The sequence below is a fragment of the Rhineura floridana genome, chromosome 12 (assembly GCF_030035675.1).
Source record: "Rhineura floridana isolate rRhiFlo1 chromosome 12, rRhiFlo1.hap2, whole genome shotgun sequence".
Lineage (NCBI taxonomy): Eukaryota > Metazoa > Chordata > Lepidosauria > Squamata > Rhineuridae > Rhineura > Rhineura floridana.
This window is the reverse complement of record NC_084491.1, coordinates 24144253-24370967: the sequence shown is the minus strand read 5'-3', so window position 1 is coordinate 24370967 and position 226715 is coordinate 24144253. Positions and strand designations below refer to the sequence as shown.

Here is a 226715-nt window from a genome sequence, read left to right as displayed (position 1 = left end):
CTGTTTTTTTTAAGGATATGTATGCATTTTATGTTTTAATTTTAATTGTGACTACTGCCCTTTCAATGAAAGGTTGGGTACGTTGTTTGGTTTTGCTATGGACTAACACAATAAATACTATTCAATTCTCTTCCTTGTAAATTGCTTTAGGAGCCTTTTGCTGAAAGGCAGCCTAGCCCAATACCACCCCTCCCCCATTTAAAATAAGCAAATAAATAAGTTCAACACTCTTACATGTTGGAGACTGACTGTAGTCCTATGTATCATCATCATCATCATCATTTTTCACCCAAAGGTCGCAGGATGAGTTATAACAATTGTAAAATCTGACATTAAAAACAATGTAAAAACAACCTAAAGTCCCAGAATAAGGTGGGTCCTAAAAATATATGTCTGAGGTGACAAAGGCCACAGTAAAGTGGTACATCTTCAGCATTTGCCTAAAACTGTACAGCGAAATTGGCAGGTGCACCTCGTTGGGGAGGGAGTTCCACAATTTAGGGGCCACCACCGAGAATGCTTTGTCCCGGGCCACCACCACCTGAGCTTCCGAGGGTGGCGAACTACCAAAAAGCCCCCCTCTGTTGATCTCAACATCTGAGAGGGTTTGTATGGAAGGAGGCAGCCTTTCAGGCAGCCTTTTCCTTACCTGAGAGTAAGTACCAGTTTAAATAGAGGAGTTTGCTTTCAGTCTTAGCAGATGTGCATAGGATCAGGCTGTAAGTCAAAGTGGGATACCCTTTTTTCTATGGGGGGAAAAATCGGAGGGGGGGTAGAGCCAACAGTGTATGGAGCTAGATGGTCACTCAGCAGAGCTGGATGTGCGCGTAGACAAAATAAAAAGTAGGTGGAGTCATTCTATCTGTCTGTGTCTTTCTGCCACCCTTTCTCTCTTTCTGCTGCCCTTGTCCTCTCTCTCCCCCTCTCCCTCTCCCAATTGTGCTCTCTTCTCAGTTTACATAATACACAAGGTGCTTGTCATTCTCAAAACCACAGCCTAAGACCTTCTGGGAAACGGTCAAGAGTATTCCCAACATGCACAAACAGTTTGGTTTGCCTGTAGCACAAGCACACTGTAAACACGACAACCTCACATCTTCTTTCGTACACAATGGGAAACAGCATGTTTTTGAGGACATAGTCGTCAAACACTCCTACGCCACACCAGACACAGAACAAGGGGAGGGATCCAGAACAATGATCCCCACTAGACCATGTTGCATACAAATCCCAGGAGTTGTCTGGACAAGCCTCAAAATACAAACCAAATGCCAAAAGACGAGAAAACCAGTGCAACCTGTAGTAACCACCGGAATTCTGACACTATCCTGGAAACAGTCCTGGTGCAAGCAAATATGTGAGGCCATGTCTATAAAGCTCCTCGGAACACAGGAAGCTGCCTTTTACCAGGTCAATCTATTTGTCCATTGTGGTATTGTCCACTCTGCAGCATGGGATGAAAGGGTTTTATTATTTATTTATTTATTTTTATCCCACCCTTCTTCCCAGAAAGCACCAATTTCCACACCCGAGACCTGATCATTACACACACACCCCGCTGTGACTCCTATTATATGATTAGGATAGGGGAGAAATTCAATTTAGTTTGCATTTCAAGGTGAACCTACCTTGTTTATGTTTTTCAAAACAACTGAAACCCAGCCATCCTTCACAATTAGCACCTCTCTACATTTTGCAGTGCAGTTCTCTCCAGCCAAGTAATGTGCATAAAAATGCATATATTAATGAAAATAGCACATAAAATGCATTATATAAAGGAAGATTGCTTTGGAAAAATATATGTATTAGGCAAAATTGCATACAAAGATGTTTTTATTAGGAGAAATTTGCACAAAAATGCTGCTGAATTTTCATGAGGACTTGTGTTGTTTTTTTTAATGCAAACTGATGTGGAAATGTGGAGAACTGAACTTGAGAGTGGAAAAATGGGAAACAGAGAAACCAAAATTGATGGATTTGCCCATCACTAATTGTGAAAGGGAAGAACAGGAGCACAAGGAAATGTGTAGTTGTTCTGTTCCACTGTATTTTAAGACCATACAAAAATTTCCTCTTTACTGCACCATCCATCTCCCAAGACTGTACATTGAATGTGAATGGAATGGACTGCCTTCAAGTTGATTCCGACTTATGGCGACCCTATGAATAGGGTTTTCATGGTAAGCCGTATTCAGAGGGGGGTTGCCTTCACACAAAAACACATTCTCCATGGCTGCCCCAAAATTGTGTCGCTCAAGCAAGCCCAAGTGATTTCAAAAAGAATTGCAGTGACTTTTTAAATTCATGCTGGGCTTTCCATATCTAGGCAGACATGGAATATTTTTTTTAAAAAACCACTTGCTTTATTACATTGCATTATTGATTTGCATCCCTATCCTGAGCACATTTACATGGAAGCAAATTTTTATTTCTTTCAATGCAAAATATACATATGTTTAGGATTACTGCCTTGCAGTGTGATCCTAAGCATCCCTGCTCAGAAATAAGTCTCTCAGAATTCAATGGGATGCTTAGGATTGTAGCCTTAATTACACAGTTTGGCAGGGAGTGAATGAATAAAGAGCCAGGGAACATAAATGGCACTCTAGTACAGCCAATTCATCATACAGGGCAACCTTTCCCAACCTTTGGGTTACCAGTTGTTGTTGGACTACACCTCCCACCAGCCCCAGCTGGCATGGCCAATGGTCAGGAATTATGGGAACTGTCATCCAGCAAAATCTGGGGAAACAAAAGTTGGGAAAAGGTGAGGGTCCTGCCGGATGGTCACTATTTTAGATACAGGACTCAATCACATACTGGCAAATTAAAGATTGCACAGCTGAAGTTGATTTGGAGCTCTTGCACAACAAATCCACTTCCCACCCCCAAATTGGAGTACAGCAAAGGCATCTGCCTAATGTCAATAGGAAGGGAGTTCCAAAGTGTAGGTGCTGCCACACTAAAAGATCAATTTCTTGCAACTACAACTAGAGAGGAAAGCTGTTCTGTTTGGCCAGTGATTCAGAGTATACCAGCAAAGGGCTCCTCTCTCCTTTGCCTTGCTATATTCTTTGCCTCAGGGTGAAGAGTAGTCTGTTTCTTTCAATGGATGTCGATTCATCCCCTTGGAATGTGCTGACTGGAGGGGCCTCTCGCACAACATGGGTCCTCCTGTGTCTGGTGTCATGCTGTCTGGCTGGTGATCATTCTCTGCACCTGGAGCAGTCACACCTTTATTTAACCCAAATCAGTCCTAGCTCCAGGGTGTGGGTTTTTAAAGAACAAATTAGCCCGAAATATCAATGTTTGCTGCTCTTTTTTTTAAAGTGAACCTGAGTGCCCTGTGGTTGTGCTTTCAGCTCTCTAAAACACCAAAGACAGCAACAGTGAAAAGCAGGGTGTTGTATATGGGTTCCAGAGCCCTCCATGGTACAATGCAATGCCTGAGAGGTGTTTCCTTAGGAATACAAGGTGCTGCTGCAGATCATATTGTATGCATGTAGGCAACTCACAGCCCATGGGGCTCATGCGATCCTTGCAGGCTAGCCCACAAGGGTACCCAAGTTGCCCCCTCTGCTGCCACAAATCTCCCATTGCTGACTTTTGGACACAATTGTGATGGGGAGGAAGTCACATGAGGTGTCATCCGTATGCAGATTGCACTCTTTGCAGCCTAGCAAACAGCTCTCTCTCTCTCTCTCTCTCTCTCTCTCTGAGATCTTTCTGCTGGGGTGGATGAGGGGGCTATCTTTCTCTGTCCCTTTCTAAGCATGGAAATCAAGTGAACTCTTCCTGCATAGGCACATAAGAAGTTGCTTTATACTGAATTAGACCATTAATCCATCTAGCTCAGAATTGTCCACACTGACTAGACATGCTAGGAATGGAACCTGGGTCCTTTTGCATGCCACTGAGCCAAGGCTCTTCCACGGGCAGCCTGCTGAGTTTTGTATGAGTGGGCTGTGGATGGGGTGGGAGTGTGTGGATGGATGGGTAGATGTGTGTGAATAGGGGATGGATGGATGGATGGATGGATGGATGGGTGTGTGTGTGTGAATGGGGCTTAGATGCCACCCATTTTTTGCTTTTGGCTCCACCCACCACTGGTGTGCAGCACCTGGAAGATTGCTAATGAGGCAACATTGCTGAAAAACGTTCCCTGTGCCTCTGCACTGTGACAGTAGGTCTCCAGGATTTGAGACAGGAGTCTTTCCCAGCTCTGCTTGGAACCTTTTGTATATTAAGCATGCATGTTCTATCACTGAATCACATCCCTTCCCCTACATATGCAACATACTATCTGAAAAATACACATACTACCTAAAAATAAAGGAGAGCCTACATCAACCTGGTGTCCCTTCAGATGCTTTGAACTACAACTCCAGGCTGGGGCTGATGGGAGTTACAGTCCCAACTTCTGGAAGGCACTAGGTGGGCAAAAACTCATATCCAACTAAGGCATTCTCAGAGCAGACCCATTAAAACCAATGGACTTGAGTCCATTACTTTCCATGGGTTTCAGTGGTGGCTGGGGCCCACTGGGACTAGTGGGGTGAAAGTCAGGGAGCCCAACAGTAGGTGGAACCAGAGCCAATGACAGACAGAGGCAACTCATTCTGGTTTTGTCCCATCCTCCTCCCTGCTGAATTCTCCAAAGGCAACCCTGGGACTAAGGAGGGGGAGAAAGCTGACAGCCAGAACCACCCCCTAGACTGGTTGCAAGTAAGGAGGCAGGCAGATGGGGATTGGCTAAGAGTGGACTAATGGACCAGCCTCTAACGCTGCGGGTTGACTCTGAGTATGACTAACTTAGCTGTCACCCTAAGGATGCTTTCACCTTCCCTTCAAGACTATTATTTTAAACATACCCAAATGTGTGCATATTTAATTGATTAAGCATTCAGTTGAAAACTCATCTGATGAGCTGACTCCTCCGTGACAGCCGTACTGATGACAAAAGTCAGCATTAAGCACTCCCCACTTGTGTCCTTGGCAGAGTTCTAGACCCTGTCTGACCAAGGCCAATAGTGAATGTCGTCCTGCTGTTCCTGACTGCCTAACCATACAGAACAGCCTTTCTGTTCTTTTAGTTGGTGCAGCCTAGCTAGATTCTTGACTCATTGATGGTTGGCATGCACTGCACAATGCCACATGCTGCCTAGTTGCCTTGAAAGCAGCCAGACGGAAGGTGCTATTTTGAGCTGTACAATGGGCAAGGAAAAGATGACAGGGTTCCTTTTGGGGGGGAGCAGACAAACAAATGGGATTCCATTCAGAAGGGAAAAAGCAAACAAAAAGAAGGGTGCTGAAAAGAGTCGTCAACAACAACAACAGTAGCAACAACAACATTTGTGGCTCGAGGGTAGAGATATGGGAGAATTTCAGTTTGGCCCAAAACAAAACAGAAATGTAGCGTTTCTGAATTTTGCAGTTTTTGCAATACTCCATCCCCTCCAAAAGAGTGTACAAAAGTGCGGATATTAGGCAAATGTGTGCATAAAAATTCATACTATATTAATGAAAATAATATACAAAAATGCATGATATTAGGGGAAATGGCTTACGACAAGGCATGGCTGCCCACAGAAAATGTGTATATTAGAATATGCACTAATGTGCTGACTGATTTTCATAAGTGTTTTTTAAACAAATTAACCAATTGATGTGGAAATGTGGGAACTGAATTTAAGTTTGGAAAAATGAGAAACCAAATGTGACCGATTCATCCGTCCCTACCTGAGGGTCACATCTGGGTACGGGAATTATATGGTTGGCAACAAATAGCTCTGCCAACAGGGCCTACTAAGAAGCTCCTGTTTCAAGGCTGTTTCAGAGTGAGGCAGCCTCTGAAGTGGTGATGCTGGTGGGTGGGAAGCAGGAGCAAAGTACTGGCGGACCTACCTGTATTTACCACAGCAACTGTCCCTGCACCTCTAAACTGGCCTGTTGCCCTTGGTTGTGGTGGGGAATGCCGTTGCATCACCAGTCTTGAAGTAAGATTCAGTTCTCATTCTGGTCAGCTTCTGTATGTGGAATTGGTGGTGGTGATGGCATGCTATCTTGTCCTTCACCACAGACAGCAAAGTATCTTGTGCCAGCTCTTCAAGATCACATTCCCTATGCAAGGGTGGGTCATGATTCATCTATTGCTAGGCAGTGAGTGGTATGTGGCTTTGCTGTGGGAGTTATTGTCTCTACACTGGTCTTTCCAACTCCAGCAGCGGATGAGACAAGTGGGGGTTAGTGGACGGGGTCATCACCAGTTGGTTGGCAGCTCCTGGGCTTGATGAAAAGCTCCCATGGGCCAGATCTGTCCCACAGGTTGTACCATGCCTAGCCCTACCAAACCAGCTGCAACCTAAAAACACAATGGGGTATATCTACTGCTGCTCAGAGTAGTCCCAGTGAAGTTAATGGACATGACTAACTTAGGTCCATTCATTTCAATAGGTCTCCTTTGGGTAGACCTTTGTTAGATGCAACCCACTGAATGATTTCTCTTAATGGTTCTCCCATAGCACTTTGGTGCCAGTCTTCCCTTTATTCCATGGCTGAACAGTGTGTCCTTCTTTATCTTCTTTGCTATCTTGAGAAATAGCCAGGTTCATACTTGCACTGCCTCCACCTCTACCTTTGCCTCCTCTCCCCTCCCTTAAAATAAATTCCATCCCCCAAACCACCAGTCGGCAAGCTGAAGCTCGCCTTGTCTCTGCTTCTCATCTCTTCAGTCAGTCTGACTCTCTTTAGTGCATTACCTCACCCTAAAAAATCACCTGGAGAATTTCACAGGGAGCGGCAACGGTGGGATGGTCTGGCGCAGGAGCCCATGAAGAGTTCACTGGATTGACTTGTTCCCTGGTGACTGCACCTCGAGCCAAACTTCCTTGTGAATGAAAAGTATCCCTTCTGTATGACACTGCAAGAAACAAGCAATGTAGCAGGGGGCAGAGAGTTTCAAAAGTGCCAAATCAAATGGGGAAAAAACTATCTCATGATAGTTCTACTCAGAGTAGACTCATTGATGTTAAGGGGCATGACTAACTTAGGTTGGGAGACCTAAAACCGCAATTTGGTTTCTGCTTAAATTGACATTGCTGTAGACACTGTGGCATGGGAAGCTGGATAAAATGAAGAGGCGTATGGCAGCTCAGTGGCAGAGCATCTGCTTAGCATGCCAAAGGTCCCAGGTGCAATCCCTGGAATCTTTAGGTAGGGCTAGGAGAGAACCCCAGTCTAAAATCCTGGGAAGCAGCTGCCAGTCAGTGCAGACAATATTGAGCTAGATTGACCTACTCAGTATAAGGCAGCTTCCTATGTTCCTAAAATGTAGACATTTGGTGAACATGGAACTCTGTATTTACTATTAATGGAAAGGGGAGCAACCCCTTCCTGCAAAATAATCTCTAAGTCAGTGGTTCTTGACTTTTTTTGAGTCAAGGACTCCTTTGAGAATCTGACGAAAACTATGAACCCCCCCATAGACAGACAGACAGACAGACAGACAGACAGACAGACAGACAGACAGACAGATTGATTTTATTACATTGGATGTTTTTCCCACTCAGTACACCAACCCTCTGGAGCACATGCACGGATCCCCCAGAGGACCATGGACCACAGGTTAAGAACCCCTGGTCTAAGTGTAACCCACCACAATGCTCTCAGTCCCTATTCCCAGTACGTGGATTTTCATGCATTGCAAAATGGCACTCTTAAGCAGCTTCCTAAGTGCCCCCAATCCAGCAGGTTGTTGGGAGCTTCTGCAGTGTTGCACAAAGCAGGATTGACCTTCCACACATCAGCTGATGCTCAGGGAGGTCAATTCTAATCAGTTCAGGTGTGTGAGAGACCTGAAACATGTTCCTCATCCCTGGACTAAATGAACTCCAAGGATTCTTCCAATTATAATTCTATAATACTGCCAGATTATGTTGAATACTCGGGGACATAACATCATAACAAAATCAATGGGGTGGAAACTGAAACTGGACAGAGGACTGTGTTGTGGGATGCTGGTTTTAAAGCTCCACTCAGCCGTAGAGTCTTAATTCACTAATAGGCAAAAAAAACCCTTGCAGTTTAAGAACGTACCTATAGCCAACAGATATTTCTATCAAACTTTAAAAAGCAGGGAAATTGGGCAGCTATAGTGAATGCACCAGGGGAGCAGGAGACCTGACCTCCTCTCTGATATCATACTGCCCTACAAATTTGTTAAAATGGAAACACAATTTGGGTTGGTCTTTCACTGTCCAATCTACTTCCTGTGTAGCTTGGAAGAATTTGGTAATATGTGCCTCTGAGCATATGGTGAGTGGTACAATCACCAAAAGAAGGGCTGCCTGTTAAACCACTCTGGCCACTGTCAGAGAAATAGGAGTCTCCTAAACATTAGCACCCTTCACAAACTACACTTCCCAGGATTCTTTGGGGGAACCCATGGCTGTTTAAAGTGGAAAAAAATGTCCGGCATGGGTGTGCCCCCCAATTAGCCAAGTCAAACAGCTGTGAGTCTGCTTTTCTGACAGTTGGTTCTTACTGAGCTTGCCCTGTGCTATCATAGACGACAATGTTAAATTTCTTAAATTAATTAAAAATCAGCCATACATTTTTTTAACTTTTAAACTGCAGAAGATGAAGGTCAAGGTATGGGTTAAGGTCAGTAATAGGATTGCAGATACTCTGTGAACATGACTGAGTTGGAATTAATTTCAACAAATTATGAGACCACTGACAGAAAAAAGCAACAGAGGTTAGGATCCCCCCCATTTTACACTTTGAACTCTGGATTCCCTCTGAGTGTTTTATGTATCACCACAAAAACTTAGAGGGTTGTTAAAGCAAGCATTTCTGCATTCAGGACTATAAGTTTTGTAAGGTTTTGTTTTGAAATGAGCTTATGGGAAGCAGCAGCATGACATGGGGGTATTTTCAATTTGACACGGCGGAACATGAAAATTTCATGCTGGTTGTATAATATAGACGTGGGAACTTGCTAACTGCAAAATGGACATAAAGGAGACCTCTTTCAGGGATGTGGAGAAAAATTAACTCAGGAACGTAAAGCATTTGAAATAGTACATAGAGTATTTGCTATTTCACACGCGTGCACACACACTATAGCTTTTTTAAAAAAAAAGACATTTTTAACAAAAGGAATCATGATTAATAATATGAATAATTTACTAAATGATACATTCTCTACCACTTTTGATTTGTAAAGGGAAGGGGAGAATGTGGGTTAATTCTTGAGGGACTGCCACGACTGCATTACCTGTGAAAATGCTTGTGGAAATAGCTCACTCATACCATCTGCTTGTAGGTAGCCCTGCAAATAGAAGGCTCCAGGCAACAAACCAGCCTCTGGTGGGCCCCATCCTACATTGGTGACCCCAGGTGGGCTTAGCTGCTGGCAGATGGCAACTCTGCAATCTGCTCTGGGCAGCTACAAGCCATTCCCTGTTAATCACCCATAATGCCCCCAACAGAGAGTGACTTTAGGGCATTGTGCATAAATAAAACGATAGGCAGCTCACAGCCACCATCACCTGGCATATGTGTGTGTGGGTAAACTGCCCAGCAGTCAGACAGCCCAGGGTCAGCTTGCTGGTGGCACGGTGGCCAGATGCCCATTCTATGGAGCAGGCTAGAGCAGCAAGACCCTTAACAACGGAGGCCTGTCTTCAAAGAGGGCAGAATGACATCATCTTCTGGGTCTTCTGGAGGCCGGGCTTACATTGTGGGGTGGCCTGGCTGAGTAAGAAGTAAGGGCCAGCTGGCAGAACTGAAAATCAGGGAAGCAGATGAAAGACAAAATGATATGGCTGCCTTCCCCTACCACTTCAATAAATGATGCAGAGACTGTTGCAAGCACAAGATGTCCTGTTCCAGGAGGCTTGAGGCTCACAGGGAAGTGGACAGAGTCAGCCCAAGTATCTTCTGGGCAGATCAAGTCAACTGTAGTTAGACAAAGTCAAGTCTTTTGAAGTGGAGGTCAGGAAGTCAGGACCATAGACAGCTCCCCCAGTGGGCCCTGATGGCTGGAGCTTCCCTCCTACTGCAGCTATAGAGGGATGTTATTTCAGCAGAGAGCTGAAGGCAGCTGAAATTTTATGTAGGCTGACAAGAGTTGGTCCTACCTACCTGGGGAAGCTGCCTGTCTTTTAAAAGGCCCTTGCCTGGTTTTCTATCTGTGAGTGTCTCCTAGGGCAAGGAGTTGCAAGTGCTGCTGGGGACCTGAATTCAAAGTTGATGGTCATAAGGATTTTTGAGGGGGGGGTATCTTATGCAGAATGTGAAAAACTGAGATTAAGATTGGAAAACAGGGAGAAACTGAAATGGGCAGATTCTCCCATCCCAACACATCAGGGATTAAAGGGGTGAAGGATGTTCCCAGACAGATTTGAGCCCTGCCATCTCTTTCCCCAGAAGCTGCTGTGCATGTATTAACCAGAACCATCCAAGTGGCTAGGTGCCCGAAAAGTTACTGTTGGAAGCACCAATCAAGGCTGTCATCCTATGCACATTTACCTGGGAGGAAGCTCCATTGAAAACAACAAGACTTTATTTGTGAGTAGCCATGAAGCTCACTGGGTGACCTTGGGCCAGTCACTGCCTCCCAGCCTCAGAGGGAGGCAATGGTAAACCCCCTCTGGATACCGCTTATCATGAAAAATCCTATTCATAGGGTTGCCATAAGTTGGAATCGACTTGAAGGCAGTCCATTTCCATTTTTTCAGATGAGCATAGGATTGCTCTGTCAGACAGCAATATGGATACCATAAGCGCATTCAATAGGAAGAAGAGAGAAAATGCAAATTCTGCCCCCCAACACACATACATACAAAAGGCAGGCGATGACAGGAGGAGAATCCCAGAGATGCATCTCCTTGATCTGAAACAGGTTTTCTTGCACTTTCTTGTTATATGTCATTTTATTTATTCCATTTTTAAAATTCCACCCTTTAGGGCAAATGGTTTACAAAGTAACTTTCAAATATCTTTATTTGCCTTCCAGTATTCCAGGAGTAGGGAACCTAAGGCCAGGGGCCAAATGTGGCCCTCCAAACCTCTCTATCTGGTTCTCCAGGCCTCACTGGCTCTGCTTCATGCCCTCTTTGAGTGTTTTTGCCTGGCTGGAAAGTGTCCAATAATGCTTCTTTCTGGCCTAAATGGAGGACACAGAGGAATGTGTGAGTGCGTGTAGAAACTAGCCTATTATACAAAGGGAAAATTCACTTTTGTTTCTCTGCCCACTTTTGCCTCTGGCCTTGCCCGCCAGTACCATGTGGCTCCCAGAAGGGAATAAGGCCCTTGGGGTGAAAAACATCACCAGACGTGCAATATTTCATGGATGAAAATAGGGGCACGATTGTAACAACATCCCTTTTCTCATACCAAGACCAGCCCCAGTTACACATTGCTGGAGCTTTTAGTCTATCTTTCCTCTGTAGTTGTCTGTCCTTTGCTGCTTTAGAAGCCAAGAGGGTGTTCACTCTATGGCTTAAAGATATACTAGAAAGATATAATTGTCCTAAACCTCACAGATCGGGCCCACAGCACAGGCACAGGGCCTGACGGTGGGCCTCACCCACATCAGCGGACTCCAGTGGGCTTACCCAGCAGTAATGTCAAAATGAGTGCCATGCAGCTCACAGCTGCCATTTTATTTCCCCACAATTCTCTAGTGCAATCCTACTTGGAGGGCATTGTGGGAAATTAAAATGGTAGGTGGCTCTCTGAACCAGGCACCCAGTGTGGAGGCTGCTGTGTCAGGGAACTGAGTCCCTGACCATTGTCTGAGGCTCCCAAGTGGCAGTTCCAGGCCTGGGCCTGGACGAAATGTACTAAATCAGCTGAGCATAGCGAAAAAGAAAAACAGGAGCCAGGTCAACAATTCCTAGAAACAAAGAGCTGGAGAACCTCTCTAAGGAACAGAACCACTTTCTAAAAACTTGGAGGAAGAGAACAGAATGAATCCTTCTCCTACCAAGGAAGGGAGGCCCCTCAGCTCTGACACCACTGCTAATCCTTCCTGCCCTGAAGGATGAAATTCCACAGTCTGCATGCCTCTGTCCCAGTACTCCCGATGGCAAAGGCTGGACCAATACATTTGTTGCCTGAAATGGACAAGATTCCTCTCCACCTATAGCTGTGAAGGCCCGGATAAAAACTGAAAACATCAGGGGAAAAACAGTTTTCCTCCAGTTTTTTCTGATTTTCCCCCAGGACCTTGGGATTGACTTGAAGGCAGTCCATTTCCATTTTTCACATCTTTACCCCCGCCCCATGCGATGTATAGGAGCGGACTGACCGGCACTTGAAATCTTCAACACAGGTGACAGGAACCATCCTCTGCGACATCTGAGGGCAGTGCTGCGCACTTCTCAGAGAGTATAGGGGAGGCTGCATGGTGCACACGTGCAGAGGCCTGTCCCTCAGAATCTTACAGCTGCTTCCAACTCCCCAGCATTTGCTGCCTAAGGGGCAGCAGCCTCACTGTGCCTAATGGCAAGGCCAGCCCTGGCTCAAGGACCCAATGCAAAGCCTGCAAGGAAGACCTTGGAAGCATGGGCTGTGCTTCCTATGGGAGAGGTAGACGATACTGAGGACATCACCCACGAACCTCACGGTGGTCATGCTTAAATCCCTGGTTGCCAAAGCAAACATCAGCGGCGGTTTGCATCTCCCCACTTCCCCTCTGAATCAAACAGGTGGCTCACTAGCAGCTCCATCTCCTAAAGAGAAAATTGTCATTTCGCTTCTGCAAAACCCTGAGATTATTTTGTCTTCTCTGAAAGAGCTCATCAGAGTCCCTAATTGCTGCCGCCCACATGCATCACGGCATGCCTGGAAGATGCAGCTAAATAGGGAAGCTGGCGCTCGTCAGGCTGTCAAGCCCAGCTCCAGAGTGCTTGCAGCTCCTCTAATGAAGCCCTAGAGTTCCTGTCATGGCACAGCTGGCTCAGAACAGCCCCACACAGCCTCTGCCTGGTGTTCGCTGGAGGTGAAGGAAAGTTGCCAGAGACAGTCTTGGCCGTGGCAATGAACAACAAGGGCAGTGTTGGGGCTACTCCGAGAGATCTTCTATGAGCACCTTGCCCAAAATGGAAACGGACTGCCTTCAAGTCGATCCTGACTTATGGCGACCCTATGAATAGGGTTTTCATTGTAAGCGGTATTCAGAGGGGGTTTACCATTGCCTTCCTCTGAGGCTGATAGGCAGTGACTGGCCCAAGGTCACCCAGTGAGCTTCATGGCTGTGTGGGGATTTAAACCCTGGTCTCCCAGGTCGTAGTCCAACAGCCCAAAATCTGAAGCAGACCTCAGAGCCATGGCTCTCCATTTCCTTACCAATACACTCCAACTGCTCCCCATTTGATAGGGATACTCCCCATACATTTGTCTTTTGGGGGATGCCTTATTGAAATGGCCAGCATGGAGTCACTCAAGTTACTCCTCCTGACCAATATTTTGAGCATACATGATACAGACAGCGCTTGGGTAGACTCTCAAATGCACACGAACTCTTAAGACACCATGAGTTGTATTCCACCTAAGTCCTATTCAGAATAGACCTGTTGAAATTAATGAAACCAAGTTAGCCATATCTATTAAGATCAATAGGTCTACTCTGAACAGGAGGTAACACTGAATGCCCCTCATGCATTGCACAGACTGCTATTTCACACACTCCAGCAGTAGAGAAAAAGAGCTCTCCTGGATCAGGCCAAAAGCCCATCTAGTCCAGCATCCTGTTTCTCACAGAGATGCCCATAGTCAGCCCCCAAGGTGGACACGAGTGCAACAGCACTCTCCCCACTTGTGGGTCCCAGCAACTCATACTATTGCCTCCAACCGTGGAGATAGAACATATCCATATCGTCTGTGAAAACGCTTGCCCCCTCCTGCACATCCATTCACAGAATTAGGGGTTGGAAAGGTTAAAAAAAAAACTTTTAAAAAGTGGTTCTTAAGCATGACTTTATTTTATTCATTTATTGAAAAACATTTGTTGGTGGAAAAAAGGCTATTTTTATGTCAAAACACCCAAGGCAAATAGCAACCCATCAGGCTTCCTGGTTTCTTGGGGTAAAATTGTGCGAAGGAGAAAGGGGGGCAGGGGAGAAGCCATCCCAGACCATAAATTAACAGGATATGTTTAAATGTATTATATCGGTGATGCATGAAATAAAAATTAACTTGGCAAAGTTTAAAAAGAAGGACGTAGAACGTGTTAGGTATCCAAGCATCTGTGCGCTCAGAGGCCCAAATATCAAAAAACGGGAGCAAGTTGATTTATCAGAGAGTAATCAGAATGCTCCCTACACAATTTGCCTTGTAGCTCCACAGCGGAGACTTATTTTTTTATTGAAAGGTGAAAATTTAGGGAAGGGTCAGGCATATCCATTAGGGCTATGCCCCTGTAACCAATGTTAAAAACAAACCATAAAATCGTCTTAAAATAAAATAGCTTAACAGAAAGAACAACAAATATATTAATAAGAATGTTTTAATTTTATTGTTGTTTTTAATTTGTTTTATTATGATTTTAATCCTGTAAGCCACTCTGAAAGCTATGTGGGAGGGCAGCGTGTACATTCCACAAACAATCAAGAACAGAACAGAAAAACCAGTAATCAGCAGAAACAAGAGCACCATTGGTCCTTGCTAAATGCCAAACTCCTTCCAAAACAAATCACGTTTCTTGACATTCCTTTGGCTGTTTGGCCTAAGCAACTCCTTCTGCAGCCCAAGATATGGATATTATTATTTATTATATTTAATAGTTGCTTTTCCCCCCAAAATGAAACTCAAAGCGACTTACAAACATTAAAACCAGAGATGTAAACAACAGTAAAAACATCCTAAAATACTCAGAAAATACATACAAACAAGATCCAATTAATCCCCACTGACTAAAAATAGAGAATTAAGCTCCAAAGACCTGCATGAATAAAAATGTTTTCACCTGGTGCCTTAAAGCAGATAGTGATGGTGCCAGGAGTGCCTCCCTGGGGAGAGCATTCCACACATAAGGAGCCACCACTAAAACCACTAAGTTCTTGTGTCACAAGATTAGCACAATTTTCCTGGGCTCTCAAAATGAAACTGTCCGATCTGAGTAGGGATGGAGGAAGAAATTTGCTCAGTTCACATTTTAATGTGAACCTACCCCAATTCACATTTTCTGAGCCAATAGCAAATTGAAAGATAGCTATACTTTGAAACCCACACTTCCCTGGATTTTGTGATGCCGTCCTCCAACCAAAACGTGTGCACAAAAATGCCAATATTCATGACAACATAAAAATGCATTTGTTGTTATGTGCCTTCAAGTCGATTACTACTTATGGCAACCCTGTGAATCAGGGACCTCCAATAGCATTTGTCATGAACCACCCTGTTCAGATCTTGAAAACTGCATTACATTTTGGAAAATTACTTGTGAAACTATGTATTATGCAAAATTGCATACAAAAACCACATATGTTGACTTAGGAGAAATATACTCAAATGCTGCTCCTGCTCTTTAGTAGGGCCAAATTTGTCACACACCCCTTTTGGGGAGAAGACTTGAGGTGGTCTCTCCCAGGGGAAGGGGCCTTGGGGATCTCATGGGCTAGAGTGTCCAATAAGAAGGGGGAATCAGGCTGCTATTTAAGCCTGCTCTGCCCCCTCCACTTCCTTCTCTTTTGCAGCACCCATCCTCCTTCCCCCTACAGTTTGAGTGTTTACTAGTTGCCCTAGCCGGGGGCTGAGTAGGAAGTTTTGAGGGAATCCAATCAGCCCTTGGGACTCCATTTTGCGCCTGCTCCATGCTGTAGAGTTCTTTGATTTGCTCTTGATGCATGTGCTTATTTGATCTGTTTGGCATTCAGTGCTAGTTAATTGACAGGTACCCGGAGACATCATTGGGTTAAAGTCACTCTTGAGTTACCTTCCACAGCCTTTGGCTTTGGCTGTCCTTGGAGCTGTCCTTTAGGCCTGGTGTCCATACATTGGTGAACACTAGACACCAGGGTGCGCATGTTGGGTTCACATACCCAAGGTTCACTTAGCAGGGAGGGAGAATTTTCTCCCAATCCTTGGCTGGGAAGCCACAGAACCCACCAGTTTACATGTCCAGGGGAGTGGAGGGCTGCTTCCCTCATATGCGTTAATTCAGCACCCACTTGCCCATATTTACATAATTTGGTTATTGTTTGGCAGTTCTTCTATTGTTATATTTGAATAAATATGACCTTTCCACCAGAGCCTGACACTGATTTTATGATTTATGCCTTCTATGTTAAATTTTACCCTTGTAGTCCTCTTTTGTACCACTCCCTATATATATGTATATGTGCGTGTGCGTGTGTATGTATGTATGTACATATATATTGTATTTTATGTATTTTAATTGTATTTTATGTATTTTAATTTATTTTAATGTTTTTGTGATGTTGTTTACAATTTTATTATGTACGTGTTTGATTTTGTTTTTGGAAGCCGCCCTGAGTGCCCTATTATAGGGTAGAAGGGTGAGACAGAAATATGTTAAATAAATAAATAATAAAATTACTGCGTCTCATGAGTCTTCTTCCAAGGTGTGTTGGCAAAAATGCATATGATTTTCATGTGGACTTTTAAAATAAAAACTCACAAGCTGATGCAGGAATGAGGCAAACTGAACAGAAGGTCAGAAAAAGGAGAAGCACTGAGAGACCCTGAAATTAACACATCCATCCATCCATCCATCCCTAGATCTGGGGACCACTGGAAAAGCCACAGTAAAGGGAGGCTATGTTATTCTGCCCATCTGAAGTTAGGCACTTACATGATAAGACCCAGATCTGCGGCTGTCCCATCTACATGGGCTACCAAGGACTACTAGCCACAGTGGCTGTGTTCTGCCTCCGCTGTCAAAGGCAGTATTGCCTTCGAATACTGTTACACTCAGGTTGTGCTTCTGGGCTTCCCATGAGCATCTGCTTGGACACTACGAGAACAGAATGCTGGACTAGATGGGCCACTGGCCTGATCCAGCAGGGCTCTTCTTCTGTTTATTTTAGCTTCAGATGTCGCTCTTTTACCATAAGCTAGACTTTTTTTTACCCTTCCCTTCCAGCTCTGTGTGTGCAGTACCTCCAGCCTTTGATGCAACATATGATCTGGAAAGCACACCCACACAAAACTACTTGTGCAGCAAACACGGCTCAGCTCAGGAAAATGCATGGCCTCTTTAGCTACAAATACTGTATCCCTTTTGCTTTTCCATCACCAGCCAGCGGTTGACTTCCTCTGGGGAATATGCAGCATGCTGCTCTTCTACGTGCTCTTCTGCTTCATTGACCTCCCCCCCCCACATACACCCATCCAGTCCCTCTGAATAATTCAGCCAAGCCACTCCACCATTTAAATAATTCACCTCTGGGGAACCAGAGGCAGCTTAATCGCAGTTAGCGGAGGGCTTGCCACAGCTCTCACAGTCAGAGCCGCTGCTTTGTGGGTCATTGGAAGAGAAAATCCCACTGCCTCTGTTTGCTTTCAGATTCAGAGGAGAAACTGTACAGGATGAAAGACATTTACTTTGGTGGGGTTTTTTTGTGTTTTTTTGGCAACTGCTTGTCCTGCTGGTCCCACTCAGTTGGTCCAGAGGCAACCTCATCGGCTCTCACTGATTCCGTTACTTTATTCCTTCTATTTTCAAAATTCAGAGGCAAGTGTGGATTCTTTTACAGCCAAAACCAGCACCATCCACATGGAATGGGATGGTCCAAGACAGCTGAGGGAAGGAGTGAGCTGGTGGCCCTGCAGGCTGCTCTGTATGGCCCTTGAGACTGTCTCCCCAGGTCAAACCCTCCTTGAGTGGTTTTGCATGACTTTAAGATATCCTTGAACTGTGATGCCTCTCGCTTGCCTGCATGGAGAGAGGTGTGCACAGAAAACTGTGATTTATACTGTACAACGGTAAAAGTCACATCCATTGCTCCTGGCCCTGTCCATCACTAAAATCGAGTCCCTGGAAGGTTTTCCATAGTGGAATGTGGCCCTTTGGCTCGAAAATGTTCCCCATTGCCCTGGCTTTGGACAAACCTCGACATTTGTAGAAGAACAAAAATCCCTAAGGCAAAGGCAACAACCCAAAACAGCCCTGTGAGGATTAAGCCTGGAATAGTGGGGGGCAGGGAGGAAGGAGAGGTGATGAAATGAAGTATCACGGAAGGGGGCATGGCTGGCTTCATTACCTACACAGGAAAACTGCATGCTGCAACATTGTCTTGCAGCAGGTCTCACCTGTCATATTTCAAAGTCAGTTCCTCAATCCCAGCTGCCAGTTTCCAGCTGCATTCCCCCATGCAGCAAAGACTGCAGGGCATTTAGTTGCTTACAAAGTCCTGTAAGCTTCATTTTAGATGACTGATGTGGCAGGGCGATGGTGGGAGGGGAGAAAGAGATAAGGCATGGAACAGAGTAGAGGAGGTTTTGCTACAGTCTTGTTCCTTGGCACAGCCCAGAACTGCATATATTAAAATCAGATAACCTACACACCAGCAGGAGAGCCAATGTGGTGTAGTGGTTAGTGTTGGACTACGACCTGGGAGACCAGGGTTTGAATCCCCACACAGCCCTGAAGCTCACTGGGTGACCTTGGGCCAGTTACTGCCTCTCAGCCTCAGAGGAAGGCAATGGTAAACCACCTCTGAATACCGCTTACCATGAAAAGCCTATTCATAGGGTCGCCATAAGTCGGAATCGACTTGAAGGCAGTCCATTTCATTTTCAAGCATAATTGCCTGGGAGTAAATCCCATTGAACTCGATAAGCATGCAAATGATCAAACCTGCCCTCCCCTCCTCCTCCCTCCTATCCCCTCCCTCTTGAGCCTTCCCTTCCTCTTCCTTCACCCCTCCCTTCCAATGCCCCTCCCCCCTCCTCCTCCCCCATGGTCAGTTTTACCTATCCTAGAACTATGACCTGGGACACCAGGGTTCAAATCCCCACAGCCCTGAAGCTCATTGGGTGACCTTGGGCCAGTCACTGCCTCTCAGCATCAGAGGAAGGCAATGGTAAACCCCCTCTGAATACCGCTTACCATGAAAACCCTATTCAGAGGGTTGCCATAAGTCGGGATCGACTTGAAGGCAGTCCATTTCCATTTCACACATCAGCAGTAATCCACCAAACAGGAGAGCTATTTTCACAGGGCTCCATATGAAGAAAGAAGTAAACTTGCTTCTTGCAGAGACATACAACTGAATGACAGCAGCCGTTACCGTCAGCCAGAAAATATGGTGTAGCGGCTAGGGATGGGGGGGGGATGAGATACCTGGCTTCCAACTCCCAACTCAAGCCACAAAAAGGCTTCCGAGTACTGTTGGGTCAGTCTCTCACCCACACTCAGCCTAACATACTGCACAGCGCTGTTGCAAAGGGAAGAGACCATGCGCAGCTTCGTAGAGGGAAGGGAAAATAATGAGAAAGTGGGGCATGTTTTCAGAGTTGGTATGAAGGGTCTTCCTCCCCTCATTAGGCATCTGCTGAAGCTCATCTTATAGGCCAGGCATGGGAAGCTCTTTTCAGGCTGAGGTCCACTTTCTTTTGTGGTCAAGCTTCTGGAGGCCACATAGCAGGCAGGTGAGATGCCAAAAAGTGGACTGAGCAATGGTTTCTACTGGAGGCTACATTCCGGCCATACAGAAGCCAGAAGCTAATACACACCCACATCTCTCCATCCTCCTTCCAGCATCATCACAGCCCAAAGAAAGAGAGCAACTGGGCAAAAGCACTCAAGGAGAGTGTGGCCTGTGGACAGTCCAAGAGGGCCGCCTTTGGCCCACAGGTCTAAGCTCCTTCACCCCTGTGGTAGGAGGGCTCACTGCCCATTTCCAGTCCCCCAGACTTCCCTGCCCTGCTGCTACTTCTTATGCTCCATTTGCACTATACTTTTAAAGCAGTATTTATGCCACTTTAAGCAGTTATGGTTTTGCCCAAAGAATCCTGAGAACTGTGGTTTGTTAAGGGTGCTGAGCATTGTTAGGAGACCCCTACTCCCCTCACAGAGCTACAATTCCCAGAGGTCCTAGGGACTGATTGTTCAACCACTCTGTCAATTATAGCTCTGCAAGGGAAATGTTGTTGTGTGCCTTCAAGTCGATTACAACTTATGGCAACCCTATGAATCAGTGACCTCCAAGAGCATCTGTTGTGAACCGCCCTGTTCAGATCTTGTAAGTTCAGGTCTGTGGCTTCCTTTATGAAATCAATCCATCTCTTGTTTGGCCTTCCACTTTTTCTACTCCCTTCTGTTTTTCCCAGCATTATTGTCTTTTCTAGTGAATCATGTCTTCTCATGATGTGTCCAAAGTATGATACCCTCAGTTTCATCATTTTAGCTTCAGCAGTTCTGGTTTAATTTGTTCTAACACCCAATTATTTGTCTTTTTCGTAGTCCATGGTATGAGCAAAACTCTCCTCCAACACCACATTTCAAATGAGTTGATTTTTCTCTTATCCACTTTTTTCACTGTCCAACTTTCACATCCATACACAGAGATCGGGAATACCATGGTCTGTATGATTCTGACTTTAGTGTTCAGCAATACATCTTTGCATTTGAGGACCTTTTCTAGTTCTCTCATAGCTGCCCTCCCCAGTCCTAGCCTTCTTCTGATTTCTTGACTATTGTCTCCATTTTGGTTAATGAATGTGCTGAGGTATTGACAAGTGCTGTAGCACTGAATTCCACCCCATGCGTTGCACAGACTGCTTAACAGCCCATCATAATCCAGCATCCTGTTCTCAAGTGGCCAACCAGATGCCTATGGGAAGCTTGCAAACAAGAGCTAAGCGCAACAGCACTCTCCTGACTTGTAATCCCCACCAGCTGATATTCAGAGGCATACAGCCTTCAACATGGGATGTAGAACATAGCCATTGTGGCTAGTAGTCACTGATGGCCTTATTCTCTGTGATCTTTAAAACTCTTCTTTTAAAGTAGATTTTGATCTGTTGATCATGTTTATCAGCCAATTTATTTCCCAATATTTCTTCAGCTGAAACATTCACACCCTATCTCGGCTTTTTAAATCCTTGACATCTTGCAGAAATACATATAGTATTCCCCAAGGTCTATACATATAGGAAGCAGCAAGGTGAGGGCAGAAAGCCATTTTACCTTAAGAATTTATAAATAGATTTCTTGGCTGATCCTTTCAACTACAAGTACATTTGGGTGCTTAAAAAGTGCAATGTCCACTCAGAAAACAACAGAGGATCTTTCCAGAGCCAAGCTATATAACCTACTAATTACAAAATAAAAGAGTGCCATACTGTGGCCAGCAATGGGATGGCACCTGAACAGAACACTACCCAGCTGAAAAGTTTTTTTAAAAATCCTTTATTTGCAGAGTTAAATATTAGGAGCTTGTTTAAGTTTCAGTCAAGCAAAACCAACCACCTCGGGATGTAGACTGCTGCTTTACAGTTTCAAAAGCTAGGGTCACAAAACTGCCTTTATTCCTCTTCACCGAGCGAGAAAGGAAAAGTGGCTCTCCTCTTTCCCCCATCTAAGGAAAAACATAGCCAACCTTATCACCATGCATACAGTGGCAGATCATTTATACCAAGGGTGGGGCACCTGCATGGCCCTCCAGATGTTGCTGAACTGCAACTCCCATCATTTCCAACCATCAACCACGCTGGAAGGGGCTGATGGGAGTTGAAGTCCAACAACTGACAGGGCACAGGATAGCTACCCCTGATTTATACAAACATGCAGTGCTAGTTCATTTATACTGCTAAATGTTATTAACCAGGATAAGCTCCCCATCACCATCACCCCCTCCCCATCTCTTGCATGGGGCTGCCTCACTTTTCAGACATAAAAACAGACACATCTCACACCAAAGCTGTGAAGTTCAATAGTACCGCAGCATTTTGAGCACCCAGTCCATTCAGTGTAGTTTCCATCAGGCTGGTTGCATCGCTGTCCTCAGAAACCTTGTTGCCCCCATCACATGCCACAGCTTGGGCCAGTTTTACACAAACACCTCTGGACTTGATTCTTCTGTTAAGTCTTCAGGGCTTTCCTTAGTGGGCAATGCTGGCCGAGAGGATTGCATAGAGCTGCTTATATAGCTACCTATTGAAGCTTCAAGAGTAGGTGAGGCTGACAGCAGCTCTCCAGTTTCTGCATCCAAAGTAATAACTACAGCTAGCTTCTCTTTGGCAGAGATGTATGATTCATCTTTGGTTTCCTCAACTCTGAGTGGGCCTTCCAGACACATTTTTGTCACAGTAAGAGTTTGCGTCGTTAAAGGCTTAGCAGAAATGGATGGCAAATGAAAATTTTCTCCCCAACTATGCCCTTTGCCTCCCTTTAGAAAAGATTCACCCTCTGCCTTGGGTAGAGACACAGGGAGACTGAGCTGAGGGGAAACCTCTGCTGGATTCTTCAGCAGGCCAAGCCTGCCAGGAGATTGCTCACCAGTCAGGATTTGGTTAGTACCTGGCTCCAGATCAGCTGTGTGGTCACCTCTATGGACATAACAGATGGCTAGGCTTCTGCCAGAATCAAGCGAGTCATCTCCAGAAGCATCTTTTGCAGATGGGCAAGCAACTTGCAGATCCTGCTTTGGCATGGGTTTGGTTTCATGGGCATCAGAGTCTGGAAAATCAATTGGAACATCTGGCCTCTGAGGAGCAGCATGGCCAGCTAAGCCCACAGCTTTGTTTGTGGCACTTTCTGGGGCACTTTTCTCCACCCCCATGAGCACCTCTCCCTCTTTGCTTTGATGTTTTCCTTCCAAAGTTTGCTGCAGGTATACAATGTTCAACCACACACTGAGGTTCTCCACTTCAAATTCCACTAGGCCTGGGCTTCTGGTGCAAGGCACTGCGTTGACCACATAACTGCTGGGCAGTCCATGACCATCATCTCCTCCTCCACTTAACAGGGCAGTCACTGGAAGAGTACTGGTTGTAGTTAAGGCATCTTCTTGCATCCTGGAAGGAGAACACACACTATATAGCGGGTAATGCATATGAGTTTAATACTGTGTATTTTAAAAAACAGACCAAAGTAGTATTTCAGATCCCCAACTCTTCTCCAGTTGAGGGTCCTTGGGGAAAGCATTCCATAATTAAGGTGCTTCCACAAGATGGTCCTATCACTGGTCACCATCTGCCTCACTTCAGAGGAGACCGACAATGAGTTTCCTGGTCTAATCACTTGGATGTTGAAACAAACTAAGTTGATTTGAAAGGATGCAAGGAGTCTCCACAAGTATAGATAGATCCCTGTTTCAGAATTCTAGGCGCTTTGGAAGGCACGTGGGGTGTCTCCGGACTGTCACTATTTTGCAAGGGAGATTCAAGCGCATACTGTACAATTTGCGTAATTAAAATGGATTAAAGCACCCTGGAGCCCTCCAGACATCCTTTTCATTTTTGCATTCATCTTCCATTATCAAGGAAGTTGTATGAAGTCCCACTTTTAATACTGTTTGCACGTGCAAAAGTTTGGCAGTAGTACTATTTAATTTCTAATGCGTGCACATCATGTAACTTTGTGCTAAAATTTAATATCACCATTTTATTTTATTTTTTTGTCCTGCTTTTGTTTTTGTGCTACAGTTCAAGAGTGCGCCTCCAGATGGGCTGTGGGCTAGAGGGTCTGATGTAGGCTAACAGAGGATATGCTGGATCCCGAGTCAGTCTTGCTGCTGTTATATGATGACAATGGACTCAACCTGGGCCTCTTCACTGCACCAACCTGTCCCCTCCCCTGCCCTCCCCCCCCCCGGCCAGAACAAGCAATAGGGCTGTGGGTGTTGGGGCAGCTACACTGCTCCATTAAGCCCTGCCACTGCCAGACTGGGGCTTGGATTGCTGCCTAACATAGTTTGACTTCAACCCACTGAGGAAGGACAAGACAACAAAAGAAACACTACGGTTACATTTTCGGTCTTTTCATCTTTCTTATAAAGACAAGAAACCAACTTTTTAAAAAAGTCTGCCTCTTGTATTTTTATTTGTTGTTAATTGGTATATTTTAATTGATTGATAGTTTGTTTTATGACGACTTCAAATGTTATAATGGGCTTGTAATCAAATTGAGTTGTTGGTTGGATTGTTATGCTTTGATCTAGGATTTGCTAGTGATGTAGTCACTTGCAGTTTTGTTGAGAGCCACTTTGAGAATATTTGAGCATATTTTTTGAGCAAATTTTAACAATAACAATAATGCAACATTGGGGAAGCACTATAGAACAGCTAATAAAGTGGAAAGATGTGGGAATGGTCCAATATCAATCCATCACTATTGTTGCATCAATGACATGTTGCCGAATAAGCCCACAAAAAAAACCCTGACCAGTCTGGAGGGGCTGTCACCCTAATGCAATGGTTCCCAAACTCTCTCACACACACAGATGACTTGAAAATTGCTGATGGTCTTGGCAGGCCATTTAATGGTTTTTCTGCCTGTTGTAGCTATTGTAATGCACTGTGCTAAGACGCCGTATGACTTTTAATTGTATTTTTATCGCTTGTTTGATTCCTTATATATTTTCTCGTATTACAACTTGGATTCCATAGAATTCAAATTGTAAAATACAGTGCAAGAAGAAATAAAAATACAAGTAACGATCAACATGAATATTTAATGAGATGGAAAGCCACATAATCCACAGAGAGGCCACGGACCGCCCAAATGAAGCTCATGGACCAGTGGTACTCCAGGAACCACAGTTTGAGAACCCCTGCCCCAGTGCAATAAAAACCCACTCTTTTTTTGTTAAAGGACCTTTTCCAGTTAGGAAAGTAATGGGGAAATGCACAAAATCACAGGATGAAAAAATGATTAACAGGTAGAAGACGCATAAAGACCACGTAAAGAAATCACAATGCTCAGCAAATCAGCAATGAGAATGCTCATTGTTGTATACCTGCCTTGCAAACAAAGCCAAATGAATGCTCAATAATGACTTCATACAAGCTCTACCTAAGTTTCGTGCAAGTAAATCAGGATGAACCCACAATAAGCTGCCCGTTTGGAGGAGCCCCTCTACTCTAGGAGTGGGTGTTAAGGCTTGACAGTGGGGAATTGAGTAGAGTGCGTTTGCTGTTTTGTCCTTCCACCTGCCAATCAAGCCTGAAACCTCTCTTTACTGCCCTCCTGCAATATCAAGGGTAGGGTACACAGAGTCAGTGCCTTGGGATTAAACAGAGTCTAGTGTGAAGGAGAGCAAGGGAATTGCTCTTCTGTATACAGAATAGGACTATCCCTACAAGAAAAACTTGGAGGGGGGTTATTGCAACCTCCTGCACAGTGTTTTCCTCTGTATCCCAGTGCTGTTGAAGCCATTATCTGCCAAGCAAACTAGAAAGCCACCTTGTGCCAATGAGGACCATTGGCTCATCTCACTCAGTACTGCCTAAACCGATTAGCAAAAGCTGTTCAGGATTACAGACGGATCTGGAGATGTTGGGGAGTGAAGGTGGGCAGGCACAGCAAGAACCATACCCTAGAACTGAATCTAGGGACAGAACTGTGCAGAGACAGCTCTATATTGGACTGCTATTGGGAACAGTGAGTACAGCTGCTCCTTGGCTAGAACAAAACATGCCTCTGCTGCAGCTTACCTCCCATGAGCTTGTGTAGAAAAGGGAGCTTCTGAGTGCCCAGGTGGATGGCGTTCCAGAGTATTCATCAGGCACGCAGGAGAATGATCAGCATCTGGCAGGTTCCTCTGCAGAACAGCCACTATAGGATGGAGAAGACAGCCTTAGTTAGATGACCAATTATGGTGTGTTTGCTCAAGAGTTTTCCCAATTCATACAGAAAAAAAAGCTTCAGCAACACATATTCAGCGTAGAGATGGCAGAGAAATTCACTTCAGTTTGCATTTATTATTATTATTTATTAAATTTATATCACACCCTTCCTCCCAATAGGAACTCAGGGTGGCAAACAGAAACACTAAAAACACTCTAAAACATATTAAAAACAGACTTCCAAATATATTAAAAAAACACCTTTTAAAAAAGCTTTTTAAAAGCTTTAAAACCATCTTAAAAAGCAATTCTAACACAGACACAGACTGGGATAAGGTCTCTACTTAAAAGGCTCGTTGAAAGAGGGTCTTCAGTAGGCACCAAAAAGATAACAGAGATGGTGCCTCTCTAATATTTAAAGGGGGGGATTCCAAAGGGTAGGTGCCACAACACTGCAGCTTCTGGATCAATCTCAGGGGCAGCCCCACATAAGCGCATTACAGTAATCCAACCTGGAGGTTACATGGACAACAGTGGTCAGGCTATCCTGGTCTAGAAATGGCCACAGCAGTCTTACCAGCTGAAGCTGGTAAAAGGCACTCCTAGGCGTTGAAGTCACCTGGGCCTCTAATTTCAAAGATGGATCCAGGAGCATCTCTAGACTATAGACCTGCTCTTTCCGAGGGAGTACAATCCCATCTAAAGCAGGCAACTGACCAATTATCCAAACCAAATTACAATGACTAATTATCCAATTAAAGCTAATCTATCAAATCCACACTTTCCAAGCCAGTATGAGAACTTGAACATGGTCACACTTTGAAATCTGCACTTATCCAAATTTTGTGATGCAGCTCTTCAGCCAATGTTTACAAAATGCTTTATATTAGGGGAAAGTGTGCATTAAAATTAAATATTAGTGAACACATAAAATGCATTATATTAGGAGAAATCACTTGCAAATATGTGTACATCCATCACAACGGCATGTAAATATGTGTTTATTAGAACAAATTCTCACAAAAATGTTAAACCATTTTCATGAGGATTTTTTTAAAAAAACATTGCAAATTGCTGCAGAAATGTAGAGAACTGAAGGCTGGAAAAATTAGAAACTGAGAGAACTGAAGCTGACAGATCCTTTCATCCCTAGTTCAGACATTTTGAAGTGATAAAATTCACAAGTGACAACAGTGGAGATGTTGTACTGCAGCTCTCAGCAGCCCCAGACAACATGGCCAACAGCCATGGAAAATGCAAGTTGGAGTCCAACAACATCTGGAGGCCTATAGGTTCCCAATCCTTGATCAAACCCATTCTCTTGTGCACTGTCGGCTGTGCTTGTCAATACCAAGCTGATTGCATAGAGGTTTGGGTCCTTGGATGACCTCTAGCGTGATGAGAGAGGGAGCGGAGGGGAAAAAACTCCACTTCATGGATACATGTTTTATATGCCTCCATCACATTCCTCCTTAGCTTTAGTCAGCTTTGTAACCTTTCCTGATAGGGAAGCTGCTCTGGACCTCTGGTTTTTCAGCTGCCCTTTTCTGTACTTCCCCCAGCTCTACAATATTCTTGTGAGATATGGGAAACCAGGAGAGGGACAGGGGACTTGAGCTGCTCTTGATTTGGAGTGGCTTCTCATACCATTGTTCAATCATTGTGAGGAGTCTCAAGGGGGCAGAAGGCGCTTCCTTGCAATAGCCCCAATCCTACCTTTTTGGGAGAACTTACTGCTCTGAGGTCTTTTCTTATATGGTGCAATATCTGCACAAAGCTGCTAGGTTAAGTGGCCCAGTTGTTTTGGGTCCAATGTCAACACCCCTAAAGCCAGAGGTTGGGAAGCTCAGGTCCAGGAGCCAATCGCAGCCCTCCAGGCCTCTCTCTCTGTCCCTCAGAACTCTCCCTAGGCCACAGCCCTCATTGGTCATGTTTTGCACCCTAATTATTTCTGCCTGGCTAGAATGTGACCTTAAACACTTCTTTACCTGGATGGTGGGGATACAGAGGGGTGTGTGAGCATATGGAAAGAAGCTGTACCATACTATACAAAAATCAAATATACATTTTTTGTTCTGCCCACATTTGCCTCTGGCCCTGCCCACCAATCGCACGTGGCTCTCAGAAAGTTGCCCAAAAGGGAATGTAGTCCTTGGGCAGAAAAAGGTTTCCTGCCCTGATTAAAACCCAACTTCTTTGACTAATTGAGAAACAGCAGCTGCACCCCTGAAGTAATGCTACGGTTGGATAAAACCAGATCATGAGTTGAGGTTGAGATCCATATGAGCTAAGGAAGGTATGTTGCAGTGATGCTGTTAACCCCAGATTTCTGGGCATAAACTCCAGGCCCCCATGGGTTAGCGGGCTCCCACATGACTTCCAGATGGGCTGCCCCACCCTCTCCTTGGAGAACTAGATCTGCATCCTCCAGAGTACTATGTAATCTGGGCGTGCTCCTCAGTACACAGACAACAGCTGTAGCCAAGAGTGTTTTTCTTCCAGGTATATCTCAATTAAATTTGTACCCTACTCTTCCTTTGGGGAGCTCAGGGTGGTTTGTGCATTCCTGATCCTCTCAATTGGCTCTATTAGGCAGAAAGTGAATGGCTGAGAGCCGGTAAACAATGTATAAAAGATCTATCTGGCCTGGCTCCAGTGCTATCTACTACACCACACTACCTCTTTGGTATGTCAACTGTATCTTTGTCTGGCAAAGGGATCTGGCCATCTTCACTCATGCCTTGATCACTACTTCGATAAACTATTGCATTCTTTATTTTGTTAAGGTATGGATTTTAACACTGCTTTGCAGAACGAGTAGTCTTCCCAAAGCATCTTACAATTATAACACATTTAAAAATAAAGTCAAGGTCTACATTTTTAAAACTAAAAAGCAGCATAAAAGAATCTTGACATAATTTCTCTCTCTCTTTATAACTCCCTCTGTAACAATACATTGTAAATTCAAAGGAGAGGCCAAGTTATTTCCCATGAATTCTAGTTAGATCAGAGCAGGAATAGCTAATGTGGTGCCCTCTAGTTGTTGCTGGACTACTACTCCCATCATCCCTAATAATTGGCCATGCTGGCCATGATGGAATCCAACAACTTCTGGAGGGCACCACATTGGCGACTGCTGGATCAGATAATTGGTACCAGCTAATACCTGCCTTGGACCAGCATTGTCTAAGCTTCTGCATCAAAAATCCGTAGAACTATTATCTAGTCTTAAGCTTTGGGGAGAGTAACGCTTTCTGAAGTTTTTGGGAAGACCATTCAAATTTGATTTCTCTTACCTGTACGCTTCATTTCCACTATGGTCTCTTCTGCCTTCACTGCTCTCCTCTCTAGCTCCTCCTTCTCCATCAGCTGGCACTCCAGGTAGACCTTTAGCCTCTCTGTGAGACTGAGTTGCGTAGAATCAGACAGCTTCATCCACAGGAAGGGGAAAAACATAAATAAAAACCCAGGCCTCTTTCCCAGAGGCACATTATCCTGAACCAAAACCACTTCATTGGTACAAGCAACCTAATCCCAATAATTGCTTGGAGCACTTGTAGTGTAAACCCCAAGAGATGCATCTTACACATCAGAGGGTATTTTATCCACAGGGAGGTTTCTGGAGTCTTATATAGATGCTCAAGCACCCTCTGCTATATCAGAAGGGATCAGAGGTGCTCCTCTTTAATCTTTCTGTGTTGCTTGCAACCATAGGCACTAATATAAGAAGAGCCTGTTGGATCAGGCCAATGGCCCATCTAGTCCTACATCCTGTTCTCACAGTGGCCAATCAGATACTTCTGAGAAGTCTGCAAGCAGGACCTGAATGCAAGAACACTTTCCCCTCCTGCAGCTTCCAGCAACTGGTATTCAGAAACATATTATCTACAACCATAGAGGCAGAGTATAGCCACTGATAGCCTTATTCTCCATGAATTTGTCTAATTTACTTTTAAAGCCACCCAAGATGGTGGCCATCACTGCCACAGAACTCCACAGTCCAACTATATGCTGCATGTATGAAGAAGAAAATTCAAATGACCAGCTCTACCTCTGGGAAAACAAGACGGCCTATTTCATTCAGCTGGCAGGACAGCTCCCTGTTGTTCTTCACAGCAGCATGCAGCTCTTGCTCAAGGTCTGAGTGAAGAAAAGTCATCACGTCAATAAAATCCACTCCCATTCATTCATCTACATCAGATCTCAGAGGATTTCTTCCAAATGAAATCTGTTGGGGCTAAGCTTTCTGGCAGGGTTGGGGAACCTGTGGCCTTCCAGATATCACTGGACTACAACTCCCATCATCCCTGACCATTGGCCATGCCAGCTGAAACTGATGAGGGAATCCACCGATGTCTGGGGGTGTGTGTCACAAGCTTCCCATCCCTGCCCTGTGGTGTTCAGACAGTTTAGTATATGAGTTCCCTGTCCTGAATACTGCATTTAAGGCTTGGATGAAGGCTTCTTTGATCATAGGGTATGGATGAAGAATCAGTGGCACTCCAGATGTTGTTGGACCTCCATCAGCCCTTGCCAGTACAGCCAATGTTCAGGGATAATGGGAGTGTAATCCAACATTTACTGGAGGATCAAAGGTTCCCCATCCCTGACATAGGGGATTAGCTATCACTCAGGGCAACAGCTTTCTATCTTGTCCTAAGAAAAAACTCCTCATTGCAGTATGGTCGTGAGTGGAAATCAAGATCAAGGGGTGTGCATAGTGTGCATACCTTGCAGTACACAGATAATTTTTTAAAAAAATCTTTCATTACATTAATATCACATTTTTCTTCCATCATGGAAACCAAGTTGCCACACATGAGATTTCCAGGAAGTTGCCCATTCAGGTACTGACCAGACCCAGATCTGTCTAGCTTCAGCAAGGTGGTGGTCTTAAGTGCCTTCAAACCGTGCCCTGCTCCAACCTGTATAGGGGTTACACTAGATGCAACAGACTCATATGTCAGGGTCAGGTCACCACTGAATCCCTACAAAACAGATTGGAGGAGAATTAACAAAATGGGCATGCAGGCAAATAAATCCTTCCCCAGCCATTTTTTCCTCCTAGTGGGGCTCTGTGATCCCGTTAACGCAAACCAACCAACCACCACCACCACCATCAATGCCACTTCTGGGAATGGGAAGCAGGGAGAGGGAAGAGTTAAGTTTAGGCATTACCTGGGTTGGATCATACTGCCATCACATCTAACTGCAGCCTAACTCAGGGGTAGGGAACTTAAGTCCATCAGATGTTGTTGGGACCCCAGCACCCATCAACCCCAGCCAGCCCGGCTAATAATCAGGGATGATGGAAGCCAGCAAGGGCCACAGGTTTCATACCCCTACCCTAAACAATGCACCTTTGGACATTTTGTGCTTGCCAGCCACACTGGAGGACATTGAAGCCCTAGCCAGTGAAAGCCCTGCTTTACCCTCTCTTGTGAAATTGACCATGCACAGCAGTGGTAGCTGGAGTTCATCAAGACTGGTGTGGAGGAAGGCAGGGAGCTCAAACAGTAGGTTGAGCCAGATCCAATGGCAGGCCGAGCCAACTGATTCTAGTTTTATCCCCATCTTCCTCCCTGCCGAGTTCTACAAGGACAACACCACTGAGGCTAAGGTGGAGGAAGTTGGTGGGCAGTGTCACCCCACAGACTGGATGTAAAGAAGGCAGGCAGGCATGCGGGGGCTGGCTGAGGGCAGACAGGTTGGTAAGGCAATGCCCCATTTGCCCTAATGGACCAGCCTCCACTGATATGTAGCTACCTGTCTTTGCAAGGCTTGGAACTTGCTCTTCAAAACTGAGATGCTTTGGATATTTAGGCTGCAACCCTAAGCATGCTTCCTATAGAACAAACATAGGGGTATTTCAAAATACGCATGCATAGGATTGCATTGAAAGTCCTGCACCCATACCAAGTGGGTGTGTGCTTGTGCAATGAACTCCTGGACAATGAACTGTTCTCTCTCATTTTCAGTGCAGTCAAGAACTAGGAGTTTTACCATGGGTGCGCTTTTGGTACACTGCTTCAATATCCTGGCTTGACATGTCCATGGCTTGATGCTCCCTTATGGATGGAGAGTCTTGGACCTGCTAAAGGGAAAGACCCATTTTTGGTTGACTGTCCTGTTGCATTTCCAGAGGTCATTGTTGTGAAATTAGGTTAAGGTCATGAAGAACTGCAATAAGTTACCCACCATTCAAGCTGGACTTCCATGAATCATTGGAGTAGTGGCCATGCTATAAGCAAGTTCCATAGAGACCTCAGGAAATTCAAGGATCCCTGCCAAATATCTACCAGACTTTATCCTTTCACACTTTTTCTTATATTAGATAACTTTAAGGCCCACAATGGATGTTCTTTCATTCACTCACTCACACACATATCCCACTTACAAGTTATTAGTCCACAAATATTTTGGAATGTTTCCTAGCTGATTGCCTGGAGGCCATTCTCATTCATTCCTGGTAACCACGCAAATGGCTAAGAATATAAGGTTGTATCCAATGTTAGTCATACTTGCAGTAGATCCATTGAAAGTAGTAGGTATGACTAACTTAGGTCCATTAATTTCTACTCTGACTAGAACAGCCTTTCCCAACTAGTGGGCCACCAGATGTTGTTGGACCACAATTCCCATCTTTCCTGACCATTGACAATGCTGGCTGAGGCTGATGGGAGTTGTGGTCCAACAATATCTAGTGGCCCCACTAGTTGGGAAAGGCTGGACTAGAAGCTAGTTGGATATTACCCATTGTGTTATACTGCCACAAATTTCCTAGAAGAAGACGATGCACTCCAGAGAGAGAGATGGCGAAAATTTTAGGTTATCATTTGATCTCTTCTAAACTCCAGACTTAGATTAACAGTAACCATTTTATCAGCAGCTGGTATAGCACGGTGGGGAGGAGAGCCTGGCTGGGAGTCCAAAGTCTGTGAGTTCAAATCCCAGGTCGTGTCTCCTGGGTGTCAAGGGCCAGCTAAATATCACCCCCCAGTGAGTGGCTCAGGGGTTACGTGCCCTGCCACCTGTGCAGCCATGGGCAAGCTGCATAGTCCCAAGGAGCCCAGTCGCTCCCCAGCTGGCAATTGAGGACAAGGAAGGGGCTGGCTTGTGCAGCTGTGGCAAGCTGATCAGGCCCTAGCCAGCTGGGGAGGACTAGCCTCAGAGGGAGGCAATGGCAAACCCCCTCTGAATACCGCTTACCATGAAAACCCTATTCATAGGGTAGCCATAAGTTGGGATCGACTTGAAGGCAGTCCATTTCCATTTTTCAACCATTTTATCTAAAATCGATTTCCATATGTACGATGGAAAGGAAAATATTTGGTTTTTAAAGTGATGTTTTAGTGATAAATGTTGGTTTCATAAATATCTTAATGTTCTTGTTTGGTCTATGACTGTAATAAATTTTATCGTATCGATTTCCATATGTATGTTCAGCTTTTACAAAAAACCTAGATCATGCTAATCATACTATTGCATTCCACTGTTTGCATTGGTCTTCTGTCTTTTCCCAGACCCTATTTTCTGCAATTACAGTATCAACTTGTCCAGTATTAAGTGACGAAACACTATTGATTCTCCTTGCTACTAGTCTTTTAACGTATTGCTTTCCACCAGCCCTATTTTTCAAAGCGGTATCTGATTTTCAACTACTGGCTGTTTTACATGTTTAATATTCACTTGCAGTCATGGCATTTCAAATTGTGAACGGGCCCTTTAGTCAGTTAGTCCCTGTCCAACACCAGCAGGCTCCCCAATGACGCAGCTCCCTTCTGCAGCCAAAGCAATTGTTCATCATGGTAGTCAAGAACATGAAGAACATGAATACATTTCATATCAGCCATGCTGGAGGGCCCTAGCAAAGAAGCAACCTCACACCGAATTATTTTATTTGAGCCCAGGCTTGTATTTTCTTAGTTTAAAGAAAACCCTTCCTGCTCCTAACTGGGGTTTTTAAGCAGTTAGAGGTAGCAACTTTGGATAGGGAATGTGATTGGGCCTTCCAGCATGAGGACTGTTTACAATGAAAATACAGATGTTCTGTTTCTGGCTTGCTACAGGAGACACCAAATGGCTTAAGCTTACGAAGTTCATATATGTAGACTGTGAGTCCCAACACATGCCTACAGCGAAGGGAGACCAAGATCAGAAGCATTCCTCAACCTTACCTTAGTATCACTTTGTGAAGCAACAAGAATCCCAGAAACATTACCAGATTCCTCCTGCTGCTGCTGGGGATCTAGCCTGCCATCTATGGAAAAGAACACAACTATAGGCAAAGCTGAACAGGTGAAAGCAGTAAAGTCTCCAATATGTGCCATAACATTCTACCTGGTACCCTCCAGGTGTTACTGGGATGGACTGCAACTCCCATCAGCCCCAAACAGCATGGCCCATATATAAGTATGATGTAGGGACTGGTGAGGAATTCATTTCAGTTTCCATTTCAAGCCGAATCTATCAAATTCACACTTTCTGAAACAAAGCCGTCCTTTGAAATTTGCACTTGTTTAAATTTTGTTCACCAAACAATGTTTACAAAAGTGCATATATTAGGGGAAAGTGTACACAAAAATGAATATAAGAGTGATAACATACAAAAATGCACTGTATGATGAGAAATTGCTTGCAAAGAAGTACATATTAGTCAAAACTGTGTACAAAAATGTGTTAATTAGGAGAAATTCACACTAAAATGCTGGAGAATTTACATGAGCATATTTACTTTTTTAAAAATTCACAAATTGCTGCAGAAATGTGGAAAAATGAATTTAAGATTGGAAAAATTAGAAAATGAGACAAACTGAAATTGACAGATTTTTCTATTCCTAGTATGATGGGAGTTGTAATCTAATACACTGGGGAGGTTACCAGTTTAGGAAAATGTGGCCTATACTCAAGGAGGAGATAAGAAGGTTAATTGGTCATTCATAGCAGAGAATTGGTACAGTTCCACTTGAGGTTCAATGCTTTTTGGAAACCAGAATAGTTCTTAATGAAGTCATGGGTTTACCATAACACCGCATCAAGTTTCTCAAATGCTGCTTTCCACCATTAATTTTTTAAAAAAACTTAGTATAGCACAGTGGAGAGGAGAGCCTGGCTGGGAGTCCAGAGTCTGTGACTTCAAATCCCCGCTCATGTCTCCTGGGTGTCAAGGGCCAGCTAAAGATCACCCCACCCCCCCAGTAAGTGGCTCAGGGGTTACATGCCCTGCCACCTGTACAGCCATGGGCAAGCTGCATAGTCCCAAGGAGCCCAGTTGCCCCCCAGCTGGCAGTTGTGGACAAGGAAGGGGCTGGCTTGTGCAGCTCTGGGGAGTCTGTGGCCCTGCAGATACTAGGCTCCAGCCCCAGCCAGCCCCAGACCCACCAGTTCCACTTCCCTGCATTAAAGCTTAACAAAACAGCACTTAAACTTTGACATAAGCCTTGGTTGCCATCACATTCTTGAGTTAAAAGCCTCTCCTGGAAGTACCAGCATTTTCTACTGTCAGCTGCTACTTATCCACATTCTCAGCAAAGATACGTCAACATTTTTAGGAAACTAAAACAACTCTGTATAACTAACCTTTAGGAGTCCTGCAACAAAGAACCCCTCTTATACCATTCCACCTAGTCCTCTGACTAGCCATGACTGACATACAAAAAAACCTTCTTTACAGGTATTCTGCTATTTTTCTTTCTTAACTTTGCTTGCAAGCCCTTTATTGGGGAAGCCAATCAAGGAACACATACTGGTCACTAATTAGCTTTGGAACTCAGCTGTGCACCTGTTTCTTAGCAAGGTGGCCAACTTTCAAGGTAGCCCTTGTGGCTGAGCCTTTAGGGAATGGGATCTGCAGCAATTAGCAGGTGATAATGTTTAACTTCACCTTCACTTGCTAAATTCAGCATATAATATCCATGTTAGAGGGACACAAACAGATTGGAACCCTATTAGTACCTACTTTGACAGATTGTTTGGAGCTTCAATACTCTTACAAAGGTAGTCAATAGAATCTATAAAGATCCAGCAAGGTAATTATATGTCATATTTTTCCCATTTAACTGGCACATTCCTATTAGCCAATCAAGATGAGGTAGCTGAAGATCTAGACCACACTCCATTGTATATTTCCCAGATATCATGTCTTGGACCTAGCCACATTTTCGTAGAGGGGGGCAGGCTTAAGGTCTGAAATCAAGAGATGGCTTTTGTGCCATCACTGCATTGGCCTGTTGGAAATAAGAGCTCTATGTGCTCTCTGTAAGAGCACAGGAACTCTTGTCAGCAAACACGTCTCACACAACCAGAATTACATCATCTTCAGAATTGCTGCCAGCTCTCCAGGGACTAGGGCTCTTGTGGCTATTTGGCAATCACAGCCTCAGCACTGAAAGGCCTCCTATTCCACCTGTATGAAGCTTAGAGATGTTGGCTACTAACAGGGCCGACCCTAGTATTAGGCAGAGCATGTCCCTGTTTTCATTTGTGGAATGATACAGGGTGTGGACTTTGAGCCCCCCATCAATCCATCCACCCTCTCTCCCTCAGCTTTGCCCAACTCACAGGGTTGTTTGGAGAGGTGACCACATATGCTGCCCTGAGTTCTCTGGAGAGTGGGATAAAGAGAATGTAATCAATCAAGGATGGGAAACCTCAGACCTGTAGGCCAAATGCATAGGGTTGCCATATTGCCCGGTTAGCCGGGTTTTACCCAGATTCTATGCATGCCACCTGGTGCCCGGCTAGCCCCTTAGGTGGCCCGGATTCTCAGCTTTAATTTAAAAAAAAGTTAAGTTTCTAGGTGGTCCGGTTCTCAAGATATGCATAAAAACATCAGCCCTCCCGACTGTTTAATCTTTCTTTAAACAGTACTGTATACTATAGCACTTCGTAGCTTTAACCCCGCCTGTTCAGGATTGCAGCCAATCAGGCATTGTGTTTCAGTTTCATTGACCTGAGGCAGTGTCTAGAAAACAAAATGGTGGTTTCACCCCGTTTATCTGAAAATCTCATAAATTGGGTAAGTATATACATTTCAGTTTTTTTTCTTCTTGTGTGCAGAAGTCAGATCTTGGGCAGTGTTTTGAAAACCTTCCCAATGCTTGCTTTTTGTAAAAACAATGCTAATCCCATATGCCCAGAGTAAATCCCATTGAGTTCAATAGGACTTACTTTTGAGTAGACATGGTTATGAATGTGCTCAAAATCAATGGGACTTTGGAGTGAATGTAAAAAAGAATTGTGTTTGTGTTCTAACTCTTTCTGCCCCCTTCTCCAGTTCTATTTTAAAGCAAGTAGGCAGGGCTTACTTAGGTATTACAGTTTTTATTCTGTTGGAAAGTAATACTGATTTTTTTAAAAACTAATACTGATTTTTCTGCAATGACCAACTGGTTTGACAATAAACTATTATATGGGCTGTATGTATTTATACATCTGCAGTGTGTGCGTATGTGTGTACGGAGTCTTTCCAACACCCCTGTGAGGTAGGGTTGTTGGAAACCAAGGCAGCTCACAACAAGAAATAAAGCCATTTAAAATCCAATAACCATAAAAACAAGTATAAACAGTTGCAAAACAGCATAAAGTGGCATGATTCGGAATTTTGGGTTGTGTGAATAAGATTGCTTATCACTTGAGGTTGCGTTTCTGTCCCTGTTTGAGTAAGCCCCGCTGAATACACTGGGACTTGCTTCAGAATAAATAAACCTAGGATTGCACTATAAATATCTTTACAGTTTGTGTAATTAATAAATATATTTGATAGTCATGCTTATATGCATATTTCTTCATTTATCATATTTTTGGTTTTTGGTTAGGAATCCTGACTGGTTGTGAGATGCTTAGTTTTTTGCGTTACTCATAGGAATCTTGTTGTGGTTGGTATGGTATTACATTTAGGAAAGTGTTACTGCCTTCTGTTTTTTTTTTCCTATTTGCATTTCACTTATCTTTAACCTCACTCCGTTACAGCCATAGAAGCAACAGCAGCATATGCAAGATAATTAACTCCCATTAGTGATAAGAACAAGAATTTATAATTATTATTTCAATTAAAACAAGAGGCTTATCAATACTTTGAAGAGGACCAGATATTTATTTTGTTTCTGAGCCCAGGACTGGGTCTTTCATGATGCCGGGGGGGGGGGAGCAGGAGAGTGGTCGATAAGACAGACATCCTGGCATTGATAATGTAATTAGCAAGGTATGTGTGGGGTTGTTGCACACTTCCAGGCCCAGTTTCATTTTGAGTATGGAGGTGGAACCTGTGTAGATGTGGTTGATCAAAGGGAGAAGAAATTTTGAGTTAAGCAAAGCTCTGCTTTTATAAAACCTAAGAAACATACAGATACTTTGAATGTCTGAGTGCCTGCACCAGTGGAATACTGGAGGAACTTGTAACACTTGCTGCAACAGTATTTAGAACTGAGTATGTGGTGTGAAAGACTCCTTTTCCTAACGTTTTGGCTTCTTGTTTTTCTCCACCCACCACATCTTTGAAATATATCGTATATGGTTAACCGTACTGCTGCCCTGACTTACTTTGTTTGTTGCTATTTTGTGTTTTTATTATGTTTTTATATTGATTGTGTATTTTTATTGTTTTTATTATATTTGTAAGCTGTGCTGAGCTCTGTTTTTAACAGCAAAAGGGCAGGATATAAATTCTATTAATAAATCAATAAATACTCCATAGTGTTGGAAACTAGAGTCTAGGCATTTAAGGCTGAAAATGTTGCTGTTAAAAAAAAGATTTCTCACATCTTTCCCCAGCTTTTGGTGGTAATTCCTAGGCACAAAAACAAAACAACTGGACAATCCAAATATTAATATGCAAATATTTGCATAATATGCAAATACTTCACATAATATGCAAATTAACCTGCCCGGATTTGTGGAACTGGAATATGGCAACCCTACAAATGCAGCCCACCAGGCCTCTCTGTCTGGCCCCGGGTGCTCTCCCCAACCACACCCTTTCCCTTCAGGTCTGCTGTGCATCCTCCTCTTGAAGCATTTTTGCCTGGCTAGAATGTGGCATTGAACTCGGATAATGCTTCTTGCTTACCAGGATGGAGAATAGAGAGGGATGTGCGAGAGTCTACAGCAGCCTTTCCCAACCTTTGGGTCCCCAGATGTTGCTGGACTACAATTCCCATCCTTCCTGACCATTGACCATGCTGGCTGGGGCTGATGGGAGTTGTAGTCCAACAACATCTGGGGACCCAAAGGTTGGGAAAGGTTGGTCTACAGAAAGAAGCCCAGTGTACAAAGGTAACATGAACATCCGTTTGTCTGCTCACCTTTGTATCTAGCCCTGACCATCACTGTCATGTAGCCCTGGGAACGTTGTCTGGAAGGGAATGTGGCTCTCAGGCTGAAAAAAAACTCCCCAGCGCTGTAATAAATAAACTAAGCGCACACTCCCAGATACTTTGTTCAATGAGGAATGGTCAAGAAGGGCGAGTGGCGCACTGACCCGTGAACTTCAGTCAACCCCCACCTGCCTGCCTCCTTGTTTACAATCAGTCCAGGGGGTGGCCCTGGCTGTCTACTCCCTCCTCTTTAGTCCGTTTTACCCTTGTAGAACTCTGCAGGGAGGAGCATGGTGACAAACCCAGAATTGGTTGGCTCCTGTTTTTGGCTCTTGCTCTGCCTGTTGGGCTCCCTGCTTTCTGCCCTACCAGCCTGAATGGGCACCAGCCGCCACTGGCTCTCTTTTCTGTACTGTTTAAACTGGCCACTTCTCATCTGAAGAAATAGAAACTCTGGGTCACTTATCCAGATTGCCCCTTGCCTGCCTGTCATTTGCCCAGAAGTGCCAATTACTGCAAATAACACTTTCTAGTGCAAGTGAGAGGGGCTGGGAGAAATTTTCATTAGAAACTTTCACAGTGCCTGATCCAGCTCAGGAGCACATTGTAGATCGGTGCCCTGTTGCTTTTTCTTTAAAATGAAAGTGGCTCTCTTTGTTGGAAGTGGGGCAAGAGCAACTCCTGTTTTGTTCTTTTGTTTATGCTCGAGGGAAGATAAGGCTAGGGTCCTCCAGATGAATAAGCTTTGTCTACCTTTTACCTGTGATGCTCTGACTGACTTCCTTCTGTCGCTAGACTGTGACGCCTTTAGGGAAGCTTACCTGCCCCTCCTCCTTCTGCCCTTTCCACTCCTTTGTCCTCTGGCTGTCCGGGAGAGACATCCCTTTGTCTCTGCTCTCTCTCCGAGCATGGGGCTAACTCCTGTACCTGGGTGTTACGCCTCCAACTTAGCTAGTTTGAACTACGTATGCCTTTTCTATCTACTATGTATTTCTATAAATAAAGTAGCTTTTCTTATTTTACTAAGTCTCAGTGATGCTGATGCAGAGTAAAAGCCTGCTTTCTTAGGCAAACACACGCACACGCTGGCACACTCGCATTTCAACATCTGCTGCTGCGGTGCTGCTTTTAAACAAAATTAAGTAACAACTACACACAGCGCAACACTCAAGTATGCTTCTTTTTTTAAAAAACGTGTTTATTATGATGTGTCATTTGGCATTTACAACTACTGAGTGCCCAGGATTCCAAAACTGTACCATGTGCCCTCTCCAGAACATCACACATCTTTGGAAAGCATGGAACCTGGACAAGGGGAAGGTAGCAAGTTCTGGGATAGAGCTCCACGTTGGGTACTTCCAACTGTTCTTGAACTCCCATCAGCCCCACCCAACATGGCCATAGGTTTTCCACACTTGTTTAGTTTCCATCTTTTAAATGTAGATTTCTATTGTATTATCTTATATTGATTGCTTTTGCTGGAGTATGTAAACCACTTAAGAGACTTCTGTTGAAATATAAGTGGTATATAGATCAAATGAATAGTAATAACTTTTGTGTTCGTATACAGCAACTGCTAGGGGTCTTGTGCAAGAAAGGATTTGGGGGTACGGGTGGGAGCTTACTCTCCCCTGCAATTGTCATGCGGTGAGGCTGCTTATCCCTTTACACAACAATTCATGGAATTCACTGGCACATGATGTGATGGCTGGCACAAAAAGAGACAAGTTCGTGGAGAAAGAAAATCCATCAGTGACCATGACAAGTAGGACCTGCAGCAAAAAGTTGCAGTGTGGCATGTTTGCATTGAGTTCCAGCCAGTCATGCCCTCTTCCAGGAAATGGTCCTCCTTCCTGAAGGCTGAATCAAATACAAGGAAGGGCACTGGAATTTGCACGGCCCACCGTTTGAAACCACCTGCTGTGACTGGTCTCTAAACACACAGTCATGAGGGGCCCCGTGGACCGACTTCCCCCCATCTGTTTGGAGGGCTCAGGGAATGCTGTTTACATGGGGATTAAAGTGCCCAGGAATGGCCCTCCCCATGTTAACTTCTTCTTTATCACAGTTAAGTGCAGGGAGGCACATTTGGCTGTGGTCAGGGCAGGGACATCTGGGCACTTGCAAGGGCTGTTTGTACCCCACCAGAAAACCACTTGTGATCTAAACACAAAGAAAATAAAGCTTCTTGTTTCAGAAATATTACTTTTACCCACTGCAGATTTAATCTACATAGATTAAAATATACATGGTCAGGTTTTTTTTTTTTTTTAAAAGTACGTTACAGCCATGGCTGCTATTGGAGCAAGCCAGCGAGCGAGATTGAGAGATCCCAGACCATTCCATACCATGTATGTCTTTGATTGCTTTAATCAGTGCTGGACTACTGCCATGTTTTTCTATAAGGTTATTTACATGCACTAAGTTCTTTCTATTAGCTTCTCCTTTAAACTTTTTTTGTAATTCGATTATCTGGGATTCTGTGTGCCTAATTTCAGCTTTCTGGATAACATGAGAGTACTTTTATAACACAATTCATGCTTTTGTGACGAATGTGTAAGTGTCCTACAGCTTTATTAAGCAGACTGCCTAAGCCTACACATGCACACTTGCAAGGAAAGACTGAAACACGTGCACATCTCTGCCTCCAAACAGGGTACTCAAGTTGTGCCTGTCCCCATCACCCCTTCAATATCAGAGCAGCTGAAAGATAACAATCCAAGGCACCAACGGATTCAAACGGCCTCCAAAAGGGGGGATGGCTTATCAATAGCAGCCAAGAAAGACACCTCATCCATCACATACATTTTGAAGTTGGCCAACAAGATACATCTGCTAAGCCAATGGTCACCCATAAAAGCAGGGCTCCTACCTTAGAGATCTTCTCCAGAATTGTGTATTCCAAGCTTCTGAGCTTAGAATGCTCCCTTGGAGAAACTGCAAAGAGGAGACCCACAGCCTTACAGTTTGTGATGGGGCCCCAGAGAAAGCAAGAAGCAACCATTTCTTGGTAGTCCCATTTTGTTTAACATTTATTGTTCATGTTTAACTTATTCAGGTATCACAGTTTTCTACATTAGAATATTTTCATGCTATCTCCCCATCCCCACGATTCCCCCTCCTCTGTCCAGAGAAAAATAGAATTGACACAACTTTGATGGAATGCACTAGAGTAAAGAAAAAAGGCTACTGCACCCAAGTTACAGAACACACAGACCAAAAACAGCACAAGAAACTTCTGCATAGGAGAGAGCGTTGCGAGGGCTGCATGGGGAGGAGACGCTGGAAACGGCACAGTCTATGCAGCTTGAGCCATCACAAACCCCTCTGAGCAACTCCCAGTCATGATCCAGGAGGTTGCCAACAGTTTGCAATCTGGGTTGCTGAAGCTGGAGTGCTGGGAGTGGCCCCAAAGAGTAGCCTGGAAAGCAAAATCAAGAAGACGCAAAGATCCTGTGCCTCCAGGCTTTGAAAGCCAAAGAAGCCCATTCCATATAAACGTTTGGCTGCCAATGACATAATGCTGAGCACCAAGCTTTTTTTCCCTTCTTTGCCCAGTTCATGATGGCTAGCCAACTTCATGTTTGGAAGGTGGTTTAAAAACAAACGCAAAGTTGGATGTGGTTCAAAACCCAGTGTCATCCAAAGAAATGCTTAACAGAATTTAAAATATCCCTTTACACATTCAATTTGCCTTCACCCTTTTCTACCTCATTTGGTACAAGTCTGATTAGATAAATTAATCAGAGGGCCCTTGAAAATAATTTTCAAGGGCCCAGGTTATATTACAATTAGATGCTCCTCAGCTTGGTTCATCCATTAACCTATTATATAGTGTGCAGTCTGAAAGGGCTGGGATGTCTTCAGGACAGCATTATGAAGACTAACACTGTTCAGGATAAGTTTCCATTAGCTGCCGGCACAACTGCTTTTATTAGTTGACTTCTCCAGCCCCAACTATTCTGCAACTCACAAGCTGAATAGGTGGAGGGAGGATCCCTATTTCATTTCATATGATGGCCACATCTGCACAAAGTTGCAGGTGGAGAAAGTGAAACAGGCCAACTAGACTGGCAGCGTAAGCAAGTGGCCTTTGTGCCGAGTTCACGGAAGAGGTAGGAATCTTGTACCTGTTACTGGACAAGCACCAGGGTGTGCAAACATTGCAAATGTCATCGCTGTGCAATTTTCTCTGCCATAATTGAAGTGAGAGGGGATTTGTGCATTTGACCTGTCACCACCCATCACCCTGCTGTGTTGTGTGCGTGCCTCTCTCACCCTGTCATTAAGCAACCAAAGAATGTTATCTGTTCTACACAACAGCACAAAGAGTGGTGGACGTTTTGAATGGACAAAGATGGCCTGGCCAACAAGGAGAGGATTTCTTCAACCATACCTCCCATCTGACTATTATTTGCCTCACAGTGCAATGGATAGAAAATTGCAGCCTCAAGAATTTTCTTCTTCCAAGACTGCCTAAAGAAAAACAATTATTCCTGTAAATCAAATAAGGGCTGTGAAAGACCATTTCCCCCCCTCTATAAACTGTAAACGATTCAAGATCCTAGTGCTTGAGAGAAGAGGCATATTTTAAACTCTGTTATCAGCTTAACACATGAGGAACACTGGCACAAATATGTCACTTATTCTTGGTTTAATTACAGGGATGACAAGTAAACACCAACACAAGGGAAGAAAACCCAGCTTTTTATGGAGGCCGAAGGTGCAGCTAATGCTTTGCTGTGGAGTCTCGGGGATAAAACTCTGCCAAGGTGCTCTGAGGGATTCTCTTCAGCATCTCCTTGGGGAAGATACGTAGCAGTTGCCAGCCGACGTCCAACGTCTCATAAACAGTGCGGTTTTCATAGGGCCCTGAAAGAATAACCACTGACACAATTACACACAGGTACAGACCAAAACCTTTGAGACAAAAGTTTTTCCCCTCTCATATAATACTAGAATCTGGGGCCATCTAATGACGCTGGAAGATTCAGGACAGGCAAAAGAAAGTACTTCTTCACACAGTAAAAATGCTGCACTGTATTTTTGTAGACTAGACATTTGCTTTGCAATAAATGTCTGGCTGTGAATTAGCTGCGTTATCTGTATGGTTGGTGGGAATGCCTGAGAGTGAGGTTTGTATATGGAGGATTGCTATTGCTAAGAATGTATTTGGGACGGATTACTTTTGTGTGTGTGGAGGTACAGATTCTATTTCAGTTATTTTGCTTAGTTGTTAGTTTGTGGAGTATTTCTGTATTTGACCTTCATCTGTATTCCTTTATGTTTAAGATTTTGTTTTCTTGTTGATTATGCTGCTTTAAATGTGTGTTTTATATTTGACCTTTATCTGTAATATTTTATTTTGATGCTTGTGGTGTAGTGGTTAAGGTGTTGGACTACGACCTGGGAGACCACGGTTCAAATCCCCACATAGCCGTGAAGCTCACTGAGTGACCTTGGGCCAGTCACTGCCTCTCAGCCTCATGAAAACCCTATTCATAGGGTCGCCATAAGTTGGAATCGACTTGAAGGCAGTACAATTACATTAATTAGATTGTAAGTTAAGTTGTAAACTGCTTTCAGGGTTTTTTTAAAAATAAAAAGCAGTATCAAAATGAAATTACACAGTTGCCACCCTGGGCTCCTGCTGGGAGGAAGGGCGGGATATAAATCAAATAAATCAAATAGTTAAACTCTGGGATTTTGCTCCCCAAAGACATAGAGATGGCCACCAAGATGAATGACTTTTAAAGATTAGACAAATTCATGGAGAATAAGGTTATCAATGGCTACCAGCCACTGTTGAAAACAGACTGCACGTTGCTGGGGATTACAATGGGGGAGTAGTGCTGTTGCACTCAGGTCTTGCTTGTAGGCTTTCCAAAGGCATCTGGTTAGCCACAATGAGAACAGGATGCTGGCCTAGATGGGCCTTTGGCCTGATCTAACAGGGCTCTTCTTATATATGTTGTTATGACAGACAAGACATTTGAGGCTTTTCCCTCCGAGTACAACTGCAGTGGGCAAAGATGTGGCTAGGTTGCCACTGTATGCCAGAAGTAAACAAAAGAGGGATGTGGCTATGAAGGGAGCAGGTAAACCTAGAGAAGGCCTGCTTCTGCATTCCCACAGGGATCATATAAACAAGTCAGAGGGCGACAAAGAGAGGAAGTGAGAAAGACCAATGAGAGTGCCAGGAAACCAACAGGGTGTACATAGTCTCTGGCACTTTGGACTCTGAGGAAAGCTGGCAGCATTGCTTTATCCCCCACCTCTGCCCCCCATTGATGAATAGGTGCTTCCTCAGATATGAGACCCAAGAATGAAATCCAGTTGTCTTTTGAGGTAAGAAGGGATTTTAACGCGCGTCTGAGGGGTGAAGAACAACTGAGCATCTGAAGCAGCCTTTCCCAACCAGTGTGCCTCCAGATGTTGTTGGACCACAACTCCCATCTTTCCTGACCATTGGCAATGCTAGCTGAGGCTGATGGGAGTCGTGGTCCAACAACATCTGGAGGCACACTGGTTGGGAAAGGCTGATCTGAAGCATGCTATACCTACCCTGAGCAATGAAGTTCCTCTCAAATTTCTGCAGGAATTCAAGATAGAGAAGGTCATCTGAAGTAAGCGCTTCCTCCCCTACAACAGCCTTCATGGCTTGGACATCCTTCCCAATGGCATAGCAGGCATACTAGAAGAAAGAGAAAGAGTGATCAAGAACAGGTAGCCAAGATAGGAATGTTCAAGCTACAGGAATTGAGGGAGACTTTAAAGTGGAGTGGGGAACCTATGGCCCATCAAATGTTGTTGGAACCATGTGACATTCCTGTGTCTCTGGGATTACCACCTCCTGATTCCCAAATACCCGGATCAGGAAGTCTGCCTCAGCCTGGGTCATATATGCCCTCTGAACCACAAACTTCAACCCCACCACCTTTTCCCCAAAATGTGACCAAATGGTGTAATCTGTTGGTAAAATTGGTATAGGTATAGGTGCAGAATAGGACCTTAGTATGGTAGCACCCTTGACCAAGCTGACATGTGGGATTTTGAATCAAACAAATAAACTTCATTATATACAAGATGTTACATGTGACAGTAAATGAATAAGTTATTTCCCCTGTTCTACCCCACTAATCCCAATGAAATCCTTCCCCAAAACCACAGCCCTTCTAACTAGATGTTCTCTTCTTGATCCCTAATCCTACCTAACTCTGTCAAACCCTTTTGTTTTCAAAACTCCACATAGAATTCTCACTCACACACCCCTCCCAACTATCAGTCATACCTCATCAGCACCTACTAACATTCAATTAACCATTTCCTAACTGAACACAATTTCAAAACAGTTTTAAACATGTAAATAATTTTGATTTCGTTACAGACTACAACTCCCATCATGCCTGGCCAACTGCTTCTCAAGGGCCACAAGTTCCCCACCCCTGCTTCAAAGCTAGGAATCTTAAAAGAAACAAACTAAGTGTTCATAATAGTTTGTCCACTGTGTTGTCCCCCACCTTCCAAGACACATGAATCAGTGCTAATGGTCACACTTACCAGCTGGTTTGAAACGTCAGCATGGTCCTTCCTAGTCATTCCCTCTCCAATAGCAGATTTCATCAGTCGAGACAAAGAGGGAAGTACATTGATAGGGGGGTAAATCTGTAAGGAGAAACAGGAAAATTAAGAGCTGCAGGAGTAATGCTTAAGGTGGGTTGTTGTGATGCGATATTAAAATGCTGGGATTGAAGAATGACAACAGAGCAACAACAGAAAGCCTAGACCTAGGGTGGTATCTAATGCTAGTCCTATTCAGAGCAGATGCACTGAAATAAAGTTACTCATGTCTGTTGATTTTTATGGATCTACTCTGAGTAGGACTGACACTGCATACAACCCACTGCCCAGAGACATTTGTCTGCTTGATACCTCCCTGTACTTCCCTGGTTAAAGCTGTAGCATTCTAAATATTTTTCTTCCTTCCTCCCCAGCTTCATCAAGGAATATAGCTTTGAAATTAGGCATTTGATTCCAAACAAATTTGGCCTTTGAATGTCAACTGGCAACTTGTTTTCCAGCTGGTTTTATCTTATTTACAATATACCCTTGTTCACCGCTTAGGCAATTTTTTATTAAATGGCTGACAAATTCTTTAGTAAAATGAACACACAGAACTCTTTCAATGAAATAAGACTGTTCTGGTGGTGCTAAGAATGCAGTATTCATGGACAAGCAAGCTAGCTGAAATATTTTACCACAATGTGCATGCCTGTATGACAAGACACCCACAATTTTGCCTCTTGTAATCAAGTCACCCTGACAATAACTGAGGCATCCAGCACTATATGACGACTGCTGCTAACAATCCCAGTCTGAAGAAGTCCAGAGGAGGACAAGGACAGAAAGCTTCATCCCACAGACATCCTGAAGATAGTCTCAAACTAGCATACCAACCTGTCTATTGTGTAGTTGCCTGTCTACGTAGATCTGGCCTTCAGTAATGTATCCAGTCAAGTCAGGGATAGGATGGGTAATGTCTGAAAAGTAAGTTATATCAATGCTTTCAGATTTCTCTTTCACTGCAGACAATGTATCATGATGCTATAATGGACAGAAAGACTTGACCAAAGACGTGGAATGGAGAAAAAGACCAGTCCTTTATCATGGCAGCATGACTAACAGCTCTGAGGCAACTGCATAGTGTTGTTGTGCTCAGTTCCTGCTTGCATGCTTCCCATAAGCAGCTGACTGGCCACTGTGAGAACATGATGCTGCAGTAGATGGACCACTGGCCTGACCCAGCAGGTTCTTATGTTGTTATGTACAGAAAATTTTTGCACAAACTTGGCTTAGTGACATCACACCAATGTGCAACATTCTGAAAAGGAGCTCGCAGCTGCTTTGTTCTTCCATGGTCATTTTTGCTCCTGCACTGCACTAAACCAAGTTCTGGACAACACACTAAGCCAAACCATGGCTTAACTCAGCACAACACAGAGGCAAAAAGGACCATGAAGGAGCAAACTGATTGCAAGTTCCTCTCTAGAAGCCTGTACTGTTGCATGGTCTTACTGAACCAAGGCTTGGGTTAGTGCATCATGCAAACCAGGGGTGCATTAGTATGTTTTTATGTACTAACAGAACCTTCTCAAAGCTATTTGGGGGGGGAACCCAAGAAAGTGCCAAGCTAACTCCTGCTGGCAAACCTAGCAACAGATCAGCTCTGAATTAAATGGGAATCATCAGGTTTCATGCAGTTATCCCCAACCTGCAGAGGATGGACACAGAAGTCACATACAAAAAAGATGCCCACAGGTATCAACAATGCCATTCCCCTGCTCACCAGGGGTAAGTGTCTTTTGCCCCCAATGAGAAAGATTAATGGCAGCCTGCAACAGAATCTCACTACTGCCACAGTGTGGATAAGAGGAGAAACAGGGATTGCTCCTGCTGCACCTGTCCTGACCCAAGTCTCCACAGAAGTGAGACAAAGCTTCATCAGTGTACATATGAGAGGGCTCAAGGGAGTGGTGGGATTTGGCAGAAAGTTTTGGAGGAGGCCAGTGACAGCAGAAGAAATGCCTGATGTTTCTGTGTCTCTCTAAAGCTTCCTGCAAGACACCGCCTTCCTCCCCACATTTGCTGGAGGGACAAGCAACTTTCTGATTTTCAGGAAACATGGGAGATGTTTCTGTCCTTGTCCCATGTTTCCAGCAAGTCAGAAGATGGTTTGGCTTTTCCTCCAGCCATCTGGCAATGGCAGCCCTCTATGCATGCCAAAAGGGGTGCAGGTAGAAATGGTGGTGGCTGGTAAGCCAAGCTGATAATTTGTAGACCTCTGCCTAGATGTAAAAAACATATGGAAAAGCTATATCAAGAGAAGGGCTCACCATCGTTGGGCATGGTAAGAATAGGAATCTGAGTAATGGACCCATTTCTGCCTTCTACTCGCCCAGCTCGTTCATAGATTGTGGCCAGATCAGTGTACATGTAACCAGGAAAGCCACGCCGGCCTGGTACTTCTTCCCTGGCTGCTGAAACCTTTGGGGAATTAAGGCAAAAGAAAAATGTTAACAATGGCTTGGATTACCATCAGAAGCAGCAAATTCAAGTAGGGAAAAGGTTGGTAGAGACAAGGAGGCTCACTATTTGGTTGTATCAAAATTCCTTAAGACTTCTGCCACAAACATACCCCTTTTTGGAATTGGCTTCTGCATTGTTGATCAGAGCACCGCTGAAAGATTAACTCCTATCTTGCCATCCCCTCTGTCAAACTTATTATAAACTCCTACAGGCAGGGACTGAACTTTTTAATGTTTGTGGTATATTGATCTCCAACACTCATCATCCTTGACCATTTTCCAGGTTGTCTGGGGAACTGTAGTCCAAATACATATGGAAGGCACAGGTTCTACACCCTTGGTTTATGCAATGAAGCATAATGTACACTGTGTACAGTGTAAGCACTGTATAAGAGCTTGCACCATGAACAAGTATAGTCTGCAGCACTGAGTATAAGGGTATGTTTAGAAGGCAACTTCCTGCAGTGGTGAGTCATCAGTGTCACATAAAAGTAGATGCACAGAAAACATGGGGAAGACCTGTTGATAAAGAGGTAATTTCTTCTGTTTTACACTCAGAGGCCCAGGAGTGCAAGCACATGGCCAGTGCCAACTCCTGCCCAATCCCTCTCAATATTACAGACTGCCAGGGTCCAGGAGGATGAGTGTGGGGCAATATTTAGAATGGTTATCAAATGGTGTTTTGAATTTTCAAAACATCTATGCAGTAATGTCCAGATATAACAGTAAGAGGAGACAAGAACACATGCATGTTGGAACACAGAGGAGTAATAATTATTCACCAAGAACCATAAACAGCAGGCTCCTGCAGTTATTTTTGAGCAAGTACCTCTCAAGTACAGTAGGGCCCCCCTTTTCGGCAGCCCGCTTTTCAGCGTTCTGCTAATACGGCGGCTTTCAACTAGAGTAAGGCCCTACTCATACAGCGCTTGTTCTGCTTTTACAGCATTTTTCGGGCGGCAGGCACCATTTTATTGACGGAGTTCTGCTTTTCGGCAGGTTTTGCTTTTAGGCGGGGGTCTGGAACGTAACCCGCCGTATGAGTGGGGCCCTACTGTAATCGGGAAATCCAGTAGCTTGGTATCTTTCATCTCTGGATCTGATTTAGCTAATTTGGAGTAATTCATGAGCTGGCATAGTACCGAAGGTGCGATTCAAGCTTCACCTACTAATGGGTTTCAGCCTTCAAAGTACGTGCATGCAAGGCAATGACTGGTCTGTTGAATACAGAAAATCAGGTACCTCTCTCAGAGCTTCTGCATAGGAACTCATATCCGTCAGAATAACCAATACATGCTTTTCACATTGATAAGCCAAGAACTCTGCTGTGGTCAGTGCAAGACGAGGGGTGATTATGCGCTCAATGCTGAAAAAGAACCATGGAGTCCAATTAACATTGTCCCAGAATGGGGTGAGGATGGGGAAGAAATACCAAACACAAGCCTTGTGCTTACTTCCGAGAAAGAGCAGTTCAGGAAAAAAAAAGGCTTAGTGCAATGGTCAGGATGCATTTGGAGCCATATGGTAGTAAAGAAACAACATTTTCTACCACCTGTGGTTTAGAACAGGATTGGGGAAACTTTCAGTCCAAGGGTCACATTGGTGGATTTGCTCCAAAATGTGGAGCACACCAGAATCCTCTGCATCCCTAGGAGAGATACACCAGGTGGACAGGAAGGGTACCAAAGGAGTAGATAACCTGTTTTCCTTTCCCCCCCCCCCCAGTGCAGGAATAACAGCTCTGGGTGCTGACTAAGAGCACAAGGTGGCAGTTCCGTATTACAGACTCTTTCCAAAAATCGTTCTCAATGGCAAAGATAAGTGAATCAAGTATTTTTGAGTCTCAAGTTACAGCTTTCTTCCATTTTGTCCTAAATGCACTTAAGAGACTCAGATTGCTCTCGAGAATGGAAACTCATTGTGGAAGACAAATGTCTATTCTCCTAAATGTTTACCATTTTGCCAGACTTCTGCTCAACTTTTCACAATGACTCCCACTACTTTTGGAAGAAGCAGACGAATTTCTCTGTTTTGCAATTCCCTTCATCTCCTTCAGTTGTGGACATCAGATATTATCTACTTACGTTGGATCGTTTGCCAAGTTCAGGAACAGACACACATTGTCCATGGAACCATTTTCCTCAAAGTCAGATTTGAAGAACCGAGCTGTTTCCATGTTCACCTATAGCAGAGCATCGACATGAGATCAGTTGCAAAGCCAAATATTATTTAAGCCCAACTTAAGAAAAGTTCTCAAAAGTTGCCAGCATAAAAACTGAGGGGCTTCCTCAGTTCTGTTGATCCATAACTAAGGATACACATATTTGATACATTCACATACTGCAACTGTGCCTTCAATCTGTCCAAGTAATATAAACCCAAAGAACCGTCAGACAGTAGAGGGTGTTTGTAATGGATAAGACATGCATGCTGCACAAATACAGCAAATTTATCAAGATGTGGTTGCCACCTGGATATACACCTGTTCTTCTAAAGCAGGGATGGGGAACCAGTGGCTCTCCAGATGCTGCTGGATTCCTAACTCCTATCATTCTCTGACCATTGGCCATGCTGACTGGGGCTGACAGGAGCTTAGAGCCCAACAGCATTCGGAGGACCAAACACACCGGCTTTAAAGTAAGCAACTAAGGGAGGCGATGCTGCACTCAGTGCTTCTCAACCCACCCATCCACCTGTTTTTTTCTCTTCCCTTGTCCTTTTGCTCACCTCCCCTGTAGTATGGCACAGCTCAATACAGGTGCAGCCCAGCTCAGTACAGGTGGGGGAGGGAGCAGGTAAAAAAGCCAAGAAAGGTATAAACAGGAGGAGCTGCACCTCATATATAATATTGGAAGTTTTACAGGGGCAGCACAAGTCCCTGGGTTGTAACACGTTCTCCATGTTTGGAGACATCTGCTGCAAGCCTGTAAGAGCAATTCTTTCTGTGGCCAAAGCACAGAAGTGAAAACCACATTTTGCAGAGGAAGAAGTATACTAATCACGTTGAGAGATCATTTCTCAATGGCGATGCCAGCTTTCTCTCTGGAAGTTTCCCTTCCAGACTAAGGTCTCAGCTCTAAAGTGTACCTTAGTTAAGTTTTTATCTATGTGAACAAGGAATGCAATGCAGTCTAATTAATCCTGTCCCAGCTAGCTTGGAAACTAAAATAATTATTATCCCTCTCTCCTAAAGGAGTCCAGGACTTGAGATGGACAAACACTTATCTGCTTGGTCTTACTGATGCCATTCCACTGCACGTTAACATCTCAGAATTGTTTATGAAAAAGCACCTCTGACTTGGGTTGGCACACATGGTCATAGATCAGCGGCTCCAAAACGTTTTCCCCCCCCATGGACGATTTGAAAATTGCTGATGATCTTGTCAGACCACTTAATGGTTTTTCCACCTGCTGTAGCAATCATAATGATTGCTAGATGCTGTATGACTTTTAATTGTTTATTGCATTTTATTGTATTACCATTTGCATTCAACAGAATACAGTAATATACAATATAAGAAACAAAAGTAGGAATAAAAATACAAATAAAGATCAATATGAATATTTAATTTGACCTGCCACAGACCACCTGAATGAAGCTCACAGACCACTGGTGGTCTGCAGGCCGCAGTTTGGGAACCCCTGTCATAGACAATGAACTGGAATACCCATTTTGTTTGCATTTAGCTACTTACTCCCATAGCAGCAAACACAATGGCAAAATTCTCTTCACTGTAATCCATCACATCTTTGGATTTCTTCACTAAGCCTGCTTGGCGACAGATCTGAGCTGCTATCTGGAAAAAAAAAAACATGCTGAAGAGCTGCTCATGTCTTCCGTGTACAAGGCTTCCGTTTTCAGGAGGAATTCCAAGTGACAAAAGGAGGAGATGTGAGAGTCTGATTTTTCATATATAAACTATAAGAACAAGACATGCTCATCTCTGGAATGCTGCTAAACATAATCATATGGGAGCGAGTAATCACATATGTAGACTGGTACATTATATGCTTGCCAAGCAGGAAGATGACATGTTAGAAGAGATACAAATATGATACTGGGAAAAACGCAAGACTATCAAAACGCAAGTCAATTAAGAAATGCTTGAAAAAGGAGTGAAGCTGTACACACCCAGACACTGGCGCTTCTTTAAGAAGCTCCCCCAAGTAAGGTATGAGAGATAGCTATGAAAAGGGCTTTTCAGTGGTGGTACCCTGGTTGGGAAAAGTCTTCCCCAAAGAGATCAGCCTGGCACATACTTATTTTTTTCCCAGTGCCAGGCAGACCATTTTATATTCCCAGTCCTTTAAAAATCATGTTGTAGATTTTAATGCTGCTTTAGCTCTGTCAATTTTTATTCTTTTCTTTGACCTGACATCTTCTTCAATCCCAAGAAATCTTATTCAATGTTTTAATACTTTTGTTGTACTGTATTTTTATGGTACTAGTGTATTTTTAATCTTTTTATTCTGTTAGCTGCCAGGTGTTATAGGACAGCCTATATATAATGTAAATAGAAGCTTTTGCTTTGAATATGCTCAAGGTATATAACTTTATGCGGAGACAGACAGACCACTTGTCTGTCTAGCTTACTAGTGTCTGCACTTTCTGGGATTTCAGACAGGGGTCTTTCCTTATCTGGGGATATCAGGGATTGATCTTGGGGACTTTTATCTCTTTAAACAGCATGTATATCCCACTATTTAGCCAAAAAGACTTCAAGAGTGTCGGGCTTAGAATCTCAGAGACATAACCAATTCATGCTGCAACGTTTTATCCCAAGGGTAATAAAAACTAGCAGATGCATGATAGCCAGGGAGAAGCAGCAAGGATTGTGTACATGCAGGGATGGGCAACCTTTGGTCCTCCATATGTTGCTGAACTACAACTCCTACCATCCCTAACCATTGCTCATGCTTGTTGGAGTTCATGGGCGTTGTGGTTCACCAACGTCTGGAAGACCATAAGTTCCCCACCCTGTGGTATAGCATCTGATAGTCAGAGGCACCAAAAAGTATTAATTTCCTCTAAAACATTCATCCAACTCAAAAAGCTAAACAGAACACACACACTAATCCAAGTCTGTTGTATGGTAAAGTGTATATCAGGATTCTCCCCTCCTTCCGCGCTCAAACTATTAACACTCTGCACTGTGTGAGTTTTTAATGCATTTTAACAGTTGCTTCCTCAGTGCTTTCAGCATGAAGTGCTGTTAAAACACCTACCTCATTATGGGGCAACCCAGCAGCAGAGAAAATAGGAATTTTCTGTCCTCTGGCAATGCTGTTCATGCAATCTATAGCAGATATGCCAGTCTGAATCATCTCTTCTGGGTAGATTCGACACTCAGGATTGATTGGTTGGCCTGTTTCATTTTAACGGGGGAAAAATAATTTTCAATTTATATTTTCCTGGAAATTAGATTAAGGTTTTAGTAAAGGATATTAAATCCAGCATATCAAGGGTGACACCCCTGAGTTCCAAGACTTGCACACTGACAGCAAATTTCCCCAACATTTTATTGACAATTAAGTTTTGTTTAACAAGCTTGATGCTTCCGACAGTTATTTTAACATGGTGTGTAATATTTATGGTACAGTATAATCTGCTATCAATGCACTATTGATGCACTGTGAATGAGTCTGTGTCTTCAGATATTGCTAATAGAAAGACGTTGGCTTTCCTCAGTTTGCAAACTTTCTAGCCAAGATGTCCTTTGCCATTCATCTTTGTGGACATGTGACTGAAATCTTCACGAAAGGCATCCGATAACATTATGGGGGAGCTAGAAATGGACTTTCTGAGTGATATGTTCACAGAAGTTGGGCCTTCAGCATTAGCACCTACTTTGTGGCACATACTTCCAACAGGCCTCTGTGGCCCCTACTTGAATGTGTTTTCACAGATGAGTAAAGACACAGTTGCTTCAGGGGACATTCCTGAAGTATCTAAAGCTACATAAATGTTTGACAATATCTTAATTGCTGTGTGTGCGCGTGCGTGCGTGTGTGTGTCTGGCTGCTGGGTTTTATGGTTTGTTTAAAACTGAATCAAGTATTCTGACAGACAACAGTGGCACTGAAATACTTTAAAAAACATAATCACCTAGCTGATTTTTTTTTAAAAAAAGCATCACACCTATGAACGGCTGAAGCCCTCTACTGCCTGATCCTGAACAAGGAAAGCTTTGGGAGGACCATTCTATTTTTCTTCAAATGAAGCCATGCTCAGAGAAGAGACAATAAAAGAAAGCAGTTACTTAATCTCCTGGTCTGAACAGTAGGTAGTCACTGCGCTACTTTGTATTTATGCTGACTAGCAGCTTTCAAATACTGTGCTGCAAGCCCATCTCAATGAAACATTAAAGGGCAAACCTTATGTTAACAGTGTTACTGTAAACATACCATTGATATCAAGGTAATCTTCAGCCAAGACCATAGGGCCTCTGTCTATGGGCTTTCCTGACCCATTAAAGACTCGCCCTGCAAAGATAAGAACAACAGAGTGGATATGTTAACAGGAGAGCGCCAACATTAACAGAACAGTAGCTATCATTGTACATTGAAAACTGGCCATAATTAGTAAGGACTAGTGATCAATCCATGAAACAGAATCTTGTACTTACCAAGCATATCTTCAGATACTGGGGTTCGAAGGATATCCCCAGTAAATTCACAAGATGTTCTCTTAGCATCAATACCTGTTGTTCCCTCAAAAACCTAAAAAAGGGGAGGTAAATATTTTAGTATTTCATATTTTTGCCAGAGCTTGGAAAAGTTACTTTTTTGAACTACAACTCCCATCAGCCCAATCCAGTGGCCATGCTGCCTGGGGCTGATGGAAGTTGTAGTTCAAAAAAGTAACTTTTCCAAGCTCTGATTTTTGCTTAATGTGATCATCTTTCCTGCAGCAACTAGGCTGGTTGATTAGATAACAGGCATAAAGGTTAACCAGACAGAGTAACACAACATACCATCATTTGAAATGTAAGATTAAATATCCAAGTATCTTTCAAAACACGACAAATATGTTTGATGGTAAGGTCAATAAACTACTGAGCTTAAAACAGATTTGAGAGAATGGAAGAATTTGAAAATGGTCACGAATGTGCGCAATATCTGTAGTTAAAGTCAAGTCAGGGCAAGTCAAGAATTTATTGTGCTAGCCAAAAGCCATGACAAATACCTTAAAAACATTACAAGTGAATATCAACAAAAACATACAGGACATACATATTGTCCCAGAATATAAAAATCATGTGATAAAAATTAACAAGCAGAGTCTCCCTGGCAATTAATTGCTATTTTGTCTAGTTCTTTTTTCCTAATCTTTTTTGCCGCAAGAGCATAAAGGGCCACCTTGTGGGTCACATAACTATTAGCATCACTCAAGAAATATAAAATCTCCTCCAGGGGGTTCCCATTTCCCTGGAACAACAGAGGTTTTATAAATCTCTCTCTTGGGTGTTCATATAGTGGACATTTTAACATATAGTGCACAATGTCCTCCACCTGCCCTAGATCACAAATACACAACCTTCTTTCAAAGGGCACCTTCTGATAACGTCCATCTATTACCGCTGTTGGCATAACTTGGAACCGTAGTTCCATGAAAGCATTTCTTAAAGGGGCTAGTCTTAATTTGGTCAGATAGCAAGCTCTAAAATGTTCTGTTTTCACTGACGCAAAATAAGTAGAAAATCTAGAGTTTTTAATTAGACGCAAATCCCTTCTGGCGTCTATCCAAAGGAGCCAATCCCTTAAATGTCTCTTTTCTATGCCTACTAGATATTTTAACTCGGGAAGATGGTAACTATTTAAAAGATTTTGAGACATTAACTTCCAGTTTTGGTTAATTTCTAGCTCCTTATAGCACAATATTGGGAGGCGTTCCTTTGTCAGGAAAGCAATTCGCTTGTAATAATTTAAGCGTAGCCACACGGCTTTTATCTTTATTGATGGCCAGCCAGATTCTGTTCTCAAGAAAGCTGCAGGTGTTCCTGGAGGTAAGGAATATAGCTTTCGAAAGAATTTATTCTGTATTATTTCCAAGATTTTGATCACATTTGAATCTGACCCCCATACCTCTACGCCATAGAGCATTTGTGTGACCACTTTACTGCCAAAGATCTTTAAGGCAGGTTCGATCATTTGTCCTCCCTTATTATAATAAAACTTCATTAAGGCTCCAATTGTTCTCTCCGCTTTCAGCTTGATCATCTCACTATGCCGTTTCCATGTAAGGGACTCGCTGAAAACAATCCCTAGGTATCTGAATGAGCGGACTTGTTCTATAGCCTGTTTATCTAAATTCCATTTGTATCTTGGATTACATTTACCAAAGACCATAATTTTTGTCTTGGAGAAATTTATCAATAGATGCTCCTTTTTACAATAGGTGCTAAATGCATCCAGGAGATTTTTAAGGTCCAAACGAGAGAGGGAGATAAGTATCAAATCATCTGCATACATTAAAATAAAAATCTTTCTATTACTAATTGCTGGTGCGGGAGAATCTACTCGAGCTAACCATGGCACCAGATCATTTATATAGATATTAAAAAGAGTGGGAGCCAAAATGCATCCCTGCTTCACCCCACGTGTTGTTTTCAAGGCTTCAGTTAATGCACCCTTTAGGCCAATTCTGATCCTTATTTCTGTATTACTATATAACTCTTGAATCAGTTGTATAAGTCTACGATCCATCTTGGTGCTTTGTAATTTCTCCCATAATCTGGGTCTGTTAATCGAGTCAAAGGCTGCAGTAAGGTCTATGAAGGCAGCATAAAGATGTCTTTTGTTCTTGATGTATTTCTCTATAATATGGTTTAGGATAAAGCATTGCTGTAGTTAAAGTGAATTTCCTATATTTTGCTCTCTGAGAATCTTTCACACACACGCACACTATAAGCACTCCCTATAGAACTGAAACAGAAGAATGTGTAAGATGCAATCTGTTTTAAATTGATATAGAACAAACCAGCAAAAGTACAGCGAGGGATTTTATAGGTAGATCATTTGAAAGCTACTGTGACTATGCCCAGTATTAATCTATTTTTGCAGTGGGGAGACTGAAATGCCCTTATGAAAACCTTGAAGGAACGTTCAAGTCAACCTCTGGAAACACATCAGAAGAATCTGATTTTATTTGTACCAATAGATTTGTTTCAAACCAATGGATGAGATACTTGAAAACAGTTAAAATGGAAGTCTTCTGACATCCTTTTAAAAGGTTTAATATAAATGGATGAGGGAGACAGACCTAGAACAGAACATTGGTTCTGTAATATTAAAAGCATGGACAAATCTCAACTATCACTAATGATGCTTTTGTATCAAAAGTTTAAACACATCAAGAAATTGTTATGCTTGTAGAAAGAAAATATGGCATACACAGGCATTTTTAAGTGTGCCAGGAATCAGGAATACAAGTCCCTTATATTACACTTCAGTGCAAGCAGAATTCAACGTGAATCCAACACCATAATTTGACAGGTTGCTTAATTCTAAAGGCCAGAAAGGAGTTGTGACTAAAAATGATAAAACTCTTTTGAAGCAACAGCTTGAAGGAGTTGAGGGAAATAAAATAGGAGCAAGATCTGAATGGATGTATTTCAGAGGAGGAATGGAAGTGTATGTTCTTGGAGCTAGACATGAAATCTCAGTATTAAATAAAGATTCTGTAAAAATGCCATAAAGGTAGCTTTAGAATCATAGAATCATAGAGTTGGAAGGGGCCTTGTAGGCCATTGAGCCCAACCCCCTGCTCACAGCAGGAAATCCACAGCTAGAGCATCTCCCGCAGATAGCTGTCCAGCCTCTGCTTGAAGACATCCAGCGAAGGGGATCCCACCACCTCCCTAGGCAGTCGGTTCCATTGCCAAACTGCCCTTACTGTCAAGAAGTTCCTTCTAATGTCCAATCTGAATCTACGCTCCTGCAACTTAAAACCATTAGACCTAGTCCTACCCTCTGGGGCAGCAGAGAACAAATCTGTACCCTCCTCTATGTGACAGCCCTTCAGGTACTTAAAGAGTGCAATCATGTCACCCCTCAGCCTTCTCTTCACCAGACTGAACATGCCAAGTTCCTTCAACCTTTCCTCATAAGACTTGTTCTCCATACCGGCTATCATCCTCGTCGCCCTCTTTTGAACCCGCTCTAACTTGTCTATATCTTTCTTAAAATGAGGCGCCCAGAACTGAACGCAGTATTCCAGATGAGGCTTGACTAATGCAGAATATAGTGGGACTATTACTTCCCTCGACCTGGAAACTATAGCTGTGTTTATGCAGCCCAAAACCGCGTTTGCCTTTTTTACCGCAGCATCACACTGCTGGGTCATGTTCAACTTGTGATCCACTACAATTCCAAGGTCCTTCTCACACGCACTACTGCTAAGCCGGGTATTTCCCATCCTGTACCCGTGCATTTTGTTTTTGTGGCCTAAATGCAGAATCTTGCATTTGTCTTTACTGAATTTCATTTTATTAATTTCAGCCCAATTTTCTAGTCTATCTAGGTCCCTTTGGATTTTATTCCTGTCTTCCATTGTGTTAGCTATCCCTCCCAGTTTCGTATCATCCGCAAACTTCATAAGGCTTCCCTCCACCCTGTCATCTAAGTCACTGATAAAAATGTTGAAGAGTATCGGCCCCAGGACAGAACCGTGTGGCACTCCACTCGAAACCTCCTTCCAGTCCGAAGCAGAGCCACCGACGACCACTCTTTGAGTACGGTTTTCCAACCAGTTGTGAATCCACCTGACAGTATTTCCATGTAGTCCGCATTTGACCAGTTTGCTAATCAAAAGGTCGTGGGGGACTTTGTCAAACGCTTTGCTGAAATCTAGATAGATGACATCTACAGCATTTCCACCATCTACTAAGCTAGTGACCCGATCAAAAAAAGAGATGAGATTAGTTTGACAGGATTTTTTCTTGACAAACCCATGCTGGCTCCTACTAATCACAGCATTGTCATCTAGATAGTTGCCAATGGACTCTTTTATTATCTGTTCTAATATCTTTCCCGGTATTGAAGTCAGACTGACCAGCCTGTAATTCCCCGGATCTTCTTTTTTTACCCTTTTTAAAGAGCGGGATGATGTTTGCCCGTCTCCAATCCTCCGGCACCTCTCCCGTTCTCCAGGATTTCTCAAAGATGATGGCAAGAGGTTCCGAGAGTACATCAGCAAGTTCCTTCAATACTCTGGGATGCAGTTCATCAGGCCCTGGAGATTTGAACTCATTTAGGTTAACTAGGTATTTCCTGACTATCTCCTAATTTATCTTGAACTGCAATCCTGACCCCTTACTGAGATTGCTACCAATGCAAGGTTGCACACTGTTTCCTTTTTGGGAGAAAACGGAGGCAAAATAGGCGTTGAGCAGTTCGGCCTTTTCCTTGTTATCTGTCAACATTTTGCCATCCTCATTGAGCAGCAGTCCCACCGTTTCCTTGGTCTTTCTCTTGCTTCGAACATATCTGAAAAACCCCCTTTTTGTTGTTCCTCGCTTCCCTCGCCAGCCTCAGCTCATTCTGGGTTTTAGCTTTCCTTATGCTATTCCTGCAAGCCCAAGCCGCTCGTCGGTAATCTTCCTTGGTGATGCGTCCTTCCTTCCATTCTTTATACATGCTCTTTTTTATTTTTACCTCCTCCACCAGTCTTCCGTGTAGCCACATTGGCTTTTTCCGATGTCTTCTGTTTTTCTTCCTCTTTGGAATTGTTTGCGATTGCGCTTTTTGTAATACCTTCTTCATGAACTCCCACGCTTCTTGGGCTCCTTTTTTCTTTAGTCTATCTAGCCACGGGATCCTACCCATCATTTCCCTGAGCTTGCTAAAATCGGCTTTCCTGAAATCCAAGGTCCATATTTGACTATATTCTTCTTTGGCTTTCCCCAGTATCACGAATTCCAGCATTACGTGGTCACTTTCCCCCAAGGTACCGACCGCTTTAATTCCCGTGACCAATTTGTCCGTGTTAGTTAAGATCAGGTCCAGGATTGCCGATCCCCTTGTTCCTTCTTCTACTTTTTGAAAGAGGAAATTATCAGCAAGGCCCATCAGAAATTTGTTGGAGGCTTTGTGCTTCGCAGAGTTTGTCTCCCAGTAGATATCTGGGTAGTTGAAGTCCCCCATCACTACTACTTCTTGCCTCCTTGAGATTTCAGAGATTTGTTTGAGAAAGGCCTCGTCTACCACCTCTTCTTGGCCAGGGGGTCTGTAGTAGACACCTACTACCATGTCGGTTTTATTTGTTTCTCCATTTATTTTTACCCAAATGGTCTCTACCGGACCCCTTTGTTCGCTCTCTTGGAGTTCCATAGAGGTGTATTTGTCTTTGACAGATAACGCTACTCCCCCTCCTTTTCTGTTGCTTCTATTCTTTCTGTAGAGTTTATATCCTTGAATGGCTATATTCCAATCATGGGAGTCATCCCACTAAGTCTCTGTTATCCCTATGAAGTCATATTTGCCTTGATGCACTAAGACTTCAAGCTCCTCTTTATATAACATGTACAATCAAATCGATGTGTACTACAGCTTCAGATAATAGTATTGTAGTAAAGTAGCAAATTTAAGGCATGCATCATGAGACTGTTACAAGATTAAAGCTACTAAGAACTGGTGTTTTGAGTTAGAATTACAAAAACAAAAGGATACACTTTGCTTCAATTACCAGTGCTTTGTCAATGAGGTTTGTCAAAACATAGAATGTGACATGCAAATCTGGTAGGGAATTTAATTGCAACAGCTAGAATACATATAGAAAACCCCTGCAAGTCTACCTCAGTTAAAGAACAATTACAGAAAACATGGAAAGTGATACTGAGTAAATTAACTGCACTGAAATGCATGAGGGAAATGGGGGGAATGAGCTCTTCTGAGAAAGTAAAATAAAAGTAGTAACAAAAGAAAAACGAAAATTGCTTCCATTTACATGGAAAACATCTGCAAGTGAACAGATAAGACAGGTAAAATAGGGATTTAAAAATGCAGCTATGACTAGGTAATATGCTGCAACATCAGCTGAATGACATTGTGAGCAGCTGTCTCAGAAGTTGTTTCTTTGTTCCTTCAGAAACCAAGTCCCATTAAGTCTCAACGTCTTAAGAAGAGGGCCAAATAACCAATAGGTTTTCTAAATGGGAAGAAAGCACACAAATTAACCAGAAGCAAAGCTATGCTCACCTGAGGCAGATCGGGTGGTTGGGTTCACAAAACAGTTTGAAGAGCATTTTAAAAGTGTGAATACTAAATTAACATACAAGCAAATAGGATTTTTCCAGGAATTTAACTGGGGATTAAGGATTCTTCTGTTATTGGCTCCTGAATAAAATGTTGCATGCAACTTGAAGACATAGGACAACCCTTCTAAGATCACACATTTGAGCCAAGAATAGATACACAGGAAATCACACTGATTCCATCAAAGAGGTTGGCCAACTGTTTACCTGAACTACAGCTTTGGATCCACTGACTTCTAGCACCTGCCCACTTCTCTTTGTTCCATCAGGAAGTGTCAAGTGCACAATCTCTGCATACCTAGGAAACTAAGGCAATAATAAAAAAAATAGGTTGGTCAAGAGGTTTCTGTCAAGAAAAGAACAGACGTAAATTAAAAACTCAAATAATCAACACTGAGCAGACATGCATGCTAACCTACTTACCAAGTTTAGAATCGAAGACAACTTAAGTGAATGCTAATGCGGCTTTTCCCAATTTAATCATAGATTGGTTGGAGTCTTTACTAGCCTTTTCACATTAATTCAGGTTGGAACACTGCCAGCCAGCCTTTTGTTACTGATTTGTCAACCGCAGAGGTTGTTTGTGTCCTCCACTCCCTGACATAGCATTCTACGCCTAATCAGCAGTATTGTCTAGCTCTTTCTCCCCTCCAAAGCATATAGGGCATACAGCTACTTACATTTACCCTGAAGAAGGTATAGGTTTCTATCTGCCTCCACAACTTCAATAAGCCCAAAGGATCCACATAATACTGCTCAATGAGAGTGTGAGAGAGTGAGAGAGTGAGAGCACATTTCAGAGGAATCTTGTTCTCTAGCAAGTCCTATCTGGGGCCTTCCATGACACATGCAGAATTTGAAGACAGGTGTAAAAGCTGACACAGCAATGCGGTGTCTACTGCTGTGCTCCGACAGGGTGTCTGTACAAGCTGGATAATTGGCTGGGAAGAGTCGAGTGCCCAAGGTTTACTTTAACAGGGAATTATGAACATGGACTTTAGCCATTAGTTGGTTTCTTGAAATGAAACTGATCATGACCCAGAATTATTGTTGGTAGTTCACAGGGCTTTGCTTAGAAATAAGGATGTTGCAATATTTGGGTTACAAAGCTATATAAAAAAAAATCCACATTACATCTAGAGTCTGCTCAGGCTACAACTGCCCACAGCAACAGCATTTGCATAACTGGAAATTCAACTGGCATCATTGAGAGAACCTATTAGCTGTTTCAATCCTTTACTGCAAAAATATTATTTGAGGAGACTGAAATGCCCTTATGAAAACCTTGAAGGAACATTCAAGTCAGCCTCTGGAAACACATCAGAAAAATCTTATTTTATTTAATCCTATTTATTTAATAATCCATAAAAACCCAACTTTACCTTCACTTGATCCAAGATTACTAGTGGCCCATTGACTCCAGATACCGTCTTATATGCTGAAAAATAACCAGAGAGAGATATCTATTTAGACAGCTTAATACAACACATTCTGAGAAGTGATTATGCATGGTTTGCAACTCTAGGGGCAGGAACCATATCAAGATATTCTCTACTCAACATCCTAGTGTGATCCATTATGCTATGTTTGAGAGGCCATCTTTGGGAGAGAGGTTACGACCACCTGGTGAATATGTTGCATTTAAAGGAATGTCACTTGTTCAGGAGTGCTAACCAGGGCTGTGGAGTCGGAGTAGGAAACAATTTTGGGTGGAGTCAGAAGCAATTTTGGGAGGAGTCGGTAGAAATGTACCGACTCCAACTTCCAAATAAATTTTGATTGACAAGAAGCAATTTTGGGTGGAGTCAGAGTCGGAGTCGGACAGTAGAAAAATAGAGGAGTCGTAGTTGGACAGTAGAAAAATAGAGGAGTTGGAGTTGGAGTTGAAGGTTTGATGTACTGACTCCACAGCCCTGGTGCTAACTGTTGCGACATGGCTAAAAAAGCCAGAGTGGTTCTTCTTTTTACCATTTCAGTGTGCTGCCAACCCACTTGCACAATACTGTCTCCATCACTACCTATCAAACTGCTGTGCAAATTGCTGACGCTGATAACTACCTCCTTTTACATTCATGGGATACGAGTTGTTGGCAAGACTAGAGAAAAAAAATCAAATCCCTAGATGCCTGAATCACCTTTGGGGCAGAATCCCTGGCACACAGAACTTAAGAAAGTAATGCCAGGTGCCCCAGAGTCATCCAGAGGTTCAACACTACAAGCTTGAATTTCCTTTAGCCAAAAGCAAGGAAACACAATCCTATCTACACTGTGTCAAGTTATCTGCACCATCTCAAATGCTTGGAAACAAAACTGACAGACTGAATAGAGCTATGTAAGATTGTTATTGCTTAGTTAAGCAACTCTGGAGCGCACTGGATCAACGGACACACATTTTCAAGTCCTGCTACTCCAGTTAGCTCACTATTCTGGTTCTGAACACTGGCAATAATCTGCCTGTTTCCATCAACCCAACATATTCTACTCATAATAAGGAAATGTGTAATGGAATCCCATTTCAGCTGGTATTCATTTTGGGACAGAAGGAGCAAGCAACAGCAGCAGCAAGACAATGTTCCCAAGCAGCCTATCCAAACCTTTGGGTCCTCAGATGTTGCTGGACTGCAACTCCCATCAGCCCCAGCCAGCATGGCCAATGGTCAGGAATTATGGGAACTGTAGTTCAACATCATCCGGGGACCCAAAGGTTGGGAAGGCTATTCCCAAGCAAACTCGTTCTGTTCTTGGCCAGGCTTAATGCTCCTGGAAAGGACAGCTTCCTATCTGCTATCATGGTTGCTCCCTCACTCTCCACTAGCTCCATTTCCTCTGAACAAACAGGTGAATGCTGCTATTTTCTCCTTGCTTCTCACAAGCCACTGGGAGGAGAGGGGTTTAGTGACCCAGATGATGTAGTTGTACATGAAACTGTCTTAGACCATTTGTCCATATAAGCTAGCACTACCTTACTGATGCTAGTTAAGAGTAGCTCTACAAGGCCCTAAACAGGAATATTTCCCACCCCTGCTCCCCAAGATCTTTTAACTGGAGATGTGAGGGACCTGCCAGCAACCATGCGAGACTCCTCAACCCTTAAAAAAAAACTTCCACCAAAGTTCTGCTCTGTGTTCCCCACCCCTAAGAAGTATAGCAGGTGGGCATGAAGGACAAGACCTTCTCTATATGGCACTGGAACACTAGGGCCAAGGAAGTTCACCTGGACTCATTGCTGCTCACTTCTTCATATGCAGCCAAGATCCATTTCTCCCAAAAGACATTTTAGATGCTTCCTTTTAAACTGCATTTTACGGCTCCTGCTTTATTCTGTAATAATTGTACTCTGATTTTAGTTTTGTATTTTAATAATTGTTCTGGTTTTCTAAAATTATTAGCCACCTTGAGTATTTTTTTATGCATAAAGGAAATTTTTTAAAAAGATTGTACAGTAAAAAAATGAGATATATGGTGGGGCAAGGACTGAACAACAAACAATAAGAGTTTATAATTGCCCTCTCCAAGAGCATACTTCTCCCCAAGTGTGTCAAATGCTTCAACCTCACATGATCTGTGAAGAGAAGCTTTTTAGTAAGCCACAAGGCTTTATCAGACTCACACGGCAGTAATCATTAATCACTCAAGGAAGGGATAAGCATGGCAAATTATTTCTAGAACAGGGTAATCAACTAATATGACTAGGACTGCAATCTATGTACCTGGGAGTAAGGCCCGTTAAACATAGTAGAACTTAGAAATATGTCCTCAGAACTATACAGAGGATTGTGCAGCAAGACAGCAAACCACTAAGCACACTTACTAGTTTCACTGAATTCAGTAAGATTTGCTCCCGAGTACACACAAATGACAAGACTAATGTCCAAGCTTGAGTTTTGGGATCAATCACTTTCCAGCAGTATCCAGAAGGGCAGGTGTGTTAGTCTGCTACAGCAAACACAAGACACTGTGTGGCCAAGAGTCACCTTCATCAGACTTCTGTCCAGCACAAGAAAGCATTGAGGAACCAAAACTCCTTAACAGCATGATTTTAATGGTAACTTTCACTGAAATTGAGCTAATAAAACATCACTCCTTAAAGCTTTTAACATTGAACACACACAAAAATAAAATTGTTTTTTCTTCAAGGTTTAGAAGCAATGTTTTAATACTTCAGTTTTGGTGGAAGTTACCATTAGAATTATGCTGTCGAGGGATGTTTGTTTTGGTTTTGATTTTTGGATGTGTGGAGATCATTATGAACCAACAGTCCAAAACTTTCTCTGGAGGAACAGCAGCTTGGATTTGCTTATTGGAGGTATGTAAGTACATGATAACTATGTTATGTCAACACTGAGATATTTACACTGTTAGTAAGTGGTAACAAAGTCTATTGATATACAATAAAAGCTGTCCTGTAACTCAACAGATAGATTACTTGGAAGGTGCCTGAAATAAGCTCCTCTGTCTTATCACAACAGACCAACCAAGAGAATCATTCTGAAAAATTTATTTGTGTGCCACATTTAATCAAGGATTCACTAAGACCTTTTTATTTAAAAGCATTTATATATTGCTTAATATTTCAACAATCTGTAATTAGCAAAATGTTCCTAATACTGACCCACTACTGAAAAGTGAAATGCTCCAAGTCGGATTCAAACGCTGCTTACTTCTCAGCCCAGCTACACACAGCCATGAGTCTGGGGAACTCTTAACTTGTGACGGTCTTGTCTGCACACCACCCACCCCCTCAGGCACAGAGCTTACTTCCTGCCATTTCTGCAAACAATTCAAATCCTTGTTTTATCATGATCTGCAAGTCAGTTACCATCGCACAGACAGCTTAAGCAAACTGGCTGAAAGCCTACACTCGGTGCTACTTCAGTAGACTGATAATCTGTTAAAAAGGGAGATTGCCTCAGAAGGCCCAGCCTTGACCCATGGCTTATGGCAGCTGGCCCCCTAAATCTCCCCCCCCCAAGAAAACCCATGTGCTTGCAGAAAGGAGAGTTAGTAGCAGGCTAGAGGACTCTAGAAGCCTTCATTGCCCTATGCAAGGCTAGTTGCTGGCGGCTCTTCTTGGTCTTTCTCACCTTGTGTATCATTTGAGAAGGGAGGCAAAGTACTTCTTGCATCCCTTGCCCTCTTCCCTCCATAGTTCCTGCTTCAGGTGCTTCCTCCTGCTTGTCTGCTTTCCCTTCTCTTTGGAGAGGAGACCTTTAACAGCTTTCTGGGGCTATGCCAGGATGCCTGTGCACTGATGCTAGTGGTACTGCATCAAGATGTAAAACAGCTGGCTGAACAACAGAGCTCCTGGGAAGCCACAAATGGAAGGGCTCCCAACACAGACACATCCGTTCTTAGGTAGATACGGAGCCCAATAATATCACCATATAATTAATGACATCCTTCACAAACAAACTTCACTTCACTGGCCCCTAGTTTCCTCATCCTCATTTCTGCACCGGGGACAACCACATTTGCAAGGGAAGGGAAAGGGCAGACACCCAACAAGGAAAAAGGCAACTAACTAAGATACAGTAGAATGGCAATATGCAAAAGTGGGTATGAAATGACTACGGCATTTCCAACAGCATCGGTTTTTAATCTTGAATAAAGAGAAACTAGTTTACAACATCTTCATGGAGGCAAATTATTCCATCAGCAAAAGTGTGGAGAGGGAGTTGGCCCCTTTTTGCTACTGTAGATATTGCCTGACCACACTGGACCACTCCCATCTGGCATGATCTAATCTGTTCGTTCCTGTGCTTGTACAAGTCTGCAAAGCCCATGCAGCCAATCTTCACTGCTGCAAGGTTGGATTTCCCCTTTCCATGAGTTTCACAATAGAAATAGTTTAGCCTGCTGTCATAACTATCACACATCCCTTGATTTACAGTAACCCAAGCAGCATAAGGAACTTCCATGCTACGAATATAAAAGACAACTAGTTTTTCAAGTGAATAAACAAACTTTTGCATGCCTGCAATTTGGACAACAACGTAACCACCTGCATAACTTATTTAGGGGCAGATCTCAGAGGTGGAGCACAGAAAGATTTCTGGTTCAATCCCTGGTAACCCCAGTTAAGAGAGTCTTGGAAACAGGTGATATGAACAGCCTCTGGTCTGAGACCATGGAGAGTCATAGGCAATCCAAGCAGACCAGGGTGGGTTCAGATGTTGCTGAACTACAAGTCTGCCCCAGCAAGCATGGCCAACAGTAAAGTCTGATGGGAGTCGTAGTTCAGCAAATGTGGACGGCCAAAGGTTCCCAGCCCCTAAAGTAAGGTGGACAAATAGGAAGCTATCTTATACCAAGTCTGACCTTGTTCCTTCTCTCTGTCTCTCAGCATAGGTCACCCACCAGAACAGGCAAGGCAGTTTCTATACCAAAACCAGGCTGAAATGAATTAAATAATCTTTCTCTGGCTGAAGCTGCACTGAAAGCACCAGCTCAAGCACCTTGCATCAGCCAATAATTATTATGATTTCTAGGTCCAAAGAGGGTTTCTTCAAGAGCAGACTTACAAATTGCCTCCGTCAAGGCAGCTACAACCACTCTTTCTCAAACAGGCATTCACTAACTCCAAGCTGGTCACGCTCTCCCTGGTCAGTGTTATGAGCCAAAAAGGACAAGGGTCAAGCACCCAGGGCTTAGGCCGCAGTTCTCCAACCTGTCCACATCCCCATGCCACAATAACTGAAATCCAACCAATAAAACTGGGCTAGATGATTCTCTGGATACATCCATAGACTGAAATATCGTAACTGTGGCATGACTGAGGTGAATATGAATTATTTTGACCTCAGAGTAGCACATGTCACTGCAGCTATCAGAATTATTTTTGGTTAATTAAGTCGTATATAAATCTTATCAAATAAATAACTAACTTATGTCTCCTGGAGGGCCAAGTTGGGGGAGGCCCCCTGCCGAATGGCACAGGAACATAGGAAGCTGTCATACTGAGCCAGACCACTGGTCCATCTAGCTCAGTATGGTCCACACTGACTCTCAGCAGCTACCCAGGACTTCAGACAGGGGTGTCTCCCAGCCCTACCTGGAGATGCTGGGAATTGCACCTGGGACCTTCTGCATGGAAAGCAGATGCTCTACCAGTGAGTTACGGTTTTTCCATAAAGGCCCTTCCCTCACAGGTACAGTGAAGGCATAATGATAGCACAGAATAATTATTTCTCCACCATCGCCTCTACTTGGCTAGATCCACAGAGTCCCCCACTTGTATTCAAGCTGTCTCCCTACTTGTTTCATAGCCCCAAACTCCTTGCTAAACCAAGAAGGTGCTTAGGAGCAACTGTGTCTAATACCAGAGTCATCTACACATTCCAAATAGCCACTGGGGCACTGACAGGCATTCCAGCCTTCCTGAAGGCTCTCAGGAATCCTTCAAATTCCATCAGCCGCTGGAGTAAGCTATTTTAATATGTCCACCATCTCTACAAAGGGAGGAGCTACTGACAGTTTTAAACTTCAGTAGGAAGTGATTTGACCATGACAAAGGAGTCAAATGTATTTCACCTTCCCTCCAATAACTTGGGGCTCAGGAGAAGGGTGGTTTGGACAAACCCTTAAGAAGCTTCATCGCTGAGATGAGCAGCAATTCATTTTTTAATACAGCAAGAGGAATTGTTATGAGCACACCATTATTTTTAGGGCTGCAAACATGGAGCTGTGGTGAAGTGCTGGGAATTACAAGTGGGGAGAATGACACAGTACCAAAGTCTTGCGCTTGCGGGCTTCCCATAGACATCTGGCTGGCCACTGTGAGAAGAGGACTACGGGCTAGATGGGCCTTGGGCCTGATCCAGCAGGGCTCTTTTTCTTAAGAGAGCACCTCCAAAGTGCTATGACTACACACCAGTCAGACATGTGCTTCCCATGAAAAGTGAGAAGGGGATAGATTAGAACTTGGCTTTCTCATATCCCAATTCAATCTTGTAGCAACCCCAAAATCCACCCCAGTTTGGAGATACGCCTAGGTCAATGCCACTGAACAGAGGGCTTTTGCAGGAAGGCACTGCTGAAAACAATAAAACAGACACATGTAAAAAAAAAATCCTTCACTCCAGAACATACACAATTTGTACCATGAAAGAAGGGAATGAGATGAAGACCATGGCAAAGTATAACATGAAACAAATCCTAGAGTTGAAGGTATGTGACTCTCATGGACAATGGGCCAGAAATTTCTATCCAAGTTATAGATATGCCTGTTTTTTAAATTTAAAATGTTTGTAGCTCTTGGGGAAATCTGAATTCATTACTTTCAAATCACATGGTTTCTAAGACAATCACTCAGAGCCCTAGTCTCCAACACAGTCACCACTTGCCACATGTGGCAAAACGGCTTTTGACCTCTGGCATATTGATGCTTTACTTCTACCACCTTTATTCAATATTTTTAAAAATAAATTCCTTTAGACGTGTACCAGTTCAAAAAAAAAAAGTGTTCCCCCTCCATCCTCAACAATCACAGATTCATCTTTGGGTCCTATATCCTGCAAAATGCACTCTGACACCTACAGTTCTCACCTATCTCAAGAGCTTGTGAGGCTTCTTTCTTTGGAGAGGCACCTTTTCAAGATGCATGTGATTTTACTTCAAAGCAGTTCTAAATGCAGTTCTTTCAAAACTGTTTTCAATTTTTGGTTCAATGTGGCCCTGCAAATCCACTTTTTATGTATTTTTCTACCCTCAAAACAGTTTTTTAAATGTTAACTGTTGGACATCTCTCTAAAGGCTAAATCAGTTTCCAACACTGGAGCTATCAAAAGTTTTTTCAGCCCCTTTCCACGCATATTTACATAGAAGGTTTGCAGAGGATTTCAGCCTTAGTTGCTCCAGTTTTCTGGGATCTTTGACTATTAAGTGAATCACTGCATAGCAGAGTCATGTGATGTGATGTGATTCAGCTAGTGCAAAACGCAGCAGCCAGACTGCTGACGAGGACCAGCCGGTCAGCACATATAACACCTGTTCTGGCCCGTTTGCACTGGCTACCTATTTGCTTCCGAGCCAGATTCAAGGTGCTAGTTTTGACCTATAAAGCCTTACACGGCGTGGGACCGCAGTATCTTGTGGAACGCCTCTCCCGCTATGAACCGACCCGGTCACTTCGCTCAGCGTCTAAGGCCCTCCTCCGGGTACCAACCCATCAGGAAGCCCGGAGGACAGTTACTCGATCTAGGGCCTTTTCTGTAGTGGCCCCTGAATTGTGGAATAGCCTCCCCGAAGAAATACGCCTGGCGCCGACGCTTCTATCTTTTCGGCGCCAGGTTAAGACCTGGCTATGCTCCCAGGCATTTTAAAGCGTTTAATGTTACAATTTTAAATCTCTTTGTTTCAGTTTATTTATTGTGATATTTTGTATTTCTGTACTTTTAATCTTTTGTACACCGCCCAGAGAGCTATTTGCTATGGGCGGTTTAAAAATGAAATTAAATAAATAAATAAATAAATGTGGCCTCCAGCCCAGGATAAGTTTTTACTATGGCCTTTGATTTCTTATGACCTACTGGTTTAAACAAATATTATTGATCTGTGAGATGTACAAGTTCTCTGCTCCCTTCTTGGGCAGGACTCAGACCTTCAAATCTTATATATATATATATCATGTGTTGGACTAAGACCTGGGAGACCAGGATTCAAGTCCCCACACAGCCATGAAGCTCACTGGGTGACCCTGGGCCAGTCACTGCCTCTCAGCCTCAGAGGAAGGCAATGGTAAACCACCTCTGAATATCACTTTCCATGAAAACCCTATTCATAGGGTCGCCATAAGTCAGGATCGACTTGAAGGCAGTCCATTTCCATATACACATACACAAACCAACACACAAAAATACTAGGAACTGCACTCATAACCTCACATAAATAAAAGCAGTATTTTGATTTAAGGTAACACAAGAATATTTGTTTCTCTTGCAGCAGACTAATACAGCTACCTCTCTAAAAGTTGTCATGGAACAAAACACAGCCATGTAATATTTCAATTTCTACGTCTACAGTTCTTATTTAGGCTGTGTATACGCCATACATTTAAAGCACATTCAAAGCATGTCCCCCACCCCGCGAAGAATCTGGGAACTATAGCTTGCCCCTCATAGAGTTACAATTCCTAGCACCCCTAGCAACCTACAGTTCCCAGATTATTTGGGGGAGGGTGGGAATGTGCTTTAAGGATAAGATGTGCAGCCTTTGTCCTCCCACATTTTGGGAAGCACATGTCTTCCTGAGATGCATATCAACCTATACTTCCCTCTTTCCTGATCAGACAACAATAAATCTATATACCAAAGGCCCAGGGACAGACTTAACAGCTCTTCTCACATGCCAAAGGATAACATCCATCCCAGAAACGTTTTACACTGTGATGTTAGAGCTAGACATCCCATAATACAAGAGCCATCTTGCCTCCATCTGTTGCCACACATTATCCTGCAGTCTACCACATGACCTTGAGATTTCAGCTGGGCAGATTAGCCAACCTACAGAATGTTTCACAACCACTTTTTCTCATTTACCATTTCAAGACAACCCACAACAGCCTTGTTTGGGTGTTTTTGTTTTTTTAAAAAAATAAGATGGGCTTCTAACATCTTCAGGCAATGAGAACAAAATATAAGCCGTATCCAGCATCTGTCACTTATCAATATGGAAATGAGAGCTTGCTAGCAGTCTCTCTTGTATATTGAGTGGCACCAACCAGCACAGCCAATAATCTGGCCCAGCAAAGAGTCTGCACTGTGAAATGTTGTCTCTTTTTAGAAAGAGTTTCCCACGCTAATTGGGTGAGAGGCAGAGCACTCATCAATTACCTAATCCAGGCTGCAATCCTAAACACATTGAAATATGACAGGTGTGCGGGACCTTTGGTCCTCCAGACAATTCTGGAATAACAATTCACATCATCCCTGGCCATTGCCCATGCTGGCTAGGGGTGCAGGAGTTCTAACTCAGCAACATCTGGGGGGCCAAAGGTTCCTCATACCTCATTTAAGGGGTAAACTCCACTTAACCATATTTTAAAAACAAACACTGGATGACACAGTGAAGTTTACTGATTTAAGCTGCAGTCCTAAACTCACTTACCTGGGAGTAAATCAAGTAAATTCAACAGGACTTACTTCTGAGTATACATGGTTAGGATTGTGCCGTTAGTTACCCAGAGGCTTACATTTATACATATAAAACCCCAGCAGGGATGGAAGTTCAATACAGTTCTCTCCTAGCCCAAGAACAACCACTTCGCAGTGCCCCAATGCACAGCATATATGACAGACACCGCAGCTTACCCCACCACTGACGTGTAGGTAACTTCAATGCATGTCTACTTGGAAGTAAGCCCCACTGGGTTCATCAGGGCTTATTTCCAAGGAAGCGTGCACAGGACTGCAGCCTGAGTGAGCAAGGACTGCAGAGCACCCAACCTCCAAGCCGCACCAATTCACTCTTAAGGGAAGAAATCACAAAAGAGTGGCTGTGCCCACCACAACCCCATGGAAAGAACTCAGCAGGAAGGACAGATGGGGGACCTTGACAAGTGAGGAAATGCTTCTGACATTGGGGAAGGAGGAAAAAAAGAAAGCAATTAGCACAAGAATGCATTCGAGGTAGGCCTACAGACCTTGGACCTCAAAGCAGAAATATAGGGCACCATGACGAAAAAGCTCAAATGGGGGTCAGGGGCAGCACAGGATTATTTATATGCATTTATTTTTATACTAGAAACCCCTTGGAAGTGACCTGTCCTCCCTATACACACAGAGTGAGCTGAAGAGTGAAAAAGGATACATTCATGATAATGTTCTCAATCATCCCCTTTCTATCACTGCAGCAAAAGAGAGGCTAAATCCAGCTCCCATCAAGGACCCTCTTTTAATCTACAACATGATGCCTCTTTTTTTTTTTGTCTGCTAGGATGTGGGGGTGAAAATCGGTATCACCGTGTTGGGCCAGAGAAATTTTGGACGCCTTGACTAAGCCCATGGAAAGGGGTTGCATTCCCGTAGGGCACGCCACAGAAAGAATATATGGATGATGATCTTATTACTGAGTTGTCTGCTGCACTGGAAGTATTCGCGCAGACAGCTGCAGGCCCGAAATTCTAAAAGAGGAACAGCAACCAAAATCCATACAATAAGAATAAGCAGCTGGCAGCTTTCCCCACAGAATCTCCCGCAGTGAGTGAGACGAAATGGGTAGGCGAGGAGGAGGGAGGGGGGCTCCCTCCCTCTCTACGCTAAACCACCCTCCCTCTCGCCTCCTGGCCCCAATACTCACTAAGGCGGGGCTGGGAGAGGTAGTCGCGGGTGACGGCGGCCGCCTGCTCCCGCGAGGCCCCGCCACCGCTCAGCTCGGACACGGCTCCGTTCACCATCCCCCGAATGGCCCGCAGCGCCGCCATCTTGTCACCGTCTGTGCTACAGCGCTACTGCGCAGGCGCTCATATAGGACTCTCCTCGCTAAGGGCTCCCCTCCCTCTCCCTGTCTCTGAGTCCCGTGAGAGAACTGGACAGACCCGGAAGTACCGGGCGGGGAAGAGGAAGGAGGGAGGAGGAGGTGGTGGAAAAGGAGGAGGGAGGGGCTGAAAGGAGCTGGCCAGCGTGCTGAGGGAAGACATGAGGGGAAGGGAATGGAGAGCGAGCCTGGAAGGGAAGAGGCGAGTGGGGGGTGTCTTCTCCTGGAAAAATAAAATAAAAAATACGCATTTGGTTTCAGCGGAAACTCGACGGGGAGTTCCTAGAACGTAAACCCTGGATCCGAATATGTCATAGAGCTTGGTACTGCACCTGGGCATGTGCAGAGTGCCTTCTGCACTGTAACTGCAAAGTAACTGCAAACACCAGCTGTTAGGATTCGGCCTTATACTGAGTCAGACCAATGGTCTACCTAGTACTGTCTACAACGACTGGCAGTGGCTCTCCAGGTTTTCAGGCAGGAAATCTCTTTCCAGCCCTACCTGGAGTGGCTGGAGATTGCACCTGGGGCCCTCTGCATGAAAATCAGATGCTCAATCACTAAGCTGTGGCCCTTTCTTGGACCCTGATATGTGTTAAGTCATGCCATTAGACAGGGAAGAGCCCCTGAACATGTGCAGAGTGTCTCCTTTTTTAACACTGTGGAGTAAATACAAGCATCACCTGCTTGACTTGGATCCTGTTGTATAAAGTCATGTCACAGAACAGTGAGATGCCCCTGAACATGTACAGAGTCCTTCATCTGCTTCTTCGTATTTACCAAATAAGAACTGTCCCTTGGCAAACACGGACAAGAACATCCAGGAAAAGGATGTAACGGATACGTGACATTCAAATTATCCAGTTGCTGAATATTTTTCTTGCCAACAACCAAGCTGTTCATTGATGGCAAATTTTCTGAGTCCAAAAGTAATGAATGGATTGATATCCACAACCCAGCCACCAATGAAGTGGTTGGTTGTGTCCCAAAAACTACCCAAAGTGAGATGGAAGCTGCAGTGGCTTTATGCAAGAAATCTTAACAGAACTGGTCTGACATATCCATTCTGAGTTGACAGCAGGTCTTCCTCCGCTACCAACAGCTCATCAAGGACAATCTGAAAGAAATTTCTAAACTGATCACCTTGGAGCAAGGGAAGACCCTGGTTGATGCTGAGCCACATGTGTTCCAAGGCCTCCAGGTTGTTGAACATGCTTGTAGTGTGACATCTCATATGTTGGGTGAGACCCTTCCATCCATCACTAAAAATATGGACACTTACATCTATTGTTTGCCTTCGGGAGTGTGTGCAGGCATTGCACCTTTCAATTTCCCAGCCACCATTCCTCTCTGGATGTTACCCATGGCCATGGGAAAGTGGCCGTGGGAACACTTTCTTGATGAAGTCTTCAGAGCATGTGTCAGGAGTCCTCATGGTCCTTACCAAGCTGCTGCAGGATGCTGCAGCCCCTGAAGGAACACTGAACATCATCCACGGACAACATGGAGCTGTGAATTTTATTTGTGACCATCCTGATATCAAAGCCATCAGCTTTGTGGGATCTAATCAAGCTGGAGAAAATATCTATGAAAGGAGTTTCAGGAATGGCAAGAGAGTGCAGGCCAATATGGTAAAACTATGCATCTTTGTTGACATCTCTGTTCATAGGAAAGCTGTTGATGATCCTGAAAACACTTGTAAAATAATGATAATTTTAATGCCTTGAGTTGTGATTCTGATGTTTTGGTATTTCATTTGAACATGGCAAACTTTGAAATCATTATTGTCATACAGTATATTTTGAATATAATTAACCCAAAACCTTTAAATATATATTCAGTAACTGTTAATTCTCTAGCAGAAATTTTGAAATATGTAAAAAGCTTTTTGTGATTCCTTTTAGTCCTGGCTTTGTATTAGTAACACAGCTGTATTTTCCTTGAAGGTCTGAAACTATTTAAACTAGTTGTTTAAAGATTAAGGTTTCATTCATGTTTATATATATGGATATTGTTTATGTATTTTGCTTTGTAAATTAATTTGATATGTTTTTTATTGTACCTTGTGTATTCTATTGTAAACCGCTTTGAGATCTTTTAGATAGTAAGCGGTCTATAAATGGAAATAATAATAATAATAACAATAATAATACAGAGTGTTGCATAAGGATATAGGGAGCTGTCTTATATAAGTCAGGCCATTGATCCATCTAGCTCAGTACTGCCTACACTGACTTAGTGAGGGCAGCCTTTCCAGGGTTTCATACAATAGTGTTTCTCAGTGTTAGAGATGACAGGGATTGAATCTGGTATCTTCTGCATGTACAGTAGGGCCCCACTCACACGGCGGGTTAGGTTTCAGACCCCTGCCGAAAAGCGAAAATTGCTGAAAAGTGGAACACCGACAATAAAATGGTGCCCGACGCCCTTCTCGGAGCGTGTCATGCCAAAAAATGCCAAAAAACCCTGAACAAGCGCCATATGAGTGGGGCCCTACTGTAATTGAAAACCGCCGTATTAGCAGAACGCCAAGAAGCGGAACGCCGAAAAGCGGGGCCCTACTATAAAGTATGTGCTCTACCACTCTGTTCTGGCCATACCTCAGTGATTAGCTTTCAGCAAGTCTCACAAGAGTTCTTGCACTATAAAATCATGTAGAAGTTAATATATATATATGAGACACTCCATAGGTTCTTCGCAGCCACAGCTGGTCATCTTTTCCTCTTCCTCCTCCTGCGTGGTGATTAGTAAGTGCATGATGCAGATTTATAAATATTTCCAAAGAAAATAAATATGCAGACTTTCCTAGATCAGGTTGTGAAAATAGGATATTAAATTCAAGGCACCACATAGCGAGGGCATCCATGTAAACTCACTTCTGAATATATTGGGTTATATCCAGCTAAGTCCAACCCAGAGTAGATCCAGTGAAATTAATGGACCTAAGTTAGTCATGTTCATTAACTCCAGTGGGTCTACTCTGAGTAGCACTAGTGTTAAATATCACCCATTATATGTAGCTTCCCAATGAGATATCAGTCTGCAGACTGTGGCTATTCAGAACCTGTACTTAATTTCTTTGTTGTTATATCCTATCTGCAGAGCAGGATGATCTCCTTATAATTGTTTAAGTTCAAAAGGTCTGCCTCTTCCATCTTAACCGTTAATGTGCATGGTGCTTTAGAGAGTACAAGAAAAGAGTCCCTGCCCCATGGAGCTTTCAATCTATAATCTGATACAGGGCAGACGAGAAAGGGAGAAAAGGAAACTGTATGTCAGAAGCAGGGAACTAGATGGGGCTGAACAACAACTCCCATCAGCCTCAGCAAGCATGACCATCATAAGGATGATGGGAGTTGTGGTTTAGCACCATCTGGAGGGCGAAGGTTCCTCACACCTGCTATATTTGAATGTGTTTAGGATTGCAGTCTAGATTAGGCAAACGGGAAACCTGCCACCCTCCAGATCTTTCTGGATTACAACTCCCATCATCCTATAACATTGACTATGCTGGCTGGTGCTGATGGGAGTTGGAGTTCAACAACATCTGGAGGGCCACAGGTTCCCCACCCCTGGTTTAGGGGGAGAAAAATGCATGAATACTTGGGGTAGAGACACCCTTACTGTTCTGCCAGTTCCAGTGCATCTCCACCTCTCTTTTCTGAAAACGGGGGCATACAACACTAGTCAAACCCTACCCCTTTTTACTGTAAAACCTCGTGGGATCAGCTCGAGTGTTTTTAAAAGAAAAATTCAACTTCAGATTTCACAACTGATTGGCAGATCAGCCCGTTGCCCCTCCAGGTGTGGCCATAGAAACTCTTGCTGTAGACGAATAATATGCTCACAGCCTTGGGCTTAGTTTCAGGAGGAGATAAGAATTAAAGAGTAGTGCCACTAGAGCCAGTGTGGTGTAGTGGTTAAGCTGTTGGACTATGACCTGGGAGACCAGTGTTCGAATCCCCACATAGCCATGAAGCTCACTGGGTGACCTTGGGCCTCACTGCCTCTCAGCCTCATGAAAACCCTATTCGGAATCGACATTTACCACTAGAGCTGAATCAACATTTCTTAGAAAATGAAACAATGTGTTGTTGTTGTTTTAAAAAACCTGTCCCCCCCCCCTTCTTCTTGGAAGCCCTTACAAAGAAGGGGGCATTTTTGCAGAACATGTCTTCCAATGCCCGAGAATGACACATATGAGGCATTGTTGGAGCATATGAATGGCTGCCAACACTGAAACTCTACTTTGTTCTTTGCAGCAGCAACAATAAAGGAAGAAGAAAACCCAAAGAGAAAGAGAAAAAGTGGTGTCTGCCACATTTGGTAAAGTTGAGCCTCTCCCATCACCCCAAGAATCTTTGCCCTCCCTGGAAAATATTAGGTGAAATTCCCCACTGCCCCATACTGCTGCCTGGGAACTGGCAGGGTAGAGAATTTTGAGAAGCCATTTTTTTCTCAGCTCCGGTTTCAACCTGCAGTCATTGAAAGGTTTTGAATCTGTTCAGTAAAGTAGGAATGGAGGACCTGTGGCCCTCCAGCTGTTGCTGGGTTACAACTCCCATAATCCCTGACCACTGGCCTTGCAGCTGGGGCTGATGGGAGTTGGAGTCCGGCAACATCTGGAAGGCCACACAAGTAACCCATCCCTACAGTAGAGGGTAATGATGTGTGCTACTGAACCCAGTATAGTTTCTGACTGCTTAGGCAACTGCTTTCATGTGTGACATGAGCTTCTCTTGAGCTACATGATGTGAATATTATTAATGTGGCATAGATTAACTAGAAGAGATTCCAGAAAGTCTTGAGCAGAACCCCAAGGTTTACCCATCAGAGTTGGGTGCAAAAGACACACAGGTAGAATGAAAGAGCAGGGCTCATCCTTAGCCTAGGAATTTGTTTTCATTACCAGAACTGAACTAAGTTGAGCTTACAATCCTTTTACACACACTTAGCTTTCTTGATTTTAGGTCGCCTAATTTAGGTAGGAAAACACATTTTATTGTTCAACAATTGGAACAATTACATTTCACTCAGGGACCTACCAGCAGATGTTTTGCCCACCCTGTCCTAAGAAATTGTATTCAATGCTAGTCCTACTCAGAGTAGACCTACTGAAATTAATGGGCATGTTTATTAACTTCAGTGGGTCTCCTCTGAGTAGAACTAGCACTGAATACCACCCATACTGTCTTAGGGTTGTTGTTAACTAAGTCCTACTCACAGCAGAGCTATTGAAATTAATGAACACAAGTTAGTCGTGTCTATTAATTTCAGTGGGTCTACTCTGAGTAGAACTAGCATTGAATACCACCCTTAATATCTGTTTTAAATGATGTTTCCCTTTGAACCATGCAGATGCTTTTAATGCATAGTAACATTTTGCAGTTAGAGAAACGGTAACAGTAGTATTTGCTCACAAGATTGATGCAACCATTTCCACCTCATACATGCAGAAAGAACTCTTACTGATGCAAACAGCAATTCAGTTCTCTTTCGGTTGGTGCAGCTCGAGGAAGTGGACAAGGTGCTTGGAATGGTTCGGGCAACCAATGGTTCGGTTCTGTTTTAGACCCTTGCCCATCTTGGCTAGTGAAAGCTAGCAGGGCTGGAACCACCGGCTGGGCCAGGGAAGTAGTTAATGCCTCCTTGAGAGAGGGAGTAGTCCCTAGTAGCCTCAAGGAGGCAATAGTGAGACCTCTTTTAAAGAAACCTTCCCTGGACCCAGATAATTTGAACAACTATAGACCGGTGGCGAATGTCCCCTTTTTGGGCAAGGTTTTGGAGCGGGTGGTTGCTAGCCAGCTCCAGGTACTCTTGGATGAAACCGATTATATGGATCTGTTTCAATCCGGTTTCAGACCCGGTTTTGGCACTGAAACAGCCTTGGTCGCCCTGGATGATGACCTCTGTCGGGAGAGGGACAGAGGGAGTGTGACTCTGTTGATTCTCCTTGATCTCTCAGTGGCGTTTGATACCATCGACCATGGTATCCTTCTGGGGAGACTTGCGGAGTTGGGAGTAGGGGGTACTGCTTGGCAGTGGTTCTGCTCCTACTTCGCGGATCATCGCCAGAAGGTAGTACTGGGGGAACATTACTCGACTCTTTGGACTCTCCATTGTGGAGTCCCTCAGGGGTCGGTTTTGTCCCCCATGCTTTTCAACATCTACATGCAGCCTCTCGGTGCGGTCATCAGGAGTTTTGGAGTGCGTTGCCATCAGTACGCTGATGACACGCAACTCTACTTCTCCTTTTCATCTTCTTCAGGTGAGTCTGTTGATGTGCTAAACCGTTGCCTAACCGCGATAATGGACTGGATGAGGGCTAATAAACTGAGACTCAATCCAGACAAGACCGAGACACTGTTGGTGAATGCCTTCCCCGCTCAGATGGTGGATGTGCATCCTGTCCTGGATGGGGTTACACTCCCTCTGAAAGAACAGGTTCGTAGTTTGGGGGTTCTTTTCGACCCTTCCTTGTCTCTAGAGGCTCAAGTGGCCTCGGCGGCACGGAATGCGTTTTACCATCTCCGTTTGGTAGCCCAGCTACGCCCCTATCTGGGTGATGACGACTTCGCCTCAGTTGTCCATGCTCTGGTAACTTCAAGATTGGATTACTGTAATGCGCTCTACATAGGGCTGCCCTTGAAGACAGTTCAGAAGCTTCAGCTAGTGCAGAATGAGGCAGCCAGACTATTGACGAGGACCAGTCGGTCTTCGCATATAACTCCTGTTCTGGCTCGCCTGTACTGGCTACCTATTTGTTTCCGGGCGAGATTCAAGGTGCTGGTTATGTCCTATAAAGCCTTACATGGTGTAGGACTGCAATACCTGTTGGAACGCCTCTCCCACTATGAACCTACCCGTTCACTTCGTTCGTCATCTAAGGCCCTCCTCCGCGTACCAACATATAGCGAAGCCCAGAGGGTGAGTACTAGATCCAGGGCCTTTTCTGTGGTGGCCCCCGAGCTGTGGAATAGCCTCCCCGAAGAGGTACGCCTGGCGCCTACTTTATTATCTTTTCAGCACCAGGTAAAGACCTTTTTATGCTCCCAGGCATTTTAATTTGTCTGATCCTTTCAGTTTTAATCTGTATATTGACCTTTTTATCTTCTGATTGTATTTTGTTTTGTTTTTTGTAGGCTATATATGTTTTTGTGATTTTAGTATATGATGTATGTATTTTATCCATGCTGTTTGCCGCCCTGAGAGCTATTTGCTATGGGCGGGATATAAATGTAACAAAATAAATAAATAAATAAACAATGGGGTTGAATATGCCCAACAATGCAAACTCTCATGTGGAACAATCCAACTTCTGTACCCTACCAAGCAATAGGATATGTTTATGTGTACCTTTATAATGCAAGTGACCCAATCTCCTTTTACTTAATACATGCACACACACACGCTGGCAGATAGTTTGCAGCCTTCAAAGTTCAGTGTTTTAGAAGTTGCTCCAATTATAGTACCTTGTTTATTCTCCAGAGGCTTATCATCCAGTTGTGATTGGTATCTAATCCAATATTTGAGTAATAAAGGCTGCTGTGGGAGACAGCTGTTACAGGTTACTGCCCTTGTTACAATCCTTGCAGATAATTTTCCCAGCCTCAGGATAAATGTTGCTATTAGTTTATTGCTTCAGAAGCCACAGTAGAGACTTGGGTCCTTTTGCCACACTCAGTTTCTTACGGAATATATACGTATTTGTTTATCATGTGTTGCACTTGGCAATACACCTTCTTCATCACACTCCAGGATATTGCATTTTCTATATGGGGATATTGCAGTTGCAAAACTCTCAACAAGTAATATTGTGTACCTGAGAAAATGTGACATAATTCATTGCTACTGTGACTCTGATTTGTATCCAATGTTAGTCCTACTTAGAGCAGACCCATTTAAAATAATGGACATGACTAACTCAGATCCACTAATTTCAGTGGGTCTACTCTGAGTACAACATCACTGGATACAACCCTCTGTGTGGAAAAACAATGATTGTGCAGCAACTGGGTGGTGATGAAGATTAATTTAATATATTACCTGCCCTTCACCATAAGGTCCCACAGGGGATCACAATAATTTAAAAGAGAGCATTTAAAAAGGTTTTAAACAAATTACAAACACAATAATAAGGTGGGTCCCAAAAATATACATCTCAGGTGACCAGGGTCAAGAGATGTGTCTTCTTCAGCATACAAAGACCGTATAGTGAAGGTGCCAGATGTACCTTTGTGGGGAAGGAATTCCATAGCTTAGGGGTTGCCACAAAGCTTCTCAGAATGAAGGGTTTACCAAGAGGGCATCCTCTGCTGATCTTAACCCCCCACAGTGTCTGTGATGAACAGCACCCTGAGTACATGGAAATGAGAGGTGGGGCATCCGTATGGGTGCCTTGCTGGTGGGTGAGTCCATGCAGGGCTGGCCAAGGACATATCCCCCCTGAGCTAAATGACAATTCAGCTTTAAATTCAGGACAGGCTGTGTAGCACACACCACTCCAACAGAGGGCACCGTACAGGGGGGCATAGGAAGAACAGCTAGGGGCTGCTGCTGCCTTCCAGCACCTACCACCTAAGGCAGCACCTCACTTTGCCTAATGGTAGGGCTGGCCACTGCGTACCCAGGTGTGAGAGTTCATGTGGTGTGTTCATTGGCAATGGAGAGACTTTAACCGGATCCTACCCTTTAAGAACTGGACTTTGTAATTTGCAAGTGGCAAGAGAAAAAGAAAGCCACTTCGATACAGCAAACCTATACTTTCATTCAAAGGTGGGGAACCTGTGGCTCTCCAGAGATTGTTGGAGTGTAATTCCAATCATTCCTGAGCACTGTGCTAGCTGGGGCTGATGGGAACTGGAGTCCAACATCACCAGGAGAGGAGCAAATTCCCTGGAACAGGGTTTGACTGTTAAACCGCTTGGGAATTGTAGCTCCGGGAGGGGAATAGGGGTCTCCTAACAAGTCTCAGCACTCTTAACAAACTACATTTCCCAGGATCCTTTGGGGGAAGCCATGGCTGTTTAAAGTAGTTTAGTACTGCTTGAAATGTGTAGTGCAGATGGAGTCTTTCACAGATGTTTTATAGGTCTGAGGCCAGCTGAGAATAAAGAGGTCCTCTTAACAAACTACAGTTTCCAGGATTCTTTGGGGAAGCTGGAGCTGTTTAAAGTGGCATCATAGTGCTTTGAATGGATAGTGCAGATGGGCCAAAGATGCAAGCTGTGCCATGTATTCTGGATGGTCTTTGGCTTTGTAGCTCAGTGATAGCTTGTTCACTCGCACAGTGATGGAGAATATGCTTTGCGTGGCATCTCCAGGCAGGGCTGGGCATGACTCCTGGAGAGCTGCTGCTGGTACATGTAGTAAGCAAGAACTAGCCGGAACAGGGACAAGGAGCCTCAGTTTCAGAGGCCAGATGCCCCCAGGCCTTTCTATCAGGCCCTTGGGACTCCAGCCAGGCTAAGCGCCCTCCTGAGGCCACACTGGCTTTCTCCCAGGCCACGCATCTTATCGGCCCAGCTCTGCACCCTCCTCAAGTGCTTTTGCCTGGCTGGAATGTGCCTTTACACTACGTTTTCCAATGGTGTTTTTGCTTGCCTGGATGGAGGATAGAGAAGTCTCTCCTTCCGTGTAGCTGGAATGTAGCCTATTGTACAGAGGTAAGAATCACATCGGCAGCTCTGCCCACTTTTACCTCCGACCTCCCCACTTTTTGCATCTGGCCCCCGACTGGCATGCCACACCCAAAAGGTTTCTCACAAGGGAATGCAGCCCTTGCGTTAAAAATAATGTACCCCCTCCCCCCGAGTTAGATGACTTGATAGCCTGAGTTGGAATCAGAGCGTTTCCGGTGTTCTAGGGATCAATACTCTCAGGCAGCTGCCAAAGCCTCAGAGCCCTCGAAGGGTCCACAGCCAACCACATCCCCAAGCTGCTGCTCATTGCCCCCATGTATTCACTCGGGCAGGAAAAGAGCCATTATCACTTATTGACCTGCTCTTTCACCCTGGGCTGTGGCTGGGATTGAGCCCACCAAGGGGATCTTACCTCGCCCGCCCCCGGAATCAGCACTGTTAATAAGCCTATTTACCACAATAATTCCAGCAGTCATTTTACCATTCATAACGCTGGCACTTTAAGCATCAGTCTGGTGCATTGCAAACCCCGTCCAATGGTACAACTTGCTTCCACTTCCTGCAACGATACAGAATTGTAGGCTAAGGACTTTGCTATGTACAGCCACTGCTGGAGCTCTTCTCTGGCTGGCTAAAGACCACCAAGCTTGGACCTCATGCTGTCAGGCTTGGTGCCAGGTCTTTGTAGCCTGCAGGTAAGTATCTCTGTATTCATGTAAGTAATGTTTTCTGGCTGCTTTGTATTTAAAGTTTTCTGTAGTGTGATTGTCCCACAGTGCATTTCTCAGTGTGCTCAGGAGGGAGAAGGAAGGACAAAAAAAGGTGAAGTCATGAAGGAAGGGAAAGAAGAAAGGAAGCGAGACTGCAATATGGAATATTATTCAGCTAGTTTTACCTTCTCAAGCCAGGACTGAAGCTCAAAATGGGAATTCCTAGTTTCTCCAAACTTCCCAATAGACCTCAAAGAGAAATCCCATTGAATGATAGAATCCCTACCACCACTATGACCACTACACAGCCATCACCACTATTACCACTACCACATCAACTTGCATTTGAGATGGGGGAGATTCAGTGTGGCTCACATTTTAATGTGAATCTACCATATTTGCACTTCCCCAAACAATAAGCCATCCAAATTGCAGCTGTCCTTCAAAATTTGCAGTTCTCTGAATTTTGTGATCCAGTACTCCAACCAAACAACATGTATGGGAATCAGCCCTGCCTTCTTTTAGATATCTTGGTGAAAACTGTATTGCTTAGACAGGCCTTTTGCACTATGATTTTTTTGGTTAACCAACCAGTATTTAATGGTTTTTAATTTTACAGATTTTATTATAATCTTATATGCTTTATACCATACTTCTTATACTTTTGTGAAAGGATGGATTATAAGTGCTTCAATAAGTAAATTTTTTAAAATACAGAATGGATTTATATGGGGAAAGTGTGTCTAACAACGGCCAGCAGCTGGGCCATAAATCTGTCAGGCTTGATTTGAGGTGGAGAAACCTGCATCTACAGCAAGCCTGAATACTGGATAGGAAGAGGCAAGAGAATGTAGAACAGACGAGTCCTTGGGAGTCCAAAATCCAGCTACTCATCAAAAGCCTGGAAGCAACTAAACACCAGGAAGGTTAGCTATAGCAGAAGTGGCTGGTCAAGTGGGGTGAAGCTACCTGAAACAACCGTCCTTTGATATGCTACCAGGAAGGAGGAATCTTCTTTCATCTTATTCCTTGACAGAATTCTTGTCAACATCAGAGTCCCAGGAAATCTTCCACTGCGATACCCAGGATTTGGGCTCTATGGAGTACTAGAAATCTTAATTGGAGAGCAGAGAAGGAAAGAGCATGAAATCTTTTCATGTCCTGCTGAGACTTGCTAGAAATTGAACCTGAAGTTTCAGCCAGCAAATTAAATGTCCTGTGCTATAATCTCAGCTTCTCAACTCCAATCTGCTAAGAAGCTTGTTTCTACAAAAACCTACTGCCGTACCTGGACTCTGATTAACTGGCTGGTATGTGCTGTGGATGCCAGGTGTTAAGGCCTCCAATATTTAAGCTAGTGCTGTGCTGTCTGTTGTCTGGGTTCCCCCCCCCCCAGCCATTCACCTCCGGGAGGAAGGAGAGGCAAGAGAAATGTCAGCAAGCCGCACCATGGGAGCGATACCCTTTTACCTGCTTCTTGCCCTCCTCCAAGGTCAACATGATTTCAGTTTTCTTACACTTTTATAGAGTGGGGAGGGCGGTTTACGGGCTTCCCTTGGTGAATTCTGACTTTTATACTGTGTTTATGTATATGTTTATGTATATGGATATTGTTTATGTATTTTGCTTTGTAAATTAATTTGATATATTTTAATAACAATAACAACAACAATAATAACAATAACAGCAACAACAATTAATAACAACAACAACAACAATGTATGCACTTGTGAAAATAATATACAACAATGCATGCTATTTTGAAAAACTGCACAAATGTGTATATTATGAGAAATGTAGACTAAAATGATGTCAAATTTTCATGAGGACTTTTAAAAGTACATTTGGAAAGTGATGCGGAAATGCGACAAACTGAACATATGACTGGAAAAATTAGAAACTTAGAGAAACTGAAATTGACAGATTCATGGATCCCTATAATCATTCCAAAATTGACAGATTCATCCCAGTCTTATTCATGCTTACTCAAAAGTAAGAACCACAGAGTTCTTTATTGATACTCCCAGGTAAATGCACTTAAAATTATTTATTTATTTATTTTATATCCTGCACTTCCTCCCAGAAGGAGCCCACGGCAGCAAGCAAAACACTAAAAGCACTCACAGCATCTTGAAAACAAAGACTTCAAAACACAGTAAAACAAAACATCTTTTAAAACATATTTAAACAAAACATTTTAAAAATACCTTTTAAAAAATCTTAAAAAGCAATTCCAATACAGATGCAGACTGGGATAAGGTCTCTACTTAAAAGGCTTATTGAAAGAGGAAGGTCTTCAGTAGGCGTTGAAAACATAACAGAGATGGGGCCTGTCTAATATTTAAGGGGAAGGAATTCCAAAGTGTTGGTGCCACAACACTAAAGGTCCACTTCCTATGCTGTGTGGAACAGACTTCCTGAGGAGATGGTATCTGCAGGAGGCCCTCACTTGCAGAGCGCAGTGATCGACTGGGTATATAAGGGGTAAGACGATCTTTCAGATATCCTGGTCCCAAGCTGTATGCCAAAACCAGAACCTTGAACTTGGCCCAGTAACACTGAGGGAAGCCATGACTGTTAAAGTGGTATAGTAGTGTTTTAAATGTACAGTGCAGACGTAGCCTAAACACACTAGCCCTTCAGAAAAGAAAAAGGGAACAATAAATACAATTGAACAGTTAGGAACTCACCACCACCACCCCATCTCCCCACCACCTCCCCACCTGCTTCTGCATCTTAATGATTCTTCAGTCCTGAACACAGATATGCGTTACTAGCTGGCCTTGGAATGTGGGCTTATCCCATTTGGGGATTTGACCCCCCAGTATATTTTGGATTTGCTTCTTTAAGTTGGGCCGGGCTTAAACACTTTCAGATCCTCCTTTTAGGCCCCCAAGGACATCTTCCAATATATGGGTTTCTCTGTCAGGGGTGGGTTGGAGTTGATGGATGATGTCTCAAACAAGGGTATGGACTGGAAGCTCTCTCGGCTCCCTTGTTTTAAATTCAGTGATGTTGCTGGGAATATTCTGATGGGAGACCTGGAGGAGGAAGCCTCTATTGGGAAAGCGATCAGAGCACAGTGAAGGTGTACAAGAGCCTTCACTGTATGGAGAAGGGGTCTGCATTGTTTGCCTTCTTCGAGTTATGACAACAGCAGCATATGCATCTAAGAGATAAATCCTGATTTTAAAAAATGGTGGATATCAGGTGCAGATAATTGCATCCCTTACCAGTCCACACCCCATTCCCCTGCCTCTGACGCAAATGGAGCCGCAAGACTGAATGGAGCATGTTTGAGCTTCCAATTACATCTGCCTGAGCAAGGGATCCTCATATCCTCTTCAGATAAAAGGCTTTAATAAATTCACCAGAAGGGACACTTTCAAAGCACTGTGACACCTTCAGCACCAGGGAGAGAAGTGGACTGTGATGCACTCCCCAATGGTAAGGAAAGGACTCTCCTTTTCTTTTTGGTGGGCAACAAGTTGGAAATTTATGCAAGGAGATGGAGTTTCAGATCCAAGTTTTTATAGCTAGAAAGAGAGAAAAAATGTGATTTAGATGACAACCTGAAGCTTGCTTACTAGTGATTAAGCCTCACTGAATTTAGTGTGTGTAATGGACTTATTGCCATAAAATGTCATAAAATGACCAGAAAGCTAAAAATTGTATGGATAATCACATACTTCCTTAAACTGGAATGCTTTTTTCATTAAATATATTTATATAGGTAGCTGTTCTGGTCCATCAGAAAAAAATATATCCAAAAATTGCAGTAGGAGAAAACCTTTAATGGGGCCACCAAAATGTCACAGAAACAAGGAGCAAAGGTTTTGAATTCTCCAGAGCTCTTCTTCAGGTTTAATGTTAAACAAAACATGAGATAGAGGAAGGAAAAAGTAGGGCATGATGTTAAAGTCTCAAAGGCTGCAGTTTGCTAGAGTCTTTAAGATGGAGTGCAGGAGGAATTGTGCAGATTTAATTAGATTAGCCTCTGCTAGGTGCTAATAGATTTCAGAGTTGCTTCCAGACAACCTGTTTATTGAGCATTCATCTTGATTTGTTTGCACAAGTTTGTGTGGCAGTTATATGACATTGTCTGTTTACTGAGTATTCGTTCTTTTCTTTTTAACATTTTTTTCTTTTCTTTTCTTACAAAAAAAACAACCAGCCACTAGTTTTCTGCATAAGCGGCTTAAGATAATGTAAGTGGTTCATCACAGCTTTCTCTCTGTGTACCCTTTCTTTTTCTTACTTGCCTTGTTTAGATAACTGGGAGGTAAGAAATTGGAATTATGGACAATTTCAGAGTTGGAATATTAAAGAAAAGGTGGGGAGAGAGGGGGCATTCATTCTCTTCTGTGGGGGAAGCTATACAATGTCACACCAAGCAATTATTATCCCACACTTTCCAAGGCATTTTCCTGCCACTGTCCTCAGTGCCCAAAATCCTTTGTGCGTGTAGAAGCAGGCTTGCTGCCCAAGAGCACCAAACCAACTTTAATTGCGCAGCTTGAATTTGCCAGTGTTCAACTGAATCCTATCCATAAAACTGTGACCATCTGAAAGTGACCCAGGTTGTACTGAAGGCTACCGGGACAAAGAAACAATAATAGTCGCTTACCCATTATTATTATTTGTAATATAAAATACAACAGTGTGTGTGGGGGTCTCTCTCCAGCACACTTTTCATAAGACTGCAGTCACTTTGAAGCAACATGTGGGCATCTGTCACCAGTCAATTGGATGAGGGATAAAAATAGCTGATGTTTGGATTACAGGGTCTGCTATATTTATTGAGGAAGCCAAAGAAGGAGAATCATCTGAGTTTAAAAAAAAAAAACAGACACCCACACCGAGATGATCCACTAGTTCTTTGAAAACAAGAAATGAGGCTATGCAGAGTAGCTCTGCAGCATTTTACTCTGTAAAAGGGCTGTAGCTCAGTGGTAGAGCATCTGCCTTGCATGCAAAAGGGCCCAGGTTCAATCCCTGATATCTCCAGGTAGGGCTGGGAGAGACGTCCTCTTTGAAACCCTAGAGAGCCGCTTCCAGTGAGCTGGATGAACCAGTGGGTCTGACTTAGTATAAGGCAGCTTCCTACACTCTCCAAAAGTTTTTAGTTAAACCTCTCCCCCAAAGATGGTTCCTTTTTCTTGTTTCCCCCGCCTAGTGCTACTGGTACCATTTTTCTTTTTGTATGTAGGCTTTCTTTTCCCCCAGAGATCACAGCCAATCAGGAACCCTGCAGGGAAAACAATGACATCATGGTGGCACATAGCCAATTGCATTTGTCTCTGTGACGATACCGCCTGGGGGTAAATGCACCTAATGTTTTGCCTTCAGTTTAAATTGGTGTTGGGAGAGGAAGGGACATCACTTTTGCTTGAGGTAACCATGCCATCTAGCAATGAGGACATTTTCCAGCAGCAAGGTCTGGAAAGCATCCCATAGCCACATCCAACTGCATATCACATGCATATGTGATCTGTGAACATTGTATTACTCTCCATGGGTTATGCATTCAGATGCTCTTCTGAATGCTCATTCCCATCCATGTTCTGGCACAATTGGTAGTTACCCATAAATACTCAGAGCTAGTGGATCCGATGATGAAGGGTTGGCCCTCAGAAACAGAGTCATATCTTTAGCCTGGATAAAAGATGATTAAGCAGCAATATAATTTCCATCTTCAAGTATTTGAAGGACTAGTCACATATAAATGATTAGCAGCCTTGTATTCGGCATTGCTCGGGAATTCTAAGAAGTAAAAAAAACCAGTGTTGTTTTGAAAGGTTCAGTTTGCCATCTGGATTCAACTGTGTCCAAACTTGCTCTTTGATCTTAGGAACCAACTATCATACAAAAGTTGGTTACGATATCTTAAGAGGTGTCCAAATGCATAGAGAAAAGCAAACTTGTTCTGTTCCGCTCCAGTGGATAAGACTGGGTTCAAATGATAAGAAAAAGGGTTTTCTACTAAGTATTACAAAGAACTTCCTGATGGTATTAACTGTTTGACAGTGGAACAGGCTACCTCAGAAGGTGATGGACTCTCCTACATTAGGGGCTTTTTAACAGAGGCTTGGATGGCCACCTGTCAGGGATGTTGGAGCACTGGATTTTGTGTGTTGGCAGGGGTTGGGCTAGATTACCTTTGAGGTCCCTTCCAATTCCGTAATTCTATTGGGGAAGGGCCATAGCTCAGTGGCAGAGCATCTGCTTTGCATGCAGAAGGTCCCAAGTTGAATCCCCAACATCTCCAGATAGGTCTGGGAAAGACCCCTGCCTGAAACCCCAGAGAGCTGCTGCCAGTCAGAGTAGACAATACTGAGTTAGAGGGACTGATGGTCTTACTCAGTGTACAACAGCTTTCTATACTCCTACTGTCCTCTCTCACTTCAGCAAACACTTCAGTGCCCCTTTAAGACCTCTTTCCTGAAATGCTGGGAAGAGGATACTTCCTGGGCATGAAGATATTCATAGAACTTGGTTCCTCCTTTTAGTCACTACCCTGTGCACATTATTTTATTTTATTTATTTTATTTTATTCAGCTTATATCCCGCCTGACTAGCAAACAGCTCTCTGGGCGGCAAACATAGAAACATATACAATAATAAAATTACAAGATCAATATAACAAATATAAAAGTACATCATCTAAAATACCAATTACAACATTTACATAAATAACTTAGATTAAAATGCCTCAGAGAAGAGAAAGGTTTTAACCTGGCGCCGAAAAGATAATAGTGTCGGCGCCAGGCGTACCTCCTCGGGGAGACTATTCCACAATTCGGGGGCCACCACTGAGAAGGCCCTAGATCTTGTTACTACCCTCCGGGCCTCCCTATGGGTCGGGACCCGGAGGAGGGCCTTCGTAGTAGACCGTAGTGTACGAGCCGGTTCATAACGGGAGAGGCGTTCCTGCAGGTATCGTGGTCCCGCGCCGTATAAGGCTTATAGGTTAATACCAACACTTTGAATCTGGCCCGGTAGCATATTGGAAGCCAGTGCAGGCGAGCCAGAACAGGTGTTATATGCTCAGACCGCTTAGTTCTTGTTAGCAGTCTGGCCGCCGTATTTTGCACTAGCTGTAGCTAGTAGCTTCCGAACCGTCGAACATTCTCTCTCTCTCTCTCTCTCTCTCTCTCTCTCTCTCTGTGTGTGTGTGTGTAAGATGAGCCCAGGCTCCACTTACCATCAGCTCCAGCCACATCCACTGCCCTGCAGTTCCAACTGCCCACACACTGCCTCCAGTACTCTTTGGAGGCAAAAAGGTTGCCCACCTTGGATTGTAGCCTTACCTCTAAGTAAGCATGTATGAGGTTGGGATCCACCTCTGGGTTTGTTTGTTTTTATTACATTGATATATCTCCCTTCCTTCAGGGAGTTCAGGGTTTCATTCAAGATTGTTCCTTCTCCCCATTTTGTACTTGCAACAACCTTGTGAAGTAGGTTAGGAGGAGAAACAGTGACTGATCCAAAGCCATCCAGTGAGTTTTTAAAGCTTAGCTGGGATTTGAACTTGTCTCCCTATTCTGAGTGACACTCTAACTAACCACTGCACTATGGTGACTTTATGTTATATCTCCACACAATTTGGGATATTTCCCTGCACCCCTCTCCCACCATAATTGTTTAAAGCAGTTTGTGCTGGGTACAGACTGAGCTATGCTTCGAGTAGACCAGGAGCAGGGAACCTCAGGGCCAGGGTCTGAATATGGCCCTCCAGGCCTCTACATCTGGCCCTCTCACAGGCCACACCTCCCCAGGCCACACTCCTACAGGGTTTACTCTAAAATGCAGCTAGACACATTTTGTATAGCGTCAAAGCAACAACAACTGTGCACTGTGAAAAAAAACTTTTGTGCAGTTGGGCATATGGGATTTAATGAGCTTGATGGTTTCTAAAGAAGAAACAGATGAGAAAAAAAATAGAAAATGAAGACAAATACTGCTTCCTTTCAAATCTTCATAAAGTTATACTACTAGTCAGTGCATTTTTGGTAAAGAAAAAGAAAAGAAAAAGAGGTGCCGGTACACATCATTTTGCAAAAGTATTGTGGGTACCAGCACAAAATGGCTAGCATGGGCACCAAAAAATGAGGGACAGGCACTCTGTACTGGTGAGTACTGTCACATACCCCAAAAAGCCCTGCAAAATTGTTGTAAGTCACATGGAAACCTTTGGATGGCAAGTGACTAATAAATCTAATCATCATCATTGACTAATTACTTGACTAATCTGGGGGCAGACTGTGTGTGGGCTGCTTGTGCAGTAGGGGGGAAAAGCTTAGAATAAACCCTGCACCCCACCCACCCCGGCACTGCTTTGTACCTTCCTTGAATGTTTTTGCCTACCTGGAATATGTCTTGGAACTCTGATAATATTTCTTGCTGGCCTGGATAGAGAACAGAGAGGGTTGTATGAGTGTGAAGAAGGAACATACTGTACACCTACTCAACAAAGGTAACATTCAGATCCATTGCTTTTACCTCTGCGGCCCCCAAAAAGTTGCCCAGAAGTGAATGTGGCCCTTGGGCTGAAAAAGTTTTCCCTATCGAAATCAATGGGATGTAATCCAACCTATTAATAGAGGATTGATAGACACTTATATTTGCTAATCGAGCCTTCCCCACCAAAGTGAAAGATGAAGAAATAAGAGACTGGGGGGGGTCACTGCCTTTTCACTACGAGTGCTTTATGAACCTTGGAAACTCATCCGTTTTGGTGGTCTTTTGAAGCCGCTCCTTTGGACAGCGATTTTGCAATGTCCTTTCTCTTACAGGTAACTGGGAGCATAGAGCCCTGAGAAGCAGGCGAAGAGGTGCCCCCAGAAGCTGATGCTTCTGCTTCTTCCAGGGGTGTCCATGGAGTATGCCCCCTGGACCTGGTTAAAGGAAGGGAGGGAATCCCGGAAATTGGTGCTGCTAGTCGTGTTTGTTGCCCTGCTGGTTGACAACATGCTGCTGACAGTCGTGGGTATGTTGCATGTTCGTTCCTATCGTCTCTCCTCTGGGTTGTGTTAAAGGTGCCACACAGGGCTGGCTCTGGGTTTAAGGGGCTTTTGGGACAGCGACACTTTGCCATCCCCCCCCATGGCTGTAATCTCTCCCCCTATCCCCGCTAGTGAGTTTACTGGGCATCACTCCTGCAATCAGCGACTTGGACACCATTTAAATTGCCGACTTTTGCCTCTGGCTCTGCCTGCCACTGGCATGTAGCCCCCCCAGAGGTTGCTCAGAAGGGTATATGGCCCTTGGACTGAAAAAAGGTTCCCCACACCTGCATTAGGGCCACCCACATTGGAAGCACATCTGCTTCCTCTCCAATAGCCCTGTGGTGAATGGGACACCTCTGTAGGAGAAGCTTGTCTCATGCCCATCCTGCTGCCATCTTATCCAGTTTCATCGCTTTGTGTCTTGCACGGCAGAAGTGCAATATTTAACCTCTTGGCTAACTTCCTTTCAGTGCCAATCATTCCTTCCTTCCTGTTTACCACCTACAAAAATCCGAGCCCCTCTGCTCTTCAGACCAAAGGGATGATGGGTCCTGCAGACTTCTTCTCAACAGCTCCTGATTTCTCCGTGTTTTCTCATGACAACACAACCGTGGCCACCTTGGACTTGACGTCTGACAGGATTGGAGCAAATGCAAATGAGAGCCAAGAAAGGAACCTCGTACCTCATCTTGTTGCGCCCTTTTTGCCGCTGAGTAACAATTGTACAGATGGGGTGGACTTTCTGTCCAATGAGAACCTTCGTGTTGGGCTGCTCTTTGCCTCAAAAGCCTTGATGCAGCTCTTAGCCAACCCATTTGTGGGACCTTTAACCAACAGGTATGCCTCTTTTTCTGTGTTCTCTGTCTGCTAGTGCAAAGGCTCTTGCTCTAGCGGATGGTTGGGTTTTAAAGTGGCACAACAGAGGAATCCAGTGCACCAGCTGCACTAGTGGAAACTCATTGCACAATGGATTGCACCATCTGTTGTGCAACAAATTGCCAGCAACCTGCTTATGCAATCTTTTGCACAACAAGGTTCCACAGGTGCAAAACATTTCACTAGGGGAACAAGCATACCAGTAAGTGACTTTAACTTGGCACTACACTGGATACAATCCCATGTGTTCAGTCTTTATTTGCATGCGCATGAAACCACAGATAGTTCCCCCTGAAAACTGTGTTGGAAAGCTGCTTTGGAAAACCAAAGTACTGAGGGCCGAGGGAGTGGTTTGACCCTGTCCCCCAGATCTGAATGGCTCTCAGTAGAGTGTCCTCTGTGGCACCCCATTAAATTCGGTGGGCTCCTGTTTGCTTGATGATAGTGGGAGGCACTGCGAGCAGTAGGATGCTGTGACCTGCCACTTTAAATTTCCCACAATTCCACGAAGTACCCAACATTCTGGGGCATGCTGACAAAGTAGAATTGATTTTCTGTAGTGTCATAGAGTGCTTCTATGTGGGACATTCTGGGACATAGTGGGAAAATATTAAATGGTGGCTTGTAGCTGCCTGCTGTCTGGTTTAGGGGAGGGGCAGAGCAGGCGCCAGCCCTGGTGGGCTCTTTTAGGGCAGCTCTCTCTCTCTCTCTCTCTCTCTCTCTCTCTCTCTCTTATATGCATTTTGAAAAGTTTTAGGTTAGGTTCAGGTTTATTGAATGTGTGGATCACATTCGCTTCCCACAACAAAAATCCCAAAGCAATTGACAAGAAAGTCACATCCATACCAAATATTTAAAGCACATTTAACAGTCATGGCTTCTGCCAAAGAATCCAGGGGACTGTGGTCTAGCCCTCACAGAGCTACAATTCCCAGCATACTTAACAAACAATAGTTCCAAGAATTCTTCGGGAGAAGTCGTTGTTTTAAATGTATGGTGTGGATGTGACCAGAAAATAGTATACAGCAGTAAAAGTACATCAACATATTAAAAACATATTCAGAGTAAACACATCTTATTGTTGGTGCTGCCCAAATGCTTGGCACCAATTTGATAACAAAGTTGGTGCAAGTCAGGCCACCCTGGAGAAATCATCCTAAAGGGAGGAAGCTACTACAAACCCATTCTATGGGGAAAGTGTGTGCTTGACAGTGAATGTAAAACTACATCTTCTTCTCTCCCTGTAGGATAGGATACCATATTCCCATGTTTCTTGGATTTGTCATCATGTTCCTCTCCACCCTCTGTGAGTATTGTGTACCTCATCCCTGGCCTTCAAGTCTCTGGTCTACAGCACTATTGCATTATCCAGGAAACCAGGATATGAAAGAGTAGAGAACCAGAAACTTTTTTAAAAAGAAAAGAAAGAAACCCGTCTTTCCCCTAAGAATTGATGTTAAAACTGGACATTTGGGGGGAAACGGAAACTGATTCAATTTGCCTCTTCATTAACAGTAAAACAGAACAGCAAGATTTAAAATAATGTTGTTCCTGCCTCACAATCCTTGCATTGTTGGGAGTAAGGTACTTAGCACTTGCAACAAGTAACCTAAACCAGTGTGAGGTGATAGACAGAATTTTTCCCTCGCTGATTCCTTCTTTAGTACACTTATTGACATGTAGATTATTTTTCTTAGGCTTTACTTCCTTCCTCCTTTGTCATGTTAGATAGTGTGTGAGAGTGCTAGCCTCATGACACTATAATGGCCATATAATGCCTGTACTCAGTATGGCTTTATTTCCCAGAAGTAATCAACCTTAAGTTTATTTATTCTTTCAACCACCAGTCTTACCAGTCTTCTGCATTCCGTTGCAATATCTGCCAAACTCCAATATGTATAGTACACACAGGCATGCATGCTATGGCCTGATTTTTAAAAAAAGTTTAATCAGCCTGAGTTGGGATTGATTTGAGGTGTGGCAAAAGAGCAAGGCAACTTCAGAAGTTGCAGAACCACAGAGAGCTCCAGGTGAACCACTTGCTCCAATAAAGGCCAAAAGCAAACTGAGCCTTTTCAAATCTCTGTCCCCAGACTCCCTCTTCCAGGCTCCTCCCCCTTGTGGATGATTTTAGTTTCTTACAGGGCCAGCCCTCCAGACTGAAGATGGGCACTCCTCCAACATACCATGATCCACACCCAGCGTGCTCCCTGCCCTGATAGATTAGTAAGGGACCGTGGAAGACATTTGGCTCCTCAGGCTCAGGTGAAGATGCACATGAGCAGGGCCAGAGCCAGAGGGTAGCCGGGTTGGGCCCTGGCCGAGAGCCCCTCTGTCCCAAGGGCCCCCCTGAAGGGCCCCTCCTTAGGGTGGGAGGGTTGCGCTCCCATTCCATGATCTGTGGCAGTGTTGGGTCCTGCAACCTGACCGTGCTAAAGATCGCAGAGAAGGAGCTCCTAGGCACCCCCAATACAGACAAAACAGGCTTCAATAAGCCCACCCACTCCATCTACCTCTCCTGTCAGTGTGAATGCCATGTGCACTGTGTGCACATGTCTGCCATCACCCAACATGGCTTCCTAAGGGGCTGACTTCCCTACTGCCATCTTGGTTGATGGCAGGCATGTGCCGTATGCATGCATATCATTCACATGACACAAGAGGTGGGTGGGGTGTGCGGACAAGCTTATTAGCCCCGCACCACCTGTATCAGTGGTGTGTTGAGCTACGGCTCTGCGGGTCTGGGGTAAGCTGATGCCCAAGGGCCCAATCATTCCTGGTGCCAGCCCTGCCCATGAGGATCCTGGTTCTCACTCTACAGGTCCTGGTGCTATGGAAGGTTTTTCTGTGGACTCTTGTCTGTCAGCTTTAGCGGTCTTTTAATCTCCAGCAGTTGGCTCAGAACCCTTAACTTGCTCTGGCTCCTTAGCTGTGGTGACTCTGCAGCCTCCAAGTCTGTGTCTCGATTGCTAGTGGACTCTGAGCTCCTGGCAGTCAATTAATCTAGCTGTGAAATTTGCACGTGGGTAAAAATATTTCTGAAGCAAGCAGGATACTTGCTTTGTTCATTGTTCCGTGGCGCAGAGTGGTAAGCGGCGGTAACGCAGCCGAAGCTCTGCTCACAGCCGGAGTTTGATTCCAATGAAAGGAGGAAGTCGAATCTCCGGTAAAAGGGGTCGAGGTCCACTCAGCCTTCCATCTATCCGTGGTTGGTAAAATGAGTATCCGGCATATGCTGGGGGGTAAAGAAAGGCCGGGGACAGACTGGCAACCCCACCCCATATATACAGTCTGCCTAGTAAACGTCGCAAGACATCACCCTAAGAGTTGGAAACGACTCGCACTACAAGTGCGGGGACACCTTTACCTTTAATGCACACATGCATTGTAGTAGGCATCAGTGTATGAAAGGCATGTCCTACTGTGTGTGAGAGAAAAGAAAGGATGCCTGTTTTCTGATGGCACTTGCCATCTGCAGTTTTTATAAGCTAGTGGATGAAAAGCATTTTTTTTTTAAAAAAATGCTGCCTGATTGAATCAGGGCACATCTTTAGTCAATTAAAAGTTTTTAAACTGATTAATCTGACCAATTAATCTACTAAACACTGTAACCATTCTAATTCTTGTTACAAGTCAGACCTGCAACAAAATGTTTCAGTATATTCTCATCTCCTACCTAATCCAGGTGTGGAGTGGGGAACCTTTGGCCCTCCAGATATTGCTGAACTACAGCTTCCATCATCCCTGGCCATGGGCCATGTTTGCTGGGGCTGATGGGAATTATAGTCCAGCAATACCCGGAGGGCCAAAGGTTCCCCAAACCTGCCCTAATCAGAATGCTGCAGGTGGAGGTCACTGATTCTCCAGCCATGTCATCCTCCAGGATAATCCATTCTTTTCCCCTTCCCCACCAGCTTTCTATTTTTCTTTTCCAATCGACTTTCTACATTCCAGTGCTGTGGAGCACGTCCAGTCCTCATTGGGCTGTTTTCTTTCTCACCCTTCCCCATAGAGGTTTACATTTTTAAATATAGTTTATATACTTCTGCAAACCTCAGGCTTCCTCTGAGCATGCAGATCCCTCCCCCTTGTTTCTAAATGGCCTCATTTTTTTCTCCAATCCTGTTGACACTTGCCATCTGTGTTTGCTATTAGAGGTAGAGATCATTGTTCTTATGACATTTACATCCCATCTTTAGAGCCTTGGATCCTCAATGTAGGTTACAAATAAAATGTAACACCAATAATTAAAGCAACAATACTGTGGTGCAGGGGTGGGCAACCTCAAGCCCAGGGGCCAAATATGGCCCCCCAGGCCTCTCCATCTGGCCCTTTCTCCTGGTTACAGCCCAGCTTTGCACCCCAAATCATTTTGCCTGGACAGAAAATGTCCATGAACTCGGAGAATGCCTCTCTTGTTTGTCACTCCACCCACTTTGTCCTCAAGGGCATGTGGCCCTTGAAAGATTGCCCAGAAGGGAATGTGGCCCTCAAACTGGAAAGGTTTCCCCACTCTTCTTGTATATGCTTTGAGGTGCTTCACAGACATAATCTGAACATGCCAATGTTGCGATTGTGCACATTTCTTCTTTTAGTGTTTGCTTTCTCGAGTACCTACACCTTGCTGTTCAGCGCTCGAGCCCTCCAAGGTGTTGGCTCTGCCTGTTCATCTGTTGCAGGTAAGTATGTTGGTAGGCATTTCCAGCAGTGCCACATATCAGGTAGGAGACCATCCTGGCATGACAGCAAGCACTACCCCAGTTCCTTGTGCCCTGTGTGTATGGGCATCAGTAGATAACTCTTAAATAGTGGGTGCATCGCGCAAGAGAGGCTGTAGCTCAGTTGTGCAGAGCAGGGGCTCCCACACTGTAGCCTGTGGACTACACAAGTGGTCGGCAAGCTTTATTTAGGTGGCCCGTGGCCTGTCTTTGGCTTTGTGGTCGAAGACAGGAGACGGCACATCCATTGCATTCAGTATTCATAGAATCATAGAATCACAGAATAGTAGAGTTGGAAGGGGCCTATAAGGCCATCAAGTCCAACCCCCTGCTCAATGCAGGAATCCAAATCAAAGTATTCACCCTGATTTCTAGTTGTATTGGTATTACTTTTTTATTTCTTATGTGGCATACTATTGTGCTGCAATTTGAATTCTATGGAATTCAAATTGTAATACATTAACAGACAAATATATAAGAAATAAAAGATGCAATAAAAATACAATTAAAAATCGTACAGCACCTGGCACAGTGCAGTGCGATTGCCACAACAGGCAGACAAATCAGCCATTTTCAAGTGGACCCTGGGGGGGAAAGTTTAGGAACCACTGGTGTGTAGCACATGCTTTGCATGGGAAAGGTCCCAAGTTCTGTCCCTGGCATCTCCAGGTAGGACCTGTCTAAAACCCAGGAGAACAGGTGCCAGATAGCAGTGGAGGCTGATCTGTTAGGGCAAACAGGGCACTGCCACACTAATCTCAGTCAGCCTCAACCACGCCCCACCTACCTGCCTTCTTACTTGCAGCTCCGCTAGGGGTGTCCCTGGCTGTCAGCTTCCTTCATCCTCCTTAGTCTCAGGTTGACCTTGTGGAACTCAGCAGGGACGAAGATGGGGACAAAACAAAAATTAGTTGGCTTCACCTGTGAGTGGCTCCAGCTCTGCCTATCATTGGCCTCCGGTGCTCTCGGCCCCACCAGTCCTGATGGGCACCAGCCACCAATGTCAGACAGTCAGTGTAGAATCAGAGAGACCCAATGCCCTGACATGGCATAAGGCAGCTTCCTATGCCCCTAAATGAGGGACCCAGAATGATACTCCAATCTTATTTATTATTACATTTATAGCCCACCTTTCCTCTATGGAGCTCAAGGTGGTGTATGTGATGATATATCCTCCTTCCCATTTTAGACAGCCAATGTGGTGTAGTGGTTAGAGTGTTGGACTATGACCTGGAAGACCAGGGTTCGAATCCCTGCTTGGCCATGAAGGTCACTGGGTGATCTTGGGCCAGTCACTGTCTCTCCACCTAACCTACCTCACAAGGTTGTTGTGAGGATAAAATTGGGAGGGAAGATCAATAGCTGTACGCCACCTTGAGCTCCTTGGAGGAAAGGTGGGATACAAATGTAATAAATAAATAATATTTTATCCCCACAACAACCCCATGAGGTAGGTTTAGGCTGAGAGACTGTGACTGGCCCAAGGTCACTCAGTGAGCTTCATGGCTGAGTGGGGATTTGAACCCTGGTCTCCCAGGTCCTAGCCCAACGCTAAAACCACTGCACCATACTGGTGCTCCGGCTTAGCTTTCTTCCATCTGTTTGCAGGTCTGGGGATGCTGGCGAGTGTGTACACAGATGACTATGAGAGGGGAAATGCCATGGGAATAGCCTTGGGGGGCCTCGCTTTGGGGGTGCTTGGTGAGTAAACCTTTGTAGCCACAGTGAACAGGTAGAAATGTATGAATTTATAAACTGATGGCTTTTTTCCCCTCTGCTGCTTCCATCACCTTTCCTGTGCTCAGCTTCCATCATCTTGCCTACTTAAGCCTGGTAAGGGCATCCTGTGGAACTCCAGATGTTGCTGGACTCCAGCTCCCATCAGCCCCAGACAGCATGGCCAATAATCAGGGAAGATGAAGGTTGTAGTCCAACAACAACTGTAGGGCCATAGGCTTCCCAGTCCCGAGTCAGACCTAACAGAGCCTTCATTGTCCAAGCCCAACACATTCTGTCCACTGCACTGATTTCATCCTCTAGTCTGCTGCTAAGCGTCACACTCCTATGCACCCCTGCACCCTCGTTTCTTGTTTGTGATGCCGGGTACTTAGATCTAGGTAGGTTCCCCATGAGAATGCAGATCTTCATACCAGCTCTCTGATAAGCTGGATCAGTCTGCAAATTTAACAGCATCCATTAGGAATTAGGGATGGAGGAGATGTTCGGTTTCGTCCACATTTTAATGCAAACCTAACTAGTTTGCACTTCCTGAAACAATATGCAAACTGAAAGACTGCTATCATCAAAATTTGCAGGGTTTTTTTTGGTGCGATGCAGTTCTCCAGCCAAAAAAAACCCTGTCTACACAAATGTGTATTAGAGGAAAGTGGGCATAGAAATGCATGTGCAAATAGCAGAGCTTGGAAAAGTTACTTTTTTTGAACTACAACTCCCATCAGCCCCAGCCAGCATGGCCACTAGATTGGGCTGATGGGAGTTGTAGTTTAAAAAAAGTAACTTTTCCAAGCTCCGGCAAATGGCATACAAAAATTACCCTCTCAGGTGTTAAGATCAGTAGAAGGAGCACTCTTGGTAGTTCCACTACCCTCAGAAGTTTGGGGGAGGGTGGCTGCAGAGAGGGCATTTTCTGCGGCAGCTGTGGAATTCCCTCCCCACATCTGGCGCCTTCATTGTATTGCATGCTGAAGACAAACCTCTCTGCCCTGGCCTTTGACATTTGCAATATACGTTCTCAGGACCCGCCCTGCCCCTGTGACTGTAATTTGTTTTAAACTGTCTTTAACATTCATTTTTAAATTGTTGTAATCAGCCCTGGTGAAGGGTGGGTAAGAAATTAAATAATGCTAATACGAGTAATACATTATTATTATATTAGCAGAAATTGTTTGCAAAAATGCATATATCAGGCAAAGTTGCATACACAAATGTGTATATTAGGAGAAAATGCTGATGAATGTTTATGAGCACATTCATCTTTTTTAAAAATTGCAAACTGATGCAGAAATGCGGTGAACTTAAGAATGGAAAATGGAAAAACTGGGGGAGGGGTGAAGATTGATAAATTGGTCCAATCCCACCAGGATTTTTTTCCCCATTGAAGTAAACAACCTTCACTCTGAACCCTTGGAAGAATCAGGTGCTGATTCTCTGTGGCAGGAATGGGGAACCTCAGGCCTGTGGCCCCTCTAGGTTTCTCTCTCTGGCCCTTGGGACCCTCCCCAGACCTCACACTCTCCTGAGCCATGCACCCCACCAGCCCTGCTTTGCACCCTCCTTGAGAGCTTTCTCCCTGCCTCGACTGTGTCCTTGAACTCCGATCATGCTTCTTGCTTGCCTGAATGAAGGAGAGAGAGGGGTACATGGGCCTGTGCAGAAACTAACATACTGTTCAAAGGCAGCATTCAGATTCATTGCTCTGCCCGCTTTTCACTCTGGTCTGACCCACCAATGGCATATGGCCCCAGAAGAGGTTGCCCAGAAGAGAATGCATCCCTTGGACTGTAAAAGATTCCCCACCCATGCTCCATAGGCCTGTTTTTATTGTCCTCGCTGCTTTTTCTACACCAGCAGCGCTGATCGCAATTCTTTCCCTTGCAGTCGGTGCTCCTTTTGGAAGTGTGATGTATGCTTTTGTTGGGAGGTCATCTCCTTTTCTGATCTTGGCATTCTTGGCTCTGTTGGATGGAGGTGAGTCATCCGTTGGTGATATGTCAGACAGTGATGCTGTTAGGTAATTTTACACTCTGGATTTATTGGTCTTACTTTTTTATATGGTCATGTGTAGCACTTCAGTCACTACAAAATAAGCCAGCTCTGCTGCATTTGTGGGCACTCCTGCTCATTCTGGTGAGTGGAGTTCTGGATTTCCTGCCCTGATAGCAGCAGTCCTGGTGCCAAGATCAAGACGGGTGTGTAGCCAAGGCAAGATGGGATAGAAATAAAGATTGAGTATGCAATCCTATGCACATTTACTTTAACATAAATCCCACTGAATAAAGTGGGACTTCTCAGCTCCAAAGTGAGACTGAGGTCACAGCAACACCATACATTTAAAACACGTGGCTTCCCCCAAATAACCCTTTTTAATTTAATGTAATTTATAGTGTTATAGGATTATAATTTAATTTATAGTGTTATAGGATTGGAGTGGGGGGATTGGTCTGGATGTTATCTGTGAGTCCCCTCTCAGCCTATAATTCTGTGCCTGCAGAGATAAAGCATGCAGTTTTTACTAGAAGAACCTGCTGAGCTAGTCAAGCTAGTTCCTTTCATAAGTGAATAGTTCCGGCTGGTTCCTTTGTTCAGTTGATGGACCCAATTAACACATGTAAGGATTTGGCTAGGAGGGCAATGTGTTGCCATAGGAACAAGGTCATCACTCCCCTCTCACCTGGCTAGGGCAGAAGGTAGATTTTCAGTGACTCCAAGATGAACTGGAAAGAACTGGAAATATATCTATATACCAGGCAGTTTGCAGCATCACAGACAGATGGCACTGCAAATTGCATCATGAACACTTCCCCCCACCTGCATGTTGCTCACACGCCCTGCTACTGCCCACCTCGGCAAGCAGGCAAGGCAGTGGTGGTGGCAGCCTGGTTGGGCAGGCAGGAGGCCAGTGTGCTGCCTATATGGCTGTGGAGTTTCTCCAGGAGAGGCAGTAGTATGAGGGGGCAGCAGCAGCCTGGTCAGATGGGCTGTGCACTGCACTGTGGTGGTGTTTGTCTGGAGCTGTGAGAGGCAGTGGTGGTGGGGGCAGCGGTGGCAGAGGAACAGGCAAGTCATGTGGGTTGACAAGAGGAGTGGGGTTGCCTGGGGCATGGTGGGAGGCTGAGGGTGAGCAGGGTGGGGCAGGAGGTTGGAGAGCGGGGGTGGTGGCGGCAAGCAGAGCATGCAGGAGGTTAAAGCCCCCCAGTATATCATGTAATACTATAACATGTAAGAAATAAGGAAATAAAGGGGAAAATGCAGTTGAATGGAAACTAAGATTAAATACACACACACAGGCTTAAATTTGAGTCATTGCATTCACAATTCCCAGGGAAGAAGAGTAATTATTAATATTGGAGGGTAGCAATATGTTCTTTTGATAGATTTGTTTTCTTTGCAAGTATCAGGATGTTGTCTTTGGGGTCTTATATATTGCCACTTGAATCTGAAGGGTTACTACAAATTGCAAATAGTAGTGTATTTCACTGGAGGCATTTGAACATTGTTGTTATCATTTATATATAAAATAATGTTTTGCCCTGTAATTGAAAACAAATCTTTTTTAAAAATTTGTCATCTACTGTACCTTAATTTTTGAATTAATTGTTCAGCAATAGCTACGGACCAGATTTGACTGTACCATAAATCCTTATTTAAGCCTTCCAAATATTTCTATTTTCTTACAATAACCATCCTGACAATTAATAAATATAGAATCAATTCTTTATCCAATCTGTCTTCATTTGGACTATCTCATACCCAGTAACACTAGTGAAGGGATTGGTATCAGTTTGTGTTTTGCTATTAAATTAATGTCTAGGAACACCATCAGCCCAAAAGCTGCCACTGCATGACACTACCACCATAGATGGAAATATGTACCTTTATGGGTTGTTGTTGTTTTTTGCAGCACCAGCATTTTGGGGAGAGACTGAAGTTTATATATGATAAGACTGCTGGTGTATAGTGCCACCTAAAAATTATCTTAAGACTTATCTTAAGAAGAATTATCTTCTTGAATCCTTGCTGAAATTGATTTCACAGGCACCTTGTTGCATATTCTTTCCCATTTTCTGAGATCAAAATCATAACCCAACTCTTTTTCCCATCTTTGCTCAAGGGCACCCATCTCTCACTGTGGTGTATCACATCCACAACATACATTTAAAGTGCATGGTTTTCCCCAAAGTATCCTTGGAATTGAAGGTTGTTAAGGGTGCTGGGAATTGTAGTTCTGTGAGGTATAAACTACAGTTCCCAGGATTCTTTGGGGGGAAAGACATGTGCTTTAAATGTATGGTATAGAGCTAGTGAAGCAATAAATCAAGAATGAGAAACCTTTGGCCCTCTAGAACTACAACTCCCATAAGTCCTAGCAAGCATGAGCAGTGGCCAGGGATGATGGGAGCTGTTGTTCAGCAACATCTGAAGGACCAAAGGTTCCCCACATCCTGAATAAATACAAACAGAAGGCAGGTCAAAGATCATAATTAAGAGCAAAGTTGAAATGGCATTCCAAGAAAAGCAAATCAGTAATGATATTTCTATTTTAGCTTTACAGCTTTGTATCCTACATCCTTCAAAGATTTCACCTGAGGTAGGTACAGCAAGGCCACAGATTCCCCCCACCCTGGTTTAGACCCTGGAAAGTTGGTGGTTTGACAGTACTGAGCTGGGCCATTGGTTGCCTCATCTCAAATCTCTCTCTGCAGCACTTCAACCTTTTCTGTATGTCTTACAGAGTATCAAAGGGACCCCACTGTTGACCTTGCTGTGGGACCCTTACATTTTGATTGCAGCAGGTAAGTCACCATGCCTTCCTCCTGGGGGTTTGGGATTATGGATAGCCATCAGTGGAATTTAGCTTCTTTGGAAATGGAGCTGGTAAGATAAAGTTTGTTTAAAGTTACATTTCACACACCCCTTCCCAAACACATCAGTCAAGTGTGGTGATAGGAACTTAGGATCTCTCTTTCAACAGGAAAGCAAACACATTCATTAATTTTTTAAAAATGAAAAAACAGCTCCCTTTCACATTTTAGAGCAGGGTTGGTCAACTTTTTGGCCCGTCAGATGTTGCTGAACTACAACTGCTATCCTCCCTGATGACCGTCCCTGCTGGCTGGGGCTGATGGAGTTGTAGTTTGACAACATCTGGAGGACTGCAGGCAGGGCCGGCCCTACCATTAGACACAGTGAGGGAACCGCCTCAAGTAGCAACAACAGCCCCCGTCATTCTCCTCTGTTTCCACATGTTCTCTCCTGGGTCCTCTAAACTAGGGGTTCCCAAACTATGGTCCATGGACTACCAGTGGCCCACGAGCTTCATTCATGTGGTTCACACCCTGTCTGTATTAAATATTCATATTAATTTTAATTGTTTCTTTTGGGTGGTATTCAGTGCTAGTCCTACTCAAGTAGACCCATTGAAGTTAATGGACATGACTAACTTAGTTTAATTCATTTCAGTGGGTCTACTTTGAGGAGCCTTTTGGGATTCTCTATACTGGAGATAGGGAACCTATGGCCCTCCATGGGCAGTTGGGCTCCAGTTTCCGTCAGCCTCTAGCTAATGCTCAGGGATGATGGGAGTTGCTGATGGGAGTCCAAAGAATAAAGATAGTTGGAGGGCATGATTTTTTGAAAAAATCTAAAATCTAATAATCAGAAAGCAGACTGCATCAGAATTTTCTCATTGACTCAGAGCACAGACAAGTATTTGCTACCAAAATGAACATTTTAGATACAAACACAGAAAAATGGCAGGTGAAGAGCCGTGGGGCAATGTGTTTATGGAACTGCCTGACCCATCTGTGTAACTGTATTTGCTCATATTCCTCTCTGCCACCCTTGCCCTACCCTCTGTTGTCTAAGGCTACAATCCTAACCCCATTTATCTGAGAATAAACCTCCTTGAATTCAGTGGATTTACTTCTGAGTAGAGGCTTGCGCACTGTAAAATCCGACTGTAAGCTCTTCAAGGCAGAGACTTGTCTTTCACTTTGTCAACAAGAATGTTGGTGATGTAGTATCTCTCTTCTCCCTCTAGGCTCAATCTGCTTTGCTAACATGGGAGTTGCGATTCTAGAAGCCACTTTGCCCATTTGGATGATGCAAACCATGTGCTCCCCAGAGTGGCAACTGGGTAGGTTCCTTTTCATACCCTTCCTATCAGTTGACAATGATATACCCTTTGAGTCTGACCAATGGCCGTTGGCCAAAGGAGATTGCTGATGTGTCTGAAGAAGCCTGAAAACAACTTTTATGGTCTCTCTATACCTTGGGTGTGGAGAACCTTTGGCCTTCCAGATAATGGAAATGAAATGGAAATGGACCGTCTTCAAGTTGATTCCGACTTATGGTGACCCTATGAATAGGGTTTTCATGGTAAGCAGTATTCAGAGATGGTTTACCATTCCCTTCCTCTGAGGCTGAAAGGCAGTGACTGGCCCAAGGTCACCCAGTGAGCTTCCTGGCCGTGTGAGGATTCGAACCCTGGTCTCCCAGGTTGTAGTGCTAGGATAGGTAAAACTGACCATGGGGGAGGAGGAGGGGGATGGTGGAAGGTGGAGGGAAGGGGAAGGAGGGAATTGGAAGGGGATGGGGGAGGTGAAGGAAGGGGGAGGCAAGGGGCAAAAGGGAGGTGATGGGAGGGAGGAGGAGGGGAGGGAAGGGCAGGTTTCATCATTTGCATGCTTATTGAGTTCAGTGGGATTTACTCCCATGCAATCATGCTTGAAAATGAAATGGACTGCCTTAAAGTATATTCCAACTTATGGGCAACCCTATGAATAGGGCTTTCATGGTAAGCGGTATTCAGAGGTGGTTTACCATTGCCTTCCTCTGAGGCTGAGAGGCAGTGACTGGCCCAAGGTCACCCAGTGAGCTTCATGGCTGTGTGGGGATTCGAACCCTGGTCGCCCAGGTCATAGTCCTACACTTTAACCACTACATATTTCCCATTATCCGTGGTGATTGTCCATGCTTGCTAGCTGATGAGAACCGTAGTTCAGCAACATCCAGAGGGCCAAAGATTCCCCACACCTCATTTACACACAACATGTTTCAAGTGACTGAGAGGCCTTCCTAGGGGAATTCTCAGGTGGCAGATGTTTGGGGCGGGGGACTGCTGATCATCAGCCCCTGCCACTTCTCCTGAGCTTCCTAGCCATTCCTGTCTGTTGAAGGACAGAGCTATGTATGCCATGCAGCCTGCTCTGCATGCCTTAAGCTAGCTCTTCAGTGTGGTGGTGGGTCCTGTCCTTTCACTAGCGTTGAAATAAGGGCACTTCCAATCAACCTGTTTGTTGAGCATTCATCCTGATTTGGTTGCAGGGAGATTAGACAGTGTTGGCTATTTAATGTGCATTCATGCTGATTTGTTTATGGGAAGGTTAGATAGTGTGTCAAAGCAAGTGTTAGCCCATGCCTTTCCAGTGCATTTCTGCTCATCATACATCCTCCTCACAAAAATTTTGCTCTTTTCTTGAAGTGGGTTTGTTGTGCAAGACCTCCCAATCAACTATAATTACACAGCCTGAATTTGCCATATGTGATTGAATCCCGCTAGAAAATAGCAACAGTCTGGAAGTGCCCTGACAGTCAGTTTCCAGTCCAGTTGGCTTTGATATGTGAAATGGAAGGGAAACCATCTTGTCCTTCACCTCAGCCAGCAAAATATCTTGGGCAGGGCCTGAATGTGCATGCTATTGCATGCAGCAACTGCAATAGCTAGGCAGAAAGGGACTTATTTCATCCCCTCCCCAAACCTTCTAACTTCAAGAGCAACCCCCCAAACAAATCAGGCCATATGGCTTTTGAAAATGCATCTACAGATCTAAAATAACAACAAAGGCATCTTCTGAGATGAAGGGAAGGTGAATCAGTACATGGTAATTACGTGCTGCCTTGGAGACTGGATAACGAGGTGAAATTGCCTACCTTTGCTGCAAAAAAAAATACTGCAATCCAATTTGTGGAGGAGTGACCTTCGGGGATGCTCTCGGCTACACTTACTTCCCAAATTAAATTGCTATCTAGGCTCAGTAGAATTACTGAGAGCTACTAATTGAGTTAACAACCAGTTAGCCAGGAGAAAGCCTTGGCTAGATAAGGACCTTTAAGCGTGACCCGTCTGCTGGCTTTTAAGAACAGGCAGCAGAGGAAAGGAGGGTAAGGTTGACACAAACCAGTAGCACTAAACCTGTGAATCATGTGAAGAAGGGAAAGGAGTGCCTGTTCTGAAACTGGAAACAAAATCCATTAGTGCTGAGATGGGGAACTGGTGGCTTTCCAGATGATGTTGGACTATTACTCCCATCATCCCTGACCATTGGCCATGCTGGCGGTGGCTGATGATAACTGGAGTCCAGCAACACCTGGAAGATCACTAGTTCCCCATCCCTGCATTAGTGCCATAGATCCCACCAATCTCTTTCCAGGGCAATTGTCTTGTTTGTACCATGAGCAGGAGACCATGCAGCACAACAGCAGCATCAGATCGGCATTGCAGGACCTTGGATAGCTCCAAGCTGACAACTTGTTCCATAAGGGCTGGACCTCAGTGTCTGAGACCTTTTATCCTTTGGGGGCCAACCTGTCTCTCCCAGGCTCTGTCCCTTCCTGAACAGTGAAGAGCCTTAATGGGGCAGTCCTCTGGACTAGTTTTCATATCCCTGCTTGTCATACATGCCCACTGGGTGATCCTGGGCCAGTGGTTCTCTCTTAGCCTAACCTACTTCACAGGGTTGTTGTGAGAATAAAAGGGGGAAAGGGGAACATGTATGAGATCCTTGGAGGACAGGTGGGATAAAAACTGGTTCAGTTTGTTTTGTTTTAGATATTTGGCCAGCTTAAAAGACAATGGGTTTGGATCTAGACTTGAACCCCCATTTGTTAAAGCCCCACTGATTGCAATGCAACTTTAGTCTGACTAACTAAGATCACATCTTCTATGTCATACATTTATACCACTTTAACAATAATGTGGAATCTTGGGAACTGTAGTTTGTTAAGGGTGCTGACTTACCAGAGTTACAATTCCCAGCACCCTTAACAAACTACAGACCCCAGGATTCTTACTGTTAAAATGATATAAAGGTGCTTTAAATGTTTGGTGTGCATGTGACCTTAATCTGGATCCAAAAGATAGAACCAGTCAGTGAGCTTGTAAATTGTAACAGCTGTACATAAACATAGCAATGCTGCAGCTCTTATTCAAAGAACACTCAGCTGCCAATGTCCAGGTAATAATCCAGAATGAATAAATCAAAATAATCTTGTTGCTGCTTTGCTTCTGCCAGTGCTAAAAGGAGCTACATCTAGGGCACAAAATATTTCCCTTATTAAGGAAGTTCATTTGAAAGGCATGGTATGGATGAAGGGTAAGGCCAACAATGGCTACTAGCCACAATGGCTATGTTCTCCCTCCACCGTTGAAGGTGGTATGCCTCTGAATATCAATTGCTGGGAATCACAAATGGGGAGAGTGGCTTTGCACTCAGGTCTTGCTTGCAGGCTTCCCATAGGCATCTGGTTGGCCACTATGGGTTGTATTCAGCTAAGTCCTATTCAGAGTAGACTCACAGAAATGAATGATTATTTATTAATTAATTATCTATTAACATTCATAGGTTTACAATTAGCACTGAATGTCACCCTGTGAGAACAGGATGCTGGACTAGATGATCTTTTGAACTGATCCCACAGGGCTTTCTTTATGTTCTTAAGGCTAGTGACTGACAACATCATTCTGAGTCTTTTTGATCTACCAGCCTAGGCTGTTTTCAATTATTGCTTTTATTTATTTAACCTGGTATTTCACATGTGGATGAACATGGACTTTCCCAGAGCACCTGCAAGATAAATATAAGGGATAGGCAGAGGAAATTAAATTAGGTTTCAATAAGAATGCTGTGTTATATTCAGGCAAACACAGGTGCTGTAGGAGAATAAATTAAAGTTAAGCAACTGCCGACCGATAGCCAATCAAATATTTGATGTTGATTTAATTATAAACTTCAAATCAAATTGCCGTTCTGTTGGTCAAGAGCATGAGGCTGGAATGAGGGAGGAAGGGGATGAGTTTAATATGGGCTAGGTTACAAACGTTCCAGCAATGGAACTTGTTTTGAATGCCATTTGGCTATGGAATATATACTGTACTAGGGGTTTGCCCCTGTGTGCTTCATGTGCCAGCCCCCTAGGCACCCTCCCCCTGCCAACCCCCACCCAGGCACTCCCACTACCCATGGCAACCCCCTTCTCCCAAACACCTCATTCCCCCTCACTCCCCCCCACAACATCCCCCAGTGCTTCCGGGTGTCGGTGCGCATCAGACACCATGGGCCTGCTGACACTCCTTGGCTGCTAGCCTTGCCTGTACTTCCACCTCTGCTGCCCCACGCTGCTGCCCCCTGGATAAAAGCCATCACCACATAGCATTTCTAGGCCGCTTACTGCCTGCGCAAGCTGCTGCTGCTGCTGGCACCCAACCTCGGCCACTTACCAGCCTCCTGCCCACTTGCTCGCTCACCCACCCACGCTGTCGCCACAGCCGCCTTGCTTGTTTGTCAAGGTGGGCAGTGATGGGTGGAGTGAGTGGTGTGCAGGCGAGGGGGGTTGCAAGCATTCATGCTGCAATCCGCAGAACCACCTGCCTATGGCATTGCGAACTGCTGTGTGACACTTACTTTTCTTTCATTTTTATTATATGCATAGATATGTAAAGGGGAAAAAAGATGGGAGTACATCTCAGTCAAGAGTTTGCATATGATCCAAGGAGCTCAGGGTAGGATTGTCACATTTTATCTTCAAAACAAGGAGACATAGAGAGGCTTTCCCAACAATGGCTCCCCAGATGTTGTTCGTCTACAACTCCTGTCATGCATGACCTTTAGCTATGCTAGCTGAAGCCGATGGGGGCTATAGTCCAACCACATCTGGGAAGCCAGTGTTGGAGAAGTCTGGTTAGGGCAATGATCTCCAATCTGATACACATATTTTACCATGACTGGCAACATGGGATCTAGTTTTAATTTTTGAATGTATATGTCCTCCTTTCTCCTCTTAAAAGTATTTAAGAAGAGCTGCACTGGATGGGCCATCTGATCCAGCATCTAGTTTCCAACAGTGGCTAACCAGATGTTTCTAGAAAGCCCACAGGCACAGCATAAAGGGCATGTTAAGAAGGTGGTCTCCTGAAAGCTGGGAATCTCTCTGTGTTTGTGAATGAGATATGCACTAGGGCTGTGAGATGATGAAACCCGTATAGTTTAGGGGAGGAAGCAGCTGCCTTCTGGCAACTGGTATTCACCCAAATACCACCAATATACTTGGAGGTTCAATATTGTTACTACGCCTAATGCCCATTGTTAGACCCGCCCTCCACAAATATGTTTTATCCCATTTGAAAATCATGTCTGTTCTCTTTGTATATCTTTCTCTCGGCATATCTACAGACATACTGGTTTAACAAATCCTGTTGACACTCTCCGTTATTAGAGGTTAGGCCTTTTGCATGTGTCTGCATTTATATATACATACATGTGGGGAAAAAATTAGGCAGAGTCTGGGAGGGGATTTTGTTCCTTTGTAGAAAAAGTTGTGTGCCTTTATTTCATATTAGTGTTCTCTGTTTTGCAGGGATAGCTTTTCTGCCTGCCAGCCTGTCTTACCTCATTGGTACCAACCTGTTTGGGATGCTTGCTAACAAAATGGGACGGTAAGTGGAGGAGCCAAAAGATTTTTGAATCCTGCAGATCTGTGAGTCACTTGCATGACTTTTGGTTATCATAGGAATCCGTGTAGGGAGCTGCCTTGCACTGATTAGCACCATTGGTCCATTGGTCTCAGTATGTCTACATTCAGTGGAGACAGGTGACTGCTAGTTAAGTGGAGAAGTGAATCTGGTTTAGGTGTTAGTCCAGCTTTTCAAGGAACTGTCCAAGGTGTTGAAACCTAATTACAAAATAGTTTCAGCACCTTGGTCAGCTCCTCGAAAGTTTAGACTAAAACCTGGAGTGAATTCAGAACCACTAGTTTCCACTGTCTACATTGACCAGCAGTAGCTCTCGAGGGTTTCAGACAAGAGTCTTTCCCAGCCCTACCTAGCAATGTCAAGGACTGAACCATGAACTTTTGGGCATGCAAAATATGTGCTCTACACTGAGATGTGATCCTTCCCCATAGACTTGGTGGGTTCAAGGAGGGATGGGGCATGGAAGCGCCTCCTTCATAAATAACTACTGGTGCATGCTGTCCATTGGGACCGGTGGGGAAGAAAGCAGAGAAGACAATGGTAGGTGGAGCCAGAGTCATTGTTAAGTGGAGCCAACTAATTTTAGTTTTGTCCCCATCCTCCTCCCTGCTGTGTTCTGTAAGAATAACACTAAGACTCAGGAGGAAAAAAGCGAGAGTCAGTGCAACCCCCTGGAGTGGCTGTAAGTAAGAAGGCAGGCAGGTGGGGGCCAGCTGAGGCAGACCGAGGTTGGTGGGACAATGCCTCACTTGCCCGAATGGACCAGCCTCCACTGTTCATAACATAGGCCTGAGGCAACCAGAGGAACCAATTAATGGCTCAATTCATACAATCCTCCAAATGACAATCAGACCCACACCAGAAATAAGAACGCTGCTAGATCAAACCAAAGACCTATCTAGTCTAGCAACCTGCTTCCTCAGAGGGGCCTACCGAATGTCTGTGAGAAGCCCACAAACAGGACATGATAGCAACAGGGTTCTCTTGCTGATAGTACTCAGAGACATGGTGCCTCTGATCCCAGAAGTGATATATAGTGCCATCATGACTGGAAGCCTTTGATAGCCTTATCTTCTATGAATTTGTCTAACAGTCCCTTTTTAAAGCTGCCTCAGTTGATGGCTATCACCTAGAGATGTGAAAGCCTGGGAAAAAATGGAAAAACTATTTAAAAAATTCCCTTTTTTCCAGGCCTTCTCACCCCTAATCTCCACTTGTTGTGATAAGCAAGTTCTATAGTTCAACTATCTGCTGTGTGAAGAAACACTTCTCTTTTTTTGCCCTGTATCTCCCACCACTCAGCTTCACTGGGTGACCTCAGGTTCTAGCATTATGAGAGAGGGGGAAAATCCTCTCTCTGTCCACATTTTCTACACCATGCCTAATTTTAGAAATGTTTCCCTTTTCTCACCTTTTTCTCCCTAAATGAAATAGCCTTAGACAACCTTTCCTCGTAGGTGAATAACTCCAGCCTCCTGATCATTTGGGTTGCTTTTTTCTGACCTTTTCTAGATCTAAAATTTCCTCTTTGGGGTGCAGCAAGCAGAACTGTGCACAGTATTCCAAATCTGGCCTCACCACAGATTTGTATAGCATCATTATGGTATTGGCAGTTTTATTTAATCTGCGTAGCTATGGAAAGGTTGCTGTGCCACCAAGTGCATTCAGACCATGCCCTGGGGTCTCCCTCTCTCCCTTCCTTATCAAATGTCTTTTCTTTATAGGTGGCTCTGTTCACTGATTGGGATGGTGGTAGTGGGAATCAGCCTCCTCTGTGTGAGTATAATAGCAGATCGGTTTCCATGACCCATACAGAGAGATCATTTGTACTTGGGAGCCAATGCAGGAAGCCTCAAATTCCAGCTTAACTTTGGTCAGCTGTGTAGTGAGTGGGATAGGGATCCTGGAAGAGAATTTGGGGGTGGCAGCCCAGTCCAGAATTTTTTGTGCTATGAAATGAAGACAGATTATCCACTAGTCAAGAGAAATCCATCTCCAAAGGAGCAAGGCAGTGTTTCATCTGTAATAAACTATGGTTTGCTGGAGTGGGGATGAGATCAGCCTGAGTCCTTATCCCTCCCCTTCTATGCTGAGACTTCCTGGTTTGTTAAATCACAGTTTCCTATGATGTCCAAACCAGGAAATTGTGGTTTAAGCATTCCCTACAAATGAGGATTGATTCTGATTCATGGTTTAATAAAATCTTTGCTGAAGCCAGATACACAAAGGGAGGAGGGAAGAGGATGAAGGAAGAGCTCAACATTTTCCCCACTCCAACAAACTATAAGTTGTTGGACCAGGGACATTACATTTTAATTGGACCAATCTGTAACCCATGCTTGCATGTGAAATGAAATGGGCTTGCTATAGGCAGCTTGAGGTTAGCAGCTGGGAAAACCTTATTAAATTCTATATACTAATAGTGAATTTGTTCTCTGACTGTAGATCCTTATGTAGCCAGTAGCCACCCACATACCATCAACATATAAGAAGGGGGTATCAGCAGTTCTGCCCCCACCCCAAGGTTTGTAGAAGTAAAAAAAGCTTTAAAAAAAAACCTAAAAGGGATGTGTAGAATCAAAAGCAGCCCACTGAGGATTGAGCATACTAAATCATAGAATCCTGAGCATCTCTTGTGGTGGCAGGAGGGAAAACCAGGGAGGGAATAGAGTATCCTGGAAGGGGGCATTGCTAGCTGGCTAGAGCCCTTAATAGGGGCACTTCACACTGTGACATTTTTGTTGCAACTCCCAGTTGTCACCTTATAAATGTCAGCCTTTGTGCCTGAGTAGTCACATTGGATTGAGTGAACATGCCCTCTCATTTGATATCCAAGGGCTGCAGTAGCATATCCAAGTCTGTAAAGCAAAGAAGAGCTACTGCTTTGGGTTTTTTTTTTTATTGCCTTTGCCAGGCCTTACTCCCATCTTCTTTTCTTCTGCTCTATAGATCCCTCTGGCTCAAAATATTTATGGACTCATCGGTCCCAACAGTGGGGTCGGCCTTGCCATCGGTAAGATTGTGAAAACTGTTTGAAGGAAGCACTTACAGCAAAATGGCATGTTCAAAAATGGCCAAACTGCTTCATAAAGACAGGTGGCAAACTGTTTAAAGTAACAAAATACCCAGCTTACCATGGCAGGGAGCAAAGTTCAAGGCCATCCTTCTCCTAACAGGCTACTTTTTCTAGATGAATATGGTTTTTGATATGGAGAAAGCATTCAGTCATACAGTCGTCCCCCCACAATGAAGTGGTATGGCTCAGGATCAACACACATGCGTTGTCTGTAGTTCCATGAATTCTGAGGAGGTCCAGTGAGAGGGAGGTTGCTATTTTTCTACATGGACAGGGCACTTCAACCATCAGAAGAGATCCGTCCTTGTTCTGGCCAGCCTTCCAGTTTTTGTCCTTAATTGTCCGCACGCGGGGTGCTTCCAGACTGTCACTATTTTGTGGGAAAGACTCAAGTGCATAGTGTAAATGTTAACTTTGTGCAACTGAAGTGGATTAAAGTGCTAGTGAAACAAATCCACTTAAAAAAAAGAAATGGTTGTTTTGTAGTTTGGAAAGTGATGGCAAAATGCATTAAAAGGTGTGGGATGAGCAAATGATTAACGAGAAGACATTTAAAGCCCCTTGTAGTTTACCCCTCACAGAGCTACAATTCCCAGCAACTATAGTTCATAGGATTCTTGGGGCAGGGAGAGCCATGTGATTTAAATGTGCTTTAAATGTATGGTGTGGATGTGACTGTATAAACATCCCACAAGCAAATCAGGATGGATGCAGGATGAATGCTCATTGTAGGATAACCACACCACAAGCAAATCGGAATGAATGCTCAGTAAAGACCAAACATAGTCTAACCTCTGCATACGCTTTGTGCAAGCTACACAGGATGAATGCTCAATAAATTAGTCATCTGGAGAAGCCTTTGGAATGAATGGGTTAGTAAATGTAGATGCCTTGGGATGAGAGAAGCTGTAAACCTTTGTACTACTTGCTCCTCTAGGACTTTCTAGTGGTGGTAAGAGCACATGGTAGAGTTGTTGGGTGACTTTTACCCAAGAAGAGAGGAGGCAGCTGAAGGGAACCACCACAGAGACTGCAAGAAAGGGAGAGAGAACATCTGTACTGAGGTCCATATTTTCTATCCTGAGCAACTAGAATTCCAAAAGCCAGGTTTTTATAGCAGGTGTGGGAACCCTGTGACCCTCCAGATGATGCTGAACTACAAATGCATCAGCCCCCGCAAGCATGACCAATGGCAAAGGATGATGGGAGTTGTAGTTCAGCAATATGTGGTCCCCCACACATGTTTTATAAGGTTCATTCCATTATGAGAATTGAATACTGGAGATGAATGGGCTTTTCGCAATAAAAATATGCCCCTTGAACTTTGAGAATGGGCAGACATCTGTTCCCATTACTGCGGGTCAGGACTCACAGGACAGGACTCTGAAATGGGCACAAACCAGACAGTCCTAGTCTTTAAAGCAGCATCAGTTCCCCAAAAGGAAACAGCAGGTACATGGAACCCCATAAAATTCCTTCTTGCCAGTCAGTTCCAAATTTCAACTCGTGCCTCCATTCCAATCTGGATTAACCTGAAAGCAAACCCTGTAACTTGAGACCAGCAACCTAAATTGGCTGGATTCTCAACTTCCCTGTCTACATCATGGAAATATGTTCATTTGATGGACATCTGGCCTTCTGCATCTCCATCTGTCTTGTGTACATCTTCAGCCTGCACTGAAGTGACAGGGTGATTGTAAGGTTAGGAAAAGAGAGAACAAATAAACGATGTGTGCTGAACCAGGAAATGCATTTCTAATTTAGTTTCCTTTTTGTATCTGACTCACAAGTAAGGAGCTGAAAGGGAGTCAAGAGATATGTTATTCACAGTTGCCATTTCAGGTTGGTTTTTTTTTTAATGGATGGGGCAGGGCAGAGATTTGGGGTTGTGTCCAACATTAGTGATATTTGGAGCAGACCCATTGAAATCAATGGACCTAAATTAGTCATGTCTATTTATTTCAGTGGGTCTGCTTGAAGAATGAAAAGTACTGGATATAACCTTTTTGCCTCCATGTGCCAGGGAAAATTCCAAGTGTAGTTCAAAAGGCATGCTCTGGATGGATACTCCAAGACTAAATTGCATAAAAGCAGTGCATTTTTGGATCATTTGTTTTAGTTATTTCATAACCACCATATCTATCTACCAGTAAATGTTATAGGTTATATCCAGTGTTACCCTTACTCATAGTAGACCCATGGAAGTTAATGGACATAGCTCATTTAGGTTCATTGATTTCAATGGCCCTGCTCTGAGTAGAAGTTAGATGGATTCAATCCAAAATGTTCAGTGGAGATTTTTATTCCATCTTGTATCTGTTTTTAACATATGAAATTGTTTGTGTATATATGAAATTGTTTTATACATATTTTTACTGTTAAGTCGCTTCACCATGTTTCATAGGAAACGATTCGTAAATGAAATAAAGAAATAACATTTCTGAAGAATCATCACCCATGGTTTGAAACATGGGGAATATGTAAATGCTTTGTTTCATTGGATTTTGGTTTTGTTCTGTTCTGGGGATAGGTATGGTGGATTCCTCAATGATGCCAATCATGGGATACTTGGTGGATCTTCGCCACACCTCTGTCTATGGCAGCGTCTACGCCATTGCTGACGTGGCCTTCTGCATGGGCTTTGCGATTGGTATGGATTAGCACTCAGTCACCCTGATGTTGCTTTGCCTATTGATTGCACCCAAGTACTGTTCATCCCTAGTTTTTAAATCTTTATTCTTTAAAAAGTAAATATTTTCCAATGTGTGCAACATAGAGCATGTGAAATAATTTCCCCTCCTCATGCAATCAGCATTTTAGCGTGAATTTCTCCTAATATTCACGTTTGTAGGCAATTTCCCACAAGATATATATTTTTGCAGAGCCTAATATAGTGCATTTTTGTATCCCCCCCCCACAAATATAGGTATGCATTTGTTTTGCACGCTTTACCCTAGTATATGCATTTTTGTATGTATTACTTGGAGAACCACTTTGCAAAATTTGGAAAAGTGTGAATTTCAATGGATAGCTGTGTTTTGCTTCTCATATTGTTTCAGTAAGTGTGAATTAGGGAAGTTCACATTTAAATGTGAACTGAATGAAATTTCTCCTCATCCCTAATGACAGCTATCACGCGCCAACAATATGTAATGTGATGCTAAGTCCTTGTGTCATTCCTTTCGACAGCTTGACTCGGCACAGATATGGAGTCCCCCCCCCCCGACTGTTGCTGGTGGTACTTTTTTTACAGCAGTATTCTGCAAACATGTTCTTGACACAATAATAGTGCATTAGTGGTGGATTTATTCTGCTTTATTAGTTGTTCTCTGATGCTTCTCCAGTGCTACCACATTATTGCTGTCTGGGGGGCTTATAGCATAACAAAAGTGGAATATTTTTGGTATGAAAAGTTACAGGATCTCAGCAGGAAGTTACAGGACATGCACCAATTGGAAACAAAGCAGTGTAACTGCCCAAAAACTTTGCAGGAACAAATAGTATTGAAAGTCAGACCACGTATGACTCTTCCAATAACATGATGAGTGCAAATTGTCTCAAATGCACAATAAAAAGGATGCCTGGAGGGGCCATTGTTCCAGCAGAATATTTGGACTGATTTTATCTGTAATATGCCAAAGCAAAAGTCCACAAAAGAGTCTGTTGTTCCTCCATCCCGCCCTCAGAACTTACAAATGATCAATTTTGAATTTTCATCACCCGCCCAACCTCCCATCTTTGAATACTGCCCAGCTTTTGAAGGACACTTAATATAGAAAACAGAATTTACTGTACAGCCTTGATGCACTTAGGGATTAACCAAGGGAGTTTGCAATGTTCAAGGTGTGTGATACTATTCTTTACTTTTAGGTCCCTCTACAGGGGGAGCTCTTGTACGAGCCATTGGTTTTCCTTGGCTGATGGTCATCATTGGCGGGATCAACCTTGCATATGCCCCTCTCTGCTGGTTCCTGCGGAGCCCTCCAGCCAAAGAGGAAAAGATTGTAAGTTTATACCTGAGGGAGTCATCTGGTTGAATCCAAAGGGTTCCAAGACTTCTAACTTATTTAAATAAACATTTTTTTTACCTCACCATTCCAAAAACTTCCAAGGTGGCTACAAACTCTGAAACCAATAAAACAAAAATAATACCAAACGGGGAAAATCCTGGCAGGTAAAATCCAGAGCCAAGCAGCTAAAATGAAAGGGAAGCACACTCTGGCCTTTGTCATTAATCAAGAGCCTCCAGGAGGCTGTATCCTTCCAAATAAGAGGGGCATGTGTGAGTATCATGTTCATCTGAACCTTGACAAGCACATGAGCTGAAAGAGGAAGCGGAAAAGAGTGTCACTCTGCCAACTTCCTCTTTCAGCTCGATGTGTTTTTTCCAAGAGGAAAAAGGCAAGATCCCTCACCACAGAAGGGAAACATATTCTGGCCTTTGCCATCAGCCAGAGAAGCAAGGGACACTGAGAAGCCGCACTCCCTGCCTCCTAGAAACACCATCCTGGCACTATCCATTGGCCAGGAAAGGAACAGCTGCAGACAGTTTGCTTCACTCCTTCCTGTCAGAAAGAACACTGTGCTGCAAAGGTCAGTTGCCCCAGGACTTCAGAACTGAAGGGAAGCATGCCCTGGGCACATTCACGAGCCAGAGGATGAAAGGTGGCTGGACTGTGTTTGTGTCAGTTTTGGTTGTAAGCTGCCTTGAGAATAATTTGATTGAAGGGTGGGGTATCATATCCATGCAGGAGCTTACCCAGTGGAGGCTGGTGCTTCAGCACCTTGGACAGTTCCTTGAAAGTTCAGACAAACCCAGAGTGGATTGTATTGCCCCATTGACATGGAGCCACCAGCCACCACTGAGCTTACCATATCCTCCCAATGTGACAATTTTGTGCAAAACAGAAACTACCAGAAGCCATCTCCAAAAGAAGGGGGTATGGCATTTTGTGAGGTCCTGTGCAACCAATATTGCTCCTTCTACACTGGATTGTGATATCTATGCATAGCCTGGGCCTCTCCTGCAAAGAGGAAAGGTGGGTGCACGTAGATTCATGTGTCTTTCAATCTGAAAAAGCACTCAGACACACACACACACCATTTCTTTATGACTAGTCTGTTAAACCTAATTAGTGAAACATTTAACAATTCCTTCCTCCCTTTTTCCATTTGAGCTGCTATGCTCAGAGCACCTGTTAGCTGGGTATGCAACAGGTACAACTATGGCTGCATAAACACCATACATTTAAAGCACATGACTTCCCCCAAAGAATCATGGGAACTGTAGTTTGTTGAGGGTGCTGGGAATTGTAGCTCTGTGAGAGGTAAATGTATGGCGTGTACCAGTGGTGGCTGGTGTCCACTGGAAGTGATGGGGCAGAGGGCAGAGAGACCAAATGTAGGTGGAGCCAGAGCCAATGACAGGCAGAGCCAGCTCATTCTATTTTTGTCTCTATCCCCGTCCCCACTGAGTTCTGTAAGGGCAGCACTCAGCCCAAGGAGAAGGAAGGTGACAGGTAAGTCAGCCTCCTGGACTCATAAACAGGAAAGCAGGCAGGCAGACTGAGGTTGGTGGGGCAATGCCCCACTTGCCCTAATGGGCCAGCTTCCACTGGTCCATAAGTCTGGAGGGACGGGAGAGGTGCATGTATATGTGGTTGTACTAGGACAACATTGCACGCATGGGGAGGGGGCAATGCAGCCTTTGAGGCCTTTCCTTCTGAAGCCCCTGAGGGGCCCAGTGCAAAAGACTGGGAGCTTAGCCCTCCCTGTGCTACCGTCTGACAATACCCCTGATGTGTACCTCTGCTTTTTTTTTATTTTACCTTCTTTGCCGCCCCCCTTTTGCAGGCAATCCTGAGCCAAGAATACCCCATGCAGACCAAATGTTACACTGTCCAGAAGGCCCTCCATGAGTTTCCACTCACAGATAGCAGTGATGAAGAAGTGGAGACTGAAGAATAGAAGAACCCGAGAGTGACAAACAGAAGGAACGCTCAAGCAAAGGTTGCATCTTCAAGCCTGGACAGCCCCTTCTCATCTTCAAGTGCAGTCTTCTGAGGGGTTTCTCTTGGGGTGTACTACAATAAACGGCAGAGGATGCCATTAGAATGCAGAAGTGGGTCCTGCAACAAAATGTTGCAGTGTGGAGTGCTCCCTGCTCAGGATTCCTGCTCCTCCATTCCATTCCTTCCCCCCCCTCCCTTAGTCCATCTTCATTCTATGGCCACTAAGCAATTCATCTGTTCTTGGGTCTCCCACCCTAAATATTATTTTGTACTTCTGCTAACTCTGGGGTACCCCCCCCCCCCCAAGCCTGCTGATGCTTCTCTCTTGTGCAAGGGTTTTGGCTATATAAGCAACAACACCCATACTCTGAACACTGGAAATAGAAGGAATGATCATTTATGTGCAGCAGCGTGTAAGCAATCACTCTGGCTTTAACACCTTCTAATTGCCATTCAGACATGAAATGTCTCCCTAAGGCCTTGTGAAACAAACTGATGCATCCCTGTGGCCAGTCTGCCAAATATTGCTTTCTCTCATACTGTTATGAGATTGGTTAAAGCTAAGTCAATTTCTTCTGATATTTGATCAGGGGGCAACATCCTTTAGCAACCTCTCTGCAGTCGGAGGGGTACAATTGTTTTAAATAAAAATAAAGCAAAATTTCACTCCCCCCAAAAGAAGGGATCTATATTTCTGCAACTGATAGTGAGCCTACTTAAGCAAGCATTAGAATTTGCATTGCCCAACTGTGAAAAGCAAGGAAACCCTTACAATGACTGAAAGGTTAAAGAAAACGCAGGGCATTTCCTTGATGATCAAAATAACCTACTACGGAAGAGCTCTGAGCAATTTGACAAGCTCTGAGCAATCTGACAGTGGTAGAGCATCTGCTTTGCATGCATAAGGTCCCAAGTTCAATCCGTGGCATTTCCAGGTAGGGCTGAGAGGGGTTCCCTGCCTGAAACCTTGGAGAGCCACTGCTGGTCATTGTAAACAACACTGAGCTCGATAGGCCAATGGTCTGATTCAGTATAAGGCAGCTTCCTTTGTCTCTAGACAAAGTTTAATGTGGAGAAAGTAGACAAGAGTTTGCTCCCTGCAAGTTAACAGGATAACCTGGGGTCACCAAATGAAATGGATCCAGGATAGACAAGTGGCTACTTCTTCACACAACACATATTTGTGGAATTCAACTGCTACAAGAAGCGATGACCATTGGGTTAGATCAGCCTTCTCCAACCTGGTGCCTTCCAGATGTTTTGAACTGTGTTGGCTGGGGTTGGTGGGAAGTCTGAAACATCTGGAGGGCCTCAAGTTGGTGAAGGCTAGCTTAGATGGCTTTAGGCGGCAACTGTATGTCTTTATGGAGGGGCAAGCCCCATTGAACATGATAGCTCTTACTTATATTAAAAGGGAATTAGACAAATTCACATAGATAGGCCTGTTGGTTGCTATTAGCTATGACAAATGGATCCAGCAATGAAATATTGTCATATGGATTTCTCCAGTTCACTGTTCCAGACACTCCCTCAAGTCCTCCTCCTCTGCGATTCCATTCCCCCCTCCCACCAGGTTGCCCTTTTGTCTCTCTCAGCAGTCAGTCAGCATTCCACCACTACTGGGCACACTCACTGCTGCTTTTCCAAAGTTTTTTTTTTTTTGACACCCCATGGTTCCATGCCTATTGGTTCTGTGAGTGGGCGATGCCATTTTGGTTATGCAAACAACAGCACTCACACCTAAACACTGGAAATACAGAGGGAGTGATGGCAAAGTGGAACTTCCATGTTCAGAGGCAGTGTATCCAAGGACCAGTTGTGTGTACAAAACAGTAAGAGAAGAGGCTGTTGCCTTCTTGTCCTGCTGGTGGATTTGATGGAGGCATCTCATTTGTCACTGTGGGAATCAGGATGCTGGATATGATGGATCTTTGCTCTGATCCACGAGAATTCTTATGTTGAGAAACCTTGGAAGGCCTCATTGCCTTTGCATGCATTGCTCTCACCCCACCCATATATATATTGCATGAAAATTCATGTTCTAAATCTTCCCGTCTCATCTGTGCCTGGAGGAACTGAAAAACCATCCGTGTATGTCATGGGGTGACTGCTGCATCTCTCTGTCTCTGTCACTGAAGCGGCTGCAATTTCCGTTTGATAAAGACCAGGCGTAAGACTGGGTAGGGCATCAGGTGATCCTTACTCATGCTGCCAGGTTTCCAAAGGGACGTGGAGAAGATATGTCTGAGAGAGGATCTGCAAACAGATGGCCATGAGTCACTGGCTGCTTGCTTTCTCTCTAACGATTTAAATTTTTCAAACTGTGAGCATCCCTGCAGGGAATTAAGGTTTTTAAATGACAAAAACTACAGTGGTATGCTGCAGAAAATCTAGGATATGGGAGGAGATAAATATAAGCTCTGTTATAAATTGCAAAATTCATGGAAAATTTGGGCTTTTTTTTTTTTAAAGTGAACTAGAGGGGTTAACACTGTCATAAGAATTGCAGCTGCCCATTCTTCCGGTTTGGTATTCAGAGTAGGGGTTTGAGGGAACAACTGTGGCTCAGTGGCAGAGCATCTGCTTTGCATGCAGAAGGCCCCAGGTTCGATCTCCAGCATCTCCAGGTAGCATTGGAATATCCTGTGTGAAGTGCTGGAGAGCTGCTACCAGCCAGTGTATGCTAGCCACTGACCTAGATTGTCTGATGGTGTAAGGGAGCCTTAAAAGCTGAGACTTTATTTTCCAAGGGAACATTACCTCCAGGTGCTAGGTAAAGCTATCCACTTTGGTTTCTTCTGATTTGCTTTACCTAGCACACCACCTAAAATTAGTCTGTGTTTATATAAAGACTCCCTTTGTTGTTGTTATGTGCCTTCAAGTCAATTTCAACTTAGGGCGACCCTATGAATCAGCGACCTCCAGTAGCATCTGTCATGAACCATCCTGCTCAGATCTTGTAAGTTCAGGTCTGTGGCTTCCTTTGTGGAATCAATCCATCTCTTATTTGGCCTTCCTCTTTTTCTACTCCCTTCTGTTTCCCCCCAGCATTATTGTCTTTCTAGTGAATCATGTCTTCTTATGTATCCAAAGTATGATAACCTCAGTTTCATCATTTTAGCTTCTAGTGATAGTTCGGGTTTAATTTGTCCTAACATCCAATTATTTGGTTGTTTTTTTTTTGCAATCCGTGATATCAGTAAAGCTCTCCTCCAACACCACATTTCAAATGAGTTGATTTTTCTCTTATCTGCTTTTTCACTGTCCAACGTTCACATCCATACATATAGAGATCGGGAATACCATGGTCTGAATGATCCTGACTTTAGTGTTCAGTAATACACCTTTGCATTTGAGGACCTTTTCTAGTTCTCTCATAGCTGCCCTCCCCAGTCCTAGCCTTCTTCCGATTTCTTTATTGTCTCCATCTTGGTTAATGACCGTGCCAAGGTATGGATAATCTTTGACAAGTTCAATGGCCTCACTGTCAACTTTAAAGTTACATAAATCTTCTGCTGTCATTACTTTAGTCTTCTTGACATTCAGCTGTAGTCCCAAGTAACAGCTTTTTAAAAATTTCCCAATATTTGGGGGGGGATGTGGTAGAGTGGGAATATTTCCAGATGGTCACTATTTTCTGGTGGGATTCAATAACATCCTAGCAAATTCAAGCTGGGTAATTACAGTTGATTTGGACATCTTTCACAAGAAACCCAGTTCCTTCCCAAAACTGGACTTTTTCCCTCCCTCCCCTGCCGTTACCATCCAACCTGAAGAAGAGTTCTGGGGAACCTGAAAGCTTGCACATTATTTTTGTGACATTTTGGATGGCCTAATAATGGTATCGCCCTAATATAGATTTTTGTATTTTTCTTATGGACCAATGCATCTACCTTAACAGTACTTTTTATATAAATGACGAATAACGGATATACCTCGAAACTAGTTGCACAACGATGCCTTTGCCAAGGTAATATCCACAAGCTATTTGACTGGGGGAGGGGCACACCCACTGGTACAGACTTTCTTGCTACACAGAAACACCCACCCCCATTTACTGATTTCTAAAAACTGGATTCATCAAAGAGCAGCAACAGCGTTCAAGAAACGGATCCTCTGAGAGTAAGGAGAGTAAATCACAATCGTTAATGATAAAAGAGAAACAAGCAGCTGAGGTTTCTGATTGGTCGCCTGGCATGAATCGGCCCCTCCCCTCCCTATATACAGCCAATCAAGTGTTCCTTCTTCAGACTTCAAACGCACCTCTCCAATTTTCCAGTTGTCCACGCTTTTGTAGCATAGAGATTTTTAAACAAAGAGAAGAGTGACGAACCCCGTTTTGCCAGTTTCCGGATTCAAATAGGTGAAGCCATTTTTTAAATATCCCCTTCTTAAATGGCAGATCTACTGACCACCTAACTCAAATCCAGTGCTCAGTTGCATGCAGTAGCTTCGTGCTCGTTCACTTGATGCAGATACGTTACAACTTTAAAAAATGTCCAAAAAGCAAACAAAAATCACAGTAAATTGGACCAGTTGTTAAAAAGGGCCATAACTCTTGTCTTTGATGCGATGCTGTGTGTTGGAGGGGCAGCACACACGCTGGATCAACACAGCTTGAGTTTCTCCATTCATTTCTATGGACAACTTTTATTTGTGTCCCGGAAGAGATTTTTTTAAAAAGGAAAGCGAAATAAAAGTTCTACTGAACCCGGAAACAAGCCCTGCATAAATCTATACTTTAGAAGTCTAAGGCCGAGCATGCGCACCTGCAGTCCTGCCTCCCGATAACGTCAATTGCCCAGCTCTCGCGAGGTCTCCGCGTCCTGCTCGATCCTTGAGTTGCATCTGCTCGTGTAGATGAGTTGAGTCGCGGCTCCCTCGTGGTTGCAAGATGCACTCGGATGACGTGAGTTCGAGGGAGAAAGAGGGTGGAGAGGGGTCAGATATGCTTAGAAACTGATCCGGTTCTGTCCAGGCAGTCGAAGCAGCCGCTGGTTCCCTTTGCGGGTCTTGCCTCCTCCTTTCGCAGTCGGGCGTCCTCCTTTCCGCACGTGGGAATGGGAGAGGGAGGCACATCCTGCTGGGACTTGATGTATCAGAGCGTCATTCGAGTCCCGCTTTCGAGCCCCAGCGCGCAGTGTTCTACCAGGATATAAGTCGCACGCTTAATGCATAGGTTACTTTTAAGCATTAACTGAACGGACTACTTTTAAATGCTATTGTCACTCAGCCTAACCTACCGCACAGGGTTGTTGTGAAGATAAAATGGTGAGGAGGAAGAGGGGAGCCATGTATGCCACCTGGAGCTCCTTGGGGGAAACGTGGGATATACACGTAACAGATACATGCAATTCCAACCTTTTACCCCCCCCCTTAGGTCTATAGGTTGTATCCAACTATGTTATACTGAGAGTAGACCCACTTTCGTTAATGAGCTTAAATTAGTTATGTCATAAACTTCAATGGGTCTATTCTAGTATTGAATACAGCCCCGTATTTATGCAGACTTTACAACTGAGGGTCCCTCTCCTTTGATCTGATGAAGTGGGCTTTGGTTCACAAAAGCCCACACCGTAATAAAAGTTCTTAGAATCATACCAACTAAGCCATATTCAGAATATTGGTATTTTAATTTATTACCTGCTCTTCACCCTGTGGTTCCAGGGTGGGTTGCAACAGTTCAAAGTTCATAATTAAAAACAGCAAAACACAACTTAAAATCAGTGTGTCTCCTCTGAGTATGATAAACGTTGGATATCCCTTTTAAGTCTTTAAGGTACCACAAAGCTTATTTAATACATTTCTGTCTCAGGTTTATCTACATACAAGGCTCTCAAGACAGTGTGTATGGTCCTTCCCCTCATTTTATATTCACCGCACTGTGAGATGGGTTAGGCTGAGAGATGCCACTCAACGTTTCATGTGCGAGTGGGGATTTCAAGGTGGGGCTCCACAGTCATAGTCCAGCACTCTAACCACTACCCACACTGGCCCTCTTTCTGTATAGAACCTTTCATATAGAAAGTTACCCTTGAGCATATGCAGCGTGTTATTCTTTTGTCACTGTACAGAAGCATGGTTGCATTAGTCAGTTACAGAATGGGAAGGTGCCTTATGCCAAATTGGATATTTGGTCTGTAAAGCTTATCATCTAAGCTGACTGCCAGCGGCTCATCAGGGTTTCAGACAGGGTCTTTTCCAGACCTACCTGTAGATGCCAGGGATTGAATCTGGGCCCAGCATGGCCATTAGGGATGATGGGAGTTGTAGCCCAGCAACATCTGGAGGGCCACAGGCTCCCCATCACTGCATTAAAGGCTAGTGAAATTGGGACAATATGTAAGTGCCATGTAAAAGGTCCCAGGTTCAGTCCCTGGCGCCTCCAGATAAGAAAAGGATCAGTTAAGTGCCTGCAGTATACCTAGTCAGCCGTTCTGTCTAGTTAGGCTGGTATTGTCTACTGTGCCCTTTTTAGCCATCCTGTCTGATCCCTTTAATAAAGCCAGACCTGGAGGCTGGAAAATATTGTGCTAGACAGACAAATATTCTGATGCGGTATGAGGCAGCTTCATAGAGTTGTGGCAGAAGGGTTTGTGCACTAGAGCCTACTTGACTTGATGAAGTGCGCAGGGGGTAAAAACTATAAACAGTAATTTCCCCAATGCTATTCACTAACAAGATTTTTTTTTTGTCAGGTTGTCTGGGACATGCTTGGCAACAAACAGTTCTGCTCATTTAAGATCAGGTAAGTATTCCTACTCTCATTCCTCTGTGTTGAATTTAAGGGTGACAGGATGAGGAGGCTATGTTAGTGCTGCCCAGAGCAGGGCTGTGGAGTTGGAGTCGTGGAGTCGGAAGCAATTTTGGGTGGAGTCGGAGTTGGTAGAAATGTACCGACTCCGGCTTCAAAATAAATTTTGATTGGCAAATTTTTTAAAATATAAATTCAAAATGTCAAAGAAGCTTCCCATGAAGTCAGCTGTAGTTGAGCATTTCACCATAACTCAAGATGGAAAACATTTTGTGTGTCAGTGTATGATACAGGAGCCAGAGGAAGACAAATGCTGTGATGCCAAGATCAGCGCATTCAGGCAGCGATAAAAATGCTCCTATGAGAGCTTCCAATTTAAAAAGACATTTACAGCCCTTTCCGGGGCTGTGGAGTTGGAAGCAATTTTGGGTGGAGTCGGAGTCGGACAGTAGAAATATAGAGGAGTCGGAGTCAGAGTCGGAGTTGAAGGTTTGGTGTACCGACTCCACAGCTCTGGCCCAGAGTACATTGATTTAGATCCCATGAAAAAAAGGACCAATTTAGACAATGATTTAAATTGAGCTTTCCCCCTTCCTAATGTGTACCTTTTCTGAACAAGCATGCATGGTAATTGGTTGTGGAGGTACATTGAAAAAAATGCTGGATATGATGTAGATAATGAGAAGACAATATGGTGCCCCCTAGATGTTGTGGTCTGCAACTCCCACCATCCCTGATCATTGGCCATGCTGGCTAGGGCTGATGGGTGTTGGAGTCCACACCATCTGAGGGATACCACATTAGCTTGTGGAGAACTTGAAAACAAGAGATCTCCCCTGAAATCTGATGGTAGTGTGTTCATTTCAGGAAAGGTGAGGAACCTGCATCCGAGGCCCTGCAGATGTTTTTGGACTCTCATCCGTTGTTAGAAGACCTTTATTCCCCTCACAGAGCTACAATTCCTGAGCAGTTTTAACAGTCAAATCCTGTTCTGGGGAATTTGTGCTTCTCCAGGTTTTGTTAAGACTCCTGTTCCCATCAGTCCCAGCTAGCACAGCAGTCAGGAATGATTGTGGTGGAGAATGGTTTAACAATCAATCCCAGGAACTCTGGGAATTGTGGCTGTGTGAGGGGAACAGGGGTCTCCTAACAACTCTCAGCACCCTTCACAAATTACAGTTCTCTGGATTCTTTGGGGGAAGCCATGGCTGTTTAAAGTGGTGTGATACTGCTTTATATGTGTAGTGCAGATGGGTTAAGAGGACTGTACCACATCAACTGCTGGATGTTTCAGCCCGTCTTTTCCTCTCCTTTGTCATGCCTCTCTTTAGTATCCTTGGAACATGGTAACTGCCATTTCGCTTTGAACATGAGAATTAAGGGAATGCAAAAGGAGCATCCAAAAGATACATAGCAGAAAGACTTTGCTCTCTGTGGTTTGATCATTTATCAAAAATTACCTTAAGGCACCCCTCTTCAACCTGGAGTCTTCCAGATGCTGTGCTGGCTTGGGCTGGTGAGAGTTTTTGTCCAAAACAAATATAGAGGGCACCAGGTTGGGCAAGACTTCCCTAAGGCATGTGATGTTTGGACCACTCTCTGGACACCTCTTTAGCTTATGCTTAATTCCTCTGGTTCTGTAGGAACATTCAGTATTGTGGATTAGAATGAATGTTCTGTGTATGCAAGGTACGGAAATGAATGTGTCATTCTGAGTCTCTTCCTCGCAGGACGAAAACCCAGAGTTTTTGCCGGAATGAATTTAATATCACAGGCTTGTGCAACCGCTCCTCTTGTCCCTTGGCAAACAGCCAGTATGCTACCATTAAGGAAGAGAAAGGTGAGGACCCTTGTTATGCATTCCTCAGAGTTGCACCCAGTGGTCATATGTCTGGTGGTCTGATGGGTCTTTGATCTCTTATGGTCCCTAGTTCTGTTTCTGTCGCTAGGACTGAGGAAAGGGAACGATGTTACTTGGTTTAAATTTGCAGAAGTGCCTTTCAAATCATGCAGAGTGATGTGTCTCGATACCTCGGGTGGTTGACCAGGGTATAGTCTGGAAGAAGTATGGGCCCCCCAATTACACCTCACATCATTCTGGTCTGCCGGCTGGGGCTGATAGGAGCCCAACAGCATCTGAAGGTCTATGGATTCCCCACCCTTGTGATTCCCCAAGCTTACTGACGCTGAACGGGTCTCCACATTGCTCAGGTAGGAGACAGTGTGGTAATCCCATGAACACTGTCTTAATTACCACTGGAGGAAAAAAACATGATGTAAATGCCGGTATTAGGGCTGCCCCTGACCTATCCAGCCAAAACCCAGGGCGCAATCCTGCACTTTGGATTGGGCCTCACCCAGATCTGGGACTTGAATCGACTGGGGGAGGGGCAGCCCAGTGTTTAATTAGAGTATTAAACCCTATTAAACATGCTGTCGGGAGGGGGTCAGGGGAAGCAGGAGGCTCTGTGTCTGCTTCCTGCCCCTCTGATTGCACTGCAGAGAGCAGGACTCACCAGCTGGTGAGTGAAGAGTTCAATCCTGCTGGGTGCTGCTTGCTGCTTTGCCAGCGTGTTCCCTGTCGGAGGCTGCCTGCATCTCCTTATTACCCTCACCACCCAGCCTTTTGACAGCCCTAGATTGCTCCAGGTGTACTGATCCAGGGCTGCCTCCAACCTAATCCGGCCAGAGTCCAGATCCCCCCTGGATTGACCCAATTTGGTTGGGGATCTGGGTTTTGGCTGGATACGGTGTACCCCCCTTGGAAATAAAAGGTTGCCAGCTTAAGGAGATGGACCATCTGTAAGTGGCAGAGCCCTATGCTTTACGTGCCAGGGGTCCCAGATTCAGTCCTTAGCATCTCCAGTTAAAAGGATCATGTAGGAGGTGATTGATAAGATCTCTGCCTGAGACCCTGAAAAGCCTCTGTTCGTCAGGATATTAACAGTAGTAGGCTAGATGGACGGCCTGGAACATGAGAAGCTGCTTTATGCCACCTCACACTATTGGTTCATGTAGTTCTGTATTGCTCATATTCTGACTGGCAGCGGGTCTTTCCAAGACTTACCTGGAGATGCTGGGGGTTGAACCTGTGCTTGCAAAGCATGTGCTCTACCACTGGCCCGAGGCCTAACAGCTTCTTCAGTGCCTTCCAAACAGATCAGCTGGTTTAGTTGTAGGCGATTTTTCTTGCAGATCTCTGAGCTGCCTTGAATGTTCATTTAAAACTGGAATCCACGTCTTGTGCTTCCATTTGTTGTGTGAGATGGAACATGCGTCTTTCGCGCATTTAAGAAGCACAGCTTTCAAATGTGCATGGCACTAGTGCATCAGGCTAGCTATGGAGGAGGTAGAAGTTGTTGCCCCATCACATAGGTTGTCCTGGCGTGGCTGAGGTTTGAGCATGGGGCCTGTAAACTCCCCAGTACAGGGAGGCCCCAACAGCGTGTATGTGGTTTAAAGTGTTAAACATACGCTGCTTGAGTATCCGTGTTTCCATATGCACACCAAGCTTTTCTGCAGACTTGCCTACCTGACCCTGCATTGTGTGGGCTTAGCTTTTTCCTGGAGAAAGATGTCAGTCTGTATGCTTTCTCATGTTTATAAAAATAATTAAAATATGACAGCCAGCTGATTTAAGATCTTGGGAATTATTGGGACCTGGTTGATGAAAAAACATTTGAATTCAGTGGAAATTTGAGACAGCTTGGAATATGACTTTTAGTGCAGGGTGCAACATAGCTTGGACGTTTCTGTGTCATAGAATTTCATATCTACCTACTAACCTAATTCACATGTAACCAGAAGCGCGAATCACTCCTGAATGCGCAAAGCCACCCTCTTTTTTTGGCGGTGTTGGGTGCTTGCCCTCCGAGCTGGTTTGCCTTAAGAGTTCCTCAGCTACCACCAAAAAGGCTTTGCATCTGATAACCTCTTGGGGTAGATGGTGTGGTGTAGTGGCTAAGAAACTGAGGTGCAGATCAGGAAATCCCTGGTTCGAATCTTATCTCTGTCATGAGCCTGCTTTTGGGGCTTAGACAAGCCTCTTTCTCAACCTCAGTCCCTTCATCTGCAACATGGGACAATAATAATACTGACTTCTTGTTGTAAGGATTGCAACTCGATAATGTTTGTGAGGTGCTTTGAACATTTGAAAGCACTATCCAAAGGTTAAATACTGTCATGATTGTTATGCAATGGTAGGAGTAATTTGTAATGCATCTTAACACATCCAATGTTCTACACAATATCAGAGGTATTTTTTTAAAAAAATTGCTCAGCCATTTTCCATCCTGCTTGATCCCAGTTTATTCAAAGCCTTGCATCTGGCAATCATGTGCCCACTGTAAAACTTTTAGTAATTCACAGAATAGTAGAGTTGGAAGGGGCCTATAAGGCCATCAGGTCCAACTCCCTGTTCAATGCAGGAATCCAAGTTAAAGCATACTTGACAGGTGGCTGTCCAGATGCCTCATGAAAGCCTCCAGTGTTGGAGAGCCCACCACCTCCCTCGGTAGTTGGTTCCATTGTTGTATGGCTCTGACAGTTAGGATGTTTTTCCTGATGTTCAGCCAAAATCCGGCTTCTTGTAACTTGAGCCCATTATTCTGTGTCCTGCACTCTGGAATGATTGAGAAGAGATCCTGGCCCTCCTCTATGTGACAACCTTTCAAGTACTTGAAGAGTACTATCCTACCTCCCCTCAGTCTTCTCTTCTCAAGGCTGAACATGCCCAGTTCTTTCAGTCTCTCCTCTTAGGGCTTTGTTTCCAGTCCCATGATCATCCTTGTTCTCCTCTGAACTGGTTCTAGATTTAGGGAATGCTCCCTTTATTCAAGACAGGAATGTTAGGAACAGCTGCTCCTCCAGCTAGAAGGCTGATGCTCCAGTAACTTCTGAGCTCCAATCATATTGTCCTTGCATGAGCTGTGCTGTCTATCTGATAACTGAGGCTGCAGCAGCCTCAGTGGTGACTACATAAATATATGCTACTTCTCTTTCTTTTTTAGGGCAGTGTTACCTCTACATGAAAACCATTGAACGTTCTGCTTTCCCCAATCGGCTGTGGGAAAGGGTAAGTCCTCCTTTCAGTCTTGCTAGGGCTGTGTGTGTGTCTGTACGACGACAGTAGAGGGTTAAAATAAAAAAGAGCAATCAGACTTGAAACAATGGATGTTACCTTGGGGTGTGCTTGTAGGAGTGGGTTCAGTTCTCCCCCACCTCCAGCTTTGCTATCTAGCAGCACTCACTCTGAATTAGATTGTACAAGTGGGCCTCATTTCTAAGAGAGCTATGCATTTAGGTGGCTTTAAAAGAGGATTAGACAAATGCATGGAGGATTAGGCCAACAATGGCTACTAATCACAATGATGTTCTACCTCCACTGTTGGAGGCTGCATGCCTCTTGAATATCAGTTGCTGGGAATCACAGGTATGGAGAGCGCTGTTGCACTCATGTCCTGCTTGGGGGCTTCCCATTGGCATCTGGTTGGCTACAATTGGAAAAGGATGCTGGACCTGATGGGCCTTTGGACTCTTCCTAAGAAAGGCTCTTCTTATGACTACAGTGTTAACTGAGTCCTACCTCCGTAACGAATACAGTCTTGCTGGAAGAACTTGAGCAAGTAATTCAACACAAGAATCAGTCTTTAATCAGCATTGCCTTGGTCAAGAAATCTCAAGCCAGTCTAGAAACTGTCTGACCTTTCTTCAGTGCAAAGCAGTGTTTCTTCCAAATCTCCACCGATGTGTCTCTGGGAATGTAGGAAACTGCCATATTCCAGCTAAAACAAAAGGTCTGACTACAGCTGAGCTACGTCCCTTCCCTGACACTGAAGGCTTGGTTTCATGTTGTCATCAGATGAGCCTCACCAACTCAGTTGGGAGTTGTGGGCCACCTGCTATTTTATGTTCCTTCTCAGAGTTGCTGCAGACTTCCCACTTTCCTATTTGTGGCAGGTCCGGCTGAGCAAGAACTATGAGAAAGCGCTGGAGGAAATTGATGAGAACCTGATCTACTGGCCCCGCTTCATCCGGCACAAATGCAAGCAGCGCTTTACCAAGATCACGCAGTACCTGATCCGAATCCGCAAGCTGACGCTCAAGAGACAGTGAGTCACGGGGGCTTGGCGTGGGGTCTTTTCTGGAGGTTATTGTCTCCATGCAGACTTGAGCTAACTGACTGGGAACTGCTACTAAATTCATTGTGTCTGTCATTGGATGATTTGCCAAGGTGTCTGACACAATCACATTTGACTTCAAAAAAGAGCAAACTTCCCCAAAATTAGGGGATTGGTAAAAAAAAATGAAGTGAAAATCCAGAGGGTCGAATGTCTCATAATGTTCAGGGATTGTTCAAAATTATAGTAATAGAGGAACTGGTCACATCCACACTGTACCTTTAAAGCACATGCTTCCCCCAAAGAATCCTGGGAACTGTTGTTTACCTCTCACAGAGCTATAATTTTCAGTACACTTAACAAACTACAGTTCCCAGGACTCTTTGGAGGAAGACATGTGGTTAAATGTGCTTTACATGTATGGTGTGGATGTGACCTCGGCTAGAATTAAGAAACTAAGAAAGGCCCTAGAAGTCAGTAGCAGCATATTGTCTAGTTGCTTGCTGGTGCCTGCTTTGCAAAGCCACTTCACTAAGTGCATCTTCCCCTTTGCAGGAGGAAACTCGTTCCATTAAGTAAAAAGATTGAAAGGCGCGAGAAGAGGCGAGAGGTAACGTACCTGTCTGTCACAGTGCTTTTTTGTTGTTCAGCAGTTTGTCTCTCGCTTACCCCAGCAGAGGCATGCAGCCACTTTGTGATGCAGCTGGAATCCCAGCAGGGCCCACTGCTGACACCTGCCTGAGCCTTCCCTTTGCATTCCCTCCTCCCTCCATGTTGCTTCAATCAGCACCATTCAGTCAATGGTGCCTGTGTCTTAAGAGTCACTATTTGAACTTCCCACAATCCCCCCCCACACCTGCAACTCCCAAATATAGTTGCCTTTCATAGGAACATAGGAATCTGCCATATACTGAGTCAGGCCATTGGCCCATCTTGCTCAGTATTGTCTACAGTGACTGGCAGCAGCTCTCCTCGGATTTCAGACAGGGATCATTCCCAGGCCTACCTGGAGATGCTGGGGACTGAACCCTGCCTTTTGCATACAAAGCAGACCCTCTACCAGTCTTTTAACCACTGCCTGGTTCATTTACTGTCTGCCTACCTATCTCCAGCATCACTGGGCAAGGGCCCCTGCAAACCTGGAGCCAGCCCTGGTTTGCCTGACTTAGAAATCAGCCCTTCTCCTTTAACATTTCCTCCTTTCTCTCTCTTGAGGAGGGGAATGTCTTCGAAGACCTTTGATCCTCATCAGGGGAAAGAATGTTAACCCCTTTGATCCTTATGAAGAGGCGGGGCTTTCTATAAGCTTTTTTCCCTTTTGGAGAAGGTGCATCTCTCTCTCACGCATACTGCTTCCACAGTCTTGGTTACTTCCTCCGTTCCTCCTAACAGGATTCCTTGCTGTTTTCCAACCAGTGGCTGGCATATGGGAACCTACTTTGGTACCGCTAGCTGGCAAAACAGATCAGGAGGCCGCACATCCCTTGCCGCCCCTGCTCCATCCCCAGCAGGTTTGGCAGTATGTGTCCCTATGTGAGAGGAGGCCGCTACCCCGTTGCTGCTGCAGTGGAGAGGAATGCAGCAGAGCTCCCATCTCGTCAAAAAGGTGTCCTGGGAGAGGCTGCCAATTTTGGGGGGCTAATGGCCACACTTGGAATATTGAGAATGTGTCATGGTCCACAGATCAAGGGCTGCCAACCTTTGGGGGCCCATGAGAACATTTGCAAACCAAAGGAACCACCGTGGGCGCCACACACAAATAAGCATATCCTGCAACTTATTCAGTTGGTTACAATATAATGTTTCTTTCAAGCCTAATTTAAGTGGGAACCTTGTTGGGTGCCAGAAAGGGTGTCTTTGGGTGTATGTGTGCCATGCTGGCAAGCCCTGCTGAAGAGACAGTCTCAATGTCAGCTTGTCCCCTTTGGGCTTGCATCCACCCCAAAGGGCATTTATTCAGCATGGCATCCATGAATGCTCATCTGTGATTCCAGGGAGAACGGGCGGGGGCATAGCAGGGGAGAAGCCTCTGCAGAGTCCTACCTCCTGATGAGGATGGGCGGAATTAACCCATTTCCAGAAAACATCACTCTCTCTTCCCCACCCCAAAACCCAGCATGAAAGACTTTCATGATGACTCCAGTGTTCCCTTTCTCTGAATTACCTGCATCTTTTTTCCCCCCCTTTGGCCAGGAAAAAGCTCTGATTGCTGCTCAGTTGGACAATGCGATTGAAAAAGAATTGCTGGAGAGGCTCAAGCAAGAGACGGTAAGATGTCCTGATGTAGCATATGAAGTTTGCACAGCGGTTGAATTAACCAGGTTCTTTCCAGTAAGCAGCGAACGAAGGGAAGCAGCACCCAAATACTTATTATTGCCTGGCTGTTGAGCAGTAACTCATCTGTGGGACCTGGATGAGCCTTGGCCAACCTGGTTACCTTCCAGATGTTTGGGGCAACAACTCTCTTTGGCTCCAGTCAGGTGTCCAAAACATCCGAAGGGCAACCAGGAGGGGCAGAAGAGGATCCTGGAGTCCACTGAATGATCTGACTCTACATGATGCTGTACTGTTGTCTGCACTCATCAGGATGACCCAGGTTTAGAGCTCCATGTAAGCTGCCCTGAGCTTTCTGAGAAGGAAATAATTAAAGTCTGCTGTTTAACAAAGGGGTGTGCTTGGGTTAAGATCATCCTTGGCAGTGGCTCTGAAGTTACAGAATATGTTGTCTGGCACTGAAAGATAATTTGTTCCTGTTTTGGTAGGCCTTTCCAGATACTGTATAAAGAGTTGTCTGTTTGGGGCACTTCGGATTTTAGGGATTTCAGTGTGTGTGTGTTTTGGGATCATCTAATCATGTCTGCTTCTTGATGTGCCCCCTCTTTAGTATGGCGATATATATAACTTCCCCATCCATGCCTTCGACAAAGCTCTAGAACAGCAGGAGGCTGAGAGCGAGAGCGACTCGGATACAGAGAAGAAGGAAGAGGAGGTTGAAGTAAGGCTTTTGAAACTGTCTTGCCAGTGTAGCTGTCCTGGGATGGAGGACAGGACCTTTGCAGTTCTCCCAACTATGTTGTACATTTATACTAAGAATTGTGTCTGCAAAATAATCCTATCGCATGGCTTGTATTCCCACTATGCAGCCCATTTAAGGCTGTGGTATACATCTCTGTTGGGAGTTCCCCCCCCCCCCCCACATCTCCTTTCCCTAAGGTTTCCTCCTCCAGAAATAACTGTTGTGGGATCTATAGGGGTGACTAAATATTTGTCCATATGTGAGTTAAATGTTCATGTGACTAGGAAATCAGCCCAAGGCTCTGCATACGGGACTTCACAATTGTGGCCGGAGCCTCATTGCTTGCCAAGAATCTCAGATTTTGATTGGCTGTGCCAAAGAAACCAAAGTCGCTCACTTGGCTGCGTTATGTAACTTGTATCAATTTGTGCTATGCCTGTTTCCAAGAATGGGTTTCTAAAAACGTTGGATTTCATTAATAGCCATGTGAGAAGGACCACTCCTTCCCTGCCCCCTTCATGTCAGGAGTGCTGTAATTGCACCTTGCATTGCAGTTCCTGCATTGGACACAAGGTTGAACTAGATAGCCTCATGAGGTCCCTTCCATCTCATGCTGTTTTTGCTATGCTCTCCCCCTAGGACTTGAACAAGAGGGAATTTGTGGAGGTGGATGAGAGTGACCCCAGTGACTTTGAGGTAAGTGCAGCCTGTCAAAGACTGGTTTATGGAAATTCAGGGCATGTTATGTCCCCATATACCCTACTATAACTGAGCCTGAGAATGTCAAACTGGAACTTTTTTTTTTTTGCTGTTTACTCTGGCCTGCCTCCTTTCAAATTTAACTGCCGTGAAAGTTGATGGAACTACATAATAATGCTGGAATCTAGAGGTGGGAGATAAGGTATATGATGGGACTATTCCCTTGCTGTCAGGGCATCCAAAAAACTGGATGCTCCTTGTGCTTATACAGAAACTGGTTCTTTGGCTGTAAGCCCCAGTAGAGTGTCATGCTGTTCAAGATCAGCATTTATTTCAGTAGAACAGTGGTTCCAAATTGTTTTTTTCCCCTCCATGGACCACTTGAAAATTGCTGAGGGTCTTGGCAGACCACTTGATTTTTCTGTCTGTTGTAGCTGTTGTAATGCACTGTGCTAGATGCTGCCTGATTTTTATTTGTATTTTCATTGCTTTTATTTCTTATATATTGTACTTTATTGTTTTACAAGGTACAATATATGAGAAATAAAAGCAATAAAAATACAATTGAAAGTCAACCTATTTAATGCAATGGATGTGCCGTCTCCCATCTCAACCCCAGATCCACAGACATGCTGCAGACTACTTAAATGAAGTGGACCACAATTTGGGAACTCATGCTGTAGAACATAGCCTGTATACACTTCCGTCATGTCACCTCTCACCTTTTATCTAAACCAAGATGCCCCGAAGGGCTTGCTAAGCATTCTGTAAAGGAGTAGGCTAAAGCAGAGGCACTGGTACGTCTAACCCTTTTGCTTTCTTTGTCAAGGACATGGATAACCTGGCAACGAGTAGTGAGGAGGAGGAAGAGGAAGTGACATCCAGCGAGGAGGAAGAGAGAGGCCGTCAGTTCAAGTCTAAAGGCAAAACTCCCTTGAAGGCGTCAGTCAGGAAGAAACGAGCTTATGTTGAAATTGAATACGAGCAGGAGACTGAACCACTGTCTAAATCGAAAGCAACGTGACTTCTCCCAGTTTTGTGAGTGGGGGTGGAAGGTGCAGATTTGAGAAATATACTGAATGAGCTCGCCAGTGGGATGTCTCTTGGCAACGGCTGCCTCGAAAAGACTCAAGATCATGCGAGGAAACTTCCAGCCATGTAAAAGCCCTAGTGAGCTGGGAACCCACCGAGTGTTCCCATGAGCTCTAAATTCACCATTTTGGAAGGTATATTTTTAAATATTGACAGCTAAAAAGTGAATCTGTTTTTTTAGGGCCATGGAACTAAGATGTCTGGGATCTTTGTATATGACTTCATTGATGTGTGCATTGAAGGGTTTTTTGGGGGGTGGGATATAAAAGTGGCACATAAATAAGAATTGGGACAAGCTTGCAACTGCCTTTTGTTTTTTATTTCTGCCTTGCTTTCTCTAATGTTAGACAATTTTAGATACAGCAGGGCAGGAGTGCTGCTGCATGGATTCTTAAAAACTTAGGCTGCAATCCAGTACACACTTACCTGGAAGTAGGTCCCACTGAACTCAATGGAGCTTACTTCTGAGTAGACATGTATTGGATTGCAGCCTTAGTGCGTTGTTCCTTCCACCTTTGAATACAATCTTCGCTTTCTCCTTCTTGAGCTCAGGAGGAGATGAGATTTTTTACAGGCTCCTCTTGTACTTTTCTTAGGCATTCTTTGAGGTTCACATCTTGACAGTTGCGATAGACTCCTTGCAGCAGGACCTGGATATTGGGGGTTGGGGAGAAATCCAATGAAGTCTTCCTGTTAAAAGCGGCCAGCAATTGCCTCTGATCAGCTCTATTTCTGACACACAGGAATCTGTCTTATACCAAGTCAGACCATTGCTCCATATAGCTCAGTACTGTCTACTAGGTAGACAGGCCGGCAGCAGCTCTCCAGGGTTTCAGATGGTCTTTCCCATCTCTACCTACAGTTGACAAAGTCTGAATTTGGGACATTATGAACACAAATACATGGTTTATCTGAGCTGGAGCTAAGGCCATTATCCATGCATTGCAAGATGTACTTCCTTGACTGGGCTACTTTCCATGTTAGAATGTTAAAGTCGAGGAGGAGTATTCTCACAAATTCCTTTGCTGTTTTAGAGACGAATACAGGACTATTAATGTAACCTGTCCATTTGAGAAATAGGGCTGCACTTAATAGATTTTGTATGGACATATGCATAGATGCCTCCTGGTATGTGATTGCAGGAGATTTCACACAATGATCTTTGATGACTGCCTGACAATGCAAGTCAAACGACACCCTCAGAGGCTTCACAGTTGTCTCCTCTCTTGTTAACTAGGGGGCTGTTGTTTCCTAGAACATAGACACACTGTGCCTTGGGCTTTCCTGTCATATTGCTCACCTTCACCTGGCCGTGGGAAGAGCGATCCAGTAAGAGGAGGCACTCGGTGGCTCTCTGGAGTAACTCTGCTTTCACTGGTTCTGGTGTTGAGCTCCTATCAGTAGCTACGTCCCACATCATTCTCAGCAAAGCCTTCAGGAGGACTGCGAGACGGCAGGTCATCCTACAGCAAGGAGACAGCAAACTCATGTCAGTGTGATTGGAAAGCTACTTCAGGAGCCAGCTGTGTCCCAGAAGATGGCACCAAAACCTTGATTCAGATTGTTGGAACTAACCAATCTTCACCAGGGAGTGACTCTGTAGCAGAAGCCGTATCAGAGCAGCAGGGCATTACCCCAGGCACTTGCGGAACTGTAACTGGATTTCCCCAGCATATTTTCTGGTTGTGCTTGTGGCTGTTTTGGCTCAGCGATCAGTTGGAATAATGGAGACTTGCTAGCCCTGGTCAGGCATCCGCTCCATGTGTTCTCAGAATGGAACAGGAGGAAGAGCAGGGTTGCATGCGATTGCTCCGCTGCTAATCTCTCCACTTCTGAACTCTGTCGAGTGGGAAGGGCTGAAAAGACAGCCAAGCATTCAGCTGGAAATGCTTAGAATCTTCCACGCAAACTCCAGTAGTGCAGATCCTGCAACCATGTGGAGAATTCTAAGTGCATTTGGCTGAATGGCTGAAGATTTCCCTGCCGGACCTTCCTGTTCAACACTCGGAGATCTTGAGGGTGCTGCTGGGGAAACTGGAGTAAGGCTGGCATGCCTGGGCCCGCTCTTCCCTCCTTGTAGATAATTGGGCAGGGCTATTGTCCTTTTCAGTGTTGGGAAAGCAAGCAGAGGAGTGGTCTGACAAAGAAGGGCAGCTTTGCAAACTAAACAAAGGTCAAAGCAGAATCAGAGCATTTTGTACTAACCCAGGGCAGTCAATTGTGGTGCTTTCCAATGTGGACTCCCATCATCCTTGACTATTGGCCATACTGGATGGGGCTGATAGGAGTTGGAGTCATCCAACATCTGCAGGGTAAGAGGTTAGCTACCCCATGATCTAGTCAGCAATCCTCCAGGGTCTCTGGCAGATCTTTCTCATCAGCTAGTGATTGAAGCTGGGCCGTTTGCATACAAAGTATGTTATCGATTATCCAGCTAGGTCCCTCCCAAAGTGGGGAATAATGGAGCAGATGTTTTGAGGGGCAAAGGGGAGAAAAATGCCATCCAAATTCTCCTTTGTTAGGATCTAAGCCACTGTAGCTAGAGCATTTAGGGAAGGGGAAGACGGGCTGTAGCTCGGTGGTAGAGCACTTGCCTTGCATGCAGAAGGTCCCAGATTCAGTCCCCGGCATCTCCAGGTAGGGCCGGGAGAGACTCCTGCCTGAAACCCTGGAGAGCTGCTACTCGTCAGTGTAGATAATACTGAGCTGGATGGGCCAATGGTCCGATTCAAAATATGGCAGCATCCTGTGCCCCATTGGGGTGAGGAAATGCAGGAGCCTTTGCCCCTGCTCTCGTCTAAAAAGATAAGAACCAAACTCCCCTTGGAAGTGATAACATGTTTGCTAACGCTGCCTTTTGACAATAGACATGATGCAACCCTATCTGACTGCACTGAACTGACCCTATACTCTAATCTCTTTTATAATTGAGACGTTCCAAATGCAACACACACACCAGCCCGATGAATTTCAGCTAAGGCTCACAAGGATTGGGTCTCCATATTGGTTCCAAAAGCATGATGTGGATTCTATAACCAGCAATTCCAGTTTCTTACTAGCTAAATGTTTTTATTTAGGCAGGCAGAGCATTGTTGGTTATACTGTTGCCTTAGACGAGTCAGAAACAGTACGGCTAGTTTCTATGCTAACTTGAAGCTGGACATCTCACATTGCAAGGGAAATATCAGGGCCAGCAAAGCAGGGATCGGCCTACCTTTCAGAGGTATTCTTCTTGACCATAACTCACAGCAGCAATAGGGTCTCTTGGTTGGTTTGTTTTTTAAAGCAAAGAACCATCAACTGGAGAAGCAAGCTGCACCTCTAAGCAGACAGCTGCTGCTTCGGGCTTATTAAAGTACCTGGGCCAGGCATGCTGTATGATGCGTTTCAAAGTTTCTAACGTTGCCAGTCTAGCAGCTTCCTCGGGTCTGTCGGAGACCTCCAGGTATCCCACAATCACCTGTTGCAACCTCTTCAGATGACGGGCAACCTGGATGCCGAGCCTCTCAAAAGACAAATCAAGGGTTATGACCTCTGCACGAAGAGTGGAGCTATTTGCTTCCAAAAAGTAGGGGAAGGGGGTGGCCGTTATGTCTCTCACCTCTCTACAAAGGCAGGCAGGTTCCTGGCATACACCCTCCGTAAGGAGAGCTGATGCTCTGATTCCATGTGGGTAAGGACCAGCCGGAGCACCTCAGTGGAGGGTGCAGCAAGCTGGGAGTCATGGGGGAGCCGCTGCAGGGCCTTCTCCACGATTGGCAACAAATCCAACAAGCACAGCAACACAACCTGTTTTGGTAAGATAAGACATAACAGAAGATAAGAGCACTAGGTTTACATGTAGGTTCAGTTCTCCACAGTGCCCTAAAACTCACTGGTTGACCTTGGATCTTCTCTTTTTTCAGCCAAGAGTATTTGCAAGACTGTTGTAATGACAAAGCGGGAGACCCTATATGCCACCTTGAAGGGTGAGATTTTTTTTAAAAAAATGTATATGACCATTGGCTTCCCTGTTTGCTGGGACTGCACAATATTTTCGTATTCTGGTTTGCATATTTCTGAAAACTTTAATAATTTTTTTTTTAAAAAAAACGCTTTCAGTGGAGAAATGGGGGAGAATATAATTCTCTGATCCATCCTAGGTTCGTTTAAGCCTCCCGACCTCCACAACTTCTCCCAGAAAAAACACACCTTGTCTTGACCGCAGTTGCTTAGCAGTAAAGCCATGCTTGAGAGTTGCACCTTGGGTTGCAGCCTTAATTGCTCCTCTTCACATGATTCAGGTTATTTTAGTTGGGAAAGGGGCCATAACTCAGAGCAGATACTCTCTATGCAGAAAGTGCCTGATTCAGTCCCTAGTATCTGAAGAAAGGTCTGAGAAAGACCGCTGTCAAAATCTAGGGAACCAGTGAACTCAATGGGTAAAAAGCCTGACTTGGCAGCATCCTGTTTTGCAGCTGGAGTCTCAATTACAGCAGCTTCAATCATGTATCTCCGAATGCCAAAATGGTGCTCTATATGCACACTTCCAACCTGCTTGTAAACCAGGCAGTGGAAGAGAACAAATAAGCAGCCTTGTCTGTGCCAGCACTGCAAGAAAAGGGCTGGGGCTGGCTCTGGGAGAAACCATAGGTTGTGGAGCACGTGAGCAATCCATGGCCTATGTACAGCCTTTTGGGGCCTTCCATGCAGTCCACATTGGTTCCAAAGCCCCCTCCCTGAATTTTAGTGCCTCCCCTTGCTGTTTGGAGGGCTGGGGAGTGCACTTCTAATGAGAAGGATAGCACACAGGCTAAGTCATCCACATGTGCCATCCCACCCATGTAAATTGTGCTTCCCCTGCCCCACCCAGCCTCCCAAACAGCTGTGGGGGAGCATGATTATGATGGGAAAAGCATGAGTTTGTGTGTATAAGGGGGCCAGCCCAGGCCATCACTGCCCACACCCACTGGTATGCACCCCCCCTCCACTGCCGGATGTGGCCCTTGGGGGCAAAAAGTTTACTCTCTACAGCAGTGGCAGGCAGAGGAGCAGTAGCCTTGTCTTAACCCACCAACTCATTCAGTAGAGAGTTAAGAGGAAACACCAATATTCATATTACCTGCATGAGCTGGGCCTCCTTGCTATAAAGGTGGTTGGACAGGGCATGATACACAACCTGCACCCTGTTAAACTGGCACAGGTCGGCTGCTGGCTGCAAAGAAAGGAAATGGTTGTCATCATCTGGCTGGTTGGGCTGTGGGTGCTTTCACCTGCATTTCACAAAAGGAATCTCCCTTCAGAGGGTCAAGGTTCACCCATGCTGTTACACAGGGGGAAAAAACAGCAAAAGCTTTGATGGGACCTTTACAGGCCAGAATCTAACATAACGGCAAGCGAGCAAATGCCATTTAGCTGCAGTGTTGTTTTGATTACCAGATGCTTGGAATAAGCAACAGGGAATCAGATCCTCCGTGCTCTACTTGGAAACTTCTCAGGGTTATCTAGCTGGAGATTTTATTTAAAAGCATTTCTAAATGGCTTAATATTTTTAAAATCTCTAAATTGTGCATGCCATGTACAATATAAAACAAGATGCCTCTGAGGATGATTCCTTATTCTGAAGTCAGATGAGGTCGTGAAGCCATATTCCCATGATCAATTGCCAATTTTTTGCTGGAGACCAAATGGACCCAGAAGTATCACTTCATGGCCCCTACAACATGATGTGTGTGTCAGAGAAGTTGGGGGTGGCAGCATGGCATTTGCTCTGCCTTTTCCTTACCACATTCTGAATGATATGGTGTAGGCACTGCACTCCCAGGATTTTATTTTCCACTCGGTAGTCATCCGATAGCAGCAGCGAGGGCGGCAAGACTTTCTCCAAGTGATGGCCAAGCCAGGGCCTCGTGACCTGTTGAAGTGTCCAGGAGAACACATGCTTTGTTGCTGGGTTGTGCTGCCATGTTTCTCTGAAGTGGAAGAAAAGAGAATCACTGTACATCTCAGGGTGTGTGGTGTAGCCCTGGATCATATTATACCTAAAGGGGGAAATTAACAATCTAGGAAGCCAACTTATACCCTTTCAGACATTTTGTCCCTCTAGCCCAGTTTTATCTACTCTGATGTATGCTCCTTCCTGTGCTCTAATTCCAGCCAAGGAGCACTCTTTCACAGCAAGGTGGTGATAGTGACAAAGTGCCTGGATAAACTTTCACTTGGGTTGTAACAGGCTTCATTTTCAGAGAAGGAAGCCTTTATTATGGCAAATGGAAGAGCACAAGCTTTGCAAACAGAAGGTCCCAGGTTCAATCCTTGGCACCTCCTGTTAAAAGGATTTGCTAGAAGCAGGTGATGGTATAAGGTAGGTCCCTATGTTTCCTAGCAGGAACAGAATCAGACAGCATAACGCTCTTCACTTGCCAACAGTCTAGGCTAGAGAAACAACTGCAAGGAATTCCCAGATTCAAGAACACAGTGGGATGGAATAACTGAAGAACATTCTGCAGTTTATTTATTTATTATTTGATTTATATCCTGACAGGAGCCCAGGGCGGCAAACAGAAATGCTAAAAACACTTTAAAACATCATAAAAGCAGACATTAAAATACATTAAAACAAAACAACGTTAAAAACATTTTTTTAAAAAGGGTTAAAAACATATTATTAAAAAAACCACATATTAACAAGCAATTATAACACAGACGCAGACTGTGATAGGTCTCAACTTAAAAGGCTTGTTGAAAGAGGAAAGTCTTCAAAAGGTGCCGAAACGATAGCAGAGATGGAGCCTGCCTAATATTCAAAGGGAGGGAATTCCACAGGGTAGGTGCCGCCACACTAAAGGTCCATTTCCTATATTATGCAGAACGAACCTCCTGATAAGATGGTATTTGCAGGAGGCCCTCACCTGCACAGTGCAGTGATCGACTGGGTATATAAGGGGTAAGATGGTATTTCAGGTATCCTGGTCCCGAGCTGTATAGGGCTTTATACACCAAAACTAGAACCTTGAACTTGGCTGGGTAGCAAATGGGCAGCCAGTGCAATTCTTTCAGCAGCAGGGTGACATGTTGGAGATACCCTGCCCCAGTGAGCAGTCTCAACAGCACCAGCTGCAGCTTCCGGACCAACCTCAAGGGTAGCTCCACATAGAGCGCATTACAATAATCCAGCCTAGTTACCAGTGCGTGGACAACAGTGGTCAGACTATCCCGGTCCAGAAATGACCGCAGCTGTCTTACCAGCCAAAGCTGGAAAAAGGCACTCATAGCCACTGAGGTCACCTGGGCCTCTAGCGACAAAGATGGATCTAGGAGCACCCCCACACTACGGCCCTGCTCTTTCAGAGGGAGTACGACCCCATCCAAAGCAGGCAACTGACCAACTATCCAAATTCGGGAACCACCAACCCATAGTGCCTCCGTCTTGCTCGGATTCAGACTCAGTTTATTGACCCTCATCCAGCCCAGCACCTAGTCCAGGCACCAGTCCAGGGTTTGCATGGCCTCTCCTGATTCAGATGTTACAGAGAAATAGAACTGGGTTTCATCAGCATACTGCTGACACCTCGCCCCAAAGCTTCTGATGACTGCTCCCAAGGGCTTCATATAGATGTTAACAGTATGGGGGACAAGATGGTACCCTGCAGCACCCCACAGCACAACTGACAGGGGGCCGAAAAACAGTCACCCAATTCTATTCTCTGAGAGTGACCCTGGAGATAGGATCAGAACCACTGTAGAACAGTGCCTCCAATACCCATCTCACCAAGTCGGCCCAGAAGGATACCATGGTGAATGGTATCAAAAGCCGCTGAGAGAACAAGTAAGAATAACAGAGTTGCACTCTCCCTGTCCTTCTCCTGATAAAGGCCATCCATCAGGGCGACCAAGGCCGATTCAGTCCCATAACCAGGCCTGAACCAAGACTGGGATGGGTCAAGATAATCTGTTTCATCCAAGAGCAATTGCTGCGCCACAACCCTCTCAATCACCTTCCCTAAAAAGGGGTTTTTTGCAACAGGTTGGTAGTTGTCACGAACCAATGGGTCCAGGGTGGGCTTTTTCAGGAGTGGTCGGATCATCGCCTCTTTCAAGGTGGCTGGAACCACTCCCTCCCACAATGATGCATTGACCACACCCTGGATCCACTCGGTCAGACCCCTTCGGCAATCTTTAATAAGCGAAGAAGAGCAAGGGTCGAGATGAAACGTTGCTGGCTGCATAATCACAAGCAGCTTGTCTACGTCATCAGGCCGCATCAACTGAAACCATTCCCAAGAAGTTGTAGCAGATGTTGCACTGGACCCTCATTGAGGATTACAGTAGATGTGGATGGGGCATCAAGACTGCTACGGAGGCGAGCAACTTTACCCTCAAAGTGCCTTGCAAATAATTCACAGTGGGTCTCCATTATTATAGTTCTTATAGGCCGCGGCCCTCCTTCTACCTAAAACATCACACCTGTAACCCCTCACAGTAGTCACGTTCAACACTGAATTTAGAAACAACCTCCTTGCAGTCTTGAATCCTATTACCCTGTTGCTGAAGGACGGTTCACATAGTCCCTTTTGTTCCTCCACAAATATGATAACACCCCACCCCAGAATGCATCTTTAGCTTTGGCAACCATCACTGGGCATTCACTCAGTCAGAGTTCACTTACTTGGTTAACCCTGGTTTCAGGCACTGCATCACTGCTGCAAACCACCCTTCTTTGCCTTCATATGCACCTCTCAGGAACTCAGGTACAGACTGGCAGTCTGATGCCCGAAGGAGACCATCCAGCAGCTCCTGGGCCATACTCCGAGTTCTTGGTGTGGTCCACAGCCTCTCTGCAACGTGTGTGATGGCAAAGAGATATACGGGCCCTGCCACTTGGCGAAGGACAGAGCCAACCGCTGCAGCATTTGGTCTCTCCAGCCCTCTCGCCAATTCCACTTTGGCCACAATGCTGTGGAAAACCAGGCTGACATCTGCCACTTGACTGGCTACAGCGGTGTAGGAGGGGGCATCGCTGGGGAACCCACCTCCCTCTGGTTCCTGCTGGGGTGGCGCAGCATAGTGGCTCAGAGCAACCACCAGGTCACGAAGCAGGGTGGGGGTGGCATCCAGGTGGCAGCTCCCAAACAGCCACTGGCAGTCCATAGCCTCCAAGATGGTGATGAGGTCTCTGATCATCCCTGCCTTGGCATTGCTGGTAGTCCCCTGAACTCCCCCGCTAGCAAAAAGCTGCAAGAATTGGGAGACAACCTGCTTTAATGGGGGGCATTCAAGAAACCGCCGGCCTTCCAGGATAGTCAGCTGCAGAGAATCCAGCAAAGGATGTTGCTCCATGGCTCTGGGAGGATTCACTTTTCCTCCCCCAAAGCCTCCAAAAGGCACAAGCCCACACTCTCCACAACTGATTCCTAATTTCCCAACATTTATTCCAACCTCTCTTCACAATCCAAATCCAAGGGGGAGTTAGCCTTCTGTATTGGCATCTCTGGCATTTAATGAGTATTAAAATTCTAATACTCCATCTAAGCTAGTGTTAGAGTGGTACTTCTTTCCAATTACAGGCCAAGGGCTTTTACCATAGAGAGGCCAAGACATAGAGCGGCATTACCCTGCCTCCAAATAGAAACACGGCCAATGGCGGCTTTCCGTTTTAAACCGGAAGTTCAAGCCAAGACACTAGCGTCGTAGAAGCGGAGAGTCGGCCGCTCTTAGAGGCATTTGCGGTGTACTAGCCAAGTATCTTTTCTCTCCGAGTGTTCAGTGCCAAATAGTCACGCTTGCCACCATTGAGACACCAAGGAATAGAGAAACTTCATGAAGACTATAACGGCGATTTCCGAGTTGAAACGGAAGTTCAGGCTGTGTGCGCCCCTATATTTAATATCTACCTCATTCCTCCCCCCCTCCCCGCAGCTTCGACTGAAGGAGACTTGAGTCATGTGGAAAGTACGAAGGCTTTCCTCTTTCCTGTGCGCAGAACATAGCTCTCATTGACAAACGTAAGCCTCCTATCACCGGAAAGCACCAACGCTTTCCCACATGTCGCAAACTGGTCCCCGTAAAAAAAGGGGGTGGGAGCCGCTGGTGAATATATTAGCATACCTAATGACGGCGCGTGGTTCTGATTTTCTGAGAGAAATAACAAGATTAGGGCACGGAGAGAGAGAGAGAGAAAAAAGCAGCCCCTTGTTTGTCAATGGGAGCGACCTAGTGGTGACGGTAGGCAAGAACTGAAGGGGTTGGCTCGAGGTCACCATAATCTATAAGCTTGCAGTATATAAGGGCCACTCAGACGTGCAAGGTTTTCTTCGATCCTTCAGGTTCTTCCATATGATGAGTGGGTGTTCACGCGCCTGCGTGAGATGTGCCGTCCCGAATTGTTACGACGGGGCACAGTACCCATCTGATATGAACCTTTTATGAACTTTTGGCGTAGTCGTTTCCTTCTTTGGTTACGTGTTTATTAAACATAGTTTATGATTGTAGCTGTTTATTTGTGTAATCATTTCCATCCATTATAAATTGTTATATTCTTTACGTATGGAAATGTTTAGTCTTCAGCGGGGATTTATAGGTATTTGGTGAATTTGTTTTCTTTGGAAGGGGAGAGATTAACATTTTGCTGTTCTGTTCTCTTTTTATTATTGAAAATAAAAGAGAGCCAGTGTGGTGTAGTGGTCAAGATGTTGGACCGTGACCTGGGCGACCAGGGTTCGAATCCCCACACAGCCATGAAGCTCACTGGGTGACCTTGGGGCAGTCACTGCCTCTCAGCCTCAGAGGAAGGCAATGGTAAACTCTCTCTGAATACAGCTTACCATGAGAGCCCTATTCATAGGGTCGCCCATAAGTCGGAATCGACTTGAAGGCAGTCCAAAGATTCAAGAGACAGTAGTGTAATGACAGAATGTGTAAATATGTCTAGAACTATATTCCATAGTTACTACCACCTTACATCAAATTAAAGGCAGAAACATTATACTAAATTAAATGTAACTGCCACATTAACTGTTACATTTCAGAACAGAAATTATATTAATTACAAAAACCACCCCAGTTAGTTACATTGATTACAAAGTAAATTATCAGCATGCATTGATAAAAGACTGAAATTAAAGGTTCAGGTCAGATGGGTACAGCGTCTTGCCATTACAATTAGGAGCTTTAAATCATGCGCGATAGTAATGCACAATCTTGTTACTGTGCTGCTTTTCCATCGCACTGGTTCACAAAATGGCTCACAGCAAAAAAAAATAAAATCCTCAAATACAGTATTTCCTAAAATTACAAAACTGGAGGAGAAGGAGGCTGGCAGCCAATGCCGACCCCCACCTCTCCGGACTGGCTGTAAGAAGGTAGCCAGGTGAGGGCTGGCAGAGGACAGACTGAGGTCAGTAGAGCAGTTCCCCGTTTACCTTAATGGGCAAGCTGCCACTAGATACATTCCTGCCAGTGACCTCTGTTCCAAAAGCTCCATCAGACTCTGCAGGTCTCCTGCTCTCTCCGAAGGCTTCATTCACCCTTTCCCCCTTGCTGCCTCATCTGTGCGGAGCTCCCTCCCAGAACACTTGTATGAACTTTACAAATCCCTCAAAACTCACCTTTGGCTCTACCCTCGTGTGTTCATGCCTTGCTGCAGCTAAGCCTGCAACCAGACCTAAAGCAAGTCAACACAAACAACTGCATATATTGTTTCCCTTTGACCCCGTTTCTACTGTCCTCCCCTTTGTTGGTTGCTTCCCCTGGGTGAATTGGAAGCTCCTCAGGGCAAGGACCTGCCCTCTCGCACGCTGTAAAATACAGTGCATATTGATGGCGCAGAATGTGGTGGTTAGGTTGGTAACTGGGGCAGCTCAATGGGACCATGGGTCGCTGGTCCTGAACAAGCTTCACTAGCTGCCAGTGAGCTACCGGACTACTGTGCAAAGATCTAACCAGCCTCTCCCAACCTTTGGGTCCCCAGATGTTGGACTACAACTCCCATCAGCCCCAGCCAGCATGGCCAATGGCCAGGAATTATGGGAACTGTTGTTCAGCGACATCCAGGGATCCAACGTTTAGGAAAGGCTGCTTAAACAGCTTTGGACCCAAGCATCTAAAAGAGTGCCTCTCCCAATATCAACCATCTAGGGCCCTACAATCAGCAGGGGAAGTTCAGTTCATGATGGTAGGTGCTGTCTGGTTGGTACTGACCCATGACAGGGCCTTCTCAGTAGTGGTTCTCCATTCGTGGAATGCCCTCCTTGGTGAGGTGTCTCCCCCTCATAATTAATGTTCAGTTGGAATTTACAACATTCCTGTTCACCCAGGCATTTGATGGCTAAAAGATACTGTGTTCCCCCCAACCTTGAAATTCTTAGCTGTGAGGATGTGGCTGTGTTTAAATGTTTGTAGATGTTCTCAAAATGTTGACCTTTTTTTAAAAAAATTGACTATATAATTTTTGTAGTTAGCTATTTGCTGCGCTGACCTCCTTTGGGAAGAAGGGCAAGATAGAAATTTAATAAATAATAAAAATGTTTCCTTTTAAAATATACATTTAAACTGGAGAGGCCAGGGATTAAATCTGGGGCCTTCTGCATGCAAGACGTATGCTTTTCCTTTTAATTCAACACATCCTTCAGTCCATAAGTGATGTTAAGGGATGATACCACATTTTGAAAATGTATTAAAAGACAAAAACAAAAGGTTTCAGAGAAAGTAGATTTATTTTTCTGTACAAGGAAAAAATAGGAAGAAAAAGTTCAAAGGCCACTTAGGAAAATACATCCTACCCCTATTTCAATTCCAAGGGAAGAATCACATATATCCTTTGAAGGCTCCTTCTTCCCTGCTACCTGCACATAAGGAATGCCGAGAGCAAAGGTTTCCCCAACCTTCAGAACCCCCCCCCCCAATTCTAATGAAACTATATGAAAAAGGCTTAACACCTTGGTACTCTGCTAGCCATACCCACACCATACTTTTAAAGCACTCTTTAAAAAGCACACTTTGTCATAGCTTTCCCCCAAAGTATCCTGGGAAGTGTAGTTTGTTACAGGCACTGGGAATTGCAGCTCTGTGAAGGGTCTTCTAACAACTCTCAGCACTCTTTATAAGCTACAGTTCCCAGGATTCTTTTGGGTGGGGAGCCATGACTTTTAAAGTAGTATAAGAGTGCTTTAAATGTACAGTGTTGATATGATCATATGTTAGGTGGGGAGGGTCTTCTGCAGCCTGTGGAAGGCTTTCCATTTGATATCATACCTTCATCATTTAAAGCACATGGGTTTCCCCAAGGAATCCTGGGAACTGTAGTTTACTCCTCACAGAGCTAGCATGCCCAGCCCTGTTAACATAAGTATAGTTCCCAGAATTCTTTGGGGGAAGCCATGTGCTTTAAATGTGTTTTAAATGTATGATGTGGATGTGACCTAAGTCTTATGTAAACACTGACACTAGGTTTTGCAGAGAAGAACCTAGGCAGAACCCTGCAATTGGTCTAGGTCAGGCAGTGCGCAAGCTATAAGCTCTTGGTTTTAATTGTAAAAGGGACTCTCTAAGGAAGGGCTCAAATGGGGAGAGGAACGGCTTTCTATAAAAAGAAAGGGTTTGTTAGACCTGCTAAAAAAAGAAGTAGGAGATGGTGGGTGCACATCACCCATCAGTTGGTTTTGACCAATATTTCCTAGATAAAGGGAAGACTCTGATCTCAGACTTGGCATCACAATGTCCAGTTGTAGAAACCTGGTGCTAGAGACTCGCACTGTTCATGTAGGACGTCTTCTGCTCCCCAGGCCTTCACGCTTCAGCGAACTGAGATGTCTGGATCCTGGTGCTGGTTTGACCAATCTTCCCCCCGGAAATTGCCCCCAGGCTAGGGAAGGGACAACAAGGCCAGCTTGTTGGCACTAGGTACGGTTCCCCTTTGCCTCCTTCGAGGAGGAGAAGATGCTACCCAGTGGGAAGTCTCTCTAGCTGGAGATACATGGTTTAGTGCCGATCCCCCTGGGCAATCGTCCGTGTCACCGGAGGGTCTGGTTTTGGGGAAGCGGTTGTGGGCGGGAGGATGGACGTCACACCAGCTCGTCCAAGAGGATTCCAATGCTCTGGTGAGGCTCTGCGGGGCCTGAAATGGGCTTATTGCACATGGGGCAGACACAGCGAACTTCCAGCCATTTCACAAGGCACCTGCAGCCAAAACATAAAGGGTGGGGAACATCAGCAAATGCAGCCCTCCAGGCCTTTTTATCAGTCCCTTGGAACTCTTTCTAGTCCACACCCCTTCTTCTTAGGCCACAAACTGTACTGGCCCTGCGTTGCACCCTCCTCAACTGTTTTTTTGCCTGGCTAGAAAATGTCCCTGAACTCTATAATGCCTCTTGCTTACCTGGATGGAAGACAGAGAGGGGGGAGGGAGAGTGTAGAAACTAGCTTGCTGTACAAAGGTAAATTTCAGATTAGTTCCTCTGCCCACTTATGCCTATGGACCCATCCATCACTGACATGTGGCCCCCAGAAAATAATATGGCCCTTGGTGTGAAAAAGGCTCCCCGTCGCTGATGTAAGATATAGATTGGCCCACAGATAATTTTTTTTGTGTACATGCATGCATACTCTCAGAACACGCATGGAATTGGAACTAGCACAAGTGCATGTTACTTCCAGCATTTCTGGTTCCATGTGCGAGCCCAGAAATGTGCAGATGTGACCTCAAGTGGCCCAGCTGCTGCTACAATCCTTCTCTTCCTGCCTCTTCTGCTCCTCCCCTTTCCACAGCCAGACAGGAGGCAGAGAAATGCAGGCTGAGGAATAGGAGGAACTGCAGACTGATCCTAGCGCTGGCTTCTTCCAGTCGCTTGCCTGCCCTCCCCACCCACCATCTCCGGATCTGTCCTGATTTCACTCCAGAAAATGCCAAGAGAAGGCTTCCACAAACTGGCTGGAATTTTAACAGGTGATGCTCTTAGCTAAACCCAGAGCTCTTTCATCTGCTGCACTCAAGAGATTTCGGCGTGTGTGCATGCTAACAAATTATAAGAACAAATGTTTCTGATCCCAGCTGGATAAATAACGCGGCCATTATTCATCAGTAACAATCTGGGTTAGAATTGGGGTCCCTGCATCTGCCTTGAGCGGTGCCATCTGGGGAGTGATTCAGTGACCCACTCGGTTGTGTTTCAGAGCTTCCTCTGCTTGTTTGTAGGTTTTTTTTTTTTAAAGAAGCTTTGTTGCTTTTGCACCTGACATTCAGCTGCTGACATTGGTGAGGGCCAATGTGGTGCAGTGGTCAGAGTGTTGGACTAGGACCTGGAAGACCAGAGTTCAAACCCACACTCAGCCATGAAGTTTGCTGGGTGACCTCGAGCCAGTCACAGTCTCACAGCCAAACCTACCTCACTGGGTGGTTGTGAGGATAAAATGGAGGAGGACAACCATGTATGCTACCTTGAGCTCCTCAGAGGAAAGGCAGGATATAAATGTAATAAATAAATAATTGGTGCAGGAGGATGGATCAAGCACCTTTCTGTGAGGACTTTAACTGCCACCAAGGTAGCTGACTGAGGGAAGAACTGTGTGGCAGGAGTTGTCCTGTCCTCCTGGTCTGGCCATTGTCACCAGCTCTGTTCCTGGATCTGCTCCTGTAGGTGGAGAGTACTTTGGGGAAGGGGCTCCTCTCCATCAAGGGCATGACAGCCAGAACTGCCCACTAACATTGGCCATAGGTTGAAAAACGTGGGCTTGAGTTTACTTTTTCCTCCTCCCTCCCATTCCTTTTTCCTTGTGTGTCACATCTTTTAGATTGTGAGGTTGAGGGCAGGGACCATCTGAGGACTGATTTTGTAATCCCCTCGGAGAGCCTTTGGGGCTACATGGCAGGGTATAAATGTCACCAAATAAATAAACAATACAGAAATTCCCAGAAGCCCTCCAAGGAAGGAAGGGTGGTGGTAACAGCAGCCAAAGAACCTAAGCTGTAGCTTTTTTTTTTTAAGTAAAAAGAATGAAAACCAATAAATAAAAGGCTGAAGGGAAGGGAAGGGAAGGGGGGGAGGAGGTAAGATTCCCCCCTACACACACACATGCACCAGAGGTATCAAATCATTTTGCCTCAAATTATTTTGCACCTTCCCTGAACATTTCAACCCTACCATTTTGCTTCAGGTGTTCAGTCAACTCCCCCCCAATTAAACAAGCCTTTGGTTCTTTGGTTTGGTCAAGAGTCTTGGCTTGGCACAACCCTGGCTCCCCTCTGACAGTTGACAATGACTTAGCCTTGGCATATTATTATCCTGTATGATTCAGGCCTTGGCCTATTCCCGTCAATCCCCCCCCTCCCAAAATGCTGCCCTCCCCCACTCCCAGCATCTCAAGAGATCTTAAGAAACAAAAGCCAGGCTTCTCTCCCTCCTTCCCCTCTTTTTGTTGGGAGAGGTGCCCATCTCCTCTTCCCAACCACAGGCACAAAAGGGCGTCGACTGAATGCCAGGCGGCTTGCCAGGTTGAGAGGCCCAAAGCAGCTATTTGGACCGTCTTTGGCAGCTACTCACTTTCTGTGGAAGGCATGTTGGCATGGCAACACTCCCAGCTCATCTTTCACTTTAAAGTCTTCTAGGCAGACGGCACAAGTCTGCTGTGGGGAAAGAGGAGGAGGAGAGAAGAGGTGCATATTATAAAGCTGCCCATCCACTGCAGATCCCACAGCAAAAGATGGACCTTGTCATGTTGTGGACAAGTCAACAGGCTAGGTGAGAAATAGATAAGGGGAGGGAGTTAGAATGGGGCAGAGTCAAGAGGCCACATCTGCACCATACATTTAAAGCACTATTACAGCACTTTAACAGTCATGGCTTCCCCCAAAGAATCATGGGAACTGTAGGTTGTTAAGGGTACCGAGAGTCATTAGGAGACCTGTATTCCACTCACAGAGCTACAATTCTGAGAGTTCCCTGGGAAGAAGGACTGACTGTCGAACCACTGTGGGAACTGTAGCTGTGTGAGGGGAATAGGGGTCTCATAACTCTCAGTACCCTTAAAAAAAACTACATTTCCCAAGATTCTTTCGCAGGAAGTCATGACTATTAAAATGGTATAATAATGCCTTAAATGTATGATGTGGATGTGGTCAGAGTCAAGGGTATTGCCCAGTTTTGCGTCTGCCAAATCATTCAATCTGGTTGCTATGGAAGGGCTGTAGCTCAGTGGTACAATATCTGCTTTGTGTGCAGAAGGTCCCTGGCATTTCCAGGTAAGGTTGTGAGAGACCTCTCTGAAACTCTGGAGAGCTGCTGCCAGTCAGTGTAAACAATACTGAGCTAGCTGGACCAATGATCTGACTCAATATAAGGCAGCTTCCTAGACTCCCATAAATGTTGCCTCACTGGGATCCTTGGTTTATTAAAGGTTTCCTTGACCGTGAAGGTTTACCAAACAACAAGCAGATCTCTTTTATAAGGCCTCTGACCTTACTGGCCCAAGGTGGGCATCCTACTAGGGCCTTATCTACTCCAGATTTCAGCTTACAAAGTATGTCTACTAAGTCCAAGGTGTACTCACAAGACCTAACTGATGTGCTGAGAATGTAGGCTGTATGGATCTGCGAAGAATTCTATTTGGGCTGAATCAGTCAGAGGAGGCTCCCTTGGACCAGGTCACGCTGTGTGGCTGTCCAGCCTAGTTTTCCCTCTGACTGGGAGGAGTTCTTCAAGATCTCTGACAGAGGTTTTTCCTATCACTTGCTACCAGATCCTTTTAACTGTAGAGATGGCTGGGATTCAACCTTCTGCATGCAAAGAAAAATCACAAGCTCTGTCCTCTGAGTTATGTTGTTAGTTGAATTCAGTTTAGTTGAATTGCTTTTGTTTAGCTCAGTCTCACTGATATTTGCTGGATCACTGTTTATTTGCATAAATTCATCTACATATATTTTAGCAAGTTTTGATTGCCCTGAATTGGAAGATTCAGGACAGGCTATAAAGGAGGTACTTCTACACACAGCACATGGTTAAACCATGGAATTCACTTCTTCAGGATGTAGGTGTGGCTTTCAAAGGAAGTTAAGACAAATTCATGGAGGATAAGCCTACCAATGGCTACCAGCCATGATGGCTGTGCACTACTTCCAGCCTAAGGAGGCAGTAAGCCCCTGAATATCAGTTGTTCAGAATCACACGTGGGGAGAATGCTGTTGCCCTCCGGTCCTGCTTGCAGGTTTTCCGTAGGCATCTGACTGGCCACTGTAAGAACAGGATGCTGGTCTAGATGGGCCATTGGCCTGATCCATCAGGGCTCTTCTTAGGTTCTTATTTTTTTTTCCTGTAGGCCCCAGAAAGGAAATGCAAGGGAGCCCTGCTGTCTAAATTTTGGGTAAAAGGCAGCCTATTCTGTTAATCAAAGTGGATTCTTTACTCACCCCATGTAAGTTTAGCTTTCTGGCATCACCTTTCAAAACCACCTGGGAGGAGGAAAGGAAAGAGAAGGAGGCAGATTAGCATCAGGGCATCGGTACTGAATAACCAGGGCATGCATTGTAATCCTGTTGACTGTTGTGGAGGCAGGCAGCGGCAGCTGCTAAACACTGAAAATCTTGGTTTATACAGAAACCACATTTGCTAGGTGGGGAGATCTGGCCCAGACAACAAAGTTTGGCAAAATTCCCCATTGTTCCTCTTTTTGCTCAGACTTTTTTGGCCTTTCTCAGCAGCACAACAGCTTTGACTCTACATTCAAAACTTCTGCTGTAAAAGCACCTTTCTGTAATGCAGCAATGCCCCTGCCAAAGCCATGCTGAGTTCAGGAATATGTAGGTAAGTGATGACTTGATGATGTAAATCAGGTATGGGAAAACCTTTGGCCCTCCAGAAGTTGCTGCACAACAACTCCCATCAGCCCCAGCAAGCATGGCCAACGGCCAGGGATGAAGGGAATTGTAGTTCAGCAACATCTAAAGGGCCAGAGGTTCCCCCACACCTGATATACATGAAGGTTGATTGTGGGCAGAAGGTCAACTGCAAACTACTGATAGATAGGGTTGCAGAAGGATTATGGGTGCAATCCTGCCTGAGCATGCTGGCTTGGAAGGAAGGGGGGCAGGCAGGCAGATCACTGTGGCTGGAGCTGGCAAAGCGATTGGGACTGATGTCGTCATGTGCCGGCTCAGGATCCCTTGCTGCCTCTGTTTCGGGGCTTTCTGGTGGCTGTCACTAGTGGGTTCCTCACTGGCACCACTTCCACATGTTGGATGAGTGGAAGAGGTGTCACTCAGCAGGCACAGGCGGGCAGGATGAAGGGACTTCTCTGCCCAATCCAACCCTGCCCCGCCCCTGCACAAAGGGGCCATGGATTGCTCTGTTAGCTCAGGTTGCTCTGTTAGCTGGTTGTCAAGTGCTTGGGGAGCCCTGTGCAGTGGGAGCACAGAATCAATTGGCAGGGCCTGAAAAGTCCCTTGTGGCCAAGCCCCACCTTTTCATGCCCCACACCTGCAGTCAGGTGTAGGGCAGGTGGGTGTGGCTTGCATGAAAACCCCTTGTGGGCCAAATGGGGAGATGTGGCAGGCCGGATTAGGCCTACAGACTGGAGGTTCCCCACCTAAGATTTCAGCCTTAGATGACTATGAAAAGGGTGTGCAGTGGCAAAAGTTTTACCCAGAATATTTCACTTCCAGTAGTACTCCATGATGCTGAACCAGACTGGAGAAGCCACTCTCTGGACAAGCCCAGAAAGAAGTATTTCAGTTCTTCCCCATATCTGTTCATGAACTGAATCATACCCTTGATCATAGTTCAGAAAACAAAAGGGGTAAATACTTAAAAAACAGCCCATTGCTCTGTTACCTCTTTGTATCCAAATCTTTCACTCTGTGCCTGATGCCGAAGTTTACTGCAGAGAGAAAGGGAACATGTAAAAAGTGAAGAGAAAAAGCATCAACATCAACATATACACTCCAACTGTCACCCCTTACCAGGGACAGTTCCTATTTTTGGCTACCAATTCCTGTTAAATCATGGATGGGAAACCTGTGGCTCTCTAGATGTTGCTGGACTATAACTCCCATCATTCCTGACCACTCTCCATGCTGGCTGGGGCTGATGGGAGCTGGAAGGAAGCTCAGAGGTCATCTAGTCCAACCCCCAACCAATGCAGGAAACCACTATTATTGCATCTTTGATAGGTGGCCATCCAGCCTCTGCTTATAAACCTCTAACGGAGAGTCTACCACTTTCTAAAGCAATCTGTTCCACAATGGAACAGTTCATGCCATCAGGAAGTTCTTCCAAATCAGGGATGAATGGGAGTTGCAGTTCAGCAACATCTGGAGGGCCAAAGGTCCCCCACACCTCATCTAAATCCTCCTTCTTATGATTTGAACCCATTGATTTGGGTCCTATCCTTTGGAGCAAAATAATATAAATTGGGTTCATCATCAGATCTTTGAAGATGGTTATCATATTGCCACTCAATAATCAATAATTATATGAAACATATCCACTTCACTAAACCTTTCCTCACAAGACTTGGTCTCCAGGTCCCTCACTATTTTCACTGCCCTCTTCCGTTCAGTCGGACAGATGGGCGTCTGCTAAATAAAATTTTATTATTATTTATTATATGTTACAGTTTCTTAACATTGTTCATAAACTGCAGGTTTGTTTATTAAACTGCAGGAGGGATAACAACATCTGGAAGGCCAGAGATTCCCCATTCCTGCCTTAAGGTGCCACAAGCTTCACTGTTATTATTTGCTGCTTCAAACTAACAAACAGTTCTTGGGAATAGTTTGGATGTGCCCTTTTGACTATCTTTTTTTTTAATATCAAAAAACTCCAGTTGCAGATCGTCTCTGCCCTTGTGATCTTGGTGTCATTGAGTCTGCGACTCATGTTTTATTAGAATATTCTTTTTTATTATGATCTTAGACGTTTGCTCATCGCCCCAATTTTACGAAAAATCCCAGGTAGGGATGCTGCATTTTACATGAAATATCTTTTAGCAGACACAGATCCTCGAGTCTCATCTAAAGTGGCGAGCTTCTGTGCTGCAGCTATCAAATATCGAAAAGCCTTATAAGCACACTAATTTTAACGAGGTTTGGTTTTAATCAGAGATTATGTAGCACAAGTATGTATATTGTACTGTTATTTGTGGTTATAATTTTTATATTGTATATTGGGCTCTGCTGGTCTTTGACCGTAATAAAGCAAATCAATCAATCAATCAATCTTTTTTTTAATTGCCCACTTGAATGTGCATCAGCCAAGTGCATTAGCACTTTCAGACAGCCCCACAAAGCTGTGATCCCTAGAGTCTGCATGCAGCTTGAATCTCAGCCAAACTGACTTCTTTTCTTCCCCTTGGACTAAAGTGCATTTGCTTCCTTGCCATTCCACCCTTTCCCCCAAAACTACCTATCCTGATGGCAAATGTTGCTGTGTTTGCATTGCAGCTATTCAAATAATGCTGTCAGAGCCACTGTGGACTTTTGAATGGTGGCTTACCACCACAGACTGAGAGAGTGGCTCCCCAAAGACACATTCAGTAAAACAAAACAAAACAACAGATTGGTCCCAGACAGATGACTTGCTGCTTTTAAAGCTATGAAGATCTGGAATATTAAGTCATTCGTGTTTTTAGAACTGTTTCCTAGGACTGAAAAGCTGAGGAAAGTGAGAGTGCAAATTCTATTTGGCCATATGCTTCAAGATTCAGGGTTCAATGGAAAACCAGCAGGAGCTGCCACTGGACATGCAGTTAAATGCTCAAAGAATGCTAACAATGAGCCTGGCTCTTCTTCTGGAGCTCAGAACCTTTGGTCAAGGCTGATGTATACAAAGCTCTGTGACAAATGCCCATTCACTGTTGTGGGAGACAAACCAGCTGGCCTGAGCTGTGGGAGGCAGAATATTTACTGTGAATAATAGTTTTGTTTTGGACTTGCACAGATTTCTTTGTGCCCAAGCAGCAAGAAGGGCTGGGCCAGGGGCCAATGCATGGGGAAGAGCCGTAGCTCAGAGGCAGAGCATCTTGCTTTGCATGCAAAGGTCCCGGGTTCAATCCTCGCCATCTCCAGGTAGGGCCGGGAGAGACCCCTGTCTGAAATCCTGGTGCACCATTGGTGTAGACAAAACTGAGCCAGATGGACCAGGGGACTAGATAGCTTCCTATGCTCCTACTGATATGGCTGCTCCTAAAGATAGCTGTAAGCATGTTGCTAAGCAGAGGCACAGTGCTGTACAAAAGAAAGAAATGCAGGGGAATGGAGACTGATAGCTGATGCGCCCAATCTCCAGGGGCAATTGGCTCGCTGTGGAAGCAGCAGCCCTCCCCGGAAGTCAAACTATTCTGTAGCTCAGCTGGTCAGCTGTATCAAGCGGAAACTGACTCGTAAGCGTAAGAGGACACAGACATTTGAAAGAAAACACGAACTAGTTGAGAACTCTGTGGATCAGAATGTTAGGTCGCCTCCAGACTGTCAGTATTTTGCAGGAGGGATTCAAGCACATACCAGAAATTTAGGTTCGCACAATTAAAGTGGAGTAAAATGCTCTGTCATCCTGGTGCAACAAATCAACTCCTTTTTTTAAACCAGACTTTTTGCATTTAGGAAAGTGATGGGGAAATGCACTGAAAAGTGTAGAATGAGTGGATGATTAATGGGAAGATGTATAACCATCACCCAAGCAAAGCAGGATGAATGCTCACCGTTGTATAACCTCCCCACAAGCCTCAGTAAAGGCTAGACATAATCTAGTCTCCACATAAGCTTTGTGGAAGCAAATCAAGGTTTATTATTACATTTATAACCCAACTTTCCACCAAGGAGGTCAGGGTGGAGTACAAACATGGTTCTCCCTCTTCTGATTTTACCCTCACAACAACCCTATGAGGTAGGTTAGGCTGAGAGGATGAATGTTCAAGGAACAGGTTGTGTGGAGGAGCCCATAGTTAAGTGGTAGAGCATCTGCTTTGCATTTAGAAGGTCCCAGGTCCGAATCCCGGTATCTCTAGGCAGGGCTGACAAAGACCCACCTGAAATGCTGGAGAGCTTGTCACTGTAGAGACAATACTGAGCTAGATATGGTAATGACCCAACGCAGGATAAAGTAGCTTACTATATGCTTCACATTAAGTACCAGCTGTCCCTACTTATCAGGCACAGTCCCAATTTTCTGGCTGCTGTCTCTGGTAAATGTCTGTCCCTAGCCTTGCCTCTTGGGGATGTTTTATGAAAAGATCACTATTGTGAATAGCTACGTTTTGCCATTCTTCGGGGTTCAAATTCTTCCCTATAGATATACAGAAGTTAAATTTCTGACTGGGTGTCTCTAATTCAGTTGAAGATCCCGATGTGAATTAAAGCTAGACTGAATTTTACTCTCTCTCTCAGGACTATTTGTTGCCTGTGAAAACGGGTGAAGCGTTATCCAGCACCTTTGGTGGAGGATGGATTTTAAGAATTATGGTGGTGGGATGGTCTGACCTTAAATATGAGGTGTCTGAGATTTGATTTTTAAAAAGAAAGAAAGAAAAACCTTGAGTTGTAGCCAGCTAAGTTCTACTCAAAGTAGTCCCTCTGAAATTAATGGACCCAAGTTTAATTTAATGGGTCTACTCTGAGTAGGACTAGCACTGGATACAATGGGTAGCTTTCTCTCAGGAAAGGGTATAGCTCTGTGGCAGAGCACATGCTTTGCATGCAAAAGGTCCAGGTTCTATCTCCAGGTAGGACTGGGAGAGACTCCTTTTTGAAACTCAAGAGAACTGCAGCCAGTCATTCTGTAGCCAATACTGAACTAGATGGGCCAATGATCTCACTTGGAATAATAAATTTATTATCATAATCAACAACAACAAATTCCCACAACAACAACAACAAATTCCCTCCAAGGAACTCGGGGGGCATACAAGCATGGTTTCTCCCATTTCAGTATTAGCTTCACAACAACCCTGTGAGGTGGGTTAGTGTTGAGCCTCCGCTGCCCCACGAGGGACAGGGAGGGGAGACACATGAGTTCCAGGTTTCCCAGCTGTCAGAGGGCGCGGAAGACCAAGGAATTGTTGAGTCTGAGCAAGACCTTGGGAGGGGGAGTGAGTTGGACTCTGAGCCAATTCCCACAGATGGCACGGTCTCGGAAGCGGAGAGTGCGCCGCCCCCAGACAGGTTGGAGGAGCCATTGGAAGATGTCACAGAGGCGTTAACTCCCTCTTTACCAAGCAGTTCTTGAGATGCCCTGAGCGTGTCACCGCCCCCTGACCTCGAGCCAGTTGCTAAGGAGACGGTTCTTTTGGACGAGCTGTTGGAAGCACACACCCCATCACCCCGCTCTCGACGCCGCGAGAAGCGGACAGGACAGAGGCAGGACTTGCGAAGGAGTCAGAGATTACGATCTAAGACTTTCCCTATTTAAGACTGCAGCTCTCTGGGTTACATTGCCGAGTCAACTTTCTACACGCATTGCAGAGCATGTCTAGAGTGCAGTTAGGGACTTCTAGTGAGCTAGCTTAGCGATTTCTATGAAGCGCACTGCTTTTGATGTATCCATTACTTTAATAAAACAAGATTTGATTGTACCTGTGTCTCAGCCTCGTGAATCCCGCTCTGAACAGGACAGTTAGGCTGACAGACAGTGACTGGCCCAAGGTCACCCAGTGAGCTTCATGGCCAAATAGGGATTTGAACCCTGGTCTCCCTAAGCTACATGTACCAGCGGCCTGACTCAGTATAAGGCAGCTTCCTATGTTCCTCATTTTGAACGAGTGATAATTGATATTTCCCCCCAAGATATCTGTAACCAAAAGAGCAAACGCTGTCTGGGTTTTTACAATGAGTGCTGGAGATGATACTGAAGACAAAACGAATATGGAATAACAGCATGTAGAGTAAAACGTTTAGGAATCCCCAGGAAGGGGTTCAGGCAGCAACACCTGCTAGGAGGGTGTTTCAAGCGTATCCATATTTGCACTTGTAAAAAGGTCCAGGGTATGTCCACAGTGCAAGCTTGCAGTAATGTGTTGCACATGTGCTTGGTGCACAAACTGGGCAGACTAGACAACACAGCTGCAGAGACGGGAGACAGTTGCACATCTTTGACTACAGAAATAGCAGTCTTCCCACCTCCTGGTGTGTTTTGCGTGCAGGGAACTCAGTCCTCAGAGACAGAACACAGGATGTAGCAACTGCATTTGTTTGTTCTAGGAGAGCTGGCTCACATCAGAGCCTGCAGTGTGGGCCTTCTCCCTGCTCTTGCTCCTCTTCACCGTCATTGAATGCTGGACCTTGGGGTGCTGCGAAGGAGGCAGGGCTCTCTCTTCCCACACTTTAGTCTACCTTGGGCCTATTTGGCCCACAGGAGGTATAGAAGCCAGTGCAAATTGGAGCCTGCATATCTTGTCTGGATGTATCCAGCAGTGGTCGGGGCAGCCCTACCATTAGGCAGAGTCTGGCAATTGTCTCAGGCTGCAGATGCTGGAGGACAGTAGGAGATACCCCAGCCATTCTTTCAGAGCTCCCTGGCCATACATCAGAGCTATGTGTGCCACAGGCATGTCCTGGACCCCCTGAACTAGCCTGGCGCAGTGAAAGGTGTCCCATTGCCAGTGCCATTGTGTCCTTTCAGGCAGCAAAATGTCTTGAGCTGGCCCTGGCTGTAATATGATCACATGACGCTGCCTTATACTGAGTCAGGCCATTTGTCTAGCTTGCCCAGCATTGTCTATACTCTATTCTGTACGGCTGCAGCTCACAAACAGTGCTCTTTCCCATCACTTGTTATCTGATCCTTTTAACCGGCGATGCCAAGGATCAAATAGGGGACTTAACATGTACAAAGCCTGTGCTCCACCACTCTGCTATGGCTCCTGCATGAAAAGCATGCTGTGCCGTTTCCCACTCACACCCCTCTTCAGTGTGGAAAGCCAACCATATCAATTGCACAACTTATGCCAATATCGTTCTTGGCTTTCAGCCATATGGATCAAGGACTAGAGAACTCTGCGCATCTGGACAGTGGAATATGAATGCTGGAAACTTAAAATGGAAATGGACTGCCTTCAAGTCAATCCTGACTTATGGTGGCCCTATGAATAGGATTTTTACAGTAAGCAGTATTCAGAGGGGTTTTACCATTGCCTCCCTCTGAGGCTAGACCTCCCCAGCTGGCTAGGGCGTGCTCAGCTTGCCACAGTTGCACAAGCCAGCCCCTTCCTGTCCGCAACTGCCAGCTGGGGGGCAACTGGGCTCCTTGGGACTATGCAGCTTGCCCACGGCTACACAGGTGGCAGGGCACGTAACCCCTGAATCACTCACTGTGGGGGTGATCTTTAGCTGGCCCTTACACCCAGGAGACACAAGTGGGGATTTGAACTTACAGACTCTGGACTCCCAGCCAGGCTCTCCTCCCCACTGTGCTATACCAGCTGTTACGCTGGAAACTTGACCTAATCCTTAAACTTGAAGCCACATATGCCGAGTGACTACCTTTTTACCCTCTTCTTGTCTATGCAGATATGTAATTTTATTATGCATATTTGCTTTTAAACTGTTGATATCATTATATTTTGATTCTTTTATTATGTCTCCTGTTTTAGTCTGTTGATTTTAGCGGTATTTTCTTACGCCTGTTTCATATTATTGTTGCTGTTGATATGAATCTTTTTAAATAAAATAATAAACAAACTCATTTAATGAACCAACTCCACTCTCGAAAATCGTACAGTAAATATTACTGAAGAAACCTCAGTGGTGGTTAACTTGATCTGAACAAGAGCATTTGATTTTCCAACAGAGAGGGCTGGGAGATCTACCTTAAAACTCCTTCTGAAAGTAGGTATAATTACTTGGCCCAGGAAAGCCAAAGATGATTAGGTGTTTTCTGTAGTGCTTTTAATGGCTTGATGGGACAGAGATTCCAAAAAGGAGCTGGAACAAATCAGCTTTATGTCATCCATTTGGCTCTTCCTAGACATCCTGGCTGCAGACAAACGCAGAGTTTAAAAATAAATGTTCTATAAATAGATGATGGAACCAGGACATCTCTCTTCTTTCTCCCAGAAACAATGGGTTTGTTTGACCACCTGAACGCCCTTCCCCCAACTTCCTACTATTTCCTGCTGTATTAGGACAATGAGCCGGTCATCTTAGCTTGGCAGAATGGCCTGGGCTGGTTGTTTCTCAAGGGAGTGGGCGCAGCTATAGACTCAAGAGGATTAAAGTTATAAACATCTGGCACCAAGGCGAAACGTTCATTCCAATGAGGAAGGGTTAAAACTTTTCTGACTTTTTAGTTTAAAGGGGGGGTGGCCAATGGCTTGTGCATGTGTCACAAATTATTTGCAATGGGGAGGAAGTGGCAAAGAGAGAGCTTTTTCTTTCTGTCTCTTGTGTTACACAAGCATTCGGGATCACCCAATGGAATGGAGAGAGAGCAGATTCAGGGGAGGATTTAGGGGAGACAAGGGGAAGTAGCTCAGTGGTAGAGCATCTGCTTTGCATATGGAAGGTCCCACGTTCAATCCCTGGAAACTCCAGGTACGGCTGGGAGAGGCTCCCTGCCTGAAACTCTTGAGAGCTGCAAGCACTGAGAGTACTGAGCTAGATGGATCAATCGTCTGACTTGGAATAAGCTAGCTTCCTGTGTTGTCTGTCCTCACAACAGTAGAGGCTGGCCCATTTGGGCAAACGGGGCACTGCCCGACCAATCTCAGCCTGTCCTCAGCCCAGCTCCATCTACCTGCCTGTCAGCTTCCTCCTCCTTAGTTTCAGTGTTGCACTTGTAGAACTCAGCAGAGAGGAGGGCGAGGACACAAGCAGAATTAGTTGCCTCTGCCTGTCACTGGCTTCATGTCCCTCTGCTGTTGGGTCTCCCTGCCGTCCGCCCCAACAGTCCCAAGGGGCGCCAGTCACCACTGTCTCACAATGCATAGTTCACGTGTGGAACAGGATGCGGGGATGGCTGATAGCTTAGGTGGCTTTAAAAACAGATGGCACAAATTCAAGTAGGCAAGGGTCTCTCGAGAGCTATTAGTCACAAGGACCAAATGGCACCTCTGGGTTCAGTGGCAATATACAGCTGGGCAACAGCAGGGGAGGGCTAATGGCCTTGACACTCTGCTTGCGGACTTCTCATACACATCTGGTTGATCACCGCAAGAAGCAGGAAGCTGAACTAGATGGGCTGCTGGGCTGATCCAGGAGGTCCCTTCTTACGTGCTTAAGGAGAGAAAGGGAAGAACATGGGATGCTGCCTTATACTGAGTCAGACCATTGGTTCCCTAGCTCAGTATTGTGTACACTGACTTGCAGCAGCTGTCCAGGGTTTTAGGCAGGAGTCTCCCAGCCCTACCTGGAAATGCCGGGGACTGAACCTGGGAACTTCTGCATGCAAAGCAAGATGCTCTACCACTAAGCTGTGGCCCTTCCCTAGACTTTTCTGATTTTATCTCGATCTCTTAGAAACCTTCCACTCATTTGTGATTTCCAAAGCACTTGAATTAAAAATATCTACCAAGTCACATGGCTAGTATATTGTTTGCACCCATTTGTGGGTGCTGGGGGGTAGAATACCAATTCAGATATACAATAGGGGCTGCCAGCTAAATATGAGGAGCATCCTTTGTTTGCGCAGGAATGACATGTTAGCTTGGGGATTGAACTGCCCTAGAGGTTATGACCTCGGCCTGGCTTAGCATGGAAGTGGCTTTAAATCATATTCAGCTTCTTTTTTGGTATTTGTTTAGGAGACTAGATAAAAGCTTCATTGTCCACAAAGCTAAAACCTGGAGGCCCAGGGCTCTTGCAGGACAGAACGACATTCATGTCGTCTCTAATCCATTAGCACATCCTACGTGGCACAGGGCAAAGTCTACCCCAGCAAAGTCTGCACCCAGCATCGCATTCCAACCCCCAACAATTGTTACACATTCATGACAGGCGTAGAGGCAACAGTCAGAACCAGTTTTTTGGGAGGAGAAAAACACCAGGCCACCTCTGCAATATTTGCACAGTTGCTCAGATCTTGAATAGACAGGGCCTACTTTGAATTGGCCCCTCTGAGGTTCAGCTCCAGAACCTGATTTGGACTCTAGACAGAGGAACCATAGCTCAATGGTACAGCATGTGCTTTGCAAGTAGAAGGTTCTGTGCTGAATCCCTGGTGTCTCCTGTAAAAAGGATCAGGTAGCAGATGATGAGAGGAAGATTTCTATTTGAGGTCCTGGATAGCTGCTGCTGCTCAGGGGAACCTTTTTCAGGGAACCTTTTTCAGCCCAAAGACTGCATCCCCTTCTGAAAATGTCCCAGTGGCCACATGTCAGTGGTGGGCGGGGTCAGAGGGAACAATAAGCAGGACAATGAATATTAATTTTACCTTTGTACTTCATGCCAATTTCTACATACTCTCACACCCATCTCTGTCCTCCATCCAGGCAAGCAAGAGGCATCATCAGAAATCAAGGACACACTCCAGCCAGCCAAAAACACTCAAAGAAGGTGTGAAGCAGGGCCAGGGAGGAGTATGGTCTGGGGAAAGTCCTGAGGACTGGACAGAGAGGCCTGAAAGGGCACAATTAGCCCCTGACCAGAGGTTCCCCATCTCTGAGTTAGGGACGACAATTCCAATGACAACTGAGGAGTTAACTGTTCTGACATTCTTTCCCTGACTTTCACAGACTTTCCCCTAACTTTCATGGCTCCACAGTACTTGGTTTGGAAGAAAGAAAAGAAACCCTCATTAGAAAGTTTAATCTATTTGGTTCAAAAATATTAGAAGCAGCAATCCACCTCCTTCTCTCTAACCCCAAATCACCTTGAAAACAGTGAAGGGGACACAACTGCAGTCACAAGCCCAGGTGCATCACTCACGTTTCCTCCCTCCTCTACCATCTGCATCCAGTGTCCCCCTTGAGACGATGACTCACCTAATGAAGTAGCAGCAGAAGATGAGACTAAGGACGAAGACAAAGATGCCAGTGCCAAAAATCACCATGTAGATATTCAGTGGTAAGTCCTGGAACGTGATGGGAGGCATCGTGCACGATTTGTTGGTATAGATCAGCCCCAAACCGCAAAAGCAACCTGGGAGGAAAAGGGGTAGAAGAGTGAGACAGGGAGAACATAAGTGTGGATTTCTCCTTATAAACACGCTTGGCAAGCAGTTTTGACTAATATATACATTTCTGCAAGCCATTTTGCTTAACATAATGCATTTTTGAATGTTACTCTCATGAATGCATGCATTCATAGGCACACCTTCTCCGAACATATGCATTTTTGCAGATGTTATTCAGATGGGGAACTGCATCACAAAATGGACAGAAGTGAGAATTTGGAAAGGTAACTGCAGTTTGGTTCCCATATCCATTCGGAAAGTGAAAACTAAGTAGGTTAACATTAAAAAGCAAACTGAACTGAATTTCTCTCCCATCTCCAGAGGGGAAAAGGCTAGCAGTGGCTACTAGTCACGATGACCATATGAACTCCCTCCAGAAACAGAGGCAGCGAGTTCAGTTGCTAGTTCAGTGGTTCACCACACGGGGCAGCTGCACACACAGCCCCAGCAGTGTTTAAATGGGTAGTGTCACATCTGCTCCACAAACCCTCTACTGCATACCATTCCAGGGCTTAGATAAATGAAATTCTCCCCAAACAACAAAACAAACCAACACCCCATCTCAAAGGTAGGAAGCATTTATGGGGTTTGCATTTACAAAGGGCTGCCCACTGCCATATGAACCTGTGCAGAACCTAAGGGCTCCTGCAGATGACCTCTGCATTCAGCATTCATCTTACTTGCTTGCACACAGATTATGTGGAGGTTAGACTATGCCCAGTTTTTATTGAGCATTTGTTCTGATTTGTTTATGGGGTGAATTCACAACAGTGAGCATTCAACCTGATTTGCTTGCAGGGTGATTACATATCTTTCAGTCAGACATTTGGTCATCGCTTTTCATGCATTTCCATGGGTTTTCAAACCACAAGAAGTCTTTTTTTTAAAAGTCGATTTGTTACACTAGGGCAGATGTGGGGAACCTTTAGCCCTCCAGACGTTACTAAAGTACAATTTTCATCATCCCTGGCCATTGGCCATGCTTGCTGGGGCTGATGAGAGCTGTAGTTTATGAGAGTTGCAGAATAGCAATATTTGGAGGGCCAAGTGTTCCCCACACTTGCTCTAGGATGACTGAGCATAGGAACATAGGAAGCTGCCTTATACTGAGTCAGACCATTAGTTTATCAAGCTCAGTACTGCCTACACTGACTGGCAGCGGCTCTCCAGGATTTCAGACAGGGTACTCTCCCAGACCTACCTGGAGATGCCAGGGATTAAACCTGGGACCATCTGCATGCAAAATCAATGCTCTAACACTGCAAGAGGTAAAACAGTATTGGTACAGAGTCAGACACAGCGTTAGGGAGGTACAGAAATTCACCGATAAAAAGAAATGATGCACAGCAGCTCATTGACAACATAGCCAGTGTAGTATAGTGGTCAAAGCTTTGGACTGGGACCTGGGAGACCAGGGTTCAAATCCCCACCCAGCCATGAAGCTCACTGGGTGATCTTGGGTCAGTCACCATTTCCCAGCCTAACCTACCTTCACAGGGTTGTTGCGAGGATAGAATGGGGAAGGGGAGGACCACATATGTCACCTTGAGCTCCTTGGAGGAAAGGTAGGATGTAAATGCAATAATAAAAACAAAGCAATGTCTTCCACGGAACAGCCATCTTTTTCAGCCCCACACCAGGAAATGATCAAAACATGATCCTATTAAATATTTAAAAGTTACAGTATGCAAAGAGAGGTTATGTTGACTTTATGGGAAACACAAAACAGCTGGGGGTGGTTACAGGAAGGCCTGTTAAAAGCCAAAACAAGAAAAGCCTGTAAGGGGAGGAAAAACACAGAGAGAAGTGACTAACCATAATACAGAACTAATTTACAATGCATTACAGATGAAATAAGAGGGTGAGACAAGGAGTCCAGTTCCAAAGCAGAGATAAGTCTCTCGCTATCAGCTGTTAGCTGAGCACTGGACATTCAGCACCAGGCAATGGTCTCCATGAAAAAGAAAAAAAATCAGGAAGAATTTGGTACCTTAATTAGGCAAATAATAGAAGTGTGTGCACACATAGCTCTTGACCCTTGCGACACAATTCAAAAGTAGTATCTAGGTTCCAGTGAAGACTGGCATTTCCTGGACTGATGCTAGAGAATAATTGATATACATGCACAAACGCAACCTCAACATGCACAAAAAGGGCACTTAAGTCATTCATTGGCGATCACTCGTGGACGAGTAAGATTGTCTTCCAAGATAAGGTCTTTGCTTGGAAGACGCCTGTGCATGAATTTGTTTTATGTGGGGAGATCGGTGCACAACGATCAACACACAATCTTGACAGAAAAAGGCTTTGATCCAATGGCATGGATACCATGACAGTTGGAAGTATTTTATCTGCTGCAGCCTTCATCCGCCTTCACAGCCGTTGTAACATACACATTGTTATCCTCCACCTGTTCTGCCATTGAGGACTTTCTTGAATCGTTCTTTGTCTGGTTCCTCTCCCTTGACCTTACCGCCATGGGTGACCCTGCTGGGAGTACATGACTCCCGACGGCATCGCTCACAGGGTTCATTGGAACATGCAAGCCCACTCACCACTACAAGGTTACGATCCAGCGAGAGAGTATGAATCTACTTTTGTGTGTGCTGTCTGCATACCCCGAAAGGAGGTGAAAAGCATAGGAGGAGAGGGTCTCTGATGATGATAAGAGACCCTATCTTGCAGGATAACAGTGAAGGCTCCCTGCTTCTTCCAGACATTGGTCACATCCAATGCTACTGACCCAGATGGACACTTAGGACCTGTCCATATATAAATGGAATCCAAAGTTCAATCTGGTAAGAGCTGTTCAACAGTGGAACAGACTGCCTCAGGAGGCTCTCCTTTACTGCAGGTACTTAAGCAGAGGAATGCTGTCACCTTCTACACTGCAGATCCTGTGTTGAGCCGTGGGTTGGACTAGATGACCTCTATAAGATACCTCCTTTTTCTACAATTCTATGAAAGGGGGGTTGGGGTACAGTTTGCCTTTGATCACCCATCACAAGGAGCTGCCCGGAAAGATTACTCTAGGGAGGCCAGCGGCTGCATCTCAACAACTCCCTCCTACACATTTCCTAGAACCACCAGATTAAACAACCCCTGTGAAGCCCTTTGCTGCATCCCAAGAGCAGTCCAGCAAAACTGCAGGCTCTTTAGAATAATAGGAAACTACCTTATACAAAGTCAGATCATTGGTCCATCTAGATCAGTACAGGCTACACTGACTGGCAGTGCCTCTCCAGGGTCTCAGGCACAGGTCTGTTCCAGCCCTACCTGGAGATGCTGAGGATTGAACCTGGGACCTTCTGCATGCAAGACAGATGCTCTATCACTGAGCTATGACCCTTCCCATCATGTCACCCTCTGGTTCATTAGAGACAGAAGGCAAGAGGACTCGGGAGGATCTCCCACCTATTTATTTCTACTGGGCCCCCACTTTGTGGGTGGGGCTATACCTCAGTGGTACAGCACATGCATTGCATGCAAAAGGTCCCATGTTCAACCCCTGGTATCTCCAGCTAAAAAGGATCAGATAACAGGTGATGAAAAGAGACTTTTGTAACCCTGGAGAGCTGATGCCAAGTCAGACTGGCTAGATCAAAGATGAGGCATCTCTCGTTCACAGCCCTAACAAGGTCCACCAGGCCTCCTCATTTTGGCTCGCATGGCTGTTTGGCCACATCATACCCACCTGTCAAGCTTGATATATGGGGTGGGGGGATGAGAGAAGGATCTGGCCTGCCAGTCAGTTCCAGTTCCCCACCTCTGGGCTACATAGATAGATAATCTGATCTGATCTAAGGTCATTTCCTAATGTCCCACTCGGTCACTTTTATAACAACTGTGGGGAAACTAGGGGGTGGGGGAATCAGGCTCAAAAGACAAGTGCTACAGGAATGTATTGTCTCTGACCTCAACTTCCTCTCCCCGGCAGAGAGTGATTTCAGGATGAAGAGGATTCAGCAAGAGGGAGCACATCTACAAGCAGATCTCTCAGTCTCTCCCTCTCTGAGTAATCGCCTCAGAGCCTGCTGTCTTAAGGATCAGCTTGCAGAGATCAGTGTTCCTCCAGAAATCTGCCCAGACATTGGGAGGAACAGAGCAATGGCTGGGGGCAAATCAGCACCTCTTTAATGACAGACTGAAGTCCAATAAAGCCAGATCAGGTACATCACCTGGGTCCAAACACAGACTGCACCACGTTTCAGTATGTTCTGCACCATAGCCTGAGAAAAACGAATGGCATACACACACACACAAGTTGCACAGTGGAGATCACTGTTTCCAGTTCCTATCAAAAGGTGGGAAGACATAAAGCCAAACCCAGAAGGGGTAGCTCTTCTTTACACAGGGGACAGTGTTTCAGCTCCACATTTTGCAGGGAGCCGAGGTGAGTCATCCTCCATGGTCTCCACTCACTGAAAGGTCGCTGCTTCCTTGGCACCATTGTCCCCACTGCCTGTTTAACTGCCTTCTTCCTCTGGACCCAATTGGTACCACTGCCCCCTTCTCCTGCTCTTGTCACTACGGGCCCATCTAGTGCAGTATTTTCTATTCTGATGGGCAGTGACTCTCTGGGGGTCTCAAGCAGAAGTTGTTCCCATCATCTCCTAGTGGGGGGGGGAGGAGAGGAGAAACGACAGGTTCATAACAGGAGAAATGGGGACAGAAAGCACATCCTCACTGTCCCCTAGGGATGGGAGATAAATATTATCTATTTATTTGTTTGTTTATTATTTGTTAGATATATATCCCGCCCTTCCTCCCAGTAGGAGCCCACGGCAGCACTCAGTTCAGTTCACATTTCAAGGCAAATCTACCTAATTCACACTTTCCAAAGCAATACACAACATGAACCCAAATAGGCAAATGACAATCCAAAGCAGCTTACGAATTATAGACTGCTGGAATGAAGAAAGGTTGGGGGTAACCAGGAAAAACACTGGGTTGTATCCATCTATGCTTACTCAGAGTAGACCCATTGCAATCAATTGATCTAAGGTAGCAATGGGTCTACTCAGCTCAGGTTTGCTTAGGGATGGGAGAGAAATTTTATTCAGTTTACATTCCAAGGCAACCCTACCAAATTCACCCTTTCTGAAGCAATACTTGAACCAAAACACAGCCATCCTTCAAAATTTGCACTTCTCTAAATTTTGCAATGTAGTTCTCCAACCAAGTAACGTGCACAGAAAGTAAAGGGTGCATAAAAAGTATATACAGTATTAATGAAAATAACATACAACAGTGCATGACGTCTGGAAAAATTGTTTTGTAAAACTGCGTACAAAAACTTTGTATACTGGGAGAAATTTGCACTTCAAATGCTGATGAATTTTCATGAGGACCCTTTTTTAAAAAATATATAAAATAAATTGCTATCTGATGTAGAAATATGGAGAACTGAACTTAACACTGGAAAAAAGTGAAAGCAAAATTGACAGATTTGCCCATCCCTACTCTCCCCTAATGCAATACTCATCCCATGATAGTTTCAACACCCGAAGAGGACTGATGTCTATAGTCCATCAAATGCCACAGACAGGACTTTCGTATCATCACACAGAAGCTTGCAACAGATGCTCTTCACCTATTCAGCTGGGAATAATCAATCATTAAACCAAGTCAAGTATCTTTAGTTATAATCCACCCGAACTAGCCCTTTGGAGGTATATGCATAATCATACAAAGAAAATATATCACTAAGCTCTGACAATGTACATGGGCCCAGAGTAGGTGTTTTAGAGCCAATGTGGATATCTGCAGTTACAAGATGTTTCCTGCAGCTTGAGATAGGACAATTCAAGCCACTGATTGTGTATCAGTCCTGACAAATGACAAACAGCCTCTTTCCAGCCACACCGCAGACTTGCAGTGTTCTTCAACCTTGGGTCCCCAATTGTTTTTGGACTACAACTCCTATCATTTCTAGACAGCATAGCCAGTAGTCAGGGATGCTGGGAGCTGTAGTCTAACATCTGGGGTCCCAAGGTTGACCAACACTGACTTAGAGGGCAGGAGCTGGTGTTTCAGGCTTCACTCCCCAAGCATTGTTGCTCTTTTGAAAAATATTTAGGACTTAAGAGATCCAGGGAGAACCAATAGCAGGAACTAGCCCTGATCTGTTTGTGGGGGAAGACTATGTATTTGGAGTCTGCTATGGACTCGGGGGCAGGTAGCAGTAATAGCACAATTGGTGGATGGAAGGTGGATACCAACTTTAGCCTCCCCAGCCCTTCTTTACTGCATCTGCTTCTGAACCAGGACAACAGCCTATTCAGGAGCCCCACCTATGGAGCTGCAAAATAACTTTGGGTGGTATTCAGTGTTAGTCCTATTCATAGAGTAGACCCACTGAAGTTAATAGACATGGCTAACTCAGGTTCATTAATTTCAATAGGTCTTCTCTGAGCAGGACCTAGGGGACTGCAACCCATTGTCTTGACTGACTTATTGGATGGATTGACTGGATTTTTGTATTTGTATTTATTGTACTTTTTGTATTTCCCCCCTTCGTATTAATCCGTTTACTTTGGGGGCTCTTGAGCCAAAAAGGGGTATATAAATACAGGAACAAATAAAACTGGGATTCTTCGTTCAGTCATTTCTCAGCACCGAACGCTTTGCTTCCAACATGGAAAGAATGCACAGCAAGAAGCTGCCCATTTCGAGACATCCCAAAATGTTAGCAGCATTACGTAGTACAGTGACCTAGATATAGTTTGCATGTTTTTTAAAAAAATCAATGAAGAACAGCAGGGAAAATAAGAGTCAGAGAACAAAAGTGAACTCTTGCAGCGACAGAATGGAACCACAACTTACCAAGCTTCTTCACAAAGATTTGTGTACGATAAACCTACATATTCTACTCCCCACCCCAAAAAAATAATATGAAGCTGCCTTAGGTAAAGAACAAACAAACACCAGACCATTAGTCTAGCTCAGTACTGTCAACTCTAAGAAGACTGGCTGTGGCTCTCTAAGGTTTCAGATGAAGGTCTTTCCCAGCACTATATGGAGATGCTAGGATGAAACCTGCGATCTCCTATATGCACTCTACTGGTGAGCAATGGTCCTTGCCTTTTTTGTTTTTTTAAAGGTGCTTTTCCTGTTGCATGGTCCTTTCATCCTTCTGCTTCCTTATTAAGATCTGCAGAGGGAACTCTCTGGGAAACGGTGGCCTGAGAGAGGGCTTTCCCTATGGCTGCCCCTAAATACTGTAGTGAAGTTCCCTTCTCAGAGGTGTGACTAGCATCTTCATTGTACAACTTTCATCATATGCTGAAGATGCACCTCTTTACCCTCTTTACCCTGCGCTTTTGACAGTGAACATAAGAAAAGCCTGTTGGATCAGGGCAATGGCTCATGTAGGCCAGCATCCTGTTCTCCATGATGCCCATGGGAAGCCTGCAAGGAGGACCTGAGCACAAATGTACTCTCCCCTCCTGTGGTTACCAGCAACTGGTATTCGGAAGCATACTCCTTCTGACAGTGAAGGGAGAATATAGTAGCCATAGCAGTTAGTAGCCACTGATAGCCTTATCCTCCATTAATTTGTCTAATGTTCTTTAAAAGCCGTCCATGTTGGTGGCAATCACTGCCTCTTGTAGGGGTGAATTCCATAGTTTAGCTGTGCATGGTGTGTACTTTCATTTATCCATCCTGCATCTTCCAATATTTACCTTCATTGGGTAGCAGCAGAGGTATTTTGTTTTGAGACCCACCTCTTCCAAATGGAACAAAACAGTATAAATTCAATAGAACATAGGAAACTGCCTTATACTGAGTCAGACCATTGGTCCATCTAGCTCAGTATTGTCTACACTGACTGGCAGAGGCTTTCCTGGTGTTCAGGCAGGGAATTCCTCCTAGCCCTACCTAGAGATGCCGGGGATTGAACCTGGGATCTTCTGCATGCAAAGCAAATGCTCTACCACTGAGCTATGGCCCTTCCCCTCCTGGTTGTACTTGTTTTTAATGATTACACCAGCATATTATATTGATGTAACTCATCCTGGATCTTATGGTGAAGGGTGGGTAAGAAATCTTACAAATAAATAAATATGACAGGTTGCATCCATTGTAACATGAAGCCACTTAGTAGTATACTTGTTCTGCTGTCAAAATATTTAACACCAGCAGAATGTTGTGGTGCAAGAGAATGCATAAGCAGGTTGCTGGTAACTCTGTTGCACAACAGATAGAGCAACGAGTTTCCACTAGCGTAGCTCTTGCATTGGATCCCTCTGTTGTGCAACATTAAAACTCAAGAGCCCTTGCACTAGTGAGCAAAGAACTTTGTAAACCTCCCAATATTTCTCCTTGCACTGGTGAAACCTGGGTTTCAAACCCTTCCCTCTAGGACTCTGGTGTTTTTTAACAGCTGACTGACAAGCAGGTAAAGCATTCACTTGCTTCATTTCCATCATATATACGAACCCCTCTATTTCCAATGTTCAGGCTGGAGTGCCAATGCTTAGATAGCTAAAATTGTGCCACCTTCACACAATATGGAGGTATCAGCATGCTCAGAGGAACCCCAGTTTGCAGAAATTTAAAAAATAGGAGGGGGGAATTTACAAAACAGGCCAATGAGGACTGAACATAGTTAATCTGACCATTTGCAGTGGGGGGGGGATGGAAAACATGTGTGTGGAATGAAGTATCCTGGAAAATGGCATGGCTTGCTGGCTGTCTAGAACCTTAAACAAAGCACTCCACACTGCAACATTGTGTTGCAAGTCCCCCTCATCTTCTATAAAATTATTTTCAGGAACTGGAGCTTTATCCTGTGTTGCAGGAATCACTAATCTGTGCCAACCCCCCGATGTTGCTGGACTGCATTTCCCAGCATCCCTAACTACTGGCCATACCGGTTGGGGCTGGTGGAAGTTATAATCCAACAGCATCTGGAGGGCCACAGGTTTACCACCCTGCTCTGTCGCATGGCTGCCAACTTTTGAATCAGCCCCTGCAGTTCTGCCTTTAGCAATGGTTTGGACTGCAGGAAATAGCAAGCAAATCACCATCATCTTTTTTAATGGCATGTTCATATACATCATCACTGCAACCTTAACTGTGTTCGGTCATCCCTGTCAATACCATGAAACCGTCCCTAATTTTCCCATACAACAGTCATTTTCAGCCTTGTTCGCTTACCTAGCCCAAAAGTATAAAGCTCTAGCATTTGATCCTGAAGCAGGCAAGCTCTATTACTGGTCAAGGTCAGGCCAATAGGACTAGCGCCATATTAGTGCCATTCAATTCTACATTGCCACTTGGGGCGAATATACACATAATTATATTTGCATACTGGAGTCCTGAATGTATTCTTTGGGTGTAGGGAATGCTTTATGAAGTAGGTTGGGGATTTCAGCTCATTTGTTTCCTGGAGAACTTTCAAAATGAGGATGAAGCCAGGTGGTGGTGAATCAAGATCTTTATGATTGCACTTTTAAAAAAAATGTTAGTTCCCTGAGACAAAGAGAACTTGGCATTGTGTTCCTATCTTGCTTACTGGTGTTCTGAAAGAAAAGAAAAAGGTTTCCATATTTTTTTGAAGCTGAACTTGTTGAAGCAAATCCATTCCATGCATATTTAAGAAGTTAAATTGTTCATAAACCTAAAAACCATCTTATTCACAAATGCCTGTGTAGGCAAGTTGGATTGCCTTCTAATCTCTGGTAAACACTATGCATGGGATCTGCAATAAAATGTTGCAGCATGGAGCGCTCCTGTTCAGGTTCCAGTCAGCCGTGCCCCTTTCTTAGATACTCCATACCACTCCCCAGTTTTTCTGTCATTCCCCCCACCCAACAGTTAGCATTCAGTGGCTACCCATTGGGCTATTTGAGTGTTTTTAAAGGATTCCCCCCGAGCTTGCTGATACCTGTCTCTTGTGCATGACTGGTGCTGTTCTGACTACATAAGGATTGTCACATGGAGCATGAGTTTGCTATTAACACATAGGATACATAGGGTTCTTACTAATCCTTAAAAGGGCTGCACAATCCTGAAATCCACCAAACTTTCAGATAGGGTTCTCTCCCAGTCTTCTTACTTGGAGTTGCTGGGGATTGCACCTGGGACCTTCTGCATGCAAACCAATGCTCTCCCACTGAGCTACAGCCCTTCCTCTTTGGGGCAGGTCTAGGAACCCACTCAGCAAAGGCTGGCCCAATGTCTTTTGCTGCCCGGGGTGAAGGACAACATGAAGCCCCTTTTCAATTTGACACACAGACGCCAGCTGGACCAACACCGTCAACAGGGCACAGGCCTCCACTGCAACTGGGGCAGCAGGTTAGCCTAGGGGGCAAAAGGCAGGCTATGCACGGCACGCATAGCTCCATCCTCCAACCAGCATTGCCCGTCCACAGCATCTGCTGCCTCAGGGAGCTGCTTCACTCTGTCTATTGGTCAGGCTGGCCCTGCGCCCAGCAGAATCCCCAACGCAAGCAAGGTGGGCTTCCCACTTTTTTAAGTGAAGTGAAGCACATTGCCATCTAAAAGCTGCCCCTCCCCCACAATAAGGCCATTCAGTCCAGAGTCTAAAATTAACTAATTGTCACTGCTGAAGACAACAGGTGCATGAACGAGGTGAGGACCTGTGAAATGCAGCACAACAAGAACTCCCCCACATCAGTTTGGGAGAAACCCTGATCAAGTCCTAGAATTATGTACAATACTCCCCCTTCATCTAGCTCAGTACTGTCTACACTGATTGGCAGTGGCTTTCCTGAGTGTAGACATTCCAAGTCCCACCCGCAGATCCTGGGGACTGAAACTGGAGTCTTCTGCAAGCCAAGCAGATGCTCTATCCCTGAGCTAGAGCCTTTCCCCTTGCTGACCAGTCTTTCATTGGAGCCCTGCTGCTGACTCCTATTGCCTGGTTAGCTCGCTATCTGCCCACCTATCTTCAACATCACTGGGCCTTCCAGCAAGGGCCCCTTCAAACCTGGAGCCAGCCATGGTCTCACAGAGTTAGGAATCAGCCCCTCCCCTCCCCATTTGGTCCACAAGATGGACAGTTTTGTCTGACCTGGTGCAAGGGAGCTTCCCACGTTCATCGGGGTGACGGATGCAAATTGCTGTGGATGCAAATTGCTGACCTGGAAAGTCGGCTAACTGATAGAGCTAGAGTGAATTTGCCACGCACACACAGAAAGAGAGAAATGGATAATGAGACAGGGATTCTTGTGAAGGCTTGTGTGTGGGCGGGCGGCTGCAACAATCTGCTTTCCTGAAAGTAAGAAAGAGATGAAGGGGGCTATTATCTAGAAAGAGCCAGATAAGGGCGAAGAGCATAAGAACACAAGAAGCTGCCTTATGCCAGGTCGGACTATTTGTCTGTCTAGTCCAGTACCAGGGAAGGGCCATCGCTCAGCAGCAGAGCATTGGCCTTGTATGCAGAAGGTCCCAGGCTCAACCCCTGGCATCTCAAGGTAGGACTGGGAGCCACAGTCAGTAATCCTGGAGAGCTGCTGCCCGTCAGTGTAGGCAATACTGAGCTAGATGGGCCACTGTTCAGACTCAATATGAGGCACCTTCCCATGTTCCTATGACTCTTTGGGGGAATCCGTATTGAAGTGGTATAGGCCTATGGTCCTACTCCGACTGGGGGCAGCTCTCCAGCGTTTCAGTCAGACATCTGCCACATCAACTGCTGATTTTTTTTTTTTTGGAGATTCCCAGAATTGAACCTGGAACCTTCTGCATGCAAAGCATGTGCCCTACAACTGAGCTATCCCTTCCTAGTTCATTATTCAATCTGGAGTTGCAGATGGCAGCCTGAACAAGTCATTGGGGTTTCAACCATCTGTATTCTATGGCTACAATCCTATTCTAACTTACTTGGTAATTAGCCTTATTGAACTCCACAGGACTTACACCTGAGTAGGCACGTACAGGATTGTGCTGCAAAATGACTTCCGGGAAGTGGTGCTGGCTGGTGGTTGTCTCTGAGGGAGCTCTGCCTCAGAGGAAGCTTTTTTCAGATTAAAAGCCAGCCAAGAGGAATCTTGGACTGGCTTAAATGTTCTCCAAGGTATAGGAGAACCGATCAGATCTTCCACAAGACTTCGTTGAGCTGTCGGCGGCTGGAATTGATCAGGAAATTCCTGAGATAAGAAGGCAAGCCGATCGGCTGAAGACGGAGTCAGGAATTCCACGCAAGCTGAACTGGAATAAAGCGAAGCGTTTTTTCTTCTCTTAAAAAAAAACGTTCTTAACCAGCGAGCCCACTTCTGCCTAAACCTTATCATTTGGCTTAAATTACTGCAATAAAAGGGATTTGTTTATGAATCAGCAATTGAGAAACCTGGGTGAGTCATACTTTTTCTCTTTTAAATATAATTAAGGAAGAAAGAAAATATAAACAACTTATATACTTTTTTTACGACAAAAAGCTGGCTTGAATTTGGACTTTTAAAGTTTAAAAACGGATGAGAGGTAATTATTATATTTTGGACTATTTTTCTCTTTGGACTATTTCTTGTTGGATGAATCCGCTGCTCGTATATGCTACTAATTGTTTAGTCTTGGCAACCAGAATTGTTTTGCATTCTTGGAAGCAGATAAGGACTGTGTTGTGCTGGCTGGATTTCAATAACAGGCCTGGAATATTAACTCTTCTTTTTGGTGGAGGGAAAAAAAGAAAAGAAATAGACTGCCCTTAGGTTCTGAAACAGTGATTAATATTAGAAATTAAAGGCCTCTTTTTGAAAATGACAACTAAAAAAACAACCAAGGCCCAGGGGCGAAGAGGTTCTATTGATACACAGGAAGAGGATATACCCCCAGAAATGTTTCAAAAAATAATGGAAGGGATTAATGCTATAAAACAGGAAATGAAACAGGAAATGAAAACTGAATTGACAGATATAAAAGACTATATTAAAACACAAGTGGATGAGATTAAAGGGACAATTGGGCAAATAAAGGAAGATGCAAAAAATACTAAAGAAAAGGTACAAACCTTGGAGAATAGAACAGATATACTAAATCTGGAACTAGAAAAAAATTTGGACTATTTAGCTGTGACTGAAATGAGAAATAAAGAGCATTGTTTGAGATTCCGTGCAATCCCTGAGGAAACAGGTGAAGACATTAGAGATAAAATTGTTAATGCTTTAGTAAAATTTCTGGACTTGAATGAAGATAGGATGGAATTTGAAATAGACAAAGTTTATAGAATTAACTCCAGATATGCAACAATGAAAAAAATTCCAAGAGATGTGCTTGTTCATTTCGTAAAGAAGACGACCAGAGATATGGTTTTACAGCAACACTTTAAATATACCTTTAAAATTGATGGTAAGGAAATACTGGTGATGAAGGAAATTCCTATTAGACTTTTACGTAAGAGAAAAGAATATGCTTTCCTTACAGAAAAACTTAAGCAATGCAAAATTCAATTTAGGTGGGACGTTCCAGAAGGAGTGATTTTTACATTCAGACAACAGAAATACAGACTGAATACTGTTCAAAAAGCAAGGGACTTCTTGAGAAAAGCTTCAAAAGATATGGAAGAAGATAAACTCAAAGATATGGATATAGTTCCTGGGAAACAAAGTCAACAAGGATATGCAGAGGAGGGGAAGGAAGATGATGGATCAAAAGGAGCATCAGGCAAATTTTAAAATACACGCTTAATGATGGATTACAAATACCTAACTTGGAATATAAATGGAGCCAACACGGCGCAGAAGAGAAAGAAAGTGTTTCATTATTTGAAAAAATTAAAATTGGATATAATTTGTCTACAAGAAACTCATATTCAGAAGAAAGATTCCAAATATTTGATTTGTAAAAATTTGGGTGAAGAATTTATTTCAGCTGGACCAAAAAAAAAAAATGGAGTTGTTCTCTATATTAACCCACAATTGCTTCCTAAATTGGTATTATTGGATGATAGTGGTAGATTTGTGGGGGTTGAAATTACTTTACAAGGTACAAACATTTTGATAGTGGGTATTTATGCCCCCAATGAAGATAAAACAAGGTTTTATACAGGACTTATGGAAAAATTGTCAGAGTTTTCATATGAGCATTGGTGTGTCATGGGTGACTGGAATGGGGTAATCTCACCAAAAATTGATAGGCTTTCTGAAAAAAATATCAAAGAGACACAAGGTAAATTACCGAAGATTTGTTTTGAACTCATGGAACATTTAGAATTGGTGGATACCTGGAGATATATAAATGATAATGCAAAGGAATTTACTTATTTTTCAGAAAGACATAAAACATTTTCGAGGATTGATATGATTTGGATGTCAAAAATTTTAGCGAAGGATATTTTTAAAATGGATATATTACCAAAAACTTTTTCGGACCACAATCCTGTGATATTAACTTTAAAAAAAAAAAATCTTGGATTTAGATGGAGACTAAATGAATCTTTATTACAGAATGATAAAGTAGTACAAGAATGTAAGAAGAAATTAAAGGAGTTCTTTGAATATAATTTATATAAAGGAACAAGTGAAAATATTGTTTGGGATACTAGTAAGGCATTTATGAGGGGATACTTTATTAAATGTAATTCTGAATTAAAAAAAAAGAAACAACAGAAAATGCAATTAATTTTGGAAGAAATAAAACAAAAAGAGGAAGAATTGAAAAAGAATCCAGCTAAAGTTTCTATTGTAAATCAAATTAAAATGTTACAGAAGCAAGTATCAATGTTGACAGTTAGAGAAATTGAAAGGAAATTAAATTTTGCTAAACAAAGGACTTTTGAATTTGCAAATAAACCTGGGAAATGGTTAGCATATAAATTAAGAAAAGAACGTCAAAAAAATATTATTTTAAAGATACAAGAAGATGAGACGCTGACAGATAATGTAAAAATCAAAAAGATTTTTCATCAATATTACTCAACATTGTATAAGTGTCAAGAAATTCCATCTGAAAAAATAGAAGAGTATTTATCTAAACAGAATTTGCCGAAAATTACAGATTTTCAGAGACAAGTTATTAATGACCCTATTACGTCAAGAGAGATATCTGAAGCTATAAATAAAATTAAATTAGGAAAGGCGCCAGGACCAGATGGGCTATCTGCAATGTATTATAAATGTTTGGAGGAAGAACTCTTGCTACCCTTACAGTCTACAATGAATTCTATTTTGCAAGAGGGAAAGATACCGGATAGTTGGAAAAATGCTAATATAACATTAATACCTAAAGAGGACCAAGATTTAACTAAAACAAAAAATTATCGGCCAATATCTCTACTGAATAATGACTATAAAATTTTTACAATGATTTTGGCTGAAAGATTGAAAATAATATTGCAACAATTTATTCAGGAAGATCAATCAGGGTTTTTACCTAAAAGACAATTACGTGACAACGTCAGGAATGTTTTGAATGTGTTGGAATATTTAGAACAACGAAATGATAAACAAGCAGCTTTGATTTTTTTAGATGCTGAAAAAGCATTTGATAATTTGAATTGGAAATTTATGTTCCAGGTTTTGGAGCAAATGGATTTTGGAGACAACTTTATAAAATGGATCAGATCGATTTATACATCACAGAAGGCCCAGATAATTGTTAATGGAGACTTAACGGATTCATGTGAAATACAAAAGGGTACAAGACAGGGATGTCCATTATCTCCCCTTTTATTTATTCTGGTTTTAGAAGTGCTGCTTAGAGATATAAGGCAAGATAAAAGGATTTCGGGATTAAAAATAAAAAAAGAAGAATATAAATTGAGAGCATTTGCTGATGATTTGATAATTGTACTAGAAAACCCTTTGGAAGGAATTCATATATTGATGGACAAATTAAAAGAATTTGGACCGTTAGCAGGATTTAAGATCAACAATCAAAAAACAAAGATGTTGGTGAAAAATTTAACTTTAAGGGAACAGAAAGAGTTAATGGACAAGACAGATTTTACAATAGAAAAAAAGTTGAAATATCTAGGCATCATCATGACAAATAAAAACTCAAAGCTGTTTCATAATAATTACGAAAAATTATGGACAGAGATTAAGAAAGACTTGCTAAGATGGGATAAACTACAACTGTCATTAATGGGTAGAATATCTGTGATAAAAATGAATGTATTACCGAGAATGATGTTTTTGTTTCAAACAATACCTGTAATATCCTCTGATTTACCTTTTAAACAATGGCAAAAAGATATTTCTAAATTTGTATGGCAAGGAAAAAAACCAAGAGTTAAATTTAAATTACTTCAAGACGCTAAAGAAAGAGGAGGACTGGGATTACCAAATTTGAGACTTTATTTTGCTGCCTGCTGTTTAGTCTGGATAAAGGAATGGATCTTATTGAGGAATAAAAGACTATTGGATTTGGAGGGCCACAATCTGAAGTGGGGATGGCATGGATATCTATGGTATGACAAAGTAAAAGTAAACGTAGACTTTAACAATCATTTTATAAGACGTTCTCTGTTGAAAATATGGAATAGATACAAACCAAGGTTTTATTCGAAAATACCATTATGTGTCTCAAGTCAAGAAGCGTTTTATAGAAGAGAAATGTCTGGAAAAGAGAAATGGTTAACTTATCAAGAACTATTAGAAAATGTACATGGAGAATACACAATGAAAGAGAGAGAACAATTGATAAAGGAAGGATATAGTTTTCATTGGTTTGCCTATTTACAATTGTTAGAAAGATATAAAATGGACAAGAAAATGTATGGGTTTGAAATAAGTAAATCTGATTTTGAAATAGGTTTGTATACAAATGATGAAAACATAATTGCAAAAATGTATAAACTTTTATTGAAAATGGATATGGAGGAAGAACAAGTAAAAGAGTGCATGGTAAAGTGGGCAAAAAATTTTGGTCATAACATACAAATGGATCAATGGGAAAATATGTGGAAAAAAGGCTTGAAATTTACATTATGTTATAATCTTAAAGAAAATTTTTATAAAATGATGTACCGTTGGTACATGACTCCAGAAAAGCTGTCAAAAATGTATAGTAATGTCTCTAATGTTTGTTGGAAATGTAAACAACAAGAAGGATCTTTTTATCATATGTGGTGGTCATGTAAAAAGGCGAAATTATTCTGGGCACAGATAGGTAGGAAGATGCAAAAAATTTTAAAGATAAATATTCAGTCAAAACCAGAATTTTTTTTACTGGGTTTTATGGATAAACAAATAGAAAAGAAATATGGAAGAATATTATTATATATGATTACGGCAGCAAGATTATTATATGCACAAAAGTGGAAAATGGAATCAATACCAACAATGGAAGAATGGCTACTGAAATTAATGGACTTAGTAGAAATGGATAAATTGACGTGTTTACTTAGAGAAAAATCGACAGATACATTCCTTAAGGATTGGAAGCCTCTCTTAGACTTTTTGTCGAAAGATCAAAATAAAATGATGATACTGGGATTTGATGATTAATTAAGACAGCTTATGGAGAAAAGGGATTCTGTATGTACATATTAAGGGACAGGTTTGATGTATATTATATACTTATAGCTGATCTGTGACAAATCGGAAGTCAACCATTTTATTTTTATTTTTTGTTGTAGTATTGTTATGTTTTTTCTTACTTTGTTTTGTTTGTTTTTTGGAAAAATTTGAATAAAAACTATATAAAAAAAAAAAAAAAAAGGATTGTGCTGCAAAATAAGCTTTGGGCCACCCCAAATCATGTGCCTCTGCCACTTGTCAAAGTGTGTCCGATGCGAGGCTTTAGCACTGAATCCAGCCAAAACTTTTCTTTGCTTTTGGAAAACACCATGGCGAGAAGCGGTTTAGAGATACATAGAAATGAGCAAAAACGCACCAGTGAATGGAGTTGGACAGATTGTCTCTGCTCAGAGCAGTGGTGGGGAACCTTTTCCAGTATTCCCTTCTGGATCACCTTCCAGGTCCCATATGCCAGTGGCAGGTGGGGTGAGAGGCAAGAGTAAGTGGAGCCATGAATGAAAAGTTTACCTTTGGAGAGTAAGATAGTTCCTGGAAAAATGGAAATGGTCTGCCTTCCAGTCGATCCCGACTTATGGCGACCCTATGAATAGGGTTTTCATGGTAAGCGGTATTCAGAGGTGGTTTTACCATTGCCTCCCTCTGAGGCTGAGAGGCAGGGACTGGCCCAAAGTCACCCAGGGAGTTTCATAGCTGTGTGGGGATTCGAACCCTGGTCTCCCAGGTCATAGTCCAACACTCAAACCACTACACACTGGCTCTCTAGATAGTTCCTACTCACATTCAAACACCCCTCTTTATTCTCCATCCAGAGAAGCATGATCAGAGTCCAACGACCCATTCCTGCCGGGCCAAAACACTGAAGGCGGGTGCGAAGCAGGGCCACCAAGAGATATGGCTGGGGAGGGTGTGGACTGGGAAGAGGAGCACCACCTGGCCTGAGGTTCCTCACCCCTGGCTTAGAGAATGGACAGAACATAGAAAAAAAATCTTAATATATTTTTAAGTACACCCCGGATGTTGTGGATGGCAACTCTCATGACCAGCCAGCCAGCACAACTGATGGGCAAGAATGTCGGGAGCTGCAGTTCTAAGGCATTGGGGAAGGTTGCTCTACTTTGACTGGCAGCAGCTCTCCAAGGTCTCAGGCAAAGACTCGTCCCATCACTCGCTACCTGCGCCTTTTGAACTGGAGACGTCAAGGGACGGACCTGGGACTTTTTGTGTACATGGCCTGTGCTTTACAACCGAGTCGAGTACATCCCTTAAAAGCCCATTTGTTCCCCATTAGCATCACAGACTACAGGTTTAGATTCTTCATTATTAACAATATATGCTGCCGTGCTTAAAAGAGAGCCCAGTTTCTAAGGGCCAAATCAGACGTGATGTGGGTGATCCATAGCAGCATCTGCCAAGTTTTCTTTGTCTTTAAACCAACAACTTGAAAGCAGCCACAGGGAGCTTTGATTTGGATCAGGCCAGCAGTGCAGAGGAAAAGAGTGTTTAAGCCTGGGCTGGGGAACCTGTGGCCCTCCAGGCATTGTTCGACTCCCATCAGCTCTAGCCAGCATGGCCAACGAACCGGAATGATTGTACTCCAACAACACATAAAAGATACCTAAAATATCATCTCATCCCATCCCACACCCGCCCAACCAATCAATGTGTTCTGCAGGAGAGGGCACCCTGCAGATCCCATCCTATCAAGAAGTCTCTTCCTCATGATGTTGGAATTGGGCCTTTAAAGTGGCAGCACCTACCCGTTGGAACTCCCTCCCACTGCGTATCAGACAGGCACCTTCTCTATTGTCTTTCAGGGCCTGCTAAAGACACTCCTCTTTCAACAAGCCTTCTAAAATCTTTATCCCAGTTGGTATCTGTCTTGGATTTGAATTGATTGTATGTGTGCTCTCTTGTTTTAAACTGTTTTAATATTTAAAATTGTGTTTATATATGCAATTGTTTTCACTGCTTTCATATATATAACTATTTTATATATATAACTATTCGGTAAATTGCTTCAGGATGCCTAGTGGGAAGCAATTAAAATATGAAATAAACAACAACCCGACAGCCTCTTCACTCCTGGTTCAAACCTTCCTCCCTGTACCATTTTCTCAACATGGACAGCTTCCCCAAAGTTCCTGTTAGTCCTGCTTGAAGGAAATATACACATGCATTCCAGATTACTGTAGCCCCAGTTGAGCTAACAATTGTTTCAGTGTGTGCGTTGATGGTTCATATCAGGAAAATAGCATGGGGGGGGGTTCAACTCTCCCCGACAGTGCTGCTACTCTTATTAAAATTGGAGCATCTTTGCCACAGCTCCATTAAAGTAGTGCTGTCCTCCTCATTAGACAGCCTATGAAAGCCAATATGATATGGTGGTTAAGAGCGCTGGCTTAAGAACTGGAGAGATCTGGCTTCGGATCCCTAAGTCAGGGTAACCTCAGGCCAGTTGCACTCTCTCAGGCTTACCTATGTCACAGAGTTGATGACTTTAGGCAGCCTACACATAGACAAAAGTTGTCTGAAGCAGCTAAAGGCCTCGGAGTACTAGTCAGTGGGGAAAGAGCAGCAGGAATGGAATCCTGTCTTCATGTCCTGCTAATGTGCTTTCTTCCCAGGAACATCTGGTTGACCACTTTAGGAAACAGGGGTCATCTTTGTGGGCTTTCTGTGTGCCGACCTCAGCACTGAAAGTCTGGAATGTGACCTCCAAATGCATCTAACCGGTACTTCTACTTGCTGTGGTCCAGTTCTAGATTTGGATCTGGGTTTGGGTTTAAATCCTATCTGAACAGTGAGCTTGGTGGCCTTGAGCAACCTGAAATGCCTCACCTCTGGCCCCCTTTCTGTAAAATGGAAACATTTCAGGTGGTTGTTCCCAGGATCCATGGGATCATATTATACACTGCCGGTTCAGGTGTACTACAGGAGCAATAGAATAGAGAAATCGCTTAGGGTTGGATCCAATACTGGTCCTGCTCAGAGTTGACCCGCTGAAATTACTGAACACTTAGGTCCATTAATTTCAATGTGTCTACTCTGAGTAAAAGCCGATTGGTGACAACTTGTGCTTTTGAGTGCATTCATGCTATAAGACTGCTAGAAGATGATAAAGCATCAAGAAGTCCCCAGTTTGAATCTCACCTCTACCATGAACTCACTGAGTGGCCTTAGGCAAGCCACTTTCAGTCCACACTGCTCATCTGCAACATCAGAATCCTGAAATGAAAAAATGGACTGCCTTCAAGTCGATTCCGACTTATGAGCGACCCTACGAATAGGGCTCTCATGGTAAGCTGTATTCAGAGGGGGTTTACCATTGCCTTCCTCTGAGGCTGATCAGCAGTGACTGACCCAAGGTCACCCAGTGAGCTTCATGGCTATGTGGAAATTCGAACCCTGGTCTCCCAGGTCCTAGTCCAACACCTTAACCACTACACCACACTGGCTCTAGCTTACCTTATAACAGGTGGCTGGGGGGAGAGGGAGCTTTTTCAGCCTGTGGCCCACATTCCCTTCTGGGCATCCTTCTGAGGGCCACATGCCAAAGGTGGGTGGGGCAGAGGCAAAAGCAGATTGAGCAATGAATGCAACTTTTACCTCTTTACTATAGGGCAGTTTTCCACACACACTTCTCTACCCTACATCCAAGGAAGCAAGAGGCATTATTGGAGTTTGAGGACACATTTCAGCTGGGCAAAAACTCTCAAGGAAGGCGCGCAGCAGAGCCAGTAGGAGGTGCGACCTAGAAGGGTGTGTGGCCTGGTGAGAGTCCTGAGGATCAGATAGAGAGGCTTGGAGAGCCACAGTCAGCCCTGGGCCTGAGGTTCTCCATCCCTGCCTTAAAGGGCTTGGAGAGCCACAGTCAGCCCCTGGGCCTGAGGTTCTCCATCCCTGCCTTAAAGGGCTGTTGTAAGGATTGCAGCTAGATCAGGCATTCCCAAACTGTAGTTCATGTACCACCAGTGGTCCACTAGCTTCATTCAGGTGGTCCGTAACGTTGATTTTTAATAAAAATTGTATTTTTACTGCTTCTTTTGTTTCTTATATTGTATTTTATTGTATTACAGTTTTGAGTTTTATGGAAGGCAAAGTGTAATACAAGAAAATACTATATAAGACATACAACAAAGCAATAAAAATGCAATTGGAAATCATACAGCATCTAGCACCGCACATTACAATGGCTGCAAAAGGCAGAAAAATAATTAACTGGCCCACCGAGGTCATCGCCATTTCCATGAGGTGCATGGGAGGAAAAAGTTGGGGAACCACTAAACTAGATAATGCATGTGAAGTGCTTTGAACATTTCGGAATGCTATGCAAAGGTTAAAAGTTACTTAACTATAATCATGATTAATACAGGACAAGAATTATTATTGCAATACAAGTGACAGATGGGCTTTGATGCCATCAGTTTACCATCAACATTGCAAGCCTTCAAGAAACCAAAAGGAACTGGCCCGTTTACTTAGCTGTGGTGTCGCTGTGAGCATTGCCCCCCCCTGACTCCTAGGGAGCGGATTCAAAACTATTTGGGGAAGAGGAGCCACAGACCATATGTAGAGCATCTGCTTTGCACACAGAAGATCCCAGGTTCAATGCCCAGCGCAGGGTTGAGAATGAACCCGGTCTGAAACCACTGCCAGTCAGGGTAGACCCCTGTTCTTCAACCTTGGGTTCCCAGATGTTGTTGGACAACAACTCCCATGATCATCCTTGACCATTGCCAAAGCTGGTTGGGGTTGATGGGAGTTGTAGTCTGACAACATCTGGGGACCAAAGGCTGAAGAACAGTAGTCAACTTAGAGCTAGTTGGGCCAATGGTCTGATTTGGCATAAGAACTATGTTCCTGTTCTGCATTTAGGTGTATCTGCTGGCCCTGATAACAGAGACCTTTTCACAATTCCATACAAAAAAACCCCACTGTGGGAGGAGAGAGAGGCGGAGGAGGAAAGGAGACTGGCTAGGAAGAGCGGCAGCAAATTAAGGCATAAGAGATTAATTGCGTAGCTGACTTTGATGCCCGAGTGTCTGTGTGTACTCAAAATAAACCAGCCTGCTCCCTCCCTCCTCTGCTTCCTCTTCCCTCTCATTGTCTTTGAAGCACATGGCCCAGAGGCTTTGGGTTGGTGAAATTTCATGAAACTCTAAAAGGGAGATTGGGGGAGGGAAGGAAGAAGAAAGCCAGAGAACAAAAGCTGCTTGAGATAATTAATCCCGGCTCATCCCAAGCAAGGCTCTGCTCCTTTTAATTAACCATTAGCCATCTACAAAAGCAGTCACCATCTGCTAGGCCTTCTGAAGGAAACCCTCCTTCCTCCCCAAAACGAAAACACTGAAATAAGATTTTAAAGCACTGCACTGCAAAAGGTGCCCCTCTCCAGCTGGGCAATTTCATGACAGACAATGGTGGCTTCCCCCCCCCAATCTCTCTCCCCCCCACCTCCATTCATTCATTCTCATCTCTCCATCCAGAAATAAAATAATAAAATAATCGATAAGAAGTGCGTGTGGAAGAGGGGCAGGGAGCAAGTCTCAAAGCAAATGCAATGTTTACTTTGGAAAAGTTTTAGCAGCAGTAAAACAATGCCAGGCAGTCGTTTGTAGGGCAAACACTTCACACCTGTTTCAGAGGGGATCACTTAGCAACTGTTCAGCAATAGGTGCGCTTGGCGTTCTTGGAATAGGACTGTTTTTAATTATATCATTGCTCCTCATTTTAGAGTTTCAGTTTTCGTCTGGATATTGTGCCTTTGATCTATTTTATTGCTTTATATTATTTTTACTTTTATAAAGGGTGCAGGCTGCTTTGGGCACAGATCTCTGTGTGAAACTAACACAAGAAGAAATAGTTGAGAGGGAATGAAAAATAATGGGGGTGGGTGGGGGCGGAATTAGAGCGTTAGGGTCCAATTCTACACACACTTACCTAGAAGAATGCTCTACTGAACTCAACGGAGCTTATTCCTGAGCAGCCATGTATAGAATAGCACTGTGACAGTTAAAGCGATGCCTGAAAAGGAAACTGAGGGTCGTTCCTGGGGGGCGGGGGAATCCCTTCATGAAGACCAACTAAACACGTCACAAATGAGTTAAACAAGGATCCAAGCGTATCGGCAGCTGTTCTGTAGCCGCTCTTGTTCAGGCACAGAAGGAAAAGGGAGGGCCTTTGGGGCTCTCTCTAGTGCGCGCTGGCTTTTTTTAAAAACCTGAATCGGGGCCCTGGAGAGAAGGCGCTGTTTCCGAAAGTGGAAACAAAGAGCGCAGAGAGACCAGTTCGGGAGCCCCACCATGAAGCGGAGGAACGTCCTCTTCTCTCCCCCCGCGAACCGTCCCGATAGGCTTCTTGTGATCTCTTTAAAACAATCTGGGGAGTTTTTTTGTTTACAGAGGTTGCTTTTTAAAAGACAAAACAAAATAAAATAAACAGGATTTGCGTCTCCACCCGAAGACCGGACAATGAACTTCGCCGCAACGTCTGTGACTTATTAATTTTAGGGAAGGGATGGGGGAGATAAGAAGCTGGATATTTGCCAGCACGCTCTCCATCATTACCCTGGGTCGGGCAAGCTTACCGTTACACCACTGGAACGGGTGCATCAGAGTCCCCAGCGCAGCCGCTTGCAAAGAAACGAAACGCAGAGGGAAAAGAAAGAGGGGGGGGACCCTCTCCCCCAGCTTGATCGGGGTTTAGCAGTTCAAGACTGACTTCCCTTCTTGGAGCAGGAGTATCAACGCAAACCAAGGGCAAAAAAAAAAAAGAGAGAGAGAGAACTCCCCACACAAAGGGAACTCTTCCCGTGGGGCCAAGACAGGCTGATTCACACGAGCAGCGCGCACGCAATAGATTGTTTCTCGCGGATACACGCTGCGAGGTTTTGGAAAATTGACCTCCGGGCCTTCAAACACCGCCCCACGAAACCACGCCTTCCCAAAGAAGCAGCCAATCGCCAGCCCCAGAGAGCGGGGCTTATTAATATACTTTCTTTTGATGTGAACCGGGAGCGTGGTTGGATAGGCTGGCTTTAGAACGTGGCTTCAGCCTATGGCGTTTCAGGCTTCTTTTCTCCCCTCCCCCCCTTTTTTTTTAAAGCGGCACGTTCGTTTTACTAATCTTAAGGACGTCAAGCGAGAAGTTGAAATGGGCCTGGGTGGGAAGGAAGCAATGGAAGTTGTTACTCTGTGGCCTCCAGATGTTGATGGACTTCAATTCCCATCGGCCTATAGGCATGCTAGCTGGGGCTGATGGAGGTCCACATCTGGAGGGCCACAGGTTCCCCATCCCTGCTCAATGGGATGGCTGGTGTATTAAATATATGATGCTCTGTGCTTAAATAACAGGGGCATGGGTGGGTTAGCTACTGTTTTTAGAACCCTATGGGGCACATGATTTGGCTAAAATTAGAGGGAGTCTGGGCCTGGGGATGTAATTTCCCTTCTTAATAATTTGAGCACTGATTTTATTTATAATAATATTTTTATACCATTTCAACCATAATAAGAGACAACACGATACATACAATACAATTAAGAAATATTGGGGAGTGATATTAAAATGGACTAAAGAGGTAAAAAACTAAAAAAGGGGGGGATAAAATCATTTACAGCCTCTCCATTCAGTTCCTCCCAAAGACTCTCCGGAACAAGATGGTTTTCAGAAGTCTCCCAAAAACCATCAGGGAGGGAGCAGAGCAGCCTTCTTGGGGTAGGGTATTCCAAAGCTTGGGGGCCACAGCTGAAAAGGCTCTCTCCCGTGTGCCTGCCAGTCTGACATCTTTCATTCCAAGCACACAGAGGAGACTAGAGGCAGATGCTCTTAAATCATGGGCAGGTACATATAGGCATCAGTGGTCATGGAAACCCAAGGGGGCTTACATATGGTTCCAGACACTGATCAGACCTAATCTTGCTTAGCTTCAGCAGGGTGCTGGCCTCATGCGCCTTCAGACCATAGCCTGTTAGGGTTTTAAAGGTCAGAACCAGTACTTTGAACTGGGTCCAGAAACAAATTGGGAGCCAGTGGAGTTGATAAGCGCAGGGATAATGTGATCCCCACACTCTGATCCAGTTAACATTCTGGCTGCTGCATTTTGAACCAACCAGGTTCTGCTCAGAGTACACCCACTGAAATTAATGAATGTAAGGTAGCCCTGTCCATTAACTTCAATGGCTCTAGTCTGAGTAGGGCTAGCATTGGCCATGACCCAGAGACTTTGATTCGTGAGCATCATGTTATTCAAATTATATCAGCAATTGCAAAGATTTGCCTGGCTAAACTTGAGAAAGATGCCAATATTATAACAATTAAAACTGGATATGTTAAGCGTGGAATGTTGCAGTTACGAATAAGATTGCAGCCTATATGAAATCAAGAATTGCTGATAGTTGACAGTCTACATTGCTTTTTTTCTTGGCAAGCCTATTGACGGACTTATGGTTTGATAAATAACGGCTGTAAAAGTAAATATTTTGCAAAGTTGCAAGGTGATCTTATTTTATATTGTACTAAAATTATTGTTCGGATCTCAAAATAACAACAATAACAAACTATTACTAGCTTTTTTCCCTTTGTACTGAAGTTAATATATAATGACAATATACTGACTGAATTTTAAGGTATTCTGGGAATAATGGCATTTGAAAGCTCAGTGTGCATTTCATGATATCCTCAGTACATCATTGTAGTTGTTTTCTTGTTGACCTTGGTTCAGTCATAGTCTCTCAGCCTAACCTACCTCAAAGGGTTGTTGTGAGGATAAAATGTGGAGGGGGAGAACTATGTATGGCACCTTGAGTTAATTGGAGGAAAGGTGGGATGTAATAATAATAATAATAATAATAATAATAATAATAATAATAATAATAATAATAATAATTCATTTTGTTGGTCGCTTGTTACCCGAAGATCTTTAAGTGACTTACAACATTGTTAAAAAACACAAATATATATATCATACAATAAAAGCAAAACAACAACAGCCAGAGGAAGATTTGGCAGTATCATCTAATAACACTAATAGCAAACAATATCATCCTAGTCTGTCAAAAGTCAGGGGAAACAGATAAGTCTTTACCTGGCACCAAAATGATGTCAGCCAGGGTGACAAGCGGACCTCAATGGGGAGTGCATTCCATATATGGGGAGCCACAACTGAAAAGGCCCTCTCCCTTGCCACCTCCCTCTGAGCCTCCCTCAGAGTGGGGACCTGGAGAACACACATATGCAGAATGCACTGCAGTTCTAGTTTCTCCCTGCACTTCTTTGAGAGGGCAGGTTTATCTTCCTCAAGGGCCTCTGTATTTATGAGTCATGTCACCATCACAGACAAAAGCTGGACAAACTCGTATCGCACCTTCCCCTTGCAGCAAGGGTTTCCTCCCCACCCCTGCAGCCTCCCATCTGCTTTCTTTCTTTTTGGCAAAACACCTGCTCTTCCTCTAAAGCAATGTTAATTTTGAAGAGGCAAAGGAGCTGCATCTTTGAAGGATGGGAGAAGAATGTTTCTGTTTGTGTGTGTGATGGATCTTATCTTTTTCCCCCTCAGGCTTTCCTCAGTATTGTCTACACTGACTAGCAGTCACTTTCAGGCAGGAGTGTCTCTCAGTCCTACCTGGAGATGCCAGGAACTGAACCTGTGACCTTCTGCATGCAAGGCAGATGCTCTACCCCTGAGCTAAGGCCTTTCAAACTGCCTTGACGCTGGCATGCCGGCCTAAACCTCAGTAATATATAAGGTTAAAAGTGCATGAAAAAGTTACCAGTAAACATGATGCACTGTTAAATGCGCTGCATTAGTAGCAGCTAGCATCTCCATTCCCCAGTGCGAATGTTACTGTCCTGTTTCTGTGTAGCAGAAGCAAGGGGATTGGCAACAGCTGATCCTGAAGCTGAGTGGGAGTAGTGTAAAATCCCCAGGAACACAGGAAGCTGCCATATACTGAATTCATGGCCCTTCTAGTTTAGTACTATCTGCCACAATTGGCGGTTAGGGATTGGCAAATCTGTCCGTTTCTGTTTCTCTCTGGGTTTCATTTTTCCAGTGTTAATTTCAGTCCCCACATTTCCAAATCAGTTAGCAGATATCCTCATGTGAATTTATCAGCGCTGAATGCACACTGCACATGTTTGTATGCAGTTTTGCAGAACAGTTTCCCCCAATATAATGCATGTTCATGTTATTTTCACAAATATATGTATTTTTATGCATGCTTGGCCCTCATGTCTACACTTTTGTACACATTTCTTGGCAGGGAAACTGCATTGCAAAATTCAGAGAAGTGTGAATTTTGGAGGCTGGCTGTGTTTCAGTTCCCATATTGTCTTAAAAAGTGCAGATTACATAGGTTTACCTTTGAATGTGAACGGAATTGAATGTCTCTTTCACCCTGCTTGCAGTGACACCTCAGGGTTTCAAATGGAGGACGTTCCCAGCCCTGCTTGCAGATACCAGGGATTGAACCTAGGTGTACTTTTGCATGCAAGGCAGATGTTCTATTGTGGGGAATTTTCCACTTATCCTCAGCCTGTACATATATGTAAATAAGCCATATATCACAAAAATACCATCAGTCTCCTGTGATCTCTTTCCAAAGGAAACGTTTGGATCCCGTGAAACCATTCACCGCTTGGAGACTGGGGTGAGATGTAACAATGCATTGTTAAAGGCTTCTTCCTTTCTGTTGAACATAGCATTAATTTATTCTACAGCTGCCTGCTCTACACTGTTTAGGAACATAGGAAACTCCCCTATATGGAATCAAACCACTGGCCCATCTAGCTTGGAACTGTCTATCCTGACTGGCAGTCACTCTCCGGGGCTTCAGATGGTGGATGAACGTGGGACCTTCTGCATGCAAAGCATGTGCTCTGCCACTGAGCTACAATCCTAAGGTCTACCGAATAGTTGCTATCTCCTCTCAACGTCAGGGAAAATGGATTGCGTTCAGGTCGATCCCGACTTATGGCGACCCTATGTGTAGGGCTCTCATGGTAAGCTGTATTCAGAGGGGGTTTACCATTGCCTCCCTCTGAGGCTGAGAGGCAGTGACTGGCCCAAGGTCACCCAGTGAGCTTCAGGGCTGTGTGGGGATTTGAACCCTGGTCTCCCAGGTCATAGTTCTAGGATAGGTAAAACTGACCATGGGGGAGGAGGAGGGGGGAGGGGGATTGGAAGGGAGGGGTGAAGGAAGAGGAAGGGAAGGCGCAAGAGGGAGGGGATAGGAGGGAGGAGGAGGGGAGGGCAGGTTTGATCATTTGCATGCTTATCGAGTTCAATGGCATTTACTCCCAGGCAATTATGCTTGAAAATGAAATGGACTGCCTTCAAGTCGATTCCGACTTATGGCGACCCTATGAATAGGGTTTCATGGTAAGCGGTATTCAAAGGGGGTTTACCATTGCCTCCCTCTGAGGCTGAGAGGCAGTGACTGGCCCAAGGTCACCCAGTGAGCTTCATGGCTGTGTGGGGATTCAAACCCTGGTCTCCCAGGTCATAGTCCACCACCTTAACCACTACACCACACTGGCTCTCTCTCAACCTCAGCACCACAGGCTATTGGCCTAGAATGAATTATTTTCATACTCTAGTCTCACCTCCTGTTTAGACTCATTTCACTTCCCCCTCCACAAAAAAATCCCTCAAGAAAGACAAAGGAACAGATCTGCTTCTTTCAAGGAATCTCTGATGGTCTAACAGCACCAGGCCAACCACAGAGCTTGTCTGGGATTATAACTCATTCCAGACGCAGGGCAGGTGCTTGCTAGCATTCCATCCTCCTCGGCAGGCTGAACACAGAACCCTTCAGGGCTGTCAGACAATCCTCTATTGTTTGCATCTTTGTGAGGCTCAGACAGACAGCTGCCCAACCACATAATGACATGCCTGCTTAAACGTCAAGAAGTGCGTATGCTTGCATGTACTTAGAGCACACATTTAGAACCATATCTGGGCCTTCTAATGGCCTGGTTTGGCATTTGTTTAGAGCATCACACAGAGCACAATTTGTTTACAACATTTATATACTTCACCTGACATGGTTTACAAAACTAAAATATAAAAAACAAAAAATTATTTATGCATTCAGTCTTTCATTTATATCCTGCCTTTCCTCAAAGAAGCTCAAGGTGGCATACACGGCTCTCTCCCTCTCCACTTGACCCTCACAACATACTGGAAGTGCAGCAGCAGGGATCATTCAGTTTGTAACATGAGGGTTCAGGGTGCAATCAGAGCTGTATATACACCGGGCTGAGGGGCGGTGGATATCGTGGATCCCTGGCTGAACCAGCTGGGTCCCAGCTCAGCGAGGTTACCCCCCTTCCAGGTTCAGCTGAGGCTCAGCCAGGGATCCGCTGGAGAAGCCCAGCCCAGTGTAGGGAAGCCGGCATAAGCCAGCATAAGGCCCCAGAAAGGCGAGTCAGGGGAGGACTTGAGGGGGGGACTTAATGGTATATCTAGGTGCCTCCCACAGTCCTCCATCCCGGGGTACACTGAGAAAAAGGGTGGCGGAAGAAAACATTTATTTTGTTCCCTCCTGCTACACCCTGCTGGCACAGCCAGCATCCTTCCCTTCCAGAGGCCTCCAAATGGCAGCTGGATGTGACTGCCCCTTCCACCAGCTTTGCCTCTGCCGGCTCTGCTCCTGCCTCCCTACAACAAGATGGGTTGGTCTGCCCTTCTGTTAGTGTTAAAATCAACTAGCCAAGATACGGATGGGAGGGGGGGAGAGATGGGGGGGGGAAGAAAGATGTCGCTGAGCAACCAGGCAGAGTGGCATGATCTTCAGTGAGGTAGCAAGCGCTCTGATTGTCTGTGTAGATCTGAGGGAGCTTTTCCTCTGAATATTTGGCTGTATGTTTCTCTGCTATGTACAAGGCCTGAACTGAAAGACAAAACCTTACTTTTCCTTTCTCCTCAAATCATACACTGTTTTTTGTTCAGTTTCCTTAGCAAAATGTTATCAATCCTTTTCTCTCTGGACTCCATCTGTGTTATTTAAGTGATTTTGCTAACACAGCAACCTTGTGAGGTAGGTTAGGCTGAGAGAAAGTGACCAGTCTAAGATCACCCAGTCAGCTTCATAGCTGAGTAGGGATCTGAACCCTCCCCTACAGACTACCCATTTATTCCTCATTCATTCTCACTTGCATGCACCAAGCGCACACTCATCAAATCTTTATTGAGAATTCATTCTCATTGGTTTACGGGGCAATTGTAAGATAATGAGCATTCATCCTACTTGGTTTGCAGGGTATTTACACATCTTCTTGTTAGTCATTAGTTCATCCCACACATTTCAATACATTTCCCCATCACTTTCCAAACTGTACAGAGTCTGTGTTTTTAAAAAGTGGATTTGCCACACAAGGGTGACTGAACACTTTAATCCACTTTGAATGAGTACAAGCATGTACTTGAATCCTTGGCACAAAACAACGATAGAATCGAGGCATTCTTGGTCTTCCCAGGTCCTAATCTGGCACTCTAACCCAGCCTTTCCCAACCAGTGTGCCTCCAGATGTTGTTGGACCGCAACTCCCATCAGCCTCAGCCAGCATTGGCAATGGCTGAGGCTGATGGGAGTTGTGGTCCAACAACAATTGGAGGCGCACCAGTTGAGAAAGGCTGCTCTAACCTATACCTAGTTACAATAGTAACAACTAGTGGATAAAAGCAGAGCTATGGGCAAGATTATAAAATGCTTGAGGGACTTTCAAAATCTGGAGGAATAACAAGATTTTTGCATGGGTCTAAGAGGGGACAATATTGGCTCTATGTCATCTAGTCTCGGGGGGGGGTTGCTCCATTGCTAGGGGTACTTGATCAGTATAGAACCTATATTAAGCAGCCCAGTATGGAAACATCATGGTTAGCACTGCCAGTATTAAACATATGGAGCATTATTGTGAACAAACATGCTCAGGAGATACACACCACTGTGATCCATTCCAATGATGACGCTAATATGTGCATTGAGGAAACAGCGTTGCAGTTAGCAGAAAGCGAAGATGTGACAGTCACTGCTGATGACACAGACAGATTGGTCCTCAATGAATGCTGGAAAGAACCCTTATGACATTACTGCCATTCAAAATGCAGTAAAGGTAGAGGGATGCAAAGTTCTCCCTTTTGCTCATGCTGTGAGTGGTTGCAACACAACCAGCTCCATTTTTGCAAGGAGTAATACATTATATTCCATCTCCTTCTCATCCCCCAACCCCCCCACCTATGTGACTGGGCACCATTGTGTGGGGAAACAGAACACATCAGCAAGGAACAACTTACAGAGCTCAGGCAGAAAATACTGTCATCAGTATATGGAGGGAATGATGAAAATTCATACTGTGACAGTCTGAGATATGACCTGTATTTGAGAAAAATCTCTACAGCCAAAAAGGAACTTGACCTTGCACATCTTCAGTTCCAGTAGTCAATGCAGCAAATTACATTGGTACAGGATACATTACGAATGGGCAGTATGGAGAACACTTGAAGAACTGAACTGGACCCAAAGTCAGAGGGCTGGCAACTTTTAAATGGGCAACTACAACCCATGATTAATACCTGATGGAATGCCTCTCCAACCCACCCGTACACTACGCTCAACGTCAAAGGCCCTCCTCCGGGTGCCTACTCCGAGGATTGTGGAATGATTTCTTTGATGAGGTGCGCCTGGCACCAACACTGTTATCCTTTTGGCGCCAGGTCAAGCCTCTCCTCTTCTCCCAGGCATTTTAGCATGTGTTTTTAAATTGCTTTTTAAAAATGTGTTTTTAAATTTGTATATTTGTTTTTAATGTTTTTAATTGTTGTAAACAGCCCAGAGAGCTTCGGCAATGGGGCAGTATACAAATGCAATAAATAAATAAATAAATAATTGCAAAGACAGAACCTGCTGCAGGAACGTTACTGAAAACAATTAGGTGGACCTGCAAAACCAGTGTGAATGAACCATGTGGGAAATGGTGTACATGCTGAATTTATGGTCTTGCACGCTCAGTGATTTGCAAACATGGCAGTGGAAGTATCTGCATGAATGTATCAGCAGTTCTTAGGGATGAGAAGGAGGAATAAGCAGTACCAATGCACATGTTAATTCAGGGCCTTCATGTATAGTTTTCAAAGAAGCTCAAGAACAGAAAATGCTTCCACTCTACCCTTGCATGAGTGAATGTTGGTAAATTTCGAATACCCACACAGAGGCATGCCCAGACAACAATGGAATGTATTTTTGGAGTTAGTTGTCAATAAGGGCAGTTTTAGACTTTTCTCTGCTACTCTGTCTCCCTTTAAAACTATCCAAGTTGGTACATCTTGCATACATTTTGGGGTACTGAGTTTCATGGTCTAACTATGCTTGGTGTAAATAAAAAGTACTGTGCTGAATCTTTCAACATAGAGCTTCATTGGATGACCTTAAGTTCTAATATTCAGCTGTAGTCCTGCTTTTCCTGATCTCTATGTATGGATGTGAAAATTGGACAGTGAAAAAAGCGGATAAGAGAAAAATCAACTCATTTGAAATGTGGTGTTGGAGGAGAGCTTTGCGCATACCATGGACTGCAAAAAAGACAAATAATTGGGTGTTAGAACAAATTAAACCAGAACTGTCACTAGAAGCTAAAATGATGAGACTGAGGTTATCATACTTTGGAAACATCAAGAGAAGGCATGATTCACTAGAAAAGACAATAATGCTGGGAAAACCAGAAGGGAGTATTTGGATTGATTCCATAAAGGAAGTGACAGACCTGAACTTACAAGATCTGAACAGGGTGGTTTATAACAGATGCTATTGGAGGTCGCTGATTCATAGGGTCGCCATAAGTTGCAATATACTTGAAGGCATATAACAACAAGTTCTAATATTATAAGAACGAGAGAAAAGCCTCTCTGTCAACGCGCATACACACAAAAAGGCTGAAATGTTGCAACCTTTCCTCATAGGGGAATTGTTCCAGCCTTACAATCACTTGGGTTGCCCCTTTCTGCCCCTTTTACAGCTCTGAATTGTGGTGACCAGAACTGTACACTGTTGTCAAGTGTGATCACACTATAGATTTGTATAACAGTGATATAGACAGTTTTAGTCTAGGATCTGATCCCCACAGTGGTTAGAGTGTTGGACTGGAACATGGGTGACCAGAGTTCAAATCCTCACGTAGCCATGAAGATCACTGGGTGACCTTGGGTCAGTCACTGTCCCTCAGCCTAGCCTACCTCACAGGGTTGTTGTGAGGATAAAATTGGGAGCTGGAGAATCATGTTTGTAAGCCACCTTGATCTTCTTTGAGGAAAGCTGGGATATAAATATAATGATAAATAAGTAAAAATAAATATCCCAAGAATCCCACAAGAAAGGATTGATTGTTCCCCATGAAGCAACATTTCATGGCATGTTGCCTCTATACATTTGTCTAATACTCTTTTGCAGCCATCCATGCTCATAGCCTCTCTTTACACGAGCCTCCCCATCCATTAAAAAGGCAAAGGAAAGGCTCTGTTCATGATCTTTCCTCTCTCCAAGAGATAAGATTATATGTGTTTGTGTATGTAAACAGAGCAAAGTATTTTCTGAAGTGGACCCCATACTCAGTGGTGCTATCAAAGCAGGACTTTGGGGCAGAAGTCCTGAGCCCTGCTCAGCAGAATGAGAAGGAGGGATCCCAAAGGCAGCAGTGCTGGCTCACCAGATGTTGAAGTAAGTGAAGTAATGCCCATTACTGTCTCAAGAGCCCCTTTGCACTGAAACTGGTAAGAACATTTAGTCTAAAAGGACCTCATTGCTTCACTGCCAATGTGTTGGAATGCTTTGTCTGGACAATCATGAAAGTCCTACAGGCTTTTAAGACTGTGAGCTTCTATATGGTTTTAATGGACTGAATGGATGTATGTTCAGTTAGCACTCTGTCTCTCTCTGTCTTCAGGTACCCATTCATTTCTTCCTCTTTAGATGCACTTAGGAGTAAGTCTCCCAACTACTGGCTCCCAACCCCCTCCCCCAATTTTACCCCAAAGTTCTCATTAATGAACTCCTAGCTCAGCCCAGAATACTGGGCATCTGCACTGGCCACAAGATACCTCTTGTATCTATAGCCCAATCTACTTTGGTTCCACTCTGTGTCATTCCCCTTTGATTTGTTATTTGGGTCCAGATTTGATCTGTTAAATCCAAAGCTCTGTTGTGCCCCATTGACTATAATGTGGAATCTAAAAACAGTTGTAGTTCTCCCCCCTTCCACATAAGCGGATACAATTTGCAGGAAAAGGAGCACCTGCAGAGTGGATTAAGCCTGCCGTGTTTCAGGCAGATCCACCCAGGGGTTTTCATGCCTGGAACCTTTAATGTATAGTATATGTAGTGTGTGTGCCTGTGGATTTTCAGCTGGAACAGCTGTGGAAAAATAAAAGAGACACGCCTCAAGGACTTTCATAATTATCCCAGAGGGCTAGATTGTATTATAAACCTGGACTCAAGTGTTGACTGGTATGTATAGCACAGAGATACAGAACCTAAGGCCCTCCAGATTTTCTTGGACTCCATCTCCCATCAGCCCCAGCCAGCATCGCCAATGGTCTAGGATAATGGGAGTTGTAGACCAGCAGCATCTGGAGGGCCACAGGTTGCTATCCTTTGGGTAACAGCTGCAGAACAACTGAGGAGACAGTAATAAAACAAGTCTCTGACCCTGGTCCGTATAAGTAGCTGAACTAATGGCTATGCTGGCTTGGGTTGATGGCCATTGTAGTCCAAAACATCAGAAGAGGTCACCAGGTTGGGGAAGGTTCCTTGCGCCTATCGTTGCATGCATAGCTCATTGCTGTCTGGTATTGGTTTCAGTAAACTAGGAGTGATCCCCCCTCCCGCCTCGACCTAGGTGCCACACTGCCCTCTTGTGTCTACTAGAACTTATAACAATGACCTTTCCTGTGAACTACACCAGACCTGTACAGTTTGTGATCCACAGAGCAAAACGTATCCATTCAGCTGAGTACAGTTTGCTTTCACACTAGCCTCTTTCTCTGGAATTGCCACCCTTTGCTCGCTCACTTTTTAGGGACACCCAGATGACATTGTTGTCAAGTTATGACAATCCAGTTTTTTTCCGGTATTGTCCTCCTATAGGGTTTTTTGGTCCTAATATGGGGCCATTTGGGGTAATAATACTCAGATGCATTACCAGTCTGTCCATTGTGGGTAAGTAGAGTGCTATTAAGGCTTTTCTGGGCTTCTCTTCTGTTAATTAAATACTTCTTATTTGCAGGTTCTACCTGTTTTATTGCTTTCTGTTCAGCGTGGCTGGTGCGTATGTCCTTGTGTGTGTGTTTACGTAAGAGTTAGTGAGCTATAATCCATTATCCCTGGAATGGTCTGTCTGAATGGTCTCAATATCAGTTTCTGTTCCTAGTCCTGTTGTGGTATTGACAGCCCAGTCCTGTTAGGTTGGCCAAATGCATAGAAGAAGGAATTTCAGTAGGTGTAGCGTGTCAAACCACTTCGTCATAGCTATCAACAGTGTAGGAGCCCTGTCCTCTTTTTCATCTGGCTGCCCCCAAATCCTACAGATGTCTATTCAGAATTAAGTCCTACTGCATTCAATGGGGCTTATTCCCAGGTAAGTGGGTATTCATCAGTAACTACCCCCCCCCACACACACACCAAAAACCACAGGGGATATATAGAAATCAACAAAATATGCTGAACTTGCAAGCAATAAGCATCTAAGTGAAGCTGCTAGGGTCTTTGCTGAATGGGACTTACCTGTGACCAGTGGTGGCTGGTGCCCATTGAGACTGGTGGGGTGGAAAGCAGGGACGCCACGGACAGGTGGAGTTAGAGCCAATGAGTTCTACAAGGGCAACACTGAAACTAAGGAGGAGGGCGCTGACAGGCAGTGCCACCCCCATGCAAATGAGAAGGCAGGTAGATGGGAAGTGGGTGAGGGCAAACGGAGGTTAGTGGAGTAGTGCCCATTTGCCCTAATGGCCAAACCAACACCCACTGTCTGCGAGTAAACATTATAGGAAGAACGTAACTATGGGGGGAAAGGATCACTGCATATTATAGCAACATATTCAAGTGCTGTATGGCATCTCTGATTTAATTCTGCTTCCAGCTCTCTGCAGAAGAGCAGTGCTCTACTGTGGAAGCAGCTGTGCGTAGTAATTCTCCACTGGCTCAAAAAACACCACGTTTTTCTGCCTACAAAGGATTGCAGAAATGGGAAGGGGCTTGTCATTCACCTGACAGGACACAATAAATGGCTGCTGGGCTGATTTTTTTGTTCTGGTGGGTCACGAGCTGTGCTGTCCTTGACTGTTATATCCCACAATGGAAAGGACCTTGGGGGTGTTTTTCACACATGGTGCACCTCTTGTGCCATTTTCACACATACATAAGAGTTGTTAATGGGGGATAATAGGGGAAGACCACCATTTTAAAATCAAATGTTACATTCTAGTCAACAGCATTGGGTTTTATATTTCCATTACCAGCAGAGGAAATGCAAAAGCTGATGGAACTCTCACAGTTGAAAAGCACAAGCAGCCAGACTGGGTCTGTTTTCCTTTATCTGCTATGGAGAATTATGCAAAGCTGCGAATCTGCTCTATGGTGCATCTGGTAATCCAGCCTTATGTTTAAGCTCTCACTTGATAGCCATAGGCAACAAGGGATGGCATGCAGGCAAGTACATGGCACTGCATGTCGGCGAGTGAGCAAGCGGATGGATGGGGGTCAGAGCACCCCTGTCATAGGATCTCAGGAAGCTGCCTTGTACCAAGTCAGACTATGAGTCTATAGCTCAATCTATGGTCACACATCCACACCATACATTTCAAGCACCGTTATACCACTTTTAGAGTCATGGCCTCCGTCAATGAATCCTGGGACCTGTAGTTGGTTAAGGGTGTCCTAGCAACTCTCGGCACCCTTTGTTGTTGTTATTACGTGCCTTCAAGTCGATACGACTTATGGCGACCCTATGAATCAGCGACCTCCAAGAGCATCTGTTTAGATCTTGTGAGTTCAGATCTGTGGGTTCCTTTATGGAATCAATCCATCTCTTGTTTGGCCTTCCTCTTTTTCTACTCCCTTCTGTTTTTCCCAGCATTATGGTCTTTTCTAGTGAATCATGTCTTCTCATCATGTGTCCAAAGTATGATAACTTCAGTTTCATCATTTTAGCTTCTTGTGACAGTTCTGGTTTAATCTGTTCTGACACCCAATTATTCGGCACCCTTAACAAACTACAACTCCTGGGTTCTTTGAGGGAAGACATGACTCTTCAAGGGGTATTAGAGAGCTTTAAATGTATGATGTAGATGTAACAGTTGGAGTGTGTGTGTCTCTTCAGGGTCACCACAAGTAGGAGTCTTTCCCAGCCCTACCTGGAGATGCCAGGGATGGAGATCGACATCTTTTCCATGCAAAGCTGATGCTTGCCACTGAGTTACAGCTCCTCCTCTGTGAGCGGTATTGAAAGCAAGTGGGTAACCAGAGGAGGGAAGTTCCTTCCTCTCTATCCAGCACAGAAATACAGTGGGTTACTGCAGGAATGTTACATCCCTATTCTTCCAGTCCTCAGCTATTAAGATTTTTTTTTTGCAAGCTAGTAACTTTTGGGGGACTTATTTACCAGGCTATGGTAGCAGGTCATCCGTTGCTCTTACTGAGTGTTCTATGTGAGTTTGGTTGTTGTGCAGATGATTCCGTTTTATCAAAGAGGTTACGTGCACAGAGTTACAGGTCTCCTGAGACTCAGGAGCTGGGGCCTGAGAACTAAAGGATAACAGATCACAGGGTGGAGCCTGGTTGGGTAGGAAGGTGTACAGCCTAGTGGTGCAGAGGATGGTACATGACAGGTTGGGCAAAGAGCCTGGTTAGATGTGGTGCCCCATCATGTAGCCCAGGGATGGGGAACCTCAGGATGTTGCTGGACTCCAGCTTCCACCATCCCTAACAGTTGGCCATGCTAGCCAGGGCTGATGGGACATGGAGTCCAAGTACGTCTGGAGAGCCACAGGGTCTCTATTCCTGTTGTAGCTTGATAGACATTGGGGTTTGGAATCAAAAGTTCTCAAGCTAAGCATGTTTAGGGTTTATTCCTTCCTTGGAAAGAAGACTACAACCCAGAAACTCTAGATCAAATCCTGAAACCTAGTAAAATCCCAGGGGCCACCTATAACCAGGAACCACTGAGTGTAGGTGTTGACCTTTTTATTTTTATGGTTGGTATAACTCAAACATTGCTTGCTTTCATTGCTCTGGAGCTGTACGGGTGCAACAAGATGGTTCCCCCCCTCCTCTTCGAAGCTTGCCACAATTCTGTTACACTTTGGTTGACCCTAATATAGATATTGCCCAATTGTGGATTTTAGAATAGAATAGACCGACTTCTCTACAGTATCCTGTATTTCTGACCAGCTGGCTAGGATTATTTCCTGTGATTGTGCTGCCCTCTGGTGTATTTTTTAAAGTATGAGAGCCTGAACTGTTCTTAGACCTGGCATTTTCACATGGGAGGCTGTCACACAAGACATGCTGATTGGATCTTCCATGGTTGCTATGGAGGCTAGATGCAGGCTTAAAGCAGTCACTGGGCTCCTGATCACAGCCCTATGGAAGTCTTCTAATCCTTTCCTCCTGCATGATGTTCCCAGAACGTGGCACCCCATAAGGTACAAATTATAATGGCCAAGAAGACAATCTTCTGTAATGCAACTGTTCATGCAAACACCTCCATATGAGCACTGCATGCTGAAGATGGACTTATGGGCTAATTCTGCGTTCACAGTCTTGGATGATGCACTTCCAGTTTCAAACAGCATGAAGAAAAATCTGCCTTCCTATCCAACTTTTCAGAATTTGCTTTCTGCTAATGGGGTAATCAAGAGGAACACAAAGCAATGCAATGACTGAAGCAATGCAAGCCTTATGGGCTTGCTAGAGCTGTGCTGAAAATGTGCCCTCTAATATCTAAAAAACATTCTTCTCCTGAGAAAAAGGCTTCCATTACCTCACTCCCGGGATGCTTTTGATTTTTGTTTGTTTCGAATTTTGGTGAGAGTGGGATTGAGCTTACTTTAGCATTGCGAGGTAGCCAAGAGTGCTTTGTGTGTGCACTTCTCTTTCCTGAAAACAGTTCTCTAGCACTCTGCAGCCTTCCTGACTGCCTGCACTTCCTGATATGGAAAAGCCCTGTGGAAGGAGCTCTAATTGAAGCCAGGGCACCTGGGAAGGCTGCAAAGTGCAGACTGTGATGATCTTGTATTAGGGTAAGTGCTGTTTGTTTAGAAGATACATGGTAAGTGGAGTGAATGGGCAGTAGAATGCTGGATGATTGGCTGAATGTTTAAAATGGCTGACAGTATAAAAGGAAGAATGTCAGGTAAATCTGGGTGGATGTGGTGTGTGGACGTTGGTGGACTTGAGAGGGTTGTTTTGGTGGGTTTTGAGAGGAGATTGTGTGGAGAGTTGGTGGATGTGAGGAGAGGGTGGAGTTCGGATTAGTATTAGATCATGTAACCATATGCTTAAGTGCCTTTTAAAGAAATCTTGTTATCTTTGTTATTTAATAAATATATTTGGTTTACCAAAGGCCTGATCCTTGGCTGGGGTTTCACAGACCAGAAGGGAGGGTAAGATAAATACCAAGGCTGAAGGGAAACAAATGGTGGCAGCGGTGAAGAGAATAACACCACAAGCAGTCTGAGTAAATCAAAGGGATTGGGACAGCTTTAGCACTCAGTCACAGAGGTAACCAGATAGAGAGACTCAGGCAGAGTCTCTGGGTCTACTGGTTATAGGACGTGACTGGTGGTGCTGCCTAGCAGGGGGATCTGTTGAGATCTGTGTTAGAGCGGGGAGAGAAACCATATAAAAGGACAGTCTGGACTGGTGGAGTCCCTGGTGGTGCCTAGAGACAGGCAGTAACCACGAGCAGGTAGGAACCTGACAGGGAGAGCCAGGGAAGGGCGTCACACAGACCACTGGAGAGATGACTGTAGAGTGGAAGAAAGGAGATTCACAAATATCCCTTGGCCATCTTGAAAGACAGGCTGCATACCTGTCATATATTAAAAGCACATTTCAGGCACATTTCCCCCTCCTCAAAATAATTCTGGAAAATGTAGTTTTTTAAGAGTGCTGGGAATTGTAGTTCTGTGAAGGGTAAACTACATAACCTAGAAATCTGGGGGGAAATGTGCTTTCAATGTGCTTTAAATGTATGGTGTGCATGCAAGGAAAGCCCTGCACCACACCCATGAGAACCAAATTTTCTTTCTGCCTTTGACAATTTCAAATGCAATTCTCATTAATTGATGGAGAATGGTGAAAAAAGCAGGAGAACTTTTTGGCAGAGAACAAGTGCTCACACACTCCATTTCATCCAGGGCTGCTGCTCCTCCTTCCCAGTGCCTCCCCAATCAGGCAGGGCACAGCTCTGATTGTGGTGGCTGCAGTAGAACTATAGATCTACCAAGACTATAGATCTGCAAAATCCAATTTTTTTTTACAGGGCCAGGAGATTACATTTTGGATAATGTAAACTAGTGGCTGGCCACTCTGAATGGCAGCTGAGCTTGGTTCCCATTCAAAAGCAGCTCCATTGACTGCTGCTGAAAAGGATCCCGGGCCCTGGTAGGGAGGGCAGTGAAGGGCGGCATGGCTGGTCCAAGCCTGTAAAGGGCCTTTCCAAGCCCCCAGGACCCTTGGCCAGTGCCCGACCTGGCTGACTGCTGCCACTGGGCCTGCTTCTTGCCCTCCCCAGATACAGCAGCACCTTGGCTTTCTAGCAGTGACCAACCCTATTCCTCCCTTGCCCCATAACTGTCCATCATTGGTGGGTGGAAAAATAATGGTCTGATGCACTTTGTCTCTGTAGGACTTTATTCCCAAAGCTAAAATACATTTTTTTGGGGGGAGGGCTACCTAAGCTCTTTAACAAAGGCTACAAGCAAATATAGAAAGCAACAGGACACATTGCACATGACTCCAAGGGAATTTAGGCAGTTTAAAGCTCCCTCAGTCTGAGGTTGGGACTTGCCATCTGGGAGTCCATTTTATGGCTTCCCAAAGCCAGCAAGGATAGAGAAATGGAAGGGAGAAAAAACACCCCTCTGCCTCTCAGAAACCTGAGCTTGCTCACTACCTTTAGTGGTTGGCGGCCTTGTAGGTCTTGGAGTTTTATAGCTGGGTTTCTGTGGGGCAGGAAGTGTGGAAGTTTGGGGATACCAGAGCCCGAATGATGGCCTGGAAATGCCTCAAGATTGGCTCTGGCATCACTTCCCTATGGCCCACCCACTCGTGGTCTCTGTTTTGACCTGAGGGAGTTGTCCAGGGCGGCCAACTGGCGCAGGAAACCCCGGTTGGGGATGATGCCTCGGTGGTCCTTGACGGTCTTTATGGCCTCCACCAAGGTCAAGTGGTGGTAAATCATGAGGTAGGCAAGGACTAATGTGGCTGATCTGCTCACCCCCACAGCACAGTGGACAAGGATCCTTCCTGCAAGGAGAGAGGGGATATAAGGAAACGTCAGTGTCAATGGTCTGAGCAGTACTTTTGGACAGAGGTCCAGGGCCCTGCTCAGAAGACTGTGGCCTTCCACACATCAGGGCCAACTTATGCCATTTTGAAGGAAGAGAAGTAATGCACACGACCATTTAAAGAGCTCCCTCACCCTGCTGAGACCATTAAGTGCAAAGTCTTAAAAGTGCCTAAACTGCACCAGTATCAAATGTCTGTTGAGGCATTTAGGGCCCAGAAATGTAGGAGATGATGTATGCCTCTTCAAAGAGGTGGTATAATGGTTAGAGTGTTGGGCTAGGACCTGGGAGATCAGAGTTCAAATCCCCACTCAGCCATGAAGGGCCAGTAGCTGTCTCTCAGCCTAACCTACTTCAGATAACCTACCTGTGAGGATAAAATGGAGAGAACAATGTATGCCGCCTTGAGCTCTTTGGAGGACAGGTGGAGTATAAATGTAGTAATAGTAAATGCTAATAGTAACTTTATCTGTCCATCCTAATTTGGTACACCCAGTCCAACCGGTGAGGGAACTCAGGCCCAGGAGCCACATGCAGACCTCCATACCTCACTTTTTGGCCCTTGGGACCAGGGGTGTAGTTGTCCAGGGTCTCAGGGGGCTTAGTCCCCTTACTTTTTTAGGAGCAGGATCCCAGCAAGGTCTCTATCTCTCCAGCATCCTATGAGCCAATGAGCATGAAACAGGAGAGTGTTAGTCACTCAGAAGTTCTAACATGCTTTCTTATCCTTTCCTGCTGATTGGAGCCAATCAGAGTGAAAGGAGGCAAGTCAGCCACTGAGAAGACTCTTCTCAGTCACTAAAACGCTCCTCTTTCATGCTTATTGGCTCCTAGGAACATTTGTTGTGATGGGCGAAGGCATTAACAAGGATCTCATTCTCAGCCCAGCAGCAAAAAAAAGGAGGGGGTGGGGAGGGGGCATAGCTGTGACTATCATGAAGGGACCTGGCACTTCCGAATTTGCCACTACACTACTGCTTGGGACTCTTCCCAGGTTACACTTCTGCCTCAGCCAAACTCCCTCACTGGGCTTGCTTCACATCTTTGAATATTTTTGGACCAGGCTGGAATGTGTCCCTGACCTCTGATATTACCTCTTCCTGTCTGGATGGAGGGTGTTGTACAGCAGAAACTAGCCTACTGTACAAAGATAAGTTATATTTGTTACTCCACCCACTTTTGCATCTGGCCCCACCCACCATTGGCAAGTGGCCCCTGAACAGGTGTGGCCCTCGGTCTGAAAAAGGTCCCCATATTATGATCATATTATGCCCTAGAAGGGTTTTGGTCTGTTCCTAAAGTTTCATCATCACACATCGAAAGCATATGGCTTCCCCCAAAGAATTCTGGGAACTGTAGTTTGCTAAGGGTGCTGGCAATTGTAGCTCTATGAGGGCTGTAAATGACAGTTTCCAGGATTATTTGGGGGAAGCCATGTGCTTTAAATGTATGGTGTGATGGAACTACAGTGATGGCCCATGATCACCCAGTGAGCTGTGTGGCTAAGTGGGCATTATGAACCTCTGCTTTCCCATTCCACTTCTGATACGCCTGATTAGAGATGGAGAACTTGTGACCTCCCACATGTTGTTAGACTACAGCTCCCATCAACCCTGACTATTGGCCATGCTGAGTGAGGCTGATGAGAGTCAAAGTTCAACCACATCTGGATCAATCAATCAATAATTTTGACAAAGGTAGAAGGTTTTAATGTGAGCTTCGCGGCAGTTGAGGGGAGAAGCGGGAAAGGTGGGTAGCAATGATCGATATGCATTAAAGCAATCATGCAAACCCCTCTGTTGCATGGTAAATTTAACCTGGATTGCTGAACCCTCCTATTCAGTGTGGCACCTCGGGCACCTGAACTGGCCCTCACTGACGTTGATTGAGTGATTGGTTGCACTGCACTGCTGTGCTGCTTTCCATTCAAGTGACTTCCAAAGCAGCTTGGATGCAACTAACAACCAGAGCAACGCAGTAGAACGTCATAACTACAGCCCAAGTCACAGAACAGGATTAGCAAAAATAATCAAAACAACTATAAATAATTATAATCTATAAACAATACTAACGAAACAGCAGCTAAAAAGTAAGATTAACATTACTGCATCGGCCCCCACCCCCGTAATCATTCGTTCTACTGAATTCATTAAAGTCCACAGCCACCATGCAAGAGGGCCCCGTTCCAATAGAAATATCTACATCCGAACTGTATTATAAGAAACACCCAGGCCCCATCTGCACTGGACATTTAAAGCAGTATTATACCACATCAAACAGTCATGGCTTCCCCCAAGGAATCCTAGGAATGGTGGTTTGCTAATGGTGCTGAGAGTTGTTAGGAAACCACCGTTCCCCTCAGAGCTAAAGCCTTTTCTACAATTTCCTAACAACTCTCAGCACCATTAGCAAATTGACTCAGCCTTTTAAACTGCAGCTCTGTGAGGGGAATAGGGGTCTTCTCTCCACACCCTTCACAAACTACAGTTCCCAGGATTCTTTGGTGGAAACTATGACGGTTTAAAGTGGCATAACACTGCTTTAGATGCATAGTCTAGATAGGGCCCCACTCTCCCATGCACTAATCCTGCAGTTTTGTACTCATGGGCAGCAGTCCTGCCCAGGCGGTGTCCCCATTCCCAAACTTGAGTGCTCACTGATGGCGGCGGGAGGCAGTGGTGGTTCCATGTCAGTGGGGCAGTTGAATCCACTCCAGGGTTTAGTCCAGACTTCCAAGGAACTGTCCAAAGTTCGGACTAAAACCCAGATTAAAACCTGGAGCAGATTAAAACCGAACCCAAAATCTAGATCAGACTAAATCCCAGAGTGGATTCCATTGCCCCACTGACATGGAGCTACCAGCCACCATTGGGGAGGAGTGTTTGGTTATGCAAAGACGTGGGCCATCAAGTTATCATTTAATTTGAAGGGAGAAAAGAAACACACACCCCTGTCTGGCAATAGGTCAAGACCTTCCCTGGACTCACCTCCACTCCTGCTCAGCGCCTTGTGGATGAAGTCAGCTGCAGGCTCGAAGTAGGGGCTCATGTCAAAAGTGGGTGAGTCATGTGCCTCAATGCCCAGGTAGCAGATGCCGGTCCCCTCATAGTAATCGGCCCCTCCCCGCCACTTGCTGTGTGAAGCATTGAGGATGTGGGTGATCTGCAGGCGTGCCAGCTCACGGCGGTTAGCTGCTATATCTCTGCACAGGAAAAGAGGATGAAGCAGGGAGGCTTGTTAAGTGACCCTCTCAGAGGAGGCTGGTGCATTCGGGCAAATGGGGCACCTCAGTCTGCTCTCAGACAGCCCCTACCTGCCTGCCTTCTTACTTGCAACCAGTCCAGAGGGTGGCACTTGCCTGTCGACTTCATTCTTATTCTCAGAGTTGTCTTTGTAGAATTCAGCAGGGAGGAGGATGGGGCACAAGTAGAACTGGTTGGCTCTGCCCGTCATTGGCTCTGCCTCTGCCTACTATTGCTCTCCCTGCCTTCTGCCCTACTGGTCTCAGTGGGCACCAGCCACCACGGAACTCTCTTGCTCCCAGAGCCAGTGCTTCTATCCGTTGCACATCACCCTCTACTCAAGCTTCAAGGTTGCCTATTCTGAGGATGTTTGGCAGATATTATTGCTCACTGCTGTAGCATATGGGTGCCATGCCATCATAGCCATTTTTAGTGTCTGGGCTTTCAGTTACCCTTTGGACAGGTCTGGTCCAAAAACATTTTGCTGACTGAAGCATAAGACAAGATGGTGCCCCTCCCATTCCATGTACAAAAGCTGACCAGACTTGCAACTAAATCTTAGTTCAATAAGAACTAAGACAGTGTCTTTCATGCCACCCAAGGGCAGTCAGCGTGCTTAAATGGTACAGAGCAGGCCAGGGGGCACACTCAGCTCTGCCCTACAACATCTTGCTGCCGCTCCCCCTTGGCATCTGCTGCCTGAGGCAGCTGCTGCATTCTGACTAATGGTAGCCCTACTTTTGGACTAGTTAGCGCATAGGCCAGGTGGCCACTGTGCAGAAGATGCACTTGGATCTCCATTATACATTTATGATGATCTCTTGACTGTTGTTTCTCTAAGGACGAAACCACATGGTGCATTAAATAATAATAATAATAATAATAATAATAATATTTAACCTTTGTAGCATTCAAGTGTTCAAAGCTCTTCCCAAAATGTGTATGTTAGAAGAAGTGTGCACAAAAGTGATTACAAATTTTCATGCTTTTTTAACCCCCCCCCACAAACAACAGAAACAGGATGCAATAAACTTAAAAGGGGGAAATTAGAAACAGAGAGAAATGGAAATGAGCAGATTTGTCCACCCATGGAGATGTCGTGTCCTCTTTAGTCTTCTCCAAGCTAAACATACCTAATTTCTTTGCTTTCCTCCTACCCCCGCCGTTACCACCCCACAGTGATATGGCCTGACTCCATCATATGGGCCTGTACGTACTGATCTCCCAGGTAGAGTCCTGGCCAAACCTCATCGGCATGGTTACAGGCTGTCTTCCCTGTGTACAGCAGCCTCTCCAGCTCAAAGATGCTGAGGATGGGGTGGCTAACAGTGTTGTCATGAGTCCTCCGGACAGGAGTCCTGGATCCATTCCGGGAGAACCGGGACATGAAGGCCATTGGTGCTGCCAAGCCCCCCCTTGCATCCCGGGCCTCTTGAGGGGGCTGGGCCGGGACAGTGTTTCTGCTACGACCACCACCCACGGTCGGTTTCTAAGCTGAAAGAGAAACAGATGCAGTGTTAGCAGAACCACATCCAGTCCTGGGATCCTGTGAGAAGTCCAGGGAAGCTCCTGTTGCCTTTGTGTTCAGCTCCTGTTGCCCTGATCCTGTAAAACATGGAAAAAGCTGACTCAAGAGGTAGTCGCCTATGGGTTGTGAGCAATGCATAACAGGACAGGGTGGGGAACCTGTTTTGGCCCAAGGGCCACATTTCTATTTGTGAAACTTTCCTGGGGCCTTATGCCAGTGGTGGGTGGGGCCAGATGCAAAGGTGGGTAGAGCAATGGATGTGACTCTTACCCTTGTTTAACTCAGAGGGTTGTACTCTTTCCATCCAGAAGCATCATCACGGTTCAAGGACACATTCCAGCCAGGCAAAAGCACTCACGAAGGGGGTGGAGCAGAATTGGCCTTGAGTGGGGCACGGCCTAGGAAGAGTCCTGAGGACCAAACAGAGAGGTCTGGAGGGCTGCATTTGGCTTCAGACTTGGAGTTACCTCTGAGTTAGGGCCAGTTTACTCTCACAAAATGATTTTCTTACCTGGACATACACATTACAAACAAGTGTACCCATATTGCTCTGCTATAGGCATACACAACGAGAAAGTGCAGCAAATTGCAGTTTGCTGCCACATGTATACATGGCAAAATAGATGTGCGTGTGAAGAAATGAAGCTGTTCAGCCATTTTGTGTTTGTTTTCAGTCATAAAATGGTTGCCTTCTGTGCAGAGAGCTTTTGTTCAGGGAGTTCAAAAAGTCACAGAACTGGGAGGGGGAACCTGTGACCCTCCAGATATTGTTGGACTTCAACTCCCATCAGCTCCAGCTGGTGTGGCCAATGGTCAGGGATGATGTAGTCCAGCAATATCCGGAGAGTCAGAAGTTCTCCATTCCTATTTTGGCAATTGGTTAAGCCAGTGGTTCTCAAACTTTGCCCCCCATGGACCACTTGAAAATTGCTGATGGTCTTGGTGGACCACTGCATGATTTTTCTGCCTGTTGCACTAGCTATGCTGTGCTAGGTACTGCATATTTTAAATTGTATTTTTACTGCTTCTTTTAATTCTTATATTGTATTGCAGTTTGCATTCCATAGAATTTAAATGGTAATACAATAAAACACAACATATACATTAAAAGAAGCAATGAAAATACAATTAAAAACCAATATGAATATTTAATACAAACATGCTGCAGACCAACCAAATGAAGCTTGTGGATGAGTGGTGGTCCATGGATCACAGTTTGAGAATCTCTAGGTTAAGCAATCCAGCCTTTTCATAACCTACATTTCAGCCCCGTGGCACCATATAACATAGCCTCCTATTCTCATGAATCCCATTTAAACACACACACACACGGTACCCAATAGCACTTAGCTAAGAGTACCTGTTTGGCTGGCAAAATCCATTGTGTCTTATTGGCAAACCAATAAGATACTTTGTTTTTATTTATTTATTTTAAATAGGCAGCTTTTCTGGGCAAATGACCGTCCAAAGTGGCTTACAAATTAGACTGCTGAAATGAAGAAAGATTGGAGATAACCAGGCAAGACTGTGAATTCAGCTTCATTCTGCTTAGGGATGGGGGAGAAATGTGAATTATTTTGCATTTTAACGCAAACTTATCTAATTCACACTTTCTGAAACACTCCCAAACCAAAACACAATCATCCTTCAAACTTTTTGCAATGCAGGTCTCCAGCCACGTGTACAAAAATGCAGATACAAGGGTAATGTGTGCATATAAATGCATATATTAGTGAGAATAACATACAAAAATGCATTATGTTTGGGGGAAATGCTTGGTAACAATGTGTATATTAACCAAAAATGCATTTAAAAATGAGGGTATCAGGAGATATTTGCATTACAATGCTGATGAATTTTCATGAGGACTTTTTTTTTTTAAAAGAAAAACCACAAACTGATGTGGAAATATGGAGAGCTGAACTTAAGATTGCAGACAGGAGAAACTGAAATCAACAGAATCATCCATCCCTGTCTGGCACTGAGAATGTGGCAAAGGGAGATTGTGAGACTACACAAATTGAGAAGGATTGCAGTGCCACAGTCTAGCTCTAGCACATTGTGAATAGGAGTTCTCCCCTTGTGGATTTAACCTCCAAAATCCCTTCCTTTTCTTTTTTCTTTCTCTCTCTTTTTAACAACCACCACCACCACCTGCAATCTAGCTTGAGTCACTATTTTAAAAGAAAAAAGTCTTTGGACTATAACTTGGAAATCCATAAGAGGTCTGCACACACAGTGCAGCCAGACATTGAAAATGAACCTGGTTTTTTTATTATTACAATACTGTTTGGTTGGAGAACTGCATTGCAAAATTCAGATAAGTGCAATTTTTGAAGGATGGCTGTGACTTGGTTTTTGTATTGTTTCAGAAAGTGCAGATTTGATAGATTCAGTTTTAAATGCCAACTTAATCAAAGTTCTCCCCCATTCCTACTCTGTGGATAGTGTCATTATATAGCTTACCATACAATCGATTCTTAACCATGTGGACTTAGAAGTAAGTCTTATTGAATTCAATGGGGCTTCCTCCCAGGTAAGTATGGCTAGGATTACAGTCTTGGTTGCTAGGTGGCACTGACTTAGTTGTATCTGGGTGGAGTCAGGAATTTCCTATGTCTGCTTGTTGGAGAGTGACCATTTATTTATATATTTGTAAGCTACACTTTATGTATAAATATATATTATATATAAAACTTTTTAATATAAGGTGATGTAGAACCTAAAAAGTAACACTAAAATAACATCAATTTAAAAATCAGTAAAAACACCAGTAAAAACATTCACATTCCAAAGGCCTGTTGGAATGGTACCATTTTTAAAAGACTTCTCAGAGAAGACTCCTGCTGAACCTTTAGTGGCAAGAAGTTCCACAGGGCTGATCCTGCCACACAAAATGATTGGTTGCTAGTAAAGACTGACTGAACCTCAAGGCATGGAGAAACCATGAAAAATGCTGTAGCAGAAGACCTCAGTGATCAAGGTAGAGCATAAGGAATCAGGCGGTCCTTAAGGTACTTTGGGCACAAGCTGTTTAGGGTTTTGTGAATTAAAGCAAGAACCTCAAACCTGGTCTGGTAACAAGTTGACAACCGATGCAGCTCTGAGGAGTAACATGTTGCCAGTCATCTGCCCCTGGGAGCAGCCTGGCCGCTGCATTTTTGTCTGGCTTTCAGACTGGTGTGTCCTCTAGGCCTTTCCTGACATGTTTAACCAGGCATTCTCAGAAGGAAGGAAGGAAGGAACAGGGACAGGAGGCAGAAAAAAAGGTTGTTGGTAAATAGGACAGTTGGAAAATATGTTGCTTGGTGTGATCTCAAAGAAACAAATTGGGCTTGGCAGCCGTGTTGCTCTTGTAACACTACTAGCATAGTGGTTCAGCAGCCTTGAGCCCAGCTAAATGTCATCAGAAGCTCTGTGAGTTCGGCACTTTTTTTTTTGTTTTTGTCTGTCTGCTTGCTCCTGCTTGGCTTTTCCACTTCTATTCTACTTGGGATTGCTAATCTACTTGGGACAGTTTGAAACCCGTCTCCTCTGTTAAAACACACCAACCCAGTCCCATCCGCCTAGCTCATCAATGGCTGTTCAGACATTTTGCAGGCCTTTTATAATGAATTCACAAGTGCAAACAACAACAACAAAAGCTGGTTTGCTCCGCTTTGGAGCTGGCGTAGCCTAACCAATCAGGACCGGGATGAGCTCAGCTGCTGCTTTCCTTCAAAATGAGCTTCAGCCAGCACAGCTCCGCCAGCTCAGAGGCTGCCAAAGCTAGAATAGTAATGAGAAAGGCTGGCAGGTGCCAGGAGCCGGAGGAGAAGAAAGGGGGGGGGAAATCAAGATATCTCCTCTCAGGCCCTGGCCCTATTGCTCCCCCCTGGGTCCTCTTGTTGCATTAGGGGGAGCTCTGATTCCCCACCGGGAGGGCAGTGGGCACAAAAGACATTTTAAAGGAACCCCATCACACCCCAGGGAAAAAAGATCCCCTTCCCCCTAAGGCTCTCTCTTGCTGTATTTAGGGAGGATTTATCAGGGAAGGGTCGTAGCTCAGCGGTAGAGCATCTGCCTTGCATGCAGAAGGTCCCAGGTTCAGTCCCTGGCATCTCCAGGTGGGGCTGGGAATATCCCCTGCCTGAAATCCTGGAGGTCAACCAGATAGACCAGTGGCCTGACTCAGTATAAGGCAGCCGTCCATGTTTCTATGTGTAGTGAAATGAGCATGTGGTTTTCATGCAGAAGGCCCTTAGGTAGTCCTTGGCACAGCGGAGGCTGGTGGCTCTGATGTCAGTGGGGCAGTGAATCTGTTCCGGGTTTAAGTCCAAACTTTCAAAGAGCTGCCCAATACGTTTCCCGCAGTCTCCCTTTCCCCAGTCCTGTTAGTGGAGGGCATTTTCATTGGGCCCACTGTGCATTAGGGTTAAATATTCCCTCCTCTCCCCCCCCACAAGCTTCCTGATTGCCTCCTGTTGCAATTTAAGGCTGTGTGTGGATATAAAGGCACTACTATTTGGAAAAGGGAGGATCAAATGAGAGTTGATTTTTTAGAGAGGAGACATGGCCCACAGTGCAGTAAGTGCCTAGAGCGATCTAGGAAATGGCTAGAGTAATTATACAGGCCATAGCCAGTCAGAATCGCTGAGCAATAGGCCACTGGCACATGAGGAAGTTGCACAGCTGTTAAACAAGGCAGGTTTTCTGAGCTCTGGAAACACACAGATAAATAAACAGAAGCTGAACAGGCAAAACATGAGAAGGCAAAGGTGGCTGGTGGCTTCATGTCAGTGGGGCAGTGGGATTTGCTCTGGGGATTTGTCCAGACTTTTAAAACCTGGTGTTGATTCCACTGCCCCACTGACATGGAGCCACCTGAGAAGGGGATGATTTGTTCATAATATTGTGCAGACGCCTTCTAAAAAGTGAGTGAATAATGCATGACTCTTCTACAATGTGGAAGCACCTTAGAACGTATAACGTCATCATGAAAGAATGGTGTTCCTTCGAGCATGTGCCATGTCCTGTTCTCTCACCTTTCAGTAACCACAACCAGACTCCACAGGAGCTGGACATGAGGACTTTCTGGCATCTCTCATTTGAGAAATTGTGCATAGGGACTCACTTCTTCATAAGCCCATCCAACCACTGCTGCTGCTAGTAACAACCCATGTGATTCTCTCCTCGTTCCTCTTGATGCCTAGTGTTGTTGCCAGGAGCTTCTTCTCTGAACTTTGGAAGACGTTCAGCCTGCCACTTTCCAGCCTCTGTCAGAATCAGGTTGAGCAGAACTGCCAACACAATCCACTTTGGGCAGTTGAGGCTATCTAGAGTTGTTGCCATGGGGTAAACTGATTCTGGGAGGGTGTGGGTACTATAGCTGCAGCTCTGTGGAAGTTCTTGAGGAACATAGGAAGTTGTCTTCTACTGAGACAGATTATTTGTCCCTCTACAATATTGTCTCCTCTGACTGGCAGCAGCTCTCCAGACTCTGGGGCAGAAGGTCTTTCCTGTCACCTACTTTCTGATCCTTTTTAAGTGGAGAGATGCTAGGGACTGAATATGAGTCCCAGGACTGGCCCATTAGGCAATTTAAGACACTCATCTGAGGCAGAGGACCAGGAGCAGCAGTGGAGTGCTATCCCTCCGAGGATGCCCACTGCCCATCTGCACCTCCTCTACTGCCCTAGTGCCTCACCCTGAGAAAGTCATTTCTCAGAATGCTGTTCTTCAACCTTGGGTCCCAGATGCTGTTGGACTACAACTCCCATCATCCCTGGCCATTGGCTAAGCTTGCTGGGGTTGATGGGAGTTGTATCTAGGGATCCTTAGGCAAAGGAAGGCAATGTGGGGTGGGTGGTCTTGGCGCCTACCTATGCTGCCACAGCTTTGCTGCCATGGCAAATTCTGTATAAACTTTAGACAGGTTAGGCGCTTTGCCACAGCAGTGTGGCTAACTACACTCCTTTTTTCAATTTCCTCCCTTAATTTTTCAGTTTTTAAAACTGCAATTTCATTAAGGAAACAAAAAGAAAGAAAAGGGGGGGAGGAGGAAAAATGAGGGGGAAAAACCTGTCAGCTTACATTCACAGAACATGGAAACATTTTAGTTTACACATATAGATCAGTATATGCCATCCAAATGTTCAAATCTGTATCCAGATGACGTTGGTGTTTATAGAAAGTACACTCAAATGTAGCATGGGCATTTAGGCCATCAAACTATTGCAAAATAGTTAGCAAGTATCTATCCGTCCAGGCTCGTTGGACTCGTGTTGGACTTGTGGCACTCCTATGGGACATTCGGATTCCATTTCACTGCAGTTGCCCTGCTTCAGTGTCTCAGTCTGAGACGCAGAGCAGGGATGGGGAACATTTTTCAGCCTGAGGGCCACATTCCCTTCTAGACAACCTTCTGAGGACCCCAGGCCAGTGCCAGAGCCCAAAGTCGGGAGAGCAACAAATGTAAATTTTCTTTTTCTACAGGAGGTTAGTTTCTATACCACCCCCCTTTCCAGCCTCCATCTAGACCAGCAAGAGGCATGATCAGAGTTCAAGGAGACATTCCAGACAGGCAAAAACTCTCAGGTGTGTGATGTAGGGCAGCGGAGGCTGTCGGCTCTGATGTCAGTGGGGCAGCGAATCCACTCCGGAGTTTCAAGGAGCTGTCCACAGTTCTTTCAGCACGTTGGGCAGCTCCTTAAAAGTTTGAACTAAAAGCTGGAGCTGATTCTTTGCCCCACATTGGAGCCACCAGCCTCCACTGAAGTAGGGCCAGTGATGGATGTGGCTTGGGGAGAGTTCTGAAGGCCTCATAAGGAGGCCTAGAGAGCCACATCCAGCCCCTCGAGTATGAGATTCCCCACTCTTTCATGGAGGGTCCTTCCACAGAGTGAGTCATTATTGGGCGAAAGCCTGTTGTCTCATCTGCCACTACCATGGCAGGGGCAAAAGTTCAAGGACAGGGGAGGAGGAGGAAGAGGACAAGGTGGTGGTCAGTGGTGTTTTCTGGGCCACCTCAGGTGGCAACATGTACTGCTGGGACCTTCTGATTTGAAAGCTGATTGCTTGCTGCTGAATTGCATCGAAGGGTTTAGAATATTGCTCTATAATGCCTGACCTTGGCCTACTGCCTATTGGTCTGGAAGTAAAACAGGGACACCCTCACACCCTCCCTAAATGTAGATGTGTATTCATTGGTGGCCTAGGGCCATACTACCCTGAACTGCCCAATCTTGTCTGATCTCAGAAACTAAGTAGGGTCGGGCCTGGTTAGTACTTGGATGGGAGACTGCCTGGGAATACCGGGTGCCATAGGCTTTGAGGAAGGCAATGGTAAACCACCTCTGAATACCTCTTACGAAGAAAACCCTATGAATATATATATATATAAAAGATTCATAGGGCAGCCAGAAGTTGTAATTGACATGAAGGCATGTAACAACAACATTCATTTGTAAATTAAAAGCAAAACAGCCCTATGAGAATGCTCAGTGTCTTTTAACAGTCATGAATTGTGAAGGGTAAAACCTGAGCCTTTTACACATTGGGGGAAAAGGTTTCATGAGGCTGGGAAAGGGGAAACAATCTATCATGCTGTACTACAGGGATGAGAAACCTGTGGTCCTCCAGATATTGCTGGATTACAACCTCCCATCAACCCTGACCAGTGACCACACTGGCTGGGACTGATGGGAGTTGGAGTCCAGTGGTATCTGGAAAACCAGAGGTTCCCCAACCCTGCTAGAACAGCTCCTTTTGGGCCTGTGCCTTTTGCAACAACACAATGGGTTTATAAAGGATCGGCAATTGATGGCCATTTAGCGTATTGCGAATCAAGAGTTTGGAGGGGGGAGGCACCCTTCCAGACTGGAGATGAGATGTAATTGATCCACTGTGCTCCCTGGGCCAACCCTGTTCAGAATACGTGCACCGGGGGCTTTCATCCTGCATGATGTGGCACACAATGATTTTAATATTAGCAGAGGGAACAGTACAGATTGGCTCCTGCCTGTTGTATTGCCTGCCTCACTTCCCATTCATCCAACCTCATTATGTGAACAAAAGAAGCAGCCATGTCTCCATCCTGCGCAACTCCCTCCTTGGTATCCATTTTGTGTGCGTGCACAGATTCCCATGCCCAGTGCATGATATATTATGGTTCTTTTATCGGTCCTCGTGGTGGGAGGCCATGATTGTTCCCACTTTACAGAGGAAGAAAATGAGGCTGAGTACAAATAGGAGGTATCTGAGGTATCCACTTGAAGACTAAAAGCCAGGTAGGTTCCTCTAACCCACCCCCTCTATCCTTTTGCACTCAGTCCAATGCCTCTCCGCTCACTTGACTGTGCTGGCTCTTCTTGTCCCAGGTAATATCTTCAAAAAGAAGTAGCCCTTCAGCGTTCTGATGTGTTTTGAAGGAAAAGATCTCCAGGAAGAAGTTCTGTGAGGCTGCAGTGCTTGGGAAGGAGACAGATTTTCTTTGTGATCAGGGCGATACCCCTTGAACCACGTGACCCATAGATACCCCACCCGTTTATGTATGTTAGGATGAGTCAGGCTCCCATTTTCCTTTCCCCACATTATTGGGAGGATAAGTTAGTTAGCAGACAGTAAATATCATATTTGTCTTCAGGGTCCCACAGCCCCAAACCTCCCGCTCACCTGTCAAGCCTCGATTCTTGGCCAAAGTTCTGCCACAGACCCCTGCCCTCCCCAACAAGCACGCACGACACAGAATCGCCTGCTGCTTCTAAATGGCAGCTTATCAGAGGGAGGATAGACTCTTGCTGGCACAGTGCAGGGGGCCAAGACCGAGCCACATGCTTCGCCGAGCAATGGAAGTACCACAAAGAGGCAGGGACAAAAAAAGACAGACAGCTGCAGTTACTTTACCTTTGTCAAGGCTGCGATTTTTCTCAGCTGGGATGGAGGCTTCTCTATCAGATCTAGTCGGCCATCTCCCTCGCTCTCCCTCTCCTTACTGCTGCTGCTGCCGCTGCTGTTGCTGCTACTGACGCTGTTGCTGCTGAAGAAGGAAAAACGGCTGCTGTCTCAACGTCTATTTTAAGCCCTGGCATGTCCAGGGGCAGATTTGTTTCCTATCAGACGGTGAATGGGCGACAGAGTAGAGTAGGAGATAGGGAGACAGCCAGTCTGACAGAGCAGGCATGTGTAAACACACGCCACACCGATGTATCGCACGCACGCTCGCTTCAGTGTACACAGCGACACAGACTCATATAAGGTGGTTGCCACCTGTGCTACAGGGCAAAAGCCCAGCGCTCACCGTTTTCTCTGATTAATATGTTAGTTCATGCAAACCAATGCATGGCCACTGTCTAGAGCAGGGATGGCCAGTCAATGGCCTCATAAGGCAAATCCCGACAGTGAAGCCATTGTTAGCTAGATCTAGGATGCTGTGCCACATTTTAATCCAATCCAAAAGAGGAGAAAAATATTTTGCTGATCGTTTCACTAGCAAGAAAAGGAAAAAAATGGATTTTTTAAAAAACACCATAAAAGTTATGAGAGCCATTCCTCATTTTAATGTTAAGAGACGAAACAAAGCTCACATCCCAGTTGGTAGCTATTTGGAGAAAACATGGGAGATGTGCGTAAAACCAAGAGCTACTCTGCTCCAGAAGGAACACTCTTGTCACATGCACCATTTTTTTCTGGAAGAAAGAGTTCCACCAAGTCAGTCAGGAAAATGGACTTATTCAATGAGACAAAAAAAAAGAAAAGAAAAATAGTCTATTTGTTCATTTAAACTGGTATTGTCTGGTCTA

The 226715-nt window shown here is 44.6% G+C and overlaps 7 protein-coding genes, 1 non-coding gene and 2 pseudogenes across 14 annotated transcripts; 5 read left to right on the top strand and 5 right to left on the bottom strand.

The window, feature by feature from the left end:
* Window positions 1-21357: 21357 nt before the first annotated feature.
* On the bottom strand, window positions 21358-35540 carry LOC133368678 (uncharacterized). 2 transcript variants are annotated; one of them, XM_061593181.1, is made up of 7 exons: window positions 35344-35540; window positions 33942-34024; window positions 31768-31858; window positions 29816-29904; window positions 29061-29193; window positions 25633-25753; window positions 21358-22992 (listed from the first exon to the last, which is right to left on the bottom strand). In XM_061593181.1, the coding sequence occupies exons 1-7, from the start codon at window positions 35414-35416 to the stop codon at window positions 22026-22028; spliced, it is 1557 nt and encodes a 518-aa protein (XP_061449165.1). In that variant the 5' UTR covers window positions 35417-35540; the 3' UTR covers window positions 21358-22025. The 2 variants fall into 2 exon arrangements, with proteins under 2 accessions (XP_061449165.1, XP_061449166.1); XM_061593182.1 differs by having other exon boundaries at window positions 31768-31855.
* A 6551-nt stretch (window positions 35541-42091) lies between these two features.
* ATP6V1B2 (ATPase H+ transporting V1 subunit B2) lies at window positions 42092-74952 on the bottom strand. The gene is made up of 14 exons (XM_061592912.1): window positions 74710-74952; window positions 63798-63853; window positions 62623-62721; window positions 55789-55882; window positions 55568-55645; window positions 54389-54528; window positions 52858-52959; window positions 51247-51344; window positions 50405-50528; window positions 48971-49121; window positions 47535-47617; window positions 46638-46742; window positions 45642-45771; window positions 42092-43949 (listed from the first exon to the last, which is right to left on the bottom strand). The coding sequence occupies exons 1-14, from the start codon at window positions 74831-74833 to the stop codon at window positions 43807-43809; spliced, it is 1527 nt and encodes a 508-aa protein (XP_061448896.1). The 5' UTR covers window positions 74834-74952; the 3' UTR covers window positions 42092-43806.
* Window positions 74953-75766: 814 nt separating this feature from the next.
* LOC133368763 (methylmalonate-semialdehyde/malonate-semialdehyde dehydrogenase [acylating], mitochondrial-like) lies at window positions 75767-76613 on the top strand (annotated as a pseudogene).
* Window positions 76614-85143: 8530 nt separating this feature from the next.
* SLC18A1 (solute carrier family 18 member A1) lies at window positions 85144-122492 on the top strand. 2 transcript variants are annotated; one of them, XM_061592577.1, is made up of 16 exons: window positions 85144-85222; window positions 94033-94226; window positions 94716-95082; window positions 96369-96427; window positions 99717-99800; window positions 101448-101540; window positions 103458-103547; window positions 106124-106167; window positions 106312-106372; window positions 107620-107715; window positions 113214-113292; window positions 115053-115104; window positions 116278-116341; window positions 118935-119054; window positions 120275-120408; window positions 122258-122492. In XM_061592577.1, exons 2-16 carry the CDS (start codon window positions 94088-94090, stop codon window positions 122369-122371), a joined length of 1596 nt encoding a protein of 531 aa, XP_061448561.1. In that variant the 5' UTR covers window positions 85144-85222; window positions 94033-94087; the 3' UTR covers window positions 122372-122492. The 2 variants fall into 2 exon arrangements, with proteins under 2 accessions (XP_061448561.1, XP_061448562.1); XM_061592578.1 differs by lacking the exon at window positions 99717-99800.
* Window positions 122493-127190: 4698 nt separating this feature from the next.
* Window positions 127191-140398, top strand: MAK16 (MAK16 homolog). Its single transcript, XM_061592730.1, has 10 exons — window positions 127191-127324; window positions 129114-129163; window positions 130900-131009; window positions 134179-134243; window positions 135128-135279; window positions 135844-135898; window positions 137482-137556; window positions 138173-138283; window positions 138944-139000; window positions 139833-140398. Exons 1-10 carry the CDS (start codon window positions 127310-127312, stop codon window positions 140025-140027), a joined length of 885 nt encoding a protein of 294 aa, XP_061448714.1. The 5' UTR covers window positions 127191-127309; the 3' UTR covers window positions 140028-140398.
* On the bottom strand, window positions 140393-150111 carry TTI2 (TELO2 interacting protein 2). 2 transcript variants are annotated; one of them, XM_061592727.1, is made up of 7 exons: window positions 148743-150109; window positions 145860-146046; window positions 145197-145289; window positions 143697-143884; window positions 143455-143598; window positions 141396-141558; window positions 140393-140745 (listed from the first exon to the last, which is right to left on the bottom strand). In XM_061592727.1, the coding sequence occupies exons 1-7, from the start codon at window positions 149411-149413 to the stop codon at window positions 140644-140646; spliced, it is 1548 nt and encodes a 515-aa protein (XP_061448711.1). In that variant the 5' UTR covers window positions 149414-150109; the 3' UTR covers window positions 140393-140643. The 2 variants fall into 2 exon arrangements, with proteins under 2 accessions (XP_061448711.1, XP_061448713.1); XM_061592729.1 differs by lacking the exon at window positions 141396-141558 and having other exon boundaries at window positions 148743-150111.
* A 279-nt stretch (window positions 150112-150390) lies between these two features.
* Window positions 150391-150488, top strand: LOC133368871 (small nucleolar RNA U13). The gene has a single exon (XR_009758785.1). It is a non-coding gene; the product is annotated as a small nucleolar RNA U13 (small nucleolar RNA).
* A 2280-nt stretch (window positions 150489-152768) lies between these two features.
* Window positions 152769-194547, bottom strand: RNF122 (ring finger protein 122). 3 transcript variants are annotated; one of them, XM_061592510.1, is made up of 6 exons: window positions 194194-194547; window positions 169970-170126; window positions 159892-159937; window positions 158472-158513; window positions 156610-156692; window positions 152769-154249 (listed from the first exon to the last, which is right to left on the bottom strand). In XM_061592510.1, exons 1-6 carry the CDS (start codon window positions 194216-194218, stop codon window positions 154135-154137), a joined length of 468 nt encoding a protein of 155 aa, XP_061448494.1. In that variant the 5' UTR covers window positions 194219-194547; the 3' UTR covers window positions 152769-154134. The 3 variants fall into 3 exon arrangements, with proteins under 3 accessions (XP_061448494.1, XP_061448495.1, XP_061448496.1); XM_061592511.1 differs by having other exon boundaries at window positions 156610-156689; XM_061592512.1 differs by lacking the exon at window positions 194194-194547 and adding an exon at window positions 193548-193744.
* A 16945-nt stretch (window positions 194548-211492) lies between these two features.
* On the bottom strand, window positions 211493-225971 carry DUSP26 (dual specificity phosphatase 26). 2 transcript variants are annotated; one of them, XM_061592737.1, is made up of 5 exons: window positions 225820-225971; window positions 217207-217346; window positions 216626-216902; window positions 215154-215368; window positions 211493-212125 (listed from the first exon to the last, which is right to left on the bottom strand). In XM_061592737.1, the coding sequence occupies exons 3-5, from the start codon at window positions 216802-216804 to the stop codon at window positions 211911-211913; spliced, it is 609 nt and encodes a 202-aa protein (XP_061448721.1). In that variant the 5' UTR covers window positions 216805-216902; window positions 217207-217346; window positions 225820-225971; the 3' UTR covers window positions 211493-211910. The 2 variants fall into 2 exon arrangements, with proteins under 2 accessions (XP_061448721.1, XP_061448718.1); XM_061592734.1 differs by lacking the exon at window positions 217207-217346.
* LOC133368911 (5S ribosomal RNA) lies at window positions 224127-224244 on the top strand (annotated as a pseudogene).
* Window positions 225972-226715: the final 744 nt, after the last annotated feature.

What these genes read in the sequence shown, in the direction of transcription:
- DUSP26 (XM_061592737.1), bottom strand. Translation starts at nt 216,804, where the DNA reads ATGGCCTTCATGTCCCGGTTCTCCCGGAATGGATCCAGGACTCCTGTC. An exon ending in GGACTCTACCTGGGAGATCA is followed by an intron (nt 215,369 to 216,625) that starts GTACGTACAGGC and finishes TTTCCTGTGCAG; the next exon opens with AGATATAGCAGCTAACCGCC. An exon ending in GGCGCTGAGCAGGAGTGGAG is followed by an intron (nt 212,126 to 215,153) that starts GTGAGTCCAGGG and finishes CTCTCCTTGCAG; the next exon opens with GAAGGATCCTTGTCCACTGT.
- ATP6V1B2 (XM_061592912.1), bottom strand. Translation starts at nt 74,833, where the DNA reads ATGGCGGCGCTGCGGGCCATTCGGGGGATGGTGAACGGAGCCGTGTCC. An exon ending in AGATTACCTTGATATCAATG is followed by an intron (nt 54,529 to 55,567) that starts GTATGTTTACAG and finishes AAAATGAAACAG; the next exon opens with GCCAACCAATCAATCCTGAG. An exon ending in CTGGGTTGCCCCATAATGAG is followed by an intron (nt 52,960 to 54,388) that starts GTAGGTGTTTTA and finishes TTTTTTTTCCAG; the next exon opens with ATAGCAGCTCAGATCTGTCG.
- TTI2 (XM_061592727.1), bottom strand. Translation starts at nt 149,413, where the DNA reads ATGGAGCAACATCCTTTGCTGGATTCTCTGCAGCTGACTATCCTGGAA. An exon ending in CTGAAACCAGGGTTAACCAA is followed by an intron (nt 146,047 to 148,742) that starts GTAAGTGAACTC and finishes CTTCCACTTCAG; the next exon opens with AGAAACATGGCAGCACAACC. An exon ending in ACCATATCATTCAGAATGTG is followed by an intron (nt 145,290 to 145,859) that starts GTAAGGAAAAGG and finishes CTTTCTTTGCAG; the next exon opens with CCAGCAGCCGACCTGTGCCA.
- RNF122 (XM_061592510.1), bottom strand. Translation starts at nt 194,218, where the DNA reads ATGCACCCGTTCCAGTGGTGTAACG. An exon ending in CCCGTTCCAGTGGTGTAACG is followed by an intron (nt 170,127 to 194,193) that starts GTAAGCTTGCCC and finishes TTTTCCTCCCAG; the next exon opens with GTTGCTTTTGCGGTTTGGGG. An exon ending in TTCTGCTGCTACTTCATTAG is followed by an intron (nt 159,938 to 169,969) that starts GTGAGTCATCGT and finishes TTCTCTCTGCAG; the next exon opens with TAAACTTCGGCATCAGGCAC.
- MAK16 (XM_061592730.1), top strand. An exon ending in CCAATCGGCTGTGGGAAAGG is followed by an intron (nt 134,244 to 135,127) that starts GTAAGTCCTCCT and finishes TATTTGTGGCAG; the next exon opens with GTCCGGCTGAGCAAGAACTA. An exon ending in GTGACCCCAGTGACTTTGAG is followed by an intron (nt 139,001 to 139,832) that starts GTAAGTGCAGCC and finishes TTCTTTGTCAAG; the next exon opens with GACATGGATAACCTGGCAAC.
- SLC18A1 (XM_061592577.1), top strand. Translation starts at nt 94,088, where the DNA reads ATGCTTCTGCTTCTTCCAGGGGTGTCCATGGAGTATGCCCCCTGGACC. An exon ending in CTTGGCTCTGTTGGATGGAG is followed by an intron (nt 103,548 to 106,123) that starts GTGAGTCATCCG and finishes TTTCTATTTTAG; the next exon opens with CTTTACAGCTTTGTATCCTA. An exon ending in TTACATTTTGATTGCAGCAG is followed by an intron (nt 106,373 to 107,619) that starts GTAAGTCACCAT and finishes TTCTCCCTCTAG; the next exon opens with GCTCAATCTGCTTTGCTAAC.
- LOC133368678 (XM_061593181.1), bottom strand. Translation starts at nt 35,416, where the DNA reads ATGTCAGTCATGGCTAGTCAGAGGACTAGGTGGAATGGTATAAGAGGG. An exon ending in GTACCAAAAGCGCACCCATG is followed by an intron (nt 29,905 to 31,767) that starts GTAAAACTCCTA and finishes TTCTTCACTCAG; the next exon opens with ACCTTGAGCAAGAGCTGCAT. An exon ending in AGTGGAAATGAAGCGTACAG is followed by an intron (nt 25,754 to 29,060) that starts GTAAGAGAAATC and finishes TCCATCCTATAG; the next exon opens with TGGCTGTTCTGCAGAGGAAC.